The sequence below is a fragment of the Canis lupus genome, chromosome 26 (assembly GCF_048164855.1).
Source record: "Canis lupus baileyi chromosome 26, mCanLup2.hap1, whole genome shotgun sequence".
Lineage (NCBI taxonomy): Eukaryota > Metazoa > Chordata > Mammalia > Carnivora > Canidae > Canis > Canis lupus.
The window spans coordinates 11574034-11862391 of record NC_132863.1 but is presented as its reverse complement, the minus strand read 5'-3'; the positions used below and the strand labels follow the sequence as shown (position 1 = coordinate 11862391).

At 39.6% G+C, this 288358-nt stretch overlaps 1 protein-coding gene, 2 long non-coding RNA genes and 1 pseudogene across 5 annotated transcripts; 2 read left to right on the top strand and 2 right to left on the bottom strand.

Annotated features, from left to right (window-relative positions):
• Nucleotides 1-65092: 65092 nt before the first annotated feature.
• On the top strand, nt 65093-82988 carry LOC140618863 (ORM1-like protein 2 pseudogene; annotated as a pseudogene).
• A 38449-nt stretch (nt 82989-121437) lies between these two features.
• Nucleotides 121438-270984, top strand: SPTLC3 (serine palmitoyltransferase long chain base subunit 3). Of its 2 annotated transcripts, XM_072800056.1 has the most exons (13): nt 121438-121897; nt 123005-123160; nt 162831-163016; nt 181061-181215; nt 181816-181964; nt 199069-199193; nt 201353-201446; nt 215486-215591; nt 223797-224016; nt 232870-232996; nt 259359-259494; nt 264580-264709; nt 268792-270984. In XM_072800056.1, the coding sequence occupies exons 2-13, from the start codon at nt 123089-123091 to the stop codon at nt 268903-268905; spliced, it is 1614 nt and encodes a 537-aa protein (XP_072656157.1). In that variant the 5' UTR covers nt 121438-121897; nt 123005-123088; the 3' UTR covers nt 268906-270984. The 2 variants fall into 2 exon arrangements, with proteins under 2 accessions (XP_072656157.1, XP_072656156.1); XM_072800055.1 differs by lacking the exon at nt 123005-123160 and having other exon boundaries at nt 121439-121897.
• On the bottom strand, nt 134080-157005 carry LOC140617843 (uncharacterized). Its single transcript, XR_012017987.1, has 4 exons — nt 156876-157005; nt 155922-156032; nt 148068-148126; nt 134080-136096 (listed from the first exon to the last, which is right to left on the bottom strand). It is a non-coding gene; the product is annotated as an uncharacterized lncRNA (long non-coding RNA).
• Nucleotides 244652-288127, bottom strand: LOC140618068 (uncharacterized). 2 transcript variants are annotated; one of them, XR_012018243.1, is made up of 5 exons: nt 288086-288127; nt 262976-263357; nt 259303-259378; nt 257560-257816; nt 244652-245119 (listed from the first exon to the last, which is right to left on the bottom strand). It is a non-coding gene; the product is annotated as an uncharacterized lncRNA (long non-coding RNA). The 2 variants fall into 2 exon arrangements; XR_012018242.1 differs by having other exon boundaries at nt 244656-245119; nt 257560-257730.
• Between the last annotated feature and the right edge of the window lie 231 nt (nt 288128-288358).

The following is a 288358-nucleotide window of genomic DNA, read 5'->3' as shown; positions in this document are numbered from 1 at the left end:
CAAGTCACGTGAAAGATTCCAGGATCAAATGCTCACAGTAGGAGATGTGAATATTTGATGAGTGCTAATCCAATATTTTACACACTACAAACTTCTTTCTAGTATTTGATAAGGCAACAAAGATGCAAAGATGCAACAAAGATCTTTCACCATACACAAATGCCTAAACCAACTGGTCAAAAAATGTAGTTACAATGAGACCAAGCCTCAATGTCTAAGTCACAATTATAAAAAATATCTCCAATAATTGCTATATATATTCCCTTGAGATCAAAATTGTCAGCATTTATAACTGCCCCCACCCACTCCTGCTTACTCTCTTTCGCTCAAGAAAAAAAAGCATAATTTTTAAGTGAAAAACATGCCAATTTACCTTTTCTAGGTGATATATAGAAACCTTTGTTCTTGCTATTTCACTGGCCATCTACCTAGAATGCTTTTCCCCAGATCTTTTATCAGCCTCTGCTCAAATGTTACTTTCTCTGAGAACAGTTTCCTGACCTCCCTATGTGAAAAAGCATCTCCTAAAACTTTATTCATTTTCCTTGTTTTGTTTCATATAGCACCTTTTAGTAATTGACATCATATTGCATATTTTTTTCTCTTTTACTTATTAACTGCCTTTCTCACTAGGATGTAAGCTCTACACAGACAAGGTTTGTTCACTCCTCTAGCTCTAGAATATAAAAGACTACATTGCAGGTCTTCAAATATCTGATGAGTAACTGAACAAACAAAACCTAAATTTTAACTGGGGACTTAAAAGTTTTTTGAGGCTTGCCAAAGGTTTTCCTAAGTACCCAACTACCCCACCACCACTATCCACACATACTCTAGGGATTCCAGAACTCTCCCCAAGACTTCTGAGAATTTCCAAAACTTTATGTTCTAGGACATCTCTAATTCTGGCTTCCTGCCTTCTTGATTTATCAGTCATCTTGCCGTCCTATGCATGCCATCTTTGCCCCCACTAAAAGCCTTTTCATGTAAGGCAACTCATGTGCTTAGTAAATACATGAGTTTAGTAAACACATGTGTTTGGTAAGCTTTACTGAAGATTTATGAACAGTAAAAAGAAGAGGATTGTACAAAGTGTGAAGAAAAACATTGAAGCAAATAATAAACATTCTTCTTTAAAAGCCTTCATTCACCACCCCATGGGGTTTTTCCAGGGACACACTATTCTCTAAGTTTTCCTAGCCCTACAGCAACCTCTCAGTCTCTGCTCCATGAATCCTCTTCACAGCATGCTCACCAGGATAGAAACAAACTCTTCTCTCCATCTCACACAGAGCAATTCAGTCCTCCCTTTTCTTGCCTTTGATCTTTCTGGTTTCATGCTTCAGGGTCTCTTCTTCCAACTCCAACTCTTAAGGGCATTTTCCTAAACAAAGATTCTTCTTTCTGAAAAAAAATGTCTGATGCAAACTATTAAGATGATACATCCATTGCTTCTATAGCTATGAGAGGCTCTAATATTCCACATGGATACCAAATATTGCCTTCTGATGAAATATTATATCTTGCTCTATAAAATGCTAACATTTTTTGTATGCATACATACTAATATACACATGGATACAGATATATATACATACACTACATATGCTACTATGATTCATAAAAAAATTATCAGAAAGTATAACTAAACTCACATGAATTCACAGCATCTTTTGGTCATTGGGTATTTCATCAATCAATCGTTCTAAAAGATCAACTTTAATTAGGTAGATGTCTGTAAGCCTTTCTGATGTTAAAAACAGTTTCACACTTGAAAAGACTGATAATATATTGCCTATCCAAAATCAATTTTTCAAATAGATCCTGGAATTAAGATTTGAAAGGGACAAAGGCAGCCATTCTTATAGATCCTTTTCATGCTTGTCAAGTATTTTCATCAGAGAAATTGCCACAGGGATGAAGAAAACACAAGGACTGTTCATTTATCTAAATTATATGGATGCATTGTTAAATGAAAAAAAGTTGCATCCAAACCAATATTTAGTGTGTCATCTAAAAATAAGAATACTTCAGTATTATTAGCTGGTTGTGAGACATAAAGTCTCACTTACCTAGAAGAAGAAGCCCATTGCCTGGTAGGACAGGAATACCTGAAACCTCAGATAGTTGTAGTGATGGTAGATAAAAAAACTGGTGCCTAACACTGTTCTTACACCTGGATTATCATCCAGGCCACCCTGCATTCTTGATTGCATTTCTAACAGTTGGAGGTTTCAAATGTGTCATGCTATTGCCTCTACCACACTGGGCTGGGTCTTGGAAAAAGTAGATAGTCAGTACCATGTCTCCTAAAATACTTCTTCTGATATCCCCAGTATCCTGAATCCATTTAATTATATCAGCCAGTACTTTGCAATGAAGCTAATTGTACAATTTCAATCCTAGACCCTAAGGTCAAACATGCCATGTTAGTGGAATCTTTACTTATTCTAGGATAAGATGGTCTCTCCCTAGTTAGTAGAAGAGACTTGAGATCAATTTTGTAGGTCTAGATGAGATATTCCTGACCTATGAAATGCAGTCACAGATGCTAACTTTGGCCAACTCCCCACACTACTTATATATACCAATGGGAAGAAAGGCTACTGATCGCTTAACTCAAATGATTATATATGATACTTTCCACTGGGTGATGTCACTCCCCTGGGCTGTAATTTCCATGTGGATCAACATATTTCTCCTTACTTCCTTAGTTGAACATAATCTGAACCCAAGATATGGTGGTTATCTAGCCATTTCAGGCTTTCCTGGACCTCTTCCAAGACCTTACATGTCCCCTCTGGTCCAAGTATGAAGAAACAACCTTCTCAGAGTATGTTTGTCAATTCAGGGACTCCAGGAAGCAGACACTAAGACAGAGTTAAAAGTACAAGAGATGTATTGAGAGCAAAATTTGTGACATGTAAAGGAGTGAGGAAAAGCCTTCAGACCATGATGCAGATATAAAACCAGTGAGTGGAGAAGAGAAAGAAGGATTATATAGGAAGTGGAACAGGCTGTTATGTAGCTCTGAGAAAGTGTCATCCATCCAATGGGGAGCTCCAGTGCAAATAATGAGCATTGAGCAGCCCAACATTGAGCAGAAAAGTCCAGCCCCTAGTTCTCTTATGGTAGTCAGGTATTAACTTGGAGAAGCCCAAGAGCAGTGTAGCCTCAGCTGAGATGCTGCAGATCTTGAACATGCTCACTGGGCACTGGCAGCTATCTGTATTCCTTTACCACAAGTCCTTTCTTGAAGAGATATCTGAGAGGTGCACAACTATGGTTGCCACAGAAGGAGACATAGCATACTACAACCTTGATTGTAGTCTAATTCCTGGGTGGAGGAAAACTTTGCTGATGACAAAAATATAGAATGTGTCAAACATCTAGGCCAGGTAACCAAGTATATTCGCCATGCATCAAAGACCCAGCAGATTAGCCTAAATTCTAGGGTGATTTAGAATAGTCACTATTATGTGTTGGCCAGTTAGGGAACATCTTATCCTAGACTAACCACCACACATATATGCATCAACACCAGTGGGGAGTCAGAATATTCAGCATCCCACATGTGGGACAGGAAGAAGTGTTGTCTAGAACTGTCAGTAACCTGGAACCTATCCTCTGGACTAGAGCTGAGCTCCCTGAGACTGCATTGAGGGACAGCTTAAAGTAATATTCATGACTTTCTTTTTCTTATTCCTGTCTTAACCATCCTCCAGTGTCTCCTATAGCAATACCAGAGATGAGCCTCATGAACCTACAGGTTATAGTGGTATAGGTTCCTGATGAGTTGGTAATGACACATAACATCTACCCCTTGGGTTAAGGAATGAGTTGAGAAGTCTAGTTCAACTTTTTTGGTTCCCTATGGCTGGCTCCTCAGAAAAGTTGATGATCTCTAGGCCACCACAGAAACTGTTAGCTTAAGGCAACTGATTCCAGAGAGGACTGTGCTAATGCATTTCATCATAAGGCCACTGAACTATTGTGACATAGCTGCAGTCACAAGATTTGGACTCCAGCCCAGCTCTCTGTTCATGCAAATGGAGGGGAATCATACAGTCTACCAGCCAAAGGCTGGATTCCTGCTCCCTAGATCTGAGGATCAGCCTTTCTATATCCCTGTTTGCCACTTTAGAGAGTAGTAAGCAACAGGAGGCCACATATCTGCTAACTGCTTGTGTTTCTGTGATTTTCTTTCCCAATAAATGCTTTTCCAAATGGCTTATTGTGTGTACTCTACCTCTGGTCATGTGCCCTTGTCTGCCAAGTGGCTTCCCTCTGTTTATAAATAAAGCATGGAAGTGCACACAAGAAATTGATAAAGGTGATAAATCAAGAGGTAATAGAGACAGTGAATAGATGTGGATAGAAGAAGTCAATGCACATATTTGATACTTGAACAATATGAATGTCCTACCTAATTTTTAAAAAAATAAAAATTGAAAGGAGAAAAGGTTCAATTAATAATTTCTAGAAAATAAATTAAGGTCATAAAGTTTCCCTTTCTTGTCCAAATTTTTTAATGCAGACTTGAAAGTGATGTTGACAGCCATAGACATGAAAATGCACCATGTACAACAGAGAAAACATAGCAGAAATAAAATCACATCATGATGGCAAAGGAATAGTGCACATACTTTCTCAAATAACACATTAGGGTGCAATTTTAGTTAAATCTAAATAATTTTTTAAAATTTAAGAGGGAAATTAATTAAAGGTAAGAAATATTTCAACTGGGATCCCTGGGTGGCGCAGTGGTTTGGCGCCTGCCTTTGGCCCAGGGCGCGATCCTGGAGACTCGGGATCGAATCCCACGTCGGGCTCCCTGCATGGAGCCTGCTTCTCCCTCTGCCTGTGTCTCTGCCTCTCTCTCTCTCTCTCTCTGTGACTATCATGAATAAATAAATAAAATCTTTAAAAAAAAAAAAAAAGAAATATTTCAACTGCTTGAAAGTGGTAGGACCTACACATCACACAGATGGTTCCTCCAATGGGGATTAGGAAGGCATAATTCACATTCTTCCTTCTAGCTCTTTACAGTCTAGCTGGGGAGACAGACAACTAAATGGATAATTAAAATACATTGTGTTATCATACATGAAAAACAATTCCAGATAGATTGTTGATGTAAAAATGAAAGAGAAAGCAAGAAAAGTTCTACATGAAAACATCCACAACTACCTTCTCTACTTCAGAGGAGGGAAAGTTTTCCTAAACAGAAAAAAAAAAAAACAAAGACCATGGAGGAAAGTAATAAATTAGATAAAATTAAAAATAAGAATCTTGGCTCATCATAAGATACAATTAAAAGATAAGAAGGTAAGCCACACTGTGAGAAAAGATATTTTCATCACATATACCTGACAAGTCACCCCTTTAAATCAGTATAAATAAGAAAGACACCCCAATAGATAAACAAGCAAGAGACTTCAACTGACATTCAATTATTAATCAATAAACATGTGTGAAGGGACATCTGGGTTGCTCAGTGGTTGAGTGTCTGCCTTTGGTTCAGGGCGTGATCCTGGGGTCCTGGGATCAGGTCCCACATCAGGCTCCCCACAGGGAGCCTGCTTCTCCCTCTGCCTCTGTGTCTGCCTGTCTTTCTGTGTCTCTTATGAAAAAATAAATAAAATCATTCAAAAAATAAAAACAAACATGTATGAAGTAACAGAAGAAAATTGTAACCACAATGAGACACCACTGTACAACCACCAGAATGGCAATGTCCATTTTTGCTAATCACTGGAATTCCCCCTAAGGGGGAACAATTGGAATGTACATAAACTGCCGAAAAGAAAAAAAAATGGTGTGATCATTTTGGAAAATGTTTGCCAGTATCTATTAAAGCCAAACGTGCATTTACTCCATAACTCCTAGACATGTACCCAAGAGAAATGAGTGCTTATTTCCACCAAAAGACAGAGACAAAAAAATGTTCACAGAACCATAGATAAAATAACCAAAAACTGGAAACAACACAAATGCCTCCTGATAATAAAAGGGATACATAAATAGTGGGTCTATTCATTAATGGTATAATGCATAGTAATGAGAATAAAAATATAGTTACCCACAACAACACAGAAAAATCTCACAGGCATACTTAGTAAAAGAAATCAGACATAAAATTATATGTACTGCATGGTTCCACTTGTATGAATTCCTAGAACAGGCAAAATTATAATAGTAAAAGTCAAATTAAAATTACCTTTGGGAAGAAGGAAGTATATTGATTAAAAAGTAGCATTAAAAGTTCTTCTGAGTGGGAGTTATTTAAATTTCTTGGTCTGGGTGGTGATTTCATGGGTATATTCACATCAGGATGAGTAAACTGTATATTATGAGTGATGCACTTTTCTGCATGAATGTTACATTTAATTAAGAAACTGTTTTTTTTTTTTTTTTAAGTGCAATTCTGTACTCTGATAGAACCCACTGAGGGAACGCACAAGAGAAAGCTCCAATACTGGTTTAGGTGATTGGGGAAAATTTCCTGGAAGGTCTACACTGAACCCTGGACGATGGATAGGAGTGGGTTGGGTCAATAACTATGAAAATGTTCTGGAACAAAAAGCTGCAGGTGAAAGCGATTGTAGTGCCTTTCAGGAACCATTCTATGTCTTACGGTAGAAACAGTGTTTTGGGATTGTGAGGGAGGGCAGGGAAGAGATGGGAATGTTGAGAGAATTTAGATTATAGATTTGTAAATCTTGTTAAGGAATTTGTTCTTTGAGCAATATTCTAGTTTTAAATAGAGAGTAATATGATAAGATTTGTATTTAGAACCATGACTATAGCTACAATGGAGTATTGAGAATACAAGATGGGAGGTACTGGAAAAATCTAGGCTAAAGAAGAGACAGAAATGGAGGATATTAAGGGGGTGTTTTGACAATAGGGCTTGACAAATGATTCATTATGAATGAAAGACAAAGGAGTCTAAGATGACTCCCAAGTCTTAGCCTGTGCTATTTCCTGAGAACACAGAAAGATGAACAGTTTGGGTAGGAAGGATGGAGTTAATGGACCAGCTATAACTGATATAAGACAACACCATAGTGAGATACTAAACATTCCGAGCAAGTGTCTTTTTTATGGCATTTTTCGAATTCCTTTGGCAGGGGGATCCCTGGGTGGCTCAGGGGTTTAGCGCCTGCCTTTGGCCCAGGGCGCGATCCTGGAGTCCCGGGATCGAGTCCCACGTCGGGCTCCCGGTATAGAGTCTGCTTCTCCCTCCTCCTGTGTCTCTGCCTCTCTCTCTCTCTCTATGTCTATCATGAATAAATAAATAAATCTTAAAAAAAAAAAAAAAGAATTCCTTTGGCAGTATCCCATCAGCCATTTCATTTTAAGTCTCTCACTAGCCCCTAGGATGGTCAGCACAAGCATCATCATTGCACATAGCAAACTATCCCCACCTCTCAGATCTGAGTGGCCATATAGAGTTGACAAAGCACCTGATGTAGAATGAGGAAGTGTGGATGAGCTCACCCTTATCTCTTTAGGACAACATACATCTCACTCCGTGGCTCTTATCTCGACTGCTGTGAAGAGCAAACAAGGCAATGCATCCCAAAATGCTTTCAAATATTAAAGACATCCAAAAATGCTCTGTTACTAGTACACCTCAAAAGTGCCAATAATTTAAAGAAAACCCCAAATGAAGCATGAATCATCTTCCTTGCCTTCCCATAGTCCATGCTTTCTCTTCTCTCATAGTCATCTAAGCCAATCTGAGATTATCCCTGGCTCTGATTTGTGGAGCTGTGCTACTTTGCATGGCTTCTGAGCCCCAATTATTGATTTTCTGTAAGGGACGACTGTGTTTGGACAGGAGGGTGTCATGGCTATTTGTCCAACAACATTAAGAGGAACTTACTGACAGCTTTATCTCTTTGCCATGAACACCCAGACACAGAGTCTCATCAAACACTGGGGATACTTTGGCATCCCATGCTTGATGTCTCCCATTACCCCACAAATACACATTAAGGTGATGAATTCCTTGTCAACTCATTTTATTTATCACCTCTGAGGTGGGCTGTTAAAAATCACAATTGTCAAATTTCTCATATATCTGTCACAAGCCAAATAAGAAGAGTCCATAAATAGCTGACATTTGAACATTTTCTTTCTGGAGGAGAAATAAATGAAAATTGCTTTTTCTCTAAGTTTAACATGAAATCAGATTTAAAACTAAATATTTTTCTAAAATAAACAGAAAAGAGTATATTGGCTGGAAATGTTAATATCATTGGAATGTTTTGTTATAGGTGATGGAGTCAGAGGTGAGATCTAGTTATAAGTCATTTTATCTCAAAAGAGATTTAAATAAATAAGATTCAAAGAACTAAAATGGAAAATTGAAATGTCTAAGCACAAATATCAAAATTTCAAAAATCTTAGTATCTATGGACAGGTCTTCTAAAACAAAGAATCTGAGACTTACCATCAAAATCCAGGTTAGTTTGAAAAATGTTTCTACCAGTTCTTGGAATCCACACTCCACATATGGCACATGAAAGAACTTAAGGGAATTAATTTTTATCATCTGTCACCTATAAGCCTATAGCAGAAGCAAAATTAGAAGCATAGAAAGAGTTTCATCTGAGACTCAGCAATTGAATAGTGTCGGATGTGGTTGATTGTTTCAGGAGACTTGGGGCAGGACATAACAAGAGACTGTCACCAGGTAGTCACTGATCAAAGAGAGGATGTATCCAAAGGAGAAGCATGGCATTCCAAAGAGGAGCTATCAACTTTCATTCAAAGATGCCCAAGTACAGAATGTACTCTTAAGTCACTATCCAGCTGGAAGAGACCCTAAATATTATCTAGACTTGACCCTTCATTTAGAAAAGGAAGCATCTGAGGATTGAGAGACTAAGAAAATGAGCAACAGTCACACAGCTTAAGACAATGCCATGAATGGAAACTGGGGCCTCTTGAGTTGCTGTTTATTCATCTTTCTATCACCTGCACCTCATTCATTATATTCACTGACCCCATAAATCTTTATTGACCATTATGTGTGATTAAGATATTTTAATGGCTATCCTAGAAGTGATTTAACACTATCTGTTCTCATTTTGATCAAATAAATCAACCGCTCTTTACCAAACAGTTAATTGGTTGTCCCCTGGGAATTTATTATCATTGAGACTTACTCATTCATTCCTTTCATTCCTCTCCAAAAACAACACTGTCTACCAACACAAGCATCATGGATGAGCATCCCTTCCATCTCTTCCATACCTGTGTTTTCTGGTATAGCTCTTCTTAGAGACTCTTTCTGGTACTTCCTAACAAAAACTCAATAGGCCAGTTTCTCTTTGCTCGGTGGAAACAGAGCTACTTCCCAGCAGACTTCATGAGGCTTTAACATTTTTAATTGGGTATCATCCAATTAATTTTTTTTGTCTTCACAGTTTCCCCTATGTAAAACCACCTTTCAGCTCTTGGGCCTTATCTATAAAGCAGACAGTAAGGAGAATGTGGGGATCATGCACTTGGTCATAGGGAACACCTGAGAGATCACGGTTATCCCACTATATGACAGCTGTTGAATCCTGCTATTCTACCATTTAATACTCTCCGGAATCCTGTGATCACATCATTAAATATGCTTTCATTTTTGTTAAGCACGACTCTCTCCTTTTAAATGCAAATACTTTTGGAAGGGATTGCACACCAAATTCTTAATTTCCAGGATCAGATTGTGTTCATCCTCCACTGGAGGGAGAAGCAGATTAAGGATTGGGCACTCTTGCCCGGAGTGGAGTAACCGCCGTGATGACCTCTGATGAATCCAGTCCTGTGAAGGGAAATATGGATCCAGAGGGCAGTCATTCTGTGCAGGCAAATTGGCTGTGTGCAGCCTTCTCTGGGATGATAATAACCATAATCGTCATCATAATCATTAAAGTAGCTGATATTTATTGGGGGCTTATTATGTTCCAGACACTTAGCTGAGAGCATGATACTGTTGAGGCCACAGACAGGACTCTGAGAATCTTAAGTTCTCACTTCTGACCCCTGTGAGGCTGCCAAAGATTTATCAGCAGATCTTGTTATACATCCCTTGCTTCTACCTCCAGGCAAAGCAACTGATTCTCTCCTTTTGTAATTGCCAAGATAAAATATATTAATTCCAAACATGGTTAACTGTTAAGTTGGTATGAATTTATGCCTACAAACTCAGATATATGAACAAGAAATAATCACCATGATGGGCAGCCTGGGTGGTTCAGTGGTTTAGCACCACCCTCAGCCCAAGGCGTGATCCTGGAGACCAGGGATCAAGTCCCATGTCGGGCTCCCTGCATGGAGACTGCTTCGCCCTCTGCCTGTGTCTCTGCCTTTCTGTGTCTCTCATGAATAAATAAATAAAATTTTTTTTTAAAAAATTAAAAAAAATAATCACTGTCTTTGACAACCACAGCTCAAGCATGGATCCTAGAGCTAAACGGTCTAGGTTTCAATGCTGCCTGTGTGGTCTCAGTTTCCTCACCTGTAAAATGGGTCATAAGATGCCACTTCATAGGGTTTTCATGACAATCGAATGAGTGATTATGAGAAGTGATTAGAACTGTGGCTGGCACACTATACCTGCAATATAAGAGCTGAGTCTTATCATGTTCTCATTATCCCAAAATATTGGCAGAAAACATCTGTGTAGGGTCCTGACATGGTGAGGAGTAGGAAGGGATGGCATCCTTGCACTCAGGCTATTGCAGAGAAGGTCTTCCCCTTGTTCAGGGAGCCCACTGGCCCCAGTTGTCTAAGAGTGATAGTAGGGATCCAGGAACCTTTCCGCAAGGCTATATGGTGCTTTTCTCCGAAGTATACCACTTCACCACTTTCTCGCCAGGGCATGGCCACCTTCCAAAAGCATTCCTGGAAGGCTCCTGCAGATCCTGTCCCAGTACTTTCCCCTCTCTCAATACTAGACTTTTCTAGTCTGAAGGTGAGAGCAAAGCTTTAGTCCTTTCTTTTTCTTAGTTGCAAATCTTCACTTTCCCTAATTGTGTAGTATTTTAGAACACAAAAGCCTAGGAGAGCTGCAGGCTATTTCTGGTTTCCTGACCTTCCCGTTTACATCCCTCCTTGGAGGCAACAGTCATCTGCAAGACTGGAGGAAAAGGAGGAAAACAGTGAAAGGAAACAACAACAACAACAACAAAAAAGGTAACTATCTCCATATATGATTCCACCCTATTTAAACAAGATGATGTTTTTTCCTGCATGACTGGGGATATCTCGATAACTCAACAGAAGGCTGGGTTCCCACAGTTTGCTCATTCCTGAGAGCCTTTAAACATCACTTCTAAACACCTTGCCATGCTTCCTTCCTGCCCCAGCATAGGCTCCTGGAGGGTGTCCAGGCAAGGGAGGCAGAGGCAGGTGAGCTGCAAGCGCTGAGAGTGCATAAATGTAGCCAGTGTCAATCCCAGTCAGATACATCAGTGCTGGGTGCTTACAGATCTGAGGATCTAACTTCTCAGAGTGGCCTCTGACCATTGAGCCACACTGCCCATGCCTCTTTCCACCACCCAAAAACAGGAAGTGAGCAATGACACCAGTGACTGGCTGAATTTTAAGCAGGTCTGGATGCCTCTACCTTTAATTGTGGAAGTGCTACAAGTTAAGAGGCCATTCCTTGCTTCAGCCAAAAAACAGAGTTCAAGTGAACCTGAAGCCTTGTTCTTAGTTTCTAGTGTGTGTGTGTGTGTGTGTGTGTGTGTGTGTGTGTCTGTGTCTGTGTGTGTGTGTGCATTACAGGTCTGAGTCTGACGCCAGAAGTTAAAATCCATTGCACATCCAGCAGCTGGGAAGGGAAGATGTTTGTAAGGTGGAGGAAAGCGAGAAACAAAATGGGACCCACCGGTGAGAAATGTATGGCATTTCTTGCCTCCTCTGACCTTAGAGCTTTGGTGCCTGCAGAAACCTTTTGTCATGCTGCTAAACACGCACACCCAGTCCCTGAGACAGACAAGCCCCAGGAGGGTCACGGGATGGTGGAGCAGTTGCAGGCCTCCATGGCTGAGGTGAACTCCGTATGGCTGCACCTCACTTCCACACTCCACTTCTCTCTTGGAGAGAGAACCATGCAGGAAAAGGAATTAGGGGATAGAGTTCAGCCTGGTCTAGTTGACACATTGCAAAACCACTACGGTGATAGTACCTACTCCATCAGGCTGCGTTTTCTGGATACAATAATTCTCTTATTGAGGCTAAAGCCAAGATAGATTTGGGGGGGAAATGCTAAGTGTGTGTGCTCCCACATGTGTATGTGTGTGCGTGTGTGAGTGTGTGTGGGTGTGTGTACGCGTGTATGTACATAGACAGGGCTATGGCAGGGCAAAGGTGACTTGGAAGAGGCATTCCTGCTGCTGTGCTATGATTTTACAGCCATAATCTCCACTCTTCACAAGAACCCAGTACGAATGGGGTAGGATTACACCCTTTCATCTGTAAAGAAACAGTTTCAGGAAGGACGAGCATCTGTAATAACTATCAAAACTAGGATTTGAATCCACATTTCTCTAAACTCAAATTCAACATTGTAACTAGGGCCACCTGCCCTTTAATATTTTCTTAACTGTTTAAATCCCAACGAGATCTATCAATGGGTGATTTAAAAAAAAAATCATAAATCCAGACATGAGGACTTCAGAAATCCTGGACTTAGGACTCATCACAAGGCCGGAACTTCGTGCTATTTTATAAGCCTTCAGCCTGTCCTGGAGTTCACCCCCACTTAGAAGCCAATTTCCTAATAGGTATGACAGGTCCCTCACTTGGGGGCCCAGCAGAACACAGGTAGATAGTCAAACTAGTAACAGAGAACATTTAATAAAAGGACTATTTACGGAAGTGGAGACAGGTTTCAGGAAGCCAGCTGTGGTTGGCAAAGCACCCAAGGATTAGCAGCAGAGGGAAGCTGATAGCACATAAAGAAAGAGCACTAAGAAGGAGCATGACCAGAATGCTGGTGGGTGCTATAGCTGGGGAAAGAGACCAACCTATCCTGGCTGATGTGTGGGGTTTTTTTTTTAAGATTTTATTTATTCATAAGAGATACAGAGAGAGAGAAGCAGAAACACAGGCAGAGGGAGAAGCAGGCTCCATGCAGGGAGCCCGACATGGGACTCAATCCCGGGTGTCCAGGATCACGCCCTGGGCCGAAGGCATATGCTAAGCCGCCGAGCCACACAGGGATCCACACTGGCTGATGTTTTGACCCCAATCTTTTCCCCTAAGATCTCCTACCAGTGCCTCTCTATAGTGGACACAACAGGAAACCGAAGAACAAGGGTGTTTGAGGGAAGTAATCTGTCAAAGTCAGTTTCCTGGAGCAAAAGGAAGGACAGAGAATGACTCTGGAGGGACAAAGGGAACTCCTTGCCTCTTTCAGTTCTTAATTTTCTTTAAGAAGCATCAGATTCTAATGACTGAAGTGTTCACATGACCCAAGCATGAGGTGGTCAGGCCACAGCAGCAAAGAGCAAAAAGATATAAGGACAAGGTGCCATCTGACATAAATCCCACTTCTAGCAGTTATGAAATATACCTTCCATTGCTGAAAACAGAGGCCGGGGCCATCTCTAAATTGTAAATAGCAATTCGACGTGGATGTCCCTGCACACTGAAATAAACTTTCTCTTGTGCTTTAAAGTTGCAGAAACCCTCAGGGAAATTGCGAAGAAGTAACGTTTTAGGCTGAGTCACCTGTCAGTCTCCAGGCAGATACCTTCTTCTGCAAGTTGCCACAAAGCAGTGGCATTGCTTTTATGCACACATATATAGAGAAGCACAAAAATACATAAACATAAAAATAGTGCCGTGGTCTATTAGAAATGCAGCTCCTCTGCACTGTTATCTGCACTGTTCGTCTGCAGCAGCACGCACACCACCACACCACGGAGAGAACACTGTGAAACCAGAGTGGGCGAGCGGCCGGAGATCTTTAGATTTGATGCAATGGCTGGGACCTGCCCAGGAATGCACTACTTCCTCCAGGTAAATTAAAGACTGAGGGAAAAAAATAATTACTGACTTGTTCATTGCTGTTGTGGTTGTTGTCATTGTTGCTGTACAGACTGTACAAAATACAGTACTAAACTGAACATTCTCAGGTGTCAAACTCACTGAGTAGGAAAATCCCGTCGCCTGCGATCAGGGGATGGAGTCAAGATGCAGGGAGCTGGTAGAGGTAGGCACAGCGCTTCCCCAGAGACAGCTGATAGAGACCCATGGGTGACCATTCCTAACAACATCACCATGTGAGAGGTTAGCAATAAGCATGGCTTGGGCCAGAGGTCAGGGCTCATCCAGAGTGCCAGCTGTGTCTAGTCAGAGCTGCAAGTCACTTCCTCCCTCCTCTTTCTTTCTTTCTTTCTTTCTTTCTTTCTTTCTTTCTTTCTTTCTTTTTCTTTTTCTTTCTTTTTTTTCTTTCTTTCCAGTGCAAAGCACTTTTTCTCTGTGAAAATCAAACCTGGCCTGATATGAGAAGACTGGCTTTTCACTCTATACTTACACCTTTTTTCAAAGTTTTTTTTTTTTTCCTGTGTGTCATATGACATTTTTAACTAAAAAGTGAGTTAAAAGGACCAAAAATCTGCATGTAGCCTTCTACTATTCTTCCTACCGTTATTAGCACACACTAGAGTTACAGGAGTAAGCCTTCAGCAGGCTAGGAAGATTTCCTTTGATTCCAGCCTCTGACTCAATCCCTTTTTGCTACAAAGTAGGGCAGTGAGATACAGCAGCAGTATTGGCTTCCTTTGCTCTATTTATTCCCATGCCACAAAACTGTGAGCTTTAACTCCAGAAGGACCAGTGTGCAGGACACAGGTCTGTGTGGCCTCCCTGCTAAGTTATTCTCTGACCTGGCATCAGAAGTTGGGTGACAGGAACAGATGTGAAAGGTTAATTGTCATTTGGTTCCATGCTTCTGGCACCTGTGTGTAAACCTCTTCTTTGGTGTACTGAGTAGAAGGAAAGCAAGAGGATATCAGATTAAAAATTGCATTAAGATCCATTCTTTCATCTGACCCATGGGTTTCATATCTGCTAATACACATAAGACTTCAAATTCTCCATAATTCCTTCCTGTAGGCTTGCTCAAGGACTTGGCATCCTGCTACACCCCCATCTCTCTGAATGTATCTTCCCTTCTCCTAGCTCACGGTCTCACTGCCCATTTGACCTCTTTCCTCTCCAAAATTAGTTACAAATCCAACTCTTTGCTTTGATGTTCAGCTCCCACCCATGCATTAAAATTAATGGTAGAGCAGAAGGAAGTAGGGTGGATGGTTTAGAACTGGTCACAAGAAGCTAGAAGAGAAAGTGGACAAAAATGGAAGTGGCAGAAAGCAGGACAAATGCTCTCTCCAGCTGGCAAAGATATTTTAGAAAATTGGGCTCTAGTTTAGACGGCATGAAGGCAGGCCTTGCCTTCCACTATAAAATCAGGGCCATCTTCTAAGAATCACATTAGTTGAAGTTGGTCCCTCTTGAAATACAGACCTTGTGCAGTCTCGTTTTTATATAAATATTTTTAATTAATAGATGGCTTCATCAAACATGAGAAGGATTAAGCATTAACACTCACCAGAGACCCTGAAATTAGATTGATTATCTGCATCTTAATTTGCTTTTTCGACACCACTAATTTATTTTTAATAGGTCTGTAATTTAGCTTTATCTACTTCTTATTCTGCTTGGCAGATTCAAATGCTTGCAGCTCACCAGTCTCTGTAACCTTTAGGCACTTCTGTCTGCACAGTATATTAATTTTTAAATTATCCAGCCCAGTGTGAGGAAGAATATCAATTACTTTCCATATGGGAGCCAGGCTCAAATCCATCCTTTCCCAGTGGCAGTGAGATTTAAATGAAGGGGAAGGCCAGTCATAGGGAGAATCTAGATAAACACAGTGAATTCTCACCCTTGTATTACAGAATCTGCCTTCCTTGAAATATTTTGCACTTGAATCAGTGGCATTGACATCATTATTGCAGTGAAAATAAATTTTGCTCTTAATGGCAGATTGACTCACGGAAAATTGGTGAATGGAAGGCAGAACCTTTCAGCAGACCTTTTCAGTTCCTTCCCATTTCTGATTTTATTAACACTGTATCACTTTGAAAAATTCACCCAAATTTCTTTCAAGGTGGAAGCTTGTCTTCTTCCTTTTGGAAAACCTCACAAGGTAAGAAGCAAGAATAAAAAAGTAGACTCACAAACAACAAAGAGGAATGATCATCTTCATGCATGGGAAGAAAAAAGTTGCCCTTTTTCTTTTTTCTTTTCTGCCTGTTATGGAGGGGTGGATATAAGATAAAGAGCACAATTGAGGAAGCTTATGTAAGGTGGAAATGGGAACATGAGATTTGCATGCTAAGATCACTGCTGGAGTGTGAGCAGCGAGGACAGTTGTGTTAATCCAGATGAAGATCATGATTGTCACAGCCAAAGGTATGCTAAGGGAGATGGCGAGAGATGGTCAGGTCCAAGATATTTATTAAACAGACCTACCAGAATCACTGATGATCCTACATGGAGAAGGAGGGAACAAGTCACAGATGAATTCCTAGACTTCTGGTGTGAGCTACTGGGGGCTGGTTGTTTAACACCAATCATGAAAACAGTAACAACAGGAGTGAGGGGAGGGTGGAAAGCTATCATTCCATTTAGACAATTATATCTCCGATGTCTGTGAGATATCCAAATGGAAGTAGCACATAGGCAGTTAAATAAGTAAGACTAAAGTCCAAAGGAAAGATCTGACTTAGAGCTGAAGTTGGGTACTATCATTATAAGATGGTATTTAAAATTATGAAAAAGGGGCATCTTGGGTGACGCAGTCAGTTAGGCAGATGCCTTTGGCTCAGGTCATGATCTCAGGGTCCTGGGATCGAGCTCCATGTCAGGCTCTCTGCTCAGCAGGGAGACTGCTTCTCCCTCTCCCTCTCCCTCTCCCTCTCCCTATCCCTTTGTGCATGCTCTCTCTCTTTCTCTCTCCCTCAAGTAAATAAATAAAAATCTTAAAAAATAAAATAAAAATAAATAGAATTATGAGAAAGGATTAGATCACTTAGGGAAAGAGAGAAAATACACTGGCTCCATTCTTAGTCTTTGGGAACCCCAAAATTGGATACAGTGAAAGTGGCTCCTCTGGTGGGGAGAGAGGAAGGGGCATCCAGGAAGGGGATAATGTCTCTGTAGCCAAGGTGACAGGAAGCTATCCCAGGAAGAATGCTAACTGCACCCAGGGTTACTGAGAAATCAAATAACACAGGAACAAAATGTCAATTTTACCTCAATAAGTCTGTTAGATATTTTTAATCCTTTTCAAGGCAGGAGGAGATTAGATGCTGAACTCTGAGGACAGGACTTGGCCTTTGATAGGAGCACAGACCATTTCTCCACAGGAATAATAGCAGGGAAAAGATGGATGTGGCTTCCATACCTTCTCCACAGAGGATAACATCCCCACCGGCAGCAACTCTCTGAGATAGAAAGCAGCTAATGATGTCACCACCAAACACCTCAAACACCTCTATCCCCTTCACTCTGAACCCCACAACACTACCCCAGGAGGTTTTTCATAGCAGCAAATTGTGGATTTGTCTACAAGCATGTAAATCCCTCGAGGGGATAAACAATGCTTTACTCAGCTCTGCCTTCTGTGTGCAACTTGGTATCTAGCTCAGAATAAACCCTCAATTTGTGCTTTTCAACTGTGGTCATAGATTTTTTTTAAACATTTCTGGAAAATTCTTAGCCTTAACCATATATTGCAAAAGATAGAAGAGCCTGGCCCAGGAATTAATAAAATCACAAATGAATTATTATATAAATAGATTACTTTTCTAATTTCAGGGACAATCATCACACAAGCTAAAGAAAAATAAAGGGGGTTAGTTACACAAGGGACAGAATTGTCTGCTAATATATTAGAGGGTGGGTAAGAGCAAGGCTCAAAGCTGAGCTCAGTGTTTCTTCTGAACTGAAGATTGTTAGTCAAACATACCAATAACCATAGCCCATAGTGTTTGCAGAAAATGTACTTTAAAATAATTCACTCCAAAATAATAATAATAATAAACAACAAAATAAAATAATAAAATAGGTCACTCCAGGGCTCTAAATGGAGACGCTTGCTCTCAACACTTTGGAGTTCAGGAGAGGACTATTTCAAATGATGTTGCTCTCATGTCTTCCACATGAAACTGTAACCTTTCATTCCAACTATAAACCCTGGATTGCTGTTTTAAGAGTAGCAAAGTAATCTTGGGATCTATTGGAGAGGTTTTTTTTTTTAAGATTTTATTTATTTAGAGAGACACATGAGAGACACACAGAGAGAGGCAAAGACATAGGCAGAGGGAGAAGCAGACTCCACGCAGGGAGCCTGATGTGGGACTCGATCCCAGGACTCCAGGATCACGCCTTGAGGCAAAGGCAGACTCTCAACTGCTGAGTCACCCAGGTGTCCCCTATCAGAGAGTTTTATTCAAAATAAATGAGGCCAGAGATAAGAGGAAATTTGTAGAAAAGGCTAGAAAGGACTAAAGAAAGATGGAGAACAGGCAACAAGATATAGCTACTTTAACCATTTGATATTAAGTACAAGGACATGGTATCTCGTCTAACTAAAAAAAAAAAAAAAGGAGTCAGGGCATCTGAGGAGGAACCAAGAGGCCACTTTGGTTGCTGACCACAAATCTCACACTTGTGACTTTGGTGCAAAGTAACATGCAATTACTTTGCTTTCCAAAAGCTCATAACCTGATCCCTCATGTCCTTCAGACTGAACTAGAAAATGCTTCTTTATTATGGCTCCCCCAAGTCCTAACAACAGAGGTCCCACATGTCACTTTGGGCTCCCTCAAGCACACTTTGCTTCTACCAGAAGGGTATATAGGCACTAACCTTTGCTTCTGGAAAGGAACACAGAATGCACAGAAAATACATGGAATGTTAGAGTCCAGAACCATCCTTCCAGGATTCACAAGAGCCCTTGTCCAACTCGCTCATTAGACAAGGGACAAAAATGAGAAAGAGATACCTGTGAGTTGGAATAGGTCATAGAGCTAGCTAGTTGTGGGTAACAACTGCTAGCCTGCCATGTTATCCTGGGTCAAGTTCCTCACCTTTTATCTCAATTGCTTTACTTTTTTTTTTTTAAGATTGTATTTATTTATTTATTCATAGAGACAGAGAGAGAGAGAGAGAGAGAGAGGCAGAGACACAGGCAGAGGGAGAAGCAGGCTCCATGCAGGGAGCCCAACGTGGGACTCGATCCAGGGTCTTCAGGATCACACCCCGGGCTGCAGGTGGCGCCAAACCGCTGCGCCACCAGGGCTGCTCTCAATTGCTTTACCTGTAAGGAGGGGTAATCATGATCACCTTGTTGGGTGGTGAGGGACAAAATAAATGATATATGTAACATTCCTAGCACAGTGATCCACTTGGTTGGCACTAGCAGATATTCAATGAATTATTCTCTCCCCTTTCACTTTCTTGCTACACACAACCTGATGCTTCAGTTTGTGCTATCAGAAACAATGGGTTAAAGAAAACCCAAACTATTGCCCAGTTCTACCTAGAGAAAGGAATTTTCCTACACTTCCCTTCATATTGCGAAGCATGTTTCTCTACAGTCTTTAAATAGCTTGGAAGCCCTTTATGTTGCTTCTTAAATACTGCTTTAAAAATAAACTTTTCCAAATAAATACATGAATGAGTGAATGAATGAATGCATACATACATACATAGAAATATACCTTTCCTTGCACCTTCTCTCACCACTACGATACCCTCAGGATGTCAGGAGGCTCTGGGTGAAGAGCTGATGGCTCTCTCGGGGTCTTGGAAGCACCCTCAATATGACCCATTCTCCATACACTAGGAGGAGTGATTTCTTCTCCACAGGAAAACTGAATTTGCTTTTCTTAACAGCTCTCTGGGGTCCAAAAAAAAAAAAATGTTCAGTGATGCTCAATAGCCATATGGACCCACTAGTAGTTTGAATATTTTTGGCCAATTGGGACAGCAACAGAGGGAGAAATATGTCTTATGTTTACAAATTTTGGCAGAAGAGAAACGAAGGAAAGAGGTGTGATGTGCAGGGGCGAAGGAAAATACAGAGCTGCACACAAGGTGCAGAGAGTTGAGATTTGTCTCCCCCCAAATCCGATTACTCTTCTCATATCTTGAAAATATGGCTCCCCAAAGCTTGGTCATCACATTGGCTTCCTTCTAAATCTGGCTCATCGCCTTCTTTTTTTAAATCCTAGAAAATATAAAGTATAATTAATATGCTAAAGAATAAGATATTGACAAATGCTTGTAAAGTGTAATCCAACTTAAATCTGCTTCCTATGAAGAATCTCCAAAGTTGCACTGTGCAGATCCAAGCACAGAAAATACCCCAGAGACAAAAATTAAAATAACTCATTCTTAGCTTATGTGTAAATCAAAAGAAGAAAAGGAAGAATTTTACCAAGGTTATTTAAGTTTCATGGAAGGTATATTGGCTTCAGGTACATCTGGTTTTCATCTAACTTGAAAAAGGCTTAGATTTCAAAAATGAAACTATGCAAATGATTAGTCAGTCATTTTGTGTAAATGCTTTAGGCTTTCAATGTTACTGTGGAAAATAAAGTAAAATAAAACAGCTTTAGCACAGCCCTGATAAGCTTAGTCCATGGACAGCACATTAAATCCTGAATTACATACTCCACCAAACCCTTCCTAATGAGCCATCCAAGTCTCTGATGTATATAATATGCCTTTTTAAAAATGCATGAATACATATCCTACCCACAGGTTTGGATGGCTCCTTTGGGTTATTTAAGTTTCAAAGGAGTCCATCAGTCTCCCAGGTATAATGTTCTGTGAATGCCTTAAAAATGAAAATTCAGAAATTAGAAGCTCAAAATACCTTAAAGGGGAACAATGTATCAGCCCCCCAAACCAGGCCATTCAAAAGCAAGGTTGATGAGGCATCTGCTTCCATAAGTTTTCCTGTCTTTTGTCAGTTTGGGTCACAACCCTTAAAACAGCTGTAACTCTGTTCCTTCCAACCTAATTATACAACTCCTGCTTGTTTTATTTATAATTAGAATCCAGTGACCTCCTCTGACTTTTGTCTGTGCTGCTGTTACGTGGCTGCTCTTAGATGCTGAGATGTGATTGTACTGAGCAGGGAGGGCCAGGATGTTCAGAGCCCCAGGATGGCATCCCCATGGGCTGTTCTCAAAAAAATGTGAAATTTGGAGCAACCCAGCCTAAGGAAAGTGGTGAGTCCAGAAAGGAAATACTCGTGGGTAGGAAAGAGAGAAAAAGTGATAAGGGCTTACAGAGAGAGGCAACTATAACTTTCCTTTCTAGGGAAGCACAAGAAATAAACAGTACATGACCTAGGGAGCAAAATCCACTGGGTAGAGTGGGGAGAGAGGAACACGGGAAATGGAAGGCAGGGGAGGGAAAAACAGCATTAGCTGAAAAACTTCCTTGTGCCAGACTCCGCCATTAACCTATTTAGCCCACTGTGACTTGCCATGTACATGAAATTACCTTCATTCTATAGAGAAGGAAACTGAAATTCAGGGAGGTTGAGAAATAGGCCAGAAATCACACAACGAAGGAGTGGAGCCAGAACTCATACCTGGGGCTGGGTGACTCCAAAGCCTGTATCCTTTCTCCTCTTAGCTAATGATGGATTTAGTGGAACTGAATTCTAGGGACAGGGAAGATGGGAGTATGTGTCTGGAGGAATCCAGGGGCCCTATCCAGCACAGCCTGATTGCCTACCTGCACTGTGCTTCCTCAATTGCAGAAAATAAACCCCACCTCATAGAGTTGTTGTGATATATATGTATAGCACATGGCACATGGACCTGGCACATTGAAAGCATAATATGAACAAAAGCTATTTAGTATTACATCACTGGCCTCATGATTCACTTCCCCAATCTGCATGTAGAGGTTTATATGATGAGCCCAAAGCTGTGTGTATATGAAAGCAAGTGTTTGATGGTGTTTCAAGTTTCTGTAGATACTACTCATATTTTTCCCCAACAGTAGAGATATCATAAATTAAGACTGGCTGGGTATGATTTGAGCAGGACAAGCTGGTTAGAAAATTGCAGATCATGACCTGAGTTTGATAAAGTAAGACCTGGAAAGTTAGTTAATTCCAAAGGTTGAGGTCTAACATTAAAACACATTTGTCATACCCATATAATTTAAATCCATAAAGAGCTGATGTAAAGTAAATCTCCACACTGATGGAGGAGCAAGGGGAGAATGAGCTCATCCAGTCTGATGCCCTCATTTGCCATGAGTGGACCTGGTGGCTCAGAAGAGTCTAGTGAGTCATAGCCAAGTGTGGACACCCCCCTCCAGCACCCAGGCAATGCTAGTTCCACTACGCTAAGGCCCCAGTGGTGTTGATGATCACCCTAAAACACACTTAAGGCATGACACTCTGTCCTTGAGGTTTCTAGTAAGACATGAAGGTTTTTCATGGCATTAGTCAGTGAGTCACATGACATCAATGAAAATAGATATCCATGACCTCCAGGATTGTTTTTTTCCCAAGATTACTCAGATACAGAGTGGCAAAGGAACAAAAGACTTCTTCTACAGCCTCACAGAACTCAAGCCTGCCCCCACAAATCCAGGAAGAAACCTGAGAGTAGACTGTTCTTTCTCCACATGCTGAGAGGTGACTTCTCACCATGGCACCTGACAGAGGGGATACAGGGAGAGGAGAACGCCCATGTGTCTTCTGTCAGCTGCATTGCTGCTCCTTGCAAGGAAACAAGCCCCTTCAGAGTACCCACCAGTCTGAACTTCCCCCTTTAACCTCTCCTCAGTCTTTTCTCACTCTTTTCCGGGGCTCTTCTCTTCTCTCTAAAGAACATTTTAGACTGATACAAAGACGAGAAGGAAAGTAAAAAGGGAGAGACTTCCTTATCTTTTCTTCAAATTCTAAGTCCTGGACACAGGCTAGTACTATTTCTTCAAGTTGCCGTCAACATCTGGAATACCATTTTGTCCAAGTTGGAAGCCAGAGGCCATTCCATGCATCCTGGAGACACACATTTATGTGTATTGCCTATATACTTGGCACTGCAGTGGGCATCATAAGTAATCAGGGAAGCCCAAGACATAATCACAGCGGGAGTGAGAGACAAGAAAAAAAGTCAATGAAGATTTTCCTTGTTCAGCTAATTTAATGTAATGGCAAAATTCTACCACAAAGAATCCCAGGCTATACATGTTACGCTTTTAAAGAAGGAAGAGGGAAATACTTTCTATAAATTGAATTCCCTAATATCAATGGGATTAACTGAATTCCCTACTGATTGTAGATGTTAGTCTGTTTTCCTAGAGGTTGTACTCCCCTCCTGACTTGTCACTGTGGACCATGCCATGCTTTGCCATGCTGTGCCCTGCCTGCTATAAGGCCTCTTCAGATGCTCTTGGCAATAGCCCACCCTGGGGGATGATTTCCTGTGTTCTGAGAGATTCACTGATGTCCAGACAAAAATCTGCCCCAACTGCTCCCTGGTGATTGAACTCCTTCTATCAGGGAAGACAAAAGAACTGAGCGTAGTAACACCCCCCAAGAGCAACAGTCTGGTGATTTCAATTCATGAGGTAGAGATGACAGAGAGAAAGGATACCTGCCAGACATAGACTGTTTAGGGGGGGTCAGATAAGGTGGGAGAGGTGAAGAACAGATGCAGAAGGAGAGGCCAGAACCATCCAGAGAAATTTTGTCTAATGGCTAATGTGATAGTTGACTGGCCTCAGGATGCTGACTCATTCTCCCCACTGCTTTGCCATCCCTAGTTCTGCCCTGAGAGGGACAGGGACTAGATTTACCATTTCCTCAGAATGTATCATCTCACAGCATTCCCTGAACCAATGCCCCTTGGGAGTGGGTAGGTCTTGAGAGAAGAGGGAATAAGGCTAAGCTGTTAGTCATGGCTTTGTGGTTTGTGTTTGTTTGTGTGTTCTCAGCTTAGTTTGGATTGAGTTTTCCTGCTCTTTTATTTCTGCTCATAGGGCTCTCCATCCAAAATGAAATATTTTTGAAGTATAGCCCAGCTTGTTCTGAACTCTAAAAGATTGAGTTAATTAACCTTTCATCAGCTGATTACTTTCAACCTTTTTGTTGGCACATTTGGGAAATGTATTAGTGGTTACTAATTAAAGGTATTGAATATACCTTTATACTTCAAATTCTTAAACTCCTGGAACTAAGTTGATTAAAAATAAAAGAAGAAAGTTTCTGTTGAACTTATCCTTCAAAATGGCTAAGAGAGACTATAAGTAAAACCAGGAAAAGGGAAGCTGTCACCTTATTCTGTAACCTATCTTTGTAATTGAGGTTTGGGGCTGGGGACCATTTTGTAAAAATAATAATAGCTGAAATTTACTGTATGTTTATCATCTGTAAGAAAGATAATAACAGCTTTACACAAACCAGCTTATGTAACTCTCACAGTTCTTTGAGATATATATGAATTCCAATCCCAAATTATGAACAAGAAAATTAAAGCTTAGCAGTCAAGCAGATTGTCCAAGATCACAAAGTTAGTACACACCAAAGGAGGGACTTAATGCGGTGGTCTGTCTCCAAAGATGATGCACTTAATTTCAACCATGTTAACTGATGATACAATCATTATTTTTAGAGTTGGAAAAAACTAAAAAAAAAAAAAAAAAAAAAAAAAAAAATCCACTTGCAATTCCGAAGTGCATCATGATTTCTCACAATTTCTTTCTGTATTGGTTATTTATTGTTGCATAATAACTTATTCCAAACATGCATTATCTTAGTCTTAGAGTGGCTTAGTTGGGTCTGAGTTCCTCCCAAGACTGTAGTCAAGCTAGTGGCCCAGGCTGCGATCATCTGAAGACCTGACTGGGACTAGAACACTTGCTCTCAGGCTCACTCATGTGGTTGAGAGCTGTTGTTGACTATTGCCCATAGACCTCAGTTTCTCACCATGCGACCTCTCCATAAGTAGCCTGACTGTCCTCATGGCATGGCAACTATATTCCTACAAAGCATGTGAACCAAGAGGGTCAGAGTCCATGATAGAAGCTGAAGTCTTTTATCACCTAATCTCAGAAAAAACATACCATCAATTTTGTCCTATCCTATGGATCACACAGGTCAGTCCTGGTACAATGTGGAGGGTGGAGAGGTTTACATAAGGTGTGAATACCAAGAGATTGGAATCCCTGGGGATCATCTTAGAAGCTGGCTACCATCCTTGACTTTCACACTCTTCTCTCAACATAGAATTCCTTTTTCCATCTTTTCTGTCTGCCTTCTGCTTCATTCTTAAAGACTACTTCAAATGTAATTTTTTAAAAAAGAATTCCCCAGTTCTTATGATTCTAATGATTATTAACACACTGATCATACTGTACTGTGATCATTTGTTTACAAGTTATCTTTCCTTAGGATTTCCAAAAAAATCAGAGACATGGCTTGCACTCAGGAAATTTACTTTGAGAAGTGATCCCAAGGAACAGGTGTGGATGTTGGGAAGAATGAAACATGAGGGGAGAGAAAGGCAATCTAAGAGGTCCTTACTGTCTGACTGACATTGTAGGCAACTGGGGTCCATCCACTAGGGATCCTCTGAGGGACTGTGTCATGTGTAACTAGAATTATCTGCCTGAAAAAAGAGGGTTGTATTTAGAATAAATACACATGTAATCAGGAAGACAAATAGCAAAAAGTGTCCAGAATTATCAAGCATCAAGGTAGAGAAGTACAAAGTGTCAGCATGTTAAAATGGGATGCTCACAGTCATATTAAAGATGTAAAACTTTATCCTAAGAACTCATTGCAAGGAAAGCTTTATGTTTCTCTACAGTTTGAATGCTAAGCTTCTGGAAAGACTGCTCAGAAATGTTTTTGGGGCCAAATAAATGAATGGAGTTTAAACTTCTCACTTCAAAACAAGCAAACTAAATCCTAGACTTCTGTTGCAGATTATGAAAGTGGCAAGACATTGTCACTGCCACCCTAACCAAGAATACAAAAACAAAAAGCTCTAAAATCATTTTTTCAAACCCTTTAGAGAGCTGAGGACATTTTTTTAAAAAGCCTAATGAATGAGCTAAAATGCAGAGTGTAACAGTCTCCTCCTAGGGGAGAGGAAAATCAAGGCTGCTTTCATCCCCAGCATGGTGTTGGAAGAGAACTCCTCTACAGACACAGATCTCTACTACAAGACAAACTAAAAGATGTTTTATAGATAGAAGAAAAATGCCACATGGACACATAGATCACCCATAAGGAATGAGGAATCCTAGAAAGAGCAAACACATGGGTAAACATAAAACCCTTTCAAAATGATCATGTTATAGTTAATTTTTCAAGTCTTTTGACTGAAACAAAAATAATGAGCATATTCTAAGGTTATAGCATATAGTGATAAGAACAAATGACTACAAAAGCATAGAGGGTGGGAGGGGAGTAAATTTAATTACTGTGTTGTAAAATCTTAGAGTGTGTATGAAAAATTAGAATTATCATGCAAAAGACTTTGATAATTTAAAAATGCTTTTTTATAATCCAGGTCAACCACTCAAAATATAACATAAAGAGGTATGCATTAAAAAGTTGAGATATGAAATAAAATGGAATACTGAAAAAAAAATACTTGACTCACCCAAAAGAAGGCAGGAAGGGAGAAGTAAAGAAAAAGTAGATGGGACAAATAGAAAATAAAAATAAATATCAAATGGTAGACATAAACCCACTACAGCAATAACTATATTAAATTTAAATAGAAGAAATTGAAAGACAGTAACTGGTAGGACAAAAAAAGAAAGACTCAACTATTATTGTCTAAAAGGACTCTTTTAAATATAAAGACACAAACTGGTTGCAAGTAAAAGGAGGGAAGAGGATTTAAAATACAAACAATAAGCAAACAAAATCTAGAGGGGCTATATTAATATCAGACAAAGTAAACTTCAAGACAGTATTATAAGGGATAAAGAAGGACATTTCATTATGATTAAAGAAATTTATCTCAAAGATGTAACAGTTCTAAGCAAGTGGTATATTGAATCACAGAACTTCAAAACACATGGAGCAAAACCTAATATAAGGGAAGAAATGTACAAATCCACAATAATAGAGACTGCAATGCTCAGCTCTAAGTGATTACCAGAAAGACCTATGAGATATTATTTGTAATGCATATTCCTGATAAAGGACTTGTACCCAGAGCACATAAAGAATTCTTACAACTCAATAATAAGACAAAAAATCCAATTTAAAAAATGGGCAAATGACTTAGACACTTATAAAAGAAGATATAGTAATGACTAATAAGCACATGAAAAGATGCTCATTGACATTACTCATCAGGGAAATGAAAATTAAAACCATGATGAGGTGACACTAGATGTCCACTGGAAAGGCTAAAATTAAAAGAACCAGAAACACCAAGTGTCGGCAAGCATGTAAAGGCACTAGAATTGTAATATGTTGTTAATCAAAGATAGTATGGTTTAACCAATTTGGAAAATAATTTGCCCTATCACCTAGTAAAACTCCATTTCCAGCTATTTGCCAAGAAGAAATACAAATAAATGTCTACACAAAGCAGCTTGATTTATAATAGCCCAAATCCAGAAGCAACCAAATTGTCTATCTCCAGGTAATATAGAAATAAATTATGGTATATTGTAGCATATTTATGCAATGAAATTCTAGTTGGGGGACACCTGGTTGGCTCAATGATTGACTGACTGACTGACTCTTGATTTCAGCTCAGGTCATGATCTCAGGGTCCTAAGATTGAGCCCCCCCGTTGGCCTCTGTGCTCAGCACCAGGTCTGCTTGAGATTCTCTCTCTCCCTCTCCCTCTTCCCCTCCCCTCACTTGTGATCTAGTGCATGTCTCTCTCTCTCTCTCTCTCTCTCTCTCATAAATAAATAAATAAATAAATAAATAAATAAATAAATAAATAAAATTTTTGAATAAATAAAATCTTTTTTAAAAAGAAAGAAATAGGGATCCCTGGGTGGCGCAGCGGTTTAGCGCCTGCCTTTGGCCCAGTGTGCGATCCTGGGGACCTGGGATCGAGTCCCACATCAGGCTCCCGGTGCATGGAGCCTGCTTCTCCCTCTGCCTGTGTCTCTGCCTCTCTCTCTCTCTCTCTCTGTGTGACTATCATAAATAAAAAAAATTAAATTAAATTAAATTAAATTAAATAAATAAATAAATAAATAAATAAATAAAAATAAAAAGAAAGAAATACTAGTTGGTAATTACAAGAATTACCTACCTATGCACATACTGAATGAATCTTTAAAATCATTGTTGATCAAAAGAAGCCAGACACAAAGAGACTATACCATATGAAACCCAAGAGCAGAAAAAACTAAACTACGGTAATAAAAATCACAAGTAGTTGCTTATTGAGTCGGGGTGGGGGGTAGAATAGCTAAAGGGGCATGAAGGAATTCGCTGAAGTGATGCAAAATGTTCAATAGTGTGTCTGGGGTGGCAGTTACATGACTGTGTAACATTGTCAAAGCTCATAAATGCAATAAGAATAGTAAGATTTATTCATTTTATTGTATACAAATCATACCTCAAATGAAAAAAAAAACAAAACACCTAAAATCCAGGTAAATTTAAGAAACTTGGAAGTTGGGACACCTGAGTGGCTCAGCAGTTGAGCGCCTCCCTTTGGCTCAGGGCATGATCCCAGATCCTGGGATTGAGTCCCACATTGGACTCCCTACGTGAAGCCTGCTTCTCTCTTTGCCTATGTCTCTGCGTCTCTTTCTGTCACTCATGAATAAATAAATAAAATCTTTCTTCAAAAAAAGAAACTTTAAAGTCTTTATATTAATTAGATATTGCTGGCAATAATGCCTAATAGCAAACAATCCCCAAATTCAGCCACTTGTATTGGCAAACATTTATTCCTTGCTCAGGAGTGGCAGGCTGACCACTAGTCCCGTGGGACTCATCTCTTCTGGAAGTTCTAACAGTCAATAGGGCAAGCTTTTCTCAAGCTTCCATGAAAGTTCTTAGAACTTCAGCTTATAATGGGCATCCTGTCACCACCTTCCATTGGTCAAAATAATGGCCATCTGAGCCCAAAGCCAATGGGGTGGGAAGAATACTCCACTCCCAGTGGATCATGAAAAGGGTGAAGGAAGAAAGAATTAATACAATGTCAGTGTCCCCAGGTGGTGTAAGAGGTGGAAAATAGATCTCCTAACAACTAGAGCAATACCTCTGAACCATGATATCCCTATATAGTCTAGAAGCCATCAAGCTCAACCCCAGCTGTGTTCCTGAGGAGGGCTCCAGAACATCTTCACACTCCTTGACAGAGAAGTGTGACAAAACCAGAATACAGTGCTCGGTGCAGATCTGAGAGAGAACCTTACTTGAGACAGTCAGAAGACTACCTCCCTCCAAGGAGCCACCAAGTTCTCTGTGCTGAGAGAAGAAACATCTGTTAATAGAAAGAAATGCAATACAGCCATCTAATGGATCCTGGATGTCATAGGCCTGCTTCTGCTTCCTTGGGAACATTTAAAATAGATTACAACTCAGAGGGATACTGTATCTCTATTTGGGTTGTTTGAGTTTGAGCATGTGTGTCAGCAGGCAGGTGGGCACCTGCCAAGGTCATAGGTATATGAATTGTCAATGGGTTGCCTCTTGGTTTGGGGTAGATGTTCTGCAACTCTGGGGAGCAATATTCCTTAACTTGAGCCCACCCCAGCATAAACACACAAGGAAGGGATTTGACATAACTGTTCTAAGAAAAGAGAAGAAACTAGACCAATTCTTACCTACCTACCATCTGGTAAAGACCAGGTTTGAAGACAGGTGGTGACCATTTATGCCTCATGGACTTTCAGAAACCAACCAGAAAGAAACTTCAGCTTCTATTGTCCTTCTAGGCACATTAAACCATTTTCTCCCTGACCAACTGTGGACACACAGTAAAGCACAGCAAAAGCTTCCAGCATTCAATCCCTTTCCACAAAATTATGGTCTGACCCAGGCCAGTGATCTGAGCTTCCCCAAATCCACCTGATTCCAGGCATTTGTCTATTACTCCAGTCAACTGAGGAAGTCACTCAATTTCATTCACTCTTCCAACTAACAATGATTGCCCACCTGCTATGTGTCAGGAACTCTGCTAAGCCCTGGGGGTAAAGCTGTGAATGAGGCAAACAGGGGCCCTTCCATTGCAGAGCTTAAAAACAAGCAGACAAGATAGATGTCGAGGAAGCAGGTTAAGTGTTATGGGAGTCAAAAAGCAGAATTGCACAGGGGTCTTCAGAGCCTGGTGAGTCACAATAGGACTCCCAGTGTATCCCAAGGGCAGTGAGGCACCATTAGAGGCGCAGTGCTGCATGACCATGGGCTTTGGCCGCTGTGCTTTCCTTGAAAGCTGCCATGTGACCAAGCAATGCTTCAAATGCTACATCCTCCTATGAGCTCTGTCCTGCATTGTGGGATTTCAAGCTGAAGATTATTCAAATGCACTGAAATTCTCACAAATGCAATATCTCTGACACACCCTACTGATATCTGAGATAACTCTGGGGGCCCTCCAGGGCCTGTGGCCCCAAGCCAGCAGAGGCCCAGATCCCAGAGACCACACACAGGCTGTTCATACCCTCTCCCACCCCTGTCTGCATTGTCCCAAGGCTGAGGGGAAAAGTTCTTGCATTGTGATAAAGCACCTCCTCCCCCAGACCATGCAGTTGGCTGAGCATCACCAAACTGTTTGTAAAAATAACAGGAAAAGGCTGGGTGGGAACTTTTATTTAACACAGTATCTGCACCCAGCCCACTGTGTAGGGCTACAAAAGTGACTTAAATCCTCACCTCCTTTTCACTTTGCCATTAGTCAAATGAATAGAGCAAACTCGAAAGTCTAAGGTCTAGCTGATGTTCATAAAGTATCATGGGAGGCCTAAAAATAAGAGAAATAAAACTAAAAATGTAATTCCCACAGAAAATGTAACTGGAAAAATATCTTCTAGTTTCAATCATACATTCCTCAGAAGACTTAGAGCCAGGACCACAAAAATGGTCAGCAATGGTGGTTAATTTTGTGAGGAAGGGTGTTGGGTTGTTCCCCCCACCCCCCACACACACACACCTCCTCCACCTGAGTATTCTATTAAAAAGAAACTATCATTAGCTAAAATTTGGCATTTGGACAGCACAGCATTCTATTTGTAAACGAATACACAGCTTAGGCATATCTCACTGAGCTTCATTAGGAAGAGAATTGCCCCAACAGGTTTGGAGAGTGATGTATGGTGCCGTGTGCAAAAGGAAAGAAGGCTGGGAGGTGGGGTGCTGGAGCCTCAGAGGAGCTTAAGAGCTTGACATCAGAACCAATGGAATTGATTGAGGGAGATTTTGTTTCTTCTGACTGTGTGGGAACTCTAGCAAGAGAGGGCATTTGGGGAAATGATTTTTATAATTTGATCCCAGAGTAAACCAGGATGATAGTTTTGCCCTGCAGCTGAAACTCAGCCTCTCAGGAAATACCAGGCCTTGAGAGGGAGGCCTGTCATATCACCAAGAAGGTGTCAGCATTTTCCTCCACTGCAGGCTTTGATTCTGCCTCAGGCTGATCTGCAGGAAAGTGCAGGACAGGTCAGGGGCTGGGGCTCCCTGGCTCCCTGTTCCCACCCTCACTGCTCAGCATGCCCGCTGTGTGGGAGAAGCATGAGAAAAGATTAATTATGTCTGTCAAGAGTTAACTCGAAATAAAGGGCAGTGCCCCTCACTTTTGCTTAAAGATCCAGGCCAGACTTGCCTCTTAGTTTATGCACAGAGTTCACTCTGATATCAGAGGACATAAATGTGAACACATGTGCACACACATACACACACACACAGGGATCCATCAGATCTGCATCCTCCTCCCTTCTTTCTTCCAGCAAATATTTGGAAACTCCTGCTGTGTACTGGACACTTGATCTGGAAGTCAGGTTGTGAGTTTGGAGGCGATGGCTGAAGTGGGTACAAATGAGCTGTCAACAGAAAGTGATCTGGATAAAGAGAAGAAGGGATAGTGATCTTAACTGCTCTCAGCCTTGTGGGAATCCGTGTAATGATCCTGCAAGATCATTAGTGGGTCTCATCATTCCATAGGTCTGGGGCCAAGGACACAAAGCCTAACAATTGCCTTCATCTTAAACCAAGTAGAGATAGCAGGGAGGACAACTTACTCTACAAAACAAGGAGAAAATGTTTTTCCATAGAAGATAATTGTCCTTCTTTGGCTGGTCGGTATCTACATCCTCTTCCCAACAGTCCACCCCTACCTTCAATAAAGGCTGGCAGTCTGGGGTCCTACCCTGTGTGGTAGGCTGAATAATGGTACCTCAAAGATGTCTGCACCCTAATCCCTGGAACCTGTGGTTGTGTTTCCTTACACAGGTAGATGGGACTTGGAAGAAGTGATTAAGAACCTTGGGTGGGAAGATTCTCCTGGATTATCCTGGTGTACCCTATGTAATTACAGGCGTCTTTGATAAGAAGGAAACAGGAGAGTCAGAGTCAGAGGAGAAGAAGCCCATGTGAGAACAGAAAGAGAGGGATGTAGAGTCAGAGGGAGGCCATGCTACTCTGCTGGCTTTGTGGATGGAGGAAGGGGCCATGAGCCAAGGAACGTAGGCAACCTCTGGAATCTGGAAAAGGCAAGAAAATGGATTGTCCCCCAAAGCCTCCAAAGGAAAGGTAGCCCTTCATCACCTCGATTTCAGACTGCTGACCTTTGGTACATTAATTTGTGTCCTTGGCCACTAAGTTTGTGGTCATCAGGAAATTAATAGGAAAATAGAAATTAATAGGAAACTAATGTAACATGTTAGTGCAAGATTACCTGGCTTTCAGCTGCCAGCCTGTGCTTCCCTTTCCCAAGACCACACAGCTCCTACCTGTGGTATTCCAGAGGTGGCTGAGGATGGACTCCCACCACCTCCAAGCATCACTGATGAGAACTGCTAGACAGAAATCTCAGTTTCCTTGCCCTTGAGACAGATATTCAGAAGTATGTGTTCCATATAGGTTCCTCAGGCTGCCCTATTAGATTAAGCCCCCAGTGCGCAGTAAGGAACCTGGCTGGCTCAGTTAGGCATCTGGCTGCCTTCCCTTCCCTGTCTCACTCTCCCACTACCTCTTGGTGCCTCCTGGGATTACTTCCCAAATATACTATTCATATTTGAATCCTTGCCTCTTGGTCTGCTTCTCAGGGTCTTTAACTAAGATTCAGTATTATCAGAGCCCTGCTTCCCCAAACCAGAATCACTCACTTAAATCAAATGACTCAAGCCAGACCTATTACAGTTGTAGCCCAGGTCATGAACCTTAAACAGAGAGATGAAGGACTTTAAACCAAGGAGTGCTTTGTCCTGGGGGAGCCTCAACCAACATCTCAATCTCCACCTGCTTTAGTTTCCATGAGCCCCTGTACGCCTTCTGAAGAATGGTTCCTGTAACCAACTCTGCCATCAAAGAGCCTTAACAGATAGAGAACTGGAAAAGGAATGAAGGAAGGAGGTACACTCTTTGAAAATCAGGAAGAAAAAATAGGCAAAAACAAAAACAAAACTCAGCAGACTTGACATCTGGGAGCCTTCATTACATATGAGTTGTCAGTGTGTTTTTCAAATAGAAGCCTCCAGGGTATCCTTTTTGCTCTTCCTCAGCCAATATCAGCCCCTCCCTAAGGACAGGCAATGTCTAGGTACAGACACATGACTATGCTATGAGAATTGGCTAAGCTGGAATTTGACCATTTTGAACTTGGGAGAATTCTTTAATGATCAGAAAAGGAGGTGCCCAGAAGACTAACCCTTTCTGTTGTGCAATCCTTAGAGATGATAGGGACCTCTCTTCTGTTATTCTGGGTAGACATGTGATGGGCTGAGCCTGGAATACATATATACAGCTTGACCCTTGCTATCGTAAAATAGCAATGGAGAGAAGTACAGTACCCAAGAAGTTTGTAGTAATCTTGTCCATTGGGACAACAATAGAATGTGTTGGAATAGTGATAATGACACTTAGATTCTAGAGAACTGGTGTCTGGTTTTAACTCCACCACTTATTATATAACTGTAAGCAGGAAGCCTTACCTCCCTACATCTCTTTTCCCCTCAATTATCAAATGAGAGGACTGGACAACGTGATTAATCCCTGACCTGTGACTATAAAAGAGTATGATTCTTGGATGATCTGGTTCCAGCCAACTTATCATAACCAACTGTCATGGCAGTGAAGTTGAGTAAACATACTCCCCCCTGGCATGCATGGCTATCTCCCCATCATACTCAGCATCTAGTAACCCAAGCGTTTGAACATGGAAATCCAAATTCTTTTCTCCAACATGAATAGAGGCCAGAGGAATAGGGATACAGCAGCTCTAAGCTTGATTCCACTCCCAAATAATGGGTAGACTAGTACTGATAGGTGAGTGTGTTGGCTTTAAAGGGAGAAAAAGTCAAAAGAACATCTTATTCCTTATTAGGCATAAAATGAAAATATCTCTGTTCCTTCCAGAATGCAAGGGCATTTAGTTTCTTAAGGCTGCTTTAAAAGAAATACGTTCATTTGGGGGATAGTTAAGCTTATGGTTTTCCATAAAACTGCATCATCTTAAGACTCTAGCTAAAAGCTCTAATCTGCTGAACCAATTCATTTAGCAAATGTTTTTGAGCATTTGCTATACACCAGACATAGTTAAGCAATGGAAGTACAAAAACCATATGACTCATGCTCCCTTTTATTTTGAGAATCTGCCTTTATTCATTTAGTACACAACTATATTCTGGGCACCTATTACATACTAGAAACAGAGCTAGTCACTGGAGAAACAAGAGTGAACCAGATAATCTCCACTAGCTTTCAGGTAGATGGTGAAGAAGGTCAACAAAATGGGCTATTCTGATATTGTACAGAAGTAGATTACATACACATGGAACTCAAAGTAAGGAGTGGTTGAAGGCTACATGGAGGAGTCAGAAATACTCTCAAAGGTGCTGACTCTCCCACAAAGGCATAAGGGAACCAGATAGAGGGAGAGTTGGTTGGAGTACGGTTGGTGAAGGGAATTCTAGGTATGGGTACAGAAGTGTGAAAAAGTAATGTTTCCCTGTCAAGGGTTACAAAGACCAAACTTGTCAGAAGCAGGAAGAAAGAAAAACATGCTTGAAATGTCTTTCTTTCCCTCTTCTAATGGATATAAAAAAAATCATTCAATCAACCCCAAGTGGATGAGAAAACTCAATTTACAAACATGAAATGTTGGTGTGGTCAGCTGTCTTCTACCACCAGGGAGGAGTGGGCCAGAACCACACTCTGGGACTTGAGCATCTCCTGGTCTGGGTTTAAACTTGGCTCACCCTAGATCCAGGACCTCAGACAAGCTGAGGTTGCTGAGAGAATTGAATCAGAAAATGACTATAGAATCATCTACTAAGTGATCAATAAATACTACAATTATGAGAAAAAATATTTTACTTTCTGATGAGTGGCATGAGTGGCTTTTTGGTTCCAATGACAAATGTTTGTAGTTAATAAGTGTGTTGAGTTATATTTTCACAGGCTTATTCTTTATATTAACATGTTGAATATGGAGCCTGTCTTATTCACTTGAAATATATAAACATCTATTTATAAAACAAACTGTAGTCTAATTCTTGGGTAATTTCATTGTAAGTTTATTTAAAGTGTCACCTAAATGAGAAGCATTAATGTCTGTTTTTCCTTTCCAAGTGGTAGTACTTACAAACAGACATTCTTATATATAAACCCCATTTTTATTTTTATTTTTATTATAAAGTCCTGACACAATTCAAAGAGTGATCTGTTTGACTTTGTGTTATTTCACACTTGCTTAATGGTATAATGCATATAATTGGATTTTGAACTCCTCATCTACACAAGCTATGTGCCATTGGACAAGTTGACTTATCTCTCTGTGCTTTCTTTCATACATATTTAATATTGAGATTATGGAGTTGCTGTGACAATTAGATGAGTTAATTCATGCAATATGTTTAGATTAGTCATTGACATATACCAAGTTCACAATAAAAAAATAATATTATTATGATTATAAAAATTTTAGCTATTTGGGGCACCTGGGTGGCTCAGTTGGGTAAACATCCAGCTCTTGGTTTTGACTCAAGTCATGATCTCATGGGTCATGAGATTGAGTGCTGTGGGATCAGGTCCCGTGTCAGGCTCTACACTCAGCTGGGAGTCTGCTTCAAGATTCTCTCCCTCTGCCTCTCCCCTGACTCCTGTGTACACACACATGCATGAGTTCTCCACTCCCCACCCTCAAATAAATAAATAAATAAACAAATAAATAAATAAATACATCTTTTTAAAAAAAAATTAGATATTCACCTAAAATGGGTTATAAACTAATTAAGAAAAATGATTAATAATTTTTGACTATTAAATTTTCTATATTAGATTGCTAAATAATAAGTCACCCCAAGTATTTGTGGCTTAAAATAAAAATAATCACTAATTATGGCTGTTGTGGGGTCATCTCAGACAGATGTGGGCTGGTCAGCTGGGACTTCTTGGGCAACTCTCTCTGCCTCTAGATGGTCTTTCCACAAAGTCTCACAAGCATGGAAGCTTCAGGTGACCAGAATTCTTAAACAAATACTTCAGGATTCTCAAGCCTGTTGTTGAGATAAGAGAGAGAAAAAGAGAGAGAGCTGAAAGATATCAACACACACCAGTGCTCAGAGCAGTGCCTGGGGGGCTGGCAGCTCTCAAATAGGTAAGGCCAACTATTGCTATTATTATCAATTACCACCATCGCTGTCTAGGTTGCCTTCAAATGAGTGTCCTTGAGAAGGTAGCTGGCTGAAGAGTTTGATTTGAGTTCTCCTGGAAGCAGCCAGCATCTGGAACATGGACTCAGGTGCTCTTGGTTTGTTCTGTGATTCCATGAAGCAGGAGTAAGGAAGCAGAAAGCAGGAGACAGGGCAGAGAGCAAAAAATGTGCATGGTTGAGCTGTTACTCTTATGGCAACTGAGGCACTGGGGATATAGAACAAGGCTCCAAAGTTTCCCTCTCCCAGAAGTTGGGATATTTATCCTCTATCTCCTACTGATGGCAGAGGGTTGGCTGAGGATTGGGCAAGGGTCATTAACTCATACCCACCCTGTGCTTCAGTAGCCTTTTCCACTTCAGAAAAATCCCTCAAACAAAAGAAAGAGGATCTGTAGTGGAACCCCGGCAGCAGGCCCCAAACTGTGCTCTATAACTGTGCTGGAACCAAGGAGGCCTGGCGTGGACATATAAAAAGTCTGCCCCAAGGGGCGTCTCCATGCAGCCCAACAGCCAGGCACAGGAGCTGCCATCCACTCAGTCCTGAGGGGCTGTGAGCTACTCGAGAGGCCACAGTGTGCCATGCTGAGCATAAATGGGTGCCAAACTCAGAGCAAGGCAGACATGACCTCCTTCTCAAGGGTGTGGGTGTGGCCACAGGCAATATTTCCTTCTGAATGTGTCCTAATACACCCAAGGGCCAAAATGTAGGTGCCAGTGGGTAGGATCTTTGTTTTGTTCACTGATGAACACCATAAATGTGATACAACATAGGCTTTCAATAAATATTTGTTAAAGGAAGGAAGCAAGGAAAGAAGGAAGGAAGGAAGGAAGAAAAGAAGGAAGTAAGGAAGGAAATGATCCTTCAAAGGCCCAATACAAATCTCTGATACTTATATGGAGCCTCCCTGTTTCCTCTCTATACTTGAAGAAAGAAAGATCCACCTTCACAGCCTGAAATATGGACAAGAAACATAAAAAGTTTCCTGGAAAGTAGCTAAAATAGTAACAATTATTATATTATTATATATAATATTAAATATATTATACAATTATGATATATAACATAAAATGTATTATTATTATTTATTATTATTATTATTATTATTATTATTATTATTACAAGGCTCAAATGGCAATGTGTCCCTCCAGGCAGAGCAGTGGGGTTGGGGCTGCCCTCTGTGACGGTGGAGGTACTCCATTCACTCCAGAAAGTCCAGTGCAGTAGAAAAAGCACAGTGATAATTGAATGTCTGGCCCAGCCTTGATTGTAGTATTAGGTTCTTTCTCAAACTACCAAGGAGAGCTCTGATGACCAAATTGCAGGCTGCTGCTTAGGGTCAGATGTGGGACTTTTCTGCCAGGAGCAAAACTCAGAAATAATTTGGAGCCCACCTTAGTTGTGATCCTATCCTGCCTCTCTATCTATCATGATGTCTGCCCTGCACAAAGGAGCCTGAGGAGAAGCCTGCTAACAAGTCCAGCTCCACTCCAGGGTTGCACTCTCCCCACTGCACTGGCAGCCCATGGTTCTCTGAGCCTCTGAGGAAGAGCAGGACCACAGCATCACTGAAAGGAGACAAGAGAAAAGGCCGTTCGATGCTGTGTGTGAATGCAAGGAAAGCAGAGAGAGCCCCAAGTGTGCAAATGTGGGAGAGGATGAAATGAAATGAGCCCTGCAATCAGTAGCAAGGGTAGCCAGGCCTGACACTGGCAGATAATATGCAATCATGCACAGCATGGTGTTAGCCAAACCTTTCCAGCACTTGAGAGTGACCAAACCCATAGGCAGACCCAGATAGAGAACAAAAACACCCACACACAGAGAAGGAAATATTCTACTCCCTCAAAGCTGAGGTTTGTGTCAGCTCTAGAGCAAAGCAGTCTGAAGGAGCTATAAACAAACCACTGAGGCATGTCTCAGGTCTCTTTAAAGCTCCTTCCCCCCTTTAAAAAGAGAGCAGAAGACATTTTGCTAAGTGGATGGGGAGCGGGGGACAGAAAAAGAACCAGAGAGCCAGTGTGACAATCTCAGCCACAGGAAAACTCAACGTTTACAAATTGAATTAGAAATTTCCAGAAACATAAGAAATTCAGGAAGATCTACCCAACTCATGACACTTCCCAGAAATGAGAGCGTAGACTGGGTGTGTCACAAGATGTTAATCCTCTCTAATTTGCTGCAAAAATCCCCACCTGATTTTTTGTGGAAAACAACATTCTAGGATTTGCTTTCATGGACAAAATCATTTAGGGATTTCCTAAAATAGCAGATATGCTCAAGCAATATATATTTGATTTGGGTACATTTTTGAATTGACAAATGGATATGGGTTCATTGGATGTTGAATGCATACCTTAAGGAAAAATAAAAACAAACAAACAAACAAACCAAAAAACCTAACCAAAACCCAAGTGTAAAAAGGTCAGAAAGTGCAGCCTAACTTACTTCCTTGAAGCCATTGGTGAATAGGAACAAATTGCTTTCTCTCAACCTTTCTCTACTTTAGTAGCTTCCAAACTCATGGGAGCAGTGAAATCCAAATGAAAGAGCCCCAAATACCAAACAGGCTCAGGCAGAGGGGTTCTGGAAAAGCATGGAAGGGCTTGTGAACTTGGAAGGGTGCCCCCAACTTTCCTACTGCTATTACTCCTGGGAGCTCATGTATATCTTGGGTATGCCATGGCACAAAGATTGAATTTCTCTGCACAAATACACAGAAGTACGCTCTGTAGAGGGAAAAACATTAAGAAGTTTGTTTTACACTCCTGTCCTCAAACCTGTTTTTATAAAAATAGCTATATATCTTTCCCAAGATAAAAATTATCAGCACCTGTTAGAAAATAGAGTTTAAATTTTAGGGGCACCTCAATGGCACAGTCAGTTGGGTGTCCAATTCTTGGTTTCAGCTTGGGTTGTGATCTCAGGGATATGGGACCAAGCCCTGCGTGGGGGTTCTGCTCAGCACCAAGTCTGCTTAACACTCTCTCTGCCTCTGCCCCACCCATCCTCTCTTTCTCTCTTTCCCTCAAATAAATAAATAAATCTTAAAAAAAAAAGTGTGAGTCTTTATATTTTAAAAGTGTCTGTGAATTTTATAGGAAATATGTCTAAACCCCGCATCTCTGGTGAAAGCATAGGCCATGGTAACATGTAAATTTGAATCTTCCTAATGACTCTCAAGATAGATGTAGTAATCATTCTTCCTATTGCAGACTCTATCCTGTGTTTCACCTTTATCCATGAGGTAAGTGAGTAGTTGGGCAAATCTAGTCATTGAAGCTTGAAAGGGGAAAGAAACTTAAAGCTGCAATTTTACCTCTTGGTATTAGTGAATGTGATAGTGAGAGAGATTAGGGTATGAGTCAAAGGATAGGCACTAGTTAAAGTTACCAGAAAAGATGGGTCAAACCAGGTGGCCTGGGTGGCCCAGTTGGTTAAGCATCTGTGTTTGGCTTAGGTCATGATCTTGGGGTCCTGGGATCAAGCCCTGCATAAGGCTCCCTGCTTAGCAGGGAGTCTGTCTCTGCCTTTCCCTCTGCCCCTCTGCCTACTTGTGTATTCTCTCTCTCTCTCTCTCTCAAATAAATAAATAATTTTTTTAAAAAAAAAGAGAGAGAGAGAAAGATAGTTCAAACCAAACCCACAGAATAACTAACTGGGCTCCTTCTGATTCTGTGCCCCAAAAGGTGGCAACTGAGCCATACTCATTTTTGAATCCCCAGGAATCAGTGCAGCGTGGTCATGTTTCTTGCAAGATCAGCAGTCCTAACTTGCTTCCCTCAGAACTCACATTAGAATAATCCTGACACAAAGAAACTGGATTTATCTCTTCAAGGAGTGCTACCGGGTGCAATTGCTTTGTTTATATTTTTGAATTTCTTACATGAGAGTTACATGAATTCAGGATATTTCATTTATTTATTGGTAGAGGAAAGAAATGTCAATCTATTTATCTGTAAGTAGTTAATCAACCTGAAGAACAATTGAGCCTATAAATCAATTATTGTGTGTAAACTTAAAAGAAAGACTTAATATAATGAATAGGAAAAGAACCAGAGTTGGAGTCCTGGGCATGTGGTTCAAATTTCAGCTCTGTCACTCACTCTGCATCCCACCATGGATCCCAGCAAGACACCTTAACTGCTCTCAACCTCAGTGTCCTCACTTATTAAATTCAATGCTGGAAGAATATCTATTTCACAGGTTTATGAAGGGTTTATGAGGAATAAATTTGAAATATATGTTAAGCTCACTTGCATAGTGCCCAGAACATATCAAAAGCTCAGCAAATTGCATCTAGCATGACTAATAAAAAGAATTAACATTTTTTTCCCCTGGAACCAGCAGTGGGAAGAAATTGTAACTCAGAATAAAGAGAAGACGAGACCAAGAAAGACCAATTAAAACAGGGCAGCAGGATAAGATCTTTTAAAGGAGATCCTTCCCCCTTGTCCATAATATGCCTTAGCATACACCCCTCTATGAGTCCATGGCCATGCATGTGTCTACCTAGTGTATTTTGGACAGCCTTTCTGTGTTTGGAGTTTCCCACATTATAAGTTTGCCTTTCTCAAGTAGAATCCAGAATTCACTTATTTACATTTCTAGATTCCTTTGTAACTAAAACACAGACATGTGACTTCAACTCCACCAACACATATTCCCAACTTGGATTTGGAAGAGAAATTAGTTGCCATGTGGAATCCATGGTGGAATGTTGGTGAGAGTGACTAAGTGTAGTTAAGAGAATTCCTATTTCACATGGAGTACTGGCTAAGGTCACAGAAATAGCATCTGCACCTGTAACCCCTCTAGAGCTGGTACCCGATGGTAGCAGCATTGGGTCTCTCCTGGGGTCATCAGTGGTAGTGCTGAGGCATCATTCCTGCTGCCTACGCTCCGTATTTAATTCTCTTGACCTCTATAATGCTATGAACTATCTAATATTTAAGAATAAGTTTATTGTATTACTTAACTAGTAGAGTGGATTCTGTTATTTGCAACCAAGAATGCCAGTTGCCTACCTCATGATCACCATTGCATTGGGGTACCTGGGTAGTTCAGTAAGTTAAGTGTCTGCCTTCAGTTCAGGTCCTGGATCCTGGGATCGAGCCTGCCCCATGTGAGGCTCCTTGCTCAGTGAGGAGCCTGCTTCTCCCTCTCCCTCTTCCTCTCCCTCTTCTACTCCTCACCCTCGCTATCTGTTTATCTCTCAAATAAATAAATAAAATCTTAAGAATAAAAAAAAGACCATCATTGCATCACAGCCTAGAAATGGGTACTCAGTAAATAATGCTTCTGAAAATAAATCACCAAAAGGGGAAAAAAGTTTAATATGTTGAGAAAATTATAAAAAGTCTTTAGAAAATGGTTAGTGCAAACATTTTGGAAGGAAAAGAATTAAGCATTGGTCATGACAGACTTTGTGATTTGCACTTGGTCTGTGTTATCTTATCAAAATTGACTTCAGTATGTGGAATTTGATGAATCAAGTACCACCTATTTGTTGATTTCAGTCCTGACACATGTATTAGGTAGCATTGCTGTGCACTAGAAGGCATTAGCAACCATCTGCAGCCTATACTTTACCTCACCAGATAAAGATAAAAGTAGCATATGGATGGAAGAGAGTTTCTAATTGTCTATAAGTACAACAGAATATAATCATTGACTTCTATCCTTTAATTGTTGTTTAAAAACAACAACCAGTCATTCATTTATTTGTTATTTATATTCAACAAATATTTATTCAGGGACAACCACATAGCTGATGTTATTCTAGATACCAGAAATAATTAACAGTTATTAATATATCACTTGTCAATGATATAATTAAATTGAACTCTACAGTGTTTTCACTTTTACTGCTTAACAGACATGCAACATGGTTGTCAACTAAAATCTTCCAGTCCCTACGATCTCAGCAAGATTGACTCCAACTCCCTTTGCATGCTGTGGAAAATTCTAAATTCCCCACCACCAAAAAAATTGTGAATATCTAAGGTGATGTTTTTCCCATTCATTCTGGCTATTATTTCCAGTGTCTCATGAATTACACACCTTGCATTATACATCTTGTGACTTTTTTCTGAAACTCATTTTCCCAACTCTACTACCAAAGAATCCCATTTACAGAAACCTTTATGTGCAGAGCAGATTTGGAGAGATAGAGATAGTTATATCACAGCAATGTAAACAAGTGCAAAATGAATATCAGCCATCTGAGCTGGGGAGTCCCTCTGTTCCCTTTCAATGGGCTTAGTCACCATATCACCTCTATTCCTACTTCCCTTCTTTTTGTCCCTGTGCCCCCCTTTTCTTGTGTATTCCTATATAACAAAGTAGTTAATAAGTTGAGCTTTGGAGACAGGCCCCTGATGTGTGGATCCCAGCTCTACCCACTATAATCCACATAATCTTGTGCAAGTTACTTCAGCTCTGGAGGCCACAGTTTGCTCATCTATAAAATGGAATCATTCTCATTTACAGTGTTGTTGTAAGAGTTAAGTGAGCTAATACACATAGGTAGCCCTAGCACTTAATGAATGTGTATATATGTTAGGATTTTTACTGTGGTTAATGCAGAGCTGCTCAGTTACCCTATTTGTGCCATTACCAGTCCTAATTCTTGTCTTATATCCTGGCCTGAGAAATGGTTGAAACTAATTTCTTCCCTTAAAGGAATTCTCTTTCCATTTTCTAAAGTAATATTTATTATTGACCTAAGTGTAAAGGCTCACTTAAGAGGAAAACATAGGAGTTAAGTAAGCACTTGGTTGTTTTTTTTTTTTTTTAAGATTTTATTTATTTATTCATGAGACACACACACACAGAGACAGAGACAGAGACACAAGTAGAGGGAGAAGCAGGCTCCATGCAGGAAACTCTATGTGGGACTTGATCCCAGGACTCCAGGATCATACCCTGGGCCAAAGGCAGGCACTAAACCTCTGAGCCACCCAGGGATCCCCAAGCACTTGGTTTTAAAGTGCTTTGGCCTAGGTTGAAGCCTGGTACCACTCCTTATTATTTTTTTCTCCCATTTGGTGATTATCAGTTCCAATGCTTCAGTTTCCTCATCTATAATATGGGATAATAGTACTACCTACTTTGTAGGAATGTTGTAAAGATAAAATAAGTCAATATCTTGAGAAAGTAAAAATGGGCTTGGACTTTAAAGTAAAAATCAGGCTTGGCAAATAGACAAGGTAAAGCCATCGGCGAAGTTAATAGCAAGTGACATTCCTCCCAAAGGCACACTACAGCTGTAAAGTGTCCTAAAACCCTCTTCATTAGGTGACATGGTTGTCAACTAAAATCTTCATTAAAACTGCTGTGTTACCCACTGAGAAACTCTGTTCTCTAAATCATAGACTCTGAGAAACATTGCCATTTGAAATCATACCAATATGAAGGAAACATTTCATTCTGTTTGGTTTGGGCTTTTTGTCTTTGTAAAAAAAAAATAGATACATTTATTATTGTACAGTTTCTGTAGATCATAAGTCCTGGGGGTTCACCTGATTCCTGTAAGTAATGGGTTCAAAGTGTTGGCCCGGCTGCATTCCTTATCAGAGGCTCTGGGGAAAAGGGTTCTGAGTTCATTCAGATTGTTGGCTGAATTCAGTTCCTTATAGTTGTAGGACTGAAGTCCCATTTCCTTTCTTGCTGTCAGCCAGGCTTATCTCTGCTCCTGACAGCCTCCCACAAAAGCATCCTACTCCCATCTAGAGAATTGAAGTCACTTTGACACAGAAAAACAGTCCAGACTTACAAGCCATGTGCAGATCTCCAAATAAGGAGTTTCTACTCCACATTTAACTGAACTTCACAGCCTCAAAGTAAAAGGGTCCTGAGTCCACTTTGTCTGCAGACCTAATTGCTGACTCCTAACATGCAGCCCTGCTTTGCTTTCAGCCCATCAAGATGCTGCTTCCATTACATTTCACCTAAATTCCACCCTTCTTCAAAATCCTACAACTGCACTTCCTATTTTATTTGGTAAGATACACCACATTTCCTCTAGCGTGTGCTCTCTCTCATTGCAATGAGTCAATAATCTGACTTAGTAGGACTAGAGGCTTGTCCCTGGTGGTCTTCAGCCAGTCGGGCTAGAACAACTCTGCTTAAAACACTGTCTGGTACATAATAATACTTGACTTAATTTTAGCTGTTATAGCAAATATAATAATAACTATTATTATTATTATCATAAATTCTGTGGATAAATGCAAATAAAAGAGCAATAATGCTGTGCCAGTGATAGAAGCTGTGAATAAGCCAATTGGAAAAAACAAACAAATCACTGTGTACTGTGTCTGCAGAAATCCCTGTAACTGCAGATTTTTCTGAAAGCAAATTTCCACTTTAGAAATCTAGCTTGCGGGATCCCTGGGTGGCACAGCGGTTTAGCGCCTGCCTTTGGCCCAGGGCGCGATCCTGGAGACCCGGGATCGAATCCCACGTCGGGCTCCCGGTGCATGGAGCCTGCTTCTCCCTCTGCCTATGTCTCTCTCTCTCTCTCTCTCTCTCTCTCTCTCTCTGTGACTATCATAAATAAATAAAAATTTAAAAAAAAAAAAAAAAAAAAAAAAAAAAAAGAAATCTAGCTTGCTGTCACATGCTAGCAGAAGCTGTTCAGTCCTTTGAAATACTTCAACATGCAGCATGGCCCCATGTTTGCTCCTCTGGACTATGAGTTGAAACAATGAAGCAATAGTATATAAGACTTTAGAAACTGTTTTAAAATCAGCCCCATAACAGATACCAAGTGAAAAAAATTAATAGATCTGAGAAATGTTTCTCACTCTTTCCCACTAAAAATGTAAAATGTAAAGGATGTTTATAAGCTTAAAGTAATTATGAGTAACTCTGGCATAATATAAAAGGCTCTGGGCTTTGGGGGATCTTTTATAAACATGCCTGGCCCCAGTTTGGGGTTCAAGGAAGACCTAGTGAGGATAAGCATCAGAAAGAGATTCCTTAGAGCAACCCCATCCTTCTGGCCTACCTAGACAACATTTCTCATTTGGGTAATTAATATCCAGAAAAATAGATTCAAAAGCCATTTAACAAACAATTTAAAGAAGTGAGTCAAGGGGCACCTGGGTGGCTCAGTTAAACATCTGACTTTTTTTTTTTCTTCCAGGTTTTTGTTTATTCATTTGACAGAGAGGGAGTGAGAGCATGAGCAGGAGGGAGGATCAGAGGAAGAGGGAAAAGCAGACTCTGCCTTGAACAGGGAGCCTGATGAAGTGTTGGATCCCAGGACCCTGGGATCATGACCTGAGCTGATGGCAGATGCTCAACCAACTGAGCCACCCGGGTGCCCTAATCATCCAACTCCTAATATCAGCTCAGGTCTTGATCTCAGGGTTGTGAGAAATTAAATAAGTAAATAAATAAATAAATAAATAAATAAATAAATAATAAACAAACAGAAATTTAAAATAAATAAATAATAATAATAAATAAGAGTTGAGTTGATACCTAGCAATGATTGGCACATAATAGACTCTCAATGAACATCTGCTGAATAAACGAATGGGTTCTGATATGTACTTCAGATAGAATACCACACTCTAGAAATGTAAACATGAGAGAAAATGCTGGTATAGACATGATAACATCCAGGGAGGAATATAAAAATAGTTCAAACATAAATGTATAAAACCATCCCTAGGGCCATAGAAGATAAAATGTTTTGTGAAATTCAGAATAGACAAAGCAATGCAGCTAACTTGGGCAATACAGCTCACTGGGTCAAAGCTAATCATTGGTTCTCAGGTCAACAGATCCCCCTCCTATAACTCTATGGGTGTTCACTGGTGAATGTTAGATGCACAGATTCCCACAGTGTGTGTTTTTCTTCTAGTCTCAGCAGAGACTCGAGCCTTTTCTTGGACAAACACTTCTGATATTCAATCTACAGGGGCTTACTAAGTTAACAAATAACTATTATTCACAGAAGATCAATTCATTAACATAGTATTTGTTCTTTCTCTTGTTCTGTGTTAATTTATTTGGAGGGCAATCTTTAAGTTATTGCAAAAGATAAAGAAGGATACAATGAACACCCCACTATCCAATTGAAACCCCCCACCCCCCACCAGAGCTACCAGCAATCCTGAATTTGGAGATTATTATCTCCATGTTTTAAGTTTCAAAACATTTGTAATTATAGCTTTTAAAGAATAAACAGCAAAAAAATAAAATAAAATAAAAAAATAAAGAATATACAGCATTGTTTGCATATTTTAGTCTAAGCATAAACTAATATCATACTTTGGTTTTCTAAAAATTGGTTTTTATTCCATCATATATTTTTGAGATTCATCTCTGTTGATACATGTACTACCTGTATCATATTCCACTATACGAATATACACAATTTATCTATCTATTCTCTTTGTGATGAGTAAGTTGTTTCAATTTTTTTCCTATGATTCCATGATTCATAGTCAACAAGAGTAATATACTATAATTGTCACTGCAACTATTAAGGATAATAAGAGCTAACTTTTATTAGTTTGTTTTACTAATCTAGTTACTGATTAATTAATTGGCTTTACTAATTAGTTTGTTTTAATGATTTAATCTAAAAATTATTTGAAGTAGATACATTATTAACTCCATTTTATCAATAAGGAAAATATTAGGAAGGTATTATTGAGTTATAGAATGCAAATTTTCTACCTTATAACATATTATCCAATTATAAAAATATATTCCCATCAGGCATATATAAAAATCTCCGTTGTTCCACAGTCTCATCCAAACTTGATACCATCAGGTTCAAAATTTGTTTTTGTTTTTTAAGATTTTATGTATTTATTCATGAGAGACACACACGGAGAGAGAGGCAGAGACACAGGCAGAGGAGAATCAGGCTCCATGCAGGGATCCCGATGTGGGACTCGATCCCGGGACCGTGGGATCATGCCCTGAGCCAAAGGCAGATGCTCAACTGCTGAGCCACCCAGGGATCCCCCTAAATTTTGTTTTCAAATATGTATGTAGAGATTGATAATGTAAAGAGTATATTCACTGACTCTTTGAAATGGAGAGAGAGAGAGAAAGAGAGAGAGAGAAAGAGAGAGCAATCAGAGTAAAGTCTGTTTCAGGAATGAGGAAAGGCAACCAAAGAAGTTAGGAGTTGAAATCTCAGTAGAAACACTCTAACAGAAGACTTCTAATTGGGAGTCTTGCACATACCCACCAAGCAATAGAGTCATACACATGCTAATTCTTCTTTTACCCAGTGTTCATTTTGCTGTCAAAGACTATAGGGGGATATCTGAATTAAAGATCAGAGGATGGAAAATTCCTTTATCTCTAATTCTTAATTCTTCCCTACTTTTAATATTATGATTTTTCAATAAATGTTGTGTCCCTAAGCACCTCTGCTTTCTCCTTTTCATTATGAATTATTCATGTAACCTAGAACAAATCAATAACACTCCTTTTAACCTAAAGTTATCACTTTTCACCAGCATTCATTCATTTTCTTTTGTCATTTTTCTTTCTCTAGGAGAAAGAAAAGCTTATTATGTATGCTTGATCAATGTGAAAACACACCCAAAGTATGAACACAACAAGATTAAAAGTCTTCAGTTCAAATAAGACCACCCCCAACCTACTCCCCCCAAAAATAACCCCTTATAACTAAGCCACAGAAGACACCAATCTCCATTAGTTCATTAGTATTAACCCTTTAAGCCCAAAGGGAGTTTAAATGACACCCACTGGAAAATTCCCACAGTGTAAGAAATAGGCTTCTCACTAAGGCTTCTTACAGATTCCTTCCTCATAAAAGGGCCTTCTGTGTTGAGTGGATTCCAGAAATTGAGGCATTTCTGTAAGGGACCTGTGAAAACATGCTTGACTGGATAAAAGGGTGGCCTTGTTTTACTAAAAAACACATTCAGGCTGTGAAAAGTTAAGATAGGCCTTAACAACAAAATTAATTATATTTTAGTTACATATCCTTTGTTTTTACAGCAAACTCCTTTCTCCACAGAGAAACTTCAAGGTCCTATCACCTCCATAAAACACTATACCCTAATTCTCAAAGGAGAAATTACAGGACTTTGAAAATTCCTGTCCCTATTAAATTTAATTTAAGAATTTTTCTAGCTATGAACCTTGATCTCCTCTGATCTTGCAACCCCAGCAAAAACAACAGTAATCAAAATATCTCCCTTCTTTTGTTTTTCAGTCCCATCCATTTTGAAACAACCTGAGTTTTTAACCAACCTGGATTATCCAATGTGAAATACTGAGAGAAATCAATGATCTCTTCCTGGCATTCCACTTCCAGAGAACCCAAAGAGATGTTTGGTGTCACTGTTACTGACAAAATGCCTGAGGCTCAGGGATAGAAAGAATGTTTTGTCCTTCTCTTTTCCTAAAGCAAAGTAAATATATTTCATGGTAAACAATGGGTTATTGAAAGGACTTTTGAGCTATTTAGGTATTATAAGCCAGTTTTTGTTCTCTCATGAAATCACTTGAAGGTAGATGGAATCTTCCATAATTAAAAAAAAAAAAAATGAGTACTTGACCATTTTAAAAGATCTTTCTCTCCATTTGGTTCTTGATCAAGCCAGATTGTATCTATTCTCCATTACAAAACTTAAGTCTGAAGCCTCTTGTTTCTCAAGATTTACAGCTAGCTCATGATTCTAACAACCAACAACTTCTAAGTAACATTCTGACTCGCAATCTTTAGACTCTTTAGGAGACACTGTCTTTTGAAATGTTTTAGCAAGAGGTGAAGATAGGGGAAATGTGTTGTTATGCAGAAATGTGTTAACCCTGGGGCAGATTCCTGGAAGACCCATCACAGTTCATGTCTTTTTAAAGTGTCTATGAGAGTTGGGAGAGGTCCAGGGAAGATCACTGTGGGGAAGGACTGTGGAGTGATGAAAGAAAGGGAGAGGGAACAAGCAGAGGAAGGAACAATGAAAAAAAGCAGAACTGAGTGGGTAAAAATTAGAGAGGAAAACAAACTATGAGAGACGTCTAACTCTGGGAAACAAAGGGTTGCAGAAAGAGAGGATAGTGGGGGGTGGGGGTAACTAGGTGATGGGCAGTAAGGAGGGTACATGATGAGATGAGCACTGGGTGTTACACTATATGTTGGCAAATTGGATTTAAATAAAATATTTTTAAAAAGCAATAACGCCTCTTGCAACAACAAAAAAGAAAAAAGCAGAACAAACACCTGTTGCACTTTATCTCATAAAACCAGGGTTCTGACAAATGAATATGGTAAGAAATCTGATAATTTACCATAAGGAAACATATCATTTTTCTTTCTTTAATACAATTTGGGTTTATTCCTTTGGGTCTAAATGAATACTCCATATTCAGTATGGACATGTCAATATTCAGAATATCAGTAAGGCAAAAGCTGTGCTAAAAAGGCTAAATAAATATTACTTTTAGAAAAAGAACTCTGGGGCAGCCCCAGTGGCTTAGCATTCGGCCTGGGGCGTGATCCTGGGGACCTAGGATCGAGTCCGCATCAGGCTCCCTGCATGGAGCCTGCTTCTCCCTCTGCCTGTGTCTCTGCCTCTCTCTCTCTCTCTTTCTCTCTGTGTCTCTCATGAATAAATAAATAGAGTCTTTAAAAAAGAGAGAAAAAAAGAAAAATAACTCTGCATACCCGTGTACACACAAATACATATCTACCAGAATAAACCAAGACCCCTCTTACTTCTCAGCTTTCTTAGGTGTGGCTCATTAGCAAGACAAGATGCTAGATCTCAGGGACAACAGAAATAAGACCATACCCACACATTATCAGCACCCATAATAGGGAACTAACATTATTGATCGTGGTTTCAGTGAAGTTTTCCCCAGAAACATACTCTAAGTTGAGAATTTATGGGCATTCAGCTGGTTGGCATGATAAAGGTAACACTGGGGAGAGGAGTAGGGAAGGAAACATCTCCAATAAAGGTATTATTGAGCCAGCTGACACCCAGGTGACTCAGGAAGTGTGGGACCAGTACAGAACACAATGCCCTAGAACTAACCCATCTGCGGGAAGAGGAAGCTGGAAATGTACCTGTCAAGTCCTATATATCATTTTTTGAGCCTGCTGAGATGAGTGTTAATGGTATCAATTCAGGTCCTTGGGTCTCTAAACAGGAAATTGCCTAGAAGCCAAAAAGGAGTTCCAGATGAGGCTTTTATTAGGGCTTATGCTGGAGCACAAGAGAGACAGCACAAAAGGAAAGTGTCCTTCAGGCTAGCTCCCTGGGGAATGTTTTTATAGGGGCTGAGGTGGGAAAAGAGTGACATCTAGGCATGCTGGGGCAGGAAGATAAAGAGGTTGGGTGTGTAGGCACAGTGGACAGAACATGCTTTTACATTCATCACATGTCTTATCAGTATATCTCTACCCCAGCTGTGATTTTTAGTACCATAATTAGGGGAAAGTTTCAGTACTGGAGTCCATCTTGGTGCAGGCTGGTTTTGTCCTATCTTCATAGTTGAATCTCTCCTTTCAGTGAGCTTCCTCCCTTTGCATTCCTGCAGGATATTCTACTCAAAGGCAGAGTTGTAGCTATCCCAGGAGATCTACCTAAGGGGCATCGTTAGGGTTGAAGGGACCTGAGTCCTTTGGCCTCTCTTATTCCTAAGGAGAAGGGGCCGAAGGTCTCATCTTCTGAAACTGCTTCCTACTAAGCAGGGCGCTGTTATCCCTAACATGGAGGTGTAAAAATCTCTCTCACTGATTGTTCTAAGGACTTGTAGGCCCTAGCATCCTCCTTCGTGGGGTTGGAATACTTGTGCCACCATTATCTTGACTTCAAACTCTTAAAGCCTGGAAGACACAAACTTTACCAGGAGATTAAGAATACTGGGCCCCCAAAATAACAGCAATATAATAACCACTAAGGACCCAAGGAAAGGCAGGAACCAGATGATGTTAGGGATATAGCATGTAAAAGAGTACCACAGAGTTTGGATATTGGCATAATTAAACCATGAAACCATTTGACTTATCTGTAAATACGAATATTCAGTTCAACCTCCCCAGCATTGTTGATGTATATACAGCAAATTTTGTTGACTATTGTACAGACACCTCCTTATTCAGCCAGAAGATAATCTAGAGCCAACCTATGGCCAAATACAACCTATTCACCAAAGAATCTAGGGACTCCTAAGGACCTCCAAGGTGTCACCAGCATTTGAGACCAGTTTGTCTAAGGCCCGGGTAGCATTCCTTGTGGTTGTTTTCAGGGGTGGCCGGTCTTATGACCACTCCAATTTCTGCTGAGATGAGTCAGAGCACTCTGTTTTGTCTGGTTTAAAAGGTAATTTAATTAGGTAGACCTAATCATTTAGGTCTAGTCCTTTAGGGCCTAATTGTCCCAAAGTGGACTCTCCCCAGAAGGGAACATTATCTGCCCAAAGAAGCCACGGAAGGAGAAATCTGAGCTCTCTTCATAGTGTAGTTTATTTTGTGGCAGACCACAGAGGACTAGATGGGGGTGGGGGGTGGAGCAGGCTACAAGCTTGGCAGGGTAAAGAGGAACTAAACCATCTTTATAAAAGAGGACCCCAGTTAGATGTGTTATTACATCTGGGAGGCAGAGGCTATTCATCCAATAGCCTCCCCATCTAGTTCTAAGTCCTCTTTTATTCTCTCCTGGCTGTCCAAGGCAGATGGGGTCTGACAGGTGAACTCTAGGAACGGGTTACTGTTACTTCTCAGGGCAAATGGGAGGAGTTAGATTGGTGGCCTGGGGAGGTAGGGATGAGTCCACACATCAGTGAGTCTGGTCAGGGGTACATGAAGAGTTTGAAGAGGAAAATAGCATAGGATAAATAGAGGGTGAGATTCCCATATCAGTGAGGTAGCTATCTATCTGGTAGGAGCAACAAGGTTGTCCCCTGTTTTTCACAGAGCAGTGGGTGCTTAATCTGGAGACTGGTTTGTTTCTAAGAGTCAATAAGCCCTACACACTTTAAATCGTCACCATCACTGAGTTCCACTATGAGAAGTGATGTGTTCCTAATGGGTTCAAAAGTCAAGGTGAGATTAGTATCTTCATTTATAGGTACAAACTATTGCTTAGGAACCCCTTCTTGTGGGTGAGGATAATAGCTCCAAAAATTAGAATAACCTTTCTGAGACAATGATGCTAGAAAAGTTGACAATTGAATTTTCTCTCCAGGCTTTTGTTATTTCCTTCCCAACTCATCCCCAGAAGGACCATGAGAAAGGTCTGCCTCATCCATCCTATCCTTGGTTTCCATCTTTTAGACCCACCAGGGGCAGAACAGATCTTTCTCAGGGTTTGGAGGTGACCCAAAATGGTATTGGTAGAGAAAGAAAAGTAAAACAAGGGCAACAAAAAGAAAACTCAGCAAACCAATCTACCAAGGCATAATCGCTTATCTGCCTCTGAAGATCACTACTTGAGCAAGTATTTAAAGTCTTCCACGGGCTTTATAAGAGTAGGTGGTTCTTGGCCTCCTAAGCATTCCCAAAGATGTCCAGAAGAAAAAGGTTTTAGCCTTGAAAGAGGTACCCAGCTAGGGATTCCCAGTAGTTTAACTGCTGTTGAATGGCTAAAATCACTAGATGGGTCCTTTCTGCTTGGGGAGGCAATCTTCCAGGGTACCCTCTTTTAAGGTTATAAGAAGAACTTGATCCCCTGGATTAATTTGCAGTGGGATGGGTACCTGAGTGGCTCAGACAGTTAAGCACCTGCCTTCGGTTCAGGTCGTGATCCCAAAGTCCTGGGATAGAGGCCCCACATGGGGCTCACTGCTTGGCCTTCCTGAGTCTTTTCGGAGAGCCAATGGGCCTTCTTTTATAGCCAATGTCACCCAGAGCCTCTCAACAGGCCTGGGGAGCCTGCTTCTATCTCTCCTGCTTCCTTTGCTTGTGCTCTCCCTCTCTCTCTGTCAAATAAATAAAGATATTTTACAAAAAAAAAAAAAAAAAAAATGCAGTGGGGTGACCTCTTCTAAATTACCTCTAGGGGGTGCTGGTAGCACAAGATTAACATAACCCAAAATAGATTTTTGAGCCTGGCTCAAGTTAATATGCTACAACCCTTGGCTCATTTCCCCATCTAGTAAAATACTAGCAGTGGGGAAGGGTCTCCCGTATATATTTCAAGTGGACTGAGTCTTCAGCTAGTCTTAGGGCTCTGTGAATCATGATTACTGCAATAAGGAGCAGTTTGCCCCACGGCTCATGAATCTCCTGACAAAGTTTCTCTAAGGTTTTCTTTAGGGTATGACTCATCTTTTCAACCTTTCCTAAAGACTGGAGATTCCAGGAGGCATGTAGTTAATACTTCATTCCCCAGGGCTGTTGAGAGGCTCTGGGTGATGTTGGCTATAAAAGAAGGCCCATTGGCTCTCTGAAAAGATTCAGGAAGGCCAAATTAAATAACTCTTTCTTTTAGGAGGGACTTGGAAATCTCAATTGCCTTCTGACATGGAGTGAAGGTTTGACAAATCCTGTGAAGATGTCAATGAACATAAAGAAAATACTTACACCCTGATCATGGGGGCATTTGGGTGAAGTCTATTAGCCAGTCTTCCCAGGTATGACCTTTGGTGTTGGACTGGTTTAAGTAATGAAGGAGGGATTGGATGGGCCTGTAGATTGTTAGAAACACAGGGTCGCCCTCTCCTGTGACTTGTCTTACCATTTTTCTAAATTCACTTGCTGAAAGATCTTTAATACTTAATCCCATAGAGTGCCTCTCTCACAGTGGCTAGCGTTATGTAAATACTTAATGAGTTTCCACAGTTGGGCCCCAGGAATGAGGAGGACTTTGTCATCCTTTATGAACCATTCAGTACTCTGTTTTTTTATATCTCCATTTTCAGCACCTTTCTCCTCCTGCTGGGAATATTAGGGATGTGGGGAGCTCAGAGGGGCCAGTCACTGAGCCATGACTGATCAGGCTTTTATGATCACTTGGTCATCTCTGTTGTTCCCTTGGCTTACAAGTCACCTATATTGCTGATGGCCCTTCCAATGGACCATGGCCACCAGAGTGGAAGCAGTTGTACTGCTTCCAAGAGGGTCAGGATCAGATCTTTATGCTTTATCAGGGAATTTTATGCTTTATCAGGGTTTTTTTTTTAGATTTATTTATTTATTTATTTATTTATTTATTTATTTATTTATTTATGATAGACACACAGAGAGAGAGAGAGAGAGAGAGAGAGAGAGAGGCAGAGACACAGGTAGAGGGAGAAGCAGGCTCCATGCTGGGAACCCGATGCGGGACTCGATCCCGGGACTCCAGGATCGCGCCCTGGGCCAAAGGCAGGCGCCAAACCGCTGAGCCACCCAGAGATCCCTATCAGGGATTTTTAAAATCCCCCTTTCTTTCCAGGTGGCAGCCTGGGCATGTAACACATTAAACCTATATTTTCAGTCAGTAAAATATTTAATCTTTTTCCTTTCCGCATTTGTAAGGCCCTGATTAGGGCAATTCACTCATCATTTTGAGCTGAGATCTGAGATGGGAGGGATATTGCACCTATAACCTCATTGAGACTTACTACTTTATTGCCTGCTTTCCAGACACCCTTTTCTATAAAATGGCCCCCGTTGGTAAACCATTCTATCACTGGGTTGTCAGGGGGGCTCGTGCTGGAGGTCAGGTTTACTGGAATAGGTTTGCTCTATTATCTTTATTACTGGCGGTGCAAACCTTCATCCTCTGTGGCTGGGAGCAAAGTAGCTAGGTTTAAAGTTTGGCATATTCTTAAAGGAATAGCTGAGGTGTCCTGATATTTAGTTAAACATCCTCCCATTAGCCAGTGGTGTTCTTTAATTTCTGGTACTGTCTAGAAATGATGAGGGGTTATGCCTTCCAGGTGTTGGCCCAGAGCAAGCTTAGAAGCTTCATTAACTAAGAGAACAGTGGCTGTAACCACTTGTAGGCAGCCCTGCCATCCTTGTGCAACTGGATCTAGCTGTTTTGAGAAAACACACCCCCCGCCTCTGGTTAGATCCCAACTCTTGGTTTACAACCCCCAAAGCTCCAGTCTCTCATGAATGGACAAGGTAAGGGGTTTGTTCAGAATGGGGAGTCCCAGGGCTAGGGCCCTGGCTAATTTAATTTTTAAAGCCTCAAAGTCTTGCTCGTGCTCCCTATTCATTATATGGGTTCCTTTTCTCCCCTTTTAGAGTCTCATATTGGGGCATTTTCATTAGGCCTAATTAGAAGTCCAGATGCAACAAAACCCAGATATTGAACCTGTTATTGTGAGATCTGAGTTTTCATCAAGGAGACTTTATATCCTCTCTTTTCCAGGAAGTTAAGGTTAACCTCTGAGTCTTGGTTTATCTGGCTGCTAATTATTAGCAGGTCATCAACATATTGCAATAGGGTTCCCTTCATTAAATCTAATTCTCTTAGTTTCTTTGTCAGTGCATTTCCAAAGAGATGAGGACTGTCCTGGAAGCCCTGTGGGAGGACAGGGCTACTCAGTCCATTGTATACTGAGTAGCTTCTAGAGTATCAAGGTTTTTTCCACTCAAGAACAAAAAGGGAGGCGCCTGGGAGACTCAGTTGATTAAGAACCTGACTCTAGCTTTTGGCTTAGATCATGACTTCAGGGTCGTGAGTTCAAGCCCCACATTGAGCTCTGTGCTGAGCAGGAGCCTGCTTGGGATTCTTTCTCTCTCTCTTTCTCTCTCTCTCTCTCCCTCTGCCCTTTGCCACTTGTACTGCCTGTCTCTCTCTCTCTCAAAAAAAAAAGTAAAAAGGTATAGGGAGTTAGGGTGGAAAGGAATGTAGAAAAAGGCATCTTTAGGGAATCCCTGGGTGGCTCAGCGGTTTAGCGCCTGCCTTCGGCCCAGGGTGTGATCCTGGAGTCCCGGGGCCGAGTCCCACGTCGGGCTCCGTGCATGGAGCCTGCTTCTCCCTCTGCCTCTCTCTCTCTCTCTCTTTCATGAATAATAAATAAATAAGAGCTTAAAAAAAAAAGAAAAAGACATCTTTAGATGCTACTCTTTAAGATCATTAAGATCTAGCATAGTGAAATATTGAGTATCTCCAGGAACCTGGGTGAGTAAGGTGTATGGGTTAGGGACACTGGATAAATGGGACTAATCACCTCATTTATCATCCATAGGTCCTATACAAACTAATATTTCCAGTTCAGCTTCCAGACAGGGAGAATTGGAATATTGCTGGGAGATTGACATGGTTTAATTAGCCCCTTTTTCTAAAAATTTAGCAACTAGTAATTGGATTCCTTTTAAGGCCTCAGGTTTTAGGAGACATTGTATTTTTTCAAGGAAATTCTACTCTAGGTTTTAACCTTATTTTTATTGGATGGAACATTTTTAGCCTTTTCCTGGGATAGATATGCCCCACACAGAAGAGTTTACTTGGCCCCTAACCTCCTTGGGAATATTTAGAGGGTTAGGATCAGGACCCTATGAAGTGTCAGTAGATGGAGACCCTGCCAATCTACTGCAGGTTCCATTTCCATTCCAAAAAGAATTCTACTCTTTTTTTTAGGAAAATGGGGGCTCTGAATTTATTTTAGCAGGTCTCTTCCCTGCAGGGGATCTCAGGCATTTACAGGAAAGAATGAGTAATAGTAGCAGACCTGACCTCACAAGCAAAAGGGGAAGTAAATTACCTTACCTTATGCCCTCCATCTCTCCCCATTACTGTGCATTTGAGGTTGGAGAGGCGCCAATATGCCTGGTGCCTCTGCCAGGTCGTGACAGAGTAGGGCAGCTCCAGTATCTATACAATTTTCAGTCTTCCTACCTGACCCGGCAAGGGTGGGCCAAAGGCTCCACTACAGAGACAGTGATGCGCTGGGCAGAAGCTGGAGCTGGGCAGGTACTGCAGAGGGTCAATCCATGTACAAGTTCTCATGAAGAGATTAGCGAGCACCAGATGCAGCCAAGGCTTCCCACAGGGAGCATTCCTGGCATTCCCTTCCCAATGTCCCTCCTTCCAACAATAAGCTCACTGGTTTTGTGGAAGGTTTGCAATCTCCTGTTGGTTGTCCTGTCTTCTGTGCTCTGAGTGTGACCTCGAGGTAGTGGATGAATTAGCTCAGCTGTTGTCTTTATGGCCAGTCTCCTATCTCTATCAGTTTCTCTGCCTTGTCCCTGTTATTACAGAACTTGAATGCCTCCTCTACTGAGGTTGATGGTGGAGTATGAGGACAGGCCTCTAACTCTGGCAATTTTCTCCTAATGTCTGGAGCAGAGCGGGTTAAAAAAATGCATGGTAAGCAATGCCCTTTCTTCTGCAGACTCCAGGTCTGTGTCAATATACTTTCTGAATGCTTCTGGTACCCAGCTCAGAAAGACTGTGAGGATTTCATCCTTCTCTTAAGTAACCTCTCTAACCTTATCATAATTCACAGATTGTACCCATCCCTCTGACAAACAGCTGAGGTGATGTAGTGTTCTGACTCAGTCTATGTCATCTGTATAGTCCCAGTGAGGGTCTTGTTCTGGAACCACATGACCACTCACTTGGTAGACTTAACTTGGTGTGAGGATTGGTAGCCATTAAGCCATCTGCATATTCTCTAACCTTCCTTATAATGATACCTTTCTAGTCAGAGGTGCAACAGTGTGCTGAAATGATCGTAACATCCTGCCAGGTAAGCAAGAACGTCAGTCCCAGTCTGACAAACTCATCCCCAAACTTTTTTGAAACTCTACCAAATCTTTCTTTGTGTATCTCTAAATCTCCCATAGAGAAAAAGACATGTACTTTAGCCATTCCCCAGCTCAGCCCCTCACCCTGCCCAGGGAGGAAGACTCTGGGGCAACAGTGGGGCAAAGTTATGCAATTCATCTAAGGTCCTTTCAGCGCTAAGTGGGGGCAGACTACAGCACAGGTCCTCCTTCCTCTAATTACAAATGCCTTCCTCTAGACCTTGCTGAATTTTAGCATATGTCAGGAGGGTTCAGGCTAAGATCAGGGAATATTGTAGTTAAAGCTGATTTAAGTGATGCCTGGGTGGCTCAGCGATTGAGTGTCTGCCTTTGGCTCAGGGCATGATCCCGCGGTTCTGGGATCAAGTCCCACATTGGGCTCCCTGCATGGAGCCTTCTTCTCCCTCTGCCTCTCTCTCTGTCTCTGTCTCTGTGTCGCTCATGAATAAATAAATAAAATCTTAAAAAAAAAATAAAAAGCCGACTTAAGACCTCCAAGAATAGGGGCACCTGGGTGGCTCAAAGGGTTAACATCGGACTCTTGATTTCTGCTCAGGTTGTGACCTCCAGGTGGTGAGATCAGCTTCATGTTGAGCTCCACGCTTAGTGGCAAATCTCCTTCAGATTCTCTCTCCATCCCCCTCTGCTCCTTTCCTCATTCTCAATCTCTCTCACTTTCTTAAATAAATGAAATCTTTTTTTAAAAAGACCTCCAAGAATATGACCTGATATTTCTAAAAATATACAAAATAACTATAAAAGTAAATGAAACATCTTTCAACAAATGTCTATCATCTATGCAGGTACAATGATGCCAAATCTGTTCTGAAACTGCTATAGCCAGAAACTTAATCCGGAAAACTGGGACTAATACTGCTCTAAAATTAAATGTCAAGTCATCCCTTACAGTGTCCCTGCCATCACATTTTGGGAGTTTCCCAGTTTCAGTGATGTTTGTTCACTTCCTTTAGCAAGAGTATAGGAAGTTCACTTTCTTCCTAAAGTATAGGAAGTAGTCACACTTTTGCTCATACTAATCACAAAGGTGCAGAAAAAATTATGTATTTTTTATTTCTTTATGACTGACTTCATGTTTCTCACAAACTGCTGGGGTGTATTTGTGTGTGTAGTATGTCATTTTGTGGGGTAGAGTGTAGATGACCTGTAGAGATTTTTTTTTTTAAGTTATCTTTTCTTAAAGTATAATATACATACAGAAATACATACAAATTATGTTGGGCCATGAGCAAATGGTCAAGAAAGGATTCTGGAGGCATTTTCAGTGCAAAAAAACTGCGTTTATTATAGCACAAGGACTGGGCCCGTGGATAGACAGAGCTGCACTTTTTCTGTGTGAAGCTGGTGATTATATCTAGTGCTCAAGGAGGTGGGGATGTACAGGGAGGATTAGATCATAAATGTTTTCTTCAAATTTCTACTTGTAAAACTACTTCTGCAAGATTTCTCTGGTGCTTATCATTCAGCTCGATATTAACTACCAGTGAGATGTACAGGCAGTCATGAGACCCTTTAAGAATGTAGCTGTCAATACCTATTTGATCCTTATCAGACAGATACAAGCTATAGGGCAGCCTTGTAGGCTAAAGATGAACATTTTTCTGCTTCTATCCCTCACCACAAATCATAAGTGAATTTTCAAGACTTGCTTTGTGGGAAGGGTGACAGGATCCTGGATTTCAGTCAAGGGTTGAATTTTTCTTTTCCTCTTTAAATATCTGCTGTAATCATTCTAATCCTAATTTTTGTTTTCCTCTGCTACCTCTCTATTTCCCTCCTTTGAATGAAAAGAAAAAATTGCCTCAGGAAGAGGAGAGCGGCTTCATTTACATAGAGATCTACAACTGAAAAGCATATTCAGGTATTTCAAAATATTTATCTCAAAAGATGCAAAGATTAATTTTGGCATATTTTTCCCAATATTCCTCCACGTAAACAGAACCACACTTGATAACTAATGAGCTCTAATTCATCAACTGCAGAAGAATTGGGCCAAACAACAGTGAAAACAAAGGGAAATAGTAGTGACTGCCTTTATAGTGCTTGATAGTTTGCACGATGTTTTTTTAATACTTGCCTTTTTTTAACCTCAGACGACTCTGTGGGATATGTTTTACTACCTTCATGTAGAGGCCTGGAGCAATTCAACTGCTTGCCCCCAACGTACAGCCATAACTTAAGAAAAAAACAACTTATTTTAAGCTTGCCTTCCTTGTGGTGGTAAAGGTAGAAATGAAAGGTGAATTTAGGGTAAACTTCCTTGGTTTTCGAGGAAATATTTTTAGCACACCCTCTCTGTTGTTCAAATGGATATTAAACACAAGCCAGGGCCAGTGTCCTGGAGAAACACTCCATAGGTGAAGTCTAGCTAAATGCGGACTGTGTCTTGGGAAAGAGGCATCCTGTTTCGAAACATAAACAGCTGCCATCTTCACAGTACAAGTGATCTCCCCTTACAGTTTATTATGATGGGAATTGATGTTTTGTTTTCTGGACAGGAGTCAGCAGTCTTGAACTCTGGAAGAGCTTGAAAACTTGGACTCTTATTTTTAAAAGGTTTTATTGGGGATCCCTGGGTGGCTCAGTGGTTTAGCCCCTACCTTCTGCCCAGGGCGTGGTCCCGGAGTCCTGGGATCGAGTCCCACGTCAAGCTCCCTGCCTGGAGCCTACTTCTCCCTCTGCTTCTTTCTCTCTCTCTCTCTTTCTCTCTCTCTCTCTCTGTCTCTCATGAATGAATAAATAAAACCTTTTTATTTTTATTATTTATTTATTTACTTATTTACTTATTTTTAAAGATTTTATTTATTCATTCATGAGAAACACAGAGAGATAGGCAGAGACCTAGGTAGAAGGAGAAGCAGGTTCCCCACAGGGAGTCTGATGCAGGACTGGAAACCAGGACCCTGGGGTCATGACCTGAGCCAAAGGCACATGCTCAACCACTGATCCACCTTGGAGTCCTGAAAACTTGGACTCTTGAAGTAGGAGGGCAGGAAGAGCCCCAGAGAAGAAGCAAATTGCTGTGTTCTAGAAAAAGGGATCTGATATTTTTATTTTGTCTCCCTTTTCTGCATTGTAATTTCCTTACATCATCTTTAAATGTTGAATTCAGAGGCCATGTGTTAATTGTTCTTTAGACAATCATCGCTGTCCATTGCTGTCTCTCTGGCAGAGAGAATAACCACAAGGAGGAAAAGAGGTTTATAGCCCTACAGTGGCAGAAAGGGGGAAGTGAGCCTCACTGTGCAGCATGAGGTGCTGAGGGCAGAAGTAGGCCTGAGGAACATTCTGGTACTCCCCAGGGTTCTCAGAAATGCCTGCTGTTACCCAAAGGGTATTCCAACTTGGGACCACAGGACAGTAAAAGAGAGAGAGCCTCCCACATTGCAGGGAAACGGAGTACAACTACAATTAATTAAAGGAACTCAAATGCCTATTTTAGGTCCCTGTCCACCCTTCTTGTGGGGGCTAAGAGCAGGTTGTCCCAAAATGCACTATTTTGACATATTGGTTATTTTAAACAAAAGTTATTTAAGAGACAGCTTGTGTATGAAGAACATTCAGACCCTGCTCTGTCCTCCTGGAAGCAGAAAACAAATCTCTCATGTGGAAGTTACCCTTTCTGTAAAGAGACATCCTCATCACCAAAGATGGGAAATTCAGGGATGAGAAGATTTTATAAACAACCCTGTGACTTTTTTTTTTTCAGATTTTATTTATTTATTCATGAGAGACGCAGAGAGAGAGGCAGAGACAGAGGCAGAGGAGAAGCAGGCTCCCTGCAAGGAGCCCAATGCAGGACTGGATCCCAGGACTCCGGGATCATGCTCTGAGCTGAAGGCAGACGCTCAGCCCCTGAGCCACCCAGACATCCCAACCCTGTGACTTTTTACTGAATCATTATCCCAGCCCAAATTCTATTTAGAATTCTTTACTAATTAAAGGTCCCAAAGTTAAGTTTTCTTTGACCTGTCAATTTCTCTCAGATTCATTGTCTCTCTATTTTAATAATACAGAAACTATCTGCTATGGTCCTTTCTTGAGGTCTCGATCATAAGAATATTTTGGGTTTTTTCATCCTGTTAATCTGTGTCATGCCAATTTAATTCTTAGTCTAGCTGGAAGACCTCGAAGGGTAGAGGACAAATTTTTCCCTCCCTTCATTATCAACTACCATGGAGGGAAAAGGACAATTTCTAAAATATCAGAGTTGTTATTCATTTTGCTACAAAAAACATGAGGTAGATACTATGAATATGTCTAAACTCAGATCCCTGCTCCATCCCTACAACCCCAAACAGGCTTGTGGGACCTGATGCCATCTCCAGATAGACAATGTCAGAATTGAGTTGAATTTAGGAAACTCAGCTGGTATCAGAGAATTTCTGGCTGTGGGGAAAAGAGCCACCACACTGGAATCAAGCGCAGAATTTTACTGACCTTAACAAGTGTTCCATGAGTGTATTCTCAGCTGAGGACAGTATCATACACCAATTCACTGTTATTCAAATGTATGTTAAGAAAAATGAAAACTGAAAGTGAATTGAAATTAAAATGTTCTGGTCTCTTATATTTTGGAATTATAATGATACTGTTTTGTTTTTGTTTTTGTTTTTGTTTTTGTTTTCAAAATGGTAGGAGAGGAACACCTCTGTTTGCTTTAGCAGCAGCTCCTAGCTCTTCTCAGGTAGCACGTGCATTGGTCTAGTGATAAATCTGTCCAGCACACAGAGTAAACAACTGCTTGCCTCCAGTTGGATTTTCAATTACATCAGGTATGTAATCTGATGTCTGGGAGCCCCAGGCTGCCGAGGACAGTGTCGTCTTTGTGGGGTTATTTAAAGGAGATCTTTGTTTATCTGCTCCCCAAATGTCCTTGCCTCATATATTTCTTGCAGTCTGACATGTTCCCTTTCAATCCCAAAGGCTTTCTGTGTTCAAAGCTCCTTATCTATTATAATGCAAATGTCTCTGGGAAAAAAAAATAAAAGCTCTTTATCAACTAATATTTCAAGGAGAATCATAGCAACAAATGCTGAAGACAATTTCTTGGAAGCCCAGGATATAGGAGAGGCATGTATAAGAAAGGGAGTGAAGTGGGGAGAGAAGGACAAGAAGGAAGTGGGGGGGAGAAGGACAAGAAGGTGGATGATCTCACAAAGTGGAGACAGATGACAAGGATGGGTTCTGGAAACAGGCCAAAGCTTAGATTCCCATGAAGCCAACCTCCATGACCCTCAGTTTTGCTTCCTCGCTTGTAAAGTGAGCATAACATTCTGTAACTTGGAGAGTGGTTTTAACAATTAAATGAGGCAATGTACAGGCTTTGCCTGTCCTACTCATTGCAAGGAAGTGTTGAACATTAGCTCCATGTCTGGGCTCTGGGGTCCTAGGGACCTATACCACCTGCTGGCGATGTGACCTCAGGCATCGCTAAGAGGTTCTATCTAGGTGAAATGGGAACATGTCTTGCCTGCCGGCCTACCCATGAAGAAGGAAATGTATGAGGAACATTTTTTAACGTCCAGTTTGTGAACTATATGAATCACTCAGGTCTACTACATTGTGCTGACTATCCAAAGAGAAGGGTCATCTAATGACACTAGGTGAGTGGCTTATTAACTGAAGAAGAAAGAGCTATAATAATAATTTATTACCAGCCAGAAATCAGTTTGTCTGTGATAATGAAAGTTAAAATACTACTTTTCTTAGAACTATGCTGAAATAGACTACTGAAGAAGTATGGCATATGATAATAAAGGGGACGAATAAAAATGAAAGTGGAATGAAAGGTGCAAGTTTCTTGTTCTTAGATCACAGACCACCTCCTCGCCCACTCCCTGCCCCCATCCCACCCCCAGCTCCCAGCAGTTGCCCCAACTGCTCCCTTTATTTTTTATTTTAGTGGAACGCCTTTTTCTGTCTCAGCCACAAGATGTCAGCCTAAGCTTAGTCATTTCTGTATATTTCCAGGCCACAAACCAATTTCTTCATCCCTTCCCTTCCTCTTTTTTGGAGGAATGATCATTGGCTGTGGGCACTAACAAACCACAACTGATTGCATTGAGTTCTAGCAGCTTCAGGAGCTTTGCTAAAAACAGCGTCCGGCCACCAGAGGAGCTTTCCTGACTACCACGGCCCCCAGGCCCGAGAGAACACTGACCCCTCGCCCAGTGTGTCCACTGGTGCTTCCTGCACAAGGACATGAAACCAGTGTCCCTGGTTTCGGAAAGGACACCATATACCTGTCTCCTGCCAGTACATGAAGGCAACTCTAGAATGGCTTGGCAGCTCAATGCCTTCATGGATGAATGCCCCACTTACAGCCTGTCCTCCCTCCTCCCCTGTGGCAGCAGAATCTTCCCTCATAGGAGCAAGATACCTTGCAGTAGCTCCAAGAATCACCTTCTTTTCACACAATGGAGAAGAGGGGAAAAGATGGCTTTTCTTTCTTTCCTTGTGGACTTCTGTGAGACCCCCACCAAAACCTCTTCCAGATGCTTTCTAGCAGATGTAGGTGTACAGCTCACTGGCCAGCTTGTCCCAGAGACCATCACCAGCAAGAAGATTGGGGACCCCATGATCAGTTTAGATTGGTTAGGCTCATTCCCTAGGTCTGAGGAGGGTTTATCTTCCTTTAGCACATTACTCTTACCAGTTCAGCTGTGGTTGCCCAGGGAGGTCTGTAGTATGCTAGAGCTTCCCTGAAACAGAGCAAGGAAATCACCAATTCCAACAGTTTATATATAAACTGCTGCCCTTTGCTAGAGGAAGGGGGAAAAGTAACATGTTGCCATGACCTGCCAGGACTCTGACATCAAAGGCCCCAGGGCCCATGCAGGGAGCACTGGGCCAGGTGTCAGGAGCCTGGGATCTGAGACTCACTCTCCTCGGACAGTCTGAGAGCTTGAGAAAATGCCTCTGTTCTCTGGACCTGTTTCCTTCAGAGAAACACAGCATGCTCCAGGATGCCTAACATTGCACAGAATCAGCCTGGGCTACTGGCCCTCTTTGGAACAGGCAGGCTCAGGCCCCTGCTTGTTTGTCTCTCTCTGTGCTCTTAAGCCATGGAGTCACAGTAACCTGTAATTTCCAAACAAATGATCTTCTATGCTTGTGTGAACACTGGGCACCACTATCAGCAGGCATCTTTCTGTTCCCTTTCCTATGGCTGACCTGTCCGGGAGAAAACACCCGGACACAAAAGTAGGATGTCCTGAGGAAGTGGACCTGAAAGGGACAAGAACTGTGAGGCCATTGATGTGTAGTCCTATAACATGGGAGACAAGGGGCCATATTGTTCACTGAACAGGGCTGCATGATAAGAGTATTCAAATACCAAGTCATGGCGTGCATCACCTTCAAGATCAAGGTCAACTCTGGGGAGAGGAGAAAGTAGGAATGGAGATTGAATTTTTGGTTATACATGTTATGATTTTTCTCCTAAAAAGCATTTTTTTTTCTGCCAAGAAACAGATTGTCTGTCTGGATGCTGATGGCATGTGGGTGCAGCCCCTACTTGGGGCTCAGAGTCTTGGAGACACTAAAAGCCACAGAGAACCAGGCTTCCTGCAGAATTTTAATTCTGGTTGAATTCTAGGAATCAGCCTCGTTGCAACTCCCATGGATGGAGAAGGTTGTTAACTGCATAAGGCTTGACCAAGAGCCATCCAGCTTCCCTTGGGACCAGGGAGACAAGTCAGTGAGAAACACCATTATATTCAGAGGAACTTCAGGCTTCACCAGGAGCAAGTTAGGCATGTGAGCCACCCTTGGCTTCAGCCTTGCCCTTGTCCCATAACTTTGAGCAAAAGAGAACTTGGCATTGTGGAGAAATGTCACATTTTGAAGGAGCCTCTGACAGGGTTGGACGGTACAGTTTTGTGTGCCATTCACTGGTTTCACCTTGTTCTGCCTCTTGCCAAGAAGGAAATTCTAGAAGAGAGGAGTCGACTGGAAGCTCTGTACATGGAAGGATAAGTATTGGGCCAACTTGGTGCTGAGACCCAGATCATCAAGGACCCTGGACCCAAATACCCCACTCCCCTGCTCCAGACTCTCCTTCTATCTCAGAGTCCTGGGACAGGTTTCCTGAATCTGTGTAGCTCAGTCTCCCTCCTGGCCAGCAATGCTATAATAATAGTACCTGCCTCTGGGTTGTGAGGTTAAAATCACAAAGGATTCAGATAATTTTTACTATGATTTACCAACTACTCTGATTGTGAACAAATGATTTATCTAAGCCTTGAAGGTACCATTTAACCTCAAAGCACTATCCTAGGGCCCAAGGAGATGGTAAAGATTTTACAAGGACTACTTACCACAAAGTTGTATGAGGGGTACCTGGGTGGCTCAGTGGTTGAGCATCTGCCTTTGGCTCAGGTCTTGATCCCAGGGTCTCTGGATTGAGTCCTGCATTGGGTCCCACAGGGAGCCTACTTCTCCCTTTGCCTATGTCTCTGTCTCTCTCATGAACAAATAAAATCTTTAAAAAAAGTTGTAATGAAATCCAGACCTTCACCTGAGTCCCATTGGCACAGACAAAGGATTCCCAACCTGATCTCTGCATCAGAATCACATGAGAATTTTATAAATAAAAATATTTTTTACATGTCCCACCATAATATTCTAAATAGTTTGTGTTATCTATTTACACAAAAAAAAAGGAAATGAAATGAGTAGTTCAATCAGTGGGATGTTACAACTTGACTTTGTGACTTGGGTCATCCTCTTTGGTGAAAATTTCATTTTTTTTTTTTGAAACCAGTCCTTGGAAGTGTGTCTAACCAGGTATCCAAAGATGTACCCTCAGAAGAGTTATTTATTCTACACTGTCAATGTCCTCCAGCCAAAGACCATCAGGAACAGATCTGTGATTAAACAACTTGAATTTATTTCTCATTTAAAGAAGGGACAATACCATGGGGAAATGTGGAGTCTTTCGGTAAGAGCATGGTAGAGATGACATGAAAGGGTTTGGGGCTTGAACTGGGTGCTTTAGGGGCATCCTTGAGGAATCAGATCTTTACATGGCAACAGATGCTGTCAGAGAGTGAGTCGATTCTATTAAAGAGTAGCTTGAAAATGTACAACTTGGGAGGATGTGAGGCTAAAACTATGATTGGTAAAGCAACTGTTAAACGAATTACCCAGGAGGGGTGTTTGCTCAGTTTTGTGGTTTGAACTATGTTTATGTTTCTGACTACATTCGGACAGGACCACAGAATGCCTTGACCCATCAGAGTTGCAACGTGGCCTTCTCTAATGTTGGTGTTCTGTGAAATTGTTTTTACTAAGCAGGAAAGTGTTATATGTTCTAGCTGTGAGGGCCAGGCCTGTTCCTGGCAGCACTGAGCCTAACAGATGGTGCCAGGCCAGTTCCCAAATGTCAGGGGCTGCCTCTCTCTTTCTCAGTACCTCTTTCAGCCAAGGCCAGACTGCCAGGTCTCAAGACATAAATCGATGATCTTCACCGCTGCTGAGACGTTGCTAATCAGGTGTTTGTCCAGATTGTGCTGCCTAGGGTTAATCTCTCCTGCTGTTTGTTGCAGGATGAGTTGTTGTATCATCTGATATGGCAATCTCTGCCCAGGAGCATTTAAGACTCTGGATGGGATGGATCAGTTGACTGCATCACCAGCAGTTACCAGAAACAGAAATGAGTTTGAGTCCTTTCAATGAGCCTGTATACAGGAGCCTAATCATTAAACTGAGGCAAGAAAACACATCTTGGAATCCAACAAGGTCACTGGTGGAGAGCTGGGTATCTATTCCTTTAGCCTAATCATAGGCTATGTTATTGCCTGGAGTATGCAGGTGCAGCAAGAAGTGTTTGCTCTAGCGGCTAGTTAAGAGAAATTAATGTCTTTGTGATTATCCATGATTCTGACTAATAAATTTAAACAGATTTGTTGGGTTTCCAGAGAACAAATTGTGTAACTCATGACATCTGCTAGTGTCAAAAGTAAATTTTGGACTTAATGCAACTTTTCCAGTTGCATTATCCCTACCATGGGGGTTGCCATTCAAAGACTATGCATGGAAAAAGTCACTTATGCCTCTTGGAGTTCTCCCAAGTAGATTCTGTTTGCCTCTTTGGACGTTTCTGGATATTTTTTGTTCAGAGAAACATGATCCCCTGGAGCAGTAGTAGTTTTAAATACATTAAAGTCTATAACACTTATCCTGTATATGCAGAATTATTACGTGGTGGTCAATACACACTAAGTTATCTTTGTATTCAGGATAAGCCTGATGGCCACATAAGCAACAGATCCTAATGGGGCATGAATTGTATTGGGATTTTAAGTATTATTTTGCAATGCTATTGACCAAAAACTCTATTCCCCAAGAGAGTCATCAGTTCCTACAAAGCAGCCAAGAGTGTATCTGACTATTGGACCAAACACAGTCCAACATTAGTCCCCAAACGGACTAGGCTTTTCTGAGAGGGTTGTAATGGCTTTCACAGAAACATTTTGTTGACATGGGTCAAGGTCCAGATTTTAGAAGACTAAATTTGGGATCAGTTATGTGAGAGAAGCTTATGTCTCAGAAAGATCAGTATAAGGAAATTAACCTTGAATGTTTAAAGGAACAGTTGTCCAGAAGCTATGGTCTGAGAAAAATATACTGAAGTATTTTGTTTTTTTCTTAAATGGTAAAAGATTATGGCATGTGGGGAGAGGCAGTCAAATGTAATAGGATGAAAATGAGGGAAATCATATTAAGAGAATGATAGAGGGGATCCCTGGGTGGCGCAGCGGTTTGGCGCCTGCCTTTGGCCCAGGGCGCGATCCTGGAGACCCGGGATCGAATCCCACGTCGGGCTCCCGGTGCATGGAGCCTGCTTCTCCCTCTGCCTGTGTCTCTGTCTCTGCCTCTCTCTCTCTCTCTCTCTCTCTCTCTGTGACTATCATAAATAAATAAAAATTAAAAAAAAAAAGAGAGAATGATAGAGGACAACACCAGATGTGATTTGATTAGTGTAGAGAGAGGAAAGAAAAGGGGTAATGAAAAGTAGAAAATTAATCTGATTCTGACATCTTGGGTCGTAGGTGAAAGCCATCTGTTTCTGCACTCTACATCATCAGCACTCAACATCATCCAGAAAATTCCTAAGAACTCCTTCAGTTTCAAGCCTCCTGATGGAATGGACATACAGTAGACAGGAGTCTTTTAAGTTGGGAGATACAGCCTGGAGACCAACATCTTGGAGTTTCATTGTGACAGTCATTAACAGTACTTGATAAAGCCTTTTCCCATTGAGGGTCAAGAACAGTTTTTCTCTGATGCCTTTTTCAGAGGACCAAATCTCCAGGTCTCAGATCATGCAGCAGTTGCTTCAGAGGTTGTTATAGAAATTGTTTGTACCTATTGGTGATAGAGTCAGAGGTATTGTATGAGTTCCCTAGAGTAATTACTCATATCAGCATATAAGACAGTTGAATCTGGAATTGGAAGTAATTCTCAAACTCATAAGGCAGCCTGTTATTAATGCAGAAGGAGATAACTTCTGAGCCCTATGAGAAATTGATCTTATTGCCATCAAGGCTAACGGGAATAAGGCCTTAGAAGTTTGAGGGGTTTTGAGATCTTTGATCGTTATGGTTTTATTTTTTTATTTTTTTTTAATTTATTTTTTATTGGTGTTCAATTTACTAACATACAGAATAACCCCCAGTGCCCGTCACCCATTCACTCCCACCCCCCGCCCTCCTCCCCTTCTACCACCCCTAGTTCGTTTCCCAGAGTTAGCAGTCTTTACGTTCTGTCTCCCTTTCTGATATTTCCCACACATTTCTTCCCCCTTCCCTTATGGTTTTAGAATTCTGTTAGTTCTTTTTATTTTCCTTAAAGTTTATGAATGATAAAACGGGGTTTCTGAATAAAAGGTAAAGCATACAGCGTTAACAGTAATACCTGTGAAACATGTGTCTCCATTACTGCAAAGATAAATAGGATTTTCCAAGCCCAAAATACAAAACCAAGTAATAGCTTTCCCTTTGTCATTATTGTATAGCTTTCCAGAAAGAAAAACCTCAGCCATGCTCATGCCTCACCTTTGTGGTCTTTCTGAGGTTGTGTCACCAACAGGTGGGACATTATCAGAAACATCCTCAGTAATACTTTATGCTCTTGTGGATAATATCATAAAGCCATAAAGCATTTTTTAAAAACTCTATTTCCATTATGGCTTATTATAACTTTAGGTAAGATCAAAGCATCTCAATGTCTCCAACGTACTATTCTGTAGTGGCCAGGGCATCTCTTTGTTCCCAGAACATTTTGAAATTATGGACTAACCTAAATTCATACCTACTATCAGTAAAAAAAAATTTACCTTTTTATGTTCTATCAGCCAACAAGTCTGGGTAAGGGCAATTAATTTAGCCATCTGGGATATTTAATTTCTGGGTGAAGCTTATATGTCAAGGGCAAATTCAAGCTTTTGATGGCATACCCAACTTTGTGATTTTTAGGGTTTTTTTTTAAGTTTAAACCATATAAAACCATAATAAAATCAGTTATCTCATCTACAAGATTCATACTGATGGTAGATTTTTCCTAAAATGATGTTACATAGTTGTTGGGTTCTCTTTCTTCAGGTAAAGAAAGGAGGGTGGTTAGATTTTAAAATGATGCAGAGACCTTTGAAGGGCAAAGTAGGTGATCATGACTACCAGACAGGTGAGGATACAGGGGTTCTTTTATACCAAGTCCTTTGTGAAGCATTCCATGGGGCATGTTACCAGCCTCCAAAATAGAAGAGGCTCTCAAGATAGATAGATAGATAGATAGATAGATAGATAGATAGATAGATCTTATATATATATATATATAAGATGTTACCAGTATGTTACATTGCCTTAGTAATCAGAGAGAGAAAAGGAAATTTGTGCCTCTACCATTAGATCAAGATTATGTTAGCTTAAAGAACCAAATTATAAATTCAAAGAGAGTCACTGCCAAAGAGTTGGGTTTCTGTGTCCATGTGAAGTACTTTCATAAGATAATAATTACATGCCTTCAGGTATTAGACCGTGAGGAGTAACCAACACTGGGTCCAGACCTCGTGGGTAGCCTCTGAGCATAAGTGAGTGACTAAGACCTCTCTGCTGTCCAAGTGCTTTGGTGAAGGGACAGGAGTATTTTGAGCCAGACCAACATAGGCTCTCCACCAAAGGCTGCTCCAGGCTGGTGGTATGCCCACAACAATAGAGTAATAGCCAACTGCTACTTGTGGTTCTCTGAGGATTGTGCTTTTTGTTAATCCTCTGCCACACTTTAGTAAGTGCATTGATTAGAATTCGTAACCATGTTAGCTCAAATGTTGTTCTTTCAAAATCTTTGTACCTATGCAATAAACATGCAATGTTGTCCTCTTTGAAAAAGCTTCTATGAAAAGCTCTAAGAATTGACTGATGGGAATTCAGACTGTCATGGGATTATATTATTTTTGGAAATTCTAAAGTTTCTCTTTTCATCAGCTAAGTATTGGGACTTTTTAATAAAAAGTGTAGGTCTTCAAGTTATTTTATGGACACTTCTTTTAGATTGTAACTTAAATACAACAGTAATTTTGAAAGTGTTTTGAATACTTCATTTGTTTTGTTTTGAGGACTTAAAAGTCAATGGATTAATATTACTATCACTATTTGAGTACTGAAAAATGTTTTGGAACCAAAACAATTTACTACTGATGATTACATGACCTGTTTGCTTGCAACTTCCCCAAGGCCAAGTGACCTACCACATAGGCTTTTGCTTCATTAGCTCTTGATGCCTGAAGCACATGCTACTAGTGTGCATCTGTAGAATTTATCATTGAGAAATCTCTGAAGGGTCTTATAAATTGCCTTCTCCAGAGTTTAGTGCAAAAGAGGGGTCGGTGATATGGCAGTCAAATCACAGCATGACTTGCCTTGCCCATGAATACTTGACTCCAGGGTTTGCCATAATTGAATGTGTTAGGAGCAGTAAATACATAACCTACTTAACTGTTCTCTCATGGAATTAATTCTTCGTTTTTGATAGGTTGATGAAGCTAGTATGAAGTCTGAGGTTAGCTTATTAAATATTAGAAAAATATATCTAAAGGAAAATGATGAAAATGCAGCCAGTTTGAAAACCTTTTAACTTTTTTCGGCGCAAATACAGTGTATTTTTATGTCTTGTAAAGCATGATAAAGTTTTTAAAATGTAAAAAAAAAAAGAGAGAGAGAGAGAGAGTGAGAGAGAGAGAGAGAAAGTCTGTGTAGGATAATAACTCATTAAATGTATTAGGGACCCTAGAACTAAATCAACAGAAGTTTCTTTCTTTCTTTTTTTTTTTTTTTTCATAAATCACTGAAGTTTCCATGCATTTTGCTATCGTATATAGTAAGCAAGTTTGATATGGCTTGACCCCTGGATCTAACAAAAAACTGAAATAAGCAGGAAGTCTCTAATGATTCACATAACTGAGTCAATACTACCACTTGTTCAGAACTTTCATGAACAAAAAGCAAAAGGGATTTGTGAATCTAGAATCTTGGAGAAAAATTTTTAAAGACTTTATTTATCCATTTGATAGCGGAAGCATGTCCGAGGGAGAAGCAGAAAAAAGGGAGAAGGACAAGCAGAGTCCATGCAGAACAGAGAGCCCAGTGTGGGCCTCTATCCCAGGACTCCAAGATCATGAACTGAGAGGAAGACAGACACTTAACAACTGAGCCACTCAAGCACCCCAAAGATAGTTCTATTAGTACATTCTACTTATATACAATTCACCTAGGAAGATCAACTCTCTTTTGGATTTGCCTGGTTTTTTGGTGTTTTTTTTTTTGTTTTTTTTTTTTTTTTTTGGTTGTTCTAAATACCGAGGTTATAGGACAAAGTCTATCATTGTACTTTTGAATTAGTTAAAACCTGAAGAATTTTAACAAACTGGATTATTCTAATTATTCCTCTTTCTTTTTATTATTATTCTGAGTTGTAAAAAGTCAAAATAAAGACTCATAGCACAGAAGACAATATAAATCATAACCATCTAAAATCAGAAGTAATTTTAGAACATTGTAAAAACACACAAGAATAAAATTAAGAAAAAAACACAAGGAATTTTTAAAAACTCATTAAAGTGTAAAGAAAGCACTGATATTTAACAGAATAATTAAATTACAAAAGGAAACTGCTCAATCTAAGCATACAATTTTATTCCTGTTTTATACTACTTATGTAATAATTTGGAGCAAAAAATCTATTATTGTACTTTTATGTGTATATACTTAGGCATATACAGATATATAAAGAGGGAATTATTCAAGTTTTTACCTGGATCTTTAAAATAAAATTAATTTATCAGTATAGTAAACAATGTGGATATCATATTATATTTGTCCAATGAATAAGCTGTAATACATTTCTCAAGCAGAAATTCATATATATTATATATTATATATTATTTATTGTATCTTATATAGTTAACCATTTATATTACGATCATTTTTTTTAAGTAGTCTCTATGTAGCGTGAAGACCAACATGGAGCTTGAACTCACAACACTGAGATCAAAACTTGAGCTGAGACCAAGAGCCAGATGCTTAACTGATTGAGCTCACCCAGGCATCCCTATATTAAAACATCTTTAATCAAAATAATCAGCATGAAAAAGAACTACAGGACAAAAAACAAGAATTGTTTCACTATTTTTTCTTTATAAACATATCATTTTAACAATTGAAGTGGATGAATTCTCACACATATAGAAACATATATTTACTTCTGTCTATATAATTTGGATAAGAAAGTTGTCATTCAAAGACAATTGTATATTTTGTTGTTAATCTATTGCAATTTAAAATAGTAAGAGTAGAAATTATGTATGTTAGTAAGCGGTTTGTGTCTGCTTTTAGAAACTGACCTGGTGGGGATCCCTGGGTGGCGCAGGGGTTTGGCGCCTGCCTTTGGCCCGGGGCGCGATCCTGGAGACTGGAGACGGGGGATCGAATCCCACATCGGGCTCCCGGGGCATGGAGCCTGCTTCTCCCTCTGCCTGTGTCTTTGCCTCTCTCTCTCTCTCTCTCTGTGACTATAAGAAAGAAAGAAAGAAAGAAAGAAAGAAAGAAAGAAAGAAAGAAAGAAAGAAACTTACCTGGCTTTCAAAACTTAATTAACAACTCATTTGTCTAAGATCTTAAAATTAGATAAGGATTGGGGAATTCCAATTTAGTTAAATCTGTAGCTTTATAAAAATTTAATAAAGTTTAAAACTTTAAAAAGACATCCATTATTATCATTTCATTTCACTATGTATATACACAAATTTATACACATAATTTTTTATCTTAAACTGGTTATATAAACAGTGGCAACTTACCTAACTCATAAATACAATATAGGAAATTTATAAAATTTAAATCATGGGACAGTTCACCTTGGGGTTTTGAGCAACAACAAAAAAGATACTGTTCGGACATTATATTTTTATGGTAATTTTACCACATTTCTAAGTGTACCAAATCCAGTTTATTTGGAGAATATACTTTGATTTAGATCATCTAAATTCAGTGTTACTTTTTGGTGTGACATATGGTATATCCCAAAGATGTTACATTTGCCTTGTAATCACCGAGTGAAGTGTTCCACCTATCTCAAGTTAGTTGATTGTGTTATTCAAGTTTTCTGTATCTTTGTTAATTTTCTGTCCAGTCGTTCTAGCAGTTATTCAGAATGGGGTATTGAATTTTCCAGCTATAGCCAGTCAACTTTCTATTGCTCTTTTCAATTCTAGCAGTGTTTGCTTCATGTATTATGAACTTTTTTATTAGATACGTATACATTTATAATATATATTCCTGATGTGTTAAACTTTTATTTTTGAGATGTTTATCTCTCCAATAATATTTCTTAACTTAAGATCTATTTTATTTTATTTTTATTAAAGATTTTATTTATTTACTTGAAAAAGAGAGAGAAAGATTGAGCATGAGTGAGTGGGAGGGACAGAGGGAAAAACAGACTTCCCACTGAGCTGGGAGCCAGGATGTGGGCCGGATCCTAGGATCTTGGGATCATGACCTGAACCAAAGGAAGACCCTTAACTTACTGAGCCACCCAGGTGCCCCTTAAGATCTGTTATTGATAGAGTCATTCCACCTCTCTTATGGTTACTATTTATACATCTTTCTTACTTTCATTTTCAATCTCTTTGAGCCTAAATTTAAGGTGTGTTGGCATCAGGGGTTGGGTCATTCAGAAACTCCGTTTAAAGCACAGTATCCTCATTTGTTCCTCAAAGTCTATTTTATTACCTTATTTATTTATTCCAATTCCCCACTCCCTTTTTACCTAAGCCTCCCCAAAGAAAATCATTATATATTTATTGTGTCTTTTATTTTGTGAGTTTATATAAAATTTATAGTTTTATAATGTGTACATGTTTTAACTTTAGTAAATGCTACTGTGTTCTCCCTCATTTTGTTTCTTGCTCTTTTAGTCTGAACTTCCTCTAGACCACGCCAAGAACATGGGCCTTACTGGCACATTAGCGGTCTTTCTTATTAAAAAAAAAGAAAAACGAGAAAAAAGGATCCAACTAGATTAGCAGTCAGCAACCACTTCTGGCAGGTCGGAATCTGGCCCTGTGCTTTTTTATGAAAATAAAATTTTATTGGAACGCAGCCATGCCCATTCGGGTGTGTACCATTTATGAATGTTTTCATGCTATAAGGGTCAAGTCTAGTAGTTGCCATAGAAACCATATGACCTACAAAACGAATGATATTGCTATCTGTGCCTATACAGAAAGTTCACAGACCCCTGAACTGGATGATCCATTACAATCTGTGTATTCTCATCCGCCAAAACGTTCCTTTCTCCTGCCATTCTTACTGAGGGGCGATTTGAGCTAATGGAGGAAGGCAAACAAGCAAACATTTACCATGATGGCAGAGATTTTCTGAAGGCAAAATCAATTCAGAAATCTCACTTGTGGTTACATGACTAGGCCTCAGTGCTGGCAGAGCCTGTCACACATTGGAAATGCTGCTTCTACAAGCCCCACGTTAACTCCTCTGGGTATTACAGACTTGAGCAATTAAGTCTTGGTGTTTAAGACTGCTTTTTAAATCTGTCCTTTAATGTTGAGTGAAAAAAGAAGCTGATTTCAGTGAGAACTGTTTCTTACTCTTCTATACTCACAGTATGCCCTTATATTTTTTAATACTGTTATCCATATTATCAGTTATTGTAAAAGGCTCCAGGCTTTGGGAAAAAACATTTAAAAATACAGAAGGCACAAACTCTTGGAGATTAAAGTAAGGCAGGTGGACAGAGGCCCCAAAACTCTTAGCATCAAAGGTCTTTCAGAGCATTATTACTTTTCTCTGTTCACTATTACTTTTTTGTCTTTCTATCCTGGTCTAGACGTCATGTCTTACTGGTGTAGTTTAGCAAAGACTCAATCGACAGGGGTTAAGTCATTGTGTAGTACATACAGTTCTAGGCAGATAGTAGACACTCACTAAATGTCTATTAGATGAATGGGTGGCCATGATGGGTGCTTTCAGTGTAATCCCAGCCCTCTAGAAACTTTAAATGTTAAAGATAATACTACCACAAGGATTCGGTGATGGGTATCCAAACAGGCAACCATAACATAAGAAGACTCCAGAAACAAATGGACAATGAATTTTTAAAAATTTATTCATGAGAGACACAGAGAGGCAGAGACATAGGCAGAGGGAGAAGCAGGCTCCCTGCAGAATTCTATCCCAGGACCCCAGGATCATGACCTAAGCCAAAGGAAGATGCTCAACCACTGAGCCACCCAGACACCTCTGGACAATGAATTATGCTAATGAAATATGCTACACAATGGCCATAGGTTGGGGGGGGGAGTGAAGGGGCAACACATAAAAAATTCCAAACAATTAGCTTCACTGAAGTTTTATTTACACTTAGGTGATGTAATTAGCATCAGGTAAACTGTCTTGCCATTATCAACCCAAGAGTGTCTATTAATAATACTTGTTACATGAATTCTCAGTGCATTTGAATTTCACTTGTCTCCAGTACCTGGGCAAGGGTTCAAACTGAATCAAGACCTCATTTTATAAAACTTATATATTCAAGTCACAGGGCCACCTTACCAAGTGAACAAATAACCATTTTTTTCTCATAAATATATAAATACCTGATTCATGAATATGCAATTTATTCTTTATTTTTGCTATTTGGGGCTTTTGTATTTGGTGTGCAATATTTAATATTTGCTGAGAGATGTAAAGAATAATATTGCAAGCATGCATTTACACACTATCCAACTTGACAAATAAAGCCTTTCAATCCAATTAAGTTCCTAGTGGTCTCATCCCTGATCCCTGATCACAGAACTCTTTCTCCCTATTAGATGTAACAACACTCTAGACTTTGGGTATTATTATTTTCATGTGTTTCTTTATATTTCTATATTTTATTTTTTATATTATATTTTATTATATATTTTATATACATTCATCCCTAAAAATATCCAATATTGTCTATATGCTTATAACCTACATGTAACTGGTACCATAATTTAGTTTTTTTCAAATCATTTTACTTCAATCTGTATTATATCTTTGAGTTTAATCCGTAGTGATACAGGTATATGCCATATAATATTCCATTGCATGAATACAGCAATTTTTTTGTCAATTTCATTTTTTATTATTTAGCTTCTTTCCAGCTTTTTTTTTTTGCTATTACAAACAATATTTTGTGAACACTCATATATGTGTTTCCTTATGGACATGAGCAAGAATTTCTTTAGGGTGATATCTAATAATGACAACATTGATACTATCACTACTAGAAATAAAACTTGTAACATACTTTTACTAATGTAACTTCTAAGTATGTCAGATATATTAAATCATATTATCCTCACCTCAACCCAATGAGATAGATCATTATTATCCTCATTTTATGCATACAGAAAACATAAGTGGACAGTTGATAGGTCATACGATATGTACATTTTCAATTTTACCAGATACAGAAATTATCCTTCAAAGTACTACAAAAATTTCCATGTCCATTAGAGAAGTATATAAGTTTTTATTGGTTTATATTCTTGCAGCACTTTCAAAAATCGTTAGGGAGATAAAAATATATATTTATGTGTTTTTATTTGTGTCAATAACTCAGATGATAAAGAGAGATATCAAAATAAATTTTGCCTTAAGAGTGTGGATGAGTAAAGAAATCACAGAGGCTGGGAGTTTGACAAACATGTAAAATGCCCCACGGAGAGTCCAAACATTATTGATTGTTGGCATACAGCTGTGGGAAGGGTGGAGCCATACACTAGTGACAGTTTTGTTTTCCCAGCACTCACGGGGCTATTGAACACAAAAGGAAATGTCTCAACTAAAACTCAAGAGTTAGAAAGTCTGTTCCATAACTTTAATTCTCTCCCAGGTTGAACATATATAACTTTCCAGTGAGTTATGCATCCTGAACACCCTTACATTCTCTTTCTTAGTTGTGAATGATTCAAATAGCATATATAAAAATCATTATGTTTGTTTAAAAAAACAGAAAAAAGGATCCCTGGGTGGCTTAGCAGTTTAGCTTGCCTTGGGCTCAGGGTGTGATCCTGGAGTCCCGGGATCCAGTAACACATCAGGCTCCTTGCATGGAGCCTGCTTCTTCCTCTGCCCATGTCTCTGCCTCTCTCTCTCTCTATGTCTCTCATGAATAAATAAATAAAATCTTTAAATAATAATAATAATAATAATAAAAACAGAAATGCCCACTTCTCCTCAGAAATGGTTAATTTTTTTATATTTCTTGCAGAAGGAAAGAATGTTTATGTATATTTGATTGATGGAGAGATAGACTCAAATTATGAACCTAAGGAGATTAAGGATCTTTAAATTTGTGGTCAAAACAGATAAAAATAAAACTTTCCGACTTATGGAGGTTGTGGGAAATGCCATTTTCCATGAACACATTTATATTAACACTTGAAACGCACCCAGACTTCAAATCCCACCAAATGGAAAATTTCCCAAGTGTGGGAAGTGGGCTTCTTACCACATAGGTTGCTGATTCCCTCTTCATCAAAGGGCCCCTCTGTATTCAGCATATTTCAGAAACTCTAGTAATTTTTGTGAGGGGGTTATTCAAACATACTTGACTGAGTAAAAGTGTAAGATATGTTTTCCAAAGAAATAGAAGTTCAAGCCATAAAAAGTTAGGATATGCTCACAGCAGCAAAAACTACATTTCAGCCACACAGCTTATGTTCTGGTGGCAAACTCCTTTCCCTACAGAAAATTTAGAGGTACTATCACCTTCACAAAACGAAAGCCCCTCCTCCTCAAAGGGAGCATTTCAAAACTCTGAAAATTCTGATTCCCTACTGAATTTTACAGAAGAGGCTTTCTGAGGCCACGAAGTACCCCTTCTGGTCCTGCAGTTCCAGAGAAAATATCAAGAGTAACAATAGAAGCTTCCTTCTTTTGTTTCTTAGTTCCACCCCTGTTGAAAGGTCCCTGAGTTCTTCAAACATCAACCTGGATTATTTAGTAGAAAACACGAGAGAAATAAATATCTCTTCCGGGCATTCCAGTTAGAAAGAGAAGCCTGGGCTTAATGTCACTATTACCGACCAAATCCCCTCAGTTCAGGGATGGAATGTCTTCTCTTCTTGCTTGGAGCTAAGAAAACATATTTCATGGTGGAATCTTGGTTATGAGGGTTTGGTTTCAAAATGATTTAGTGATTATAAGCCAGTCTTCCATGAAATTATTTGAAGGTAGATGGAGTCTGGTATGATACTAAAAAAAAAAAAAAAGATTCCTTAAAAAAAAATACTACCCTTTGTGTTTTAATTTAGCCACAGTGTGTCTATTTTCCATTAAGAAAACTGTTCCTGAGCTGTTCTAAGGTATCTAAGATTTCGACTATATATGACATACAATTGCCAGAAAACCCATCCCACTTAAGAGAATTCTAATTAGCAAGGCTTCTGCTAATGAAATACTCAGAAGTTGGGGGGGGGGGGATGGGGTAACTGGGTAATGGACATTAAGGAGGGCATGTGATGTAATGAGCACTGGGTATTATATAAGACTGATGAATCACTGACCTCTACCTCTGAAACCAATAATACATTATATGTTAATTAATTGAATTTAAATAAAATTAGGAAAAAAAGAAGTCAATGTCTTTTAAGTTAATACCAAAACAAAGACCTTGCAAGGCACGCTGCCATTCAAGAATATGTTTGTACTATGACAGGTTTCTAGAGGAGCTATCTGATACTTCTTTTAAGTGAGATGGGTAGTTAGGGTCCCTGGGAAGACAAAAGATCAGGGAAGGAATGTGGAGAGATAAAAGGAAGAGGAAAAGTGGGGGGTGATTGATGGAGGGACAGAGGAATTGCACAGTAGAATAAATCTCATCTATTAAAATAGTTCATGGCTCTCTGATAAATTGGCACATTCAGAAATCTGTTTTCTTTAAGGAAACTTATATTTTGTTATCTTGAACACATTCTGAAGTTATTTCTTTGGGACTCCAAAGAATCATATTTTGGAGATGAGGAGCAACCTAGCTGATACTAAACAATAACCATTGATTTTGGAGAATATGCTTTTGAATACATGAATGTATTCACCAAAACAAACCAATACTCCATTCCCAATTCGATCTTATAACCTTTGATCCATGGTTTGTGGCATGGACAACAGAAGGGGTGGGGGCGGGGGCGGGGGGAAACGCCACAAATGAGACTATAATTCAACTTCAAGAATCAAAAATTAGAGGCAATATTGTTGACATTGTCTTAGTTTGGGATCTGCCTGACGCAGATGATAACAGGGATTTGAGGCCACTTCTGAAGCTAGCAGGCAGGGGCTGCCAAGAGACTGGAAAGGGGAGGGGTGCTGAGGAAAAATGAGAAGAGGTGAAAGATAGGGGGGTGAAGTAGAGTCCCCCCCACCCCAGGAAGTTAAATACCTAGAGAGGAGCACTGAGGAGAGCCTGAGGACAGCCCACAAATGATGAATGAGAGAGAGAAGCTGGGAGGAGCACGGGCAGGCTCAGTACCAGGGTTTAGGGAATTTTAGGTGAAAGGGGCAGGCAAGGTCTGCTTCCCACCTAGGCATCATTAACCTTAGAGCTAGCACAATTTTATTTTTTTTTTAATTTTTATTTATTGGAGTTCAATTTGCCAACATTTAGCATAATACCCAGGAGCTAGCACAATTTTAAAGGGCTAAGGTCAGACAATCAGGGCCACCCCTAGAATCAGGGATAGGGTAAGCTCAAGTCTCTTCCTTGCTCGATCCAGAAGCCACGGGCCAATACTTGGCCGCACCCAACTCTTGAGAAAAGGAACTGGGATGCTGCCTGCTTACACACCAAGATGATGAGAGACAGGACAGGCAAGCCCAGAGGAAAAGGTGGGCATTAGAAGTACTTTTACCTCTTACCCCTTCTTAGTGTTTCCTTGATTGTTTCCCCTGAACGTCTTCTGAAATGATGTCACGTGAATGTAACCTCTTCATGATTCCCTATTAACTTCTTCAGGAAAATAAAGTGAGATACTTATTTCCTTTGCTGCGTGAAGCCCCTGCCCCAAGCCTAGGCTTCCTCCTTCAATTTATAGTTGAAGTGTAGGGACCAGAGTAAAGAATACCGTTCAGGTCTCTAAGAGCAGAGAGGACCAGTCTTGCCTTTTAAATTTTTCCCCCAGGTTTTCAACTTTTTCTTTGTGCACATTGAGGAAGTTCTTTCATTCTTTCACTTTGGCTCTTTGGAGACAACTGGGGGGAACAAACTCAGAAGGAGATTGAAAGGAAATTGAGTTGGACTCCTGCCTGATCCCCCACTGTGGTAGGGTGAATGTAGGAGTGGCACACAGTGAAGGAAACCCCAGCACTCAAGTGATGAATAGCCAGGGCATCTGGCTGGCCTATACCATCTTGGTAGGACTCCTGCATGTGGTTCTACTCAGCATCCCCTTCTTCAGCATTCCTGTTGTCTGGACCCTGACCAACATCATCCATAACTTGGCTACATGTATTTTCTTACACACAGTGAAAAGGACACCCTTTGAGTTCCTGACAGAGGAAAGGCTTACCACTGACACATTGGGAACAGATGGACTATGGGCTCCAATTTATCTTTTCCCAGATCCCTCAGCATCTCTCCAAATGTCCTCTACCTCCTGGCAAGCTTCTACACCAAGTATGATGCTGCTCACTTCCTCACCAACACAGCCTCATGGCTCAGCATACTACCACCTAAGTTGCCCCAATTCCAAGAGGATCATCTCTTTGGCATCAACAAATACTGAGGGATGGAGCTGGGGATGACACTGGACCAAAGGACTGTAATGTCCTTTCCTTCTCCACACTGTCTTCTGTATCCTGAAAGCCTGAGAACTATACAACATTTCCCAAGCCCCAGGAAGAGAATAGATTGGAAAATGGGGATCTTTGGGCCCAGTCCTACAAAGAACAGATTTCTTTGAATCAAAAGAGGAGGAAAGATAAGGGCCAAATCAGTCTCATTCACAGCAGGAAGCCATGTTTGGGCAGTGTATTTGGTAATACAAAAAAGTTTTTCCAGATCAAACCACCTTCCAGCTCTGTTTTACTGTGTATTATCCTTATAGTAAAGAATTTTTTTCAAAAAAGAAAAAGACAGGAATTTAAGGCAATTAGTGTACCTAAGAGGCAAAGGAAACAGGAATAGGACAATGGGGAAATGAGGCAGAGAAGTGAAGCCACCCTTTAATGAGTATGACTTCAGGCCAGCCACCACTGAAGTAACTGGAACTCCATTCTATTGGAGAGCTCAGGGAGTCAAAGTAAAATACAACCTCAGTGTTTATCTCTCCCCAAGGGTGAGGGAGCTGGGATATTGATTGAGTGATGCTTCAAGAGGCAATAATTCTCTCTCTCTCTCTCTCTCTATATATATATATATATATAGAGAGAGAGAGAGAGAGATAGATAGAGATAGAGATAGATATCAATTATATATATCAATCACTTCGTGTGGCAGATTATTAATCACCATTAATCAAGGGATGCCTGGGTGGCTCAGTGGTTGAGCGTCTGCCTTTGGCTCAGGGCGTGATCCCGGAGTTCTAGGATCAAGTGCCACATCAGGCTTCCTGCAAGGAGCCCGCTTCTCCCTCCACCTATGTCTCTGCCTCTCTCTCTCTCTGTGTCTCTCATGAATAAATAATAAATAAAATCTTTTTTTTAAAAAAAGCACCGTTAATCAAAGACCAATTGAATTCTTTTATTTTTCCAGTTTTATTGAGAAATAATTGACATATATCACTGTAAAAGTTTGAGGCATACAACATGATGGTGTGATTTACATTTACTGTGAAATGATGACTACAATAAATTCAGCTAACATCCATATTCTCATATAGGTACAATGAAAAGAAAAAAGATCTTGCAAGGTATTCTGTTCCCCAAGAGTAAGTATGTTCATCCTATGACAGGTTTCTGGATGAGTCAGCTGATACTTCTTTTAAAGTGGGGAGCAAAGTCAGATTTTCTCCTTGTGGAACACCTGGGTGGCTTAGCAGTAGAGCATCTGCCTTTGACTCAGGGCATGATCCTGGGGTCCCAGGATCGAGTCCCACATCGGGCTCCCTGCGTGGAGCCTGCTTCTCCCTCTGCCTCTGTCTCTGCCTCTCTCGCTGTAACTCTCATGAATAAATAAATAAAATTTTAAAAAATTCTCCTTGTGATAAAAACTCTCAGGATTTATTCTCTTAACTATATATAGTTCCTATATATCATACATCAGTATTAGCTATGGTTATATATAGGTCACATACTTATTTATCTTATGACTGGACTGTATACTTTTTGACCACCTTTCTCCAGTTCCCCTCCCTATATTCTCCTCTGTCTCTGTTAACCACAAATCTGATCTCTTTTTCTATGATTTTCTTTAGATTCCATATATAAGTGAGATTGTACAATATTTGTCTTTCTCTGTCGTCGCAAATGATAGGATCTCCTTGTATTTTATGGCTGAATAACATCCCACTGTATTTTTATACAACTTCTTTATCCATTCCTTCATCAAGGAACATGTAGGTTGTTTCCATGTCTTTGCTATTATAAATAATGCTGTTATTGGGGGTGCAGCAATTGGATTTGGCCAACACTGCTTCCTTGAGACCATCTAGCAGGGATCAAAGTGCTGGAAATATGAAGCTACCATAAGAGTTACAGAACATTTCTCCAGACAGATCTGCAAGCATCAAGAGATATCCTGTGAATGAAGTTTATGGAGCATTTCCTTTATTCTCACTGCCAAGCTGTGGGGTGGTCAGATGTGAGGACTTTCTCACTGGTGAGAAAGCGGCTTGAGAGATTATATGGTTCCTCTGACATGTTACACCTGCTGAAAGGTATTGACTTTGACCCACTGTCTCCTTTCTCTTTTCCCTTTTCCTCTATACCTGGCTGTATTATGAGGCTGCTGACAATTTGGAGAAGATTTTAATTAAAGTTCTTTAAGACCTCCAAGAATATCAGAAAATACATGATATTTCCAATAATATGTCAACATAACAATACTACTAACATAGCTATAATGATAAGATGCAGCTATAACAACAATTAAATCTCTTCTTTAATTTCTGTCACCTGGAGTTGGTCCTAGGTAACTTCTCACTTAAGAGAGTGACATGAAACATGAACTAGCCTGAGTGTTTCCTCGTGGTGCCACTGTCATGGTATTTGGGAAGTCTACCAAGTTTGTAGATTTTTGACCCATTTTCTTAAGCAAAAGCATATAAAATAGATTTACACATTTAATCACACTGTGCTCAAATGTACGAAGAAAGGTGATATCTTGATTTCTCTAAAATTGATTTTTTGCTTCTCACAAGTGCCACCTGCTATATTGTATGTGTGTGTCCTTGTGAATGTGCATGCAAGGAGGTTCAGATTTTTCAAACAAACTTTTTTGGTGAAGAATAACATGTATAATGAAATGTGCAAATATATTAAGTACTACTGAATGGATTTTCACAAGATAAATATGAACATAGAGTCAGCACACGGATTAAGTACATTACCAGTACCCTTGAACCAGCCTCATGCCACCTCCTAGTTACCAGGCCTGACATGGGAGACAGGGTAATTGATTCAATCACCCCTTTCCTCCTTCTCTGCCCTCAGTGAGGGCATCTGGTACTTCATGATCTGCGTGCATCACTGCAGAACTTAATAGGATATGAATTGATGCTTTGCTTCCTCAGACAGGAACCAGAGGCAAGACTTGGGGTCTCTCACTCTGGAAGACATTAAAAACTTGGACCCCTTTGGGAGCAAAGCACAGACCCTGGTACCATGGCATCATACTAGGAGCTATGGCCAGTAGAGAAATCACAGGGAAAATGTAGCTGATGATTTCTAGGAAAATAAAGGCTGGAGTATTATTTTTAAGTTTCCCTTGTATGTACTGCAGTTTCCTTGTGTTGTCCTCAAGTGTTAGGAAAGTCTGTTTAATACACAGCCCTTTTGTTAATTTTGATTGGAGGGATCCTCTTTGTCTACATTCTTCGGCAAAACAGACAAGAGGGAATAACTACAATGTGGAAAAGATGTCAGAGACCTGCAGGAGGAGATGGAAGGACTGAACCTGAGCCTGGGACATGAAATGACCAGGGGCTCACGTAGGTTTGTGGAACACTCCTCAGGGTTCTCAGAAATACCTACCAGCAAGCTGCTCAGATTAAGGACCACTGAACAGTAAAGGGAAGAAGATATCCCATGTGCTAGAAATTGATTGGATGCAGAAATAACCTTTTTTTTTTTTTTTTGGATAACTTCTACATGTGCCATTCAGATTAGCAAATATATATTATTCTTAATATTATGGGTTTTTTAATATTTCATTTATTTATCCAAGACAGAGAGAGAGAGAGAGAGAGAGGCAGAGGGAGAAGCAGGCTCCGACGTGGGACTGCATCCCGGGTCTCCAGGATCACACTCCGGGCGGAAGGCTGGGCCACCCGGCTGCCCAATATTATGTTTTTAAATATATATTTTAAAATGCAGTTGCAGAATATCATCATACAATTAGAAAACGTTAATTGGTTTTTCTTGGGGGTTTTTGTTTGTTTTTTAGTTAATTGGGGTTTTTTTATTCGCTCTTCTCGGGCACCTCTCTTCCCACTCACTCCCCCTGGCTGCCAGAATTTCTTCCCGAAGCGCCTATTTCACAACCAACCACGAGATGTCAGCCCAAGCTTAGTCATCCCGGTATTTCCTGGCCCACAGAATAAACTTGCTTTTTTTTCTAACTAGAGATAATTTTGAGGCCCTCAAGCCCCTCAAGGTCAGGTACAGAAACCCCCGTGGCCGCTTGCCAGGGATGCTCGTCATGGATGAGACCCACGGCCTTCTTGGATCTAAACCCACTGATAATCTTGGGCACGAACAAATCACACCTGCTCTCCCTGAGCTCTAGTGACTTCGGAAGGGTCTCGGCTAAGGGCAGCATCCAGCCTCAGAAGGAGCTTTCCTCCCAGGGCTGGGAGGACTGGTCCCTTGCCCAGTGGGTGGGCAGGAGCTTCCTGCGCGAGGCACAGAAAACTCGTGCCTTGGATCTGGACGGAGGACACCGCCTACCTGCCTCCCTACAGCTGCGTGAAGGCTACTCCGCATCTGGCTCTGCAGCTCCACGCCTTCGTGGACGCAAACGCTTTCCCACTTGCAACCTGCCCTCTGCGGGATGTCAGCCCGAGATGCCTGCGGGAGCTCCAAGAGCCACCTTCTTGACACAGAACAGAGAAGGAGGGAGGAAGAAGCTGGCTTTTCTGGTGAATGTTTGTGAGGCCTGGGAAAAAACCTCTTCCAGACACCTTCCAGCAGATGTGGACACAACCCATTGGCCAGCCCGTTCCTGACACACTTGCCAGCAAAGGGAGTAGGGATCTGGTAGGTTTAGATTGGTTAGACCCATTCCCTGGGCCTGACACTGCCCCAGACTTGAACAAAATGGGCTCCATTATCAAGGCTGTTGAGGAGACAGCTGGCAGAAACTGCTTCACAAGATTTTTAAAAACAGAGGAAGAAGAAAGAACAAAAGAACGAAAGACCATAAGAACGAAAGGAAGGAAGGAAGGAAGGAAGGGAGGAAGGGAGGGAGGGAGGGAGGGAGGGAGGAAGGAAGGAAGGAAGGAAGGAAGGAAGGAAGGAAGGAAGGAAGGAAAGAAAGAAAGAAGAAAGAAAGGAAAGAAAGGAAAGAAAGAAAGAAAGAAAGAAAGAAGAAGAAGAAGAAGAAGAAGAAGAAGAAGAAGAAAAAGGAAGGAAGGAAGGAAGGAAGGAAGGAAGGAAGGAAGGAAAAGAAAGAAAGAAAGAAAGAAAGAAAGAAAGAAAGAAAGAGAAAAAAGAAAAGAAAAAAGAAAAGAAAAAAGAAAAAAGAAAAGAAAAGAAAGGAAGGAAGGAGGGAAGGAAGAAGGGAGGGAGGGAAAGGGAAGGAGGATGGGAAAGAGGAAGGAAGGAAACTAATCAAAGAACAAAAACAAAAATCAAACCTGCCAAAAGTCCATATGAAATCTGTTCTCAGTAAAATTTATTCTCAATAAATTAATAAATCAACATTTTAAATGTGTACTGTGCAGGTAGATTTTCATCATGAACCTTTTTTTTTTTAATGCCCTTTTATGTAGCTCTACTGACTACTTACAGGGTAATTTGTGAAAATTTTATTATTTGTAATGTATTGGTGGCCAGTTCATTAAGTCTCAACATAGTGGGACAAAAACAAGAAAAGTTTTTCTATTTCCCACACTGTGGCTCTCCTTTGATCTCTGCTGGAGTTCCCAGTTCAATCCCTTAGGTAACTCCTGGGCAGATACCTTGACTTTCTAGTCATGTTCAATCACCAAGATTCTATTCATTTTAAAATTTTAATCTAAATGTGTATTTTAAATCTCATCTCTTCCCTTCTCCAAAGGTTGAAACTTCCAAGTGGATAAGACTGTGGTCTGCTCTTTCCTTCTGCTTCAGCATCTTGGACTTGGTGAATAGGAAGACACAGTCCATCTCTGGAATCCCTCTTGGTCCTCTTTATTTTTCTCGTCTCCAGCTACTCTACAGATGTTGGATGAGGAAGAAGGGATAGGAGGAAATGGTAAATGCCTTTTCACTGGATATCTTTGTGGTGGTTTCTGCTTCTGAGCTACCACAGACTGGCTACCAACACACTCCCAAGTGATAGAGACTTTCAGACATTGGCTCACAGGTTGCATGCACAAAATTTCAAAGGCCTTATTGAGGTTCTCCCTACCACTCAATTTGCTGATGTCATGGTTCATATCAACCCCTTTTCACCATCCCTTCTTATATTTTCCTGGAGGAGAACCCCACACACTTGTTCCTGGCAGGCAGCCTTTGCCTTTTGAGCAACCGTCTTCATTAGAGAATTAATAAGATGACACAAAACTGGCATTATCATAGGAAACTCTGCATTCCAATTGTGGATGCGTAAACATCTCTACCACTGGCCCTTGCTATCTATCCTGCTGCCTCATCTTTTGCCTCCCTCTTCAGCTATGCTGTGGAGCAGTTGGCAAGCATGCTTGCCTTGGGAGATGCCTATCTGGGAAAGAGAGCCAGCTTTTCCCTTCTGCAGTAGCCCTGGTCTTTATGTGTGATTCTCTTAGAAATCCCATCATTTGGCTTTGGAGATGAGAAAGCAACTTTATGATGAACACTTGCTTCACCAGGCTAACACCCACACTTCTTATGAAACTACCACTTCTCTCAATTCTTTAATAGGATAGGGGGGCATTGGCTGACTGTCCTGGATAGTAGGGATGATGTATCTCCTCTTGGTAAGCCTGGGGCAGGGGCTGGTCCCTATGTTATTTTAGGTCAGTATGTAACTCACTCGATCCTTAAATTTGGTTCATTGTTGCCAGTATGGGCTATAGTGAATGTCCTCCTAACAATCTTTTAAATTTTATGTAAAGAACAATTACTAAAGAGAATTTTAAAAGTTTGATCTGTGATCAGCATTCTGTATTAAGTAAAAGAAGAAAACTAACATATTTGAGAACTTATTTCACTCAATTGTCACAACATGACAATGAAGTACTCATTCTGGCTTGATAAAAATGGAAAATTTAAGCTCCAGAAGTATTCAGTGACTTGTTCAAGGTCTCACAGTTAATGAGGCAGAAACACAGGTATGTCTGATTCCAAAGCCTATACTTTTATTACTTCTCCTGCTTTTTCTACAGTGTCTGGTAAGTAGGTCCGTTAGCCTCCCTACACAACTAGTTTTAAATAAGTGAACAAGGCAAAATTCAATTAAAAAGGAGTGGCCACCACTGATCATAAACAGCACTCACATTTCCACTTACAGGCACTTTCAGCTAGTTCAGTCATGGCAAACGGAGAAAAAATAGGGTAAGTATCTTTGCCTTCAAAATGGTTGGCAGCTAGGAAGGAACCTAAAGACATACAGGAAATGAACTACAATAAAAGGTAAAAGTGCAACTCCTAAAACAAAGACAAAAACTCAAATTCTAAAAGGATTCTCCAGTTCAATTTCTTTCTTGGAAGACTAGATGTCAGAAAAAGTTACAGTGTGAGCTGAGTGCTGGGGAATGGGCAGGCTAAGGATATCGTAATATCAGGGAAGGGTTTGAGGGTAGGGAACAGGGTGAAGAAAATCAGAGAGAGAAATCATCTAACAGGTTTGGCAAACAGCCAGGGATAGCTAGTTTGGCTGGAATGTGAGGTATGGGGAATTTATGTATAGAAATCAGGAGATAAAATTAAAAATTTAAGTCAGGGTCAGATCAAAGAGAACCTTCAGTGTCAGGCTAAGGTAATGACTGAAACACCATTGAAAGAAGTTGAGCTATTATTTCATTAGCATTCAGTCTTAGGACAGTGAACCTTGGAGTACTGTGTAGGATCAATTAGAGCAGAAAAGTCAAAAGAAAAAGTAGAACCACCACGGAGCTATTGCAATTATCATGGGACGCACTGTCAGAGTAATATTGACAAAGATGTAGAGCAACTGGAACCTCCATATACCATTCATTGGAGTATAAAGTGGAACAATCACTTTTCAAACTTGTTTGGCAATTTCTTTTAAAGTTCACCTTATGACCCAGTAATTTCACTCCCAGGTTCTTACCCAAGAGAAATGAAAACATATGTCCACAAAAAGGCTTGTATAAGAATATTGCCAGCAGGAGCACCTGGGTGGCTTACTGGGTTAAGCAGCTGATGAGTTCAGCTCAGATCATGATCTCAAGGCTCTATGCTCAATAGGGAGTCTGCTTGAGACTCTCTCTCTCCTCTCTCTGCCCCTCCCTCTGCCTACATGCACATGTGTGCATGAGTGCATGATCTCGTTCTCTCTCTCTAAAAGGAGGAAGGAAGGAAAGATATTGCTAGCTGCCTTGTTGAGTATATTGAAAAGCTAGAAACAACACAAATATCCATCAATAAAAAATTAGATAAACAAATTGTAGTATATACAATAATGGAATATTAACAAATTTTAAAAATGAGCTACTGATAGACACAATAACATGGTTGAATCTCAAAAAGATAATGTTAAGGAAGCCACATAAGAGTATGCGCCACGTGGGATCCCATTTATTTGAGGTCCAAATTCTGGGAAAGTTAATTTGTGGAAATAGAAACCAAATAGTGGGTTTCAGGGGAAGAAAATAAAGGGAGGATTGGAGAACCAATTAGAAAGGTGCATGAGGAAAATTTCTGAGGGATGCAGATGTTCTGAATATTATTTCTGGTGGTGATTATACATATCACACAATTGTCAAAAACTCATCAATCTGAACATGTGGCACCTCTGCATTTTATTGTATGTCAATTATAACTTAATTTAAGAGAATTCTAGGACACAAAAAAGTAGCATTCACACAACCTTCCTGAAAAAAAAAAAACAACAACTAACAAATCACAACTCCAATACATTACCTGAGAAATCAGTCAAAGTAAAATTGCGGAAATAATGGTTGAAAAGGACCTAAGGGTAAGCAATAAAGCCAATAAAAACCTACAATAAAGATAAAATAATAAGCTTAGAGTTCAAAAAGTAATAACTTTTGTAAGAGATAATGAATGTTATAAAATTAACACCTTAATGATAGCTTGTATCTCAAAGGTTAAATTATGGCCAAAAATTCTGAAAAGTCAGTGTGAAAAGATGCAGCAGTGATGTGTTTAAAGAAATCTATAATTAAAAGGGCTAAAGACCTACTGCAGGAAAAGCCAGAATTATGCTCGAATGACATATTTATACATTTAAAAGAATACATTGTAAACCCTTTAAAGAACATTTTTTCAATTAAGTTCATAGTTCATAAAATTTGCTTTGGAAATAAAGCCCATTTAGTGGTATTTATTTCTCACTCTGAGAAGTAACATAGTGCTTACTGAAGCGTGTCCTTCTATCTGTCAAGGAGGTAGAGGTCATGTAAAAAAAAAGAGGCAGCATATACCTTTCTGTGATTAGCTTAGGGAACAAAATTAATTACTATTCATCTCTTACCCAGATAAGCTCTAAGAATCATATACTTAAGGTTACTTGTTTAGGGAGTCAGAAATTATATTTCCTATTCAAAAAACAAGATAGAAATCTGTAGAATTTGTCATTCTGAGACTTGCTTAGGAAGCAAAAGTGAATTAAGAGTAGTTGAAAGTCCATTTAAAAAGGAAAATATAGCCTTGAACCATGTATAATTCATGTACCTTTCTCTAGAAGGAAAGCTAAGCTGTTACCTGGAGATTCATTTTCCAGTGATAAACAGATGATAGTTCTGTGTAAAGATGCCAGAATTCTGTACATATAGTGATACACACAGTGCAAACTCTTGAATATACACTATGATAAATTTGGATCTCACCAGCTCCCCACTCACTCTAGATACTTGTTAATTCTCTGGGTTTCCACTACTCTAAGGTATACATGGTTACTAGAAATAAGTGGAATGATTCCTTTTTTTAAGTGGAATGATTCTTAATGAGCAAGCAGTTGAATAAATTATGGTGAATGTCTACAAGGAAATATTAGTTCTCTATTGACATTTTGTATTGTTTATATGTTAAATGAAAAAAGTAAGTTTCAGAATCACATGTTTTATATTTTAAGTAAAACAAATCACAAGAGATTTTGGGTAAAACAAGTACCAATATAAGATATGAAAACAGACCATCAAATGCCATACTAGAAGAGTTAATAATATTGTTCATATTTAAAAGAAAAAACTAAAAATAAATAAAATTAAAAAATCACTGATCTATTTAAAATGTACATGACAACTACTGTAAGGAAATCCCTTAGGAAATGTATATACTAAAAGAAAATTCAGGAAAGATGAGTCAACATGGGTGGATGGACAGATGGATGGATGAATGAATGGAGGAGTGGGTAGACTGATGGTTGGAGAAATCTGGAGGCATTTTTCTCCATTATTTTTTTAGTATATGATGTTTCCAATGATAATTCTGTTGCCAAAATCCCTTTTGTTTTCCTTATCCTTAGCTTTCTGACATTTCTGACAATCAGAATGCGGATGGAAGGCTTTTCTATTTAAAGAATCTATTCCAAAAAAATAAAAATAAAAATAAATAAATAAATAAATAAATAAATAAATAAATAAATAAATAATTCTATTCCCCTTCAGCTCTGAAAAATACCCTCATTGCTTCTCAAGTCATTTAGACCCACTTTATTTTCCCTGTTCTATCTTTGGGGCACTACTACTTGGGGGCTGCTAGATCTCCTGGATAGAGCTCTGTCTTAATTTCTGAAACATTCATATGCTTTTCATGTTGCTCTGCATTTTAAGAATTTTTTCATTCCACCCCCCTTAAAAAGATCATTTTATATACTTTGTTCTGTTTCATAGCATTATGGTCTTGATTTGTGTATACAATATCTTCTTAAATTGGTATGTTTCTTTCAGTTCTTTTCTGAGCCCTGGATTATCTCTATCCTCTTGGGTTAGTTTGTGTGTATATGTGGGATTGTATTATCCTACAACAGTGAAGAGAATAGAGAATGAGATTATAGTTACAGGATGAGATGTCCCCAGATTTCTAGAATATAGAAAGTATAGATGAATGGATAAAGAAGATGTGGTTTATGTATACAATGGAATATTACTCAGCCATTAAGAAATGTTGATGGCAGAGGAAGAGGCAAGGAGGGAAGCCACTTCTTAGGATATATGCTGAGGAATATATGTGAAAGAAGCAGCCAATTCAACTGGTGGACACAGGTTGCAATTCTAGCATGCCATTTATTATTCATATGGTCATTGGTATTGTACTTGATTCAGAACTTTCACTGTTATTTAATAGATCAATTTACAAAATATGAAATGCATATGTATTTTAAGCCATAGCTATGTTTACATCACTCAATTTAAGACATTGAAGACATTGTCTTTTAGAAGTTCCTCTGTGAGGCTCTTCTGGATCATATTACTCTCTCATCCCTGGATTGTGTGTTAATCATTCTTTTCTTTCAGTTTTTTAAGGTTTTACCATTTATGTTTATATCTCTAATATACATATGGTAGATATATATTCCTTATATATAATTATATTTAAGTCTATATTTATGTCTATAATTTTGTTCTGCTTGGTTTTGAACTTACATAAATAGAATTATACTATATTATTCTAAGATTGCTTCTTTCATTCAATATTGTTTTTGAGGTTCATCCACATTGAGGCATGTGGCTGTCATTTAATCACTTTCACTACTGAATTTTATTACATAGCATGACTATATTACAATGTATTGATTCAGTCTACTATTATGGAAATTAGGTGGTCTTTGATGTTTGGCTATTACGAATCATGCAGCTATGAATGTTCTTATACATATATTCTCTTACAGGAGTACACAATTGTTTCTTGGCATGGATTATTATATTACGGAAATGCATAGATTCAATACCTTATTGATACTAAGCTGATTTCTAAAGTTGTACATTACACCCAAATTAACAGTAGATGAAAATCGTCATTCTTCTACACCATAGTGATCATTTAGGATCATCCAATATTTTAAATCTTATTGAGCTGGTAGGGTGCAGCTATGTCTCATTCGGGTTTTAATTAGTTTCTATTATTGCAAATGAATGTGAGCTTCACATTCTTGTGTATTGTGATTTTTTACTATGAGCTGCTCTTTTTTTTATCTAATTTTTTTTGTGGGAGTTTTTTTTAACCTGAGTTTGAATTTGAGGTTTTACAGAAAGGATATGCATTTTCATCTCCAGGTGCCTAAGAGTACTATTAGAATGGGACCACTTCAATTAAATGATCTGATTGAAATTTTCTAGACCACAAAGGTAGTGGAAATGTGGACTAAAACCCATATGAGGGCTGGCATATATATTTTTAGATGAGATTTCTTTTCTATCTAGTACCAAGGTTTAAAAAGACAAGTTTAAAAAAAAAAAAGACAAGTTTTATCTATGTCCCCTTCTTTGGGATAGGATTTCTTTTTAATTCACCTTATCTTTAAGAGCATAGCCTTTAAGAATCCCAGCCTAATGAGGAGATTTCCTAATAGACTTCTACTTTGGGTGGGCCCTAAGATTTGCCTTTGTGCCCTCTATTTCATAAAGCCAAATCAGAAACTCAGTTCCCCAAGTTTCTTAGAAACTCCTGTATAAATTCCAGCTGTGACATTTAATCTAACTTACAGGGTTCCTGCTTTCACTTCAGTTCGAAAACTGCAGATACCTTTCTTTAAAACACTAGTGCAGTAAGGCACTTAAATTAAAAAAAAAAAATCCATCTGACATTTTCATTATTTCGATCAGAGTGTCAATCAGCATACAACCTGGTAAATTAAGTAACCCTGCTTCTTTAATCCTTACCAAATAGACCAGGGCTGCCCAACATAACATTCTGTGATGATGGAAATCTTCCATGTTTTCACTGGTCGATATGGAAGCCACTAGATACATGTGGCTCTTGAGCATGTGAAATGCAACCCTTATGATTAAAGAAGTGAATTTTAATTTCACTTTAGTTGATTTAAATTTCAATAGCCTTCTGTGGCTAGTGGTGACCATCAAACAACAGAGTACCAGACCTTTATTCACCCATACATAACTGCTCTTACAAGGTGTAACTGTTAGAACTATATATAAACCAGGAGATGGAAATTATTGGCCAGGAATGCCATGGCCAAAGGACAAACAGTATAAAAAATCAGATTTAAAAGAGAGCCAGCCTTCAAACTATGAGGTTCCATAAGATATAAAGACATAGAGTTGTAGGGTTACTCTTCCATTATCTGCAAGCCATTTCCTCAACATTCAGCAATTAAAACACTTAATACAAGTGATCTATATGCAAGAGTACCAGCAAGTTCAACCAACAAAACCATAGCTGGTTTACCATAGTGGTAAAACTGTAACTATTTCCCTACCAGAGATAGGTTTAAGGGCCTACTTTTAACAGTTGAATCTCATATCTATAGCTTCATCCCAACTTTCACCATCATGTATGCAACTAAGAATGTTACTGGGGACCCTGTCACATTAATTACACTGGATCTGGTATTAGCATCAGATAAAGCAATGTTAATCACATTAATGCCCAAAGTAACCCTGGTGTGCTCTATTGCTTTTTCTGGCACAGCAAATGCCTCCAGCTTCTTCTCTGCATTGGCCATATAGGAATTTTGGCAGCACAACATATACAATCTAAGCAGGCTTTGCAGTTGAGTAGCAAGGGCAGCCTTAGCCACAGCACATTAAGAACACATGAATTTTGAGCAGCATGTCCACATTTATGCCCCTTCTTTTTCTTTTTCTTTTTTGAGGTTATTTTTTATAATGCTGGAATATTTCCAATTTCAAATATGTTTATCATCTCTCATGAGATCTGACATATGCTGAAGTTATGTTTTGATATGGCACACAGTCTGTTCAATGATAGTTACTCACCTGGTACAAGACATAGGAAAGAAACATTTGAACAGAGAGCAAATGACACCACTTTTTGTTTGTGGTGTGTCCTGGTGTCATTTTATATGAATGTGGTCAGGTAGAGTTGTTTTTGTTGTTATTGGGCCCTTTTTCCTGTCTCCTTTAGTGGGGTGGGGTGAGCCAAAGTCACAGGAAGAAAAATGTGATGTATGTGTTCAGTATGTACCTTTTTGTTGTTGTTGTTCTGCAAGAAGAATTGAACTCCACTCCACTCTCTCTCCACTATTTTTTATAACAAGAGTAAATTGTAGGAAATGATTCTTTAAATAATAAAAGAGTCAGTATTCCTAAAAGTACTAAGCTTCAAGCCTCTTTTTTTTTTTTTTTTTTTTTAAAGAACACTGGATGTGTGGCATCTATCTGGCTACATCAGAAAAAGAGTATTTAACATAGTTTATGTATTGCACAAGTCAAAAACATAAACAGCACAGGAAATGGCATGAGGCACTCCCCAAAAGGTTTCATTAGGCTAAATCTTATCTCAGCTGCAATTGCTCTGACTCAGACTAGCTTCTTGAATTAATATCAAAGCCAGTACATACTCACAGCTGGGCTCCCACCATGTAGCCTCTTGTTTTTGTTATTTATGGCACTAGACCTCTCCTTGGAACTTCAGAGAATCAGCCATTTGGCTCTAGACCCATTCATAGAGGGACTTTGCTCAAAGTTATTGCTACCAGACACACGAAATTTATTTCCTTTTAAGAATACAGATGAGTATTTAAATCACTTCTCTTTACAGACTAATATTCTGCACAGGAGAGGCATAGTCTTGTGAAAAGACTACTGGACTTAGCATCAAGAGAAATAGGTTCTTACCCTAGCTCTGTCATTAGCCACGTATGCTCTTCCTGCACAAGTCACACAACTTTTTGGGGCCTTGGTTTCCTCAACTATAAAAGGTGAGTGTTCTATCTACTACATCAACATTAAGATTCCATACGGCAGTCTCATTGGGAAGACTGAGTTACCCAGTACAGACTTGTGTAAACAAGTAGAAGATGGGAGATTGAGGGTTTTGTTTCCATGCTGCAGGATCCTCAGGATAGGTCAACCCCAATGGAAAGAAAACCAACCTTTTTTGCATTTTTTCCTCAATGACCTGTTTTCTGATTCAGGAAAGATTACTCATAGTTCATGAGAGTGTTTCTAGGTCAATTTGTAGGATTTCTGTCCTCTCTTTAAGGACACTGTTTTATATCTCATTATTATGCATTTCATATCATAAATGGAAACCTCTTGCATTTATAATGCATCTGAAAAGGTAGAAATCATACAATTACTTTATTTTAAAACAGTTTATCAGTTTTATTATCAGATAATGGTCATTAAATTTAAAACAATGGGTTTGTCAATTGGCAAAGAGTACAGTAAATATGACAGAGGGTCTGGAAACATAGGAGAAATAGTATACTTATTGTACATTATACAAATAGGAAAATAGAGTCTCAGAATTGCTAAGACCTCAGAATTTGTAAGGAGCGGATCAGATCCAAAACTGAAGCCCATATTGCTCTGCCTCAAAAGGTATATAGCTTGTTCCCCATTAGGTATAAGTATCTCAAATCAGAACCAGATCCCTAACGTATTTATGTAAATTTTCTCATTGAAAATTTACAAATAACAGTCCAAGACACCAAACGATCCACTTTGAAGGAGACTGGGTAAAGTGGTCTAGATACTTTCAATGTATAATAGAAAAATTTAATTGACCCTTGGTCACTTGAAGACAAAAAGTTTTCACTATCTTTTCAGAATTTTTCTTAAAGAATTTTCTGAAAATACCTGTATATTTTTCAAACAAAACCTTTTTATCTTGAAGCCCATTCTGTGCATAATGAACATGTCTTTATTCTATGACATTAAGTAAATGTGCATATCAGCGTCTTCTACTTAGAGTAGAAAACTAATTGAAGGGTGCTGTCCCATCGAACTTGTTTATACAACACATGGCACAGTACCCTGAGCAGCTACGCTGAGCTACACCGAGCTTCACTTAGAGAGTCTTCAAGTGTTTGGACTGGATGAGAGCTTATAATAGGCTACCCCAACCTCCTCACTCATACTTGAATAGATTAAAGCCCATTCATTCAGTACACCTTTGTCCAACACCTACAGTATGCCTTTGAAAGGATTTCAGAACAATGGGTGAGAAAAGGATGAAACAGCTCAGACAAGTCAAACAACTGCCCAAGGACACTTACAGCTCCATGCCATATCTAGGATAATGATTACTGGAGCAATGGTGATCAGAACACTGAAGATTTAAATGAGACAGCACATACCTGACATCATTTATAAAGGTGCTAAAGGTAAGAGACAGGGAGAATGCAAACTCAGCATCAAGGGAAGGAAATCTGAGGAAACTTTTTAAATATTTATCACTGCGGACTTCAAAGAAATATTTTAAAGCAATGCCACTTATGTTGGCGGGATATGACCCGATGGAACAATTTAGCTTTTTAACAGTATTTTTCAGAAAAAGACAGGTTTTGGGATGTATGATGTCCAAAAGCTACAAGGAGGTACACATTAAGCTCTCCAGCCTTCAAATATCAAAGAGTAACTCATAGGTAGAAATATTTGCTCCCCAGACTCACATCTTTCCCTCCCCATCTAGCCTGCAAACGAAATCTAAGGGCATTCCTACCTAAACAGATATGGAGGTACAAATGAAGTCTGGCCTCCTTGGGAAAACCAAGAGGTTAAATGGAAAAAATAAAAGCAAACCCTCTTCTATATCACCTCCCTGACAATGCAGCAAGCCCATGATAAGAACATAGAGTACTTATGGTTATAATGAAAACCTCCCACACATGTTCTAGAAATGACTAGGAGAGGCACTCCAAGTCACTGGGGTTCCCAGGACATCACTCATTCTTCCAAGGACCCTTAGCCTCTAGGCAAATCCAGTTTACCCATCAAGAAAAATGAGAGCATCAGGGACTATATCGGAATTGTTGGTCCCTCCAAAGTCTGTTCACTATTAACTCTAGGGGCACAAGGGCTTTTTACCTGGGCAACCTTTCCTCTGGATTATTTAGGCTTCAAGAGGGTTGCCTTTGGAACTGGAATGCTACACATGACTGAGAAGTGAGTCTGTATAGAAGGGGCCCAGTTTGAGTCTAAACTATTTATGTTCTAAGGACTCCAGTGTATCTGGACATTTTTGAAGGGCTTTCAAGATGGGACCACCAAGACAGATTTTAATGGGCATCTTCCAAGCTCCAAACCACACCTTTGGTTCAAGAATAATGGAGCAGGATCATAGAACTCTGTCAGTGTGGTGGAGGAGCTTAGTGTAGCCCTGAAGTATACTGGAGGCCTAAAGGTAGATAAAGACTCTTGTAAAAGAGCAAGTGGGGATAAATAAAATCACTTCAAGTATATTTTCCACAGGACTAAGAGTACAATTAGCCAACAGCTCCAGGGCCAGCAGGGCCAGGAATTGGCACCCTCACTGTAAATGTTGGCACCCTTGTATCATGGATCTACTGCTTCTGTGAGGATATCGGCACACACTGGAGCAGTGGCAATGCCCCAGGACAAATGGAGATTGATTGGCACAAAGAAACAAAGCATTGGGAGGAGATGGGGAGTCTGTGTCCTCACACATCTCCTTCCTCAAGACAAGATTTATCTGCAGAATGCACTGGAAAAACCTATAAGGTCATCCCAAAAAGATTGGAGGAATTTGAAAGAAGTTATTCTTGCAAAGACATGGGAAATGGAGCCAGAATAGTACTGTTTAATGACTATTGTCATGAGCATTATTTATTCCTACACTGCTGCAGCAGCGAAAATACAAGTTAAAAAAGAAAAATAAAACAGTGGGAAGCCTAGGTGGCTCAGTGGTTGAGTGTCTACCTTTGGTTCGGGTCATGATCCCAAGGTCCTGGGATTGAGTACTGCATCAGGCTCCCCACAGGGAGCCTGCTTCTCCCTCCGCCTATGTCTCTGCCTCTCTCTGTATGTCTCTCATGAATAAATAAATGAAATCTTTAAAAAAATTAAAAACAGTGCTTTTTTTCTTTAATGAAATGTGTAACTGTGAAAATCTAGAGCTTGATAAATTATGAAATGTTATTTCTATCCTTTTCTCTTTGTGGCTCCTCCTGCATCTTCTCTGAGTATTGCCTTGTGAATTTCCTCAGAAAAAGATCCAGTCTTGATGAGAACAATAATTTCTTCGAGTAATGCAATGTCAGTGGATTCTGGAAAGAAGGTACCAAATTTCTGTTGCTTTGATGCATCACTAAAGAAGCCACATAATTTATCCTGTTACTCAAAACTTACCTGCTTCCCTTAAGCATTCTACTTAAAAATTATCTCTATGATTATTGCCTTTGCTACAACCCTGATTAGCTTCTACGTGATGATAAATGTATATATATTTGGGTTAATATAGACCATATACATATTTCCACTTATTTTCTTCCCTTGGTGAGTATGTTTATGCACTCAGTTTCCAACACAAATTATACAACTCGCACCCATACATATGAATAAGAAACATAAAAGTTTAGGTGTGGAATGCCACACCTTCTTGCTCCAATTCAAGACAGCAATGGAGTTACCAAACTAGGGAGGTTCTGGGCTTTAGGAAGATAAAATTAACAATGGATAAGTGTTCAGAACTATTGTCCCTTTTCCCATATGCTACTGAATAGGGGAGATTGCTTCTCATACTCCCAGATAAACCTGTGCATGCCTTCATTTACAGAGTAAGACCTTGGGCAATGAGCTTAACCTCTTTGGGTACAATTTTCTGATTCATAAAATAAAATTAAAATATCTGTCTGTCCCTCATAAGACTGCTATATTACATAAATAGAAAATTAAAATATAGATATATTTAAATTAGCATCATTTAATTTTTTTTAGAGATAGAGAGCATGAGTGGGGGGGGGAGGAGAGTGACTCTCAAGCAGGCTCCATGCTCATCTCACAACCCTGAGATCATGACCTGTGCCAAAAACAAGAGTCAGAAGCTTAACTGACTAAGCCACCCAGGCACCCCCATAATTATTTTTTTAAAAAAGAAATTATCACCTAAAATTAAAATGGTCCCTGGAAACATCTTGGTGAGTAACATCAGTAAGATGGCAGAATAAGAAGTCCCAGTCTTTGATACCTCACAGAAACAGATATAACAATGATATATGAGCCAAAGTACCTTTATGAGAGGTCTAGATTACATTAAGATACTATAATACCCAAGATGAGCACACTCTGTAGAATGGCTATCTTAAAAAAAGAGATAACAGGCATTGACAAGAATATGAAGAAGTTGGAATCCTTGTACAATGTTGACAGGAACATAAAATGATGAAACTGTGATGAAACAGTATGTGGTTTCCTCATAAATAAAATATACAATTACTATGTGATCCAATAATCTCACTTCCTGGTATTTACCCAAAAAGAATATCAGCATCTCAAAGAAGTTTATTCATCTCTATGTTCATTGTGACATTATTCACAATAGCCAAGATGTGGAAACAATCTAAATATCCATTGACGGATGAATGGATACAGGAAATGTGATATACACATGCAATGGAATATTTTTCAGCCATAAAGAAGGAAATTTTGCCAAACACTATGCTAAGGAAAATAGGCCAATCGCAGAAGAACAAATACTGTGTGATTCCACTTATATGAGAAATCTAGGGGAGTCAAACTGGAAGAAAGTAAAATGGTGGTTGCTTGGGTTGGGAGGGGAGGTAGAAAGTGAGGAGTTACTATTCAACTGGTATAAAGTTTCAGTGAAGCAACATTAGTAAGTTCTAGATATTCACTGTACAACGTTGTGCTTATAATTAACAATACCATAGAGTACACTTAAAAATGTATTAGGAAGGTAGACCTCATGCTATCTGTTCTTACGATATTAAAAATATATTAAACATGAGTCCTTGTAGGACAACTCCCTCTTAAAAACTAAAATAACATAATGCCAAACTCCAAAGTAATTTGTAATATTGTAAATATTGTAAATAAAATTTATAATTAAAATAAAAAGTGTAAATAAACTTTGAGAACTAAGCTTTATCATGAGGTTAAGGGCAATCTGTGTGGGATATTTGGGGGAACACGAGAGGAAGTTTAGGTCAAGTGTTCCCTGAGAACCATTCTCCTCTTTTTCTGTGATTTGGGTACTTCATAACACAGTGTTCTGTAAGCCATTAGTCAGTCCATGCCCTATGCTTTGGAGGATGAAGAGGCAGAAATCATGTCAGAGTTTTCTCACCTGAATAATAAACACTGAAAAAGAAATGCAGGGTAAGACAAAATTAACTAAGATCGAGCTCGTAGATAACAATTTGCCTAGTGTATCAACAATGCTCCATAGACCCTCTGGGCTGACTACCTGAGATCCTTGGTCAGACAATCTTTTGGCAAGAGGAACATGTGAATCTTAGTACCATTGCTTGCAATATGCCCTGAGGGCCAAAGTGCTTTCTTTGTTCTCTTAATGGTTCCTATGTCGTACTTGCTGGAGGACTAAGAGCTCTTATAGCACTTTTCACCACTAAGGAGGTGGTTTCTGGGGACAAGGCTGATGGGAGCCCTGGCCCTTCAAAAAAGCAAGTTTGGACAATGTGAATAGGTTTGAGAATTGAGGAATGCCCAAGGTCACATCTGGATACTGGTCCAAGTTTCTACCCCACCTCACTCTAAGTAAACAAAGGAAGGAGTGTCAGCATTTTACCAACTGAAGGTGAGGCTCAGATATTTGTGATGTCAGAAATCACGAGATACTTCTCACTCTCATTCCATCCCATGGCATTGTTCTTGGACAGCATTTAGGTAAATGTCATATTTAGTGAAAAAAATTAAAGATGCACTAAATTCTAGTTTTTTTTAAATGAAATATTAAAAATAGTTCTAATAAACAAAAAATGAGCATTCTATAAAATGAATATGCATAATTGGTTTTTCCTTTATTTTAGAAGCATTTGTATTCATGGAACTGAACAAGAGGAATCATATGTAGATTCTTATATGCCATTTGCTGTTAGATAAAATAGCCTCATTAGTAATAATTATATACCTAGCAGTTTGTTATGTCAGAAAACTTACTGATCAGTACTCAAATATAAGTGTTTTGGGAAAATCATTGGCTTAAAAAATATCTTTTTCATGAAGTTCCTTTTCAGAAATTATGCAATAGTATCTACTCAAATTTGCAGATGTAAAGATACTTTATGAAAAAGTTAATATTTGTCCCTTTATTTTCCCAGAATAATTTAACATAATTCTGAATGCCCCATGAGTGTGTACATGTACAAAAGTATGTAATAGTTTTACACAACAAATTGGTATTATTCACATTAGTCTTCAATCCTTTCTTCTCACTTAGTAACCATTCGTGAGTATGCTTCTGAGTTGATCTTAGAGATCTAAGGCATTCCTTATTATGGCTGGCAAGCTTTTCATTTATGGATGTAGCGCAATTTGTCCAACCATTGCAGAGCTAATGAACATTCAGGTTGTTCTCCAGGTGGCTTGCTTGCTTGTTTTTCTACTACAAACAATCCTGTGACAAATTGATACATTCAGTACACATATCTTTGAGTTCCAGTAGTCTTATTTACATAGGGTAGATTCCTACAAGCAATATAGTTGATCAAGGGTACATGCATTTTTATTTTACCAGTTAATTCTTTCTTGTTTCCCAGAGGTTGTAGCAGTTTTTATACCCACCATTAATGTATGAGAGTACTCATTTCCTTGAAACATTGCCAACATTGGAGGTTGTTGTGCTTTAACATTTTTGTCATTCTTATAGCTGTTGGGTAACTTTTAGATTTAAGAAAAGTAGGTTTGTGATTTCTTTTTGTACTCGAAAAGTCCTGGCTGTACTGTTACAAAATGTTCATTTTAAATAGAAAAGCTTACATGTTCTTATTTTGCCCATCAGATTTTTATTACTGTAACAATTTTATAACATAACAGATATAGAAAGCAACCAACATTGCTTCATAACTATTTTTCCATTTTAGTCCATGTGCATTTGAGTTTTATAAAGACAAGATTCTACAATACTGCAATTTTACACTTTCAATTTTTACTAGACATTCCAAAATAAATACTTTCCTTGTTATTATAGAATCTTCCCTTTTAACAGCTGGTTTGTATCTATACACTAATTAATGCTTCATTTGTTATTGAGTGTATGACATCCACAAAGCTATTTCTAGTTAATAATTACATATAACTGAAGTGAAAATATTCATGACTATAAAATAATCCCTTTTAAGTAGATTTTCTAGGATAAAATTCCAACAACAGAATAGAACAAACATGTTAGCAGATCTTGAGACATAGGGCCAAATTATTTTCCAAAAGGATAGTATCTATTTATCCAGGCACATTACACTTATGCATGACATTTAAAGATTTTTAAATAAAGTCTCAGCCACCCTTATTTTTAATGAGCTTTTTGACATTTTAAAAGCAGTCTCTGCTTTTAAGATATAATGATTATCCTTGGGGAAGGTAATGACTGGAAGGCGGAGCAAGTGAGGTTCTGGGCTGTGCTTATGTTCTGTTTCTTGATGTGGGAACTAATTAGTCAGATGTGTTTAGTTTGTGAAAACCAGAAGTGTAGTACACTTAAGATTTGAGGAATTTCTCTATGTGTGTTATAGTAAATGTTCAAGAAATATGTTGCAGCAATTTCATGGGAATGCCGCGCTGCAGAAAGGCATATGAACAATCTGGAACATTTTTGCCAAGTACCACTTTGGACTGAAATTGGGTATCTGAATATGCTCACACATTTTGCTATAAACCATCAATGATGTTCCAAAGCACCAAATCTGTGTGTGTTAGAAAATCACTCCAAGTCCCAGATGATCAAACATTCTTTGTTTTCTAAACTTCACCAGCAGTCTGACAATGGCACTGTTGGGAAAACGAGGTCAACTTGGAGTTTACTGTTGCTCAAAATAAACTTTGAGGAAGTCAGCCAGAGACAGGGCCCAGGGAGGTTAAGTGATTGGTCCGAGACACACAGTTCACTAATGGCAGAATTAGAACCGAACCCAGGCCTCCAGTTTACCCATATCAGGGGTTTTCCTAATGTAGCAGGTTGTCTTCTTTCCAGCCTGAGACAAGTGTCAGACAAAATAGTTGTTGATTAAAGTTTTTCTCTGATTTTCCATGGGACGTGCCTTAAGTTTTCTGATTCTGTACTTAGTCCTTCCCCCAGGTATTCCTAACACTGCTTTTTTTAGAATTTTTTCTTTTGTAGTCTTACCCTGGGAAAACTATGCACTTTATGCTTTGCACCTATTGCCTTCTTCACCTAAAAGATCCTCCTGTGTTCAGGCCTTTGTATATATGACCTCATTTAAAATATTCCACACAACAATCTCATAAAGTAGGCCTTACGAAGGCTTATCCAAAAGCACACAGATAAAGACTTTTCATCCAGTTCTATTTAATTCCAAACCCCATATCTAAACCACTCCTCCATGCTGCCTCTGTTCTTGCATTCATAGCAATTCTGAGTCTTGATAGTTATGTGCATGTTTGCATAAGCAGTATTTCATTTACCTTTCCTTACAACCTCCGGAACTAAGCATTATTTTTGTGCCCCTTTACAGATAAATAAATGAAAGCTTAGGAAGATGAAGTGACTTGCCCAAAGTCACACCATAATTATAATCCATACCACATAATTTAATCCCCGATTCAACATCTTTCAAGTAATTATATAAATATTTATTGAAGAGTTCCTTGTAGAGCATTAAATTGGATACTCTGGGAATTAGAGAGATTGTTCATAATTGCTTCCTGTGTTAGATATATCTGTTCTGCCTAATTTATAAGATCCTACCCACAATAGAGCTCAGCCTGCTTATAAAAGCCTCCCATAATGCTTAGCCCAGCCCAGAGCCCAGAATCACTAAGTACATATCATTAGACTGATTACCTTAGGATTTTTTCATCTTGGCTGCCAAAATAACCAGATGCCAAACAGCCACCAAACATTCTTATCCTGTGGCTGGTTCCAAGGTCATTCATATCCTGGTCACCCTGATTTCCTTTATTAGGAAAAAAATCCATTTTATTTTAAGAAAATATTTTTTTCAAAAAAGCCATAGGTAATAAAAGGGAATCCTAATCTCCCCAAAACAGAAAATCACTGGGTGGTTTAACATTAGAAATTCTTTCTTAAAATGATAGTAAACATATCAAGTTCCAGGAAAAAAATGAAATGAATTTTTAAGCATTAACAATTCAAAAATTCTTTGATTTCCTATTGAAGAATGAAGTTCAATGGCAGAAAAACACAAATGAAAAAGAAAAACAAATAAACTAGACTTAATCAAAATTAAATACTTTTGGTGACAGATGATGACTACACTTATTACAGTGACCACTGGGTAATACACAAAATTGTCAAATCACTATGTTGTACACCTGAAATATTATACATTGTATGTCAACTATACTTCAATTAAAAAAGAAACTTTTGTGCTTCAAAGGATACCATAACAAGAGCAAAAAGACAATCTACAAAATGGGAGAAAATATTTGCAAATCATATATGAGAAGGGAATTCTATTTAGAATCTATAAAGAATTCCTACAACTTAACAATAAAAAAATAACCCAATTTAAAAATGGGCAATAATCTGAATAGATATTTCTCCAAAGAAAACATACAAGTGGTCAATAATCACATGAAAAGATGTTCAATATCGGCCATCATGGAAATGCAAATTGAAGCCATAGTGAGATACTACCTCATACTTTCTAGAATAACTATAAGTGAAAAGACAGATAATAACAAGTGTTGGTGAGGATGTGCAGAAATTGGAACCTTCCTATGTTACTGGTGGCAAGGTAAGATGGTTTTTAGAAAACTGTCTGGTAGCTGCTAAAAATGGTTAAACAGAGTTAACATATGGCCCAGCAATTCCACAACTACATATATTCCCAAGAGAAATGAAAACATATTTTTACCAAAAAACCTGTACACAAATGATCGTAGCAGCATTACTCATAATAATCAAAAAGCAGAAATAATCCAAATATCCATCAGTTGATGGATAAACAAAATGTAGTGTATTATATTATGTATTGTATATATATATATTTTATAATGTTATATATATTATTATATATTATATATGTTATATTATATATATTATAAAATGTGTACTTAAAAATGTATTGATATATATATGTATTTATATATATATTCCTGATTTTAGAAATATATTCTAAAAAAGCAGAGTTGGGAATACCTGGGGGAAGGACTGCGTACAGAATCAGAGAATTAAAGGCAGCCATAAAAAAGAATGAAGTAGTTAAAATGAGCCATTGACAAAAAGACATACTGAGCAATTCCATTTATATGAAATGTCTATAAAAGGTAAAACAATAGGGACAAAGAGTAAATTAGTGCTTGTCTACCTGGAGACCAACAGGGGGAAGGTGGAAATTGAGGGACCATAAGGATTGACTGCTAATGGTATAGGGTTTCTTTTTAGGGTAATGAAAATTTTCTGAAATTGTGATGGTGATTGCACAACTCTAAGTATAGTAAAAACCATTGAATTGTGTCCTTTAAATGAGTGGATTATTTGGTATATGACTTGTCTATTAATAACACTATAAATAAAAAATATAAAGAATAAAATTCAGTCTTGGAAACTTCAAAAACATTAGACAAAAATATTTATGACATATCCCTGCATTCAAAACAACTGAAGATACAATTGGTGCGCATCTTATTTGTGGTGTGTTTCTGTGAACTTTTCCATTTGTCATTACGTATACATGATCTCTTCATATTATCATACCAATATAGCAAGAAGTAAAAACCATGAGAAGTAGATGGAATGAGGGAAAGTTGTCCAGAACTGGAAAAACAGGTTGAATATAGATTTGGTATGTCACCAGCTTAAGTTTCGTGCACTAGCTCACTCACTAGAAGAAAAAAATTAGCAATTTAGAAAAGAAGATGGTGTGATTAAACGTGTCAACCAATATCTTCTGGAGATTTAGCACGTGGTGGTTACTGGGCAACCAACTCTCTACTCAGAGGTCAAAACCCAGTTAATATACAACCCTACCTTCCCCCCTCCACTCAGAGTAGACTGAATTCACCACAGTGTGTGTGTGCTTGTGTGTCCATGTCAAAGAAAAGATCTGGGGCAAAAGGAAACATTCTGATACTAGTGATAGCAATTTTCAGGTTCTACAAAATGAATGTTTGTCCAGAAATAAAAACAAAGAAATTACAATTACATGTAAGGATATGGGAAAATCTTACGATCATAATGTTGAGCAAAAGAAGCCAGACAAAAAGGAATACATTCTTCATGATTCCATTAATATAAAGTCAGAAAGAGGCCAAACTAATTGGTGCCACTGGAGGTAGGAGTAACGGTTACCCTTGGGAAAGTCATAGTTGAGGGAGTATGAGTTTGATTCTAGGGTGCTGGTAATGTTTGAACAAAGGGTGCACATTTCCATTTTGTATTCGTCCTGCAAAGTATGTGGTTGGCCCTGTCCTTAGGTCTACTCCTTATTTACTCTGTCTGGAAATTCAAGAAAAAGTATTTATGGCAGCTTCACAAAGTATTATGAATCATGAGTTCAGGGCAGGAAAAAAAATCAAGAGAAGCCAGTCTAAAGAAAACAAGAATTCTCATAAACATTATTATAGAAAGTGCTCCAGCAATGGTGCTATTCAACTTGGAACCACACCTTCCTTTTTGGTTTGGAGAGGAGAGAAAAAGGAAAATAATAAAGACGAACTGATCAATTTTGTACCCAAATATCAGGTTGACAGAAAACATTATCTCCCCCCCACCAGTTTCAGTGAGATATAATTGATATACATCACAACATAAGCTTAAGATGTACAGCATAAGGGTTTGAATTACTTATACTGTGAAACAATGACCACAATAAGTGTAATTAGCACCTATTGTTTCATATACCCATTATAAAAAAGAAAAAGCAGAAAAATTTTTTTTCTTTCGTAAGAAGTTAGAGGATCTACTCTAGTAACAACTTTCCTATACAACACACAGCAGTGAAACTATAGTCGTCATAGTATACATGCTTATTACTTATTTATCATGTGACTGGAAGTTTGTTCCTTTTAATCACCTTCCTTTAATTCCCTCCCCTCACCCCCCCCCCCCCACCATCTCTGGTAACTACAAATCTGATCTCTTTTTCTATAAGTTTGGGTTTTTTGTTTGTTTAGATTCCACATATAAGTAAAATTATACAGTATTTGTCTTTCTCTGATTTCACTTAGAAATCTTTCACTTCTGTTTTGTTGCAAATGACATTTCCTTGTAAAACATTATTTCCTATGCTCTTCTTCCCCCCCCCAAGGAAAAGAGTAATTTATTTGATCTCAAATTACCAATTAATTGTGATGCCTCATTTATTACTTTTCTGAAAAATGTTGCTTAGATCTTTTAATCTTATGTGTACTTCTCATTTTTCATTTTGCATATCCATGGTGGATTGGTGATTGTTAGCCACTGTTAGCCATATGTACTCAAATCATAGATTCCTTGATGCAACTGATGTCTGTTATCCAATGTCCTATAGGCCACACTCTGTAAAGTAGGGATGCAAAAGTTGTTAGCTGGCCAATTTTTATATCTCATTGAATGTTGCTTTGAATTTAAACTTTTAATTTTACAAGAGGACTGCACAGTCCTGAGCTATTTTGACTTTAAAATGGATCAAAGTAATGCAGGATAAAGGAGTTTAAAGCAAGCTCTATATTTATTAAAAACCCAGCTAGTTCATATAGTACTTTTTACAAATCTGGGAACTACTATTTAAACAAGTTATTCTTAAAAAAAAAAAAAAAACAAAAAAAAAAAAACAAAAAAAAAAAAAATAAAATAAAATAAACAAGTTATTCTTGAGCCCCAGTTTTTAATGTGTGAAATAGAAATCTGATGGCCTATTATTATGAAGATTATTTTGATGACTAAATTAAATGTGGAAAAATCCTGAGAAACTATTTGGAGCATTGGTATTGGATCTAACACTGCAGGGGCAATTTAGATACTAAAGAAACAGTTTGTGCTACAAATGCCTGAAGTATAATTTTCAAAATGTAAAAACCCTGACTTTCAAGTATAAAATAAATACATATGAAAGGTTTTATGCACCTTATTAGTTAATTAATCAACAGTAATATGTTAAGACTGGGCCAAAGGAGAATTTGAAGAACAGACAAATATATTTAGATGTAGATAGATATATAGAGAAAAACAAGAATGCAGACATTAATATTCTATAAATATAAAATGGATAGTATCCTCTAAAGGCAATGCAATGTAATGTTTGGGATATCTTTTCCTATTGGCAGTAATGAATTGTATATTTATCAGGCAAAATTCACTTGCATTGCTATTCACAAGAATCATTAGCATTGAGGGATCCCTGGGTGGCGCAGCGGTTTGGCGCCTGCCTTTGGCTCAGGGCGTGATCCTGGAGACCCGGGATCGAATCCCACATCGGGCTCCTGGTGCATAGAGCCTGCTTCTCCCTCTGCCTGTGTCTCTGCCTCTCTCTCTCTCTCTCTGTGACTATCATAAATAAATAAAAATTTAAAAAAAAAAAAAAAAGAATCATTAGCATTGGTATCAGTTTTGTACACATTTTTTACCCCTTACAGAACTGTAAAATAGTCAAAAGAAAATCAATCACGAGGTGCATGCTCTTACAGAATCAGATAACCCCGAGAGTTCACTAGACCATGTCCTGCACTCCAACTGAAAGGACATTTTGTTATTTCTCTTGTCCATTTCCAAATTGTGCATAATTTTTCTTACAAAATTGTCTATAGTGTATATGTATGTGTATGTGCATATGTGTCTATTCATGTATTTATGTATATGTAGCTGAATGGAAACAATTTCAAACGCCTAAGCTCACACACAATCATTTCAAATGCTATAGTGGGACAATATGTTTGCTTTCTTTCTTTGTATGTATGTGCCTATATGTCATAAGGAAGATAGGTAGGTGAATTATTGTTGTAGAATATTATTCTAACATAGTAACTGATGGGCACACTCTCCTCATCCCTCAGCTTAGCTGTTCAGCTGCTCTATTCTCATTGAGCCAGGAGGAGGAAGTTACAGTAACCTCTCTGGACTTTTGTGTTCCAAAAGGGGAAGACTTTGAGGAGCACAGATGACTCACATAAGTGACAGCAGCAGGTCTGTAAAGAGAGGGATGTGCTGGGGAGCTAGATGAGAAGGTGGGAAGAAGGAATCAGAAGGGAAGTAATGAGAGTAGAGACACCAGTCAAAGACAGTGGGAAGGGCTTGCCTTCTTCCCCAGGCAGTGCTCCCTAGAAGAGGGAAATTCCTGGAGAGAGAATAGCTGCAGAGGGAATCTAGGTAGATAGGGCCACTGGCAAACTTGAAGGGGTCCCTGATTTCTAGCCTAGCAAATAAAGAGAAGATTGGCTCCTTTGCCTTTCCACACAGCACAGAGAAAGCACAGAGAAATCCACTGGAGTTGAGGGAGGCAGAAGTGCTATGTAGCATATGTCAATGGCCAAAGTTATTGTCACTCTTCAAGACTTCTGTTTCCAGAATAACCTTAGTTCATGAATGCCCCCCATAACTAGACTGATGGACTAATATTATCTCAACCACCTTATGGAATGGGAGTGGGTCCTTTAGATTAAGTTCTAAGAAAAGTTACATCTTTTGCACAGCTAAGTTGTGGGTTGTCATTTATGTATGCCATATTTAAGATGCTGTTCTTAGAAAGATTTAGCCCTCCAGCAGGTCCAGTATTCATCATTAACCAGGATCCATAATACTGAACCTCTTGTTGTCAATATGAGAAAGGCTCAGCCACAAGCCCCTTGGAAGCTTAGAAAAATTTTTCCATCCTGAGGTACTAGGTTTTACCTCCAGTGTCAGACCACCGCAGGATGGGTTCACCCTTCAGGGGTCTGGAATGAGGTGGGCTTTTTAAACTATACTGCGCACAGCAGGGTTATAAAATGACCCAGTCACACTTAGGAGTCCAAATAAACTGCCTAGCAAATTGAGATACAGCCTACATAAATGCCTCCCACTGATCTTTGCATTTAAGGAACCTAGAAATAGGTTTTAAGCAACAGGGCCAAAACACTTTATGAATATTTTTGACAGCCTCTAGTTTTTATCTACATTGTAGCCACAGTGATGTGGCTACAATTATATTCCCATGAACAGGAGAAAGGTTACCCTGGGTCAAGCTATCAGGCATCTGTGGCTAAGGTGGCTAATGACCATCGAAATCTACATTCTTCTCTTTTTCCCAGACATACAGCTAGATGGCATTTCCCAGAATCCCATGCAGTTAAGGGTGGCCAAAAGATGGAGTTGCAGCAATAGAAATAGGAAGAAGTGATATGTTCCACTTCTAGACTTGGCCCATAAAATACTCCCTCAGGCACTGCTGTATGACCTTTTTCCTTGGACAGGGAAACGTGATGACTATAGTGCCTTTGGAAGACATGGTCTGAGAATGCAGACCCTGGGTCACTTCAGCGTGGACACAATACTTGAAATAGGTAATGTAATCCCTGCCAAGGTCTGCCCCCCACTTCTTGGTTTCTTGGATCAGGATGATTTGGAGTTTCAGTCCCTCCTATTGAACTTTCTTGATGGTTGATCTTAATCAATTAGCTTGTGGTTTTGAACCTTTCTTCTTAGTTCCATAAATGTCATTACATCATCACTAACAATATTCATGGATAAAGGAGGAAGAGAGACTCTAAACTTCTGTATGATATGCTTTCTAATGTTCTCTCATATAATGTTTATGATAGCCCCAGGAGGCAGTTACTATCTTTTATAAATGGAAATAAATAAAATTCAGAAAAACTAATTTGCCTAATCCCAGCAGAGCCATTTATCCATTATGAGACACATATTGTTGAAATAAAAGTTGAGTCTGTTTCATTTGAATGAAAACATCCAGGTCACCATCTTTTTACAAGCCAACTGTTTTTTTCCCACCTCTTTACTTGCAGGCAAATTAAGACTACATGACACATTTCCTATATCAAGTTAAGTATGAAACATCAGGACCTATAAGTGCCAGGGGCATGAAGAAGAATATATTTTAGCCATGAAATAAATACCTAGTTGTACATGACTCATACAAGAATGTTACAGGAGCCAGAAAAAAAAAAAAAAAAAAAAAGAAAGAGACTATTTTGAAGTCAGATGCTCTTGGCTTCGTTCTTATCACATACTTGTGGTTTGGCACCAGCAACAACAACCAGGCAAACTCTGTTGATGCTAGACTACTATATAATGTTACTGAGACTCACATGCTGAGTCTCCTGGACAAGTGTACCTTGGGCAAGTAGGTAAATGATTTCTCAGGTCAGTAAGACATACTAACTTAGCCAGTCCACATACTAACTCAATCAATCCAGCAGTCCACAGACCCAAATGAGTGCCTGCCTCTGCCTGAGTATTATGCCTGACACAGGAAGGAATATGATAAAAGCATGTAGTAAATACAGTTTTTCCTCTTTAGCCACAAGACATTTAATTCATCCCAAATTTTCTTGATAGGAAAATTCTCCATTAAATAGCTTGGAACCTTAAAGTTCAAACAAGCTTAAAGTTTGATAACATTTGTTCACAATCATACCCTTAGGATTTGTGCATTTCCCTCTATGTAAATTCTAAAAAAAGAAAACAACAAACCACCATGACATACAACTACAGACTAGAATGTATACATTTTTAAACTGACCATGCCAAATGTTGGTGAGGATGTGGAGGATGTGGAGCAACTGGAATGTTCATGGTACAAATACTTGGAAAACTGTCTGTATCTTCCAAAGCTGAACACATGTACACTTTATGTCCCAGTGATTCCATTCCTAGGTACATACTGAAAGATGACACATATACGTATATTTTTTTGGTTTCATAGTGGACTTTACTGGGGAAAGTTAGTGTAAAAAACATAAAAACATAATTCATAAAATTTAAATAAGACAGTAAAATTACACCTTATAGCTATAGTCATCGCTGTCATAATCACGAATCAGGTAAAGTCTAAGTTATCGCCTAGGAAACACTATTTTTTTTTTTTTTTTGGAAACACTATTTTGTGAGGCTTGTGTTGCAAAGCCCGAGGCAGCAAACACCGCGATTATTAGAAGTGAGCCCGTGATGAATTTACATTTGAAGCTGAGGAAAGGGAAGAAGCATGTTCCGATCAGGGCATCACAACATTCTAGTCTGGAAAAAGCAACTTTATTAATGTCCTGCAGCAGAGAACGTTAGTAACTGTAACCAGGCATTAGAATTCTCATTTCAAGTCACCCTTCTCCACCCACCCATTGACAGCTCTGTGATTCCCCCCGCAGCCTTGTGAAGGCTACCTCAACCCTCATGGTCACTTCCCAGCCTTGCTTGGAGCCCACTAAAATGCCTGCATTTCCTCCCATCCAGTTGGGATCCAGGATCAATTAAGAGGGCTGGGACATTGCCTACAACCACCTGCCCTCATCCTTTCCACATGCACTTCTAGCTCCACATATCCCACTTTCCATTTGGAGAAGACTCCATCCAGATTTACCTCCTCAGTTGGAAAAAGTTGGTCTATCTCTCCTCACTGTTATGTGACTTTTTTGTCACACAATTTCCCACACAAGCTTCACATTTATGTTTTCATGCAACTCTCTCTGCCTGAAACATTTTTTCCCTGTCTTTTCTCCTGATACTCACCCATTCATGTACCAAGACCCAGTTCAAATCCTGCTTTTGATGTGTGGTATTCCACACCAGGCAAAGTTATTTGTTTCCTCACCTATACTCCCTAGTTGTCAATTGGCCTCTCACATTGGACTAGAGTTCTCCACTTGTCCCTCTTGCCCACAGTTCTTTGAGAGCAGGAACTATGTCAGATTGTTCTTTATTTCCTGAGATCTAAGCTCGGTGACTGGCTCATTTTAGGCACTCATGATTAATTTGAAAGCAATCTGATTGAATTGCATCTAATAGACACATCTCAAAAGTTTATTACTAGAAACTTGATGATGAATGGGTTTTCACATTTAATCATCCATTTCAACCATTCAAGGGATACCAAAGTAAAGCTTTATCAAGAATGCAAGTCAAAAGTACTCTTCAGTAACCTGCTTGTAACATCCTACTTTTAGAATAAAGAATAAATACATGTAATTAAAATAAACTTATCTCAGAGACATAATTTTTTAAATCCAGATTATGACCCACATTTGGTTTCTATCCAATCTAGTTACTTTCATCTGTCCAAAGAAACTTGGCAATAACAATGGAAGCTATCTATGATCTTAAGAACTTATAAATGATTTGATTATTACAGTTCTACTTTGTTCAATACACTGAACTTATACATAGGAGCTTGATTTCTGTGACACAACAATATGTGAAGCCAGAAGGGTTGAAATCATCACTGGGATAACAAAGAAGCTGGGCCTGAATGCTCAACGTAGATTAGGAAGGCAAAATAAAAATTTATTTATCATTTGGCCAATTCAATAACATTTCTCAAATCATATGTTATGAAAAGAAGCAAGATTCAATGAGATGTTATAAAATGACTTCAGATTTTTTAAACAAAGAATGTGAAAACATTGCAGGAAACAATATGATAGTGAAGAGATTAGTGGGGAGTTAGAATTCGTTCTTCCCACATAAGCCCCAGAAGTCCAGCAGTGTGGACTCGTGTCTCTTTGATGACCTGATGGGAAATATAGGGCCAACCAATCTCCGGGACTCTGGCTCAGCCCTCCTGGATTCCATGGCCCTGGGGACACTCACACCTGTGTCACTTCTCTTTCTCCTGAGGAACACTGCTGGAAACTTCAACCTTACAAAGAAGGTGTACCGTTCCTTAAAATTGGGTAACTGTATTTTGAATCCTGGGAAAACTGAAATTAATAAGGAGGTGATAAAGAAAATTAAATGCATAGTATTAATGCTTGCCTGTTAAATTTAGAATAATGCATGTGTGTGAATGACCTAAAAATCTGTAATATTTAAGATACTTTCACATAGTTGTCTTGTAATTTTAAGTTAAGACATCTAACAGAATACTAATTCTTAGACAACACTAGAATATTGAAGAGAACTTGGAGTTGCCATATAAACTTATTTAAATTTGTTAAATTTATATAAGCCATTTTTTTGTATGGCAAGGTTTTGTTTATTAAGGCTAGATATTTCCCCAGTAGCCGTTTAAAGTGCTTACAAGAAAATAAAATACAATAAAGTATTTTTGTATGTGTTTTTATGTTTTACATTTTAAAAAAATTTAATTGTTTTACATATTTTAAGACAGTGCATTAACTGAGTTTATAATTACAAATGGCACTGTTTGCTTCAGGAAATTTAGCCTAACTCAGCATTAATGAATTAATAATCACAAACATAGTTACTTCTTTCATACAAAAGTCATAACAAGATTTGTAGATCAAAGAAAAAAAGACTTATAGATTGAATTTAACTAGGTTTTCAATTTGTAATTTAATATGACAAATATTAACTTAAAACCCACTTAAGTAAATCATCATTGCTTTGTGCAAAGAATTCCCTAAGGGAACTAAGGAACTCTAGTGACAAAAATAAAAAAATTTTGGTAGCTTTCATCTAAATTCAGTGGCTTTAGGAGTTCATCCCCAAACATCTGGAATAGCCAGGTTGTAGTAGAGGCTCTGGAGTACTTCAGATTAGTACCTAGTTTATGTTTTGAGAGTCTCAACCCTGAAAATTTGGGAAAGGGATTTATTGAAGTATAGTTGACACACATTTCAGGTGTGCAACGTAGTGATTCAACATCTTTATATATTATGCTGTGCTCATTGCAAGTGTAGCTACCACCTGTCACCACACAATGCTATTATAACTCTGACTTTATTGCCCTATGCTATGCCTTTCATCCTCGTGACTTACTCATTCCAAATCTGGTAGCCTGTATTTCCCACTCCCTTTCATCCATTTTGCCCTTCCCCCAACCTCCCTTCCCTCTGGCAACCATCAATTTGTTCTCTGTCTTTACTTTGTGCTTCTGTTGCTGCTTTTTGTTTGTTTATTTTTGGGGTTCCGCATACAAGTAAAATCATATGGTATTTGTGTTTCTTGTTCTGACCTATTTCACTTAGCTTAGTAAGTATTTTTTTTTAATTTTTATTTATTTATGACAGTCACAGAGAGAGAGAGAGAGGCAGAGACACAGGCAGAGGGAGAAGCAGACTCCATGCACCGGGAGCCCGACGTGGGACTCGATCCCGGGTCTCCAGGATCGCGCCCTGGGCCAAAGGCAGGCGCCAAACCGCTGCGCCACCCAGGGATCCCAGTTTTTTTTTTTTTTTAACAGATGTTGTATCATAACCAAAGAGTCCAGACATCATATGGAAAGGGACACACCTGTTCTTTGCTAGGAGCACTCTGAAGGTAACTGATGCTCCAAGGACTCAGGTACACCACTCCCCAGAGGATGATATAAATGAAGCAAAGTAGAATTACTACACTGTTGCTGACTTTGGGGTAGTAGTCATCAATAACAGGGTTTTTTCTACCTTCAAATAGTATTGTCATTCTATTAGCCAATGTTTTGAAAGAAATTTTTAAAACAACAAACTGATACCTGATATCTGTAATGTTGGTATCTGGCCTTCTGATATTACAGTGTTTACAACCTATTGATAAGAAAACCTTTGAATCTGAATTATCTTTACAATGAAAATTTTTTAGACTGAATTCTTAAGGAAATTTAAATACTTCTCTGTAGAGGAATCCAAGATTATCAAATCCCTGGAGGTATTGAGATGTCATTTGATCTTTGCATCTATTTAATCAGACTTTTATGGGTCAGGAAGGCAAAATAAAAATTTATTTCTTATTTGGCCAATTCAATAGAATGTCTCAAATGTAACAATTTTTGTTATTTCTCTTTGTAGTGGCTGATAGTTGTCTGAAGGAGAGCTATAATGGTATATAGGAAAGGGACTTGCTCTGGACTTAGAGATTCTAGCCTGAGTTCACGCCTGCTTCTGCCACATACACTTGTGGCTTTGTAAAGTCACTTAACTTGTGACAAATTTAGTTCTTGCCTCAGTGTCATGCTCCATGATGTAAGTAAAGATCAAGTTACAGAGAATGAATAGATTTCTAGACACTGTACAATTTTGACTATTTTGCTCATTTTCTCCCTTTTCTGCCAGTGTTTTCAGAACATATTACCAAGTGTAGGTCTTCTTTAGACAAATGTCTGTTCATGTTTTTCTGCCCATTTCATGACTGGATTGTTTATTTCTTGGGTGTTGAGTTTGATAAGTTCTTTGAGTGAAATAAGCCAATGAGAGAAAGACAATTATCATATGGTTTCACTCATGTGTGGAATATAAGAAATAGTGAAAGGGACTATAAGGGAAAGGAGGAAGGAAACTGAGTGGGGGAAAAATTAGACGAAGACAAGCCATAAGAAACTCCTAACTCTGGTAAACAAACAAAGGATTGAAGAAGGAGAGGTGGGTGGGGGATGCGGTAACTGGGTGATGGACATTAAGGAGGCACATGATGAGATGAGCACTGGGTGTTATACTATATGTTGGCAAATTGATTTTAAATAAAATATTAAAAAAATTTTAAAAAGAATATGTTACCAAGCCTCTGAATATCTCTTTCTTGCCCACTTCTGGAAGTAGGCCTCTGAGCCAAAAATCCCATTCAGAGAACACCACAAAGCTATGATTAACTAATTTCATCTTTGCCTTTAATACACTAATGGACAGGTTTCTTTTCACTTTCACTAATAAGATATCTGGAATAGAAGATATGAAGGTGCTGCTAACTATTGATTCTATTCTAACTATTGTGAAGGTGGAGACTTTTTGTCTCATTCATTGTTCATCTCTCTTTTGCATTAAATCTACAAGGAAATAAGCCAATACAATTTAGTCCCCGACTCCCAGTGTAACAGCCATAGAAGAGAGGGACCAGTGAAAAGCTAGTTTTGCTCCGATGACAAAGGTTGGGAGAGATGCAGCAAAAAGTCTGAGCTTGAGACACAAAGGGGTTGGCATACCTTGGGATTGCCCCATCCCATCATTTGACCCAAGACCAAGCTACCTTATTCCTTTAGCTTTCCCTGGAGTGGAAAAAAATGGCAACCCTCCTATGCAAATCATGATTAGAAGAAGCATTATGGTCACCTCCCCCATAAGCCACATCTTCCTGGAGGGGACACAAACCCCATCAAAGAGAGCTGAGAACCAAGAAATGAAGCTCTGACAACAGGGGCCATCTGCTTTTCTGTTCTTGTTTGTTTTTTTTTAATTTTTATTTATTTATGATAGTCACATAGAGAGAGAGAGAGAGGCAGAGACATAGGCAGAGGGAGAAGCAGGGAGAAGCAGGCTCCATGCACCGGGAGCCCGACGTGGGATTTGATCCCGGGTCTCCAGGATCGCATCCTGGGCCAAAGGCAGGCGCTAAACCACTGCGCCACCCAGGGATCCCTCTGTTCTTGTTTTTTGCTTGTGTGTATCTTTGTTTTTGTTCATTGACACAATAAATGACTATGATTTTTTCCCTAAGTGCCTGATGTTAAAGAAGTCTCCATGTGGGGGAAACATGAAGGTGGGCTTAGGAGGACTGAACAGGCTATAAATGAATAACACTGTCCAAAAAACCACAATGCCATCTGATGGTGATAGGAGAAAACAGACCCCTGGTGACTAATGCATTGAGAGTATAAGGGTTAATGAGTAAACCACACGTGTTTAGAACTGGGACACTGCAGTCACCATCTGCCTCAGAACACCTGTGTCAGTAACAAACCCAAGTAACATTTTTCTTTTCCTGCTACCTTATTGGACATTAACCCATCAAAAATGTTTTGTCTCTTTTTAGGTGAAAAAATTGAGGCAAAAGGAGAATAAATGGTGCCCCCAAAGTCATGTGATAAAGTAATTCAGCCTTAACAAGAAACCAAACATTCTGTCTCCCAGATTTGTGTGTTACTAGAATGCTTGATAAGTTAACACCTCTCATTATATCACTGGTTTTTAACATCAGGTGGGTTCTTTTTTGTTTTTAAAGATTTTATTATTCATTTGACAGAGAGAGAGAGGAAGCACAGGCAGAAGTGGCAGGCAGGGGGAATGGGAGAAGCAGGCTAGATGAATGCAGGACTCGATCCCAGGACCCTGACATCATGACCTGAACAGAAGGCAGTAGCTTAATCTACTGAGCCACCCAGGCACCCCATCAGGTGGGTTCTGAAGATCATTACTTTTTTTTTTTTTTTTTTTGCCATTTTTGTGCTATGGTAAAATCCACATCACACCAAATTTCCCATTTTAACCATTTTTAAGTGTACAGTTCAGTGGCATTAAGTACAATCACACTGTTGTGCAACCATCACCGACATCTATAGAACCAGCTGAAACTCTTGCCCAAGAAACAGTAACTTCCCATCTTCTCCTCCCTCCAGGCAGCCTTGGCAGCCGGTGCTGAATGCTATTTTACAGGAAGGGGGAAAAAAAAGTTGAGCATAGTTTACAGCCGAACATTGTAATTAGATACAGGAGGCAGGAGGGAGGGGGTGGAGGTAGACATAAATTCGGAACTGACTACATGTAGGAGACTGTGACTGTGCTGTGTGTGTGTGCGTGTGCGTGTGCGTGTGTGTGTGTGTGTGTGTCTTTAAACGATGCTCCACCTCCCAGCCCGCCTCCTCGCAGTTTGCCACAGGGTTTTGCAGTCTCCTGATTTCCTCATGCCCCCAGGAGCCCGCATGGGCAATCTTCTTTGTAGTTTCAGAAGGTTTGTTGCCCTGAAGGTCGCACTCTGAGTTGAGGAGTGCAAAAATAACCCCTTGTTTTGCCTTCCAAAGATCTGCCCCAAAGATAAGCTGTTGCTCTTCTGGAAAGCCTGACTGGTAGGATTCCTTCAGGGGTTCAGCCCAAAGTGCTTCCTTTCGTCCCCTCACCAGCTTCACTCACGATCAGAGCTTGCCCAGGACCTCTGGAGGAAAACCTGCTGGATTCCATCATCTCGCCCACAAATGGCTAATCCTGGAGGTGGTGCTGTTTGCAATGGGAATCTGCACAACCACGAGAAACAGAGTGACGGCTCACCAAGTGGAAACTGCGCGAAGAACGGGATAGTGAAAGAAGCCCAGGTAAGAGGCCAGGGCTCTGAACCACTTGGACAGTCCCTCTTTCTCTCTGATGCTGGTTGAGGCTGCCTGAACTGAGAGTCCTTTCCATGCAGGCTTTTAGGGGTTTTGACACTTCAGCTAATTACAAATGCCTGGCTACGAAAAAGTTGAAGTGTGGCTTAAGGGGGAGAACGTCTTCGCTGTACCAGAGCCTTCAACTCCCCGCAGCGCAAACAGACCCGCTGGACTCCTGCTTTCTGGTGGGCATTTGAGAGGGCACAGTGCTGAGTGCTCGGGCTCGGCTGACTTTCGGTGCATCAGACACTCGCAGCGGGCTGCTCTCATCAGGCTGCAGCAGGGAAAGAGGGGTGATAGTGGCTGTGCTGAGGTGACATGGTGGGGGCCGCATTTAGCCCCCCTCCCCCAGGAGAAATGCCTCTCTGGCTGAAAGGCGAATTCTTTGTAGTGTTTAGTGGAGCATTGTCATGGCTTACAGCTTGATTTGGGGCCAGAGTCCTTCTTTGAAACGACATCACAGGCATTCCTTTCTGAGACACTTCAGAAAGTGTGGCTTATTGTTGCACAGTGCACACAGGAACTCAACAGGCCTTTCATTGTTTTCCCATTTGATACTTTTTGCCTCACTTGGCTCTGACAGAATGTTTGATGGGGATGTGCTGAGGAGGAGGAGGAGGAGGAGGAGGAGGAACTTCAGAAATGCTGTCAGTGTATTCAAAGAGGGAGCCCCGGTGTACAAGGCACCTGTGAAAAGGCAGCGCCCTCCTCGCATAATGCCCTCTGCTAAAGCAGCAGGGATGAGCTCACCTGCTTCAGGAGCAAATTAGCATAGCCAAACAGGTAGCTTCACTCTTGGGAAATGAGGAGCTGGGCAGGGAACCCATGCAGTCCTGCATTACATATCCACCCCATAGGAACCAGCATCCACCCAGGGAAAAAGTTAGATTGTTTTAAGATCACCGGACAGGCCGAGCTGGCTGGGGGCCAGTCCACCATTCAGTGAATTAAATTCGTGCTCCCAGTTGGAAGAAATGGGTGGGGAGGGACACTCTGGAGCCCGGGGTGTGTGTGAAAAGGCTATGGTCCCAAAATGTGTTCCCCTCTTGACAGTAGGCGTTATGCTAAGCTTGGAAGCTTCCATCAAAAACCTCAGGCCTGGCCTCTCCCAGCTGAGCATCTGAAACCTACCACAATATGAAGAGAAAACATTCGACTCCTATCTTTCCCGTGAGGACAATCCTAATAATATCCACCATCTATTTGTCAGTAAGTGTTGATTTAGACTGCTAACCACCCAAAATGCTCCTGGCCCTTGAAATGCTGGAAACACTGGCCACACACCTGTTCACCCTCTTAACCAGTCTGACCCTGAGGCCTGTCAAGGAGCAGAAAAGGCCTTCAAAGTTCTTCTGTCTCTTTTACTTTATCTTGGTTTTGTAACCACCTTCTAGTCTCTGAGGTTGGAAAGTTAGCTCAATGGTTACAACCACCCCTAAGTAAGGATGAAACTCAAGATCCAAAAAATCCATTACTAAGTGCTCTTGTAAAACGGAAAATGTCCTTGAGCATCAAGGCCTCTGTTAGAGCAGCAGGAAATAAGAGGGCTACCGTTGCCTCTTCCAACAGCTCGCTCTGAAGGACTGTCCAGAACCTGTTTAGTTCAGATATATTTAGGTGTAACTAAATTGAAATTGGCTTCCACTGAAAGCTTCAGTTATGACTCGAAAAATATTTTCCAGAAAGAATAAACCGTGCTGAGCTTTTGGTGAGTAAGGCAGACAAGGGCCTGTTTTTCCCTCGTGGGTGATGTAGTCATCCTTAATGCATGATTGTGCATCACTAGGGTCAGTACATTTTGCTTTGGAGATCTTTAACCAACAGGTCTTAACCAAAAATCTTGCCACTTGCCAAGAGCAGTTCATAAAGGCTGACAGATATCCTGGGCCAGTAGTCCTCCCAACACGGTTCTGCCAGGCTCACGGTCCTATGAAGCAAGATGGAAGGTTCTCCCAGCTTCTCTCAATATCCTGTCATGCTTTCTCTTCTTGCTTCTTTGCAATCATACAACAATATCTCTGTTTCTTTTGTGTGTCATGGGACCCTGTAAGACTCGGAACAAAGGGTTCCTTGGCATAAAAAGGAATATGAAAATCACTGTGAGGAATCTCTCCGGAACCCACCTTCTCTTTGTTCTGGTGTAGTCTGGTTTCGACAGCCTAACACGAGTCCATCTCACTACCTCAGTGTCCAGTTTAGCCAGGGAGCAGAATCCTTCTGTGTGGATGATTTCTAGTTCCTTTCTGGAGTTTTTTTTTTTTTTTTTTTTTTTGGAGCTCCACCTTATTGTGTGCCGTCTTCTCTTTAAACCCCATATGACCCAAGGATGCACTAATTCTTGGTTTTCATCACTGATTACTTTTATTTGTTCACTTGTAATATGTCATCCTACCTCTTACTTCTGACAGACAGTGCCTCAGTAACAGAACACTCTTGTCTAAAGCATTTGTTCTCCTTCTTCATGAGCATATCCATATAAATGTTGGAAGGGCCCTTAATATCTTAATTCAAACTTGATATTTCCTATTGATTACTTAATCCCTGTAAAATTAATTGGGAATTACTACTCACATAATTGCTTTTTTACTCCCACTCATTATGTCTGACCTGGCCATACATTCATATTAAGAAAGCCTGAGGCTCGGGAGGTAGTCCTTGTGTCTTCATTGTTCTGAGTACTGCATCGCCTTCAAGTTATTTTTTTATGGGGTGGGGTCTGCATTTTTCCCTCATTACACTGATCCTATAGAATCAAGGAAAACTGTTGAACTTTTCTCTAACCATTCCTTTCCTATAAAACAAAAATATCCTGCAATTAGTTATTCTAATTCACTGAGTTCTTGACCTTGAATGTTATACTTTAAAACTGTAGTATAGACAGCCCTGAGAGGTAGTCACTCATCCCACCATCTATTCACTCACACATTAATATTTATTAAGAATCTGTTGTCCTTTGGACATATAAAGATGTACAAAAAGTGACAATTTAGCTATTAGGAGAAAGTTAAAATTTAATAATAAATACATTAAGTTAAATGATGGTACAGGACAAGAGCTGTCATAAAGCAATTATGAGTGAAGGACAAATGAGTGGTACAGATATTAAATATCAGAAGTTCAGAGAGGAGGACGATAATAGCATGTATCAGTGGGTGTGCTACGTATCAGGACTTAGCTAAACACTTTATGTAGAGACCTCCTGTACCCTCATTACAGCCCCATGAAGTGGTAGCATCATGCTCAATTTACAGGGGAAGAAACACAAGAGATTAAGGAACCTGTGCAGAATTATAAGCAGCATAGCCAGGGTTTGAACTGAAATTCATATTGCTCCAAAGCCAGTTCCCTTTCTACTACATTCTAAGAAACCTCAGGTTGGGGTGGCCAGTGATGGCTTTGTAGAGCAAGGAGGACTCATACTGAATCCGGAGACACTTGAAATGGTAGAACAAATGGGGAGTTTATTCCTGGGGGCTGAATGAGAGAAAGAAGGGAGAGGAGCCCCAGAAATGAATGTAAGCGTTTCTAGGTGAGGGCATGGGAGCATAGGTCACAGAGCATTCTAGAAAGGAAGAGGGGTAAAAGCAAAGGCCCTGAGGCATGATGGAGTGTGGAACATTTGAGAAACTTCTCTCAATTTAGTGAGGCTTCAGCATAAGAGGGAGAGGGAATGCCATGCTCAGGTGGTACTCGGTAAATGCTACATGAACGGGAAAGATTAAGCAGATTCATGAAAATCCTTCCTAGCTCTCTAACCATTGAATATGAGCTTCTGTACTCCTCACTTTTTCATATCCTTCTGTAGCCCACAATGTCCTGGTACATCTGCTTTTCTGTTACAATATAAACTCTAGACAGTGAGAACCATGACTTACAGTTTAATTGCACACAGTGGTAGCTGCCTGCCAGGCCCTTGTCAATATTTATGTCTGTTGGGCCCATCTAGGCTGCACACTGCTTGAAACGGAGGTCAATAATCTCACCAATTATTAAAAGAACTCATAAACTACAAGTCTTGGAGATCTCTTGCAACTGCTCTGAATGTTCATCCACTCTTGTCTTCCACGATCATTCTCTAGTACCTTTTGTTTTTTGTTTCTCATTTCCTTTAACAAATCCTCAATGTGACACCATGATCTCCTTAAACAGTCTCATTTCTTCATGGGCTCATCGTTCTAAAGCATTCCCACATGTCAGGTATTGCATCTATTCAGATAGGAATATTCTGACTCCATTTATAGTAGCTCACCAATTTGGCAGACAAGTAAATAAGTAATTATAATATTTAATGACAAGTTCTATAATAGATGTTGCAGTTATCTATTTCTGTGTAACAACAATGCCAACTACCCAAAATTCAATAGTTTTAAACAACTGCTGATGATTTCTGTGGGCTAAGAATTCAGGCAGGCTTGGTGTGGGGATGGTTGTCTGTGCTTCATGCTTCATATGATGTTTAATGAACATCCAATATGGACCCACTGAGACCTTGGAACTGGCTGTTGTCTGGGGAATCTTTTGTCTCCACAAGTATACCCTCTCCATGTGGTCTTTCAGTATCAACAGAGTAGTTCAAGTTTCTTTACATGAAGGCTGGCTTCCAAGAGAGTGAAAATGCAAACTGCACGTCCTCTTAAGGCTTAGGTTCATGCTTACTTCTACCACATTCTATTGTCACAAGGCCAGCCCAGATCCAAGGGGAAGGGAAATGGGCTCTGCTTCTTAATGGGGTGAGCTTGCAAAGTCACATTGCAGAAGGTTGTGAGGGATTGGAGGAATTATTGTGACCATCCTTGGAAACAATCCATCATAGCAGAGATCTATGAACCATATTTGGGAATACAGAGGAGTGGGCATCCTACCCAGGGTAGGAATGCAAAGAAGTCACTCTTGGCCTGACTCTGAAAGGCAGAGTAGCCAGGCACACAGTCATGGGAAGGCATTCTAACAGAAGGAAATATTCTTAGAAAGATACAAAACATTAAGACATGATGTGTTTGGTCATTGGAGATTGGGTAAATGAAACTAAGTTTAAAATGTTTAATGCAGGTAAATAGGTAATAAGCTTGTAAAAGTAGGTGGGATAAGATCATAAAATATCTTTGTCTTAGTTTAGGTTCCCCAAGAAATAGACTCAGACATAAGGATTTGAGCGCAAGAATTTTATTTGGGAGGTGAACTCAGGAATTAGGGGAAGGGTAAAGTGAGACATGGAAGAAAAGGAAGTCAATACATTCATGAACAGGTTATCTCTGTTGGTAACTAGGGCTCATATTTGGGGAGGGGGGGTAACTTGATGATGGTGTAGAGTATGCCTCAAAGTTGTCCCAACTAAGTCACAAGAAAAAAAGAGGTATATGTCACCTAACTCCTGTCCATCGACAGGAGGGATTCTCCCAGGAACATTAACCACAGAGCATTTCTAGCCTGACTACATATGGCTAAAGAAAGCCCTCAAACTAAGCTATCAGTGCTTACTGCAAGAAATCATCAGAATGCAAGGGGATCCAGATATAGCAACAGAAGTGTATAGTCACATATATTTGTAATGAGGGACCTTTGAAAAGAGGATCACCTTCAGATGTGGTTTTCTCAGGCTGTGTGGGTTTTATCTCTGGTGACTTTTAGAACATGGCTAATGGATTATATTTGGCCTAATGGACTAATCATCATGGATGATTAGATTATGCTATTAAGCAACATAAACAGAACCTCCTACTGTGGCTGGCAAGAGAGAAAACAAGAGAAGTATTGTCAGTGTTGAATATCATTGTCATGATTTTCTCCCTTTGCACTCAAAGAAAGTGAAAAAGTAGAAACTATGAAGAAAAATTTAGTGGATTTTACTACATAAGGAAAAACTAAAACTCTGTATGGGAAAAGATATAAAGAAAATGAATAAAAATCAATTGGAAAGTATAATTGAAGTAAAACCCCATTTACACTAACATCAGAAATGTTGTACTTGGGAATAGATGTAAAAAGTGAAAATCAATTTGAATTGAAAATCAGTTTTGAAGAGCAGCATTTAAATGCTGCTGAGAGACATAAAAGAAAACTGGAATAAGTGGAAAGTCATACAATCTTCATGGATAGGAAGACTCGATGGAAAAAATGTTAATTCTGCCTAAATTAATCCATAAATTTCATGTGAGCCCAATAAATGAAACAACATATTTTTTGAACCAGATGAATGACTTTTAAAATTTTGTGGAAAAATTAACAAGCAAGAATAAACAGCAAGTTTATGAAAAAGAATGACATTGAGAAGGAACCAGGACTACCAACTAACAAACCACGTTATGCAGTACAAGAATTAAAGTGTTTTTATACCAGCACAGGAAACACATAGATAAATATTATATTTAATTCTTAAAATCAGTCCATAATTGTGCTAAAAATATACATTTTTAATAATATTTGCCTGTAGAAACTATAACTATATTACACAGGAACCATAAAAGAAGAGGTTGAAAATTTGACTGCATAAAAAGTATTTCTGCGTGGCAACAGAACAAAAATAGCATCATAAAATAAGCAGAAGGCAAATTACAGACTGAGAAAAATGTTTGCATTCATGTCATGAAATGCAAATTTCTTAATATGTAAAAAACCTTTAGAAACCAATACAGAACATACAAAACCAAAGCAAAAAAAAAAAAAAAATAGGCCAAGATATGAAGAAAGTCCAAATGGAAATACAAAAGGTAAGAAATGGGAAGAGAAGAGCAGGGAAGTAAGGAACAGAAAGTAAAGGAATATGCTAGAATAAGTTTCCATGAGAAGGGAAAGAAAAGATGTTTTTTCATGTTGTGTCTATAAGGTACAAAAGCAAGTTGAAACTTAGTTGGAATAATCTAATTATTTTTATCACTTTGATAATAATAGTAAGGCTAATAAATAATATTATTGGTAACTGCTCCCTTCCAGGTACTTTTATAAAATTTGCCTCATTTAATTTTCATAATAATACTGCAAAATGGATTTTATGATCTGTGTTTGTATGGATGAGGAAATTGAGACTCTGAGAACACAAGTGACTTCCCAAGGTCACACAACTAGAAGTAAACTGGAACATAAACTCTAGATCATACCTTAGCCAATTTCTTTTTACTCCAACATGTTGCCCCAGACCCCACAGTATTATCTGCTTTACATAAAAATAAGCCTAGAAGCCTTTACTTTAAGAACTGAAAATAATTCCAGTTGCATAAGTTACCAAAGAAAAGGAAGAGGCTTATGCTTTCATTGTGACCACAAATATTCTAGAATACCATGCTCCCACTCCTAATACATATTGGCCAGTAGTTAAGAATCTTGGGAGGTAATCAAGAAAATAATAATTATGATAATCCCCAAATATTTCTTTAAATATTTATTTATTTTTTTAATTAATTAATTAATTAATTTATTTGAGTTCAGTTTGCCAACATATAGCATAACACCCAGTGCTCATCCTGCCAAGTGCTCCCCTTAGTGCCCATCACCCAGTCAGCCCAACCCCCCACCCACTTCCCCTTCCACTACCCCTTGTTCATTTCCCAGAGTTAGGTGTCTCTCATGTTTTGTCACCCTCACTGATATTTTCACTCATTTTCTCTCCTTTCCCTTGATTCCCTTTCACTAATTTTTATATTCCCCAAATGAATGAGACCATATAATGTTTGTCCTTCTCCGATTGACTTATTTCACTCAGCATAATACCCTCCAGTTCCATCCACGTCGAAGCAAATGGTGGGTATTTGTCGTTTCTAATGGCTGAGTAATACTCCATTGTATACATAGACCACATCTTTATCCATTCATCTTTCAATGGACACCGAGGCTCCTTCCACAGTGTGGCTATTGTGGACATTGCTGCTATAAACATCGGGGTGCAGGTATCCCAGCATTTCACTGCATCTGTATCTTTGGGGTAAATCCCCAGCAGTGCAATTGCTGGGTCGTAGGGCAGGTCTATTTTTAACTCTTTGAGGAGCCTCCACACAGTTTTCCAGAGTGGCTGCACCAGTTCACATTCCCACCAACACTGCAAGAGGGTTCCCCCTTCTCCACATCCACTCCAACATTTGTTGTTTCCTGTCTTGTTATTTTTCCCCATTCTCACTGGTGTGAGGTGGGATCTCATTGTGGTTTTGATTTGTATTTCCCTGATGGCCAGTGATGCGGAGCATTTTCTCATGTGCTTGTTGGCCATGTGTAGGTCTTCCTCTGTGAGATTTCTGTTCATGTCTTTTGCCCATTTCATGATTGGATTGTTTATTTGTTGTTGAGTTTAATAAGTTCTTTATAGATCTTGGATACTAGCCCTTTATCTGATAGGTCATTTGCAAATACCTTCTCCCATTCTGTAGGTTGTCTTTTAGTTTTGTGGACTGTTTCTTTTGCTGTGCAGAAGCTTTTTTTCTTGATGAGTCCCAATAATTCATTTTTCCTTTTGTTTCCCTTGCCTTCGTGGATGTATCTTGCAAGAAGTTGCTGTGGCCAAGTTCAAAAAGGGTGTTTCCTGTGTTCCCCTCTAGGATTTTGATGGATTCTTGTCTCACATTTAGATCCTTCATCCATTTTGAGTGTATCTTTGTGTATGGTGTAAGAGAATGGTCTAGTTTCCTTCTTCTGCATGTGGCTGTCCAATGTTCCCAGCACCATTTATTGAAGAGACTGTCTTTTTCCAGTGGATAGTCTTCCCTGCTTTGTCAAATACTAGTTGACCATAAAATTGATGGTTAAAGTCCATTTCTGGATTCTCTATTTTGTTCCATTGATCTATGTGTCTGTTTTTGTGCCAGTACCACACTGTCTTGATGATCACAGCTTTGTAGTACAACCTGAAATCTGGCATTGTGATGCCCCCAGCTATGGTTTTCTTTTTTAATATTCCCCTGGCTATTGGGGGCCTTTTCAGATTCCACACAAATCTTAAGATGATTTGTTCCAACTCTCTGAAGAAAGTCCATGGTATTTTTGATAGGGGTTGCATTGAATGTATAAATTGCACTGGGTAGCACTGACATTTTCACAATATTAATTCTTCCAACCCATGAGCATGGAATATTTTTCCATCTCTTTGTGTCTTCCTCAATTTCTTTCAGAAGTGTTCTGTAGTTTTTAGGGTATAGATCCTTTACCTCTTTGGTTAGGTTTATTCCTAGGTATCTTTTGCTTTTGGGTGCAATTGTAAATGGGATTGACTCCTTAATTTCTCTTCTGTCTCATTGTTAGTGTATAGGAATGCCACTGATTTCTGGGCATTGATTTTTGTATCCGGCCACACTGCCGAACTGCTGTATGAGTTCTATATTGAGTCTTTCTAAATGCCAGGCATCCTAAGTGCTTTGGATTCATCATCTCATGACATTCCTCTAAGGTATATACTATTACTATCAGACCTATTTTATTATTTTATTTTATTTTATTTTATTTTTTAAGATTTTAAAAATTTACTTATTTGAGAGAGAGAGCATGGGATTGGGGGAGCAGAGAAGGGCAGAGGGGAAGGGAAGGGACAAGCAGACTGCGCTGAGCCTAGAGCCTGCAAGGAGTCTATTCCATGATCCTGAGACTATGATCTGAGCTGAGATCAAGAGTTGGGTGCTTAACTAACTGAGCCACCCAGGTTCCCCTATCAGACCCATTTTAGAGGTCTGATAGAGGAAACAAAGTTTAAGTTAACTATGGTCATCAACTCATAAGTATCAATTCTGGTTTTTGAAACTAAGTTTGTCCAATTCTAGAACCGAAGTCCTTAGTCTACAGTGTTTCTCTAACTATAAGATATTAATAGAAATGGAATTCATACCTCCTCCCACAGCCAAGGGGCAAACTGACCTCAGCCTTGAAGGGCCAAGTCAGTGTGGGTTAAAGGTATTGTGAATTGTTTTTGCTTGATTTCCTTATTGTTTTTGATTAAAATTTAGCTTAGTTCCAAACTGTCACATACCAGAGCTTTCAATGTGCAATATAGTCCACTCATGGACACACTACATCAATGCACTGGCCACCCTCCACCCCACTCTTCACTTTAAACAACTCTGGATTTAAAGAAAATTGGCCTATGTAACTCTAAGTCATATGGACTCAGACTGAGCCCCAGATGGAGCTCTGGAGATAATTTAGTTTTCAGAAGTGTTCTCCAAGGGCACATGACCACCCTGAATAGACAGTTTACTTAACACAGGATTTCCTGGTAATAGTGACATCTTGGACATGTGATATGATAGATGGAGGATACTTGCAAATTCTTTAGGGTATTTCCCATTGAGAGATGGAATCTATTCCACTCCCTTTGAATCCAGGTTAGACCCAATGACTTACTTGGCCAATAGCGTAAGACAGAGGGAAAAATCTGGAATTTCTGAGATTAAGTTACAAGAAGCCTTGTGGCTTGAACCCAGTCCTCTTAGAACACTCACTCTTGGAATCCAGCCACCATGCTTGGGGAAAGCCTAAGCATCCCAAAGAGTAGCCCATGTAGAAAGAAACCAAGTGTCCTTGCTATGCCCTGGCTAAGATGCAGCACCAGCTTGTAGTTCATGTGAGTAAGCTATCTTGGAAGTGGGTCCTCCAGCCCCATTGCCTGTCTGCTCCCTACTGATACTTCATGCAGTATAGCTGTGTCGTCCCCACTGAGCCCTGCTCAATTATCGATTGCTGAGCAAACAAATATGTTTCAACTGTGGTGATGGTTTGTTAAGCAGCAGTAGATAAATGAGCATGTGGATATTCTATATCTTTAAAATACCTAGAAAAATCACTCTGTAATCTTACTTAATAACCATTTTCAGAGCTGCTAATTGCATCTTGAGGGAAGAGTTTGTTTGGGCCACCCATTTGCATCCATTCGGTGGCAAGGATGTCTTTCCTGAAGCTGTACACTTGTACACTTGTTTTGCTTGTGTTTTGAAATAAGGACTGTACACTTTAAGTGTCTGGTGGGTATAGCCCAATACCAAATACAATAAACTCAAATATCACCAGTGCAAAAGCATAATCATTTGAACGCTGCCAAGTCTGATGTGTAATTATTCAACCTAAGGAGGCCTGTAATTTACTGCATTATCTATGAAGAAAGAGCTGACTCAGGAGCATGTGTGTGTTCAGGTGCAGATGTTTTTATTAATTAAAAAAATACATGTTTTTAATTAAATATATTTAATATCTGCCAATTAAATACTAATTTTATCTATTTGTTAAAGTTTCCTTTAACAACTTTCCCCTTGGAAATACTGCTAGAGATATGATATTAATCTAATTAATTGCAAGAAATAAACTCCATTTATTTTTAAATACTTAATCTTTTTACTAAGTATAATCACATTTGTCTCAGTAGGCCTGAATTAATGTAGTTTATCTGGAATTCTGTAGTATACAAAACTATAAATTCATGTGAGAAGGAGTTGCCGCCACCAAATTAGAAACAGATTAAAAGGTTAGATTAACCATTTGAAAACAACAACAACACTGTAAACATAGCTCTGATAAGTATTCAGATTTTTTCTCTGCAATCTACTTTATCCATCACACTGCCAATCTGAATATTGCTGCCTCGAGAGTTTTACTGTATTGGTTGACAGAATGTATGATTTTCAAAAGAAGCTGGAAATCCAAATGGGGTGGGAAGAGATGTGGGGAAGAAAAATATCCTGATTTTTAAGCATTAGCATCTAATCTTTAAAAATTCAAATAGTACAGATTTCAGGGAAACATTGCTTCCAGCCACAAATCTGTAACCTCTGAGCTATAATAAGTAAATAGGATGAGAAAACTAAGAGGTCATTAATTCAGTGCTCTTTTTTCATACATATTAGGGAAAATGAAATGGCTCAGGGAATTTGGCTCCTCTTAATTTAGACTTTATATTTTTAAAAAGCAATAGATGAGTTTCACATCTTCATTTTTATGAGTTACTACATTGACACTAGATCTTGGGATGTGCAAGTTTGAGAAACAATTATGACCAACCACACATATTCCTGACCAAACATTAGGTCCCAAAGTGTTTATAGAAATGTCAGAGAACTGACAATATTTTACTGGTCAAATCTCATCTCTCAGGCTTTATAGGAAATGACATACAAACTTGTTTTTTAAAAGATTTTATTTTTTCATGAGAGAGAGAGAGAGGCAGAGACACAGGCAGAGGGAGAAGCAGCTCCATGCAGGGAGCCTGACGTGGAACTCAATCTCTGGTCTCCAGGATCAGACCCTGGGCTGAAGGCAGCGCTAAGCTGCTGAGCCACCAGGGCTGCCCCAAACTTTTCATTAGACAATGCAATCGTAAGTCCTGGTCACTATTATTGTTCTCTAGATATGATATAACTGGGCCTTCAAAAGTTGCACAAGAAAAAGTCTATATGCAAGTCATGATTATCCTCATAGCTACAAGTTATACCTGACTGTTCTTTCTCTGCCATGTGGGGCTTAGCCTTCTGGAAATCAAAATTCCTCTTGTGAAACTGATAGATACCTCCTATGGAAGGATAAATAAGTCCATAATCACGAAGTTTTCCATGTAGAGAATTCATGCCTTCCCTGACTTTCTCAGATTCCCAGGTTATCAACCTCAGCCCTGGAGTGCCTTTATTAATTAGGCTACATCTGTTCTCACAACCCAACCAGAAAAACCAGCAAATCAACCTCTCCAGAGAAGATAGGGTAAGAGATCCACAGGTTGATTCACCAAAGAAAGAAAAACACACATAACCCCAAGCCATTCTACAACATTTTGTCTTTTACAACACTACAATGCATTCATGTATCTTTAACTATAAAACTACTCTTAAATTCTCCCCTAAAACCTTGAGTAAAACTTAACTCAAAGTTAAAAAGGTATTTCTTTTCTGGTGGTTTCCATACCCAAGCACCCCAGCACCCCTCAGGATTTCCCAGAAAATCACTTAAAGAGGAATAGATAGCAGAAAGACCAATAGCTTCAACATCAGATAGAACTGGGTTTGAGTCCCACTCTGCCCCTTACTAGCTGTGCCACATTGAGCAGATGGCCTCATGTCTCTGATCCATATCCCACAAGGCAATGATGAGGATTAAATGAGGTAGAATATGTAAGGCTCCCCATGACTATCAGATATATAGTAGATAGTCAGTAAATGGTAGCTATTATGTATTAAAGTTGGCCTACAGTCGTCTGTTTCTCCTCTACAACTATTCTAAGAGTGTTCAGGGCAATGCCTGGTATATAATAGGTACCCAATAAATGATAGTTCTAAACCCTCAAATTCCACCATCCAATGGTGGCTTCTCAAGACCTCATTTTTCTTGGCCTGTCACCAGCATCTGAAGCAAGTAATCACCCCGTCCTCCTTAAAGCATGTTCTTCTCTTGGCTTCTAGGATATAACACTCATCTATCACTCACCATTCCTTTATGGAAACTATAAAGGTTTCTCTTCATCTCCTTGGCTTTTAAACAATGGAGCTGCCCAAGGCTCAGAATTTTCATTCTCTGTTCTGACTGTGTTTCTGACATGATGATCTGATCTTGTCTTATCAATGTGTGTGTGTGTGCGCACGCGCGTGCGTATCTATGTCATTTCCAACTACCTACTTTCCATTTGGGTAATCAAAAGGCAACTTCAACTTACCATGTCCAAAACTGAGCTCCCACCCTCTACCTTCAAACCTGCTCCCCTTATATAGTCTTTCCTGTCCCAGGAAGTGACAACTCTGTTCTTCCAGTGGCTCAAATCAAAACTTGAGCATCATTCAAAACTTTTCTCTCTCATTTGACATTCACTCAGCAAATTCATGATCCTGTTTCCACAGTATACCCAGAATCTACTTTCGACCTCCCCACAGCAAGCACACTAGTCTCAGTCACCATTACTTCTCATCTGGATTGTTACAGCAGGCTCACCTCTTCTCTCTGTGTTCCAGTTACCTATTGCTGTATAAACAACCATCCCCAACACATAGTGACATTAAACAATAATCATCTTATTATGCTCACTGATTCTGCTGGTCAGGAATTCAGAAAAGACACACCAGGACAGATTTTTCTTTCTGTTCCATGATATCTGGGGCTTTGACAGGGATGACTCTACTAGCTGGATCTGGAACAGCTGGTCCAGAAGGATCTGTCTCCCAGATGGCTTCCTCACTCCCATGTCTAGCATCAGGGCTGGAATAGCTGAAAGAAAGGACAAATAGGGATTGCCAATGTGGCAGGGGGGCTTTAAGAGTGTTTTCTAGTAAATGGAGTAGAAATCCCGTGGCCTTTTGTGACCTAGCCCCAGAGCTCAGCTTTACTTCTACCCTACACTATAGGTTGAAGTAGTCACAAGCAAGCCCACCTGATTCAAGGGAAAGGGACCTCCTCCTACCCCAACTTCTTAATGGGAAGAATATCAAAGAATTCATGGACAAAATTTAAAACCACCATATTCTGCTTCTACCTCTGCCTTCCCTTCCATCACCACCAGCAAGGCTGTTTTCAGTAGAATAGCCAGAGAGATCTAGTCGAAATGAAATCCAGAATGTCACTCTTGCTCAAATCCTTCTCATGGCTTCCATCTTACTCAAAAGACAAAATCCTTCTAATGGCGATAAGGCCTCATGGCTTGGTCCTCTCTGACTCACCTCCTGCTTCTTTTTCCATTGCCTAATCTATTCCAGCCACACTGGAGCAAGCAGGCCACACATCCTGCTTCTGGGGACATTCACTCTTCCTCTCCTGTATGTACTTCCTAGACATCCACATGCCTGCACCCTCCCTGCCCTCAAATCCTCACTCAGATGTTACCCTCTCTATGAGATATAAGCTCACGACCCTATCTAAAATTGCAAGTCTTCTCACCACCTCTCTCCCCTTCCTGATTTTTTTCATTAGTCCTTAACCCTGTACACAGACACAGACACACACATATATACACCATGCTAATTGATATCCTTGTCTGCCTCATCTTCTAAATATAAGCACCATGTGAGCAGGGATTTCTGTCTTATTCACAGCTGGATCCCCAGCACCTAAACCAGAGTCTGTACATAGTAAGTGCTCAATAATATTTGTGGAATGAATAAAGACTGTCTATTTGTACTAATCTATTGTAAGAATTCTCATTTCAGCTTATTTTGTTTGCTATTTAAATTGCCATTTGCTGTCCATATGTCTAGTACTTTAAAATATGGAGCAAGTCCCAATTAATGTGATATATAGGCTTCTTTGTAAATTTCAAAGTATAAAACCTCTTATTGATTAATTTACAGGTCTCCTAACCTTTGTTGGAGAACATGGATACTATTCACTGTCCTCTTTTTAAAAATCACCAAATCACTAGATTATTTTGTACAACCAGGTAGCTACATGCTTTTATACTGATATCCAGATATTATATGTACTCTAAGCCTGGGGTCAGGGAACATGCTTTAAGCAAGTGGAACTTTTTGAAGAAAATGAAAACAGATATTAAATATCACCATCCTGATGATTCCTGCCTCTTAGTATGAGATGAAACATACCTGGATTAGAGAGAAAATGACAAATACCACAGGGTATATAATAAGCCTGTCATCTGGTTTTAATAAACTCTGCAGTCTTAGGGTTGAATATCCAAAAAAAAAAAAAAAAAAAAAGTCAGTACAGTCTCTTCTCCCACCAATATCCCTATATATGAGATGATTTTTAAGTTTCATGTAACAAAATTGTATATCGCACTACATGCTAAGAACCTTACAAATACTAACTCACTTGTTCCTCACAACAATTTATGAGTTTGATACTCTTACTATATCCCATTTTTTTAGATGAGTCAGCTCATCAAACAAAAATTAAGTCAATTTGCCTAAGATTAAACCTCTAGTTAGTAGTTCAGGCTGGCCCCAGGTTCTGTGTTTTTATAACTAGAAAAAAAAAAAAAAACCACCTTTTTCTCAAATGTCTTATTGTGAATATTTGTAAAATCACATAAAAATTAAAGGAGTTCTACAGTAAATATTCGTATACCTACCACCTAGATTCTCCAATTAATATTTTATTATATTCGTTTTATTACATGTCTATCATCTATCCATTCCTCTATCAATCCTTTTGTTTTATGCATTTCAAAGAAAGTTGTACAATCAGTACACTTCACCCCAAATCTTTCTGCATGCATATTATGTGGCTTCAATACTTGTCTACAATACTTGTCTACTCTTTCTTTTGAGGTAAAGTCTACACATAATGAAATGCACAAATCTGAATTACACCACTCAGTGGATTTTGACCTACATTGCCTTTTGGTTGTTCTTCCTGGGAAAAGTTTCATAATATAGTTTTGACTGTGAAAATATGTTATAAAACTGTCCACTTAACACTGGGGAGTTTAACCTCTGGACAAAATGTAACCAAACCAAATGAGAGTTCATCCACCCGGTATATAGCAAGCCAAGAAAACCTGCCACAGAGCTTTGGCTCTAAAGGAAGATGAGCTATTCCTTAGTGTGGTGTCACCCAGGAGAACAAGGACCTAATGCTCAAAAATTCCAGACTCCCTGATGGTGTACAAGTCAGGGTTTTTAAGGGCAAAACTGGGAGCAAGTATCTTCTGGGAAGGGGACACTGTTGATTGGAGTTCCATGAAGTCATGTTAATAGATGTTACCTAGTTGCTTTTAGTGCCCCTCTATTTGGTTCCATGGAGGTCTATTGCCTCTCAAAAGACTTGGAATCTGACCTTATGTTCTTCATGTTGGGTATTCCATTAGGTACATCTGGTGCTTGTTGTTCAAGACTGTGCTTCCTATATGTGCTCAAACTAACTACTTGTATGTGCCTAAGCTAGTGGGATTGCATTTCTGTATGTTCCTTTGAATGATAAAAAGCATTCCTATCTCTTGACTCTGAATCTACATGTTCCCTAGCTGGTCCATTCATAGGAGTGAATGATATCACTCCTATGTTCATTCTTCCATTTGAACTAGCAAGATAGTTGTGGATTCAAAAAGAAGTGAGAAATGTATAAATTGGCATCTCATGAGGTAAAGGAAAGGCTCGATAGAAGGCTTGTCTGAGAAACTCTCCTCTTGTATATATAGAATTCCAAAGGGATTAAGAGCCATTTTCCTTTTTTGACCTTAGTATAATCCATCTGGCAGAAAGGGAATTTAGTTTAGAAATCCCTACAGTTCTATCCATCCCTTGTCTTCTTACAGATGGAGGGATGAAGGTCAACACGGCTAAGTAATTACCTCCAAGGTCACACCAGTGTAAGGATCCCCTGCCACACACAAATAGCTAGGGACCACAATATTTGAAAACTCAAAGTGGTATCTGTTATTTCAAATTCGTTAGCTTCCCATTTCAAAATTAATATCGCAAAAATTGCATTTGTCTCATGTAAGAAGTAAAGGCATCTCTTTTCCTATTTCCCAAAATAAAAGCCACACATGGAAAGCTTCCTTTTTCGTATCTGAGAACATCATGTTAGAGAAACCACTATTAATTAAAGTGAATGTTTGCTACCACATGTGTTTATGCTTTTTGAAATAGTATTGTTAATCTTCACAATGGGCTTTCGAATTTCACACATAAGGATTCAAGGTTTGAATCACTCACATGGCTGGTAAGTAGTGGAACCAGGATCATCTGACTCCTAATGTCACATAACCTGTTGCCACACCCCACAGGCCTGCTGCTCTAATAAGCTAAATTCATCACTTAGAGATTGGGAGTAGGACTTGCCCTTGGCACTGTGTAGGCTTGAATTCTAGCCTCCTGTTAGTACCTCTGTGATCTTGGGAAAATGGCATAATCTCTCTGTGCCTCAGTTTCCCCATCTGGAAGTGAGGGCCAGTTGCCCACAGTTGTAAATGGCTTGACAGCACACTCTTCACTGGTTTCCTTCCCTTCCCTGTCTCATTCCCCCTCTCTACCAATGCTTCCTGGGGTCACCTTCTAGATAAGCAACTTGCATTTGAATCCTTTCCTCAGGGTCTGCTTCTGGGGAACCTGAAATTAATGATTTCTTAAACACTTAACCAATTCTTTGCTCTTTTAACCTTCAGCATCAACTACCCAGATCCTTATAACTGTACAATCAGCCTATATCCAGATCTTACTGGACCTGCACATCAATGCTGTGAAGTAGACAGAATGACTGTTATTGGCCTGTTTTAGGGATGAAAAAAACAGGGCTTAGAAAAATAATGAGACCAAAGCCACATGGATGATGGGGACAGAGCTGAACAATAGTCCCAGACATTCTGATTCTCAAATTCAAGGATGTCTCAAAGTCCTGGCTGCAATAGACATTTATCCAGCCTTGATTCAGCACATACAACCCCCTCAACTGCTCCTTGCAAGAACACGTGGGAAGTGAAAAAATCAAGGCATCTTTCTTTCAGTAGTTTTTTTTTTTCCAGTAGTTTAATTCACAAGAAAAAAAGTGCTATTTTTATTATTATTTTTTATGAAGGTAAAACAAAGTTTTATTTGATTTTTTCACCAATTGGAGATATTCCAGATGATCTGATTTCAAATGTTGCTATGGAATACAAATGACATTTAGTCTAGTGATTGGCAGGTGGCACCTCAAAGAGATAAGGAAGTCTCCTGCCCAGCAGTTGTAGATAATGACTTTCCAAAAAGTTTCTTTGCAAATGGTCAAATGGGAATAGTTTTTTTTATAATAAATTTATTTTTTATTGGTGTTCAATTTGCCAACATACAGAATAACACCCAGTGCTCATCCCGTCAAGTGCCCCCCTCAGTGCCTGTCACCCATTCACCCCCACCCCCCGCCCTCCTCCCCTTCTACCACCCCTAGTTTGTTTCCCAGAGTTAGGAGTCTTTATGTTCTGTCTCCCTTTCTGATATTTCCCACACACTTCTTCTCCCTTCCCTTATATTCCCTTTCATTATTATTTATATTCCCCAAATGAATGAGAACATATACTTACTTAGAAGAGCAGCTTTAGGGGGTCAGTCTTTGTAAATTAAAAAAAAAATCCACAAGATTCTAAATGCCTTGAAAAATGTTCAAGTTCTCGCCTAGATGTTTATAGTTGGGCAGAAAAGTGATCTTACATGGTATACCAGATATCACCACTTCCTATAAATCTTTTATTTTTATTTTTTTAACGATGTATTTATTTACTCATGAGAGACAGAGAGAGAGAGGCAGAGAAACAGGCAGAGGGAGAAGCAGGCTCCCTGTGGGGATCCCGATGCAGGACTTGATCCCAGGACCCTGAGATCACACCCCGAGTCAAAGGCTATATCCTTATGTTATATAGCATGTGTATTCCTCAAAAGTACCTTCTTTTGAGCCCTTTATCAACCTCAAGTTCATTTTCAAACACTTAACATCATAAACGCTTGCTTCTGGTCAGTTCACTTCTTAGTTTCTTTTCTGAGTTTGCCCAAGGCAATGGCATTGATGACATGGTAGGAGCTCTTAGGTTCTTGCAACATAGCATGTTTCTCAGTTACCTACTTGATCAGATCATTATTCCTAAAGAAACTAGGCTCCAGATCATCTCAAACATTTGAATGATAATGGCAGAACTGATCTCAAATCTCAGAGAAGCATGTTATCTCATTTTCTAGATCTTATTGACGCATTTCACAATAGGCAACTGAGACTCAAAGAGGTGTCATCATTTGCCCAACACCAATTGAGAGCAAGGCACATCTGTGTCCACTGCTAGTTTCTAGCACCACTACACAACACTGACTTTCACATCATAGAACCAAAATAAACCCAATATGAGCTCTTGGCACTAACACTTTTTGTCACCTCATGCAAATAATGTGGGGTGCTGGGAAAAAACCCACAACTGATTACCTCGGGATTTGGTTTGTTAGTTTTTGCAAGAGAGGATGGCATTTTCTTTAAAGGGCCATACTTACCACTGGTCAATTCTTTTTTTTTTAGTAAACTCTATGCCCAGCATGGGGTTTGAACTCACAACCCCGAGATTAATCACATGCTCTACTGACTGAGCCAGTCCTCCTACCACTGATCAGTTCTTAGCAAGACCGCTGAACCAAATGCCTACAGACTGGAAACAGAAGTACTCCACATGGTGGCCTGAGAAAATGACTCAAAGTCTGAAAAAAAAAGTCATGGACAGGGCCTTTTTGGTTTTTATTGTTAAATGTAATTAATCTTTATACCAATCAGACGACTCAGGCCTTGCACTCATTCATTACTTAGGGCTCAGAAACTATGATGGCTAAAAATTCCTGAATCTCCTTAGTTGGTTTGATTTAGAAGTACAGTTATAAACTAGTCAAGATTAGCCTTGCTCTTGGAGAAGTTAGTTTTTTCTACATTATGTGTCACATGATAAGCAAAATTAATCAGATAATTATAGCCATGACCATGGATATTTTCAGATTTTTTGGAGGCAAAGAAATAAATTGTTATAGTATCATATTCTTGGTGAAGGGGTTGTTTGGAGCAGTATACTTGTTTTTCCAAGGAGCAAAATGTTTTCATGGAAAAATAAAATAGTATATGCTGCCTTCCACGGAAACCAAAGATTTCAGCCAGGAAATGTATATATACTCAACTAATCTCTTTAAGGACACATTCTGGGGGTGCCTGAGTGGCTCAGCATGGATTCTGCATACAATTCTCTCTCTCTCTCTGCTCCTGCCTGATCCCACACTGCCTGTTGGGCAAACAAGCACTCACTCTTTTTCTCTTAATAAAAGACAAAAAAAGGACACATTTTGTTTTCGAAGGCAAGCAGAGGATGAACCAGGTTATAGGTTCCTAAGATGCTCCTGACATGCATAAAATGTGTGTGCTTTTTATAGGGTGACAGGCAGAGAAAGGGAGGAGGATAGGCACAACCATGAACTAGATACTAATAAACGCAGCTGTATCCTTGGTGAGTTTCTTTCTAGGTAGCAGGGCCTTCTGCTTCTTCATGTCTCTGAATGTCAGGCACTGTTTGGTCTAGCTTCACAGGACAGGAAGTTTTGGGTGTGACTAAAGTACATAATTCAGCACCATTGAGGTGCAAGAAAAAAAAATAGATTCAGTTTGATTCAAAGAGAAAAACCATTGTTTGCAATCCAGGATCAGTCCACTGAGCTCAGCCGAATGACTCCCAGGACCACATTTTGTGTGCTTCCAAAAGCCACACCCTTGTTATAACTCACTTATGAGTCACTGGCTGCTTGGCATGGTAAAGAAATACCACAGTGCACACCTCACCTGGTGTCAGAGCATGCCTCCCATGCAGTCTAAGAGACTCCTTTTGATTTCTGGTTGTCAATTCAAAATTTCAGAATCACCTAAATAAGTTTGCTTCATTAAATCTTCTTCCACAGTGAATAAGAGAAAGACTTTAAAATTACCAATCATATGACCACAAATCACTGTAAATCACTGAATGTGGGTGCTCCCAAAGATCTGTTCTTCATCCAGCTTCCAAGGGCCTTTATGAAAACATATCTGATCAGATTCTTAAGCCACAGACTTTCTTAAACTCATCAGTGGCTACCTTGTTAGGATCAAGGCTGAAATCCTAGGCTTGGTTTATGAACTCTGCATAACTTCCCCAGGCTATTAATTCACTAAATATTTATTGGGTATCTACTACATATCAGATGTCATTCTAGGCACTGATATACTAGCAGTGGACAGAGAAGATGGAGCCCCCCTCCTCCACCAGAAATGACACCTGGCCATGCCTGCCCCCTCACTGTCCATGCCTGACAAACACTGTGTTCTCTGCCCACTTCCCATAGTTCTTTAGGCTTTTCCTTCTGCTAGAACATTGTGCCTGGCAAACTCCTACTGATTATTCAGATCTCATTTTAAACACTGTCTTCTTTAGGAAAATCTTTCTCTTTTCCTAAACTAGATGAGATCCCCAACCTGTTCACCCCACAGGACTCTTATTTATTCATCATTTCATTTTTTTGTTATGCATCTGTATTTATATTTAGACAGGGGTTGGCAAAATTTTTCTGTAAAGGGCCAGATTAATAAATATTTTTCAGCTCTGTGGGCCATACAGTCTCTGTTCCAGCTATTTAGTTCTGCCATTATAGCATGAAAGCAGTCATAGACGATACATAACATAACAATACAATATATAAACAAATGGGTGTGGCTGTGTTCTAATAAAACTTTATGTATAAAAACAGGTGGTGGGCCTATTGGCCACAATTGGCTGACCTCTGAACAACAGATCCTGTGGTAATGGAAATGTTGTATAACTGCTCTCTTCCATGAGGTACCATCAGCCACATGTGGTTATCAACTACTTGAAATGTGGTTAGCATAACTGAGGATCTAAGTATCTAAATTTATTTAATTTTAATTATTTAACTTTAGATGTAAATAGCCACATGTGGCTTGTGATTATTGTATTGGATAGCACACATACAGACCATGAGGTCAGGGGCTGTGACCCCCTTGGTCACCACCCTGTCACCTGGACCTAACATAGCAGCCGGCACAGGGTAGGTACTCAATATTTGTTTGCTAAGTGAATGAATGAATAAGTGTATTATGGGATAAATTATCAAGCTTTCTGCTTGCTTTTTACTACTGCTATAAAATTGATTAGATGTTGCCACTGAATACTTCTTGCTCTCTAGTCGTGAAATATTATATTTTTATATGCATATTTTATCTCTCCTTTAGCCCATGAGCTCAATGAACATGGGGCTATGAGAAAGACTCTCTGATTCTTCCAGTGCTCAGTACAAGTACATGCACATAGTAGCCAGCCTTCCCAGAGAGTTTGCAGCTACCAGTACTTCTCTGGAAAAGGTAGAGATTCAGCTGTTAAAGCCATTTTACTTCTGAAACCTGTTTCAATCTGTCTCAAAGGTCTAACTTCAAGCCTTTCTACTTCAACCTTGCTATTGTAAAGTTGAGAAATTCACCTTTGCCCTGGTCTGTCCTGTCTTATAACCATGGAGAAGTTGCTTAATGCCCTATGTCTCTCTTATTAAGTAAAGATAACTCTAATTCTATTACAGTTATCCACCACCTACCTCTTAAAAATATCATGTAAATAAATAAGGTCATGGTCATGAAATCTTTGAGAACCCCAGGGAGAGGCAGTCTTCGTACATGGCACATTATACCTAATCAACAAGATAATAGATGGTAGTGATTCTCAGTGATATTAAATCACTGGTACATTGTTTTCTTTGGTTTATCAGGATACCTTAGTAAAAGCTCTGTGTTCCTCAAGTAAGCCAGCTGCTTGTAAACAGTATCAGAAGAATGCAATCATTGCAGGGTAGTGAAGAACAACCATTTTGTTCAAGGTTAAATTATGCAAATTGACTTTAGAACCTCCCCTCCAGCTATCATCCCAGGTAAGATCTGAGGGTCCTCCAAATATTTCTGCCCTGTATTCCTACCTGCAGGTCTGATAAAGAGGCATCCCACTGAAAACATATCTTTCTTTGACTACTATCTGAAACATAAATTCTAGCTTACCTTGCCATAGAAAGGTCATTCAATTCCAGTAGACTCCATACATCTCATCTCCAAGTAGGTAACACATGAGGTCCAGCCAGAAATCCATGCAATGTTCTATTTCGACCTACCAACAAGTGCCCATGCTGGTCCTCCTGTCCTAGAGGCCCTCTTCCCCTTTCCCAAACTTTCCCAATCTTGGCACCCTCTCTCTCTCTCTCTCTCTCTCTCTCTCTCTCTCTCTCTCTCTGTCACTCATTACTACAACAGATATTCATTGAGCACTCTGCTAGGGATTCTTTACATCCCTCCAAGCAATCCTGCCTTTTCTGTGAATCCTTTTCCTAATCTGGGTACATCCTTTGGAAGCCTACGGCTCTCTTCATGGGCTGCTCTGACCTATTAGCTACCTTCTCAGACAGTAAAGAGGAAAGCTAAGACAATCGGAAACAAACTTAACCTCACCATACCTTGTTCACCAATAGAAAAACAGGATTGGAATAGCTGATATATAAAGATCTGATCTCCTGAAAAAGTTCCATATTTATAATCTTGTCTCTCTTTCTTTCCGACATCTGTGGTCACTGAAGCCTAAGTCAAGTATTTTTGATCATGTACTGCCTAACATACAGAGATGTTCAATAAATCAAGAATTGAATCTTTGAGTCAGTTAATTTTCTGGCTTAAACTTCTCAGATTTAAATTTGAACTTTGGGCAGCCCAGATGGGTCCTGATACACACGTTTCCTTAGGGAGGTGACTCAGTTCTTAGACTTCTCCCAAACACATGTAAGCAAGAGTTAGAAACAAAAACATTTTAACAGAATCCCTATAGTATGTATTCATTAACATAATAGTAGATGTCATAATAAATGAGCCACCAAATCTCAATGGCATAACCCAATAGAAGTTTGTTTCTTGCTTGTGGTAAGTCTAATTGACAGTGATAGGAAGCTGGAGGGGAAAGTGGTGAGGACCCTGCTCATGCAGTTATTCAGAGAACCAGGCTAACAAAAGTTATTCAATATTTAACGTATGGCTTTCAAGGTCACCTTGGCCATCAGCATTCAGATGGCAATAGGAAAGAGAGAGAGGTAGATCATGAAAGAGGTTCTTTTTATGGGCCAAGCATGGAAATGGCACATTCTACTTCTACCCGTTTCACTTTGGTCAGCACTCAGTCACATAGCCACATCTGTCTGCAAGGGATATGGGAAATGTAACCCAGCTGGGAGGAAGAGGAAAAAGAAATGGGTTTGATGAACAGCCAGTCTTTGCCACACTGAACAAACAACAGAGCTAAAATATTTGAAATATTTGAAAAGCCTGAGTGTAAGATAATGAAAGCTATTATTTAGCAAGTGATCCTTTATTTTTTGTCCTTTTATTAAATGACTTGTCTTCTAAAAATATTATTGTAACACAATGTGGTGAATATAATGATGGTGTTATGCCATGAGAACATCAAGCCTGGATCTTTTTCTGAAGTGAAGCAGCCAGAGCTAATCTTAAACCAGAGGCTATTAGGCAGGCAAAAGGTATGTGTATGTGGAGTGAAGAGGGAGGGGCAGCAGCAGAGAACAGTGAAGGAAGGGAGTAGAAACTGAAGAAATTACAGGGAAGTGGCGGCATGAGAAAATTTTGGAGGAGATACAAATCAAGGTGTGAAATGAAATTTTACTGTTGCTCACATAACAAATGCAAGGTAGGAAATCAGATGACTTGAGGCAGGTCAGTTCTATGCTAAGAAACTTAGCTTTATGCTGAAAACCAACACTTCCCAAAGAGAGTTTTTGTCATGGCATAGGTGGATTTATATGGAAGGTGAAAAATACATTTGATATATGCGTTGGATTTCCCAAAGTGAAATGGTTTTTCATTCCATTATTTTAATAGCATTCAAAAAGTGGATTCAATCAGCAAGTATTGATTCAGCACCTATCATGGGAAGCTGTGTGCTAGCAACAGGGAGTAACAGTAGAGGACAAGAAAGATGGCTCTTATAGTCTAGCTTTTGTACATTGTGAATACCCAAGAGACACAGAGATCTTTAGCCTTTCCAAAACCCTTTTTGTTAATGGCCATCTTTAGGGAGCACTTTGGAAATTCTGTTATAAGTGAATTTTAAAGCTAAAGTTGCCTAAGCATCTGGAGATTTGAGGAGTCAGGATAGAATGAGGAGATCATCCAGGAGGTGATTGTGGTTGCCATGGTCTGGGATATAGATGGGTGAGTGTCTCCCCTGATGCTTCCAGTTCTACCTTGGGGATCTTTCTGTCCATCCATTCCTACTGCCTTTATCCTTCCTGCTCTCATCTTTCAAGCCCTTGGTCAACTGCATTCTCATTCATGAAGCTTCCCCTACCTCTTCCAGCCAGGGTTGGATACAACCTCCCAGTTCCCACAGGACTTCTCTGTGGTAAAGCTGTGAACCTCTAGTCCGTCTCTGGGCATATCCTGTCTCCTGGCAGAGCATTTGGTAACATGGGCACTCAGTAAAACTTGGTTTAGTGTTGAGATAGAAGAAAACAATAATAACAAGATCTCTTAGGTATACTTGAGGCTGGAGTTTGAAGGCTGTGTGAAAAAAAATTTTAACCTAAGTCATCACATGGTCATGTATTTCAGTGGCCTGAACAATTTGAGTTGCCTGAGCATCTGTTTCTTTTACCCCAGCTATCCTCCTGGAATACCCAAGATAAGAGGTTTCCACATTGGCTCTTACCCTGTAGAACATCTTATTCCAGGGTTTGCCAGCAGTTAATAATTGATTATATCAGGTGTCTGTAACAAACAGAAATAAAATGATCAGTAAGGTGCTTATGCCCATATTGAACATGACTGTATACATAGAGAATCAAGTGATACACTCTAAGCAGAAGTGTCTCACCTATTTGTAACAAGATGATAGGACTTAGACTAAACTGAGACATAAGAGCTTCACAAAGCATCTCTGAACATTTATGTCTACCAAACACGTGATAGAAGGCTGAGGTGAAAGTACTCATTCGTCAATATCCCCAGACAACTTTCAGGCATGAAGTACCTTCCAAATAAGGTAGAATTGTGTACTTTCATCATTCTTTATTTTTTAAATTATTTTTTATTGGAGTTCAATTTGCCAACATATACCATATTGCCCAGTGCTCATCCCGTCAAGTGCCCCCTTCAGTGCCTGTCACTCAGTCACCCCAACCCCCACCTACCTCCCCTTCCACTACCCCTGTTTGTTTCCCAGAGTTAGGGGTCTCTCATGTTCTGTCACCCAAACTGATATTTCCAACTAATTTTCTCTCCTTTCCCCTTTTTTCTTTTTCACTATTTTTTATATTCCCCAAATGAATGAGACCATATAATATTTGTCCTTCTCCGATTGACTGACTCAGCATAATACCCTCCAGTTCCATCCATGTTGAAGCAAATCGTGGGTATTTGTCGTTCCTAATGGCTGAGTAATATTCCATTGAGTGTATAGACCACATTTTCTTTATCCATTCATCTTTCAATGGACACCGAGGCTCCTTCCACAGTGTGGCTATTGTGGACATTGCTGCTATAAACATCGGGGTGCAGGTGTCCCGGTGTTTCCCTGGATCTGTATCTTTGGGGTAAATCCCCAGCAGTGCAATTGCTGGGTTGTAGGGCAGTTCCATTTTTAACTCTTTGAGGACCCTCCACACAGTTTTCCAGAGTGGCTGCACCAGTTCACATTCCCACCAACAGTGCAAGAGGGTTCCCCCTTCTCCACATCCTCTCCAACATTTATTGTTTCCTGTCTTGTTATTTTTCACCATTCTCACTGGTGTGAGGTGATATCTCACTGTGGTTTTGATTTGTATTTCCCTGATGGTCAGTGATGCGGAGCATTTTCTCATGTGCTTGTTGGCCATGTGTAGGTCTTCCTCTGTGAGATTTCTGTTCATGTCTTTTGCCCATTTCATGATTGGATTGTTTGCTTCTTTGCTGTTGAGTTTAATAAGTTCTTTATAGATCTTGGATACTAGCCCTTTATCTGATAGGTCATTTGCAAATATCTTCTCCCATTCTGTAGGTTGTCTTTTAGTTCTGTGGACTGTTTCTTTTGCTGTGCAGAAGCTTTGTATCATGATGAAGTCCCAATAGTTCATTTTTGCTTTTGTTTCCCTTGCCTTCATAGATGTATCTTGCAAGAAGTTGCTGTGGCCAAGTTCAAAAAGGGTGTTTCCTGTGTTCCCCTCTAGGATTTTGATGGATTCTTGTCTCACATTTAGATCCTTCATCCATTTTGAGTTTATCTTTGTGTATGGTGTAAGAGAATGGTCTAGTTTCCTTCTTCTGCATGTGGATGTCCAATGTTCCCAGCACCATTTATTGAAGAGACTGTCCTTTTTCCAGTGGATAGTCTTTCCTGCTCTGTCAAATATTAGTTGACCATAGAGTTGAGGACCCATTTCTGGGTTCTCTATTCTGTTCCATTGATCTATGTGTCTGTTTTTGTGCCAGTACCACACTGTCTTGATGATCACAGCTTTGTAGTACAACCTGAAATCTGGCATTGTGATGCCCCTGGCTCTGGTTTTCTTTTTTAATATTCCCCTGGCTATTGGGGGCCTTTTCTGATTCCACACAAATCTTAAGATGATTTGTTCCAACTGTCTCAAGAAAGTCCATGGTATTTTGATAGGGATTGCATTGAATGTGTAAATTGCCCTGGGTAGCATTGACATTTTCACAATATTAATTCTTCCAATCCATGAGCATGGAATATTTTTCCATCTCTTTGTGTCTTCCTCAATTTCTTTCAGAAGTGTTCTGTAGTTTTTAGGGTATAGATCCTTTACCTCTTTGGTTAGGTTTATTCCTAGGTATCTTATGCTTTTGGGTGCAATTGTAAATGGGGTTGACTCCTTAATTTCTCTTTCTTCAGTCTCATTGCTAGTGTATAGAAATGCCACTGATTTTGGGGCAATGATTTTGTATCCTGCCACACTGCCGAATTGCTGTATGAGTTCTAGCAATCTTGGGGTGGAGTCTTTTGGGTTTTCTATGTACAGTAAGTATCATGTCATCGGCAAAGAGGGAAAGTTTGACTTCTTTGCCAATATGAGCCTTTATATCTTTTTGTTGCCTGATTGTTGAGGCTAGGACTTCTAGTACTATGTTGAATAGCAGTGGTGAGAGTGGACATCCCTGTCGTGTTCCTGATCTTAGGGGAAAGGTTCCCAGTATTTCCCCATTGAGAATGATATTTGCTGTGAGCTTTGTGTAGATGGCTTTTAAGATGCTGGGGAATCTTCCCTCTATGCCTACACTCTGAAGAGTTTTGATCAGGAATGGATGCTGTATTTTGTCAAATGCTTTCTCTGCATCTATTGAGAGGATCATATGGTTCTTGCTTTTTCTCTCGTTGTTATGATCTATCACATTGATTACTTTACAAGTGTTGAATCAGCCTTGCATCCCGGGGATAAATCCCACTTGGTCATGGTGAATCATCTTCTTAATGTACTGTTGGATCCTATGAGCTAGTATCTTATTGAGAATTTTTGCATCTGTGTTCACTGGGGATATTGGTGTATAATTCTTCTTTTTGGTGGAGTCTTTGTCTGCTTTTGGAATTAAGGTGATGCTGGCCTCATAGAACAAGTTTGTAAGTATCCCATCTCTTTCTGTCTTTCGGAACAGCTTTAGTAGAATAGGTATTGTTTCTTCTTTAAGTGTTTGATAGAATTCCCCTGGGAAGCCACCTGGCCCTGGACTTTTGTGTCTTGGGAGGTTTTTAATGACTGCTTCAATTTCCTCCCTGGTTATCAGCCTGTTCAGGTTTTCTATTTCCTCCTGTTCCAGTTTTGGTAGTTTGTGGTTTTCCAGAAATGCATCCATTTGTTCTAGATTGTCTAATTTATTGGTGTATAGCTGCTCATAATATGTTTTTAAAATCGTTTGTATTTCCTTGGTATTGGTGGTGATCTCTCCTTTTTCATTCGTGATTTTATTAATTTGAGACTTTTCTCTTTTGCTTTTAAGAAGGCTGGCTAATGGTTTCTCTATCTGATTTATTCTTTCAAAGAACCAACTCCTGGTTTTGTTGCTCTGTTCTACAGTTCTTCTGGTCTCTATTTCATTGAATTCTGCTCGAATCTTTATTAACTCTCTTCTTCTGCTTAGTGTAGGTTTTATTTGCTGTTCTTTCTCCAGTTTCTTTAGGTGCAAGTTTAGCTTTTGTATTGAGTTTTTTCCAGTTTTTTGAGGGAGGCTTGTATTGTGATGTATTTCCCTCTCAGGACTGCTTTTGGTGTGTCCTAAAGATTTTGAACCATTGTATCTTCATTCTCATTAGTTTCCATGAATCTTTTTATTTTTATTTTTATTATTTTTTTAATCTGGTCTAAAAATCCATGTGATGATCTTTATTATTTTTAATAATAAATTTATTTTTTATTGGTGTTCAATTTGCCAACATACAGAATAACACCCAGTGCTCATCCCGTCAAGTGACCCCCCTCAGTGCCCATCACCCATTCACCCCCACTCCCTGCCCTCCTCCCCTTCCACCACCCCTAGTTTGTTTCCCAGAGTTAGGAGTCTTTATGTTCTGTCTCCCTTTCTGACATTTCCCACCCATTTCCTCTCCCTTCCCTTCTATTCCCTTTCACTATTATTTATATTCCCCAAGTGAATGAGAACATATAATGTTTGTCCTTCTCTGATTGACTCATTTCACTCAGCATAATACCCTCCAGTTCCATCCATGTTGAAGCAAATCATGGGTATTTGTCATTTCTCATGGCTGAGGAATATTCCATTGTATACATAGACCACATCTTCTTTATCCATTCATCTTTCGATGGACACCGAGGCTCCTTCCACAGTTTGGCTATTGTGGACTTTGCTGCTATAAACATCGGGGTGCAGGTGTCCTGGCGTTCCGTGAATCTTTTTAATTCTTCCTAATTTCCTGGTTGACCCTTTCATCTTTTAGCAGGATGGTCTTTAACCTCCACGTGTTTGAATTTCTTCCAAATTTCCTCTTGTGATTGAGTTCTAGTTTCAAAGCATTATGGTCTGAAAATATGCAGGGGCCAATCCCAATATTTTGGTATTGGTTAAGACCTGATTTGTGACCCAGTATGTGGTCTATTCTGGAGAAAGTTCCATGTGCACTTGAGAAGAATGTGTTGCGTTTGGATGTAAAGTTCTGTAAATATCTGTGAAATCCATCTGGTCCAGTGTATCATTTAAAACTCTCATTTCTTTGGAGATGTTGTGCTTAGAACATCTGTCATTTGTAGAAAGCGGCGGTGTTAAAGTCTCCCAGTATAAGTGTATTATTATCTAAGTATGTCTTAACTTTGGTTATTAATTGATATACTTGGAAGCTCCCACATTAGGGGCATAAATATTCATGATTGTTAGGTCCTCTTGTTGGATAAATCCTTTAAATATGATATAGTGTCCCTCTTCATCTCTTACTAAAGTCTTTGGTATAAATTTTAATTTATCTGATATTAGGATGGCTACCCTTGCTTTCTTTTGAGGACCATTTGAATGGTAAATGGTTCTCCAACCTTTTATTTTCAGGCTGGAGGAGGTGTCCTTAGGTCTAAAATGAGTCTCTTATAGACAGCAAATAGATGGGTCTTGCTTTTTTATCCAGTCTGAAACCCTCCGTCTTTTGATGGGGTCATTAAGCCCATTCACATTCAGAGTTACTATTGAAAGATATGAATTTAGTGTCATCATAATACCTATTCAGTCCCTGTATTTGTCGATTGTTTCTTTGGACTTCCTCTTTCTTTTACAGAGCCCCCCTTAATATTTCTTGCGGAGATGGTTTGGTGGTCACATATTCTTTCAGTTTCTGCCTATCTTGGAACCTCTTTATCTCTCCCTCTATTCTGAGTGAGAACCTTGCCGGATAAAGTATTCTTGGCTGCAGGTTCTTCTCATTTAGGACTCTGAATATATCCTGCCAGCCCTTTCTGGCCTGCCAGGTCTCTGTGGAGAGGTCTGCTGTTAATCTAATACTTTTTCCCATATAAGTTAGGGATCTCTTGTCTCTTGCTGCTTTACGGATTTTCTCTTTATCTTTGGAATTTTCAAGTTTCACTATTAAATGTTGCAGTGTTGAACGGTTTTTATTGATTTTAGGGGGGATCTCTCTATCTCCTGGATCTGAATGCCTGTTTCCCTCCCCAAGTTAGGGAAGTTCTCAGCTATGATTTGTTCAAATACACTTTCTGGTCCTCTGTCTCTTTCGGTGCCCTCTGGAACCCCAATTAAACATAGATTTTTCCTTCTGATGCTGCCATTTATTTCCCTTAACCTTTCCTCATGATCTTTTAATTGTTTTTCTCTTTTTTCCTCAGCTTTCTTCCTTGCCATCAACTTGTCTTCTATGTCACTCACTCATTCTTCTACTTCATTAACCCTTATCATTAGGACCTCCAGTTTGGATTGCATCTCATTTAATTGATTTTTAATTTCAGCCTGATTAGATCTATATTCTGCAGTCATGAAGTCTCTTGAATCTTTATGCTTTTTTTCCAGAGCCACCAATAGCTTTATAATTGTGCTTCTGAACTGGCTTTCTGACATCGAATTGTAATCCAAATTTTGTAACTCTGTGGGAGAGAATACTATTTCTGATTCTTTCTTTTGTGGTGAGTTCTTCTTTCTAGTCATTTTTGCTCAGTACAGAGTGGCTTTTTGTACTGGAAAAAGGAAAGAAAAAAAGGGAAACAAAAAAAACAAAGAAAACAACAACAACAACAAAAACAAAAAAAGGAGGGATAACCTCTGGTTCTATATACTGTAAATCCCTCAACTTCCCCTGGAGCTTTCCAGCACTGCTCCATCAAGAACTTGCTCTTCTCCTGTCCTTCCAGCTGGTCTTCTGAGGGAGGGGCCTGCTGTGCTGATTCTCAGGTGTGTGCACCCTGCCAGGTGCAGGGCTCAGTGGGAGCTGTTTATCCTGTAGGACCTCTGTTCCCTGGTGGCCCCAACCCTCCGAGGCACAGGGTGACACCAGGAGGAACAACAACAGTTGTGTTGGCCAGCTCCCCAGCCCTGGAGTCAGCTCCCCCAGTAACTACTAGTCTCCCAGTCCACACTGGCCTGGATGCTCCTGGGGTTGGGGAACGCTGATCTGCACAGCTCGGGGTGCCCGGTGGCAGGAGTGTCCTCACTGTCTTGTGCACTCCCAGCCTCCGCCTGTCCCTGAGGGCAGCACAGGATCCTGGGCTGAGTCCCCCAGCGCCCTGGGATCTGGGGCCTGCAACGCTGGAATCGCTCCGGGGGCTGTAGCCCCCTCCGCCCGGAGCCACCGCCTGAGCTGCTCCCAAGGCCCTGCTGGGTACACGCTCCAGCTCTTAACTGCGCTTGGCCCATGGTGTGTGGCGCACTCTCCCCTGGGGCTCACGTCCTCTGTTAGTGACCCCAGGAGACTGGAGGCTCCACTGCCCCTCCTGGGATCCTGCCCGAGTTCCCTGCGACTGCCTGCCTTTCCATCCGGGAAGATTGTTAAAGTTCCTGCTTCTCCGGGCCTGGGCTTTCCTGTCCTGGAGGCTCTCGCCACAGGGCCTTAGCCTGGCTCCTCGCGGGGACCCCTCCCCCACTGGATTATTTTTTATTTTTTATTTTTCCACCTTCCTAGCTTGTTATAAGTGCAAACTCTTCTCTTTGTAGCATTCCAGATGTTCCCTCTTTAAATTTCAGGCTGAATTTGTAGGTTTTCAGGATGATTTGAAAGTTATCTAGGTAAGTCGGTGGGGACAGGTGACTTGGGGACCCTACTCTTCTGCCATTTTGCCCTGCCCCCTTACTCTCATCATTCTTGTATCATTCCACCTTCATGAACTTTGGGGCTGTATCATTTGTATAAGTGACATTCCAAGGTATTTAAAAGGGAAATAAATGCAACTCGGGAATCAATAAGACACTCAAGTATTTTAGAGTAAAAGTAAGAATTCTACTGAAGAAAGAGCTGCTTTGAATTTTACTACCATAGGGGTGATTATTTAAAAAAAAAACATATATATATACACTCTAGCTATATAATTAAAATATATATATATATATATACACACTAGCTATACACACACACGTACAATAAATAAATGTTTCTTCATTTGCTGTATGTCCTTAAGATAATTTCCAGATACTTTAAATCATTGTATTTTCATCATTTTTACCAGTTAAGTTTGTTTTACTGTCAGGAAGATCCATGGAAGCTCTTCATGGTACCATTGTGGAAATGGTCTCCCCTTCCATAGATTTTTAACCAACTCCCACATTTGAGTACAGCCTAATCTCTAGAAAAAGTCTCTTATTCAAGAGTATTCACAATGGTTCTCTTTCTCTGCTCAAAACTCAGCAACTACACGGTAGGTAGATACTCATTCCCAAAATGCCAGTATCCTTGGAAGTTTGTGTTATACCCAGGAGACCTCAGAGGAGGTCTACCCAACTCTTATAATGTGGAAAATTCTGCATACATTCCACTTCAGAGAGGAAGATGGTCATCTCCTTATCCCCAGTGCTCTAAGTTCCCCTCATCATTTTGTCAGCCCAAAGACTATTTTATTCCCAGACTTCCTACCCTTGTAGTGACCAAAACCTGACAGTCTCTTCATCTTCATCTTGGCTCTTCTTTTCCATGGACCAACCCAGCAGTACAATGGAATGCGCCATGTTCCACAGCTGCCTCAGTCTGAAAATAAAAGCTTGCTTGTGAGTAGGTGGTTAATCTACAGAATTAACTTGAGTCCAGATTTATTCATCCCTTTTTATCCCACTCCAAGTACTAGGGCAGAACAAAAGCCTGCAATGGTTTTTTGCCATTAAAAGGATTTGCCATTTATTTCCCTTTTTGCCATGTTTTTTTGCCCTCCAAAATTCTGGAGGGAAAATTGCTACTGAGACTGTCAATGTCCTTCTGGTCAAAATAGTCACATGTGCTCTTCCTCCCATCCCTTCAGGGGATGGCAACTGTCCTGGCAATTATACCATCTCTTCCTTTTATCTCCAGTTGTCTTTAATCTATTGGGTACTTTTTTCAATTCCTAAATATGCTATTTTCTTTATTCACAGAGCAGCAGCTCCCCACATTATTAGTACCTAAAGCCACCACCTCCTATCTGTCCCATCCTTCAGCACCACACTTCTTCAGTGAGTAGTCACCACTCCTAAGCCCATTGTCTCCATGCTCCCTTTCTCCTTAAATCCTAGTGTCCATAAGACCACTGGGAAAAAAAGGTAGATAAAATCACTTGCTGAAGTTTCCTTGTGAGTGTCTCATAAATAATGGTCTTCTTCAGCTCCAGTGTCCCAACCCCCTACCTCTCCTCTCCCTTGAACCTCCCACCACTTTCTCCCTTACACTTGCTCTGTCCCAGTGGATTTTCCTCCTCCTGCTTCTCCTTATGTGTAGGTCCTGGCTGGAGCTCCATACATATTCTTCCCCTTTCTTCCCAAATATTTTAGTCTAACAGTTTTATCTGTCTTCTCCATTCACAAGATTTCTTGAAAATCATAACATTTCATGAGTACTTACTCTGTGGCAGGTACTTTGTATATATTATCTCATTTAATTTTCAAAATAGCCTTTAGGGCACCTGGGTGGCTGAGTTGGTTGAGCATCTGACTCTTGATTTCGGCTCAGGTCATGATCTCAGGGTCATGAGATGGAGCCCTGTGATGTTGAGTTCCGCACTCTGTGATAAGGCTGCTGGAGATTCTCTCTCTCTGCCCTTCCCCCCGCTCATGCTTGCTGTCTCGCACTCTCTCTCTCTCTCTCTCTCTCAAATAAATAAATAAATCTTAAAAAAAAAACCAACCTTTAAAAAAAAAAAAAAAAAACCAACCTTTTAGCTCCATTGTAACCTTGAGGGCAAGAGAAATTAAGGAACTTGCACAAGGTCATCCAGTTGGCAAATGGAAGTGCCAAGATTTAAACCCAGGCAGTCTTATGGCTGCTCAAGGGCTCTCCACCATCCAGCTCGTCAGGACTGGGTTCAAATTCCACCTCCTTCAGGAAGCCACTCCTGATCACCCAGAGTGATATGATCCCTCCATTCGTGGCATCCTTATGGTGTTTACTTTCTGCTCACTCCCCTTCCTACCCCTACCTCACCTCTCACATGCACCATAACGTTATCAATTCTGGGAGAAAGGGACTGTATTTGCTGCTTTCATATCCCCTCTAATGTTAGCATTGGACTGTTTAAAATAGGTGGGCAGCGAAAGACCTGCTAATTTGAATAGAAGACTCATTATCTGTAAAGTGAGTCTTCCCAGCATGGCCCAACATCCTGTTTATTTCCAGATATGACAGGAATGTAGGAAGTGAACAAACCTCAGAGTGTCACAGTGTTGCAATTGAGCAGGCACTGTAGGCTAGGTTGCTCAGGATCTGTTTATTTTCAGGCCTGTGAAAGAAAAGGTAGGACAGAGAAAGAAAGTACATCATGGATTACCATGCTATGTCAGTCTTTGGCCAGCAAACTTATTAAGCAAGATTTTAATGCTTCATTTACTTTAAAAAGACAAAAATCTCATATTTCAGAATAACTATCCAACCCCAGATTGAGAATTCTTTCCCAAGGAGTATGATGGATTTTAATTTTAAATAAAGGGATGTAGTAAATGAGTCACTATCCAACTGTTAAGAAAGACCTATGTATTTCCAGATAACTTTATTCTCCATCAAGGTATCTCATTTTCTCTCTGCCAAATAAAATAATATTAAATTAAATGAAAATAAATAAATCAAGTTATGTGAGAGAAAGTAGATATTGGTTTGAACTGATGGACATTGTTGAAAATTTCTCCTTTGTGTTATGACTTTCTTCAAGAATAAGTCACAGGGGCAAAACAAAACAAAACAAAACAAAACAAAACAAAACACCCTAGTTATACAAGCCAAGGCTGTGCACTCAACTGTGAGTGTTATTTGCATCTAGGTAGACTGTTCTGCAGTGCAGGTTTATCTCAGAGCCAATTCAAGCAGAAAGTTCCCATGGATTTCAGGGGAAATGTGCTGCTTGATTTGGCCACATATAGAGCTCAGAAATGGATTTAAGGCCTCCCAAAAAGGAAAATCTTCTCCTACCCTTCACAGATTGGCCTCGAAGTTTATCCCTTTATATGTGGCTACATAACTTAGCCATCTTCTAAGTCAACCAAAGCCGTTAATCATGTTTCCAGAAGTCACCTGTATTGGGCCCCTTTCACTCACTCTTCTTCCTCTACAGTGCCCTTAAAAGCCGTGGGTCCCCAAATTCTGTCTCAAACCTACTGTTATACTCTCTTTATAATTTGCCCTTTATCACATTCACCTTCAATCATGGCTCAAACCAAGCCTCATCGATCCCAGGACACCGGGATCACACCCTGAGCCAAAGGCAAATGCCCAGCCACCAAGCCACACAGGCATCCCAGATACTTCATTTTTCTCATCCTTGATCTTGTACCTAACCAGTAATAAAAATTCATCAAATCTTCCTTCATGAAGATCTCAGTCCCTTTTTCTGGAATCTGACAAATAGAGGAAAGAAGGAAGTCAATGATGTGTCCCCATGATGTGGAAGGAGCCAGGAGATGGTTCCTAATGGGGTCAAGAGGTCACTTGGAATGCAGGACACAGATGCAGTCCAAAGATTAAGCACAGAACAGAGCCAAGGAAAGGAGCCAAAGCGGGCACTAGAATAGTAAGATCAGGTGTCCATCAGACCTACAGGACAGGTGTGAGGACATAGTAGGAAATAGGTCAAGAAATCAGGATGGGACTCAGTCTGTTTTGTTCATCTTTGAGCCCCCAGAATCAAGCACATAGGCAGCTCACTGTAGGCACATATTGAATGCCCTATAATCCCAAATATGAGGTATTGGTTATAACCTCTCATTCAAGACCTGATATTAACCAATGCTCTCTCACTTTCATTATTTGAGACCACCAGGTAATGTTGGAGGAAGTCATATGAGACAAGAGTAACATCCATTCACATTAGTTCAGAGTATCTAGAGAAGTAACCTGATGGTATGCATAAATAAGGAGCCAAGGAATTTTTATTAAAATTAAATTTTATTAAATTTTTATTTTTTATTTTTTTATTTATTTATGATAGGCACACAGTGAGAGAGACAGGCAGAGACACAGGCAGAGGAAGAAGCAGACTCCGTGCACCGGGAGCCTGACGTGGGATTCGATCCCGGGTCTCCAGGATCACGCCCTGGGCCAAAGGCAGGTGCTAAACCGCTGCGCCACCCAGGGATCCCAATTTTATTAAATTTAATAATATCTCATGGGGTTTTGACTTAATAATTCAAGTGTTCAATGCCATTATAAAAAGGCTTTTTAAAAAATAATTTAAAAACCAGTGAGGTAGACAAAAGAAATACTCATCTACAGATGTATTTTTTTTATTGTCATATATTTTGTGGCTTGGGATAAAACTTCCAGTGATTAAGTCACATAGAGATTTCCAAAATATTGCAGCTCTGACAACATAGAGGAAAGGAAGGTGACATGTTCTCAAAAACTGTGTTGTAGTAAAAACACCACTCTAATTGACATGATTTTATATATCATTCTAAATATATATGTGTAAATTAAATTAATGCATTAAATATTAGTAGATATTTGACAATTTCCTCTAAATCACTAAAAGTTATATATTGTGGTCAAAACACTTCTCACTGAGAAATGCAGAATCTGTGCATTGCATTATGTTTGCTGAGTGAAATAATGAATTTATAAATACTTATTAAAGACTTAATTAAATTTTATCCTTAGGAATAATTTACTCACTAGTACACTGAGCCAATATATTCATTATGCTACTATGTGAAATCAATTAAACAGGAATCAAAATGGTCTGGCTCTAAAAGTTACCTTCCACTGGAATGTTGACACCTAATATAAAGAAAGAAATACTTCCTGTAACTTTGTTATAAAAAATTTCAAACACATACAAAAGTGAAAAAATAATGTAAGAAACATTCATATAGGGCAGCCCGGGTGGCTCAGAGGTTTAGCGCCACCTTCAGCCCAGGGCCTGATCCTGGAGACCCGGAATCAAGTCCCACGTTGAGCTCCCTGCATGGAGCCTGCTTCTCCCTCTGCCTGTGTCTCTGCCTCTCTCTGTGTGTGTGTGTCTGTCATTAATTAAAAAAGAGAGAGAGAGAGAGAGAGAGAAACATTCATATAACCTTCACCTAGACTCAAGAGTTATTTTTCTTTTTTGAGAGTGAGAGAGAGAGCACACACACACATATGCGAGTTGGGGGAGGGGCTAAGGGATAGAGAATCTTAACCAGGCTCTACTGTCAGTTCAGAGCCTGACATAGGGCTCCATCTCATGACCCTGTGATCATGACCTGAGCCAAAATCAAGAGTCAGACATTTAAGCGACTGAGTCACCCAGGTGACCCATAGACTCAACCATTATTAACATTTTCCCAAAATTGCTTCATATATGTATATTTAATTTTTGATGGACCATTTGAAAGAAAATTATAGATGTCATAACATTTAATAACCCTAATACCTCAGCATGCCCTAATATATTTCCCCTCATATTGTAGTACTGCCATCACTCCTAACAAAATTAACAATAATTCATAATAAGATACATATCCAGTCCACATTTGGATTTATGCAGTTGTTCAAAATATGTATTTTTTAACTCAGTTTGTACATCAACAAAAAAACAGGATCCATGAAAGAACACACACTGCATTAAGTTGTATCTTTTAAGTCCCCTCTACCACCTACCCTTTATTCTTTTTTTTCTTTTGTCCAGCTTTATTGAGGTATAATTAAGAAATAAAAATGTATATATTCAAGACATGCAATGCTATTTGATATATGTAAACATTGTGAAATTACCACAGCCAAGCTAATTAATATATCCATCACCTCACAAGTTATCATTTTCTGTGTATGGTGAGAACACTTTAGATATATGTCTTATCAAATTTCAAATATACTATACAGTATTATTGACTGTAGTAACCATGATGTACATTAGGTCCCAGAATTTACTCATCTTATAACCAAAGACTTACATACTTTGGCCAACATCTCCCTATTTCCTCTACTTGCTGACCTTGGTAACTACCATTCTACCCTCTGTTTCTGTGAGTTGAGCTTTTTTTAGATTCTACATATGAATGAGATCATGTAGTATTTGTCTTTTTGTGCCTGGCTTATTTCATTTAGCATAATGTAGTCCATATTTATCTATGTTGTTGCAAATACCAGATTTCCTTCTTTTGTGTGGCCAAATAATATTCTACAATATTTTATATTCTTTATTCGTTCATCCATCTACAGACACTTAGATTATTTCTATATCTTGGTTATTATGAATAAGGATACAATGAACCTGGAGGTGCAGATATCTCTTCAAGACACTGATTTCATTTCCTATGGGTATATATCCAGAAGTAGGATTGCTGGATCGTGTGGTGGTTCAATTTTTTTTTTTTTTGAGAAACTTCAATGGGTTGTACATTTTCATGATGGTTGTACCAATTTACATTCTCATCAACAGTGTACAGGGTTGCCTTTTACTCTACATCCTCATCCACATTTTTTATCTTTTGCCTTTTTGATAGTACCCATACCTTAGTAGGTGTGAGGTGGTATCTCATTGTGGTTTCTCATTGCATTTCCCTGATGATTAATGATGTTGAATACCTTTTCATACACCTGTTGGCCATTTGTAGGTCTTCTTTGGGAAAATGTCTATTCAGGACATTGCTAATTTTTATTTTTTTTATTATTTTTTTAATAAATTTATTTTTTATTTGTGTTCAATTTGCCAACATACAGAATAACACCATTTTTAAATCAGGTTATATGAGGGTTTTTTAGTTGTATGAGTTCTTTATTTTAGATACTAACCCCTTATCATATATTTGGTTAGCAGATATTTTCTCCCATTCCATCAGTTGCTTTTTCATTTCGTTGATAATTTCCTTTGTTGTGCACATTGTGGATTATCTGACTGTTTCCTCATAAAGTCATCTGCCACATTCCCTTATCCTGATGTTTCTTGTGAAATGGAAGTTAGATATAAAAACTTGACTAAGTTCAGGTCATTAGTATATTGAATATTACATCATGATAAGAGCACAGATGCTCTTGTTCCAACATTGGTGATGGAATTTGATCACCCAATCAAAGTAGTAACCTCAGATTTGTTATTAGGGAGTAACATATGGGGTGGTACGTTGGCATCTTGCAAAAAAAATGTATTTCTCATTAACTTTTCACTTAATGGATTTAGCACCTGTGAGAATTTTTGCCAAAATCAATTATTTTGGAGGGGATTGTAAAATAAAATGTACCTTTCTGATTACCACATTCATGATCACTTTCTACCTTTTTCTAAGCACTTTTTTATGTTCTTTAAAAGTTAAAAGTTTGAAAGTCCAAAATTTTAAGTATATATTTTATCATAATGGAAAAGAACTAACCTTCTATTTTCTTTTGTGTTTTCAGCAAAATGGGAAGTCACATTTTTACGATAAGCCAATTGCTGAATCCTTTGAAGAAGCACCCCTTCACGTTATGGTTTTCACTTACTTGGGATATGGACTTGGAACTCTATTTGGCTATCTCAGAGACTTTTTGAGGAGCTGGGGAATAGAAAAGTGTAACGCAGCTATAGAACGAGAAGAACAAAAAGTATGTATGTGTACCTCCTTGGATCTTTGTCAATGCATATTCTTTTCTTAAGTGTTCTCAGAAGTGGTGATGCATGTACAGACCTAAAAAGAGTGAGGCACTGAGACCATTCAGGGTAAAATCTACTCATCTCCACCCTATAAGCCCCATCCCCCATGTGTCAGACTTATTTTTTTAATAAACATTTTATTGAGCAACTACTACTTGCCAGACACTGAACTAAGGGTTTTCTCATACATTATCATATTTAATTTTTATAACAGTTCCATGAGACAAGTATTAAAGTGCCATTTTAAAGATGAATAAATCAAAATATAAGAGCAGAGGCTTTTGGCTAGGACTATACTCTGGTCTTCTTGTTGCAAGATGAGTATTATTTATGTTCTATCCTAAAATAGAAAAGTGTGGAATATGAAATTTTATTTTCATTTAGGTCATGGTTTCTCAACTTTGATACCAATGACATTTTGGATTGGATAATTCTTTGATGTGGAAGGCTGCCCTGTTTGCACTGTAAGGTTTTTAACCTTAACATTTGACATGACATGACAATCAAACATTTCTCCAAACATTGTCAAATGTGTCCGGAAGTACAAAAAAACTCAATTTAGAACCACTATCTAGATACTTTTGATAGTTAACTCATAAAAGTCTACAGCATCTTCTTTTCACATAGAGCTATCAGGACAACCTGGAAAATATTCAGAGATCTGCAAAGAACCTGTATTTTCCTAACATGTTTTCCAAATCGGTTCATATGATTTATGATGCCCCAAATTCTTTTTTTCTAAAAATTGCTCTGAAATATTATGATGATTATGGGCATGGATCATTCCACATGATGGAGCCTTGAACACATCTAAGCAAAGAACCATAGGGAAAGAAAACATGGTGTGAAAGAGGTAAGAGAAAGCATTGTACATTCAAGGAACAGAAATTCCAATGACTAGACTATTGTGAGTGACAGTGGGAGTATGTGGGGAGAAAGATTGTTTGAGAGGCAAGTAGAGACCAGACTATAATGGGTTTTTATAAGCCAAAGATATTTATTATAAGGACAATGGATAGGCATTAAAGGAATTCGGGCAGAGGAATGCAGATTTGCAGATTAGAAAGACCATGTTCACTGGCCTATGAAAAAAAGGATTGCAGGAGGACAGAACAGACCAAAAAACCAGTTAAGAGGCTGATGCAGAAATCCAGCTCAAATTTAAAAAAGCTAGGGGCACTTGGGTGGCTCAGTGGTTGAGCATCTGCCTTGGGCTCAGGTCGTGATCCCAGGTTCCCGGGATCAAGTCCTGAATGGGGCTCCCCACAAGGAGCCTGCTTCTCCCTCTGCCTTCTCTCTGCCTCCCTCTGTGTGACTCTCATGAATAAATAAACAAAATATTTTTAAAAAAATAAATAAAATAAATTTAAAAAGCTAGATGAGATCTGGAGTAAGACTAGGGTAGTTGTAATAGGAATGGCGATAAGAGGTAAGGCCAAGAGATGTTAAAGAAGATGGAGTTAATAAGGATGATTGACTTGACTTAGGGAATTAGGGAGATGGACAAACCAAAGACCACATTCAGGTCTATGCCTTGGGCAGCTGGGTGGGAAGAAGGTTATGGTATTCATTGAAATGGGGAATAGGGGATGAAGATCCAGTTGGAGAGGAAAATGGTCAATTCCTTTTTGCCAGGTTGAGAACTAGTATTAGATATAAAGGCCTAGACCCCTGGAGAAAAGTCTCAGATGGATATTGTGGCATCTTCAGCATATCTTGAGCATATCAACATTAATCAAAGCCACAGAAGTAGATGAGATCTCCCAAGGAAGGTCTATATAAGAAAAAGGAAGGGAGAGAAGAGAATGAAAACCTTTAGAGAATTTAATAGATGTAAGAGATGGAATTCTAATGCAAAACTAGAAGCAATGTGACAAATTAAAAGGCCTTAAAATAGTTTAAGAAAGAGATATTTGTACTTAAACTGGGGAAAAGATAGATGGAATGAAGAAAAGGGAATTATAGAGATATTTAGGAGATAGAATCAACAAGTCTTGGTGACTGTGTGTAGAGAAAATTAGATAAAGGGAAGAAACCAGGGTAACCCAACTTCTTTGGCCAGACATGAGAATGGTAGTGGCATGCCCATCACAATGGCAAGGTTTTATATAGCAAAAAGATATACACACATACAGTTTTGAGGATGTACAGGTCCTTAAATGGCAAAGGTTCTAGAAACAATTGAGTCTAGTAGGAGCTGATGATGAAATGGGAGACTGGGATTAGAAAAGCAAGTTCTTCTTGGCCATTCTCATGAGGATCCCCACAGCTCCTCCCTGACACCAGCCAGTCTGCTCTAGAAGCTGTTATCACCAATCTGCCTGTTCCCCAGGTGTAGGTAACTGGTGCATAATAGATCAGCACATTTCAGTATATGTACTGGGACAGAGGGTGAGTCAAATGTAAATTCTCAGGTGTGGCATCCCTTGGCAGGCTTAGCCTTCAGCTTTGCCATCTATTTTCTCCTCTGTGCCAATATTTTTGTTCTAGCAACCTAGCAGGGCTAGTCACTTTTTTTTTTAAGCATTTCTTATATTTCAAGTGGAACATAATTATATATAGGAAGCAGACTCTGAGATGGAGGTGTGAGGGCAGAAAGATTTTTGCAGTGTGCTCCTGGAAGCAACACCCATACACCTGTGAGGAAGCGAAGGGAGCAAAATGAGACCAGGTGAATTGTGATGTAGTCCCAGCCAAGGTCTCACTGGATCCCACAGGGAGTTCTGGACAGGAAGGCCCTTCAGAAGCATTCCTCACAGAGGGCAGGGTTTTGGAGCCTTCTGTGATGATAAATGGGAACGACCACCCTAGAGGGAGATCCCTAGCCAGGCAGCTCCCTTCAGCAAGCTGTCTGCCTCCAACACTCCCAGCACTTGAGGGAAGGGGTGCCTAGTCCCGAACAATGGGATACATTGAGCATGAGCAGCCTTGATTGCAAAACCTGTCACTATGGCTGCAAGAACTGCTCAAACCACCTCCCAGGAGGAAGACAGTGCATCAAATAAATCAATGCTCTGGGTTTTTTTGTTTTGTTTTGTTTTGTTTTGTTTTTTGTTTTTTTACAAAATAAATGATTTCCCTCCTGTTGGATCTCTGTGAGGTAGAGACCATCAGTCAATTGAGTTACCTTGGTGGATATACCTTTCACATGGCACACTTTTTATTATGTGTTCCTTCCTTTTGAGCCCCTTTAGACATTTATAGCTGTTCAGAGTAACAAATTGCAATAGCTGCCGTCATTGTATTCTTTTTGATGGGACTTGGTCACTAGAAACCCTACATTCAGGCTGACCGTTAGCCTTTTACTATTTCCCCCAACCCTGTACTTCTGAAAGTCCCCTTGTTTTGTGTTAATAAGCTACCCGAGGCACATCTTGAAGTATCTTGCTGGAAACACACCACTTTCCAGTGACTCTTGGTTCTTTTAGCAGAAATGAGCATTATAATCTATTCTAAAAGCTGGTGACTGAGAGAGCAGAATGAGTTGTCCCATAAGCTAGCCAAGAGCAAAATGACACCAGGAAAAAAGCGTATCCATGAGGTGGTGGTGGAGAATAGCAATAATGTTTTTCAAAAAGATCATAAAGAGATGTCTGATTCTGATTACCCTCTTCTACTCTATGTGTCTTCTTTTTATTTTAAATATGTTATGTATACATAAGGTGTACAGCATATTTTGATAAAAATATACATAACAAAATGATTGCTACAATCAAGCTAATTGACATGTCACTTTCCTCATTTCTTTCCTGTTTTAATTAAATACAAGAATTTATTAATCCAGTTTCCCTATTTTCTCCCTGAGATGACTCCTCTCATACCAAACCATCCATTCAGACTAAAGTGTTGCCCCAAATTTAGAATCTTTCTGTGTTCTTCTCTTCGATTTCTAGCCCAAAAACCCTGAAACTGTCTCCAAAACATAAAGGCTTTGAAAATCTTCTTACCTAGATCACTTGATTACTGATTCACTTAGGATTACTGATTCACTTAGTATAAACTAACTGAAAAGAAAAAAAATCAAAATCTTCCTCCAGAAGAGCTAAAAAACAAATGCCAGGCCCAGGAGAACTGGCACCTCAAACAGACTCCACTAAGGATCAGAAGACACTGACTAGGAATGTGACAATACAGACAGGTACAAGGTTTAAATATTCTTGCTTAAATTCTCCTTTTAACTCTTAATTTTGGAGACATATATATCCTTTTTTTAAAATCAAAGGCCACTTCAGCAATGAACTGAAATTCATTAAATACCTCTAGATAAATCACTTTCTCAGTGATGCAGTGGCTTAACTTGGCAAAATCCAGAAGAGAATGTCAGCAAATATCATCATTAAATGAATGTCAAGCATCATCAGAGACTTGGAAAAACTTCAAGCCTAGCCCCATTTCTCAATCCATATGGTTTGATAACAGGTTCAGCAAGATCTTCTCCACATGGCACCAGCCTTTTATAAAACATTTCAGTACAATTCCATGTTCATACTAGATCCGGAGAGTCCCTGTAGCACCATACAAGTACATCTTAGACATTTCTGGCCCATCCCCAGAGATTTTTACTCCCACATGAAACAAAGAGTGTTCAGCAAGTTGTAACTGTAAAGAATTTTAAGAGAAATCTTCAAATGTTTGCATGAATTAAAAATTGTCCTTTTGCATCCACATTTTGCATCCTGATAATGATAGCAGGATTCACCCAGAGAGTACTCATTACTTCTGAGTATTTCGAAGGGTGGGTTCCATTAAGGTCACTGGATCTGAGTTTTGTCCAAAGCAAACAGATGGCCTGAGCACTGGTCTTCCTGTTTGGACCTGGGCGAGTCCAAACTCAGAGCTTTCATTGGGGTTTCCCTGGGAACTTAACAAATTAGCCAGCAGCTTGTGAGATGGTAATATTAGACCAAGGGTTCTCAGCCTTGGCTGCATATTGGAATCACCTGAGAAGCCTTAAAAGCTAATACTGGGCTTACACCCCAAATTCAAATTTAATTGGTTTGTGGGTACATCCTTGGTGGGGTTCATAAAAGCTTCCCAGGTGATTCTCATATGCAGAAACTTAGAAACCAACGTTTAGAACAATGCTCCTCCAACTTTCCTGTGTATACAAATGGTCACTCCCTCACTTCCTTGAATTAAATTTCACTAAATCAATAGCTTTGAATGCAGCAGAAATTGATGGCCAGTGAAATCCCAAATCCCCCCAACTAGGCTCCATTCCAAATACCTTCTGGCTGCTTCTAAAAAGCAAATATAGCCTCACAAGGGCTGAATATTTTCTATGATTGTTTCTAGCAAAGAAGCGTATGCCATAGATTAGAACGACAACTTTAAAATCATAGCTCTAGAAATATTTTGTGAAACAAGATCATCAGTAAAATCAGATCACAGCCTCCACACAGTGAATACTCAAGTCAACATTTATTTGGATGTGTGTATCTGAACATCCAAATAAATGCATATATATACATGTTACACATACAAAACTTCTGCTGTGTCATTAAAATGTTCGTTAAATCGTTTTTCAATTCCTTTACTTCCTTTTGCAAGAAGGAATCTACAAATAGTAGTCAGGCAGAGTTGATTGATTTTGATAAGGTAGAGCTTTGCTATGTACACCAAGTATTACTAAGCCAATGTGTGAAATGAGTGGGTTATGACAAGTCCTAATGAAGAGCCCCTTCTCAAACCTGTGTCTTTTGTTTCCTTTCCCTTTTGTTACAGAAATAATGAGCAAAATTGTCCTTTTTTGTGCACTTAATTACATATAGGCTCATTTGCACCCATTTTGTCCTTTCCTTAACATAAATGGGATTGTATCATACACATTGTTGTGTGACTTACTTTTTTGTCACCTATGTTTGAAGATATTTACATGTCAGTCCAAGATTACCTCATTTCTTTAAATACTTGCATGATGGTATTCCATAATGTGTATATATGATTATTTATATTACCAATTTTTATTATTTTATTATTTCAAATAATTCTTCAATGAACAGCATATGTATTTATTCAAGGATAATTCCTAGAAGTGGCTTTCTGGGTTCAAGGAATGTATATTTTAACTTCTGAGAGATTGGCAAGTTGCCTTTCAAAAAAGCTTGCCCAGCTAGACTCCAGTCAGCAGTACCTAGGAGAGCTTACTTCCTCACCAGCACTTGGTATGTTGATATAATCAATGCATTTTTTACTTTTGCTAGTCTGATAGGAAAACATTTTTTGTTCTTGTCTTAATTTGTATTTTCCTGATTAACAGTGAGACTGGGCTTCTTTTTTTTTTAATTTTTATTTATTTATGATAGTCACAGAGAGAGAGAGAGAGGCAGAGACACAGGCAGAGGGAGAAGCAGGCTCCATGCACCGGGAGCCTGATGTGGGATTCGATCCTGGGCCTCCAGGATCGCACCCTGGGCCAAAGGCAGGCGCCAAACCGCTGCGCCACCCAGGGATCCCTGGGCTTCTTTTTATATGATTACTAGTGCTTTATACCCACTCTTCTTGAATTGCCTATTCATATCCCTTGCTCATGATTTTATTAAATCATTTCTTCTCACTGATTTAGATGAACTTTTTCTATATATTCATATATGAATAATTTGTCTATTAAATAATTTTAAATAATTTTCTAATTCTGTTTTGTAGCTTTTAATTTCCTCTATGTTCTATTTAGCCATACTTAAATTTTTAATTTTTAAGCCATATGTATCAGACATCTTTGGGTTTTCTTTGTTTTTGTTAGTTTTTGCTCTTTGGGGAGGGAGGGTTCCTTATGTTTAGGAAGGCATTTTTTTTCATCTTAAAGATAAAACACATTTTCTTACAATTTCATTCAGTACTTTTATGATCTGTGATGCATTTATACATTAACCCATAATTCACCTAGAACTTATTTCTATGTGTTGTGTGAGGTATGAGGACTTTTTAAAAAGTTTTAATTTAAATCCTAGTTAACATAGAGTGTAATATTGGTTACAGGAGTAGAATTTAGTGATTAATGACTTTCATATAATATTCAGTCCTCAAAACAAGTGCTCTTCTTAATACTCCTCACCCATTTAGCCCGTCCCCCATCCATCTCCCCCTTCAGCAACCTTAAGTTTATTCTCTAGTTCAGAGTCTCTTATGGTTTGCCTCCTTTCTCTTTTTTTTCCCTTCCCCTATTGTTAATCCATTTTGTTTAAATTCCACATATAGTGAATTGTATTATATTTGTCTTTCTCTGATTGACTTACATAATACACTCTAGCTCCATCCACATCATTGCAAATGGCAAGATTTCGTTCTTTTTGATGGCTGAGTAATGTGCGTGTGTGTCTGTGTGTGTACCACATCTTCTTTATCCATTCATCAGTCAATGAATATTTGGGTTCTTTCCATAATTTGGCTATTGTTCATAATGCTGCTATAAACATTGGGGTGCCCCTTCAAATCAGTGTTTTTGTATCTTTTGGGTAAATACCTAGCAGTGCAATTGCTGGGTCATAAGGTAGCTCTATTTTTAACTTTCTGAGGAACCTCCATACTGTTTGCCAGAGTGGCTGCCCTAGTTTGCATCCTTACCAACAGTGTAAGAGGGTTCCCCTTTCCCTACATCCTGGTCAACATCTGTTGTTTCCTGATTTGTTAATTTTGGCCATTCTGACAGATGATGTGATGTGGTATCTCATTGTGGTTTTGATTTGTAGTTGCCTGATGATGAGTGATGTTGAGCATCTTTTCATGTGAGGAGGACTTTCTTTTTTAAAAGAGAGTTTTAAATGGTCTGAATATCATTAATGGAATATTTTTTACCCACTGATTTGAATTTTTTTAAGATTTTATTTATTAATGAGAGACAGAGAGAGAGAGAGAGAGAGAGAGGCAGAGACACAGGCAGAGGGAGAAGCAGGCTCCATGCAGGGAGCCCGACGTGGGACTCTATCCCGGGTCTCCAGGATCACTCCCTGGGCCAAAGGCACTAAACTGCTGAGCCACCCAGGGATCCCCCCGCTGATTTGAATTATTGATCTATTTGTCTATTTTTTAGGTAAATTTGTAAGTTTTTAAGTAATTCTTAAAGCTTTTTTCTCTGTGTATACTTTTTTTTTAATTTATTTTTTATTGGTGTTCAATTTACCAACATACAGAATAACCCCCAGTGCCCATCACCCATTCACTCCCACCCCCCGCCCTCCTCCCCTTCTACCACCCCTAGTTCGTTTCCCAGAGTTAGCAGTCTTTACGTTCTGTCTCCCTTTCTGATATTTCCCACACATTTCTTCTCCCTTCCCTTATATTCCCTTTCACTATTATTTATATTCCCCACATGAATGAGAACATATAATGTTTGTCCTTCTCCGACTGACTTACTTCACTCAGCATAATACCCTCCAGTTCCATCCACGTTGAAGCAAATGGTGGGTATTTGTCATTTCTAATGGCTGAGGAATATTCCATTGTATACATAGACCACATCTTCTTTATCCATTCATCTTTCGATGGACACCGAGGCTCCTTCCACAGTTTGGCTATTGTGGACATTGCTGCTATAAACATCGGGGTGCAGGTGTCCCGGCGTTTCATTGCATTTGTATCTTTGGGGTAAATCCCCAACAGTGCAATTACTGGGTCGTAGGGCAGGTCTATTTTTAACTCTTTGAGGAACCTCCACACAGTTTTCCAGAGTGGCTGCACCAGTTCACATTCCCACCAACAGTGTAAGAGGGTTCCCTTTTTTCGGCATCCTCTCCAACATTTGTTGTTTCCTGCCTTGTTAATTTGCCCCATTCTCACTGGTGTGAGGTGGTATCTCATCGTGGTTTTTTTTTTTTTTTTTTTTTTTTTTTTTTTTTTTTTTTTTTTTTTTTTTTTTAAAATTTTTATTTATCTATGATAGTCACAGAGAGAGAAAGAGAGAGAGGCAGAGACATAGGCAGAGGGAGAAGCAGGCTCCATGCACCGGGAGCCTGACGTGGGATTCGATCCCGGGTCTCCAGGATCGCGCCCTGGGCCAAAGGCAGGCGCCAAACCGCTGCGCCACCCAGGGATCCCTCTCATCGTGGTTTTGATTTGTATTTCCCTGATGGCAAGTGATGCAGAGCATTTTCTCGTGTGCTTGTTGGCCATGTCTATGTCTTCCTCTGTGAGATTTCTGTTCATGTCTTTTGCCCATTTCATGATTGGATTGTTTGTTTCTTTGGTGTTGAGTTTAATAAGTTCTTTATAGATCTTGGAAACTAGCCCTTTATCTGATAGGTCATTTGCAAATATCTTCTCCCATTCTGTAGGTTGTCTTTTAGTTTTGTTGACTGTATCCTTTGCTGTGCAAAAGCTTCTTATCTGGATGAAGTCCCAATAGTTCATTTTTGCTTTTGTTTCTTTTGCCTTCGTGGATGTATCTTGCAAGAACTTACTGTGGCCGAGTTCAAAAAGGGTGTTGCCTGTGTTCTCCTCTAGGATTTTGATGGAATCTTGTCTCACATTTAGGTCTTTCATCCATTTTGAGTTTATCTTTGTGTATGGTGCAAGAGAGTGGTCTAGTTTCATTCTTCTGCATGTGGCTGTCCAATTTTCCCAGCACCATTTATTGAAGAGGCTGGTTCAATACCCGTAAAACAATCAATGTGATTCATCATATCAGCAAGAGAAAAACCAAGAACCATATGATCCTCTCATTAGATGCAGAGAAAGCATTTGACAAAATACAGCATCCATTCCTGATCAAAACTCTTCAGAGTGTAGAGATAGAGGGAACATTCCTCGACATCTTAAAAGCCATCTACGAAAAGCCCACAGCAAATATCATTCTCAATGGGGAAGCACTGGGAGCCTTTCCCCTAAGATCAGGAACAAGATCCACTCTCACCACTGCTATTCAACATAGTACTGGAAGTCCTAGCCTCAGCAATCAGACAACAAAAAGACATGAAAGGCATTCAAATTGGCAAAGAAGTCAAACTCTCCCTCTTCACCGATGACATGATACTCTACATAGAAAACCCAAAAGCCTCCACCCCAAGATTGCTAGAACTCATACAGCAATTTGGTAGCATGGCAGGATACAAAATCAATGTCCAGAAGTCAGTGGCATTTCTATACACTAACAATGAGACTGAAGAAAGAGAAATTAAGGAGTCAATCCCATTTACAATTGCACCCAAAAGCATAAGATACCTAGGAATAAACCTAACCAAAGAGGTAAAGGATCTATACCCTAAAAACTATAGAACACTTCTGAAAGAAACTGAGGAAGACACAAAGAGATGGAAAAATATTCCACGCTCATGGATTGAAAGAATTAATATTGTGAAAATGTCAATGTTACCCAGGGCAATATACACGTTTAATGCAATCCCTATCAAAATACCATGGACTTTCTTCAGAGAGTTAGAACAAATTATTTTAAGATTTGTGTGGAATCAGAAAAGACCCCGAATAGTCAGGGGAATTTTAAAAAAGAAAACCATATCTGGGGGCATCACAATGCCAGATTTCAGGTTGTACTACAAAGCTGTGGTCATCAAGACAGTGTGGTACTGGCACAAAAACAGACACATAGATCAATGGAACAGAATAGAGAACCCAGAAGTGGACCCTGAACTTTATGGTCAACTAATATTCGATAAAGGAGGAAAGACTATCCATTGTGTATACTTTATAATTAGCTTGTTAGGTATTGAATTTTTTAAAGAGACTGTTGCCATTTTAATTGGTAATATATTATTAAACCTATAGGCAGAGGTTAACTTTGGAAAATTTGACATCTTAATAATATTTAGTCTTCTCATTTAGAAACATGATATGTCTCTTCACTTATTTCAGTATCTCATGTCCTTTAATAAAATTTTATAATTTTCTTTATTCTAAGGTCTTATATTTCCTCTTACAGTCATTGTTTGGGTATGAGTTTTTGATGAATTTGAAGAATTTTTAGGTTCTGTTTCTTTATACTTTCTTATAATATTTAAATATTATCTTTTTTCTCTATCCCATATCTAATTAATTATGGATGGCATATAGGAAAGCTATTTTCATTTTTAACTCCAAATGCTACCACCTTAATGAATACTTCTCCTTAGTTGCCACACACAGCTTCTCAGTTTGTTGGATTGGATTGAAATTTCTTGTAATTTTCCATGTGTGCCATGAAAAACTGCAGAATTTTAAGTGTATTAGAACAAACTTGCTAATTATGTAATTTGAATCCTCTAGACTTACTTATTTTTTCTCTTCTCAAACTTATCATTTCTGATAAATGTGTGTTAATGTCATCCACTGTGATTATGGATTTGTTTTTCTTTTTCTTATATATTTCAGTTTAACTGTCAGATACGTGAGTCATGGCTTTTACAGTTTTTGGTGGATTTGTTCCTTTTATCATGCTTTACCTTGCACTCTGTCATGTCTGATGTGAATATACATCTGCTTTTTCTTCAACAGCCATCTCTTTATTTCAGTCTTCATCACTTCAGAAAATGTAGCCCTTACATAAGCAGCATATAGATTTATTTAAAATCAAACCTGAGGGATCCCTGGGTGGCACAGCGGTTTGGCGCCTGCCTTTGGCTCAGGGCGCGATCCTGAAGACCCGGGATCGAATCCCACGTAGGGTTCCCGGTGCATGGAGCCTGCTTCTCCCTCTGCCTGTGTCTCTGCCTCTCTCTCTCTCTCTCTCTGACTATCGTAAATAAAAAAAAAAAAATTAAAATCAAATGTGAAAGCTTCTGTGTTTTAATAAAATAACATAAGCTATGAACAATTACTTTCTTGAGTCATGTGAAATTGCTGTTTTTGTAGGTCAAAAATAAACATTGGCAACTCCTTATGGGTAAACCTAATACTTTAATTACTCATGTGTTTCTTAATTCCTGCCATCTTTATATTTAACATTTATTCTTATATTTTCTGTTTTTTTTATTTTAAATACTTTTCATATCTTTGATACATTTGAATTTTCCTTGTTCTGCATTTTTTTCTTCTTGTCACTGTTAGGAAATTGTATGTAGTATTTCTCCCGGCTTTCTTTTTAATGGTTCTCTTTTAATGTTAACATATATGTATAGAACTAGATAAGTTTCTCAGTGATGAGAGTCTTCCAGGAGAATTTAATAACATTTCTTTCTCTTGCATAAACATTTTCCAGGGTATAATTTATTTATTAATTTTTAGGTTCTGTTTCTTTATACCTTGTACACAAAACTACTTGGGCTAACCATAGTCCATTAGTTTCTTTACTCACTACTTTTCCTGGCATCTCATCTTCCTCCTTAGTTATTTCATTGTTTGTTTTGTTAAGGTACTTGCTCAATTATTACAGAAAAGGTCTGTGGGAGTTAAGCTTGTGACTCCTTACATATATAAGAATGTTCTTATATGGCTTTCTCATTTGATTGTTGGTTTGGCAAAGTACAGGATTCTAAGTTCAAAATAATTTTCCTTCATAATCTTTTTGAACTGTCACCTACAAAAGTCTAAAAGCAATCAATTTCTTATTCCCTTGTATGTAAACTGCCTTTCTTCCTTCCCTGAAAACATTTGAGTTTTTCTCTTTATCCCTGGAGACATGAAATTTAACCAGTACCCACGAGATCATTTATACCTTAGATTCAAATCTTTCTTCCTTTCTGGAATTTCCCCCTGCCTTTCCTCCTCCATTTTTTTTTTTTTAACCTTATTTACCTCCTCTTGCACTTCTTCTTATTCTCCTTTCTTTCAATCTTGTAACTCCTATTAGAGAGATATTGGATCTTCTGAATCTGTTTTACATATCTCTTAACTTCCTTCATATTTTTTTCTCTATATTTTTTCATTATGGCCTGGGAAACAGTCAATTTACTAGTCTTGCTTATTAATCTGCCTTTCAGCTGTGTTCCTTATACTTTGAACTGTTCATCTTCTTAAGGTATGCATTGTTCTGTTGTGTGTCCCAAAAGATGAATATATTTTAAATTCTTTTTCCGTTTGCTCTATTAAGTCTTTTCATTAGATGTTAGTTCTTCTGCTTGTTGAATTTGGTGCCTCGTATGCTAGTTTTCCTTAAATAGCACTGAGACTTGGTTTTATGCTCATTTCTTTTTTTACTCAAGAATCCTTATTTTCCTATGTGTTCACCTATCTTGAGTGATTGAAGAAAGGAAACGGAAGGAATTGCCAGGACCAGTAGCTTGTGTTTTTGCAGTGTAGACTCCCCCTCTCTCCACATTGGGGCATTGCTTTCATTCAGTTCCTGGTGCCTAGCAAGGTGATTTGTCCTGTGGACAGTACAACTGCTTCTTACTTATTAACCCAATAAAAAGAGGACAGAGAGATATAGCTTCCCATTTAATCACCCTATCAACTTTGTACGGTTATTGACTCTTATCTTTAAACTCCCCTGACTGTAGGGAATATCCACACCAGTCTTCTCAGGAAATGTTTTAGAACTATGTTTTTTTTTTAATAATAAATTTATTTTTTATTAGTGTTCAATTTGCCAACATACAGAATAACACCCAGTGCTCATCCTGTCAAGTGCCCCCCTCAGTGCCCGTCACCCATTCACCCCCACCCCCCACCCTCCTCCCCTTCCACCACCCCTAGTTCATTTCCCAGAGTTAAGAGTCTTCATGTTCTGTCTCCCTTTCTGATATTTCCTACCCATTTCTTCTCCCATCCCTTCTATTCCCTTTCACTATTATTTATATTCCCCAAATGAATGAGAATTATGGTTTTCTATGGTTTCACTTCTCCATTGATCAGATCTTATTTGTGTTCCATCTTTTGTGATCCCTCAATATTTCTGATTCAGTAATAATACTCTCAATTGTCTTTCTAGACATTTATAAATTTATTTTGTTTCTTAAACATCTTTTGTCATTTCAGATGACTTTTAGATGAGTGGTCAAATACTTGCAAGCTCTTAGTCTGCCATTTTTATTCAAATCTCCCTCTAATTTCTTAATAGAATTAAATTTAGCCATCTTGACTTTGTGCTTTTCATACTTCAAAGAACTGTTTATGATACATTACCCTTTCCAACAAAGAAAAAATATAAACATATTGTATTATTACTCAGAGCTCATCCCTGATAGGAGAAATAGGTATTTCCCAAAAGGAAATAATGACACAAAATTAATTAGTTGAGAACAGAAGTATAAGTGTCAATGTAGGCAAAAATTAATAACTGGTGCTTGATAATGATTTTTTCTCTCTTACAAATCCATGGTTCTATTTCCTACTGAATGAGCAGGTAGTTAAATCAAATAAGAAGGAATAGACTTCCAAATTTGGCAATATTTTTCACAATTGGCTGTGGATATGTTTTCTTCACTTCCTTATAAACACCTAACCCTGTAGTATGGTTATTGAAAAGAGCACTGTTTTTTTTTTAGAACTAGGTGGAATTCCCAATTTGTCCACTTAAATTTTCTGACTTTCTAATGACTCATCCAGAAAAATTAGATAGAAATACATTTAACACTTGGAAAATTATAAAGTATCCTAGGAGATTAAAGGTGGAAAAAGAAAGACTGTCATATTGCAGTAGAAACAAAGACATTTTTGTAGCTGCATTTTTAGATTTTGTTCAACCCTCCTACACCCCACCCCTCCAAAACAATTGTGTCCTTATGGCCCAAGTTTCACTCTCACATCTAGCCATTTGTGTCAGGGAAAAAAAATAAAGATAGTGAGTAGACCAAATGACAAGTTACATATACAGATGGATAAAGATATGTCCTCTTGCAATGCTCCTGTTTTTGCAATATCTAGTCTAGTTTCATTTTCTGGTATAGCGAAAATGCTGTGGGAGGCTTACCCGAGATTAGAGGGCAATGACCTTTGGAAGGTGTTGACTGCTCCTGAAGAAACCTCAATGGTGCTCAAAGGAATGGGGTGGGGTGAAAATACACCCATGCAGAGGCAGGAAGACTCACAGGTGCAGAGGAAGAGCAAGACAGTGCTGCAAAAGAAGGCAATTCTTCCCTAAACCAGACCTTAAATTCTAAGCAGTTCCCTCTCAGGGACACATAGACTGCTGAGCTTGTGTTTCAGGTCTGAGTTTGTGCTCACAAAGAAATGGCTCTGTGTGATTAAAAGATTGGCCTCTCACTTTGGCAGAGAAGTTTAAATACTTAATTTCTAAAATATACATATATATATATATATATATAAAATTGAATATGAAGATCATTACCTACTAGAAAGTCTTCTCTGATCCCACAGAATACGTTAGAATCACTGTATCTTGCCCTGAGAGCATTTATCTCACTAAAAAGCTGGCTGCCCATTTCCATATAGGTAGAAAATCCAAATCTCTGAGCCAGAAGCCAGAAAGTTTGGACAAGATGGAACATTTTCCCACCTTCCCTTAAGAGGCCATAATGGCATATCTTTATGAGACATCAATGGTGAAAAACCCTAGATTGTTTCCTCAAGTCAGTGCCAAGTTCCTTATAATGAATGGATATTCCTCTATGGTCTGGCAATCTGTTGGCCTTAGCTTTCCATATTATAGGTCATGTTTTTTTTTGTTTGTTTGTTTTGAGGGGTTTCTTTGTTTTTGTTTTTGTTTTAACTGGTGTTTTGGAGGGAAGCTTGCACAAGTGGGTGAGGTGACAGCTTGAAGTCACTCTGAAGTGACTGCTGGGAAAGTGAACGAAGCCAGAGGTTGACCAGAGTTCAAGTCACTAACCTTGCTGGGTCTGATTTTCCTCACATGTCAAATGTTTGAACTCTATGACTTCTATGTCCCCTCTGCCCTGGTATCCTGTGCATCTTGTGGTTCTATGTTGAAATTAATTTTGTTTTAATATTGTAGATATAATATTTTATTTTTTCCTACCAAAAACCAAGTGTTTTCCTAAACCAACTGTTAACTATTTTGAGTAACATTTCCCAAAATATCTAAAACTATAATTCCATTCAGAGTCTAAAAATAGTACTTACAGACCTACTTCTCTATTTTCTCTTGATAGTATGAATTTAAATGTTGTCATTTCAATTAAGAAATTTAGAACTAGAAGGACACAAATGACATTTGGGGATATGGAGTAACCATGAATCAGTAAACAGCTTTAAAAAAAAAAGAGGAAATAATTTGGAAAAGGAAATATTTGGATTATTTGGAAATAATTTCCTGAAATTACCAAATCTCCTTTTTTCTTGAAAATAGTCCATTTCCCTGTTAGAATATAAAAGGGTATAATTGTCATAACCATGTAGCTTTAAATCTTTTTTTTTTAATTTTTTTTATTTGTTTATGGATAGTCACAGAGAGAGACAGAGAGGCAGAGACACAGGCAGAGGGAGAAGCAGGCTCCATGCACCAGGAGCCCGACGCGGGATTCGATCCCGGGTCTCCAGGATCACGCCCTGGGCCAAAGGCAGGCGCTAAACCGCTGCGCCACCCAGGGATCCCTGTAGCTTTAAATCTTATTAAAACTTCTGTCAGGATACTTAGCTATTCGAGGATAAATTCATTTGGTAAGAGATTTTCAACTTTCAGATGTAACTAATAAAGTTGGCTTTCATCCTCCAAATTCATGTGCAATAGATAGTCCCCAGTATGTACTGGGATTGTGGTTATAAACATTCTTCCTAATACATATTCACAACTTCCCCCCAGAAATGATGCCATTGCCACCAAAAACCTAATGATGTGGCAAAGCAAACTTGGCTTGGATGCAACCACAAGCCATCAAAGCCTGCAGATTCCATATATTTTCCTCTGAAATGGATCAGCTAGGAGATGAGTAGGCCAAACCAGTATCTTAAGAAGGTCTTCCACAAAGCCTTAACCCTGGTCCTCCTTGTTACAACAGGAAGTCAGCTTTATTCCATAAGAGGAAGGAGAGCAAAGAACTCAAAGAGGATGGGAGAATAAGAAAGCTCCCTCCCAGTTGTTCAGTGGTTCCCCATTGCCTCCAGGATAATGTGTGAATTCTTCATCCAGACACTTAAGATTCCCACTTTCTGTGCCCAACTGAATACTGCAGCATTAATATACCACAGGGAATAGTAGCAGATGGGATCAGGAAGGTAACAGGGATTAGACCACTCAGGATCTTGGCTTTGACTCTGAGTGAGGTGGGAGCCACCCAGAGGTTCTGAGCAGAGTAACAAAATATGCCTTGTTTTATTTTTACTCATTCTTTTCAAAAATGCCCTACACTTCCAACACAGACCCATTTATCCTGAGTGCCCCCTCCAAGCCTCCCTACCCAAAACAATCTCATTCCACCTTCAGTGCCGAGCTTTGAGACCCCTCATATGTAAAGTTACCTTGATTCCTCCACCAAAATGTGACTCTCCCTCTCATTCTAATCTTACAAGTGCCTAAAGTACTTGGCCTAGACCCAAGTCTTGTATTTCCTGCCTTGTGCTCTTAGGAGTTAGATGGCCAAAAGTTATATATGTTTTGCTTTGAGCCTCAGCTGGATAGCAAACCTCTTGGGCATGGCTTACCTTTTATACAGGACAACAGTGCTGTTACTTCAACTGTGGGTGAAGCCAGGTGCCTCCACAAGCTCATCAACTGAGTTTCTAGGCCCTTGGCGATATGACAGCCAGCCAACTGCCAAGAGTTTTGCCAAAAGGTCCCATATCAAGTTCATCCACATTTCTGAAAACATGAGTGGGGATATTCATGTTAAAAAAAGTTAAGACCAAATTATTATTCAAGAACTTTTTTTCTCCAGCTAACCTTCTTTGACATAAACACTTATTGTTACTTTTCAGATGGAATCCCGCAGGATTCATTGTGTCTACCACTCATTTGGAGACTTAATCTTGTATTGCACTATCGGCTTTGCTACCTTTCTGTGCCACATTTTTTACTTCCTCCCACTAAAATATAAGTTCTTTAGAGATGGAGGCCACAGCGTTATCTGGGAACCCACCTATTTCTTTACCTATGGGCCCTTTCTCAAAAACTATTTGCAAGTGGACTATTTGCATGGCTCTTCCAGCCTTCAATTTGCAAATACAATACAAAAAGCAGGAGATCAAAGGTAAACTGCTCCCTCTATTGTAACAGGATTTTGTGCCGCTTTATCAAAACTTTGAGAATTTTTACACACGGAACTTGTACATCAGAATCAGAGACAACTGGAACCGGCCCATCTGCAGTGCCCCGGGATCTCGGTTTGATGTGATGGAGAGGGTGTCGGATGACTACAACTGGACATTTAGGTGAGGAAACCTTCTGGAGGGGCTTGGTTGAAAGAAATGCTTTCCAGGAAATCCTGGCATGGGCACCAAGTTACAGAGTTGATGAACCAAACAGTTGCTAGTCTTCCATCATTGAGCCCTTTGCAAGCCCTCATAAGTCCAGTGGCAGAGGTCACGGTAATTCCATTGCCAAAGGTGGCTATGTTATATTAGTAAAAGTAAAGCCTGTGTCAGAAGGTGCAATATACATGAAGCCAGCCAGGAAGGGTCTTTTCAGCTTTATTGACAGATTATGCCCCTCTACTTGCTGAAGGAGACAGTAAAGTCCTTGCTAGAATTTAAACAAGAGCACAGGTGTCACAGAACCAAATGCCCATGGAAAGCCAGGGCTAAGTAATACTCCATGGCTTGGGAGACCTTTTTCCAGTGCTCTGTCCAGCTTCATTCGGGGATTAGTGTCCTCCAGGGATGCAGGCCATTTTGTGTTGACAGCAATGCACATCAGAAAGGAAAAAGAAAATATATGATTTGGGCCAGACCCAAGATCTCCTTGTAAGAGTATTTTATGGGGCACTAGGGTGATGTTAATGGAGAAAGCCCTTTGTATTCTTCTCTCTGCAGGTTTACTGGAAGAATCATCAAAGATGTCATCAACATGGGTTCATATAACTTCCTTGGCTTGGCCGCCAGTTATGATGAATCTATGAGGACAGTAAAGGATGTTTTAGAAGAGTATGGCTTAGGTGTGGCCAGCACCAGGCATGAAATGGGTATGTATGCTCACCATTTTGAAATTTTGTCCAGTTGGGTCTCAGATTCCTTGTGGCAACTTCTCAAATCTAGATCATATTCTAGACTATGTACCTCAAAAAGCTGTTATAAAATGCAAAATAAAAAATGTATATGAAGGTCTTTTTGGACATTTCAAACATTATGCTCTTGCCAGGCAGTCTATTAATTACAGATTTTAATTCTCCAGAATAAATAAAAATGAATCTTTCCTTAGACCACATTATCTAAAATAGGAACTATTGTGCCTCTTATATCTGGTCCTTTTCTGGATCTTTCCTTGTCTTTTTTTAAAACAGTTTTAGTCTTTTTTAAAAAAGACTTGCCTTTTTTTTTAAACAGTTTTAGTGAAGTATAATTGATATTTTTAAAAACTGTACTTAACATGTACAATTTGATGGGTTTAGACATACATATACTCTTTGAAACCATCACCTTGGAAATAAAGGTAATAAATACGTCCATCACCTTGGAAAATTTCTGTGTCTCCACCTTTTGTGGTAAGAACACTTAACATGAGGTCTACCCTTTCAACAAAATTTTAAAGTGCATAATGTAGTATTGTTAATTATAAGCACTATGTTGTAGATCAGATCTCTAGAATTTACTCATCTTGCATCATTGAAATTGCATATCCATTGAACAACTTTTTGTTTAGATTTTGCTCTTTCTCCAACTTTTCTTAATGATGTCCATCACTGATCTTGCTTTTGTATTTGTATTTGTACATTGCCCATTGCTGCTACTAAAAACATAAGTTCCATGAAGTGAGGGATTGAATTGGTCTTGTTGTCCATTGTGTTGAATGCATAAGTGAATGATGAATGAATGGACAAGGTGGAACAGACTGCTCATTTGTTTCCCTTTTAGCTGAAACATTTTTCTCTGAAATTTCTGCTCCTCCTCACCTCAGGGAGAAAGAGTGGTACAAGCTTACTCCTATAAAGTGTCTTGCTATTCCTGACAGTGTTTTCTTATACATCATCTCATTTATTCCTCACAAAAGTCCTCTGCACTAGGAGGCAGCACAAGTGATGTTATTTCATTTCTAGAGAGGAAACTGAGGATCATAGTAACTAAGTGATGTGCCCCAGTAGTTTAGTAACCATACTAATTCCCAGTCTAGCTAGCTTCTTTTTTTTTTTTTTTTTTTCTAGCTAGCTTCTTGATAGCAGTTTCCTGTTCACAATGATACATGAATGGTTTACCAGGTCAGTTTCAGGCCAGTCTAAGAAGCCAAGATATATCTACTAAAAAGTTTTACCAGTAATGAAAAATGAGCCACATGCCCCTCTTAGATAACCAATTGAGAGAAGAGCATTAAAAACATGTAATTATTCAGATCCATGTAACAAAGAACAAGTTGAACAAAGTTAACTTTTTAAATCCATACATTCAGTTAACATTTAGCTTAAGCTACAGACTTTATAAGTGGTTGCTCAGTTTTGTTAAGAAAGGCATCTTATGGGATGCTTGCTGTCTCTCAGTCTGTCAAATAAATAAAATCTTTTTTTAAAGGCTATTAAGTATGCATACATATGTATATTTCTGTGCAAATTTCTTTGAAAGATAACAGACCATTCAGAGTAAAAATAATTTTAAAAAATAAAGTAGGGATTCCTGGGTGGCTCAGCAGTTGGGCATCTTTGGCCCAGGGTATGATCCTGGAGTCCCAGGATTGAGTCCTCCATCAGGCTCCCTGCATGGAGCCTGCTTCTCTCTCTACCTGTGTCTCTATATCTATCTCTGTGTCTCTAATGAATAAATAAATAAAATCTTAAAAAAAAAAAAAGAAAGGCATCTTATCTTCATTTTGAGGCAGGGGGCTACAAATTTAAGCATAATACAGAAGGAAACTTCTACTTGACTTAGCAGAACTGGGTCACCTATGATACCCCATTTGGGGTGGGGCAGAGACTGGAACACTACTCTCAGTCATAAGAGACATGGAGTCAGTAAGCTTTGGAGGCATTTCCTCTGGTACCGGTGACACCAACACCAGGATTGTTAATGAACGAGACAGAAAACACATTTCCTGAGGATGATGACTCCCAACTCCTTGAGACAGGACACTCCCCAGTCACAGCAGCAGAAGCTAAAGGGAAGCAGCGTGATACAGGCTAATGATTTGCTTCCTATGGAAGCCAGATATGGAATAGAAGTTCCTGATTCTGCAGACTCAATGAACTCAGAGAAGCCAGGCAGAGATAAAAATCCTAGTTTGGACTTCCTGCAGCCTAAGTTCTTTCTCCACTTGCTCAACCTTCTGAATGGCTAGGCTTTTAGTGTTTATCTGCTTCTCTTAGTCTCTGGCTCAAGCTCTAGGAAGACGATTTTAACAGTTTTCAAGGAAACAGTGAGAGAAGAAAATAGAAGCCACCCACACTTAATTTTAGGCAAACGGAAAAACTGATAACAAAGGTGGATAGGAGCAATCAAGAAATAAAGAAATAAGCAGGATACACTTGAAAGTATTCTGCAATATAAGCAGTAACCTTAGCATAGCATGCAAGGATTAGTGGCATAATTTTGATTGCCACTTATTTCAAGAAATGCAACTAACCTTTGAAAGCATAGATTATCTAGTCTTAAGAAAATGTTTAACAGTGCAGTGGATTGTCAATGAAAATTTGGGAATATAGAGGCTTACCAATTTAGCAACCAAAAATGCTTCTTTAGGAACCCAAAGTAAAAGTTTTAGGAACATTTAGTCACTTAAGAGTAGTTTCCTGGAGCTTTTAAAAATAGTTTCCAATGTTCTGGAGGGAAAAGCATATAGAAATCATAAAATAGGAAATTAAATACAAAATAAATCAAGAGGAAGTATTTAAAGCATAGTAAAAGGATAGAAGACCACACATGGTATCTTGGCCAAAAATATTTGAGAAGAACATATTTGCCCACTGAAATAAAAGGACTGAGATTTGGCCAAAAATCCAAACTCAACTATATGCTATAATCAAAAACAAATTCAAGTAAATTTAAGTTATTCCAAAGGATGAAAAGTAGAAAGATATGTCCCAGCCAGACACCTGGTTCTTGCCTCCCTGCTGCAACCACCACCAAAATGTACTCAGTGCTCAACAGGGAAGTTAATTCAGTAAAAAGACAACAAAGAAAGAGCCCAAGAGTAAGACTGGGTGCCCAATCTGCACCTGCAAATGCCAGAACTGAGCCCAAAATACAGCTGAGCTGTAAGTAACGAAACATTTCCAGACACATACATACAGGATTGCAAATGCTGCTTTTAACATGTGAAATGACTTGCTACTATTTATTTTCATGTACAACTAAACAATAGTGGCAAACAGAATTAAGGGAGGCTTTGACTGTGTTGTGGTCAATTTAACCTTCCATAGGATGATTGGGGGATGGCACATTTTTGATATCTTAAATACGAGGCAGAGTAAAATGGCAATTTGGAGTCATAATCAAGCATTTAAAATGCCTGACACTTTTCATTCTTATCTTCTGTGTTCATGGGGGCTTTTTTATTAGAATTCTTCTTGATCCAGGCTGTCTCCTTTAAACAGTGTGCTATATGTTATATCTTTGGTAATTACAGCCCAGTTTTTCCTAATAACTTTCTTAATGCGCCATGAAGGATTAGAGATTTTTGAGTATTGTTGTGTGTGATATTACACTGTGAACTAGTGAACGCTGGACTGAATGGCTTATCAAAAGTTGAAGAGACTGCTGCTCAACATCTTCTTTTTTAAGGTGGCTTGCCTCCAGATTTTTAGCTGGAAAGTCACTTGAATAACTGTTTACAGATTCTAAAATTACATGGAGTTTTAAATTTCCAGCACCAGGATTGAGAATTGTTCATGATGTCTGAGTATTAACATCAAACAATAATCAGTAATATCTCCATTATGCAAGATAGTTCCACATTGATCTTTGAATTTCTTTATTTGAAAGGACTATTTAATTTTTCTGTATATGGAAGGTGTTTGTCTGATTGTGTTGGTTTGACAATGAAAAATGTAATGCAGCAGCCTCTGAGGCAAAGTAAAATGCATAATTGCTTCTTCTTTTTTCATATCAAGCCAAAGTGTAAAGAACAAGCTGAAACTTTAAAAAATAAACAGACAACCTAAATGTGTGGTGCAAATGCCAACAAACAGGAAAGCAGATTAGCTTAAAGTTATTAGTCATTAATAAACATAAGAGACTCATCTTATAAAAATTATGTGGAGAGTCCATATGAAGACAGATTCAATTCCAATAGTCTCCATGCATCAAGTAGCACAGCACAGACATAGATGGCTGTTTATTTTTCTGTATACCTGGAAATTAGGACAATGAATTATGAGAGACTTTGAAAATCATGTGGGTCAATTCCACAGGCTGATTAGAAACAAAAGCAAGACAAATAAAATAGTGATAGAAGACCACAAAGTACCTCTCAGTCCTTGAAAAACAAAGAAGGAAAGAAGGGAAGGAGGGAGGGAGAGACAGAGAGAAGGAGAAAGGAAGAAATGAGGGAAGAAAGGAGAGAAGGAAGGAAGAAAGGAAGGAAGGAGGGCAACGAAGGAGGGAGGTGAGGAGCAAGGAAGAGAAGGAAGGAGAGAGGGCAAGAAGGAAGGAGGAAGGGGAGGAGGGAGGAAAGGACACTAACATAAAACATAAAGGACACTAACAATGTAATTATTTTCATTTAATATTTATATATTGAATTATGAGCCTTAAACATATTACAAGTATACTTCTTTTTAAATAGTGAAATTTCACAAAAATTGAGTATATGTTATGCCATGAAGAAAATCTCATTAGATTCCAAAAAGTGAAATATACATAGGTCACATTATTGGATCACAGTGAAATAAAGCTAAAAATAAATAATAAAGTTAGAAATAATTTTTTAATAATAAATTTATTTTTTATTGGTTTTCAATTTGCCCAGTGCTCATCCCGTCAAGTGCCCCCCTCAGTGCCCGTCACCCATTCACCTTTTTAAAAAATCTCTGGAAGGTTTCAAAGCTCTTTCCTAAGAGACTCTTGAATCAAAAGAGAAATGAAATTACTTTTAGATCATATTTAGAAACTATGAGAACACCATAGGGTCCAACTAGCTGTGTACTGAGGAAAATATATAGTCTTATTTTACTGAGGAAGAAAGATTGAAGCTAGTAAGCTAAGCTACCCAGGCAGTAAGGAGTAAAAGGAAAGCAAAAATATTGAATTATTAAAAATAAAAACAGAAACTCAGGAAATAGAGAAGAACAATGTCTACATCTGTGTTTTAATAAGTCACTAGAGGTGATTTTGATGAGTGGCAACCAGACTTGGCAACCGCTGAACATAATTTGACAAACAAGCATTTAATAAAAGAAAAATTGTAAGGCAGTATTACTTAGCAAAACAAATATGTAAGGAATTAACATTGTAGATCAAACAGTATATTCAAATAACAAGATACCATGATCAAGTAGTCATTTCAGGGATTATGAGGATAGTTAGCTCAATAATAAAGCAATTCATAACATTGAAAAATCCTAGAAGAAAACATACAATTATCTTGATAGGTGACACTAAGGCATTTATTAAATTCAGTATCCCTTCCTAGTACAAATTTTCATAGAATAAAAATAGGTGATTCCAGAATGCAATAAAAAATACCTACTTCAAACAAAAAGACTACTATATTTCATGTTGAGACACTATAAACTTTCACTCTAAAGTCAGAAAAAAGATAAAGATGTGTTTATCCACTGTTTTTAATAACCTCTGGAAGTCCTAGACAACATAATTTTATTTTTCACTCGTTAAGCCAATAAATATTCATTGAATGACTACCGTGTGACAGAATAAGAAGAAGTGATATAATAAGAGGTAAACCACCCATTATTTTTAGATGATCTGATTGTTCACCTCCCAGGTCTTCAAGCTGTGATCTGTGAAGAACAAAGAGGACCTCTACATGGGCTCTTCTTGGGGCCACCATTGATGTTAGAGGGAGCTAAGCAGGAAGGACAGAGTTTTGATCTACTTTCTTCCAGTTTACATATTTAAATAATCAAAAATTTATTAGAAAAAATAAATATCCAATAAAAAACAATAAAGACCTACTTGCATGTAGACCAAGTCCTGTTTGCCAACATTTCAAATGCATGCACACACGACAATTCGTGGTTACATGAACACTCCAGACAGACCATTGGAAGCTGTTGTCAGTGGCAGGCAAAATGAGGACAAGAGGAATAAGAGAGAAGCAGGAGAAAAGGAACCAAGGGGACACAGTAGGAAAGGGAAATGGGGGTATCTTAGCTCAGGACTGCACACCAGAGAAGACAGTGGGGGGTAGGGCAATTTACGATACTCAGGGGTTTCTGTAACCTGGGGCTAGTTAGGCATGTAACTGGCACACTGTGTGTATGTGGGTGGGTCAGTGGGTGGGTGTGAGAGCCTGGTCCCTGGAGGAGGTGGGTGGCTTCCATAAATAAAAAAATAAATAAATTTAAATTCATATGGTAAAGTCAATAATTAACAATGAGAAGATATGTTGGAGAAATTGTTATTAATAAATATGAGCAAAACTGGCAAACATCTAGGAAATTATGTTGAAAATGTCTAGACTATTTTAAGAAAACTATAAAACTGTTGTAAAGGTCTTAAAAGAAGACTTGAAAAAAATGAGATAACAAATCCTAGAAGGGAATGACCTGGTGTTATACTTCTATCAATATTTCTCCAAATGAATATGTAAATTGAACACCATCCCAGTGATATTAATAGATGGGGAGAAGAAGTAGGGAGTCTAAGTGGAAGTCTAGAGACAGACACTTGGCATACTCATTTGTCTACAGTAAGAACAATGTTTCAAATCAGTTGGAAAATGACCAATTATGTCATATTTAGTATTATGATAACTGGCAGATTACATAAGGAAATAAGTTAGATTCCTACTTCACATATTATATCTCGGTAGATTCCACTTGTGTAAATTGCAAATGCATTTGCGATTGAAATATATAAGAACAATCTTATATATAAGAATAATAAATAAGATCACCAGAAATAACTACATAAATAAACTGAAACTGAATGAATAACTGAAGTGATGAATGAATAACAAATGAACAGAGTAAAATGACTCCAACAATTCAAATACAAAATGCACTTCTATGTACTCCTTGGTTAAGGCCCTGCTAGGACTGTCAGGCTGTAGTTCCTTTGATGTGCGTAACAACTCTGTTTCAGTCAATTCAGGCTGCTGTAACACAATATCACAGACTGGGTGGCTTATAAACAACAAAGTTCAATTCTCAGGGTTCTAGAAGCTATGAACATAGTCAGGTGAGAGCCCTCTTCCATGTGGAAAACTTCCGGTTGTACCTTCATATGATGGAAGGGATGAGCCAGTTGTCTGGGACCTCCTTTATAAAGACATTAATCCTATTTATGAGGGCTCCGTCTTTATCACCTAATCACTTCCAAAAGGCCCTACCTTCTATTACCATCACTTTGGCGTTAGGTTTCCAGTATGAATTTTGGAGAGACACAAACATTCAGATCACAACAGTCTCTTCTCCAGCTTGTCACTTATAATCACCCTTCAATTCTATAACCATAATGACCTTCCAGAGAACTCACTTTACCTAACCCACTTTACCTGGCAGTACATCCTCTTAGTGGGAGGGATCCATTTTAAATGAATTCCAGGCTGACTCCATGCAACACAGGACACCCTCATCCATGGAAAGCAAGCACTCTTCCCTGTTAGAGGAAAGGCAGCTTGCTCCCACCCCAACTTCTAGACAAAAACACTTGCCCTTCAAATATGTCAAACCTGACTCAGTAGTCTACTGTGTCCTCATGCTCAGGAGAACCAGAGAAAGCACTTCCAGAAATCATAATGGAAAAAAGCCAACCAGATGAAGCATTTAAACATGAAACATGAAACATGAAAACCATGCCAACAAAGTTAAAAGTCGAGGAACAAAATTAGAAAAAGTTATTTGCAAAATATAAAACAAAATGCTAATGTTCTTAACATGTAAAAACTTACAAACTAGAAGAAAAAGAACATCTCAAAAAGTGGGCCAAGATTCTGAGAAACTTCAAAGGAAGCAAGACTGCAGTCAGGATAGTATAATATTCTCAATCTTTTCTTTATCACTCCCTCCTGTGATATTTTAATATCTGTTTATGTAGGTTATGGAGATCTGTGCCATATACATAGAGTAAATTATCTGCCCTCCCTCCTTTAGGAGCAATATTATCCCTGCTGAGAATGCATAGCAAAGTGGTTACCCTTCAGGGGAACTAGATGGTGACCAGAAGGGGGCACAAAGGGACTTCTTGGGTGCTGTCTATATTGGTGTGTGTGTGTGTGTGTGTGTGTGTGTGTGTGTGTGTTTTATGCAGTAATATGGGCTTCATAGGCTCAATACTCAGAATTTCTTTCATTTTTTACATGTATGTTACAGTGTAATGAAAATTTTACATTAAAAAGTAGATCAGTATACAAATGGGCAATTAAGGGGAAAAAAAGAAATACAAGTGGCCAATGAACCTGTGGAAAATACTCTGTCCCATTAATAATTAAAGAATGATTAAGACATAGAGTTACTATTTCTCACCTAGTTGGCAAAAGTTAAAAGTTAAAATATAAATTTATATATCTCCCATAGGCACGCATGGGTGGCTCAGTCGGTTAAGTGCCTTCTGCTTAGGTCATGATCCCAGCTCCAAGGCTCAGCAGGGAGTCTTTCTCCCTCTCACTCAAATAAATGAATAAAATCTTAAAAAAATAATATCCCATAGTTTCAAAGGAATAAAGAAAAGGGCATCCTTATATACTGTTGGTAGAGTGCATTGGAAGGCAATTTGAAATATATCAAAAGAAAATCATTTAACTCAGCAATGTCATTTTGAGAAATTTTGCCTTAAAATATTTGAATTAAGTGTTCAGAGATGTGATTGAGAAATGTATGATCAAGAATAATCACTGCAATATGCTTAATAGTAAATATTGGGAAAATAAGTGACTTTCCAACAATAAGAAATTGACTAAATATATTTGGTAGATAGTTTAACATTATCTTATTTTTTTAAAGGTTTTATTTATTTATTCATGAGAGACATGGTTGGGGGGGGGGGGGACAGACACAGGCAGAGGGAGAAGGCTCCATGCAGGGAGCCCAACGTGGGACTCGATCCTGGGTCTCCAGGATCACACCCTGGGCTGAAGGTGGTGCTAAACCTCTGAGCCACCTGGGCTGCCCACATAATATTATTTAACCATGTAAAATTATAATGCAGTTTCTCAGCAATGTGGTTGAGAGCAAAGGCTCTGGGATTAGTTTACTTGAGTTCAAATCCTAGTTCTCCCTCTTTAACTAGCTAGGGCCTTTGATAAACTGTATGCCTTCCTAGTCCTCCATTTTCTCAAAGTGGAAAATACATTGCTAAGAGGATAAAACAAGTTATAGAACAGTATGTTTATTATGAGTCCATTTTTAAGCATACACTTTACATGACTATTTGCATTGATAAAGATTGTTATACTTTATTTTGTGGTAGCTTCTGATTTTTCCACAATGATCTCATATTTCTTGGGTTAATTATTTCCTTAAAAGTCAATAGGAGTCTAAAATGAAGGCACAGATTTCTTTGGGCTTCCAAGATTGGCCCACTGAATCAGACTGAATTTTCCAGTTTACTGGAGGGACCCTGCCACAGGGTATGTGGATTCTTTAGCATTAAACCAGTGGCTCCCAAACTTGAGCTTACATCAGAATCACCTGCAGGGCTTGGAAAAACACCTACAGAGTTTCTGGTTCAGCCAGGCTGGAATAGAACCCAAGATCTTGCATATCTAATGACTTCCCAGGTCATATCCATGCTGCTGCTCTGGGGACTACATTCTGGGAACCAATGGAAACTCTCTTGTGTGGCTGACTTTCTTGACAAAATCAAATATTTTCCAAAGTGCAATGGTCTTTTACTTTATGTGGAGTGAATATTACCTATGCCTGGGGGATGAGGTCTATTTAAAAAAAAAAAAAAAAAGAAGATAAGTAAGAGACAAACCAGAAAATCAGTGAAGAAAGTTAGCTTTGATCTAATTGCTGCTCTAGATTTCCAAATTCAGGAAAGGTTAAATTTAGGCAAATGAAAGAGAAACTTTTATTTCCTTTCTTCCCCCTTCCCCATTTTTATTCTACAAGGGTGTTTAATTTCTTGGTCTCTCTTTACCTGATTAGGAGCAGATGTGTAGTAACAGTGTATTATTTGAATGCCTACGCTCTATAAGTCCTTTGGGCTGCTAGCAACTGTTAGTCAGAAGCTCACTTCTAAGAAAACAAACTCATGGAATGCCACAAGACTACTTCTGTGCCAAGGAAAGCTCATCTCTCTCTACTTAGAGACCTTTCTTCCTTTGAGAAGGAAAGCCTTGTGCTTAATTCAGCTCATCAGAGAAACCTGAAGAGTAAGCATACCTCAAAACTGCCTCGTGGAGAATATTCATTCAAATTATAATTGCAATTTTAAAAAATAGCCTTCAAATATTTTTTTTTTAATTTTTACTTATTTATGATAGTCACACAGAGAGAGAGAGAGAGGCAGAGACACAGGCAGAGGGAGAAGCAGGCTCCATGCACCGGGAGCCCGACGTGGGACTCGATCCCGGGTCTCCAGGATCGCGCCCTGGGCCAAAGGCAGGCGCTAAACCGCTGCGCCACCCAGGGATCCCCTTCAAATATTTTTATCTTAAAATATACGGAAAGGACAAAAAATTGGAAAGGACACATTAACTTAGGAATCAATGTGACTGGATATAATGAGAAACTATTTTCCATTTTCAAGTTTCAAATATGATTTTTATGTTAGTTGTACCAATTTGCTGAAATTTCTGTTTCTGTTTCAGAACATGGTCCTAAATCATTTGATAATTTGTCTCCCTCTGCCTCTTTCTGAAAAGTTCTCTGCTATCATTTCATTCAAATTATCAAGGGCCTTTCTGTTTCTTTTTCAAATATTTGTGTCTAGGTCCAGGAAATGTATAGATAGTCTCACTAGCCTGAACTATTAAAAAAGAGACTAGCCTAAATCTGCAAAATGTCTAAATTAAAGCAATTTTGAATAAATATCATCTTATGGACTTCAAGTTCCTATGAGAATGGGCAGTCTCAAGAAATTGCTATCAAATAGAGATCTTGTTTTCTTTTTTTTAAAAAGCAATTTTAATTAACATAGTTTTATGCAAATCAATTCCATAAATATGCTCTAAAGCAGTGGATTCAATTAAATAAGCTATAAACATGCCCACATCAATTGGTTTTGCCTTCTTAATTTACAACAGCAAATTCTTCATAAACAATGCCAGTTCCTCTCTGACCAAATTATTATAAATTCTGATTAATGAGATTTCGTTCCATTTCTCTCAGCCTCTTTATTTTCCTTTAAGAGTATTTTTAAAGGAGACAATCAGAGGAAATGTTTGAGAGTAGGAAAATGAAAGTATATCTTGGTTCTTGAAAGCCTTTTGGCAATTTCCCGATACCTGCTATAGTTCTGACAAGGTAATTGCCCTTCTCTTGACAGTGACAGAAATTACAGCACAGCCAAATTGCAACTAGCAGAGATATTTCTGCAAGTGCAGATTTGGCTTTGTAGATTCAACAAAGCCAAGCAAGCATAACAACTCAACAAGATATCCCAATAATTTTATGTAAGTATAATACTTGCCAGTAAGGTAATACCTGGGATGATTGAACAAAGTTGAAACTTACAGAATTTCAGAATATATGGATCTTCTACTGTCTTCTCCTTACCCATACAAAGAACATAAAATGAGATATATGAGACCTAGAGATTTTTTAATAACCTGCCAATGGTTTTGTAGTCTAGTTTTGAGGAGTCAAAACTAGAGATCAGTTCTCCTGAGTCCCACTGAAGAGCTCTTGGCACTACCCCATGCCATTCATAGCTAAAACTAGAGACCATCCACTTTAAGGGTCACCAGGCTCTTTCAGTTGCCTCCTGCTTTTGTAGTGCCTGCAGGTCACAAATAGTTTTTACAATTTTAAGTGGTTGAAAAAATAAAAATAAGAATTTTTGAAATTATATGGAATTCAAATCACAGTATTGATAGATAAAGTTTTATTGGTACATAGCCACAGCCATTCTTTTGTGTACTGTCTATGACTACTTTCACTTTATAATAGCAGGGTTGAATAGTTTTAACAGGGACCATCTGGCCCACAAAGTCCAGACTATTTTCTCTCTGGCCCTCCACAAAATGTTTGCTGTTGCAGATAAGTACCTTCCATCATTGCAACTTGGGAAGAAGAGTCCTCTAGATTTATTAGCAGTTGTCCAGATTTCCAAATCCAGTGCACATCAATGTACATCAAAGCTTAGTCTCTTACTTCACTTAGACAAAAAAAAAAAAAAAAATCCTGTTGCATCCAAACACACTAGGGATATAAATTAACTTTCATTAACATCAGACCCTATGTATATCCTTTACAGCCACTGATATCAACTTTAGGAAGACCAAGGACATTGTCAATGTCTACCCCTAACTTCCCACATCCAGATCCCCAGTTCAAGCAAAGTGGCTCAGATGTGGGTTGATATCCATGGCACAACTGGAACAGCCAGGTGAGCCTGCTTCTAGATCAAGTCTAAGAAACAATCTACAAACAGGATATTCAGGACAAAAAGTGACTACAGTCACAGTTTGGTAAACAGTCTTCACATGTGCCACACAGGAAGAATTGGTGGTGGCGAAATAAGCTTGTTAATAACATCCACACTCTTCACTATTAGTCAATGTCAGTTTGAAGGCCAACAGTCTATATGCTCTGACTAAAAAATATGAGCCAGTCAGTATCAATAAAAATCCAGCAGAAGTATACAGTACATAAGCATAATATTGGTGCTTTCTCCTGCATCTGATTTTTACTGATTTGATTGATGGCAGCAAGCCCAGTGTTTGGCACAGGAAAATACCATTGAGAGAGGTGGGAAGAAGATACATCCAGCTTTTTATTCAGTTGTTTTATTCACGAAGCAGGTTTTAAGTATCCCATTGGATAAATAAACCTTCAGGATGAGAACAAGGGTCAATATATGCACAGCATAGCAATTTGGAGATCTAGTGTCACTAGCCAATTTGTGGTTGTTGTTGACCTTCAGAGACTAAAAAAGAAGCTAAAGTCAGGGAGAAAGAGAAAAATTACTAGGAATTTATTTGTACCTTTGGTTAGGACTATAGCTCTGCTTTCTGGGGATTAAAAGAATTTCCATATTTATATAACAAAGACAAAATGTTGAATATAATTTCTGGACCCACCCCAGCACTCAGACCACCAACTGCAACTTGACATGACTCAGGCACCTCCACCCGATTAGGATATGGCCTGAATGTTTGCAGAAAGCAAGCTCATGAAGTTTTTGTGACTGCTTTATTTCCCTTAAGTTCTTGCTACATTTTTAGTTCTTCAATGTGAAGAACAGGAAAAGGAAAGCAGCACTCAATTAATTCAGATGAACCATAATTTTCAGTATTCCTTAATGAGCACCCCATCCAGACAGCCCAGTCTGAGAGGTATGGCTTCCTGAAGTAGAAAGTGTTGTTTTCTACAAACGAAGATAAGCCCCTACATGCAAAACCACTGATAACTCAGCTGTGAGACATATGTGGTCATAGAAATTGGTATATCTGAATATTAGTTTACTATCCATTTGACCACTGGAGATCCAAAAGAAGGCTAGATCTGGAGACCTAATATGAATACCTGTATTTCCTCCCTTCTTCCTCTCCTTAAGCCAAGGCTAATGGTACAGACTGAAAGAGGGTCCTTTCTCGGTATGGTTTTGGACATACCCACTTCTTACTAGTTTATTGGCTGTTTGATTGCTTACAACACATTCTACATTATCCTGAAGACTTTTAGTGATGTAGTTGTTATAGATAAACCCCTGGATGGCAGATTTGGGGAAGATGAATATGAAGGAAGACATCACAGAGACTCACTGTGAACTTCTACTCATTACTTCTGGGTGACTGGGCCAGGACACAGTTGTCACCTGACTCCCTGGGAAGGAAAGGCTTATGAAGAAATTTACCAAGTTGGCAATGTTTGGGCACCCTCCAACCTTGCTGGAGGTCTTCTTCAGGTATGGGTGTTTCCAAAGTGGAGCTCACTTGTTGCCCTGGCATCATGTGACTTCTCAACCTTCTTCCTTGTGACATCCCCTACTCTGTGCCCAGTCCTGTCTTTATTCTCCATCAAAAGGTAGCATACAACTCAACAAGCACCTACCATGTGTCTAGGCTCTGTGGTTGCCAAGATGAACATCTCACACACAGTATCAGCACCTGGGGGCTCTTTCTGTAGTAGAGAAAATGGCCCCATGAATGTTTTCAGTTCAATTTAATAAGTGCTATAATCATTATGTGATGAAGCTTATGAGATCTCGGAAGAAAATGACCAAGTTTGGCTGGGGAAACTGAGAACAGCATCTGAGAAAAGATATCATATTAGATGGACTCAAAGAATGAGTGGGACCCACAAGAAGACCATTGTATGTGGAGGAAAGACCACTCCCAACATGAGGGAAGCCTAAAACAGAACCTCTCCCAGCCTCTCTGGAAACTTCAAGGAGAGGTAACCAGAAGCCACTTTGCTGTTTAGTGGATTAGCTGAGGCCAGAACCCAAGGCCGTCATACCCAGGCCAATGGTCTTTCATTACCTATCCTTGGGGTCATTCCCTTTGGGATGCAGTTTCCCTTAGGTAAAAACAAATCTGATAAGTGACTATGTGCCCATGTCTTATCCTTAAATTATAGTATTTCTTTTTTCTCTATATCTTTGATAATAAAGTTTTAAATGACAATTTAAATTTTTTAACTCCACACCCCCAAAATTAATTATGCTAGAATATTTGTTCACTATGGTTTCTGACAATTCGGGGGTAAATGAATTCAGATTAAGAAGAAAGGCCTCTAGCCATCTGTTGTATGACAATGTGACCTCTCAGGAAGGACAAAGATGATCCATGAAATGTCCTCTTTCATATTAAATGCAAAATAACTCTTTGAACTCACTAGTCAATACCTTCTCAAGTGTAGCCTTTCACCGTTTTAACACAGTCAGCAAGCTAATTTACCAGTTTAAATAAAATTCTGGTATCACACTCTGTATAGTAAAATATGTTGATCCTTAGGTTTATAATAGTCCCGAATATGCTAACAATATTCCTTTAACTTAAATCTGAGTTAAATCTGCTTCTATATTCTGTGATTGCAAATTACAACATCTCTCCACTTGTACATTTTTGTGTTCTGTCAAGTGTATCCTCTACAGCAGCACAGTCCAATAAAAATATAATGCAAGATACATGTGTAATTTAAAATTTCTAGTAGCCATATTTTTTTAAGATTTTATTTATTTATTCATGAGAGACACAGAGAGAAAGAGAGGCAGAGACACAGGCAGAGGGAGAAGCAGGCTCCATGCAGGGAGCCCGACATGGGACTCGATCCCGGGTCTCCAGGATCAGGCCCTGGGCTGAAGGTGGCATTAAATCTCTGAGCCACCTGGGCTGCCCTCTAGTAGCCATATTAAAAACAGTTTAGAGAAAATAGGTAAACTTATTTCATAATATGTTTTGTTTGACTCAGTATATCTAAATATTATTATTGAAACACATAATCAATATAAAATATTGAGCTATTTTACATTATTTTTATTGTACTAAGCATTAAAAAATAATGTATATTTTACTCTTACAGGACAACTCAATTCAGACACTAAATTTTCATTGTTTAAAGTGAAATAAGTAGAATGTAATCAGACACAAATAATATAGTAGTGTTCAGTGGAAGATATTTTAATGCTTCAGCTGTTAAGTTTAAATAAAGTTAACTAAAACTAAATACAATTTAAAACTTTATTGCACTAACCACATATAGCTAGTGGCTACCATATTGGACACTGCAGATCTAGAAAGATCTTTCATATTAAATGCAAAATAACTCTTTGAACTCACTAGTCAAATGAGAAAAATAGCAATATTTTTCTCTTTGATGGCAAAGAGAAAAATATAAGGATCTTTAACATTTACTCTTAGTGAGGCATAGGGATTGTGTATAAGAAGGAATCAGAGTATAAGCATATAAAAGGTAGCAGAGTGGTAAAAACATGAACTTTGGAATTAGACCAGATTATCTCTGTTGGTTTTCATCTGTGACGTCTTTACACCTCAGTTTTCTAATCTCTAAGATAATGATAGCTGCATTATTGGGTTCTTAAGATTAAACGAGATAACCTAAATAGCGGGCTTTGAAATTTAGAACATTCCAAAGGTTCAGTAATTTATAACTATATTGACTAGTATCTATAGAAATCCTGGGATCTGTTTGCATTTAAGTGTGAGGCCTCTCTGAGAGGGTTATAATTTATTTTTTATTTTATTTATTTTATTTATTTTTATTTTTTTGAGGGTTATAATTTAATTAATCACTTGTGGGAGGTTGGGTGAGAGAAGATTTGTGGTATTTTTGTAGGTTTTATTGCATTATCAATATTTATATTGAAAAAATGCATCAATCTTAGTATAGAGCTCATTAGATTTTCACAAAGCAAACATACCAGTGTAACCAGCACCCAAATCCAGAAACAAAACATATAGAGAATCTCAAAGTTCTCTTCGTGTTTCTAATAAAATTAACCACTATACTGACTTCTAACACCATAGGTTAGGTTTGTCTGTTTGTAAACTTTGTATAAATGAATTCAGCCTGTATGAGTGTATAAGTATCTGACTTTTTGCACTCAACAACATATTTGTGAGATTTTTTTTTCATTTTGTTGCGTAGGGCAATAGATTGTTCCTTCTCATTACTGCGTTTAATTCCACTATGTAAATACCTCCACAAGGTGTTTAATTTATTCATTCTACAGTATGTGGATATGTGGATTGTTTCTTGATTGCAGCTGTAGCAAATATACCTGCTACACACAATTCCACACATGTCTTTTGGTGATGAGTATGCACTGGATTTTGAATTTTCAATCTTGTTGAGAAAAGAAGACTCACTCATCCTATCATTTTATGTGCAGGAACCTTGGATAAGCATGAAGAATTGGAGAACCTTGTGGCTAAGTTCCTGAATGTAGAAGCAGCTATGGTCTTTGGGATGGGATTTGCAACTAACTCAATGAATATCCCTGCTCTAGTTGGAAAGGTGAGAATTTCTTAACATAATTGTCTTCTGCTATGTTATTCCTAAGAATTATAACTCTGAGCAGGTCCTTCATTAGAAGTATGGCTGAGAAGATCCTTTTTCTAGGAAAAGCTGATTGAATACCTAGCTTTCTAAATAAATATACCACCTTAGTCCAGCAAATCTGTTCATAGTGATATTGTTTATAGAATTACAGTCCTAGATGTGGGTCACATTTCATCTTTGATGATAGTTTAGCAAGAGCAATTAAATTTTTTTAATATTTATTTAGTCATGAGAGACACAGAGAGAAAGAGGCAGAGACACAGACAGAGGGAGAAGCAGGCTCCATGCAGGAAGTCCGATGTAGGACTCAGTCCCGGGACTCCAGGATCATGCCCCGGGCCAAAGGCAGGCGCTAAACTGCTGAGCCACCCAGGGATCCCAAGAACAATTAAGTTTTAAGGCTCCCAAGTCCTCATTTACAATGTAGCAAACACTTATTGGGCATTTATTTGAATAAAATATTTTGTTCATGCCACTCATTCATTTATTCATTCAATAGATCACTTATTGAGAAACTACTTTGTCCTCATATAAGGCAAGATACAGGGCATACAAAGATGAACAAGACCTGTGCCTTGTAAATCTATGTTGTTTACAGTCTAGCGGGGGGAAACAATGCACCAAATAAAATAGGATGAATACCCCAGAAAAGACAAGTGTATACGTGGAGAAGAGCAAAAGAGTTGCTTCCAAGCTCTTCTTGAGAAAGGCTGAGATGCCTATGCAAAGTGGATGACATGAGAACTGAATCTGTTACTTGTCCGTAAAGTTTTTTCTTTAAGATAAGGAAAAGGGAGCAGCATGCATAAAGCACTGAGCTTTGGAAGAACTAAAATAAAAGATAGTAGATGAAGAAGAGAACAGAGACGAACAGAGATGAAGGCAAGTGCCAAATTGCAAAGAGCCTTGTAGTCCTGCTTGAGTACTGGAAATTCTTTCTGAGGAAAATGGGGAAGTTGGTTGGCTCAGTTTAAGTAAGCAAGTGCCATAATCATATTTAGGTTTAAAAAAATCTGACTCAGAACAACTAAATGCAATATATGATCTTTGATTGGATTCTGCACTGAAAAAAAAAAGAATGAAAGATAACATCTATAAAAGTCATTGATATAATTAGGACAGTTGGAGAAAGATGAATTTGGACTATGTCTTAATACACTACATAAATGACTTCCTGGGCATGATCATTGCATTGTGATTTAACCAAAAAATGTCCTTATTCTTAGTAAATATATGATGAAGAATTTAGGGGTGAAATATCATGAAGTTTACCAGTAACTCTCAAATGCTCACCAAAAAATTATAAATACATAAACACACATCTAGAGGATGCAGGTATAAGAATATCACTGGCTTTTCCCCTCCAAATTTAAAACATGTAATATATGGAGTTTCCAAAATATGAGCAAGAACTCAAAGATTCTGGGTGACCACAAATGGCCACCATAGTTTGTCTATGCATTTTTGGTACACTTGAGCAATTTTATAATTTAGAAAATTTGAAATTAAAAGATTCAAAACCATAATTTATAAGCAGTAAATTTGATTGATCTTTTTCACTGGCCTCAGACTGAATTGCCATCCATACTTTTCCAAATGCAAAGTTTTTAGCTGGAAAGCACTGATGCTTTTGTGTACAAGGATGTCAATACAGAGGAAAATGAGAATAGGAAAACAAGAGCTTGAAAGGCCTTACAGAAAAGACCCCTGCCTTCTAGAGGAAGTATACCAAAACCTTCCCAAATAATCCAGCACAGGATCAAAGAACCCCAGCAAGTCCAAAACCCACCAAAAGTATTTCCACTTTCCTGTCAAACATCAATTCTTTAGAAATGTGAGCAGCCTCTAACCAAGATCTTGAATAATGTTCTCCAATGAATATCAAATGCAAATGGTTAAAGATGTAATCCCTTAAAAAAAAATCCCCATCTTCATCAGCTAATTGTCTACAGGATTTTATCCATATAGACACCAGGTAGAACTCAGCCTTTTAAAATTAAAGAGGGTTTGGGGAATGTGTGTTACAGGTCTGGAAGTGTCTTTCTGTTCCCACATGTTGTTTTTCTTTAATTTTATTTATTGGCCTGTGTTTTGTGTGTTTATTTTCTGAACAGGGATGCCTCATTTTAAGTGATGAGTTAAACCATGCATCTCTTGTACTTGGGGCCCGACTTTCAGGTGCAACTATAAGGATCTTCAAACACAACAGTGAGTATCAGTGAATTTATCCCAACATACACTGCTTGCTTGTAGAAGGAAGTAAAAATAATTAATGGGGCTTTGTCCTTACCCTTCAAACTGGGAACTTAACCTAATGAAACACAATTATGTTTATATTCACTACCGGCTTGTTAACCTCTGCTGACCCAAAACAAATGGCTGAAGTGCTTTAAACACCCAGATTGCTAAGTGTAACCCAAACACATTAATGTCACTATTATTAGTGGTCTTACCATGCAGCCTCAGAAGACATGACTGATCTCTTAGGACACTGATGTTTAATTATCAGAGGTGTTATAACTTCCTTTTCTATAATTCTGCCTTAGAAAAGGTCTAAGACTTAAGTTTTATGTTATAGTCAGGTAAAAAGTCATATTCTTCCTTACAATGTCTACTTTCACCATCCCCCCCCCCGCCCCCAGCACCGGCTTACAATCTAGTAGGAGAAGCAGATACATATCAATCAAAGTAACTGTATCTTAGGTTAAGTAGAAAAAGGGCCACAGCAATATTGGGCAATGGTTAAGAGTACACGCTTTGGCCAGAGGATATTTTCATGCCCACCAAGATAGCTAAAATCAAAAAAATGACAACACTAAATATTAGCAAAGATATGAAGCAACTAGAACTCTTGCCCACTGCTGGAGGGTACAGTGATACAACTTCTTCAGAAAACTGCTTGGCAGTCTTATAAAGCTACACATATCCCTATACTGTGACCCATAAATTCCTAATCTTGGAATTTCCAGTATATGTCCATAAAAAGGCTTGTACAAGAATGTCCATAGCAGCTTTAGTCATTATAGCCAAGACTGGAAACATCCCAAATAACTATCAACAAGAGAATGGAAAAGATCTGTGCTGTATTCATGTGATAGAATATGACACTCTGATAAAAAAGGAATAAACTACTGATACACACACCATGGATGACTCTCAAGAAAAATTACTTCTAAAGAAATAAATCAGGTACAAATAGTATATACAATATGAATTTGTTTATAGTAAATTAAAAAAACTACTAGACAAAACTAATCTATGGTAATAGAAATCATAACGATGCTTGCCCCTTGATTGTGGGGGAGGGAATCAGTGAGAAGAGACAAAAAGGAACTTCCTGGGGTGATAGAAATGTTTGATATTTTGATTGGGATGATGTTTACATTCTTATTAGAATTCATTGAATTTTACATTTAAAATCTGTCAATTTCCTTGTAAATAAATTTTCCTAAAATATAATTGTTATCATACAATATCTTTGGTATTAAAAAGAAAAGTATGGGCTTTGACCCAAGCATTTGTGTCCTCGTTCTATAGCTTATTTGCATGTGGTCCTTGGGAAATTACTTAACCTTCTCAAATTTCAATTTACCTATTCAAAAATGAGGATAATTACGATGCCTGATTCATGATATGTTGGAGAAGGCATGTAAAGTTCTTGCTTAGCACAGTGCCTGGCAATAGAAACTTCTGAGTTGCTTGTATCTGCTGCGTTCTTATGATTATTATTATCCTCATCATTTTCACTGTCAGTGCTACTAAAGGACAGTAGAAAACATAATGACCCAGAAGAATGCAGAGGTCATTTCATTTTGGGGATTGCAATGAAATGGGTAGTATTTGCCATAGACTTTGAAGGATTAAGAGAATTCTGATTGGAGATAAGGGGAAAGGTATTTCAAACAGAATAATATGGTGTAAAGCAAGACCTCTAGCGTAAGCTGAACTTCTTGAAGAAGAGCCTGAAAAATAAGGTCTTGGCCAGTCAATGTAGAGCCCCTAGGATATATATACAAGCTATGATATATGTACTTCAAGAAGCAACAAAACACATTTGGACAGTTCTGCTTCATTCCATGCTGTACTCCAGATAAATTGGATTTGCTCAAAACACTTAGTGGCCCTCCCCTATGTCTAGTGGCAGTGAAAACAGAGATATAGGTTTTAAGTTAAAGCTTTGAACAACATCAGATGGAAAAGACCATCTGCTTATTGGTTGTAAAGATCAGCTGTCCCCAAAAACAGTTCTCGTACACCTCCTCTATCCTGCATTTGTTATTATATGGAATTTAGCCCAAATTCTACCATTATCTACTTTTCCCTTGAAGGCTTTATAGAGGCAATGATGATAGATAGATAGATGATAGATAGATAGATAGATAGATAGATAGATAGATAGATAGATAGATAGATATGCATACATACCCAACCGGAATTTTTCTTAATCACCAACCAAGAATTTCCTACTCTCCAACTTAAGACTTTTGTGGTAGTGATTCTCCAGTGATTTCTCCCGCCTCCTGGTATTTATGCCCTTGGGTAGGCCCTTCCTGCATTGTCTCAGGGTTGGCTTATGTCATGAAAAGATTACATTAGAGGTGATGGTATGTCATTCATAAGGTTAGGTTTTTAGGGGCATTGTGGCTTCTCTCGGTTCTTCATTCTGGCATCACTAGTGGAGGCACTTATACAGCCTATGCAGAAGAACTGGGGCCTCTTGCCAACAACCAGGTGAACGGGATATCTTTGCTGACCCTCTGGCCTCACTCAAGTCTTCAGATGACTGTAGCTCCAACATCATGACTACATCTCACAACTTTCTTGAGGCAGAACACCCACCTAAGGTTCCTAATCCTAATTAGGATCTGTGGATAATAAGTGTTTGTTGTTTCGAGGTAATTTTTGACATAGCCATAGATAACTAACGGAGCTTCTCTAGCCACCATTACTATGCAGAAACTGGACACCCAAGTGTGATTTCCCATTTCCTCCTCCTATGAATCTAAAACGAATGACTCAGCAGACCCTAAGTCCTTTTACCCAACTGCTTTACACACCTAGTCACTGGCAAAGAAGCCAAAATGGGACACGGTGGAGGACAAACCATTCTTGGTCTGCATGGAGACAAGAAACTTGAGAGCCTATAGCACATAGGTCAGGAAGTGAAGTAGGGTTTGGCTAATATTTTTTGAGATAGTTTCCCATGGCTCATATGGCAAGGGAATATCAGGACCTGACCCACCATGCTAACAACCCCTCTTTTGAGGGGAGTGAGGTAGGGGATGGCTTGAATTGATTCTTTTCCTGTTGGCTGAGGCTAAATTATAAAGAGAAGGGATAATCGTCACCTGTATCCCAGTCCCACAAATAGTTATCAAAAAATACTGCTCCTATTCATGGATATACAGAGTAGATGCCAACAACATGAACACATCAGTGAAGATTATTTCTACAGTTTTGTTCAAACACAGTTATATACACATGATTTATCAGAAACTATACAATGGGAAAACTTCTAAGCAGACCCCTACAAAACAACTTTATTTTAAATATTCAGATAAACTGATGCAGTTCAGCCACAGATTGAATCTTTCCATTAGTTCCAATTGCTCAATTGTTCCAGGGACATAGAGTAGTAGTTCAACCGGCTTCTTCTGGTCTAGCCCATGGCACCCTACACAGCTATAGCATATCTTCTACTTCAGATTCCCCTCTCAGGTTAACAATTCCAGTGAAAATACATCCAAAGGAAAGAATAGTAACTACATGAGAAAGAAATCTGACAACATCTGGACAGTGGGTAACAATGATGCCAGTTTCATTGATGAGGGGCAGATGGAAGTGTGTGTCTCCAAATGTGATGCCCTAAGAAGGACTCAACATGACTTATGTTGTGTTCAGATCAGAACACTGAATTTTATCAATAAACAACCCTGAAGTAGAAATATGCTTTTGAAAAGAAAACAGGAAAAAAAAAGGGAATGTATTCTCCAAATATGCTAATATTGTAAAAGACAAAGAAAGGCTGAGAAGATGATCCAGATTAAAGGACACCAAAGTGCTGTGATAACTAAGTCCAGTACCTGACCCTAGACTGGATTCTGAAAGAGACAAGGAGATGCTATAAAGGACATTCCTGCCAGTTCACAAAATTGGAATATGCCAGTAGTTAGACACTACGAGGTAAGATTATGGTATCAACGTTAAATATACTGAAGTGAATAGCTTCTCTGTCATCCAGGGTAAACAAACTGTGGCCTGTGAGCTAAGAATAGTTTTCACATTTTTTTAAAGATTTTATTTATTTATTCATGAGAGACACAGAAAGAGAGACAGAAACACAGGCAGAGGGAGGAGAAGCAGGCTCCATGCAAGGAGCTGATGCAGGACCCGATCCCGGGAATCTGGGATCACGCCCTGAGCCAAAGGTAGATGCTCAACTGCTGAGCCACCCAGGTGTCCCTAGTTTTCACATTTTTAAAGGATTGTATAAAGAACAATGAAGAATGTGTGACAGAGACTATATGCGATCCACAAAACCTAAAATATTACTATCTGGTCCTGTAGAAAAAAAGTTTGCTGACCCTTGCTGTAGTCTCATAAGAGGATATATCCTTAGTCTTAGGGAAGGTATATTACAGTGTTCAGAGATGCCATGATATATGCAAATTAGTCTCAGTTCAGTAAAAAATTGTATGTGTGTGCATGCACATATATACATACACACATACATAGAGATAGATGATACAGTGATAAAGTAAATGGAATAAAATGTTAATAGATGAATCTGGGTAAAAGAGTACATGGGTGTTCTTTTTTTAAAGATTTTATTTATTTATTCATGAAAGACACACAGAGAGAAGCAGAGACATAGGCAGAAGGAAAAGCAGGCTCCTTGCAGGGAATCTAATGCAGGACTCAACCCCAGGACCTTGGGATCATGACCTGAGCCAAAAGCAAATGCTCAACCACTGAGCCACCCAGGTGCCCCCATAGGTATCCTTTGTAGTACTCTTATTCTTGCAATTTTTTGTTAAGTTTAATATTCAAATAAAATTTTAATTCCTTAATCTTCTGCTGAAATTATAATTCAAAAATCAATTTTATCTACCAATTTTACAAAGCTTTCAACACATTCAGTAACTTATTCCTCATGTCCTCCCTTTGTACTCACAGAACACAAATAATAGTTCTCACTTACATCTCTATAATAATTGTTAGTTGCAGTTATTTTATACCAGCAACCAGCACTCATTGAGAATTTACGTTGATGCTCAGCCAGTGGCCTTCTCTTATGTACTTATATAATTCATGGACAACCCCATGAGGTTGTCCCCATGCTAGTTTACAAAAGAGGAGATGTGGGCTTGGAGGTATTAAACAACTTGTTCAAGATCATACAGCTGCTCAGTGGTGCAGCCTGGAGCTGTCCGTACAAATGCCACCCCTTCCAAATAACTGAGGGCTGTGTGCCGCAAGGGTCCGAACTCCATTATCTAGTGAAAATTCTCTCTCTTTTTAAGATTTTATTTATCTATTCATGAGAGACACAGAGAGAGAGAGAGGCAGAGACACAGGCAGAGGGAGAAGCAGGCTCCATGCAGGGAGCCTGACGTGGGACTCAATCCCAGGTCTCCAGGATCAAGCTCTGGGCTGAAGGCAGCACTAAACTGAAAATTCTCTTATGTATGAGCTGCTGTTGCTCTTAGCTTTCTGTCATAGGTAGAATAATGAATGGCCTTTAAAAATGTCCACGTCCTGGGGGTGCCTAGATGGCTCAGTTGGTTAAGCCTGATTTCTGGGTCTTGAGTTTAAGCCCTATATTGGGTCTTGATTCCTGGGTCCTGAGTTTAAACCCTATATTGGTCTCCATGCTGGGTGTTGAACCTACTAAAAAAAAAAAAAAAAAAAATTGTTCATTGTCCTAATCCCCAAAGCCTGTGAATATATTACATTATATGATAAAGAGGAATTAAAGTTGCAGATGGAATTAGGATTGCTAAACAGCTAACCTTAAAATAAAGAAATTGTCTGCATGGGTCCAGTGTAACATGGTCCTTATATGTAAAAAAGGAAGCAGGAGAGTGAGTGTCAGAGTGATGCTGTGTTAGAAAGATGCTGATGGTCACTGTTGGCTTTGAAGTGGAAGATCATGCACCAAGGAAAGCCAGAATCTTCTGAAAGCCAGAAAAAGACAATGAAATGGTTCTCCCCTGGAGTTTCCAGAAAGGAAAGCAGCCCTGCCCGCACCCTGATTTTAGCCAGGTGAGACCATTTTGGATTTCTGGCATCCAGAACTGTAAGATAAATCTCTGCTGTTTGTGAGCTATAGATCTGTGCTAATTTCTTACAGCCCAAAAGTAAACAAATATACTTTTATTCTCAGACACACAAAATCTTTGTTCCCACTTGCCAGCATGCTTACTAGTTTTGCAATGGGCATTCTTTCCCAGCTATTGTGCTCACATCAGAAAAACAGCCACTTCTGAGAGCAGGGGTATTTCCAGGGTCTTTTGAATGACTTGCTTCCTTGAAAGGTGAGAGAAATGAGATGGTGTATAGAAGGGGAAGAATTAAATGAGGTCACAATATGTAAGGAATCAGTTGCTGCTGGCTGTCTTTCTTGCTTTGCTATTCCCAGGATAATACTAAATTCCTCAGTAAACAATGATGCTTTAATCCTTAATGTGCATCCACACAGATTGGAATGATAATGTAAAGAAGATGTAGAAGATACTAAATTGCCTTCTTGTGTGTGTATGAGACATGCAACCAGCCCAGATGGAAGCCAATAACTTGTGAGACAGGTTCTTAGGAATGGCCACCTCAACCAGAATGTTCTTAAATATCGGGATGATGAGATTTCATACAACTCTCTACTTCTGCTCTCCTGGGCTTTCCTCTACATGTGTCTTCTGCTTACATCTTGAAGATACTACCCTGACTTTTGGAGGAGAAGAGGTCCTATTTTATATAAATCAGTACCAGAGGATACCCTTTGTTATTTACAGCAACTGTATGTAAATCAGAATTCCAGGCCCTGAATTTTTGAATGGTGTGTGGGTAAAAAATATACCTAAGATACAGTTAAACCTATTCAGACCATTATAAGCTTTGAATCCTATGTGAACATGCATGACAACTAATTTGAAGCTATTCCTCACTTCTTTCTCAGTTTCCCACAAAATCAGAACAAGGATCAAAGGAGACCAAACAGAAGGAAAATTCTGAAAGGGAACAAAATTGGAACACGCAAAGGCTACTCTCCAGGGAAACTCTCCAAGGAATCAGAAGTGCATTTTTAGCAGTACTAAATTCAAAGTCGGATACCAGACTTCTTTTTCACCATAGATTAGTTCTTCCTGGATAGTGAATATTGACAATTAATGAGACCGTACCTATCATTTACTCTGCATTCCCTAGAGCCAAGCACTATATTAAGCCCTTTACATAATCAGTTCATTTAATTTTAACAAAAACCCATATTCATAGTTCTTTCCATTATCTCTACTTGTTAGGAGGAAATTGATTCTTACAGTGATTAAATGATGTGCCCAATATCACACATGATAAATGGCAAAAGTCAAAATTTAAACCCAAGTGTGTTGCTCTTCTCTTGATTCATTTTTCCCAGGAGCAGAGCCTGAAACAAGGGTTTGAATGCAAGTCATTTATGTAGGATATGATCCCAGGAAGCACCAGCAGATGAGTGGGGAATAGAGACAAAGAAGGAAAAGCAACCCACAAAGAGTGTATTGTCAAGCAAGTTACCACAATAGAAAACTGGAGCTGAGTCCTCCTAGGAAACTCTGGGTGCCAGTATAGACATACCTCAATGTTATCTCACTTGAGACATACCCTCAGTGTTACATACCTCAACGCCCCCAGTGTTACAGTGGGGGCACTGTGTTATTTATACACCAATTCCCATTTGTGGGTGGCTGGAGGCTGTTCCTGCTCAGGCTGAGTATGGCCTCCACAGCCAGGAGAAAAGCCCATGGACAAAGAAAGGTCTGTGTTTGCAATAAGAGGTGGGCTGAGGGATATAGGCAGAGCCTGGACAGCATCTGCTAATGCTCTGACCTGCTAGCTAAGTCCAGCTACTGCCAGGGCATATGTAGGACCCAAAGAGCTGTGGGTCCTTGTGTAAAAATCAATCTAGTGTGATGGCTTATCCTGCTAGTAGCCTAAATTTTAATTCAGAATGCTAAAGCTGACCCTCTAAATTCCTCTGGCTAAGTGCTAAGAATATCTCCTTGCATTTTGTCCTTGGGCAGCTTCAGTGAAATAGCCAGGTCTGAGGTTGCCTTTGCGATTCATCAGGTACCACAAAACAGACTCTTTAGACATTTCATAGCTGAAGCTAAGGAGTCAGCTCCAAGCAGGGACAATCACCATTCTGGTGCATTTTGAGCAAGTGGGCCTCAGCTCCCTGGGGCACCTGGATGCCTTTGGTAAACATCCTCCCAGCTGTGTATTAACAGCTCTGGCATTCCAGGCCTTCAAACCCTGGATAAATGTTAACTCTCTGGAAAAGTTGATATCTTCTTCCAGAGATTTGGGAAAATATTTTTTTCTCTGAGTCCGCTCACTTTACTGATAATTACATAGGACCTAGATTATAGAACAATGTTTCTCAGACTAACATACACCAAATTCAGTAGTGGGGCAGGATGGGGGTGGGGGCTTAAAATGCAGATTCTGATTCAGGAGATCTGGAGTAGGGCCTGACCTCTGGCATTTCTGCCAATCTCCCAGGTAATGCTGATTCTGCTGGGGTGGGACCACACTTAGTGAGGCTATAGGCAATCTTGTCCTCAAGGGTGTCACGAAGGGCTTCTTAAACTTGTCTTGGAGAGGAAAAGCAGTATTTTCAGCTGGGAGAGTTGCCATGGGGTCAGAGGCCTGGGCAGGCCAAGAATTTGGAGCAGCTGGTAAAAAAAAAAAAAAAAAAAAAAAAAAGTGGAGAAGAAGAACCTAGAAGCACTTAAAGGCCAAGAGGAGACAGAAGAATGAGTGTAATGGTTTGTGGGAAAACTCTTCAGTTCTGCCTCTGAGGGCTCAGCAGTGCTATTTGAGTACAAGGTCAAACCTATAAACAGCACTGAGATGACTTTTTACGAGCCACAACTTTTCAGATCTTACGGTCTGACTTGGACTCCTGATCTGGCTTGTTCTCTTTAATAAACACAGCGATTGCCTCGATATGTTTAACAGCAACCAACAGTATTGAACTCTTGCTGTAATGAGCCTTTTACATGTACTAACTCATTTGAGCCTCATAACTACACAAGGCACCTACTAGCATCATTTCCTTTTTACAAAGAAATCGACACAGAGTACTGAGGAGACACAGAACTAGTAAGAGTCAGAGCTGACATTTACACTGAGGAGATCTGAGTCCAGTTCCCATTTTTAAGCACAAAGCATTTTTACCTCCTTCCCCAGCCCTTTCCACCACTGCCTCCCCGTGGCTGGTGAAGTGCAGGAGCCTTGCTCTCCCACGCAGCTCTCCTTGAGCGGGGCAGTTGGGTTAGACAGATGCAGCTAGGGTTCGCTCTGGTTGCCGTTGACCTGAGATGCAGGATCCCAGCACTGACTGCTGAGCCTCCCACATCATTCCTTGAATCATATCTCACCTTCCTGCACTGACCTCAAGTGCTTACAGATCCCAACTCAGTACTGTGTTTAATTCTCCCTAGAGAACTAGAGCCCTACATGCTATATCGGGCCAGAGCCTGAGGATACTCTGTTCCCATGCTTTAGGTTATTCCTGACCTTATCTCCTGTCTCTGAGGTCAGAAGCTGCTGGTATGATCCCCTTTCCAGGTACACAGGTCCTGCCCCTAGCACCTGCCTTACCCTCAACTCAGCTCAGCCCTCTGCTCCCAGTTGCCTTTGCACTCTTGCAAGGAGATCACCCTGCTTCTCTCAAACCTGCCTAAAGGCCATTCAACACCTGCCTGCATATTGACAGAGCTATTAAGAAAATCTGAACCAAAATATTTACCCAAACTGTAAAACTTAATGTACCAAATTTTCAATGCATTCGGGATTCCCTCATTGATCTCATGGGGAAGAGACTCCATAAATGTGACTTTGAGAAAAACATTTTCTTTGCTTACCAAAGTTAGTCATTATGATCATGCTTTCTCTTAAAGTCTAAAGAGGTGCATATCTCTTTGGTGATGGTGATCCCATCACCATCTTAAAAGTTAGAATAATTTATTTATCATTGTTCACAGTTACTTAAGTAATATTGCTTAATATTTCACATTTTGACTCAATATGGAAGGATGAAATTGAGTGTCTCCAAAGCAACAAGAAGAATGGGGGAACAGATGGGGAGCAAGGACTTAGAGTAACAAGTAGCATTCCTTCATTATGCAACCATCTTTTCATTTAAGAGATATCTGATGGATGCCTATCATGTGCATGCAGGAAAATATTTTTGGTGCGCATTCCATGGAATACGGAAGCAGAGGGTATATCTAAATGCACCTGGAGGTGGTTTTTGTGGAGCTTTGAAGGACGAGTATGAACCATCAACCACATTGAGCACCATATGGAAAGTAGAGGTTGATATTCATCATAACCACAACGACTGGCCTTGGATCCAGAGGAGGGGGAAGCCATTGAGGGATGGGCAATAAGGGAAGCACTCATGTCTCAACAAAAGGTCAATTGCACAAGAGAAGATGAAGAGGAAAGCTGTTGCAAAATAAAATTATTACTATATTGGAGAGCCAGAAAGAAGAGAAATATCAACTTCATATCTTCAGAAAGACCCTCTTTGAACTACACCCAACCTCCTTTCTGAAGATGATGGCTTCCATGTTTCCTTGCACCTGCTCTTCACAGTACATTATCTGCAGTTTGCCCAGATCCCAGAGGCTTGCTGATATTATCAGGGCTTTGAATTTAAGGACAGGCTCAGAAATAGGCTCTCAAAGTGTATTTGTCACCTAAGCCTGATTGTAGTTTTTGGCACCTCGTTGGATCATTTCAGGTATTTAGCAATTCAGTAATCTGATTAGCCATTCCTGTGACAGACCAGGACTTGCTTTGCACGGATCACCAGAATGTGGCCTCCATGCTTTCATTTTTAATAGCTAAATGTTCATCACTCATGATGCCAGCTCACTCTTCTCAGCCCTTCACAAACCAAAGGAAATCACCTTAGTCAGCCTGATGGTGGTGAATCGTGTCTAAGGCATTGCTGATACCAAACTTGTGGCAAAATTACAAGTCCATAGTATGTAGTAAGTTTAGAATGATATTGTACAATAGTGCTGTGTATGTGCACCTTGATGGCATCAAATTTATTCTTTTATGTGAATTTCCATATCTCAGAATTTTCTTTAAAGAAGTAACAAGAAACGGGTTTGTTTGCATTTGGTTGGTTTTACAAACCTTTCATCAGAAAAAAATAAAAACCTAATCCTTCTTTCCTACTTCTTAGAGGTGTCATGAGGATTAACAGAATGCAAATATAAGTTCTTTAATAAGCAGCATTATTTAAAAATCCCTTGCAGATGTTAGCATGTGGCTTGTTGAAACAGCAGACCCTTACAAGTCCTGCAGAACATAAACCACAAACCCCTGAATCCTACAGGTCTGTTACCTATACACTGTAGCATTATAGAGCAAGACATTAAGAAACAAAGAGAAGCTTCCAGACATTAATGTGGGTCCAGAATTCCACATGAGTGAAGTCATCCCTTTCTCTGCCTAGCTTCTGTGTTTCTAAGGGATCAGTGAGTTCCTGCTCACTGGAAATAAGGTGGGAAATAAAGACTGATTGATTTTCCCTCTGCTCAAGAATCCCATTGTGTGGACACCAGGGTTTTTGTAACGTTTCACCAAACCCTATGCCCATGGAACTCTATTCAAGTGGAACAGGATGGGTTCCCTGCCATAGAAGGAACCGGGATTCCTCTCGCTTCTATCTGCAAAATGCATGAGATACATCGTGGGGCCATTTAAAGGCTTGTCCTCTATCCTTCTGTCCTGCTTGTTATAAAAAGAATGGGGAGAATCTTCTATTTTCTTTAGTGGTGTTCATTTTAAGCCTAATCCCAGGCACTTTAAGCCTATAATATGTATGTGACCTATTTGATTGTATAAACAATAGAATTATCTCTGCATATCAGATTTTTCAAGTCTTAGAATATTTATTTTGAAATGACTCCTAGTTTCGTTCACTTGGATTTGTTTTTATTACTATGGCATTGGGACCACACTCATCATGTGTCATTTCTGTATAAAGAACTTATAAATTCCAATTCCCAGAAGGAAAAACACTTTTTAAACAGGAATACTTAGATTCAACATCTCTTCATTCGACTCAAAGACTAACAGGTCTGCAGTAGATTATAGAAAAAGGAGCTGTTTCCCTTAATCACAAAGGTTCCTTCAACATCTTAGGAACCCAGCCTAAAGCAAAATGTCCATTCAGGCGAAGGTTTATTATACTGGAGATTCCCAAAATAAGAAAGCTGTTTTTTGTTTCCTTGGCTGCCATCTAGTGGGTAATAATGTCATGTCACTAAAACTCACTACATCTGTGAAGATCGAAGATGTATGCCTGTCTTTAAAACAAAACACGGGTAATTAAAGAAATATTATCGTAGACATGAAGCAGTTATCCTTTCTAATAATTTCTATTGATATCCAAAGTGTTATTCTCCTTCCTTTTTCCATGGGAAGGCAACCAATTCAATGAAAACACATTGATTTGGCACTAGTATCATCCACAAGAACTAGCACTATAAAGAAACCCTTAAAATAGATCCAACTGCAGACTGGGAACGAAAAGGTAAACTTTCGGGGCTCTCCATTGAAACCAAGAATCTCAGCTAACTTGAGCCTAGACCAGTGATAACCCAACGAATAGCTGTTTCTTTGGCTCACCTGTTCTTTGGCCTATTGGCCCAAACCAATATTGATTGTACTGTTTTACATTTATCTCTGCTGGGTTTCCCCTGTGAGCATTTTTAATGGAGTCTTTAATGCCTGGAGAACATTATGTAACAGGTCAGCTGTTCAGTAGCATCTCCACCTTTTCAAATTAAAATCAGATTCTAGATCTAAAGTACTTCAGTGTCAGATTCTCAAAAAAGGACAGCTCAGGAAGTACAAAGAAATAGAGTAGAAATATAATGAGTCTAAAAAACATGCACATGAGCCTCTGCCATTTCTCTCTCTCTAGGCTTTGCAGGTTAAACACACACACACACACACACACACACACACATACATACACACACACAGAGCTGGAATGTAGACCAGTCTTTCCCAGTGGTCTCTCAACCAAAGCCCAGTCATCTACATGTGATTGCATATAAATGAAAAGTCACTATTAATTATATTTGGCATCACAAGTTAACAAGAACAATCTAGCAGACATCCATCCTTCCTTGTTCTACATGACCACGGAGCTTGGGAAGAAGGGACAACAGCTCTCGCTTAAGGCAATTGAAGATAGTCGTTCTGAATGTGGGGCATGGTACAAGACTGCATAGGTTCAAATCCTGCCTCTACTGGTTGTGATCAGGAGATTTACCAGACCTTCCTGTGCCCCAGTTTCCTGAAATATAAAATGAAGATGCCTCCTCTTCAGGGTCATGGTAAGGATTAGAAGAGTTCTTACAAAAGGTATGCTTAGAAGGATGCCCAGAATGCAGATAAGGCTCAGTAATTGCGAGCACTTACTAATGTGTCCAGATGCTTCCAAATAATTTGCCAAGGAATGCCAATTGTTCCCCTAACTTAAAGTTTGGAAGCCTCTGAAGTTGGACTATATGGAAGGTCAGGTCTCAGAGTGTACAAACTCAACTAAACTCTAACATGCTTATGCTGAAACAATTGGTGAGCCTTAGTTAATGATACCTCTCTGAGTTAATTTTAACCTGGTAACAAAGCCCATGGGATGCATTTTATCCCATGTTTCGGTCTCTGCTGAAGCAGGAGAACAGAGCCTTTTAAGGGCCTATGAAACCATGCACCTCCAGTGACGGTTTATTCTGCGTGCTATACAAACCTGATTAGTCATTTTGTCAGAATTAAACTGTACTAAAATATAAGCCTCTCTCCCCCCAGGTGTTCTCTGATTCTGATCTTTCTCTCTGAAAAAGTTCAGGTCTGAGACTGAGCCTACGAAATCTGATGCCTTTTCAAAAAGGAAAATGGGAGAGGAAAAGGAAAACCTTCTCATGACTCAGTTTCTTTTTTGCTATTATTTAAAGACATGCAAAGCCTAGAGAAGCTCCTGAGAGATGCTGTAATCTACGGCCAGCCTCGAGTCCGCAGAGCTTGGAAGAAGATTCTCATCCTAGTGGAGGGCATCTACAGGTATGGAAATAACCAGGGACATTTTAACACACTAGGTCCCCCAGCAAGCTGACAAATGAGGAAAGTCTGACCTCTCCTCGCTCAATGGAAAAATGACTTGGATATAACGTATTATGAAGAGACCTGAGCCAGAGCTACCAATGTATAGCTGTCAGGCCTTGGGTCACCTGTCTTTTCAACGTCTAAACATATGGAAGAACACCTCAGAGGCTGGATGCTTGTGAAAGCAGATGTCCTCAGAATGGTCATCACAAGGCATTGCTGACTTGCATTGATTCTTTCTGCTACTTTTGGCTGCCTCACAGTTTTGAAGACCCATGGGGGCTGGATTATTCAATATCAGAATACTTTTTGCCTGGGTTGGCTGGGTGGCTCAGTTGATTAAGCATCACTCTTGAGTTCCACTCAGGTCATGATCTCAGGGTTATGATATCAAGCCTGAGCTTAAGATTCTCTTCTCTCCCTCTCTCTCTGCCCTCCCCAGCCCCTGGCTCACATGCTCTTTCTCAAAAAAAAAAAAAAAAAAAAAAAGAATGCTTCTTGCCTTTATGGCATTGCTGATAGGTTCCCAGATGCTTCTAACTGGGCAGTGCACCTAGACTCCAGTTGCTTGCTGAACTTGGCCAATTGTTTGCATTAGAATACAAAAAGCCTGCACGTTTTCCACAAGGTTAAGGCTAACCTCAAAGGCAATTCTTGATCCAGAGGTGGGAGCAGCTGAACTTGGCATCTGAAGGTATGGTCAGTTTCCCACTGCTTTGAAGCCAAGCAGACAAAACACCCACCAAGTCACTGAGAGTTTTTACAAGGCACATTGTGATGGAATGGGCTTCATTCTCTGTCTGAATTGATTATCATTGCTGAAATGGAAATTGCCTCCAAGCTGTTCTGTCCAATGCCCTAGTCCTTGAGTCAAGGAAACATTACCTCAGAGGGCTGCCTCCTTAAATAAGTTCTCAAACAATCCTAATGTTCAGAGAATTAAGGGAGATGTTTCTTATAATTATAGAAAAGTGAACAATATTGAATGTAAGGGAATGAAAGCTTAACTTCCCCACAAGGAAAGGTGTGGCTTACAAAGGAGACTTAGATCAGAGGGAGCTTTTGATTTAGCCAGAGTGCACATCATTTCTGTTCCATGAATGGATAACAGAAGAAAAGTCTCCATCCCTTTTGGGAAAAATAAGTGCTTTCTCCTAAATTTAAAATAATAATAATATTATTATTTATTATTAATAATAAGCCAGGTACCATCTTGTTTTTTCCCTCAGCCTTTTCCCCAGTGCCCACTGTTCTGGGTGCTTCCAGTTCTTCCATATAGTTGCAGAGCTGGCATTTCGAATAGCCCACTTTATGCATCACTTATCAGTATCTCCTCAGGTCAGCCCCAGACAGTGTCCTATTTATGAAGTCTTTGGGATCACCCTAGAGCAGTATTCTCAACCAAGGTGATTTCTTACCCTCAACCCTCCCCTATCCTGGACACTTTGGACAATTTTTAGTTGTCACAGCTGCCATAGAGTACTACTGGCATCTAGTGGGCAGAAGCCAGTGATGCCGTTAAACATTCTGCAATGCACAGGACAGGCCCCTACAACAGAGAATCAGCCTGCTCAAAATGCCAACAGTGCTGAGGTTGAAAGACCCTGATGTGGAATATTTCAATTAATAATTCAGTTTCATTAATTATTCACTGGCCTTGAACTTGCTACTTTCAGGAAATGATCGCATATGGACTCTGGGCTGTCATAACCTCAAGCACAGGTCTTTCTCCCTGTGTGATCTGTGCCAGCTGCCAGCCTGGGAGGGGAGCCCTTATCTAAACACCTGTCATTCATGCCTGGACTCGCAGGAGCAGGGATCAGCTGAGGGACAGCAGATTGGGTGAACCAGAGTTGACAGAATCCAACTTCAAATAAACAAAGCTTGGCTCCACTAAAGGAAAGTAGTGTTTTAAGTACTTTGATCGTGGCTGAAGTTAAGTAGACCACCAGCATTTTACTGTCAACTATTCCCATCAGTTACACAGAGAAACCACTCCAGCAGCAGGGCTCATTAATGCTGGGGCCTATGTCCTACCACAAGCTCAGGAGGACAGGAGAGCCAGGTGTGGACTTCCAGCTCCAAGCCAACAAGGCACCAAACCAGCACTAGGGCTTCACGAGCAATGGTGCCTGCTCTGGTACCTAATACCATGTAACAAACCACCCAGAGCATGACGGCTTACACAGCAATGAGCTATTATTTCCCATACCACTGTGGGTTCCCTGGATCGACTGGGCAGTTCTTCTGCTCCTCATGGTGTTGGCTGTGGTCATTTAAGAGGTTGCCTTCAGATGGAAGTCGAGCTGGGATCTGGAACATCCAAAATGACCTCACTGAGTTCTAGCTGTTGACAGAAGTACCTTGTTCCGTTCTCTTCTCCGGGGTGCTTTGTCTATAGGCTCTTCTCACTCAGCAATCACGCCAGAACTTCCTTACAACATGGTGCTATGTTCTGAGAGAGTGAAAACAGGAAAAGACTGTCAGTCTTTTCAGGGCTAGGCCCAGAACCAGTATGGCATCACTTCTGCAAGCACGATGGGTCAAAGGATGGCAAAAGGCCAGCCAACCCAGACTCAAGGAGAAGGGGGAGAGAGCCCACCTCCTGATGGGAGGGTTGGCTTGTGTTTAGAGCGATGGGAAGACTTGAAGGCAGCCATCTTTGGAGGCAATCTGCCACAGTGGTTCAATCAGCTTGACATTTATTTATACAACGAAACCTCCACTCTTCATGGACTTCCCTTCACAGAGAGCTTTCTTTTACCTCATCTGCACAGAATCTTGTCTTTAAATGAAATTATGACCTAAAAAGGCTCATTTGAAGCTAGGAAGCAGGGCATTTCTTAGACAGGCTTTGGTACTTCCTGGGGCCTCATTTTCCTCATCTGTAAAATAAAGATAACCTAGACTGGAGTTCTGGACCATAGTAGATGATCTCACTTGCCGCTATCACGAAAAAATGAAATTATTTCCCACAAGATTTACCAAAGAGCCAGGGTTAGGAATGTGAAATCAACAGTTCACAAATGCACTTCTACTTTTTAGCAATGTGTTATGGACACATACCTTGTTGACATCAATCAAAGCCTCCTTTGTTTTTTCACTCCCAGATTTGTTTTTATCTATTGCTGTTGTTTGCCACCACGGGCAAAGTCTCCCCACAACAAATGCCTCACATAAGTCAATTTTTTCATAATTCATAAAAAAAGCAGTCTGCCAAATCAGACAGTTTCAGGCAGGTATCAAGGTAAAAAAAAAAAAAAGAAGAAGAAGAAGAGGCCAGATACTAAGTCTAAGAAATCCTTAAACTCCACAAAAGCAGTTATGATAATGATAATTATAGTAACAATAATAATGTCACCATCCATAAACCATCTAAGTCTCATTATTTATATAAAGGAGGACATGGAGGACCCAGGATCTGGAAGGAGGCCTGGGACCTGGGTTCAAATCCTAGTGTTGTTACCTACAGTTGGGTGCCCTTCATAGGGTTCTTTTGTAAGTATTAAGTAGGATCATTGAATCTCATTCTTGGCAGAAGCCCAGCCCATAGTAAGCCCACAACCAAGAGCAGCCATCCTCATCATTAAATTCATTTTTAACTGAAGAAGTTGCTGCATGGAAAACAGTAAGCTCTCTACATTAGTGAAGCTGTTTGCTCTTTACCCAGCTGGAGGATGGGTATCAGCTCACATTTACTATGTGTCTACTCGTCACTTCACATGTATGACCTTGAGTAAACCTCTCTGGTACCTTTGAGGTTACTGTGAAGATGAAGACACTTGGGCCAGGACAGATAACTGAGAGGAAATAGAGAGAGCCAGGATTCAAACCAGGTAGCCCTGCTGGGACAGAGGCCCAGTATCAACAGAAGACTCCACTCATGTGTCCCCATCTGATGATGTAAACATAGAAAATGTAAAGTCATCCATGTGGCCTTCATCATTTACCTACCTAAAAATAGGGAGATTGAAACTTAAAATCTAAAATCTGTGAGTTCATGATTTGGGGCTTAAAAGTACAATAGTATTATTTTAGTGTTGTCATCTGCATTCTCTTTTAAGTATTATTTTAAAGTCAGACTTTTCTAGTTTTGTATCTCTGAAAAGTCTAGTTAGTTGACTCATTGTGGTTGAGAAATCTCAAAATTTTTCAAAAAATGTACTAGAGAAGGGCAGGGGTTCCCAGATAACCTGGGATATAAAGTAGCATAACTGGAACCCATAACTTTCAAAATAAAAGGTATGAGGAACAGCCCTTCCAAAAAAATACATATGTAAACAAATGTTTAAGTCTCAGAATTCCATTCTCTCTAAGGGTATAAGCCATTCTCCTTCACAAAATAGTGTAAGTTTAAGGGTTGAGAACTTTAACCTATGGTTTAAACAAATAAAGAAAAAAGGAAAAGAAAATACTTTATTTTTAATTAGTCTTAGCTCTTTTCACCCTCTTTCCTTTGTTGGATTGTACTTGGGGCCCACCAAGGAGATTTTTCCACCATGTAAGTTGACATACCAGTAGTTTAATTCCCAATCCTGCCAATGGATAATATGCTTTATATGTGGAGGAGAAGGTGATGAAAAGGAAATTTCAAAAGAGTCTTGTCACTTAGCTAATACATTATGTAACAGAAAAGATATAAAGAAATTGTTCACCAGCTTGTTGGTTTAAGACTAATTCAAGTCCTTGCACAGAGCTTCAAATTAAGTGGTGGAATTATCTCTACCTATAGTTATATTTTAGTTGTTTTTCTTTAATTGAAGTCAAAAGAAAGCACAACTTGCCATTCAAGAAGAAAAAATAAAACACCGTCCTTGTTTTCTTTTTCATTTTTGGCACTGTATTTTCTGACAGCGATTTACAGGAACAACATAGATAACCTTTTCTTGCATGCACAAATCTCATTATCCTCCTTAGGAAAAGGTTCAATTCAAATTTGGTCACATTGAGAAAATGAAAACTTAGTGTGAGTGAATATAACTCTTTATAAAAGCTGAGTTCTCTCTAGGACTCACGTGTGCCCTGCAGTAACTCCAGAAATCAGCAGTACTGTAGAGTCATTAATCTTGGAGAAAGAAATATAAACCAGGTGGGCAGACTCCTAACATCAGCTAGACCAGCCCCAGCAAAGGATGGCTAATTAGCTGCCTTGAGTGTCTGCAAACTGTTCAGCATTAACTCTGGCTCCTGCCAAATTCAGTTCCAGAACAAAGAATGGCTATTTGTGACATGTCAAGTTTTTAGCATACTTGTGTTACCAACTTATAACATGTTAAAGATGAGAAGTAGATCCTAGAATGCTGAGGGAATATAGCCATTTATTATGTATGACACCCATATGCCTCTTTCCTAGAAGATTCAACACAGAGCATTGTGTAGGGCTCACAATTTCTCAAGTCAGGCCTCATTGCAAACATTTCTCCGAAAGCTCCTCCTAAGAAAAAGAACAACCCAATGAGTGCTCATTATGTGCCAAGACACTTTACAAACTCTATTTCTAGGCTTCCTTAGAAAGATCTTATACAGAGGGTTCCATCATCATGCTTACTTGACATAAGAGAAAACTGAAGCAGAGAACATCATGTGAGATGCCCAAGTCCTCAGCTGGTAAGTGGTGTGGCTACAGTCTAAGCTTAGTGAGATAGCTGTGCCTTCTCAGTGAAAACCATGTTAACAAGCAGTTAATCAAAGAAGTTACTGGAATTTATTCACAAACTTATATAAGAGAAGATGACTGTATTTGGTTTCCATTTCATTAAAATCTGAAAATAGCCATTCAGAATGACCTTGTGAAAAACACAAATGCAATAAGCTGGACTTCATTAAAATTAACAACTTGTGCTCTGTGGAAGGCCATGCCAAGAGAATGAGAAGACAAGCCACAGACTGGGAGAAAACATTTGCAAAAGACACATCTGATAAAGGACTGTTATATAAAATATACAAAGAACTCTTAAAACTCAACAGTAAGAAGGCAAATAACCTGATCGAAAAGACCTTAGGAGATACTCCACCAAAGAAGACATATAAATGGAAATACACATAAGAAAAGATGCTCCACATCATATGTCATCAGGAAAACGTAAATTAAAGCAATAGGATACCACTACACACCTGTTAGGAGGCTAGCATCTGGAAGACTGGCAACAGTACATGCTGGTGAGAATGCACAGCAACACAAAGGCTCATACATTGTTGGTGGGAATGCAAAATAGTGGAGCCACTTTGGAAGACAGTTTGGCAGTTTCCTACAAAACTAAACAAACATACTCTTATCATACAATCCAGCAATCATGCTCCTCAGTATTTACCCAAAGGAGTTGAAAACTTATGTCCACACAAAATCCTGCACATGGATGTTTATAGTATCTCTATTCCTAATTGCCAAAACTTGGAAGCAACCAAAATGTCCTTCAGTCAGTGAATGAATAAGTAAACTGTGGTCCAGCCAGGCAATGGAATGCTATTTAGCACTAAAAAGAAATGAACTCTCAAGCCATGAAAAGGCATGGCAGTAAAAAACGTCTGTAAGATACCATAATGATGGATACAGGTTATCATACATTTGTCCAAACTTAGTGAATGCACAACACCAAGAGGCAACACTCAGGTTAACTGTAGACTTTGGGTGACAATGATGTGTCAGTGTAGGTTCATTTGTAACAAATGGACTGCTCTGGTAGAGGATGTTGATAATGGGGTAGATTATACCTATGTGGGACAGAGTATACGGGAAATCTGTAACTTCTGCTCAGCTTTGCTGTGACCTTAAGACTGCTCTACAGAATAAAGTCCTTTAAAGAAGCCAAAAGCACAAATGCTACACTTGATGGTCATCCTACTCCCTCCAAACCAGTACCCCTGGGCCTGGATAACTGAACAACCAGCCGGACTGTTTTGACTGAATCAACCTAACATTTAAGTTTATTTTTGTAATACATTAAACTTAATAAATAAACTAAATAGGAAGAAGGGAGAAGCTCAACTTTCTGTTTGCATCAATTGATTACTTCTTGAACTCAATTGAAGGGTTGCTTGAGTTGTTTGACAAGCTCCTTTGTGTGGTGAGGGTGAGAGTCTGTGTGTTTTCATAGAACTCAACTGTCAGGGCAGTCAAAACTGTGTGTGGTGTAGACCCAGCCCACAAAGTGTTCTGAGAACTGATTAAAGCCAAAACTTCTTTTCCATCCACTGAGTTCCAAAGGTGCCATGTAAATGTGAATTTTACTTATTTCTTTACTTCACATTTTTCCCTTTTCTGAAGGACCTGAAGAGGTTTTTGTAACTTACAATACCATGAAAAAATTAAACACTTAGGGCTAAAACAAAAAGGTTCATCTACGGCAGTGGTTATCAAAGTGCTGTCCCTAACCAGAAGTGGGAGCTTGGTAGAAATACAGACTGTCAGCCCATCTCAGACCTGCTAAATCAGAAACTTGGGGGCAACGAGGTGAGGGGGGAGCAGTAGTCTGTGTTTTAACAAACCATGCAGGGGATTCTGATGCTCACTCAAAAATGAGAAGATTTCCCTAAAGGAACAGAAAAAAAGGGTCAAAAAAAAAAAAAGGGTCACTACCAGATACCCTTGACTTCCAATGAGCACTGAACAAGACAGCCTAAGAACTTTCTCTTGTGCTTTCATTAATACTGTGTGTCTTAAGCAAAGTTCTGTTATGTATTTTTAGTTCTTTCCTTTGATCTTTGGCAATCCAAGCACTGAATTTAGGTCAGATAGAACTGGTCAAATAGACAGCAGCAAGCTTGAAAAGACAGATTACTGTAAAGTAATTCAATTAAAATGATCAAAATACCTAGAATCCAAAAAAGGTCAGTCTAGTTACACTAGCTGCCTTTATGAATAAACTGATCAACAGTGCGGTGAGCTAATTGTTTACGTAGTAATTAGCTATAACAACTCAAAGCACTGAAATCTGTTGAACATAAATTATTTTTTTCAAGGAAAATATTGTCAAATTAACCTTACAAGATTGAGAGGGTTGTCTGAGCCAAATAAAATATGCTGTAAGAAGAAAGGAATTGCATGTCCCTGTCACCGCTGACTGGTGTCAGGGCACGATGTCTGAGACGCGTTGGAAGGGAGACCATTACAGAGCTTCCCAGGAAAGTATACACAAATGACAAGCATTTCTCCTTATGCCCTAGCATGGAAGGTTCCATCGTGCATCTGCCCCAGATCGTGGCTCTAAAGAAGAAATACAAGGCTTACCTCTACATAGATGAAGCTCACAGTATTGGGTCCGTGGGCCCAACTGGCCGGGGTGTTGTAGAATTCTTTGGACTGGACCCTCGAGATGTCGATGTGCTTATGGGCACATTCACCAAAAGCTTTGGAGCTGCAGGAGGTTACATAGCTGGAAGGAAGGTAAGAGAGGGACTCCCTGTGTCTACTTAAAACCTGAATGCTCTGGCGACACAGTTTGTAGGGCTGCTCTGGATTCCATGAGAGTTCAGTGCAGTTCACCATACCTCAGTAAATCATGGCAGCCTAGATACAGTGGGTCCACAGCCAAGTAAGCCCAGAATAGCAAGGAACTCACCCTCAAATGGTGAAGAGGAGCATGTGATGAGCAATCCCATTATAATAAAATGACAACACAGGCAGTGTACACAGGCAAAGACTTAATACAAGAAGAGGGGTTGTTAACTCTGCAGGGTAGTATCTAAGGAGTCTTAGAATAAATATCATTCTTATAGGCAAATGATGGGGAGAGGGTATATTTCAAAAAGAGGGAATAATGTATACCAAACCACAGAAATGCTAAGGGGATGCTACAGAACTGTGAGCAGCTTGGTTTTTGTGGCATGAAAAAACATAAAGCAGATAACAGCAACAGTGGGCAAAGGTCAGATATTAATTTAATTAATTAATTAATTAATTAATTAATTAAAGGTTGGCCTTGTGCTACAAGTTCTGGGTTTTAAGAGTTTTAATCAAAATTGTAGCAATATCATGCCCTTTAAGGAGATTTTCTGTGCAAAATAATTCTCTCCCACATTTTGGATAAGCCACAGGTCAATTTTTGTCACCCTCTCATATATTTTTTAAATATTTTATTTTATTTTATTTTTTTTAAGTAATCTCTACCCCCAATGTGGGGCTCAAACTCATGAGCTGGAGATCAAGAATCGCATGTTACACCAACTGAGCCAGAAGATGCCCTTCTTATGTCCTATCTACATGACTTAGAATTCTGATCTGATGGGATCAGACTATTGAGTGTTATCCTTGTTGTTTTATGGCCAACATCTCTAGGGGGGTTTTCAATATAAACCAATAAATGTTTAAAAGAAATTTATAAAGAGGACGGAAGGGAGGGAGAAAGAGAAAATGAAAAATTCAAACCTGGATTTGAGAGATAGATAAAGAAGTCGGTTGCCTGCCCTGTATCCAAATCCTGATAGCTATCTCATGTAGGCCTACACCTGTCCCAAAGTAACTTGTGCCAGTGATGCTGGCTCCACCGAGGAGGCACACCAGGCCCCAAACCAGTGCATGCAGATGGCATCAACAGCTTATCCAAAATCCCCAATAACTTACTCATTGTGACCAGCAGGAACAAAAGTTCAGACTCCTGATAACCCAGTCAGACAAATCAGGGATTGCAGCAGAAAACAGTCTGGTCATTGAAAGCCTATGATTTAAAACAGTGAAATCTATAGCCACTTGCCCTGCCATGAGATACACAAGCGCTTAAAATGTTCAGGGTTTTCAGTGGCCTTGACCCTTCAAAAAGCATTACTTTCTTCTGAACTCAAAGCATTGTTTTCCATCCTCCCTTCACTGGCCTGTGGGAATTAGCTGGGTAATGCTAAAAACATAGGGAATGCTACAAAATTTAGCTAAATCTGGTGAAAGGTTAAATGTTCCCTTCCTCAACTGTGGAAGCGGAGGGATCAGAGGGTCTCAAATTTAGGAGGTCCCTTTTCCGGCTGCGTTGCTTTGTGAGCTTGTGGTTTTGTAATTACTTTAGCAGCAGTTCTGAGCTACAGAATTTTTAACCAAGCGTAACTCTGTTTCCTCTGCCAAGGGCACCTGAATAAACGGAAGCAAGCGGATCCTTGAAATGTTGTCAAATTTGGTAGATGTCACATTTTCCCCTTGGAGTTCCTTCCTGTGATCCTCACTTTAAACAAAGGCTCTTGACTAGCCTGGAAGTGAGGACCAGCTCACTCTGATTCTCTCTTATTCTCTATCCTCAAGCCAGTAGGACTGTTTGACAAGTGTATTTGTTCCTGTCTGTGTAACCTGTATTCCTTTGGGGTGGACAACTGGGCAGTCCTGGGAAATTGTTTACATTAATCGCAATGCAGAAAAACATATAGATCTGTTCGTTTCCTTGCTCTTTAAAATATTCATCCTCTGCATGCTTGGATCCAGAGAACTGCAACATCCCTCCCCAACCCACTCCTCCTCCCCTCTCCTCCTCCTCCCTTCTCCTCCCCTCCTCCTCCCTTCTCCTCCCCTCCTCCTCCCTTCTCCTCCCCTCCCCCTTCCCCCTCCCCTCCCCCTTCCCCCTCCCCTCCCCCTTCCCCCTCCCCTCCCCTGCCCCCTCCTCTCCCATCTCCCTTCCCCTCCTCTCCTCTCCCCTTTCCCCTCCCTTCTTCCTCCTCCCCCCTCCTTCCCCCTCCCCTGCACTCTATCATCCCTCCCCAACAACCTCTCCTCTCCTCCCTGTCCCCCTCCCCCTTCCTCTCCCTCTCCCCTCTCACCCTCTCCCTCCCCATCCTCCTCCCCCTCCCCATCCTCCTCCTCCTCCCCATCCTCCTCCCCCTCCCCTCTCCTCCTCCCTTTCCCCTCTCCTCCCATTCCCCCTTCCCTCCCCCCTCCCCGCTCCCCTCCCCTTCCTTTCCCCCTCATCTCCCATCCCCCTTCCCCCCTCCTTCCCTCCCCTTCCCCCTCCTCTCCCATTCCCCTTCCCCCTCTCCTCGTCCTCTCTCCTTCCCCTCCCCTCCCCTCCTCTCCTCTCCCCCTCCCTTCCCCTCCTCTCCACTGCATCATACCTCCCCTCCACGCATCATCCCTCCCCAACCCCCTCCTCTCCACTCGCCTCTCCCTCTCCTCCCCTCCCCATCCCCTTCCATACTACACTGTAGTCTCCGAATTGACCACTAGATGGCAGCAAGATAGTCTTTGGCTGAGGTCCATTAGCCTATGCGGAAACTTAACTGCCCTAAAACAGCAAGATGCAAACTCTAGAAAACATAGGGCAGTTTTTAAGACGTGGAAGGTGAGCAAGAGACTGGAGGCCACTTGTGTTGTTCCCTGATGATTTCAAAATCAGTCAAATACACACCTGTCTGGAATGGTTTTGATGAGTCTGTGGCAAACCCAGATAAACTGGTTTGCTTCCCAACTGATAAGCCAAGTTAATGGAATTTTTGCATCTGCTTGTCTGTACCTTTAACTTTTTAACTTATGTTAATTTTAAATTAGGTATAGTTTCCATTTAAATCATAGCTTTTATTCCCTGAATTTTGAATTATTTTTGTGAAAAATTTTCACTTAGACTTTATTGGACAAATGCCAACAGTTTTAATTTGAAGGAAATCTTTCTACTTAGCTATTGAAATAATTAGAGTTTTTAGAATTCTATCATGTTTTTTCCTGCATATTTTGCCGTGTATACCTCAATTTGGGGGAGGTACTGCAAAATATCCAGGATTCTAGCCAATGGGCACAAAAGCAACAAAATTAACCATAAAGTTGTTAAAGAACACACACTAGGACCTTACATTTTTTTCTGAAACCCTAATAATTTCAATTTTACTGCGTTCATAGGGATCTTAGTAAATCATGAGATTTGATTACTTGAGTCAAAAACTCTATAAAAAAGATAAAACTGTCTGGCTCTCTTTTTAAATATCAATGTTAGGGTTAGTAGTAGAGGGACTATATTCCTTTTAACAGTTTCTAGGAGGCTCTAGAAGCCTTTCTGGAGCTGATCAAGATCGGGACTATGTACGTAAGTGACAAGATATGTCACAGAAGGAAAAGTGTTTAGAAACAAACAAGGGGAGAAAAACTCGATTTGGGGCAGCCCTGGTGGCGCAGCGGTTTAGCGCTGCCTGCAGCCCAGGGCGTGATCCTGGAGACCCTGGATCGAGTCCCACGTCAGGCTCCCTGCAAGGTATCTGCTTCTCCCTCTGCCTGTGTCTCTGCACCTCTCTAAATAAATAAATAAATAAATACATACATACATACATACATAATCTTTAAAAAAAGAAATGCTTCCCTATAGAAAGAAAGAAAGAAAGAAAGAAAGAAAGAAAGAAAGAAAGAAAGAAAGAGAAAGAAAGAGAAGAAAAACTTGATTTGATGCTAAGACAGTACCCCAGAGAAGAGATTTTTTTTCTTGGCCCCAGGCTGGCTGTCACAGAATGTCTGACAAATTCATCTCTACTTACTGGAATTTACTGCCCTGGCCTCGACCTTCTCTCCCCACCATAGGGAAACCGTAGGTCTCTCCAGAGCCAGCAAGATTTTGCTATTTTGTTCACTTTGAGTTTGGAGCTACTGTAAATGATCTGCGAACAACCCAACTTGGAACATTCTGTCCTTTCATGACCTTTGAGGTGAAATGTCAGATAATTACTTCTTTCCACCAATCAGAGCTCCATGCCATGAATGGCTTCTTTAAGGATGCCTGAGCTGATGGAGCTAGGTTTATGTTTATTTTTTAATTTGTGTCAGTCCAGTTGCTGAGGAGAGGTGGTCAACACTAAAGACCTTGTTTGGAGCTGGTGCGGGGGAATCCAAGTGTTTCTCAGGCATGCAGCCTTAGTCCTCTTGTATGCCTGCTGCTAACCACTGGCTTTCATAGTCTCCATGGGCTGAACTGAGACTTGCAAATGTGTGCAGCAAAGGTAGCCTTCATGATTGATAGGCTGTAGGGCTGGAATTCTGGAGGAAGGAAATCAGACAGGGCAGCCAAATTTGGGGTGAGCGTTAGCCCCAGAAGCCTGGGCGCCAGACAAAGGCAGGCCCCTTGCAGAAGCCAGCTCTGCCCTGTATGCTTGGCCGCGGCTGCATTTAACAGCCCTTTGAAGTAAATGGGGGTCATGGTATGAACACCATGATGTTTATTCTAAGAGCCTCCTCTCTGATTTCCTCAGCAAACCACCCTTGCCCTTGAACTCCAGGCCTATGGCTAGAGAAAATAATCAGGTTTTTGAACTTACAAGTGAACTTGGAGACCTCAGTATGAGGAGACCTCTAACCCACTCTGAGGGAAGACATAACCCAGACTTTCCTTGAAGGGACCAAAGCCAAATCCCAAGTCATGGTTCCTGGTGCCTAATGGGGGAATCAGAATCTGGGCATCAACACCTTCCTTGATGCTCTGCAGAAGTTACTTAAGGAGCCCCACTTTCTGAGCCACACAAGAAAATTAGCCTGGTCCACAAACTCAGACCCTCAGAGGAAGGGGACTCAGTCTAAAAGAAATAAGGTTGTGGGCAAGATACTCTTAATGTTAAAAGGGAATAATAACTGCACTAATGAGGCATTTATTCAAACTAAGAAGCAGACAACCTTGGCTTTATGAAATTCCCTAATTTGGAAAGGAAAATTAGGGGTTGGGGACCCTGAGAAGAGCCCTTGAGAAACCCAAGGAAGCTTTGTTTTGTTACTTTGTATGATCTTTGTCAGTGATGCCCCAACACTAAGAGAATATTTCTATACTTGTTCCTAAGAATGCAGCTTAGTAGTTCCCTATATACTTCAAGGACCCTCACCTGATTCTTCCTCAGTCCCTAAAGGCCTTTGCTCTTCATTAGATCATCAGTATTTACCAGGCCCCTGCTAGGTACCCACCACTGTGGCTTTTAGAGGAGGGTATAACTCTCAAAGTAGTCTCACTCTCTTTGGAGAAATAAGAGCAATAGCCTCAAAGCATTTTGAGACTGATGCAATTCACTCTGTAATTTAGTACTGTTAACAGTTGAGTATATTAGAGATTCTCCCTTCCTCCCCCCCAAAAAGGAGCAACTTGTGAACTAAGGAAAGCACCACAGGTGAAATGGAAGTGAAGAAAGTCATCTCTGAGCTTCCCTGTCCCCTCACTGCCAAGCCAGCTCTCTAGTTGGAAAAGTATTATAGTATGGTGCTAAGGGTGGGGACTCTAGACCCAGACTCTTTGGGTCCAAATCCTAGTTATCCAATCATGTTTTGGTTGGATAATTTTCTGACCCTTTCAGTGACTCAGTAATCAACTATATAAGGGAGATAAAAATAATACCTACATCAGACTGATTGGGAAGGTTAAATAAGTTAATCCGTGGAAAGTCCTTTAAATGGAGCCTCAAGTGGCCAAGGAATATCAGCTGTCGTGTTAGCGCAAGCCCTATAATGTTTTCAGAGCCATGCCATCAGTCATGAAGTCTGGTATTCTTTTCTTTAAAATGCCTCTCATTTCCCTCCTAACATTACCACCCCAATAAGGATGGAGGAAGAGCTGGGCTGAAAACCTTTGGTTTGCTGTCCCGGTGTACCAGGGTGTAGTTGGCTAACCTTAAAACACTACCCTCTGCCAAATAAGGGGGTTGGGATAGAGACACTCCAAGGAGTTTTTGTATTTTGGTCCCCTCCTCCCAGCCCATGCTCCCAGCTCTAAGAATCTTCGATTTGACAATCTATTAATGATAACCGCCAATCTCATTTGATATTCACTTTGTACTAGACACTTTTCTAGACATATTTAATTTTCATGATGACCCTGAAGTTAGTATTAGTATTATTTCACTTTTCAGAGAACAAAAGTAAAGCACAGAGAGGTTTAGTAACTTGCTGGTGGTCACATATCGGTTAAGTGGGAGAGCCAGGATTTAACTCAAGCAGTCTGATTCCAGAGCTTGTCCTGCAACTCTTCCCTTTATGGAGATAACCTTGCCTTTGAAACACTAGCTTCCCCCTCTACTCCCAATTGACTCCTCTATTTTGTTGATAAGATGCAATCCTCATTCCCAATTTTAGCACATGTCCCTGCCTCTCCCCTCCCCTGCATCTGTCCCAATCCATCCATCCTTCAAGGCCAGATCACCTGCTTAGAAGAGCCCTTTCCCAGCTCTGGTCCACATGAGCCCCTATCATACTGTCACCTGTGTCCTTCCCACTGTCTTCCACTTGGCTTCCCCAGGATTTCCAGGAGGCATCAACTCTCAACAAACCAAGAAAACCCTTGCTGCTGCTCTTGGAGCAGCACTGAGCATAGAACTGTGAAGAACAGCCTGGGAAATGACTGCCTCTTTCTCTTAGAGCCTCCCCCCTCTCCCATTGCCCAGAGTGAACTTTCCAAATACTGTGTGGCCTGTGCCTTAAGTCAGGCCATCATCATGCATGTACTCTTCAAACAGTGAAAACTCACCCAACTGCTTGTATGAGGATCACTAAACCAAAGAATAGGTAGAAACTTCATTTTAATGTAAATGAATAATGGCTGCCAGGGACTAGCCTTTCCATCCCCCTTCTCTTCTTAGACTCCCACATCTAGAACAGAGCCTGGAGCAAGTCCTCCCACAAACTTGCTGGACAAATGAAAGCAGGGACAAAGGCCCCCCAGGGGTACGGAGAAAAAAGAAAAAAAGAAAGGATAGGGAAGGGGAGGGGAGAGGAGAGGATGGGAGGGAAGAAGAGGCAGAAGGGGAGGTAATGGAGGGGAAGGGAATGGGAAGGGAAGCAGAGGGAGGAAGGAAATACTTAAGACTGGAGAGGAGAAAAAGATTTAAAAGGGGAATTCAAAATGAAAGAGGGAAAGAAGGAATCAGAATAGAAGAAAAGGAAGAAAAAAAAAGAAATGAAGAGTGTGAAACGAAGGACAAGAGAGAGAAAGGAAGTCAGGGAATAAGGATCCATGAAAGAGGAGATTTAGAATGAAGGACACATTGAAGGAAGCAGGAGGGACAGAATGGAGCTACCAGGTCCCCCCAGGAGGCAGGTAGGTGCATCACATCAGCAACTGCCTGTGAGACAGGCCATTCACTTTACTGAAGACGATGACCTAAGAATGTTTAAGAAGCTTGTGAACAACCATGCCACCTATTCCCCAAGAGAGATGGGAAAGGGAAGGGTGGGCACAGTCCCAGGCTTGGAGTTGGGGACAGGTGTAGCTAATGAAGGGGTTTAGGAAGAGATGGGCTTGCCCAAAGCAGGGCTCCTCCCAGTTCACCTTTACGCAGGGATAATCAGAAAAGACACCTCAGTGGTATTCTAAATTGTCTCCTCATCCTTGAAGAGAGAAGGTGGCTGATGCTTTACAGACTCGCTGCTAATGCAGAAGTATTATTAGCCCATTAGCTTTTCTGCAAAGCATCCTGAAGGTCCCAAGCCAGAGCCAGAACCAGCGGGCCAGTGGAGGGTCTGGTCAGCAGATAGATGGCTGAGCACCTCCCATGCACCCCTCCCCATCATGGCATTGGGTTACTGGAACATCTTTAGGCTTTCAGCGGGCTTACCTGGGACCTTATATTGGGCCTCGGGAGTCAGGCATGCAAGTGAAGAATCATTCCTGCCACTGAAGACCAGCAGACTGCAGTGGGTCAGCACTCCAAATAGTGCTGCACAAAAATTCCAATAGTTCTCTACTGTCCAAGTTGTAACCAGAGTTTATTTGATCCTACACTCTGGTTTAATTTCCCACCTCTCCCTTCTGCCACTCTCTACCCCACCACTCCTCTGTATCTGTTTTCATTCTTCAAGACAATTCTGCTTCCTCACTGAAGCCTTCCCTGTCTGCTCCAGCTAGCAATACCCCTCTCTTTCCTCTGCAGTCTTATACCCCTGTTGCATATAGTGGTCTGCATATCCTGTTACTTTTCCCCCCATTGCTTTTCTTTGGCACAATCTAATGTTATATGCTCAAGGGCAAGAACCACATCCTATATTCTTGGATACTCCTAAATACTAAGCCAGTGCTTGTGCCTGCTAAGTAGTCAACAAATGTTTGGGAAATCATTTCTCCTTTATACATATGGTTTTGCCTTGCAGACCTCAACTCCAAATTCTCAGCATTCCACTTTTGCATGCCTTGTAGGTTTTTGAAGGAGAGACTAAGAAGAGATAGAAAAAATAAACAGTTTGGTGATGCCCCTTGAAAATCAGATCACATGTGAGAATCAAATGTCTTGTGCCATGGTGGATGGGGAGCAGATTAGATGTGACTCTCACCACCAACACTAAGACTTATTTGCCTTCTTTTTTTTGTTTCCTCTTTTATTAAAGGAGCTTGTGGATTATTTACGAGTTCACTCACATAGTGCTGTTTATGCCACATCCATGAGCCCCCCAGTAGCTGAGCAAATCATCAGATCAATGAAACTTATCATGGGACTGGATGGTACCACAGAAGGTAAGAGGTTCTGTAGGCGGGACAACTCTCATAGATCCTTTCTCAGACTTCTGTCTTCCTCCTGCCTCATCAATCTGCCCCCTTCTCAGATACATACCTTTGTCTTAACCCAATTTGTAAATTCGTACAAACCCACTTTATACATGATATATAATCATACATAGTACAAAAATGTACTAAAACTGCTGCCAACACACACACACAAAGGAAATATTTTTTTTAAAGCAAAGAAAACTTTCTAAGTCACTTCTCAATGTGATCAGCAAATCTGGATAACTTTCTGTGATCAGTTGTGTTAAAACAAAGCAAACAGTTATATGTGTTTGCCTGTGCTTGGTTGGGGCCGTCACTTGTATTTCCCTGGGAAAAAGTGGGAGTTGGGGAGGGATTTACCATTTACTGCCTATTTGAGGATACATGTATAAAAACACACAATAACTTTCCAGACATCTTTTTTACATTGGGTCTCCACAGCCAAAGTGTGCTCCTTTGCTTAACCCAAATGAGCTTAATCTTTTTGAAAAATTGTTTCAGCAAAGCCTTTTGGAGCTTGCCTTCTATCTTTAAGATATAGCTTATAGGGCTTCTACTACATGTCACAGTGGGGATACAGTGATGAATAAGGCAGTTCTTGCTGCCAGGCAATCTTGAGTGCATTTAAGTAGCAAATTATCCTGGCCCCAAAACTGGTCACTGGGCTATAGAATCCCCATGCTGCATCCCACCTCTCAGCTGGTGGGAAGCCCTCCATTGTTTAGTGCCACCTTCCAAGCCTTGCTACTTCAGTAGAAGCCTGGGGAGGTCCATTTCCTGATTTTATTAAAGCAGCAGAATACTTTACTCACATACAAATTTTACCCAGAAGTCTACTATATAAAGCAGATTAGAACAGGGCTGAGCTGGTTGAAGTAGTGTATACACCTCCCTCCATACTGACAGCCCTGGAGGCCCTTTTCCTGAGCCCAAGCGCTCCCCAGGACACTGGTTTGAAAACCCCTGAGACAGACCTTTCGTTTTCACTAATGCAGAAAAATGGCCTGCAGAGTGATTTTGTTCCTGCACGTAAAATGCAGTGATTGATAGTCCTCCAAAGTCTCTTCCAACCTTGTCTTTAGGGTTTTATGATTCTGTCTCTTGTTGAATAGGCTGTGTGAGAAGGAAATAAAAATCCAATCTAGGGAGGCCACGTGGTGCAATGGTTAAGGGCAGAAACTGAAAGCATCTGCCTGGATTGGACTCCTGGGATCCTGTTTACTAGCTCTGTGGCCATAGGCAAGTGATTTAACATGTCTGTTCAACTCTGGGCAAGTTACTTCTTGGTGCTTCAGTTCCTCCAGCTATAAAAAAGAGGAAAATAATATTGATGAGTTCATGCTTTTGTGGGAGTTAGGTAAATTAAGATATATAAAATACTTAAAATTATGTCTGAAAACAAGTCTTTGGTAAATGTCATGTAATTGCTTGCTACTGTTATTTGCTTCTATTATTGAGGTATTTAGTTCTCAAGTGAGAAGTATTTGGACCCCATCTCTGGGATGCTGTAGGAAAGATTCTTATGATAGAAGTGAAGTAAGACTAGATGTACCCCAAGGCCTTGGATTAGTCAGGAGAAGCAAAGTTATGCCACCATAACAAATAGGCCTTGAAAATCTCTGTGGCTTAACAGAACCAAGGTTTATTTCTTGCTCACATCAAGTCTAATACAAATCAGATAACTCTCTGCACAGCTATCCTCCATAGGAGCAGTGATTCAGGCTACTTCTAGCTGAGGCTAAGGCATCTCCTCACATGGCCTTCATGGTCACCATGGCAGAGAACAGGAGAACATCAACCTGCAAGTGACATTACCACCTTGTTTATAGTCCTTTGGCCGAAACTAGGTATATGACCACATCCAAATTTGTGGGAGAAGGAGTTGGTAAATTAAAGGATATGGATATAGATAAGCAGATATCTTTCAACCTTTTAAAGTGAAGCTAAAAATAGAGCCATATCTGTCATGCCAACGTGAACTGTCTGGTTGTATGAAAAAACTGGTCTGGAACCACTGCTTCTCACAAAGCTATGTTGATGATCTTCCTGAACTTCATTCGTTCATTTTTTTTTAAGGTTTTATTTATTTATTTATTTATTTATTTATTTATTTATTTACTTACTTACTTACTTATTTATTTGAGAGCACAAGTGGGTAAAGGGGCAGAGGGAGAGAGAAAAGCAGACTTCCTGCTGAGCAGGGAACCCAACAGGGGACTCAGCCCCAAGACCCTGGGATCATGACCTGAGCCAAAGGCAGACACTTAACTGACTGAGCCCCCAGGTACTCTGAACCTCATGCATTTCTTAATGAACAATAGCCAGAATTATTCTTTGGGCCATATTTTAAAGATGAATAACTAAGAAAGTTAGCCTATGTCTCAATAAGGATCACTAATTTTTTAAACCCTTTAGTGTATATGCTATCAGTAGTTGATTTACATGTATCCAACCTGACAGTCATTCCCTTCCCTCCTCTGGATTTACCACTTCATCACAGACAGAAATCACTCCATTTATCTGATTACAGTTGAAGATCAGCAGAAAAATCACATTGAAAAATATGATCATTTGCTCTTTGATAGTCATCTATCATCAATTTTTCTTCCTCTGAGGTGGGAAGTATTTTTCTTGATTCTCTCTCTTTGCCTTATAATTAAAGAATTAAATAATTCTTATGATTTTTTTTTTTTTGCCTCCCGGTTAAAGTTTCTCCCTTTACTTCTCTTGCCATCTTAGTAAGGAAGAAAGAAAGAAAGAAAGAAAGAAAGAAAGAAAGAAAGAAAGAAAGAAAGAACAGAGAAGGCAATGTGTGAAGTCTGTTTTCTTAGAGCCAAGATGGGAGAACCCAGGGGGAAAGATAGGACAATTTCTTTTCAAAGGGGTGAACAAAGGAAAGTAGTAGAAAAGAAAATTGACAGAATCATCAGCCAAGTTTCAGATGGTTCTGTCTGACACATCTTTTGAAGAATTCAAAGGCACCAGTGAATGTTGGTGCTGGCCTCATTTACGACAATGCCTGCTTTAAATAAAATGAATAGGACAGGTTGAGAATATTGCATTAACTCTCCCCTTTCTCCTGAGATACACGGGGACTCTCGGGGTAAAGTTGCCTGGAGCTCAAAGGGATACACTCTGTCATGCCAGCACAGCCTTATAGGATCTGAGAAAGAGAGCACGGCTCCAAGCCTTCATCTTTGGCCCACTCCACTGCAACTGTGATTGGAGCCTTTTAAGGCTTTGTTTCGGGCTAAGTATGGGGAGCAGTTGGCCAGATCTGTCCCTTGATGAATATCTTTGCTTTAATCTGCAATGCAAAGCCATATGCTTCAAAGAAAGGCAAGCTACAGGAATAAGGTCAGTGTTCCTTTGAAGCCGAGGTTCAAAGATGAAATAGCAGTCTCAGTGAAATGACAATGTTTATGCACCAACAGCCACCTTCACTCTGCAGCCAGGCTGCTCAGTGGAGTTCATGTGCACAGGCTGAGGACTGCAGGCCGTGCACACATTCCATGTGCACCGAGGCCCTTTTCATCTCCTGGCCTGTCACGTGGTGCAGCACAGTGAGCCCAAGGTGGAGATTTGGTTTCTCCACCCTAATGATTGTTGGGTGGTCCATAAGCCAAATCAATGCTGTGAGCCCCTTAAGGGCAAGAAATGTGTCTTGCATTCATCTGGTGTTCCTCTGAGTGTCAAACCCACCGCTCAGCTTAATAAATACATCATGATCCGACTAGCATCTTGCTGGCCTCCTCGATTTCAGGACAGTGTTTATGCTAAACAAGATCGAGGGGATGTTTATCTCATAGGACTGGAAACCAGCAATGCGTTCCACAGCCATGTGGTAGCTGAAGGGATCACTCGGTATTTCGGACTCTCTGTAACTGACATCACTTCTGAGGAAGTCCCGGAAGATTGCAGCTCAGTGGTTTTCCTCACCCACACATGGCACAGGCAGCCACAGGAGGCTGAGCCCCAAACCATAACAACCCCCTAAGGAAAGCGACAGTTATCTTATTATTACGTATTTTAAGTCTTTGATATGCATTTTTCAATTAATCAGTCAGTATTCTTTGTCAACGGCCGATCTTGGTCCTCCTTCCCCACTCTCCCTTTCTTCTCTTGGGGAGAAAATAGAGCATGTGTCTCATGGAGGACTAAAGGTGTGCGCTCTGCAGCCGGACTGCGGACTGCGTGGGCCCCAGGCCCCAGCCACCCTCGCCCTCGCTCCGTGAGTGACAGGCTGCTGACCCTCGCTTAGCCTCAGTCCCTTACTCTTAACGGGGGTTGTACATAGGAGTAAGTGATGTGATACAGGGGATGGACTTAGCACGACACTTGATAAATAGGAAATACTCACTAAAAGCCAACAGTCGCTATTATTTACTACTTGCCGACCTCCAGATTTTCAAGTTCTTGCTCGTCCTAGAATTCTGCCTCTCTATCAGACCTCCCTCTACCCCATCAGCAAATCCCACAGTATGCCCAGAATCTGCTCCCTTCTTGCCAGCCCCACCTCTACCTCTGTCAGCTGCCCTCTGGATTCCTGGAGTAGCCTCCTGAATACCCTCTCCACTTCTGCTCTTGCCTGTTGTGGGACTTGTTTTCTACACAGAAATCAAAGTCAGCTTTTTTAAAAGTGTAACTCAGAATACCTCTCGTGCAGAACTTTTCACTGCTTCCCATCTTAACGAGTGTCAAGTTCAGACCATGGCCTTCAAGGCTTCTCATAATGTGGTCTTCCATTTTCCCACCGCCTTTCCCTCGCCTCAGTCCACCCCAAGCAGCTGGCATCCTTGCTTTTCCCAGAATGCAGGGAATGACTCCTGCAGGGGGATTTGTCTTTGCCAGCCTCTCCAGACCTGTGTTTCTGACCCGTAGCTGTGCGGCCCACTCCCTCGTGTTCCTAGCATCTCTGCCTACCATCAGCCTCTTAGAGGAGTGACTCTATCTATCCTGAACACACTTCCTCCTTGTCCCCCTAATTCTCCTTATCTTGCTCTCCTCTTCATGCCATTTATGCGTACCTGACAAATTACATATGTATCACCTGTTTTTCCCCCCCTCCCTAGGATGTAAACTCCAGGTGAGCAAGCACGTTGTCTGTTTTATTCATTACCCTGAGAACAGTGCTGGGCAATTACAGGTTCTCAACCAATGCGTGTGGAAAGACATGCTTAGCTCAGCAATTGAATGAGCCTTGTCTCCTTCACATCTCTGTGCTCGGATTCTCTCCCTTGCCACCTTCCACAGGCACTCCCTCCTTTATTCACTTGCTCACTTCCTTTGTCCTAAAAACCTTTCCCTTACCCCTTCTTCCTCTTCACAAGCCAGCAGGCTGCATCTCTTCCATGGCTGCAAATCTCTCTGAAACAGGGGCCTTTACTGCCTGCTCCTCCCTCCTCCTCCACACTCAGTGCTCAGCAATTTGAGCTTGTCCTCAGCCCATTTCCATAGACTCTGCTCCCTCCAACATCCCTGCTGCCCACCTACTCCATTAGCCCTCCTCTGGCCAGATTTGACTGACACCACTACCTCCTCTTCTCTTCTTCGAAGTCTTCTCTTTGTTGTGGAGTTGCTCTTCTCTTCTGGTTCTTTTAAAAAATGTTTCTGTCTCTTCTTCCTCCTCCTTTCTGTTAGGTATGTCCCCCTGTCTGCATTTGCCAGAATCCCACCCACTGTTCTCTTTATGTTTCCCTCCGCACAAGCATACCACACACACGCACACACACACAATACACACACACACACTATTCTTTCCCTTATGTAGAGACGTGATTCTCAGATTTGAGCCTGTATCAGAATCACCTGGGGGGGGGGGGTGGTAAGAACAGATTGCTGCCAGCTTCTAGCTCAGAAATGCTTGTTGCACATCTCATAAGCTCCCAGGTGATGCTGCTACTGCTGCCCCAGGAACCAGAATTTGAGAATCACAGCTGTATGACGGCCTGTAGTCTGTTTCTCCCTCCCATCCGGTTGTCCCATCACTCCATGAGACATGAAGTGATGATTGGGAACATGTGGGCAACTTTTTCAGACATCGGTGCCATTATAATTAGCATATGAATGTAAGTGCAAAACTAGACATAGACATAGGGCAAGAATCCCAAGAAAGAGGCCGAGTTCCATGAGCAAACTCAATGTTCAGATGGCCAATATTCAGTTTTCAGAGATTATGTTTGATTCTTTTGAGGGAAAGATGGCCCAGAACAGATATGTTATCAGCATCTATATTATGCACAACTGGGACTTAGCATGTTTTCTTTTAATTCAACTGGGAAAATATGTTTGGAGGCCTACTATGTGTCATACTTACCACTAATGATGTGAACAGGATGGTTTCTATTCATAAGAAATCCACAGTGCACTGATGCCTGATAGCCAAGAGCTCTCCCCTCACCAAGCACCTGTGCTCACAATAGCCTCTCCCTTAAACCTATGCTTCCATATAACTTTTTGAAGTACATAAAGTCATTAAGAGTTCATGATCACAATACTGATTATATTATTTGATTTGACAGCAGACATCTGACAGAGAGACTGTCATTTCTCTAATAATTCCTGTTATGTCTCCTGGGATGGAACTGATATAATAATTACTCCAATTCTTTAGTACATCTTCAATAGGTGAAATCCATTTGGTGACAAAGGAGATCCCCAATGGGCAACTGCTAAGTTTAAATTAAATTATGAAGGAAGTGTTTTAATAAGTTAAAATAAGCTACAACCAAATCTTTCATATTCATAACTTGGAAAGAATGGCTTTTCCTATAATTGTGTGGGGTCTGCTTGAACTCGCACTGTAATTATCAGCTTCCTATTGGATACTCATTTTCCTGCTGTGGTTACAATTTTGATGACATGGTATTGAAATGACATTGGCATTTCTAAAAAGATGGTCTGCTCAACCTGATACATCTATTGAAAATCAGATACTAAGATTTTGTAATAGTTTCCATTTCACATCAGGATAAAATAGCAATTATATATCTTATCAAACACTTGTCTCCTTGCCAACCTGCAATCTGCATACCCATTTATCTATCTAAATTTAATCTGGACATGTAACATTTTTAATTTTTTGTGTAACATCAATTTTTTTAGATATGAAACTTAACCAGAGACAGGAATAGTTTGGGAACAATTGTAGCTACAATTAACAGGTCAGTACTTACATTTGAAACACCCCATTAGCTAACTCCTTTCTTATTTCACCAAAATGGCTTTAGAAATAATCATAATATCTGAGATCTAACCATCCTTCTCCCTGCTGTTACTTCAGTGCTAGGCTGTTGGAATGATCACCAACTTTTCGAATCACAAAAACCTGTTTTTTGGTATTGTACACATGGAAATATTTAATGTTTATACCTGGTGGCCAGGAGTATCCCTAGAAATGAGAACAGTAGTGAGAATTTACTTCGAAGAGAAAATAAATACAGAATTCCAATTTCTAATGTGTAATATCCAGTTTCAGTAGCCTACACCATCACCATTGCTAATAAAATATCCTATGCTTATACAATAAAGTTAAGAAAAATGAAATTCTCTATTTTTCTTCAAAGTCACACTTGTCCCCCTTTTCCCTTTTGCAGGGAGTTTCTGAGTAGCAAGGGGGATGTGTCTGGGTATTGTGTTGGTAGAGGAAAAACTAAAGGTAAAATTAAGACAAAATGATGAATTGTGTTCTTCCTGGAAATAAGGCAGTTCACTACATGAGACCCTCAAAACTATGGGAATCTGACAGGATGGAATAACAATAGGATGGTTTATCTTATTAATTTAATGTTTTCTGAAAGTACTGTGCAGAGTTTATTGCTACAAAAGGACGACACAAACAACCACAATATTACTAGTATCCTTCCTCAGTCATCTTAGATACAATCGATCAAACTTAGATATTATCCAGATAATTGCCTCAATTCTCTACTTTCAATATGAAGAAAATGCTTAACAAGCCTAACAGAGCCTGGAAAGCTTGGTTTGGGTGAACCTGAGCAATAAGGCTAAGGAAGGATGGAGAAACTGAGTCTGCAAATGAAAGCTAAGTACTTCTAGCCATTGTGCCAGTACAAGGAATTCTTCCTCAAGCTGGCTTCCTTTGCCCATTGGCAAATCAAAACTATGATGGGCCCAGGATCTGAGAAGGAAGGATTAAATAGACATGCTCCCCAACAGAGGGCTTCCTCACACTAAATCTTTCTGAGATTTTATTTCCTTCCTGACTTGGGAAGTACTCTAAACATTCCATCTGTGAAGAAATCATTACCTGGGCCCCAGAATGCTGCACATCCCCTGCTGCCTTTGGCAGGGTTGGGGAATGAAGGCTCTTAGCTAATGAGATTTCTCTCCTTTTTCCCTCTGAGTAACAGCCTCTGGGCTGGGGAGGCTCTCCATTCCTGAAATGAGGAGGTGGTGTCTTTTAAATCTACATTTGGTTATGTCACGGTGTCTTTATTTTATGATGACATTGCCTATTCTGAATTAAAACTGAGTATTCTGTCTCATTGTTGCAAAATCCTTGGTTCTATTCTATCAGAGGGGCCAAAGATGACCAGTTTCTATGCAAAAAAAAAAAAAAAAAAGGAACTAATGGAAAAGGGGCATATATTGGTTTTTTTGGGTGGGGGGCATATATTGTTAATTGAACAAGTTTAGCTCATGTTTAAAATCACTGGATAAGTCAAAAATTGTCACCAATAAAATTTTTTTTAGCCTCACAATCAAAGAATCTATCTTCAAAATGAAATGAAATGATCAAGACTTTCTCTAGTTCCCCAGAGGCTTGCCACTTTTCCTCATTTTGATCCCTTGACCACCACATAAGACTTTTCCTTGCTCCTGACCCCAGACACGAATGCCCTTGTGGTTTCTGCCACTCAGGCTCATCTCTCAGAACAGAACTCAGAACCAAACTCAGGGCCCAGGTGAAATTTGGACTCAGAACATCTTGGAATGGGAGTTCATGCAGAATGACCCTTCTAATTCCTGCCACCAACCCTAACCATCGTAACATATCACCATCTTCTTTGTGGGTTATTCTCTAACTCCCCTGTTCTGCACCATTTTTCTTCATAGCACTTATCACAACCTGGAATTATACACTTACTTCCTTGGTTATTGTCTGTCTCCCTCAGAAGAATACAAATGCTGTGAGGACAGGGACACTGTCCCCAACCTCAAGCAATATATGTTGATGGAATGAATGACCCAATTCAGTGTAAGCTTTGGCCATATCCCATCAACTATTCACCAGACACATTGGTACCTCCCTTATGTATGCTCATATCGCCTCCATCTGGAAGGCCTTCATCTCTCCCCCCTCCCCCCACCTACTAATACTTATTCTTTTTTTTTAAGACTTTATTTATTTATTTATTTATTTATTTATTTATTTATTTATGAGAGAGAGAGTGAGCACAGCAGGGGAAGGGGCAGAAGGAGAGGGGAGAAAATCCCAAGCAGACTCTCCGCTGAGCACAGACCACCCGCCCAACCCTCACCCTAGGACCCTGAGATCATGACCTGAGCCAAAGACAGACGCTTAACCGTCTGAGCCACCCGGGTGGCACACACTTACACCCATTCTTTATCTCCTAACCCCTATTTAGCCTTCTAAGCCCTATCTCAGTGACTGGATTCAGAAAATATTCCTTCCCTCCTCCATCTCCTGCAATTTTTCTCTCCTATGTTAGCCACATGCTCCCAAGCCAGCCTTCCAAATAGTTAGCGTTAGGTTAATTAATTGTGTGTTAAGCATCAAATATGTAAATGAATGAATACTCAATGACTAGATGTGGGGCTAAGCAGATTTCTTGGGCAAGGCTTAGAACCTAATCACCACTGATAGACGCTTTTGACGTTTCTTTAGAGTTTACCTATAGAATTATTTTGGTTCAAATACAGGAGTTAGAGTCACTTCCTTGATAGATACATGTATGGGCCAAAATTTAGCATTCCTTTTCTATTCTTCTGATAAATGAATGGTTTTATATTATCACATATACTAAGGCTTTGTCTAGACACCATCTAATACAGAGGTGAATAAACTGGGTAATTCAAGCCAATGCTACACAAATAGCAGGAACAAAAATGGAGTTTTTCCTTTAATTATCCAAGTAGTTAGCTGAATCCCTTACTTAACGATTCCTGTGGAGACATCCAAAGCTCAAAAGTGCCTGTGACTTTTTTATACACAGTAATCAGTAAGGACTGGCCACCAGCTAATCCTCTATGTCCGAGGCAAAGTACATATCTCAAGTAGAGGAGAGTAGGTTGATTCTTAGGCATCCAAAATGACATTTTCCACTGAATATGCTGGAGGGGCCTCCCTCTCTCCCCTCCTCCATCTTAATGATGATTTGCACTTAGGATTTTTTTCAATCAAGAAATTTCATGTTTTCATGACATTATTTGGTGACTAGTAATGAGAGGTTGAGAAACTAAAATTCTCCAACAAAAATTACAGTTTCCCTTTATACCATTTAGCCAATGAAAGTAGAAAGGCATTAGGATTTTAAACCCTTGAAAGTTTTCAAGGTATGCACAGTCTTATAAGGCTAGTATTAGTTAAGGTAATTAGTTGTTGTAGCAGACAAACCCCAATATATTAGTCGCTTAACACAATAGAAATTTATTTTTTGGTCGTATAAAGTCCAAAATGAGTGTTCCTGTTGCACAGGTAGTTCTCGTCCAGGAATCTAGCTTTCTTCCATCTTATAGCTTCTCCAATTTCAACATTTGGCTTCTAAGCTTGCCACCGAAAGGGTAAGGAGCATAGGGGATGGTGTATGTGGTGTTTTCATGGGCCATAACTGGAAAGGCACATTTCATTTCTGCCCACATTCTATTGGCCATAACTCAGCCACATGACCTTGCCTGACCACAAAGCAGCCAGGGAAATGAAGTAACCGTCTGCCTAGAAGGAAATGGATTCAGTGAATAGCTAGCTAGCCAGTCTTTGCCACAGTATGTAACCTCAGTCCAGGACATTCTTTCCCAAACTTTTGATGGATGTATACTGTAGGAAGACATTGTATATTTTAGACAGTTTCCCAATCTTTCCCTATTGACTTAGTAAATAAACTCTTGACCTGGAATGGAATAAAAGAAGCTAAGAAATAAGGAAAAACAAAATCCAAAGGACCGAAGATGAATTTCTCTTCCTTCTATAGGGACTCTCGGGGCTCCTAGTCTGGGTTTTACTATAACCATTTCTGCTTTTTTTGCACAGAACCTAGTCCCAGGCCATGGCAGGTATTCAGATCGTTATCATTATTATGTGGCTAAATTCTCCAATAGTGTGTGCACTTTTTGGAGGCAGAAAATGGACCCTGGGCATAATGCTTCCCCAGAAGAAATTTAATGGCATGAAATTGGGACAGCTCTGGAAGTCAGGCCAGGACAGGGAAGACTGAATATTTTGGAAATAGTAATAACATACTCTCAGACAGTAGGAATTTTTTTTTTTTTTGGAAAGGGGAATGTAATGGGACAGAATATAAAACATTACAATTTAAAACATGCAGTTGATAAACATGCACATTTAGGCTAGTTATCTGAAATGGAGGACGTCATTTTGAATCACCCAATCCTCTTACTCAGCCACCCTTGGGTTCTTTGAGGACCATTGACTTAAAGGGGGTTAAGAGACTTGAACAAGAATTGAACCTCTGCTGCTCATCACACCACCACCCAGGAGTTGGCTAGTCAAGGTGACTCATCACTCTGTACCAGACCAAGAAATAAAACTAGAGAGTTCATGTCAAGATTACTTCGTATGAAGATACAATCCTGCCCAATACCACTTGAAACATTTCATCTACGTTGAGAATTAATATTTGTTTCTGTTATGTCTACATGGGCAAGTTCACTCCAGATTATTCATGCTATCCCATATGTGAGATTTGCAAAAGAGATTTTTCAAAGATTTTTTTTATTCAGTTATTGAGAGGAAGAGTGGGTTGAAATGGCAAGATCTTTCAAGGAACTTCATTAACTTATGAACCTCGATCATTTTCCTTTTGTTTTGTTTTGTTTTGTTTTGTTTTGTTTTGTTTTGTTTTGTTTTTCACCCTCTGGAAAGCAAACCTAAGGATAAAAGAAAAAAAACAATGAGGCTTAAAATATAATGCATTTGAACTGGAAAAGACAAGCATGCCTTATCTTTAAATCATTTTGTATGGATTATTTCATTCATCCTGGTCATTTGTGAACTTTTATCATGAGATTGGCAGGTGAGGTGTTGACCCTGCTTCTAACCCGATGTGGACTTAGAGAAAGTGGCACCAGCACCTTCCAGCTGTGACCTTGGACCTTTGCTCTGGGTCCTGGAACAGGGCACACATATTTTTACACTTGAGTTTGATAGGTTTAAAAATAGGAGTGACTAACTGGGAAGATTTAGCACTTGGGCGGGAGGAGTCCACTGGGTGACAGCAATTTGCTCTCCAGTCGAATTCTCTCACTTTCTTACTGTTTATATTTGACATGAGATACATTTGCAAACTTCCCTCATAAGCTGTTGCTTTTCTTCCGTGCTGTGTGGGAGCTGCAAACTACCCTAATCCATCCACATCGCCAGGTTTATCTGGGGCTGCCCTGGCTAATTTACTCTTCGCCAGGAATTCTGTTTCCTCCTCCAAGGGAGGAAGGGGCAGAGAAAACCAAAAGAACTCTGGCTGGGGCCAAGAAACTCCAATAACTAGACCTGCGATTTTAAAACGTTTCATGTTTCTTAGCACCTACCTGGGCCGAGAGTGGATACCAGGCTGGCTTCCTACAGTTTCTTGTCCTCCCTCAGACACAGTCCCTTGGAAATCCCTCAGTGAATGGGAGCAGAGGCCACAGAGAACCAACCCTACCTGGACGGGCCCTCCGAGGACCCAGGCAGTGTTGAGGGAGGAGTTAGTGGCTATTTCCTGAAGATATGTGCTTCATTACCCGCAGGGGACCAGACAGAGGCAGAGAAAGAAGCTCAGGGCTTTCTGTGTTTTCTAAAGGTTTCAGGCCACTGGCATTTCAGCAACAGCTAATACAAAACAGATGGCCGGGTGCTACGCTCCGCTGGCTTTCAACCGAGGGGCTGCCTCCGTCATGATTAATCACCTGTGCTGGGGGTTGGACAGTCCTACCTGGCCTTTTTTATATGTGTGGACCTCAGGTGGGGGTGAGCAAGCCAAGTGACAGGCATTGCCTCTCTGCCTTGTTGCTGCTTCTGTGCACAGAGGACAGCTTGGGTGTATCCCATAAACACAGAATCAGCCGGCAAACTGAACTCCAACGAGCAGGGGAAGCTTGTCTGGTTGTACAGAACTGGCTTGCCACATCTTCCATCCCTTCATTGACTTCACCTTGAGAGTTAGGCAAGGGTAGAAGTTTAGGGCAGCTCTGTAAATTCTGCACTGCTTTGAGGCCTTACAAAATTTCCCTAGCAAGAGTGTAAAGAGGATCTGTTTGTCTTTTAGATGGCATTGGGGCAAAAGGTTAGTGTGGTCACTTCCTTCCACCCGCCCTACAAACAACATATCCTTTTACACCATGAGTCCTACGGAAGCTTCCTCTTCGCTTTTGTCTCTTCTATGTGGACAGACTCTGAGATGGGGGAGTCTGTGATGGAGCACATGTGGAATTCCATATTGGCTCAGTAGAACAGGAGAAAGGGAAGAACATGATTCCAGCTGTAGCATCTCAGAGGGGGAAGGGGAGCTGCTGTTACATGCTGATCTTTGTTTTTCCCATAAGTGGTTCATTTGCAGCAAAGCAGCAAAACCCCCAAAGGCAGTGGGTGCCATGCCCCAGCCCCACTCTTGTCTGGACAAGTTGTGGAGAAAACCAGCTACCCTACCAGCCACAGCTGGGGAGGATTAAGCAGGTGGATTTGTGCCTGGAGAAGCCCAGCGTGTGCTCTGGGCTAGAGAGAATGAATGTATTAGTTTTCTATTTCTGCATAACAAATTACCACAAATTTAGCAGCTTAAAACAACATCATTTATTATCTCATGGTCTCCTTGGGTCAGGAGTCTGGTTCTCTGCTCCAGGCTCTCACAAGAACGAATCAAGGTGTCCGTGGCTGGCCTCTTTTCTGAAGCTCAGGCTCCTCTCCTAAGCTCATGTGTTTGTGGCACAATCCAGCTTGGGGGTTTCAAGAATGAGGCCCCCATTTCCTTGCCAGCTGTCAGCTGGTCCCTCCCTGCTCCTAGAAGCTGCTTGAACTCCTTACCACACAGCCCCTCCACCTGAAAGCCAGCAAAGGAGAATCTCCTTCACATCAAATCCCCCTCTCTCTTCTTGAATCTCTCTTCAAGGAGAGTCCAGTCCCTTCTAAGGGCTCACCCGATCAGGTCTTAAGGACTGGTTAATGTCCCTAAAATGTATTTTTCTCTTTTATAATAGGAGGTCTTTATCTAGTTAGATTTCCAGTGATCATATGCTTCAACTTGAAAACTAGAAATGAAAATTATTCCTGTGAACATTAATTCTGGTGGATAAGAAGCCATTGGAGGACATGTCCCAGGCACCAAAAAAATCCAAACAACAAACAAGAAACTGAGGAGGGCACAGGACCAGACAGATTGGGTGCAAGTGCCACAGGTTACTTCTGCTGAGCTCAAGGGTGCAGTGCTATAGGGCAAATCTCGGACAGTTTGGGCTTTGGTTCAAATTAATAGATTTCAACATTTTGAACTGTAGAATTTTTTTCAAATGAAATGTATATGGAAGTCCATTTAATAAGATTTATATAGTTTTGCAACTTTATAATACTCATCATATAGAGCCTATTGTGTGCCAGACTATTCTAAGTGCTTAATATTTTTTTTTTATTTTATTTATGTATGATAGTCACAGAGAGAGAGAGAGGCAGAGACACAGGCAGAGGGAGAAGCAGGCTCCATATACCGGGAGCCCGATGTGGGATTCGATCCTGGGTCTCCAGGATCGCGCCCTGGGCCAAAGGCAGGCGCCAAACCACTGCGCCACCCAGGGATCCCTAAGTGCTTAATATTTAATCTGCATAGTGGAATGTAATGCATATTAATATTATTACATTGTCATTATTCCCATTTTATAGATGAAGAGCCTGAGTTACAGAAAGATTAAATGCCTTGCTCAAGAAGGTAGAGCTGATTTTAGACCCAGGAAATTGAGCTCACAGTCCTTGAATATTTGGCCTTGATGCTATTGTTTTAGTGGGTCCAGGTTGAGGGGCAGCTGACCTGCTAAGCCTTCCCTCACTGTCTCCCCACACCCCCTATATAAGGCTTCTCCAGCGCATCCCCAGCAGACACTTTGAAAGCCAGAGGTTGGAATCATGTAGATAGCTGCCTCAGTAGGACTTCCAGATGGCCACTTTCACTAATTACATCGTTTCTCAGAGACTTTTCGGGAACCCCATTAACCCAGTTTGCTCAGCCCAGGACCTGTCCTTTGCCACCTCCTTTGTCTTCCTGCCATAGGTCAGAACAGTTGCTGACACGCACATCCTCACCCACTTCAAACATTTGCTGCCAGTCTGGCTTCCTACTTGTCTTACCACCTCCAGTTTTTCCTTCATCCTAATCTACATTCTATATGCCATGAGCTTTCTCTTCCTAAATCCCCTCAGAACATGGTATGTCCGACTCATGTTGCTGCCATGGCTCCCTATTAACCGCCAAAAGCTTCCAAATCCTAGGGTGCTATTCACAGCTGTCAATGGTCTGACTCCACGGATCTTTCTCATGACTGTGATGCAAACGTTGTGGCAAGTGAGTTAGCCATTTCCCAGGTGCCCCCTCACCTCCAAACTTAGATGCATATATTAACTTATCACCTCTAGCTCTTTGCTCCAAAATCTCAGAGCATTTCTTCATGGAGCATTCCATTTTCTACCTTCCATTACAGTCACATGAATTTTTTGAGTCTGTGAGTTCCTTGAAAATAGTAGATACACTCACCGTTTAATCCTCCACTGAACACTGAACCCAACAGCCACTAAATATCATCCTCCCCCAAAGTCCTAGGAAATAGATGGGGCAGTTGTTGCTATCACCTCTATTTAACAGATCAGTAAGTGAAGGCTCAGAGATGATGAGTTACTTGCTCATCTTCATTTAAAAAAAAAAAAAGGAAAGGAAAGGGCAGGTGGAACATCTTAGGTACAAATATGTTGACAGTACAAAATACTCTGAAACAAAATTGCTTTCTGGTGTCTTCAGACCAGAGGATCAGCCTTAGTTTCTTTGTAGAATCAACACCCACAATAAAAGTTATGGCTTCAAGCAATGATTCTTAACTGGTGCACAACACAGTTACAGGAGCCTTTCTGGAGCAGAATCTCTACGGGCCAGGGGGAGGCTTTATTTTATGTATTCTAGAAAAAGAAATATTCTCAGTATACTCCAGTGTGTTCCTCTACCTAGGAATCACTGATTTACAAAGTTCCCAGAAGGCCCCTTGCCTCCCAAACTACCCCATTTAATGTAGAAAATCCGTTAAGTTGGAACTTGCTAAAATAACTGCTTTCTATTTAAATGCAGATTAAAATTAAATCTTATCATTCATTCTATAAGTATTCATGAAGCGCTGCTATATGAAAAGCCTGCCAACTCTGTCTAGATCTTTCTTAAGACTCTTCTGCTCAATTGTGTATTATTTGATATCTGCCCTGTCTCCCATTAGATCATTTCTTTCCAAACAGCCTCAAAATGTTCTCATCTTCTGCTTTACCTTAGCAGCTGGCCCGGCTCCTGTACATAGTGAGTGCTTTTCATTTGTGAAATGTGTGAATCCGTGAATCATGGAATTCACACCTCATCAGAAATGAGTTTACCAGCTTCTCTCCAAAGAACAGACTTTGATTAGACCGGGGGTGCGGTCAGTTTCCGGGTCAGCTGGGTAAGACATCAATGATCTTCCAGACTCGGTTTCTGTATCTGTAAAGAGGTCCTCAAAACACAGTTTCTGGCTCATAATAGGTACGAAAGACATGTCCATTCCCACCTCTCCTTGTGGCTTAAACTCCTGAGGGTATATATGAGCAGTGGGTAGGGAGGTGGACACAGTGGCATCCTCTGGGGGTTCTTGAAATCAGGCTGGACAGACAGCTGTCCACCCTCGATGGCCAGCCTCCTTGCTCCTGCGTGCATTCCCCGGGGGTACAACTAAGTGGCCTGAAGAGACATTGGAACATGTGTATCTGACTATAAAACATGCTGTAACCTTGGAATCCGGACATCAAAAGGGAGAGCTTCAGTGCCTGATAAAAATGTGTGTTCCTCTCAGCAAACCACTCCAAACCGTTTTCTCCATCCCACTGGGAAGTTTGTCACTGCTAATGTGATTCTTATGGTCTTGCTGCTCTGTAGCCTCTTGATCTTTACTGAGATCGCTCTACCCCTAAGTGTGTTGGAAACAAAATGTCCTATCTGGTGTCCAGAGCTTAAAATAACAGACCGCTGGGTTCCTGCTGTCATGATCCATGGTCCCTCCCCATTACCACCACCACCACCCGCCCCTGCCCCACAGAGCAAGGGGGAGAAGCTGTGAGTGAATGGACAAAGAAAGGGCAAGAGGCAAGGAAATTAGGCATTCTCAGGCCATTCAGACATTCTTTAATATCAATGTGATTTGCTAGAAAGACCGACTTCTTAAATTGTGAGAAATGTTTTGCAGAAAGACTCTTCCCATCTCTTAAAAAAAAAAAAAGGCAACATTTTTCAAGCAATGCTACCTAAAAGCATGTGTGAGTTTGTTCAATTTGTATCCCAAACATCGTGGTGGTGTGCTAAATAATTTTAGGAGGGACAGCGGCAAGTACTTCTTTATGTGCATCTGTATGCCTGGGGAATAATAAAATAAGTCACTCTCTGGCATCTGCACATATTCATGTTTCCTCTGTTAGCAAATGAGCTTACAAAATCTGCAGAAAATAGAGAGTGGCACCCCGTGCTGGCTCACAAGCTCACGAAATCCGCCTCTTCCACTTAGTCTCAGAGGGAAAGGTCTCTCTTTTTTTTTTTTTTTTTTTTTTTTTGCATGCCGATGGTTTAGTAGACAACAAATTTTCCTTCTTTGGCTTCTGATGGGTCATTCTGGGAGTCTCCACTGTCTGCAATGCCTTCTGGCCCTCTGGAGATTGAGTTGCCCCAAACATATTTTTGGAAACGCCACAGACGATTGTTTTTATTAGGGGACTGCAAAGCTTTGTAGTGGGATGCTTTGTGTTTTATTTGTTTTCCTTCCCCTGCCCCAGCTGTTTTTGTTTTAACAGCATTGGAGAGAAGGTTAAAGTGTTTGTGGCCTCTGTTAACCTAGCCCATCTCTCAAGTTGGCAGAGCTAGAAATATGAATGAGCAGAATAGGAATGTACAGGTCAGTAGGATTTTTATACAGCCTCATAAGAGGAGTGAGGTTGACAGTTGGGTTGATCTCAAGTCAAATGAGCGCTTTGGAGCAGATAACTGTCTAAGGAGCAGGTCCCCCCCCCACACACACACACACAAAACGTACTTTCTAAGCACCCAAGCACTGCTGGGAGGTAATCGTGCCAAACAAAAGGCTATAACATGCGCCCATCTTTTATTTTCCACGTCCAACTGAGAAATAAGACATAGCCAGGACACAATCATGCACTTAACACAGACATGCATGACTTTTGGTCTTGGACTAGCAATGATGACTGTTTCTGAGACATCCAGGTCTCCATGGCTATACCTTGTAGAAACCAAAATTCATGCCTGATCCTATCCTGATTTATATTGATTTAACTGGTCTGGGATACATTCTGGGCATGGGATTTTGCCAAGCTCTCTAGGTGATTCTGAGGTGCCATTGAGGTGCTGGGACCTACTACCCCATGGAAAAAAGTAATTAAACTTCCAAACACCTTCTGCGTGCCAGGCACAATATGAAGCATGTTTCTATATTAACCCCTTTATTTCCACCAATCTTTCTGGATGATGAGCTTACTTATCTACATTTTACAGGTAAAACTGAGGTTTTAAAGCCTTACTCCAGATGGAGTTCAGTTTTTTTAGTCCATTTAACTCCAAAGCCTCTTCCTTTATCAGAGAACCCAGAATCTAGTAAAATAAACAGTCTGTATAAACTCTCCAGAACCCTACATAAGAGATCAGCTCATTTTCTTAATTATCTGAGCAGAGACCTTCTCTGTCTTCTATGTAATATGTGAAACAAGAACCAGAAATTGTTGAATTAGAGGCTTTGAGTGTTAGGAAGGGAATGTGGCCACAATGTCCATTCTCCATGCCACCCTGGCATGGCCATCTCTGTACAAAAAGACAAGTGCTAAAAATTCCTCCTACTCTTACAAGGCTCTTCTTCTACTCTTCAAATGAGGATCTCAAAGCCCACCATAATTAATAAAATCACCCACATCCTGTCTAGATGAGTAGCATTTTATATGTATAAATTCCTCTTTGCCTTCAGGCCCTACAAGAGTAGAATGTTTCCAATTTTAAAGAGTGAGCAATAGAATAATTGAAAGGAGCTGTATTTTGGCCGATGCAAAGGACCTCAAAGGCATTAACGGTGATCTATATGAGGAAACATGGTGACCGTGAAGTGTATCATAATGGCTTGTCAGCCATGCTGTGCTAAATGATTCAAAGATAGAAAAGCCAAGGCAATTCTTAAGAGTCAGCTACCCCTGGGATCAATATTCTGATCTATTTGGTCCACTCTCCAAAGGATCTAGAAGTAATAAAGTGATGACATTAGCTGATGATCCAGTTACTTGGGTTAATCAAGGCAAAGGGGACAGACGGGGCCAATTAAGTAGCTGGGCAACCCAGTGATAGATGAGTCATTATGAGCAAGCCCAAAGATAATGCCATTGGGAAAAGCAATTTAAGTCACTCATGCACTTCCAGGCCAGGAAATCCTTCTAGTCTTTGAGGGGGATCATTTAGGAATCATCAGACCCAGCCTGATGAAGTCATCTATTCATTGTGTAGTTAACGATCAACAAAAGAGCTAAACATACAAGGCGACAGGCCATATGGAATACATTTTGGTGGCTGGGATATATATCTGTGCCTTCATTTGAATCACCTTCTTAAAACAAGTCTTACTTCAGCCCCTCTTTTTCTTTTCCTTCTTCTTCCACCATCTCCCCCGACTCCTTATGTTCTCACCTTCTTAAACGTGCAGTTTTGATGTATAGATGAATTTTTTAAAGTGAAGAGGTAAAGGATCTATACCCTAAAAACTACAGAATACTTCTGAAAGAAATTGAGGAAGACACAAAGAGATGGAAAAATATTCCATGCTCATGGATTGAAAGAATTAACATTGTGAAAATGTCTACCCAGGGAAATTTACACGGTCAATGCAATCCCTATAAAAATACCATGGACTCTCTTCAGAAAGTTGGAACAAATCATCTTAAGATTTGTGTGGAATCAGAAAAGACCCCGAATAAACAGGGGAATATAGAAAAAGAAAACCATAGCTGGGGGCATCACAATGCTGGATTTCAGGTTGTACTACAAAGCTGTGATCATCAAGACAGTGTGGTACTGGCACAAAAACAGACACATAGATCAATGGAACAGAATAGAGAACTCAGAAGTGGACCCTCAACTCTATGGTCAACTAATATTCGACAAAGCAGGAAAGCATATTCCCTGGAAAAAGGACAGTCTCTTCAACAAATGGTGCTGGGAACATTGGACAGCCACGTGCAGAAGAATGAAACTAGACCACTCTCTTACACCAGACACAAAGATAAACTCAAAGTGGATGAAAGATCTAAATGCAAGACAAGAATCCATCAAAATCCTAGAGGGGAACACAGGCAACACCCTTTTTGAACTTGGCCACAGCAACTTCTTGCAAGGTACATCCACGAAGGCAAGGGAAACAAAAGCAAAAATGAATTATTGGGACTTCATCAAGATACAAAGCTTCTGCACAGCAAAAGAAACAGTCCACACAACTAAAAGACAACCTACAGAATGGGAGAAGGTATTTGCAAATGACGTATCAGATAAAGGGCTAGTATCCAAGATCTATAAAGAACTTATTAAACTCAACAGCAAAGAAACAAACCATCCAATCATGAAACGGGCAAAAGACATGAACAGAAATTTCACAGAGGAAGACATCGACATGGCCAACAAGCACATGAGGAAATGCTCCACATCACTGGACATCAGAGAAATATAAATCAAAACCACAATGAGATACCACCTCACACCAGTGAGAATGGCGAAAATTAACAAGACAGGAAACAACAAGATGTTGGAGAGGATGTGGCGAAAGGGGAACCCTCTCGCACTGTTGGTGGGATTGTGAACTGGTACAGCCACTCAGGAAAACTGTGGAGGTTCCTCAAAGAGGTAAAAATAGACCTGCCCTACGACCCAGCAATTGCACTGCTGGGGATTTACCCCAAAGATTCAGATGCAATGAAACGCCGGGACACCTGCACCCCGATGTTTATAGCAGCAATGTCCACAATAGCCAAACTGTGGAAGGAGCCTCGGTGTCCATCGAAAGATGAATGGATAAAGAAGCTGTGGTCTATGTATACAATGGAATATTTCTCAGCCATTAGAAACGACAGATACCCACCATTTGCTTTGACATGGATGGAACTGGAGGGTATTATGCTGAGTGAAGTAAGTCAATCGGAGAAGGACAAACATTATAGGCTTCACTCATACGGGGAATATAAAAAATAGTGAAAGGGATTATAGGGGAAAGGAGAGAAAATGAGTGGGAAAAATCAGAGAGGGTGACAAAACATGAGAGACACCTAACTCTGGGAAATGAACAAGGGGTAGTGGAAGGGATGGTGGGCGGGGGTATGGGGTGACTGGGTGACGGGCACTGAGGGGGGCACTTGACAGGATGAGCACTGGGTGTTTGTTATACTATATGTTGGCAAATAGAACTCCAATAAAAAATATATATATATATATAAATTAAATTAAATTTTAAAAAGGAAAAAAATAAAGTGAAGACAAATATTCTCCTCCTCATTTCTAGTTCTGTCCCACAATTAGGTTGCTTTCTGTACACATACAAGTTTCCAACACTTCAGCATGTACAAAACAATTCATTTTTAAGCACCAAGGAGGATTTGTCTATGCAGCAAAATTTATACAAATAGTTTTCTGCCTTTCCTTCTCTCTTACTTGTATTCTTGTTGCAGATCTCGAATTTTAGGGTTGAGGGCTTATCTTTTCTTTTTTGAAGGAGGTGGATGGGAAAATAAAAGCATATATGAATTAAAGTAAACCATACTTCCAGCTATGTTTCTGTAAAACCAAAGTCCCAACCAGGGACCCCAAAGTAAAGGTTATCAATGACTTCCTGCCATATTGATAAATTCAGTAAACCACTATTTCATTGCCTGACTTGTCTTCTCCCTCCCTGATTTCTCTGTCTCCCTTTTAAGTTAATTTTCTTCCCAACTACCAAATTTTGGATTCTTCAATCCCTATCCTCCTTTTTTTTTTTTTTTAATAATTTACCCATCGGTCCAGTCTTCATCTTGCTCTACACTTAACCACATCTTACCTGGTTCTTAATCACTCTTTTCTTCTACAGACCATTGGATCATTGCACCTGTTTCCTGTACCTGAAATGCACCCCTCTAATTTTTTACCTGTTAACATCTATCTACCCTTCAATCTCAGTGCACTCATCATGTGTTGACTTCCTCAGATTTGCTCCAATCTATCTAATATCAGTTCTCAGAACACTACATAACATTCTTTTTTTTTTTTTTTTTAAAGATTTTATTTATTTATTCATGATAGTCACACAGAGAGAGACAGAGAGGCAGAAACACAGGTAGAGGGAGGAGCAGGCTCCATGCAGGGAGCCTGACGTGGGATTCGATCCCGGGTCTCCAGGATCGCGCCCCGGGCCAAAGGCAGGCGCCAAACCGCTGCGCCACCCAGGGATCCCCTACATAACATTCTTTATAGCACTCATTAGAGTTGCAATTTTACATCCATTTTTATATGTAATATGTCTTCCCACTAGACTATAAGCTCTTCCCTGTTTCCATTTATTCTCTTCCAATTGCTATTAACTACCCTTGTACTGTCTGCTTCTCTTCTTTGTGGTTTATCATCACTGCCACTGACCAGTGTCTTCCTCTGTCTCAGATTCTGAGAATAAACTTTTCTATGTCCCTCAATTTCTAATCTTCATACCAATTGTCGACTCCCTCTAAATATTTCCCATTCACACTCTACCAGCAAAAGAATCATATTGGTTTAATTCATATTTATTATCTCTTCGGTGATAGACTATCTCATGGTTCTCTGGCCAACACCCAAATGGACTGGCCTTCAATCAAGGCTGTCATGCATCTCTTAGCTGGTGCCAGCATGGTGGAATTGAGAGGTCAGCTTTCCTGAAAAAGTACAATAACCCAGATGCTTTCTCCATCACAGCCTGCTGGCAGAGCCAAAAAGGAGTCTTCCTAGAGAACTGAAGTTGTGTGAAGGGTAGGAACAGAAAACAGGGACAATTGGATCATTCAACACCCTCCTTGTTGGTTGGTGTTCCACTCAGCTAAATTTCCATTCCTTTGCATATATTGTTAGCACATTTAAGAGGTCATAGAAATCAAGTAGATTTGGGCCTGGTAAGCAAAGAAAACCCTCAAAGGAAGATCTGAAGTGTTTTGGGAGCAGTAGAGCTTAGTGAAAAATGTCAGGTGATTAGATAAAGAATATGCCCTTGAGGAGCTGTCTGCTTCTGGTTCACTCTTCTCAGGAGTAGCCCTTCTGGCTCCCCACCCCAAATGAAGAGAGTTCATCAGTCCTCCCCTGTGGTAGGCTTCAGACTAGTTCTTGATGTCCTACCCCTTTTCTCACAACATGAGGCTGTTGAAAGCTTGCTCAGTGCTCAACTTCTGAACTGCCTCTACTAGAAAAACTTGGTAAAACAATGATCCTAACAACTGGAAGAGATACATTTTTTTTTTGAGCTTGTAGTGAAGTGTTGGCTATCATCCATTATCTGGACGGACATCATCCATTGCTAATCTTGGGCATAATGTAGAGATAACAGCACAGATTCTAGAACCTGATTACCCGAGTTCAAATTCTGGCTCTGCTACCTACCAACTATGTGAACTTGGGTGAGTTACTTGGCTTCTCTTCATGTGTAACACGAGATTATAGCATTTAGTTAAATACAATTGTTGTGAGGACTAAATAAATTATTAAATGTCAAGTGCTTATAACAGTAGTGACATTATGTATTTGTGGGCTACAAGTATTATTGTTGTTGATATTATTGTCCTTTAGAGGTAACCTCATCCAATAGGTGGCCACTTGAATTACTCAAACATATTTGGTTATAGGTTGTATTAATTCAACTCAAAACAGCTTAAGAAAAAGAAATGTATGGCAAATCGAACTCCAATAAAAAATATATACAAAACAAACAAACAAACAAACAAACAAACACTTGGGACTTCATCATAAAAAAAAAAAAAGAAAAGAAAAAAGAAAAAGAAATGTATTGGTTCATACAACAGACAGTCCAAAGGATAGACTCACTTAGGCATGGCTAGGCCTAAGGTTCCAGTGATGCCATCAGGATTCTTATTGTCTTGTACCTTGGCTTTGAGTCAATATCATTCTCAAGCATGTTTCTTCCATATGATGACAAACATGTAGCTTAAGGATGACTTCATTCGTGCACTTCTTCTTCAGCAGATCTGAAAGATTCTGATAGGCCCAGGTTGTATTTTGTCATGAACCAATAATCAGGAGGATGGAGTATCTCAATTGGCCAGGCTTTGGTTCACAATACCCTTAGAGCAAAGAGGAAAGTGAAGGCCAATTCTACCTGAACATGATGGCCCCCCTGAAGGAAGGATGTTGAGCACAAAATGCCCACTGCTCAACTCTCGGTCAGGACACAGTCTGAGGCCATTTTCTCCTGGAAGGAACTGGAGACTATGATTGACCTATTTACTGACATTTTAGCCCATTTTCCATCTGTAGAGTTGCAGAAATCCAGGAGGGATGTTCAGAATATTGAAAAACTGGTCAAGCAAGAGCCCTGATCAGTTTGAAGGGACCCCTGGCCAATCATAATGGAGGTCAGCTGCAACAGCTGTTCCTGCTCAACAGGTACTTTGTATCAGATGCAAATGTTGGACTGATTTCTAGAGGACTCAAATATCCAATTCTGTTCAATTTTCTGTATCAAGCAGATCAATGTATCAAGCAATACACTCTGGTTTGGGCTGTTTGCTCTCTCACCTCATTGGAGATAGCATTAGCATAGACAGATGTCTTCAGAACTTTTCCACTCTTTAATTCCCTTTGTCATCTCATATGTGTGACCCCTCCCCCCTCCCACCCCCAGGACACACATAAAGACAGAGGCTAAGCTTTTGAGCTGAAGTACCAGTGACCTAGAAATGGACACACATACCTTCCTTGACCCCCTGTTTGGAGCCCACACTGTCATTTTTTATCCTTGGGGAAAACAGGCCTCCTTCTTCCCTTCCCTCTACTCCTTTATATCTATTTCTCTATCACTACCAAATGCCTCACGAAAGAGTTCTGGTTTCAGCTGGACCTTTTTGTTTTGGTTTGGTTTTAAAGATTTTATTTATTTATTCACAAGAGACACACAGAGAGAGGCAGAGACATAGGCAGAGGAAGAAGCAGGCTCCCTGTGGGGAGCCCAATGTGGGGTTCGATTCCAGAACCCCAGGATCATGCCCTAAGCTGCAGGCAGACGTTCAACCACTGAGCCACTCAGGCATCCCTGACTTATCTTTTTTGAGGGATGTGCTACCCCTTCACGTTCCGGTTAGGTGAAGTACCCTTTGATTAGAGATTTGGGTGAGAAGCAACTTAATGGGCCAGCTTAGCTGGGCTAAAAAGCCTCTACCAACAACAGGGTCGTGTGTGTGTGTGTGTGTGTGTGTGTGTGTGTGACTTCTTGTCACATTCCCTTCCCCTGAGTTAATGTCTTCAAAGCACTTAGCACAGAATCCATACACAGTAGCTACCTAGTAAATGATAGCTCATCTTCCTTCTTGCTAGACACACCCTCTGACCCTCTAGCTCCCTACCCAGGCTAGCCTGCATTTAGTTGCTTGCTAGCAGTACCTACCAGCACCCACCACCCACCAATCCTGTCTTCCAGACTCAGGACAGTTCTTCGGCATCAGTGCCCACACCTCCTCACCAAGAGACATCTACCCACCCTATTTTGACCCCCTCCCAGCTAATGATGCAGGCCTACGAAAAACTTAGGAATGCTTGCCAAGTCCATCTGACCTTTGCTTCTCTCTTCCTTGTGAGAATTGATGGATTTCATGCCTGTCTCCTTTCAGGGTTGCAGAGAGTACGGCAGCTGGCAAAAAACACGAGATACTTCAGACAGAGACTGAATGAAATGGGATTCATTATCTATGGCAATGAGGAATCTCCCGTTATTCCCCTGCTTCTTTACATGCCTGCTAAAGTAGCGTAAGTATTCAACGACTTCAGAATAACACTGAAGCCCCAAGGTGATCTGACCAAGACAGTGCTCCTGTCTCTAAGAGGCTCAGCATAGGCATTGCTTGGAATGGGGTGCCAAGTTCAGAATTCACTTGTACAGCTTCCTGGAAGCCACCTGTCAGCCCATCAGCAAGGCCTTTCCACAGGTCTCCTAAGAAGGGAATCAAGTGTACTCTACTTTCAAGCTCTGTGAATCTGGGTCTCACCCCCTAGGCCTCAACTGTAAATTAAGGATAATCCTGTGCCCTCCTTCTGCCCCACAGTCTTTTTCAGGGGCAACTTCTGGAGACCATCTCTCCCAACATTTGAAAACAATATTACTAGGCTCCATGCTCTCTCAACTGACCTTTCATGGCCATCCTCAGAAGGAGGCAGCCTTATTTCACATGTGGGGGAAACTGAGGCTGAGGACAGTTAAATAGTTTGGCCAAAGTCATACAAGTTGAGCAGTAATAAAATCAAGAGAACATCAAGAGGCAAATCCAAACTTAGGCTCATGCCCTTAACACCAAATTTTAATGCCTCGCCTGTTAACCCATGTGGAGTTGTTTCCCACTGACTGTAATTCTGAAATTGAGCATGAGAACAACTGCATAAGGAGAAAAAATGACTTTTTCTCAATATGGCATAGACAATTTTATCCATGAGCCATTCTCCACACTGCCACAGACTACCTCTATTATTAAAAGGAAGTTAATTAAAGTCCTTTCTAAATATAAAATGTTTATTTGGGTGTCTGACCATGTGCATGGTGGAAAGTAATAGTCAACATATATTTATGAGATTCTGAAGGTCCTGACTCTTCTGCAACATAACCCCATTGTTGGAAATTTCTGCTTGACTCTCTAACAGTCTGAATAGATTGGTAGGGCATTTTAAGTATAAAGAAGAGGTTCGGGGCTATCATTTGAGAACTCATGGTGGATAGGACTGAGTTAATAGTTCCCAAAAGATTAATTCTTCAGTGTACATTCTTGTATCATTTCACCATAGCAATATAGCAAGCAGTTAAAACACACACATGAGTTCTTTAGCATGTACACCGTTACCACCAATGGGCCCTTTGCTCACAGATCTGGATCAGGCTAACAATGCATGGAGTGAGTGATCAAGAGGAGAGTGTGCTACAGAAATGTCACATGGGTTACTGCTTGGTACTTAAGGCAGGGAGCAATGGCAACAGTGATTCAAAGTATCATACAATCCCAAACCCTTTACCATCTGATTTTGGAAAGTACAGAAGAAAACCTACATTTATTCAGAATGGCTGGCAAAATGGTATGTTCTGAAAGAAAGATTTCACACTTAGCCCATTTCTATTTAGTATTTTACCATTAGCTCAAATGAAGACACCAAAAATAAATTTACTTTATTTTTGAGAGCCTAAGGTGCTCAATGCTGGAGGGTGGCAGTAGGGAGCATGCCAGATAGTTCTGACTTTGATGGTGGGGGCTGGAAATAGAATCTTACCAGGAATCCATGCCATGAGAAGAGTCCATGAAGAGTAAAAACAAATGCATTTAAGTTTAAGAATTCAACTTTGCAATAACAGAAAGAGAAAGGGAGTACTGCTCCTTTATATTCCAGGAGTCCTAAATGGACAACAGCTAATGTAAAAAATAAAATCAAAGGGTGTTATGTATAAAAACTGTGCTCCCTGGTGTAGTGAAGAGTTTAGAATGAGGAAAAATTTTACTCTGCCCCCTGCTAGCTAGAGGATCTTGAACAAAGTTGCCCAACCTTCTGATGCCCCAGTTTTCTCATTTTTAAAACTACTATGAAATAGTACCTATTTCATAATTGTTTCAATTAAACATGAAAAAGTCTATCAGCATTTATGTTGTCTCTTAAATAGGAGCTATTAGGTGGGAGCTGTTCTTATTAGTAGTTCATTGTTAATATATATAAAGCACTTAATATAGTACTTGGTGTACTATCAGCACTTAATCAGTGGTAGTTATTATTACTACTACTAGTACTTCTACTAGTATAATGATTATTAGTATTAGTTTCAACTGAGTGCAAGACTGAGTCACCATGGTTGCATGGCTCTCCAAAATAATTATTGCAATCTTTGGTTGCATTAATAAAAATAGAACTTTTGGGAAAATAATAGGTGGAGACCCTGTTATTGTGTGAATCAAATATGCCATGTTGGACATGGGATGATATGTCAAACTATCTAGTACCTTCCAGTGAAGATGTTATTTAAGGAGGAGTTAATGTGGCTGAATGCTGATTATATGCCAAGACTGTTAGACACAGTGATCACCTATCAAGGGTGGACTCTTGGCCCTTGTTTATGAACAAGGACACCAAGACCCATAAAACTTAAACTACTTTCTAAGGATCACTCAAGTTGTAAGCAGTAGGGCCCAGAATTCAAAGCCAGCTCCATTTGCCTCCTAAACCAGGGCTCTTTTCAGTGCATTGCACGGCTTCTGAAGCTTTAGTCCACAGGGGGAAAAATGCACATCTCATTAAAGCAACACAGAGTATAAGTTTAACTCTCAATGGTGAATTGAAAGACATCAATCACTGCAAATGGAAGAAAAAAAAAACACTAATTGCTTGAGTTGCCTAAGGAAACTTAGAATAGGTTAGTTACAAAAGGTAATGTCATCTACAGTTGGCAGGAGTTGCTGCCAAGAGCTTCCCTGCTGCCTGGCCTTGTTTTTGTCTCAGATATTTCTTCAACGGAAAGCTTATATGGAGAAAAGCTTTTGAGACAAGGAATTAATTATATAAGCCAGTGTATGAGCACATCTTTCGTTTGCTCATTTTCAACCCTTTGATTTTATTAAAGCACTATGATTTCTCCACATGTCCACCCACTGCAGATGAAAATAGTTTCCACCCATATATCCTTTTGAGCAAAGTTTCACTGCAACTCTATGCTGGAATCTTCCATGACATTCAGTATAATGTGATTTCACCCATAAAACATTCACTTACATAATCAAGGATATATTGCATTTACTATCTGGTGCAGAGTTTACATTTTCCTTCCATGGACCTTGTCATACACTTGCAGGATGGTAGGATACAGGATGCAGTGATGCTGCACATAATGCAGTGATAATGTTTTATTATTATTACTATCCACATAGTCTAGTTTCTTTCAGCTCACACTGGCTCTAATTTGTTTTGGGGAGTACAAACCCAGAGGCTCATTATATAAAATAAATGTTCAGGACAATCAGACACATTAACTAAAGGAGGCCAGGTTTAGTAGTGTAAATTTTAAGCCCCAAAGTGCTCCAAGGAGGCCTCAGATTAGCCTAATGAATCAACAGTCATATATTTTGCTCTACATTCTCTGGCAAAACTCGCTTCCTCTGGTACAAAGAAAAACATGCAGACAGTGAAAATGGTCTTTGGGGAGTCCCGAAAACTAGCCTGAGATCATGGGTCAGGTGGTTTGTATTCTAGCAATAAAAGGACTTGCCTTGTTTCTCAGATAATTATGGCCTCTCATCCTGTGTAGTTCCATGGGCAGCCTTCCATAGGGTGAACAAGAAAGAGAAAGAACAGCCTCTGCTTTTCAGCTCTCTCAGAAAGCTTCAATCTCCTTGTTAATCTTCCCAGTCCAAATCAAAGGCGAATCTTGCCTTGCTTGGGCCACGGGGCCAGAGAGGCTGTGTGTTCAGTAGATCTTGCAATCTCCATCACTTCATTTGATAACATGCATTCTGCATGAGGCAACCAAAAAGGCAGACAGCTCCATTGCAAGAGGAATGAATAAATGACCAGGCTAGCTCTCTATGTCTGATTCAAGAATTCTTCCTGAGTTATGACTGGAAGGTGCCGTGGTGCTGCCAGCTTCCAGCCTAAAAAAAGGACACCAGAAACCTCTTAATGCTAAAAACAAATCTGAGGCATTTACCTTGCTTGTGGGCAGAGACATTTAGTAATTAAGGTTTCCTGCAGAGAGCAACAGAGCACAGAGTGGGGAAAGATTCACTTAGGGGCATTTTTTACATTGGCGCTTAGCACAAAAAAATCTACAGACATTGAGAGCTCAATATTCTAGAGTCATTACTGAAATTAGCTCTGAAAAAAAGGGTCTAGAAGCAATGAAGGGGAAGAAATCACAGCTGAGAAATTACACCCTGTTTCAGAAAGCTACCGACAAGCCTCTCTCTGTGTACACATTTCTTTTTTTTTTTTTTAAGATTTTATTTATTCATGAGAGACACAGAGAGAGAGAGAGAGAGAGAGAGAGAGAGAGAGGCAGAGACACAGGAAGAGGGAGAAGCAGGCTCCATGCAGGGAGACCGACATGGGACTTGATCCCGGGTCTCCAGGATCAGGCTCCAGGCCGAAGGTGGCACTAAACCGCTGAGCCACCGGGGCTGCCCGTGTACACATTTCTTTCCCCATGTCCCTCTTGCCCCATTTCCCCTTCAACTCAATCAATGGGTTTAATATCCTTGAACATACATGGGTGTATTCATTCACACAATAAAAAAATGAGGAGACCCTTGCTATGTTTCCATCTCTGGTTTAATGGGGAAAAAAATCTTTGGCTCCAGAGTGAGAATAGAGCTTGGGATTAGCTCCTGCAGACTCTCAGATCCTGGTTCTCAAATTATAGTCACTAAGTATAGGCTTCTTGAAATTTCCCTACTCTATTATTGGTATTAAATTTTTAAAACATACAAGTTTGCACTTAATATAGGTTGTTTCTTTATGTAATTGTATTGTGTTAGCTGTTGGGTTTTTGTTTCTGGGAATCCTGCAAACAAAGGACTTTACATCAACGCCAACTCGTTAAACCAGGTTCATGTACATCAGCATTTTCTGCTCAATGTCAAAGACTCAATACTCACAATGCTCTAAAGAGTGTGCCAGGTCCCATAATATACACACTTAGCTATGGGTGCCATCAAGGAACTGCCCCATTTTCTTGTCAATTGTATGTAACAGAAGTTTAGTAATTTCAGTCATCTTCTATTTATTGTTATAAGAAATGTCAATTAGCCATATTCATTTTCTTGCCACATGATTTTGTCATCTCTCAGCTAACCTTCTCTTTTACCTTTCCCATAGGGCTTTTGCAAGGCATCTGTTAAATAGAAAAATCGGGGTGGTGGTTGTTGGATTTCCAGCTACTCCCCTCGCAGAAGCTCGGGCTCGGTTTTGTATTTCAGCAGCACATACGCGGGAGATGCTAGACACAGTGAGTACACCACAGGCCAACAGAATCACCAGTACTGGTACCTTGCATTGGGAGCACGTTCTTTTATTGGGCTAGTTTAAGTTTCCCTGGGTTTCTCTTAGTGTTTTAGAAAACCAACACTAATAAAACTCACTGCTAAAAAACAAGGGTATGCCAACAATGCCCAACGATGTGATCAACTCAGCGAATAGAAAAAGAAAATGAGTTCAGTGAAGATTTGACTCAAGGCAGTGTTTTGGTTTCATAAAAAAGACTGACTGAGTAGCCATATGTTGTACTAGTTACTTGTTCCTAAATGCAAAAGCTAATCTGACGTGCTATTTCAGCACTGACTGCCTGCAACCTGACACTTCTCATAGCCGCCACGTCCATCATAATAAAATATGACCCAACTAAGCAACATGTTGGCAAAGCAATAACAAAGATAGGTCCAGACCTACATGGGGTATAAATGATTTAAAAACCGCATTTCATTGTCCTTTGGTTTTGATCTTTATGTGAATGAGTGATAGTAGAAAACTAAGCTATCTCAATCAGTTTGGGCTTGATGGAACTGTCTTTAGTGACAAAGCAATTTAGCAAACCCACTGAGTGAACTCATTCACTATATATGAATGAGTTATTATATATGAAGATGGAAATGAATTATGTGTATATGTATATATACATGCACATATAACAATCCATAATATGTATGAATATGGATATTATATATATGTGTATATATATATATATATATTTCATAGGAGAGGTGACTTTTGAGTTGGGCCTATTTGAATAAAAGTTGTGGAACATCATCCAAGGTTTCCAACCAAGGGAGTGATATAATCACATCACTACAAAATAAATGTGACAAATGGATTAGAAAGGGAAAAGGCAAGAAGGGACCTAAAATGGAGCTGTTTGAACAAAACAAGAGATGTCAATGGCAGTGGAAACAAAAGTAATGGATCTATTAACAGACATTATAAATGCATAGAGTTGGCAAATGGTTGGATGCAGGGCATTTGTGGAAAGAGGGAATCAAAGACAATTCAAAGTCTCCAGACCTGGTGAATGGAAGGATGGTAAAGCTAAAGCAGCTGTATGAGATAAGGTAGACAATAAAGAACAGCCAATCATCACTTGGCCTGCGGGAACAAAATGAGCTCAATTATAGACAGATTGAGATTATACATCTATGGGCCATCGGTGGAAAAGAAAATCAGATTCTAAAGCTTAGGAGAGTATGCAGTGCTGGAGCTTCTGTAGTTTAGGGAACTGAGAGATCATTTTAGCTAAAGGAGAAGATATAATTTCCAAATGCAAGTGAACAGGCCAAGGGCAGATTCCTACGGACTGCCTACATCCCAGGCTAGACATAGGAATCATAGGCGAGGAACTAGACCTTGATGGGGCTGGAACAGTCTGAAAAGGCATGAATTAGGGTACTGTTAAACACAGTAAAAAGGAAAAAGTTTCAAGGAGGGGAAGAATCCAAACGTCTCCAAGAAACTAGAGCAGCTTTAAGTGGGATAAGAGATGGGAAGAAACTTTTGTATTACACTTAGTAGAAGCTTGATGTTCCTCAGAGCAGACAGTTTGAGGAGAATGTAGGGAACAGGAATAAGAATACAAGGAATAAAAAAGTGAATACTTTGAGCTCAAATAAAAAATTACACACACACACACACACACACACACACACACACAGTGTCTGTCTTTCTGCTTCACCATTACATTTTTAAGATTTAAACCAGTGTCTACCTAAATAAATAAATAAATAAATAAATAAATAAATAAACCAGTGTCCACTACCGAGTGCATATTAACAGTTTCTTGCATGACACACTAATAATTGAGCTAACTCTAGGTTTTGAGATGCTGGGTGAACTTTGTTGTTATTGTTCTTCATAGCTTTCTGTGTTGTTCAGGTTCTCCAAAAGGAGTATGTATTTCTGGTAATTATTTTTTTTAACAAATTGTTTCTTTTAAATAGAAAAAGTAGGCAAATATTTCAAGAGCTTTGACTGCAAAAGAAAGAAAAATAGATTTAGAAAAGCCCTTGAAAGACTTGAACATGTTTACACATTAAGGAAGGAAAATGGGAAAGGAAAGGATATGACCAGGGAGCATGCTCCCAGAGGTGATGGAGGGGGTGGGCAGCAGTGGGGGATTTGTATTTTTTGTAACCCCCAACAGCACTGAGATATTCATGAATACCCAATTCTGGAGACATCAGACCTCATGGTTCTCTTCGCAAGTTCTTAACTCCTACGGAATACCTAGTTTAGAAGGAGCACTGGGACATCATCTCAACAGATGCCCCTAAACTTTTGAAATCAGTCACTTACATCAATAAAAAAAAAAAAAACTATGGGCAAACTCCTTAATCTACACATAAGAGAAAGTGAAAAATGACCCTTGAACAGTGAGCACATAGAGGTAGCTAACTGAACATAACACTCATAGGAAATACATGTTAGACAAGTCCCTTCTATGACCATGTTTGGTACAAGGCAGAGATGAGGCAACTCTACAAATACGAAGTGGCTTAGAATTTCCTTCTTCTAATACGAGTGATGACTACACCTTTACCAATGACCTCACTATAGTCATCCCATCTTCCACATAAGAATTCTACATATATATAAAAAAGAATTCTGTATATAGCTAATCACTGAACTTCACTTGTTCAAGACAGCATCAACCCAGACTGGTCCCTGCTTCCTTAGAGTCATCCTGAGCACAAGTCCAAATGTGGTAAGAAGCCTTTCCCAACTCCCTCTTACTAAGATAGTTCTTCTCTAATACATGCTTCCAGCTGCCACAAGTAAAATAAACCTACCTTTGTTTGAGTACAGGTGTGCTCTGCATAGTCTGATCAGCGGGCTTCAACATAAATCCATTTATAAGTTATATATGCATTGCCAATATATTATGTACATTTTATAGCAGACTCAAAAATGGAAGTTAAAAAGATTGAGATTACAATGAATAGAAATCCTCTATTCTTCTTCCACACCTTCCGTCAATTGTCTCTCATATCCCCCAAGTATGCAGATGCCCACTCAGAGCTATTCCATCCCCACCTTCAGCAAAGAGCAATAGACACTATCCTAGTTTGACATCATTTTAAATATAACTTTTGTCGCTTTGTCCTAGTCCTTAGATTTGATGTGAAAATTCAGGAAGTACATTGAAGTAAAAAGAATGTTTTAACTATCCATAATGCTACCAAACAGAAATCAATGACTCTTCCTATGTTGGTGGATATCTAACTTGTTGCCAGTTTGAAAGACTACCCAAAGAGGAGAGCCCATAAGCTCCACTTGTCATTCATTCCAATGTTAAAAAAACATCTTCACCTTTTTCAAAGCATTAGATCCTAATATTGCCCTCCTTGTTGACAGGTCAAGACAGGCCTAAAAAGATTAAAAAGGCATGCCCAGTACCATAAGATTAGTGATACACTAGATATGAAAAGTACATTTTGTCTATTCTGGGTCTCAGTCGTTTGTTTGGAAAATTGGGGATACATTTATCTGCATGAATTGAGAGAACTGAAACAGATGAGCTTTCGGTCCCCTTCGGTTTTAAGTCCTAGGATTCCACGGAACATACAGATGAGTATTTAAAGCTGAGGATGAGGAAATATGGGAGAGAGGGAACGATATTAATCAGCTCCCACAATGTTCCCTTTTGCTCCTGGCCAGGTTGATTTGCTGTGTCATGAGGACATAAACCCAAATGTAATCTGCAGCCTTACCTCTTTCTTCCACAAAGTTATACATGTCATTAAACTTTAAAATAAAGTCTGAAAGGGTAAGCATGGATGGTTTTATCCCTCTCCTCACACCCTCCAAAATAAATTAAATATTCATAATGTGGGGTAGACTATGAAAAAGTATGAAATAAAATGAGTTAGCCTCTAACATTCCTCTAGGGCTGGTTTATAAGCCATACCTTAATGATTTGGATCTTTCTCCTTTTCTTTAAAATCAAGGAAGTTGGCAAAAGAAGATTGAATCTCAGTGAGGTTCTGGATCACAGAGCCATTTAGGGGTTTAAAAAATAACTGATGGAAGACAATCTCTTTGCAGGTTTTGGAAAACCTGGATGAAATGGGTGATCTCCTGCAACTGAAGTATTCCCGGCACAGGAAGTCAGCGCGCCCTGAACTCTACGATGAGACAAGCTTTGAACTGGACGATTAAGTTTCCTAGTCCTGAGTTGCACCTAAAGACTTTGCCAGAAAGACACCCCCCCCCCTTGACTCAAAGGAAATATAAATGGATTTCTCCCCCCTTTCTATGCACAATTTTGGTTTCCACACCAGCTTAATTGAACTGAAGAAAATGTTGTGTTTTTAATGTCTCCAACTCGGGAGTGCAGAGACAAAAGTATGGTTCCAGGTTTTAACTTTCTCCTCTCCCAAGTATCCTACTACAAATACACACACACTCCCTAGAACATTTTTAATGGCAGCGAGCCCATGCTTTAGCTGCTACTGTGCAGACTCTTTGGTCCAGACTCTTTCAGGCATTCCAACCAAATGAGAGGGTTTGGGTTTTTAATTCAGTAAATCTCACTATATTTTTACTTATTTCACCTGCAGATGTGAGCAAGGGTCGTGGGCAGTAGCCGACCTCCTTGTTTCCCCATAAGTGCCCCAGCTACAACTCATCCATATCACTGGGAGCTCCAGGCAGGAGGATAAAGAAATGTTGCTTCTACCATTTGCCGCATTTGGACTTTATCCAAGGCTGAGTGTCAAAGCCATAGTTAATGTTTGGAGAGAGAGAGTAGGACTGGCCAGCAGGGACTAGAGATATCTTTGAAGGAAACTTTCCTTTTCCTCTTGCTGGTATCCTACAGTTTTACAGCTGAGCTCTTGAGGTTTGGAAAATTCAAGACTTTTGTTTCATAAGGAAAGGGGCAGAAAGCAAACACAAGCCAATTTTAGGCCTAGACTAAAACTGTAATGTTACAACAACTGGAAGGTTTTTGGTGCCATGTGGAGTGAATGTTTCACTTGCATACATAACCCTTATTCCTCTAAGGAATGACTTGTCGTTTTCCTATTAAATTTTTAGTAAATGGTGAGATTCAATTTCCTTTAGAGTTGACTCTCCAGACTATACTTGAATGTATTGATTCAAAACCGACATTAAAAAGCAAATTCTATTCAACTTTTTCAAGACTGACACCCCTGTTCAAGCCTATTAAATAGTTCTCACTGTCTGCTGGCACATGTGATCCAACTCTGGTGTAAAGTGGGCTTGTACACTATTGGGCAACGAACTGTAATTTACTTGAGTTGTCTCTTTCTGCCTCTGCTCTGTCTGTCTCTCTCTCTCTTTCTAAATGTGAACACAGACTTAAATGGAATAGTACCTCTTTGCTAATTGGATCTAGTTGATATGGAAAAAGCCAGTGGAAAACCTTATCTTTAACAAGCTCCCAGATGGTTCCCAGATTTGGAAACTCTAAAGAGCAGTGGTGACCTTTTAGCAAAGCTTCTGTAATAGTTCGAATGAGTTACAGAACATTCCACTCCATCAAATGACAGTATAAACAAATCACTTCAAGAGAGGTTTGACTCATGACACAGATGGACCCAAGCTCTCATGCTGTGTACTGAGATAGAAACCCAGGCCAGAACACCAGTGTTGAAGAGCAATATGCCCTGGTGCTCATGACTGATTAAAGGATAAAGTTGATCAATGTGAAAAGCTTTTTATGGGGAAAGTATAACCCCTACCAGGTATATCAGCTTAAAAGTGGATCACAATGATGAAGTTTCTCACAAACATTTGTAAGGATCACTATCAGCAGAAGAGGAGAGGAAGTGAATTCTAACAATGCAGTTGCCCCATCCAGTCACTAGTTGTGATAACTAAATTCCAACTCTCCCCAATGATTTGGTGCACCATTACCAATGCAAAGAAAATATATATGGTATACGTGTCCCCCCCAAAAATTTCCTCTTGAAAATGTGCATTTAAATGAAATTAATTCTAGTCAATTGTCCAAAATGTGTAAATGTCTTCAGTTCTATAAAAGGAACAATAGACAAAGAGGGCAGTGGAACATCTGAGCTTTACTGAGGTACAGCAAGCAATAAACATCCCCTTCCATTCTAGATGTCCATCATCTTCATACACACCCCTTCACACCCACCCTTTGAGTTTTAAGCCTTTAGAGGGGTGTCTTTGTAAGCAGGAATATTCATCTATCACATGACTTTTATGGAGGATCTTGAGTCTGACTCATGATAAGAAAATAATTATTTATCTACATGGCCTAGGGAGCAAGGGGGACATTAATCCTGCTTCATCAAGATCCCAGAGTCCTGGGACAATTTATTACATTCCCAGGTACAAAAGAAAAAAAAAAAAACTACCTCTGTCAGAGGGTTTACACTGAATACACTTATGAGAACAACTATAAACCAAATACAATGCTTCCTGAGAACATTAGGAAGGACCCAGATCCCACAGGGATGGTAATATGAGTATATGTCATATGTAGAATGTGGTTGGTTAAGAAGGTGATTATGAGAATTTTTAATTTTTATAAGAAAACATCTGCTAGGTTAATAAAACCACAATTTGAAATCTGTAGGGATTATTGAATCTCAAGAACTATACCACAGCCAAAATGTCCCTTTGGCCGGTTCGGTTAAGAACGAGAATTTCTAACCAAGCTCTGTTATGTACCCCAAACATCCCAAATGCATGTGTGTGTGTATACACACACACACACACACACACACACACACACACTTTTCCCTTCCTTTACAGAGCAGGCAAGAGTATAAAGGTAAGGTGAGAATCTGGCTCTGGTGAGAATCTGGTTGATAAATAGATGGAAGGTGTTCTAAAAGTGGTATTCGTAGGGGGGATATTCGTAGCGGGGATACACTTGCTTAACGGGGAAATGGCATAGACACATTCCTAATCTTATTGTGGAACTGTGTTATTGTAGATGTTTGGCTACACTGCCTTTCAGCATGTTTTGGTTTGACAGACACCATGGGCTTCAGAATTCACTAGGAAGCTTATTAAAATGCAGATCGCTGGGCCCCCCACCAGACTTCCACATAATCAGAATAGCTGTAGTGCCCAGGAACTTATATTCAGCCAGCCTCCTCAGGAGCTTCTAACCCATGTCATAATTTGAGAACCATTGTTGGAGCTTTTGTTTGCATAGATCAGTTGTCCCTACTAACATAACAAACTTTGTCCTGATTCTCTGTTGACAAGGTGTTTATACTACTAAAGTTAAGTGAATTATTCCCATCTCTTCTCAATGGGACATTTTGTTCCCATTATCCAGGTACCTTCTCTTTCTACAAAGTTGGATATTAAGAATAATCTGCCTCTGATTATTTATTTACTCCAACAAAAGCTCTCAAATAGGGTAAAAGTTAACAATTCTTCACACATGTAATGTTCCTCTGTATTTTCTTCAGAGATAACCAGTATTATAAATGGTTTACTCTGACTTACAATTTTCAATGAGGAAAACTTAACTCTCTGTCATGTACTTGAATTTATGGCAATAATAACAACTATATTTTGAACTTACCTGGTAATTTCTTGGCTATTTTTCCTGATCTCTGTATGGACAACATATTTGAAGTCTGTTTTCTCAGAACACCCTATGCAGCTGTGTAATTTTTGGAAATTAAAAGGCGTCTGTGCCTCAGTGTCCATCGAAAGATGAATGGATAAAGAAGATGTGGTTTACGTATACAATGGAATATTCCTCAGCCATTAGAAACGACAAATACCCACCATTTGCTTCAACGTGGATGGAACTGGAGGGTATTATGCTGAGTGAAGTAAGTCAATCGGAGGACAAACATTATATGTTCTCATTCATTTGGGGAATATAAATAATAGTGAAAGGGAATAGAAGCGAAGGGAGAAGAAATGGGTAGGAAATATCAGAAAGGGAGACAGAACATAAAGACTCCTAACTCTGGGAAACGAACTAGGGGTGGTGAAAGGGGAGGAGGGCGGGGGGTGGGGGTGAATGGGTGACGGGCACTGAGGGGGGCACTTGACGGGATGAGCACTAGGTGTTATTCTGTATGTTGGTAAATTGAACACCAATAAAAAATAAATTTATTTTAAAAAATAAAAAATAAAATAAAATAGAAAAATAAAATAGCTGCTAAAAAAATTAAAAAAATAAAAGGTGTCTGTATTTTAATTGCTTCTAAGCAATTATTATGGGACATTGTCTTATAGTATTATGAGTGTGTGTGTTTCCATGAAACATTTAGAGTGACCAATTTCATTTCATTCTGCCTATGAAATATTAGTTTCTTTAATGGACAAATCACCAAAATAGACAATAATAAAAAATAACTGATGGTTCTGTGTTTGGATTACCCTAAATAGAGACTCAGAGATTTGCATTTAAGAATTTCATTAGGGGGGGAGCCCCAGTGGCTCAGCGGTTTGGCAATGCCTTCAGCCTGGGGCGTTATCCTGGAGACCCGGGATCGAGTCCCACGTCGGGCTCCCTGCATGGAGCTTGCTTCTCCCTCTGCCTGTGTCTCTGCCTCTCTCTCTTTCTGTGTCTATCATGAGTAAATAAATAAAATCTTAAAAAAAAAGAATTTCATAAGGGAAAATGGGCAAGGGTGGCTGGCGCTGGCTTGAACTATGTCATAAGAAACAATTGTGCTCATCTGTTCCCAACTCCTCCTTCTGTGACATCAGAAATTATCTTGGTAGCTTGCAATTATGTAGGGAGAGTATTTACATCATGGAATCGGCAAACACGACAGATTCGGGATCTGGAGAGCCATCTGTTAAACCTTTACCAGCACACCACTGGGACCACATACAATGGAACAATATGTAGGATAGAACGCGGAGACAAGATTGGAAAAGGGAGAAGCCTAACTATGATTTTATCATAAAAGGCCTTAGTCACTCCCCTGGGGAGCTATGCATCAGAGATGGCCATTCAGAATTATCTCAAAGTGAAGCAAGGGAGTCAGGCTTCTATGCCCTTTCTGCCATCAACTACAAGAGATACCACATCAACTACATGAGATACAAGTTGCCAAGGTAGAGGTGTGGGAGAGGGCATTACCTTGGCCAAGACAATTCCATTTGGCCAAAGGCACTTTGGGGGAAGAACTTGGCTTTGAGCTGACAGCAGTCCATCCTGTTAAACATAATTATTTCTAATTCAACTCCCTTTAAAACATCTTAAAATGGAAAATTGTAAATATAGAGTGAGAGAGAGAGAGAATAGTAGAATAAATCCATTATATCACCTAGCTTCAAACATTATCAATTCATGGCTAATCTTTTTCATCTAGTTCCCCACTTACAGATTACTTTGAAGCAAGCCCCAGAAATCATATGATTTCATTAGGGAATATTTCACTGAATCTCTCTAAAAGATAGAGATATCTTCACCTATCCCTTAATTTGTCTCAACCTCATTAAAAGTGGTCTGTCGGGCAGCCCGGGTAGCTCAGCGGTTTAGCACTGCCCTCAGCCCAGGGCGTGATCCTGGAGACCCGGGATGGAGTCCCACATTGGGCTCCTGGCATGGAGCCTGCTTCTCCCTTTGCCTCTCTCTCTCTCTCTCTCTCTCTCTCTCTTTCTCCCTCTCATGAATAAATAAATAAAATCTTTTTAAAAAGTAGTCTATAGGATAACAAAAGCATGACCATGAGTCAAATATTAATCTTTTCTTTCTCTATCTCATATCCTGCATGCAAATTTCCAGAATCAAGACTAGGAATTATTTCTAAAGCAGGTATGTAGTGTCTTGAAAGATAGCAAGTCAATCATTTTTTTGGACACTTATCATGTGTCAGACACTCTACAAAGAACTCCAATATACATTATCCTCTGGACATTTTCATAGATATTAAAAGTGGACTCATCGTGGAAGATCAGTGTGTTGAAGTTGTCAGGGGATGCACAGTATGTAAAGAGCACTTCTAAAGCTCTAACAAGGTCTGCTTTACTTTTCTGAGAATGCTGTATTCCTTTTCCAGTCAAATTTCTTACAGTTATTTCAGCTAAACTTTATATATCAGCAGGGTAACTTGAGCAGGAATAAGAGAACAAGTGAGACCAGCTTACCCATTTAGAAAAGTCTGATGCCTGTGACAGAGCTGAGCACAGAACTTGACATTTCTAAGTCAACAGGTCTGAAAATTATCACAGATACAAATCAGTAATGTATCCAACATAAGGAGGTCAGGGTAGAAGCAAGAAAAGATTTTTTTCTTTCTTCTTTCTTTCTTTCTTTCTTTCTTTCTTTCTTTCTTTCTTTCTTCTTTCTTTCTTTCTTTCTTTCTTTCTTTCTTTCTTCTTTCTTTCTTTCTTTCTTTTTGCTGTGGCATGAAACAGTGCTCCCTTTTACTTAGTCCAGATGCTAATTTTTATATCAAAAATATTGATTGAGGAGCCTAGTGATTTTGGCTCTCACCCAAGTTTATTCAGGATCTTTCTTAATTAGGTTTGGGTCAGCTACAATGCCTATGGCCAGGGTTAGGTCTGGCTCCAATCACCACATCATATTCTCTACTTCATCACTGGAGAAGGAATAAGGCAAGGAAATTGCTGCTTCTTTGTTTCTCCAGCCCCATGAGTATGTTTTTTCCAGATTTTAAGCATGCATGGAGCAAATGTGTAAGGAAGACTGAAAGAAGTGTAATGACTTCACTGTGAGGAGATCAATGTAGCCTAAACTTCACTGTGAGCCCCAGCAGGAACAAGGCTCCATGTGTGAGAAATGAATGGGTAGCAATGTGAGATCATGGAAAAAGATCTTAGCATCTTTTGAATGAAAATTTTTCAACACATTGATGTAGTCAATCAGCCTAGGAGTTTTTCTAAAAAAAAAAAAAAAAAAATCTCTTTTGCCAACAACACATGATTTTCCCATGTCTATTTTGTAAATAATTGTAGTTAAGAAATGCAGCTATTTTAATAATGTCCATACCAATTTCATATACTTTATCTTCTTAAAAACATCTGTCCAGGGGCGCCTGGCTGGTTCAGTTGGTGGAGCATGCAACTCTTGATCTCAGGGTTGTAAGTTCAAGTCTCACATTGGGTGTAGATATTAGTTTAAAAATATAAAATCTTAAAATATATATATAAAATCTTAAAAAATAAAAAATAAATAAAAACATCTCTGCCCGTATCAGGCATCAATACAGCATGGTCCCAAATTATAGCTATCTATGATACAATGTGTTTTCCTTATGTGTAAAATAATGTGTTGATATTTAAAAATATTATTCAATTCCCCTAAAACATTTTCAACTAAATATTTATGAAGAGATTTTAATTCAAAAATTCTTAGATAAAACTTCAAAGTATACATTGATAAGATATATTTTTTAAAGACTTATTTATTTATTCATGAGAGACACAGAGAGAGAGGCAGAGACACAGGCAGAGGGAGAAGCAGGCTTCATGCAGGGAGCCTGACGTTGGACTCGATCCTGGGACCTCAGGATCACGCCCTGAGCCGAAGGCAGATACTCAACTGCTGAGCCACCCAGGCATCCCAAGATATTTTGTTAATGAGACAACTTTAAGTAGGATCAACCAAATGTTATAGATTTTCTACATAGATAAATCTCTAAGTCTTATCAATAGTCAGTATTACCAGCATATTTTACAGAAAAATTAAAATATTTTATTAAAGTGAGTCCATTTCTAATAAGATAACACTTTTTAAAATTACATTTTTACTGTGCATTTATTATCTATAATAGCCAGGTAAAGAAGAAATATGCCAGCTACTCAAATCAATTAACATAGACCTCAATTGTGAATAAGAATGGAAGATCAGAGATTTCCAGATATTTGAGGGAAATCAGCAACACCAAAATGAGTGGCCAACATGAAAACAGAGAAAAACACTCAGTTTCAGAAACAGACAATTATGGAAAAGAGAACTTTTTAAATATTCTAATTATTATCCTTGCTGGTCAACCTTAATTATACAAAGATATCATATCCACAAAGCAAGAATAGGTTGATATGAAAAGGAACTGGAGTTCATGAAAATTTTAAATATTTAAATATAAATTTTGGTGAAAATATACCAAAAGAAAAAAACAAGAAATATTTTTAAAATTTCTCAGAATACAAAGCAAAGGACAGGGGAGCCTGGTTGGTTCAGTGGGTGGAGCATGCAACTCCTAATCTCAGGGTGGTGGGTTTGAGTCCCACATTGAACATAGAGATTACTTATGAAAAAAAATTTTTAAGAAGAAACAAGAATATCCATAAAGCAAAGGACAAAAGAAGACATGAGAGAAAACTTAAACAATATAACAGATCCATACAGGAGGACCAATATCTATCTAATAATAACTAGAGAAAGAAAAAATCAGGAAAACTGAAGACAGTGGGGAAAAATCAAAGAAATAAAAGAAGAACTATTTCCCTGAAGCTGAAACAAAGCAAAAGGTGGAAATGGCTCAGTAAATGTTGAGTTGATAATAAAAATAACTTTCACCTAAATGCATCTTTATGAAACTTTGCTCCACCAAAGATAAAAGAGAAGAACTATAAAGTTTCCAGCTAGGGGGAAAAAAACCCCTCAGCTACAAAGGTAAAAATAATAGATTTATTTCTGAATATTATAAATGTGTCCTCCAGAGGTGCCTGGGGCGGGGCTCAGTCGGTTGGGCATCCCACTCTTGATTTCAGCTCAGGTCACAATCTCAGGGTCGTGGGATCAGCCCCCTGTCTAGCTCTGCATCGGGACTGATGCCTGCTTGGGATTCTTTCTCTCTCCTGTCCTTCTCCCCCCACCATTCCCCACCTCACACACTCTCTCTCTCTCTCTCTCAAAAAACAAAAATAAAATAAAATAAATAAATTATCCTCTGGAAATTTTGTTCGCTTCAGACCCATCAGCAGTGTATACAAATACTCATTTCTCCAATTTGTGCCAGTGCTGAGTGTTACCATTTTTGTAATCTTTGTCAATCTGATAAAGAAGAAAATGTGTTCTCATTAATTTCTGATTCCCACTTATTGGTGATACACTTACTCATATGTGGATTAGCTGTTTGTATTGGTCTTTTGCCCTTGTGTTGTTCGTGTCCCTTGACACTTTTTCTATCACTAAGTTTCATTAGCATCACTGGATGCAAAAAGACAAAGAAGCAGTGCCTTCAAATTCAGAGGGAAAGTAGCTTTAAATTTAAAATTCTGTATCTAGAAAAATCTACCTAATGAAAAGAGGGAAAAATAGGGACTTTTTTCCCCATAAAAGGTCCAGAAAGTTTATTTCCTCAGTACCCTTTCCTTAAAAAGTTATTTGACTATCAAAAATAAATACATCCTAACTGAAGGAAGACATGGCATCCAGAAAAAAGTAGAATTTATCCAGGAGTATCATGAAAATAAATCTCAGAATGATAATTTATTAATTAAAGTTTCCTAACATGAGGTGATGGACTATTTTTTTTACTCATATAGAAGTCAAAATTAGTGGGCTCCAGGGTGGCTCAGTTGGCTAAGGGTCTGCCTTTAGCTCAGGTCATGATCCTGGGGTCCTAGGATGGAGCCCTGAGGCAGGCTCTCTGGTCAGTGGGGAGCCTGCTTCTCTCTCTCTCTCTGCCACTCCCCCTGCTCATGTTCAGTCTCTTTCTGTGTCAAATAAATAAAATCTTAGAAGGAGGACGAGGAGGAAGAGGAGGAGAAGAACTATTAGAGCCTGGGGTTGGCAAGCACACCCCTCCACACAGTGTTGCAAGGACCCAGGCGATTTTCCCTCCTATGGCTCCACGAAGCCCTAAGACATAATAGTTTCACACATAATCATTTCATGTGTGGTTGAGGCTCTAGATTTTGACAAGGAAAAAGGGAAAGTGAGTGTGGAGGAAGCCCATCTCTTATCCCTGCCTGATGAGTGACAACCCTGACTCTTTGGACACATTCTAAGGAGTATGGCAGGCCCTGATTCCACTACCTAAGGGAGTAGCCAGAGATCTACAAGAAGCAGAATTAAGGTAGATAAACATCCTAATAGCTCAGTTCCTATATATCCAGCCCTTCTCCCCCCACCCTGTGCTGCTCCAGCACCACCACATTTACCCTGTCAGATAGATGAGAACTTATAAGCTCTAACCCTCCTCCTGTGATGGAGGCCAGAGTCGTGGCCCCACAGCCAATCAGTCATCCACCAGGTCAGAGAAGTGGCTTATACCATTTCTCATCTTCATCACCTCCTTCCATGTGAACGCATCCACCTGGTTCCCTAGAAATGACATGGGCAGTGGCTGTCATGTCTGAATGCCCTCCTCAGCTAAGGCACCTTTGAAAATGCTGAGCTGAGTCAGCTAGAGGAGAAGGTGAGTGTCCATCCCTGTGCAGCTCTCAGGCAATAGGACTTCTGTCTAGGCCATGAGAACTTTGGGCATCCTGAAACTAGCCCGTATGCTCCTCAGGATGGGAAAAGAGAGGTGATAGGTTTCTCACTTCTGTGATCTTCACTCTGTCTCTCAAATTGTCACACCTCACTTCAGGACCCTCCTGGGTTTCATTAGCAATGGGGAAAGCCAGCCACCCAGGGATTAGTACAGGTTTGTTTGGGGTTGGCTCTTTTACAATTCCACTTTCACAGGGCAATAGCCTGAGGTCAACTCTTCAGTGAGTGCTGGAAAAAAGAAAATATGGTGCACTTTATGGCTTGTTTATCCATCTGCATCTTCCCTGGTGCACGTTCCTGGAGTCTCTCCTCTCCTGGGTTATGACCTTTCAGGGGTTTGCAGCTTGTTCAAAGCTACTCTTCAGTGACAGTTTAAGGACTAGGAGAGGTAGCCACTAAAAATAACAGCTTGTGCACTAATTCATTCCTGCCCCATCCCTATATAGTATCTTCCTCTGTTTTCACCAGCCTTATATACAGATGTGCATGATGTAAGCAGAGAACTTATATATAGCAAGTCCTCACCTTCCAGAAGTAAGAATCTGGGGACATGCTTTTAGAAAACTCTTGTTTATCAGAATTCCATGAGCTTTCCTATTCAGGCCTCTTGGATTTATATTTCCAAAGTTCATGATGAGACAGATGTTCTATTAAAGGGAAGATGTACCAGAAATAAAATTCTAAGAGTGAGCTTCACACTTCACAACTTGCTCTTTTTGCTTCTTGAAAAACAGTTTTTATAAAAAGATGCTTAAAATGAAAAAGAAATAAGGTGACAGATTGAATTAACCAAAGAGCTAAGAACTTATTTCAAAGCTGTCCTGTGGTCAACGTTGCGTTCTTGAGTTGTACTCATAAGATATTCCAAGGCCACACTGCTTTCCACATTGTGTATTATCTATCAAATATTAATATGTGAGACATTAAAAATGTACATGCCTCTTAAATTTGAAATTCTTCCTCTGAGAATTTATACTGCAGAAATACTGAAGACCTTTAGTTTCTGATAACATTTCAGTCTAAACAACCAAAACTCTCTCATTACAAAGTGGAAAAACTAGAGAAAATGTAAGATCCTTTCAGACACAGAGCTGAGCCTGCAGGAAAGTTAGGGAAGTCAGTTGGCTTAAAAAAAAATGAAGAGGAACCTTCAGTCTCAAACTGTAACAGCTCAGCTGAAACTCTGGAGGTTCTATGGGTGTTTTCTGGTCTCATAACTTAGAGGCTTGGGTTTTAACACCCATGTAGGGAACATAGATAAGGACTCTGGCCAGTGAGAGGTGAGAAGTTGAACTAGAACAATCCACCCAAAGTTGCAGAAGGGGAGGAGTGAGGGAGGATGGGGCAACTGGGTGACGGGCACTAAGGAGGGCACTTGGTGGGATGAGCACTGGGTGTTATATTACATGCTGGCAAATTGAATTTAAATAAAATATTTTTTAAAAAGTTATGGAAAGCTAGTCTAGTATTTGATTCCAAATATCACAAGTTGGTAAGTTTTCTAGTAATAAAACTGTCCATTAAAAAAAAAAAGAACAATTCATCCAAAAGTAGATAGAGATGACAATGACATTTTTCTTTCTAGGATCTAAATGGAGAAAATAAAAAAGGTCTACTCTAAGAATCCATAACCATAGATCTAATTTCATGGGTCTGGCATTCAGACTTACACTAGAATGTCTATAAATTAACATATAACATGTTCTGAGTTGATAATACCCATTGTGTGCTTGGCAGAAGGTATCAGAAAGTTTCTCTGAAGGGTTATAATCTTACACCAGGATTCCCAATGAGGTCCCACAGAAGATGAGCTCAGGAACTAAAATTGCAAAACTCATGGGAAAAGAAACCACTGTCAAGCAGAGTGCTGAAAGTTGTTATCAGAAACAATGACAGTAGACACAATAAACACTTATGTTCAAATGATTAAAGAAAGACATTTTTTAAAAAATAATAGAAAATATCAGGAGGAGACAGATTTGGAAAATAGAACTTTTAGGAATGTCAAAATATGATCATTGAAAATAAAATCTCAATAGTAGGGTTAAATAGACGAAGTTTAAGAGAGAATTAGTAAACTTTCTTTAGAAAGAAAATTTTCTGGAATATGGTCTGAAGAGATTAAGAGATTAAAAACAATAAAAATCACATATATATATACGCATGTATATGTAAGAGAGTTTAACAGCAAATTAAGGATATCACAATGATTTAACAACAAGGATCAAAGTATTATTTACAAAATCTAAATGTTAGAAATAACATAACTGTCTAAATAGATTTAATTTTGATTCCTCATTTTTTAAAGATTTTTATCTATTTTAAGATTTATTTAAGTTTAATGAACTCAAGGTTAAATGATACTGAAAATGTATCTATTGATATTGGAAATATTTTTACATGTATAAATATTTTTATAGATGTATAAATATTTTTATAAAACCAATTAAATATTTTAAACTTTTATTATATAATGCATAAGAAAATATCTGGATGAGTGTATTCCATTTTTCTCTGGGTAAAGATTCTAGCGTGTGTAGGGGATGGAAGAAGTGTGATCTTCCACAATTAGAAAATAAAACAAACTGAATTTGAAGGAAAAATACCAATATACTAGAATAGCCCATAACATTACTCTCTTGGGTTAACAATTCTTTTTTGTTTTCTGATTTGATTTGAAGTCCCTGCTGGCTAGGTGCCAGGCCCTAAAGATACTAGTCAAGACTGCTTACAGGTTTATGGCTCTTCATTCAGAGACAAAAGAGTGGAGATGTCTCCTGAGAGGCCTTATGATCCATGCAGAGTGAAACCAGGATCTCAGATATGGAATGTTCATAATTCAGAGTTAACATCTAGCCACCATGTCCCTTAATCTTCCACAGTCATCTACTTTGAGGAGCCTGCTACAAATTTTTCAAGACACTCTGCCAACTGCCCAGCAGCAAACATGGTAAGGATATTGACAAAACTGGACCCCACCTTGTTGTATAGGATGAATTTATTGATTTGCCCAACACCACTCCCCATCAAGTCTCCCAATGCTACAGAGTCTATACTCTGGGGGGACAGGATTGGCCATTCTCAATGTTCAGGGTAGAGACCCTGATCTTCTCATCTCTCAACAGGCTTTGGGTTGGGTTCCTCATCGTATTCTGAATCTTGGTTCCTGAGATTGACAGTAACTCACAAGGACCCAGACACTCACAAGAGAGAATCTAAGGAAAAAGTAATGATTTCAAGGGTGCACTCTGCCTTAAACTATAAGCTTCTGCTTTGGGAATCATACCATTAGATTGCAATAACATTATGTATCACAAGATACAAACACTGCCAATACACTCTCAGCACATTTCCAAACCAGGACAATCTTGTGCCTAATTACCCAATAATAACATCTTCATTTGGTTAAATTCCTTTAACCTACTAAGCCCTAGTCTAAGAATCTGACAAATATTGTGGCAGTACCTAGAGGGTGTTTGGAGGGATTTTTTCCCCAACTGATGGTATATTCTCAATCTTCTGCAAAGCCCTGTTTTCCCTTCCGTCTAGACTGCTGTCTGCTCTAAGTTCCCCCAATATAGAAATTCTAGAGCAGCCACTGAACATTTGTTAACTCATTTGTTTCTTAAATAATATTTGAGTCCAGCATCACTATTTCAATGTTGAAAATGAGGAAATAGAATAAGGGGAGCATGTAACTGGCCCATTGGCATAAGTCACGAAACCATGAGAGTCTATTCAGTCTTTTGAGTCCAAAGGCCAAGTTCTCTCTACTCTCCTAAACTCCCTCCCTACACCATCATTTGTTGAGCAATGGTGTGTCAGGCTCCGAACTAGATGTTAGGAAAGAAAGACAACCACTCTGTCCCTATCTGCAAGGTGTTCGTGTTCTGGCAAATGAACCCAATGGTCTGGCTAAATATAACAAATATTTACTGAAGGCCAGCTGAATTTGCAGTAATATTTAATAGAAAGAATCATGCCATCTTCAGGCTTATTTTAGTCTTTGCATTCTAGTACCTCTTTGTAGCAGATGCTCTACCTATGTCCTCTTGACCCACCCTGAAGGTTACCTGCAGTTTGGTGGACATTTTCCTGCACACTGACAACTTCCTACCACAACACTTGCCTCCCCCTTCCTAAGGGTTTTCTCTGCACCTAGTAGCCACCTGTCCACACAATGCAGGAGTTTCCAGGAGCAACCCTCCCCAGGGAATGATGGGAATTGACAAGTGAGCACTTCAACCTTTTTGAAGTTGGGGGGATAACTTGAAGTTATGTTCTATATAGTTTTTCAGTGTCCTCAGCAAGTTAGAGCTCCAGATGCCTATGGTGGTAACCTGCTCATCAATGAACACTTTATTGATTGTTTTTTCTTTCTTGTTTCCATTCCCCACTCTCTCATTCTGCTTGTGGAATTACCTTCCAAATAAACTAACTACTGGCACCCAAATTCTTATACCTGGGTCTGCTATTGCATAAATCCAAGCAAAAAGATATCTCTTTCCTTTCCATCTACAAACATCTAACCTTGAGGCCTGTGGTCATTGGAGTCACAAGAACTTGCCCACCACACATTGTTATAACCTACTCCAAGAAACCAGACTCTGATATGTCTATAGGACCATCTTGCCAAAAAACAAAAAACAAAAACATCAGCTATGTAGACAGTGCCCAGTCTAGATCAGCTGAATTTCAGCTAATTCACAGACACATGAGTAACAAATAAATGCTTATCACTATAAACCACTAAGTTATCACACCAACAGAAGGGAAGAGCTATATGTTTTAAGATGGTAAGAACTAAAATGAAAGAAAAACAAAAGTTTGAGGAAGATTATTTTCCCTCAAATATGAAAGACTTAAGAAATAATATATAATGTTTTAACAGTAATAAGAGCCAGTAAGAATTTAAAATAAATTTAAAAATAAAAGACATGAGACAATAATTTCACATACAGAAGAATATTGACTTCAAATAGCAATAAAAAGAAATATAAAATAAATCCATAGTAAAGTGCCATTTCCAATTTTCTATCTATTAAATATGTGAATGACAGAAACTGAGTTTTGGAAAAACTAGTCCAGTGCTCTTAAAATAGTGTCCAAGCACTGTGCAATGATCTCTAGGGCTCATCTCCAGTATCATCTCCACCTCTCTAGCCTTTCAGTTCCACTTCCATATTTCTTTTTTTTTAAAGATTTATTTATTTAAAAGAGAGAGAGAGAGAACAAGCAGGAAAGGCAGAGGGAGAGAGAATATCAAACAGACTCCATGTTGGGACCCAGGGCTCAGAGCCTGACACCAGTCTCGATCTCATGACCTGAGCCAAAACCAAGAGTCAGACGCTTAACTGACTGCACCCCCCCAGGCTCCACTCCCATATTTCTTAAGTGTTCTTAGAATCTTCCTGCCCCAGACACTTCCCATCCATTGTTCCTGCCACCTGGGAGTTTTCATTCCCTCTCCTCCTCACCCTCACTCCTCAGCTTTTTACTGCTCTTTCTGTCAGTTGACATAATTTTACTAAGGATTGACAGAACTATTCACATTGTTTAAGTTATTTTCTCTCTCTTTACTAATTTTTGTTTTGAACACATCTACTTGATTTCATGCAAGGCAAGTGTATCAAATTCAAATCCACTTCTTTCTAATGGAATCCCTTCTAAAATGTAAATATAGAGTAATTCTTCATTGACCACCTGATATGGGTATTACATTACTTTTTCACAGCTTATTGCCTCATAAAATAATGGCAATTGTATTTCAAGGTAGCTATAAATGTACTCATTTTTACAGGTAAAGAAAGAGAGACCCAAAAGAGAAGGGGACTTCAGGTTCAGCTCTGATATGTAAAGAGCTTGAAAGTGTCACTCCTTTCCTTATAGCAAGAAATGACAGAACAAACTGAAAATCAATGACCTTTTTGGACTCATCAGAGAACAGAGACATGCAAACAGAGACAGAGCCATCCAAAAGTGACGGTCATGATTTGATTACCTGGAACAGAAGCTACTAGATCCATAAAGTAATAGGGACATTCAAAGGTAATTCTGATGAATTTCTGGAGGCTAAGTATGAACTAGCTTGAGAGTCAGAAACTCCTTAGGGCCTTGGAATTGAAAGGGAGAAGAGCAAACTCTCACAGGGTTTACCTCCAGGGAAGATAAGCTTAAGCTATCTTCAAGCTATAGAAACTTCCTGGATAGAATATCCGAGAACTGTAGGACAACTTTGAGAAATATAACACCCAAGTAACTGGAACGTCCGAAAAAGAAAGAAATGATGAAGCAGAAGAAATATTTGAAACAATAATGGCTGAGACTTTTCCAAATCTAATAATGGGTACTAAAATATCACAGATCAGGGAAGCTCAGAGTACCCTAGAAGGATAGATACAAAAACAAGCAAACAAAAACAAAAAACTTAGACATTTCATACCCAAACTGCAGAAAAAGATGAAAAGAAAATCTTGAAAGAAGCCACAGGTAAATAACACCTTTCCTAGAAAACAAGAATAAGGATTACAGTGGACTTCTCATCAGTAACTGTCAGCAAAAGGAGAATGAAGTGAAATATTTGAAGTCTTTTTTTTTTTTTTTTTTTAGATTTTATTTATGGATTCATGAGAAATACAGAAAGAGAGGCAGAGACATAGGCAGAATGAGAAGCAGGCTCCCTGTGGGGAACCCGATATGGGACTCCATCCTGGGACTCTGGGATCACACTCTGATCCAAAGGGGCAGATGCTCAACCACTGAGCAACCCAGGCGTCCCAATATTTGAAATCTTGAAGAAAAAAATCATCAACCTAGAATTCTATATCCAGTAAAATAATCCTTCAAAATTGAAAGAGAGGGGTGCCTGGCTGGCTCAGTCAAGATCAAGTATGCAACTCTTGATCTTGAGGTTGGGAGTGCGAGCCCCACATTGGGTGTAGAGTTTACTTAAAAATAAAAACTTTTTTAAAAATTGAGGGAGAAATAAAGACTTTCTCTGACAAACAACTGAGGGAATTCATCATAAGTAGACTTGCTCTGCAAGAAAAGTGTTAAAAGATGTTCTTTAGGCAGAAGAAAATATAGGTCAGAAAACCTTAGATCTACATAAAGAGCAAAAAAAGTGTCAGAGAAAGAATAAGTGGAGGTAAAATAAAATATTTTATTCTTATTATTCAGAGCTTAAATGACAATTTGAAAAGTAATAATTAACAATATATTGCAGTGAGTAAATACATGTATACATGAAAAAAGAACATTAATGTCACAAAGGATAGGAAAGATGAATTGGGAGTATTTTGCCAAAAGGTACTTAGATCTCATGTATCATCTCATTATTTGAGGATGGACCTAGAATCACTTTTTTTTAAAGATTTTATTTATTTATTTGAGAGAGAGAGAAAAATGATGAGCCAGGAGAGGGGCATAGGAAGAAGGACAGGCAGATTAATTATAATCTAAATATATCAATAAATCACTTTAAATATGAATGGCCTAAATACACCAATTAGGAGAGTAACTGCCTGAGTAAATGAAAAATCAAAGAGTTGGTTAGTGGGAGGAACCCAGATATGCTCCTCAAATTACCTGAAATTATAATAGAGGCTCTTGTTGCTTTACCAGAGCAGGTCAGTGTTTCTTTTATTATATAATTTTTTAAAAAACAGACTCAGTCAGCCACTGACATGTTTAACATATGAATATCTCCTGAATTAAGTTACAACCATTGAAACCTAAAAGAACACATAAAGCAAAAATCTAAAATAACCTTAGATATTCACAAAGTTGTTAAGGCGGTTGCATATACCAATTAGGAAAGGTCAGAGACAGCGTTGAGAGCCTGAGTTCCATTGCTCAGCAGAGCCAGCCAGACTATTTCTGCCTTTTCACTCCACTACCCCTGGCTTTATGTCTGTCTCCTCATTATCTCAAAATGGCTACAATAGTTCTAGACTTCATACCAACATTCAAGACAGGGAAAGAAGGAAAAATGTATGTATCTTTTTCTGCAGTTTGGGTATGATATGTCCCATTTTATCAGGAAAACAAATTCTTTCCCTGAAATTCCCCCAGAAGACCACCTGTCTGCGTCCTATTGTTTGGAACTACATCACAAAGCCATCTGTAGCTGCAACAAGACAGGGCTAACAAAATGAGTATTTCACTTTTCTAATCTATGTAAGTAAGATAGGTGAGGGAAAAGAAAGTAGACAAACCCCTAGAGTGGCTATATAGTTGCACATTCCTCTGGAAAAGAGAAAATCTGATTTTCCAGGTATCACTAGTTTTACTTATTCTTCCTTTGTTGTCTGAACTTATAATTTCTCAAAAAACTGTTTTCATAGAATATTCTCTATTTTAGCCAAAAGTCCACTTAAAACTGAAACAAGTCTTTCTTCTTCTACTTAACATTTTTGGGGGGGTTAGTAGACATAGAGCTAGTCTCCAAGCTATAACAGGGACTGTATTTATGCTTCCATGGATTATGACACTTCAAATGAAAAGTTAGAACTTATGTGAACATGCTATGCAGATGACATATAAAATCCCTCTAGATTTTGCTTATAGGAGGTTTATGTTATTTCATTCTAGGAGGACGTGAGGTGTTTAGAGGACCAAGTCAGGAGTCAGAGAAAACGTTCTCAACTCTAAGTGTTTGAAAATCCAACCCCAGATGGTTTTCATAAGCAATAAAAGGGGCTTCTCAGCTTCAGCAGGGTTTTATCATTGGGTCAGGAATATCACTGAGGACCTTGTTTTTGTTTTTCTTGGGGGGGGCGGGTTGTGTGTGTTTTCTTAATCTGTCTTCTCTGCCATCGGTGACATTGGCTTCTCCCTAAGGCTGGATAATCTCATGCTCACATGATGGCTACCAACAACTACAGGACTACCTATTACTGGCTCATACACGTGTAAAATGAAAGAGATAAAAATATATCTTTCTCTTACCCCAGTCATTTAGTTTGCAACAGTCCTTCACTGGACTCTCACTGAACTGCACTAATTATTGCCTCATTAAGAACACAAAGATCTGATTGGCCAATCAAGGCCCCTCCCTACAGGTGGGGATTTTTTTCTCCCATCTCCTGCAAAGCGCCAAGTGCATAGTTGCCTGGGGGAGAGACAATGGATGAGGGTGCTGGGGAGGCAACCATAATTTCCACAAAAGCCAGATTCTTGCATTCTTCCTTTACCATCTGAGAGCAGAGGTCCCCATGAATC

Bases quoted from the DNA above. Each gene is read 5' to 3' on its own strand.
- SPTLC3 (XM_072800055.1), top strand. From the start codon at position 121,781: ATGGCTAATCCTGGAGGTGGTGCTGTTTGCAATGGGAATCTGCACAAC. The intron at 215,592-223,796 runs GTATGGAAATAA...CTTATGCCCTAG, and splicing joins CTAGTGGAGGGCATCTACAG to CATGGAAGGTTCCATCGTGC. The intron at 264,710-268,791 runs GTGAGTACACCA...ATCTCTTTGCAG, and splicing joins CGCGGGAGATGCTAGACACA to GTTTTGGAAAACCTGGATGA.